Genomic DNA, 288358 nt, shown 5'->3' with positions numbered 1-288358 from the left:
ATTTAAAATATCAATGTTAATAAGCATATTATACCTGACTATATTGAGTGTCTTTTCCATGTATGTTTTTTTTTGTTATTCAAAATGCAAGAATGACATGTGGGCACACTCACAAATGCTGATTCTTTTTGTGACCATTCACGGATATTGTTGTGTGTCAGTACATAGAACTTACCAACCGAGATATTAGTTCGGCTGACTGATTTCTTGGTTAAGGTAGGCTGAAAGAAGATCCATTTAAACTGCTTGATTTTGGCTGAATAGCGGCATACCTAATCCAGTTTACTGTGTGAACACATCCACTACAGTTATAACAAATAGGTGAATACTACCCCTAAGGCACTGAATTCCTGTTATATGCTGTGAATGCATTCAGCAACAGATTTGATTTTAGAGCACTGTCTAAATACAATTTGTATTTCAGCCATAAATGTGGCAAAATGGCTGTTTTCTCTGTGACAGGCTAAAGTAGCTATGAGAAAACAAAAATATTCTAGAATTTGGAATGAAAAGGAAATGCCCATCATTAAAATCAAAATGTTCCAATATGGCTATAGCTGTCATAAGCTATATAACATGACAGTATGTAAAAGCTTCTAATTCCCTAACCCTAGATTAAAGGATTTAGAGCATCCAGAAAGGAAAATGAAGCCTGCAGCAACCAGCACAGCAACAGCGATAACCGTTATGTGAGCAATAAACCCAACCCTTCTCTGTAGCTTTGCCATCATAATTGCCTCCATGAGGGTAACAATTTATCTGCTTCTTGAACAGGACACACAGATCTTGACTTGACCCTAATTATTTGCTCAGCCAGCTTCTTCAAATTATCATTCTCAGTGGAAAACAGATCTCTCCTCTCTAAATTAAATACTAACAGTGCTGGAACTGCAAACAGAATGTGCATGCACAAGACACTATTGTCATTTTCTATTGTGTCTAAAATAGCTGTTCATAACAGAATAACAGAGTTGGAAGGGACTTTGGAGGTCTTCTATCTAGTCTAACCTCCCTATAACAAGAATGATTAGGGGGCTGGAGGCTAAAACATACAAAGAACAGTTACAGGAATTGGGTATGTCTAGTCTAGTGAGAAGAAGGACTAGGGGAGACATGTTAGCAGTGTTCCAATATTTGAAGGGTTCCTACAAAGACGAGGAAGTCAAACTATTTTCCAAAGCACCAAAAGGCAAGACATGAAACAATGAATGGAAACTAACCAAGGAGAGAAGCAACCTAGAATTAAGAAGTAAATTCCTAACAGTGAGAGCAATCAGCCAATGGAATAGCTTACCTTCACAGGTCATGGGTACTCCATCACTGGAGGCTTTCAAATAGACAGGACAACCATTTGCCTGAAATTTTATAGGATCTCCTGCTTGAACAGGGGGTTGCACTAGAAGACCTCCAAGGTGCCTTTCAACTCTATTATTCTATGTTCTAAGAAAATATGGGAATATGTTGCTGGATTATAATTCTCAGCCTCCCTTAGCAATGTTCATGTAAATGGCCTTGCAGCAATAAATGGAAATCCCTAGCCATTGGATTAAAAGATTTCAAAGAAATATTGGCCTAGTGGTTCAGGCACCAAGTTAGAAAGTAGGAGACTGTGAGTTCTAGTTCTGCCTTAGGCATGAAAGCAGCTGGCTGACCTTGGGCTAGTTACTCTTGGGCTAGTTACTCGCTTTAGGGCCAACTCACTTCACAGTGTTGTTGTGAGGAAAACAGGATGAGGGAGGTGTTTTGGATATGTTCATAACCTTGAGTTATTTGTAAAATAATAAAGGGATACAAACAAATAAATAAACAACAGTGTAAATGTATGGCCAGTTCCCCAAAACCATCCAGGATCTTGATTCTGATTTATTATTTAGAAGTGAGCTTGAGGTTGCCAAGTTTCCTGATGATGCTACATTACTCAGGATGATTATTTTTTAAAGATTATAAACATAATCACTTACAGAATTAAAAATTAAGTAATATTGTGTATTCAAGGTTTGTCAGAGAAATGTAGTCATTCTTTTTGCCCTAATTCCTTTTTTTTCTAATTTCTTTCTATTGTAGCATATACTTAGCCAAAGAGTGCCTGGTTTTGATCTGAATGTATTGCAAATGAAAGTCACATCTGAGTGGTCTTTGATGCTCTCTGAACTTGAGTTGCTTTCTTGCAGATGTTTCATTGCCTGAACTAAGCAACACCATCAATGCTCCATGATGTTCAGTGATGTTCACTGATGATGTTATCTAGTTTGGGCAATGAAATGTCTGCAAGAAAACAACCAAACTCAGAGGCCACCAAGGACCCCCTTTTTTCAACCCTGAGCTATAATTATTCCTCTGTAAAAGCACAAATAAGATTTCTGCCTGGTTTTTACTTTCTGATTTTTAGCAAGGTAAATATTAGAATTGCCTGTTAAGAGTGATTTGCTTTTCACCTAGTTTCTTCTTGTTCTCAACTTGACAACAATAGGGAGGGGGTGGTTGAATTACATGGGGTAGGACTGGAATGCCAAGAATCCGCCTGCAGATCATGAGACCCTGTTCCTCCCTTCAAGGCCATGATGCACAGGTGTTTGAACAGTCCAGGCAGTTCCCATAACAAAAGGAGCGTATGTGATTGGACATTGCAATGGACTGATGGAGATTCCCCAAAGGGGGAATTTAAGTTTAATTATGTAGACATTTGAGCAGGAAATTCAGAGCTGGTTTTGCTTCTTTTGTACCAATGTAGCGTATTCAATAAAAGCGTTACTTGTGAAAAGAACAATATCCCAGAAGTTCCTTTCTTGGATTTGCTAACTGGACAGCTGACATTGTCACTAAGTTATCTACCAGCTCTGATTTCATTACTTGCTGACTGATTGATTTCTAGAAGCATGGGCAGGATATATTTTAATATCCTGCAAATAAATAACGTTCCCTTGGACTTTATCTTAACCACACCCTGTGATTTTCAACTGGTGTAGAAGAACCATTATAAATGAAGGAGTTTCCAAACACTGAGTGATTACTGAGAATATTGGATATTATGCACTGCCTGATTTTCACTCTAAATTCTGAATAAGAGTCGTTACTGAAATATTTCATACTTTTGATAGCTGGAGACACTTTTTTACTTTTCTTAGCAATTCAGTTTGGAAGATCTCTTTACTCTTACAAATCCTAACCTTTTCCATCTGTAAGAAAAATAAGACATGACTAAGTACCCACAGTGGAGTCTGCCTCTTTCCACTCTTGCGTGAGCTAAATATACGTTCGCTAGAGGTCCAGGAGCCTACTTAAACTTTAAGCTGTGGTAAATGGTATGATCACAACTGCAGCCAAGACATAACAAATCCTTAGTCTGAAATAGAGCCTGAAAAATAAATGAAGGAGGGAGAGAGAGAAGGCTGCTTCTTCATTAGCTGGCACAATTGGCTTATGGATTGCTTAACTTTGCAGTTCATGTACTTCTGGTAGCAAACTCATCAGAGCCCCTAGAAATTAGAATGTTTTCATGGCATTAGAGTAATTGAAACAGCTTGTAACCTTGTTTATAGCTACAACAGACTGCAAACATCAGGCAGCCACTAGCCAGTAGCAAAGAGGTAAGAGTTTTCCTATTTTTCTTTGCTACCATCATTTTGGTCATTTTTGCAGGTCTGTTAGCCCTACCCAAGTTTGATTCTTTTCTGGCTGCCAGTTCCCAATGCATAAAAGCCAATACACAGAATATTAATTCAGATAAAATGAAGAAACTCATCTACCCATGAAAATTGAAGCAAGTAAGAAGAGTGAAGTTGTACTCACATAAAAAAGTAAGCCTGTGCTTGCAAATCAACTAGATTCACTTGCTCCACAAATCAAGATCCCTGCCGAACCAAGATGATTTGTCCATCATTATTGTGCACTGCAGTGCCTCTCTGTATGAGATTTTCTTTGCAGATTTTTTAAAAATTTCAGTTACAGTAAATAGGAGTGATGTATAAAGCATACAGAAGAGAAGATGAAATGAAGACCTGCATCAGACTATCTTAAGATGAGCAAGAATGGATTCCTTAGAGTTCTGAGCTCCCACAGCCCTAATATTCTGGAGCCAATTTCTGCTCTGCCAGGTTCTTCCAAACTTAGAGGGTCACTCAGTCTGGACTAAATGACCCAAACCTTGACATGAGATCACAGACAGACATAAGGATATTAGCTGGAAAAGCTGTGCTATGCAAAGGTATCTTGCTGTAAATAAGGCCTAGCAGGACAATACACAAACTGCTGCAAACAATTGTTGACACTTGATTATGTGCCAGGAGGAGCTGAGCATGCAAGAATTACAGGTTGGAAGTTGCTAGCAAGTATCCAGATGCTTACTGCTTCATTGTTTTCTACCATGTTTCTGTTAGAATAGGGGTCTTCAAACTTGGCCCTTTTATGACTTGTGGACTTGTGCCTGGCTGAGGAATTCTGGAAGTTGAAGTCCACAAGTCATAAAAGGGTCAAGTTTGAAGACCCCTGTGTTAGAACCTTGGTGTGACATTTGATTACATGTCAGGAATAGTTCTCCAGTTTGGTATTTTAGCTCAATATGATTTTACAGTTCTCTCAATTTTTGCAGTGTGAAGTACTGAAGGCAAACCTGGCTGCTTCTGGAATGTTGTTGTTGCTGGTTTTCAATAAGTTTGTATTGCTTAGCAACTTACGTGTTACTGAAGAGTTTTGTGTTGTGTTGTGGGTTCTGGAGAGCAGGAAGGACGCCGAGACAATGAGTACAGCATGGCAGATCTTTATTCGGTGGAAGTGACTGTACTGGGGAATAGGGGTTACCTGCCCTCCTTTTATACCTGGCCAGGGGAGCAGCTGGCCAATAGGTTTGAACCTCTGTTTCCCGCCGAAACTGGGTTCCCGCCAAAACAGTTACAGTTCAACGCCCCCTGGTGGTGACTGCTATGTAAGTGTGTATGTGTTCTCTTCACCTGGATACATAACATTTTGTATCCTATCTTGGTAATTTATTATCATGTAATTGGTCATAAATGAAAGCCAGTTGGGTGTCCTTGAGCCAGTCACTCTCTCTCAGCCCTAGAAGAAGGCAATGGCAAACCATTTATGAAAAACTTTGCCAAGAAAACTGCAAGTACTTGTCCACCAGTGTTTAGAATAGAATAGAATAGAATAGAATAGAATAGAATAGAATAGAATAGAATAGAATAGAATAGAATAGAATAGAATAGAATAGAATAGAATAGAATAGAATCACTTTAAATGTACACTAATTAGCATACATTAAAATAAAATTTCATTGCATTCAGTTCTCAAAAAAATACCGGTATGCATATACCCACATACATGCACACATATGGCACAGAGAAACATCACAGTCTAGTTCAAATGTATACATATACATGGCAAAAAAAAAAGAATCCTGCAAATTTACAAGACAGATGGCATAAGGAACAATGCTGTTACAGAATCCAGTAGTCCTGCTAGAAATATTTTGAAACCTCCTTCCAGAGGGGAGCAACAGGAACAGACCATGAAGTCGGTGTGTCTGGGTCTCTAACAATGCTTCGAGCTCTAAGCACATAGCTCTTGTAAGCAGTATCCTGAATAACAGGAAGCGGGCTTCCTATAATCTTCTCGGCTGTCCTTACCACTCTCTGTATGGACCTTCTATCTGAAGCTTGGCTACCACCAAACCAAACAGTGATGCAGTTTGTTAAAACACTCTCAATCATACCTCTGTAAAAAGTGGCCAGGACAGAAGGAAAAAGATGTACTCTCCTTATCCGATGCAAGAAATGCAAACGCTGGTTTGCATGCATCACTAAAGATAACATATAAAGAGACGAAGTCAGCTTGTTAGTTATCTTCACCCCCAGATACTTAATACTATTGATACCTCCACAGCTTCAGCCTTGATATGAAGTGGAGTATGGCTATGCCGGCTCTTTCTAAAGTCAACAATCCACCAAAGCCTTCACCTCCTCCCTATAAGAATCTTCGTTATCATCCCGGATAAGACCCACCACTGCTGTGTCATCCACATACTTCACAATATGGTTTGTAGCAGACTTGGCATAGCAGTCATAGTTCATCAAGGTGAACAGTAACAGACTCAAAACACAGCCCTGTGGGGAACCCTTACTCAAAAATATGGTATTGGAAACTTTTTTTCCAACTCACACAAGCTGGGGCCTATCAATAAAAAAAGTCAAGTATCCAGTTATGTAAGGAAATATTAAAACCTAATAGGCCTTGTTTGTTTACCAAATGCTGAGGAATGATTGTGTTGAATGCCAAACTAAAATCAACAAACAGCATTTGCACGTGAGTATTCTCCTCCAGGTGCACCAAACTAAGATGAAGCTCCCAAGAAAGTGCATCATCCATAGTGCGGTTCTTCCGATAAGAAAACTGTAATGAGTCAATTGTAGGGTGAAGGCATGAAACAATATAGTCCTTTATCAATCTCTCAAAACACTTCATCATAGTGGAAGTGAGTGCATCTGGACAGTAATAATTAAGGAATGTAATTATAGATTTTTAGGGACTGGTACTGTAATGTATTGGGATTTTTACTTGAACTGTTTCATGTGTCTGTTTAAATGCTGCTTAAGGTTGCTCAATGGTGTACAGGGCTTTTTTTCTCATAGAACGCTCAGAATGGTGTTCTGGCACCTTTTTTTGCAAAAAAAAAAAACCTCCCTCTATTGGCTTTAGGAGTAGGCAATCTTGGCTCTTTTTTATGACTTGTGGACTTCAACTCCCAGAAATCCTGAGCCAGCCACACTGAGGGGAAAGAGAGAGGTTTCCAAGCTGAGCCATGCTGGCTCAGGAATTATGGGAGTTGAAGTCCTTGAGTCATAAAAGAGCCAAAGTTGCCTACCCTGCACTAGAGGAGGACATTAAAATTATTTACAAGTTTACTTCTTTAAGAACTAAACTTTTAGAATCTAAAACAGCTAATTCAAAAAAGCCAACAGGAAACAACTTTACATTTTTCATCTGCTTCTGTCTTTTGGAAGGTAAAATTAGATAACAAAATAATCTATTTCCTATGTTAACATCTCTGCAATGAAATCAATAAAGGTAACAAGAAAGAAATGAGAAACATTTTTCTCAATGTAATATGTCTAATTTAGCTGATGCTAGAAAAAAATACATACTCTATTACAACTAAACCACTTTAAATTAAACAATTCTTAAGAATGAAATATTCTTAATTTGGACTTTACTTTTACTGTTTGGACTGTTGTGTGTTTTGAAAAATAGATTATTTAGAATCTAGTTATGTTGCACTTCAGTCTTTAAATAATTAACCTAGTATATACATAACAATATATGATGTTTTCCATGGAGAGCTTAACATCAATAACAACATTTATTAAAAAAACTAAAATAATTTCTGGTGGTATTATCTGTACATTAAAATTTTGTTTAGTCACAATCTTTCACTTTTCACATTCTGGACAAGCAGTGGTCATGTATCCTAGAAAAGATGTTACATATGTGCATAAGTGCAGTCAGTAGCATATGGCTTTTTAAAAATATCAAACATGCAAAGAAACAAAAATAAGTTCAAAATATCTGTATTACATCCAGAAATGCCAACTTTACAACCAACATTTCTCATCCATAACTATGGCACCCTAAGGATACCTGCATACGTGCAAATGCTTCTCTGGAATCAGTAACGCAGCAGGGATTGCTTTTTCCTTCCAGTAACAGATTGCTGGGAAATACCAAACATGGCCTTGAGAATTCCAATGTTTGTTACAAATTTTTCTGGATGTGGTTGAAAAGAGGCTGTTTGGCGTCGGAGACCACTGCCACGAGAAACACAGCTCTGGGTTGGAGTTCGGAGCAGCTCCGGGTGGGGGCTCAGCATGAGCTGCGGCGTGGCAACTGCGGGGAGTGGAATCCCCACGGTGGCTGTGGGAAGGGGAATCCCCATGGCATGTGGCTCCAAGCCGCAGGGGCAGGGGTGCAAAGGACGGGTGGCAACGCTATAGCAAGACACTGGCATTGCTCCCAGTGACAGCACCTCTGAGTTCCGGTACCTTTTTTTTTTTTTTAGAAAAAAAGCACTGATGGTGTGTCTGTGTAATGGTCACTGACTAAGCCAGACTTGCTGTCTCCAAGAAGATCATTGGATGATTTGGGGCAGGAATGGGTTCCTTTAAACCTATTGGCCAACCGTATAAGTAGCTGCGCAGCAGCCTGTTTCAGTTCTGTTCATGTTTGCCTCAATAAAGCATGTTCCTGTTTGCAACCTTCCATCTCGCTTATTGCTTGCAAAGAATGGCCACAGAGTTCATTGCGGTGTTGAGACAAGCTTCGCGCCTGTGCCAATTCACGGACTTGGAAGAAAGGCTTCAAGATCATCTCATATGTGGACTAATGAGTAGAGAGCTCCAACAACAACTTTTTGCGAAGGAGACTCTCTCGCTACAAGAAGCCTTAAAAGAAGTTATGGCGGACAAAGCCACCAGCAGGGCTGTGAAGGCATTGTAGCCTGCCAAAAGCACTCCACACAAAGAAGCAGTCCACCATGAGGATGCCAACCAACGAGAAGACACCGACACTGACCACGAAGTCGATAAGATTTAACGGCCCCAACACAAAGAACAGAAGACTCTTTACAAGGCAGTTCCCTTCCTTCGATGTTTGGGATGTGGCAGCTGCCACCAATGAGTGGACTGCCAATTCCTGTCAGCCATGTGTTGGGCCTGTGGGAAATCCAGCCATATCTCAGGCATCTGTAGAGGTCGCCACAAGGACCATCAACTGGATGAGCCATACAGGAGACGTACCGGGGCACCGGGACAGCATAGAGTAGGGTTCTGCTCCAGTCGCAGGAGTGTCTGCCACATGGGAGCTCGCTGCCCCCTTAAACCCAAACTTCAGCTTCAAGTCGAGCTGCAAGGCATTCCTTGCAAGATGGAACTGGACACTGGTTCAGCTGTATCCATTATTTCCCTTGAGACTTTCCGGTTCGTGTGCAACCACAGCAAGAGGTGGGCCAAGCTTAGACCATTCAACATCATTTTAACTGACTTTCAGAATTCCCAAGTAGCCATCAAGGTCGAGGCCACATTGGCCATCAGATTCAAGGGGTTTGGGGGGCTCCTAGATTTAATTCTAGTGGAGGGCCACAGAACGAGTTTAATTGGGCTTGATTGGTTTGATGCACTGGGTATTCAAATATCCGGGATCCACCGGACACAAGCAGCGAACTTGGCGTCAGTATGCAAGGAATTCGCAGATGTTTTTCACACAAGCCTGGGAAAGTACAAGGGCCCTCCAATATCTTTTAAGCTTGATCCTTTCATAACGCCCATTAGGATCAAGCCCCGTCGAGTGCCATTTGCACTAAAATGCAAAATCGATGCAGAGCTGGACAAGCTAGTCAGTCAAGGGGTACTACAGCCTTTAGATGGGGGTGAATGGGAAACTCCCATTGTCATGCCACTTAAGGCCAATGGGGAGATCTGGATTTGCACTGATTACAAGTGCACCATTAACCGGGCACTACAGCAGCATGCGTACCTAGTTCCAGTCATTAGCCACATTTTGGCATTGCTGCAAGGGGGTACCATGTTTGCTAAGTTAGATTTGGCACAGGCCTATCAGGAGTTACCTGTGGATGAAGCCACAGTGGCTGCACAAACAATTGTGACACACAGGGGGGCTTTTAGAGTCAAACGCCTCCAATTTGGGGTTAGCGTAGCCCCAGGAATCTTCCAGGGAGTTATGGAGCATACGCTCAAGGGTATTCTGGGGGTCTACCCCTATTTTGATGATGTGCTCATTGCCGGTGAGTCCACTGAGGTGTTTGCAAGGCTGCTCAAAGCTGTCCTTCAACGGTTCCGCACAGCGGGGCTCAAGCTGAAGAGGGACAAGTGTAAAATTGGAGTCCCTTCCACTGAATTCCTGGGGTTCTGTATCGATGCTGAGGGCATCCATCCTGCAGAGTCCAAGCTGAAGGCAATTCAGCTGGCACCAAGTCCCAGATCCAAAGGAGAGCTCCAGGCATTCCTGGGTCTCCTGAATTTTTACCATGCATTCCTTCCTAACAAGGCTGCAGTGGCAGAGCTGTTACACCGGCTCTTAGATAAAAACACCCCATGAAAGTGGACCAAGGTTTATGAAAATAGTTTTAAGGCAGTAAAGTCACTACTGTCCTCAAATTCATTGCCTATGCATTTTAATGAAAACTTGCCTGTATGCATTCCGTGTGACACATCCTCTTATGGGGTGGGGGCTGTACTAAGCCATTTATCAAATGATGGGACTCAAGTCCCCATTGCCTATTATTCAAGGACATTGTCCTCAGCTGAGCACAATTATGCTCAGACTGACGAAGAGGCTCTAGCCGTCATGGCCTGGGTGAAGAAATTCCATGATTATTTGTATGGCAGGAAATTCATGGTCTTCACTGACCACAAACCATAGTTGGGGTTATTTACCACAGACAGGCAGATGCCTCAAATACTTTCTCCTAGAATGTTAAGGTGGTCCATTTTCATGTCAGCCTACAGCTACAGGCTGGTTCACAAACCCAGCAAAGACATGGGCCACGCAGATGGCCTTAGCAGATTGCCATTGCCACATGTAGAGCCAGATCTGGCTCCAGCAGCACGCATCTTGTCAATTCAAGATTTGCCTGAACTTATCCTCCATGCTGGGGATATTGCTGTGGAAATTGCTGCAGATAGAATTCTAAGCAGAGTGTTGTCATGGGTTCACACCGGGTGGCTGAAAAATAGCCCAGGACCAGAGTTCCAGAGCTACTTCACTCGGAGACATGAGCTTTCAGTTCATAAAGGCTGCATCTTATGGGGGAGTAGGGTTATTGTCCCCAGTTCATTAAGGCACCGTGTGCTTCAGTCTCTGCATGAGGGCCATCCGGGCATAGTCCAGATGAAGGCATTGGTACGGAGCTACCTATGGTGGCCAGGATTAGATAAGGCTATTGAAGCCCAAGTACATGGGTGTTACATGTGTCAACAGTCCAGACCAGAGATGCTGCAGGCCCGTGTCCACTGATGGGAGGAGACTCATACACCATGGTCAAGGATTCACATTGACTTCCCCGGGGCCTTTCAGGGACAGCTGTTTTTGATAGTGGTCGACAGCCACTTTAAATGGTTGGAAGTAATTCCTATATAAATTATGACTACTGCTAGGACCATCCAGGTGCTTAGAAAGCTTTTTGCCACACACAGGCTGCCGGATGTAATAGTCTTGGACAACAGGGCCCAGTTCACAGTGGCAGAATTTCAGGCCTTCTAGAGGGCTAACCTCATAAGGCATGCAATGTCGGCTCCCTTTCACCCCTTGACTAACGGGCAGGTCGAACGCATGGTGCATACAACAAAAGAGTCACTCAAGCACATGTCTGGGGATTGGCACCATAGGCTGGCTGATTTCTTGCTTTGCCAACACACTACGCCTTGCACAGCAACAGGCAAGAGCCCAGCAGAGCTTCACTGAGGGAGAAGGTTAATCATGAAACTGGACAGGTTGCATCCTGACTGGGTGGCAGCAGACACCGCACGCCCAAAGGCACCAAGGGGGTTGCAAGTGGGTGATGGGCTGTGGGCCCGGAACTATGGGCATGGGAACTTGTGGGTGCCGAGTAAAATTGTCAAAATCTAGGGACCTCTTTCCTACGAGGTGGCTCTGGATGGGAGGCAAGTCGTTCTCCACCATATTGATCAGCTGCGAAAGCATTTTGCAGAATGGCCACTAAGCAAGGACCTCATGGTGGGTCTGCAACTAGAGCCGTCAACCGGCAGCCTAACAGAGCAGTTTACATGCTCTGAGGACTCATTCAGTCAGTACAGCGGGAAGGTGGTCATAGATGGACAAAGTCCGGGAGTGCAACATGGGTCTCCAGACAGGGAGAGTCAACCCGAACAAGGCAGCAGCTTCACTGACACAGCTACCTCATTGGACTTTGGTTTGGGCCGACCAGGAATGGCCGGCCAAAGGAACTCGAGTCATTCCGACTCACATGAACCCAAGAGTCCTGGTCTACCCAGCCCAGTGGGTAGACCGGGAGTTGCCTGGATCTCCCAGGTATTCTGAACGGTCACGTAGACCACCACAATATTTACAAGATTATATTCTTAAATAATGTATGTATATTCTAGGGGGGAGGGGTGTAATGTATTGGGATTTTTACTTGAACTGTTTCACATGTCTGTTTGAATGCTGCTTAAGGTTGCCCAATGGTGGGGGGAAGAGAACTTTCCTCACCCACTCGCCTAGTCCACGACGTCACCTCAACAGCATGTTCCTGTTTGCAACCTTCCGTCTCGCTTATTGCCTGCAAAGAACTGGCTACACAACAGGTACAATGATTGCAGTCTTAAAACATGATGGAACCATGGCCTAATGCAACATTAATTGAACATTGAACATTACTGAACAGAAGAAAAAAATGGTCTTCAGCTATGGTACTGCAGGATTGGAAAGTGGCTTGAAATGCATGCCAAGAAGCAAGCACTAAGCTCATCTTTTTCAAAATCATTAACAGGACTTGTGCATAAGCTTCAGAAGATGTTCTCAGATGTCTCCAGGTACTGTGAAAATGAAGGGGCTGTACATGGGTACACCTGCAGAGACAAGATCAGCTTGCAAAACATTAGAGGTATTTCTAACATGTTTCTGGGAATTGCAAAGCACTTTGCACAGCTAGTCTGTAGATGGACTGTAAGACTGGAAAGGGCAAATTATTTGTAGTCCATTTTCATTTCCAAAATCTTGCAAAGAAACCTGCAGGAATTAGTCCAGGCAGTTGCTAGGAATCAACACTAACTTGAAGGCAACCCTTCCCCCTCCCCAAAGAAGGGTTATATTACACTTTCTGTTTTCCTGAAATTCTTGAAAAAAATTTGTAGGAAGTTTCAAATGTATCAAAATTAATTGATAGCTGGGCACCCAGATTGTACAAAGAATGAATTCATTAGCTCTTGGGTGAAATAAAAATGTGCTGGTAGAGGAGAATATTTGTAGTTCATGGTTGAACTGTGTGGTCCTTAGTGCTTTCTGAGCTTGTTTTTCTTGTTCCTTGCAGACGTTTCATTACCCAAACTAGATAACACCATCAGTGCTAGAAGGGAGTGGGAACTGCTCTTATTGCTCACATAAAAATGCTGTTTTAAGCAACTGCCACTTTGCAATACATGTCAGATTGCTTCAAAGGAGCAAAAGATGAAATTTACACAAGCACATCCATGGAACCAAAAGGAAAGCATGCTACAAAATGAAGTGAAGTGAAGAAGAGTTTATCAAATAGCGTCCTGTGAAACTAATAAGAGTTAGCATACCCCATAATCTTATTAGGTGTATAAAATTAGGCTGTCAAGTACAGCATTTACAGATTACACTGAGAAAGAAAAGAGCACAAGAGGGAGTGAAAACATCAGGGGTAAATCACTATCATTTATTAAAAGAAAACAAAGCAAAGCTAGTTGGCAGATAAAAAATTTAGTTCTTTAAACTAAGCTATCTCTGACTGTTCTAAATACATTTTAAAGCATCTGTTAGCTAAATGAATATGAAAAACAAGATTTTCAATTTGTACGTGTGTATATAAAGTTGTCCCATTCGTTCAGAAGGAATTCAATTGTTAGCCATTCCTAATTCATAAAGCAAGCAAAATATGCAAAATATATTATGGGCACACAGCTATGCTACAGAATTGGTTTCATAATTACTTCCTCTTTACGTAGGTTCCAGATCTAGGATCTGTCATTTTCTAAGATTAACCTGAAAGTCAAGATTCCAGGCTGATACACCAGTGGTTTTTTTTCCCAGGCTGGGTGTGATGTATAGATATTATGATACTATTATAACTATCTTTGTATCAGTGACTCAGAAGAGAATACAACCAGTAAAACAATAAAACAATTTAGCAAAACATTGGAGACAGACAAGAAAACATTGGCGACAGACTGGGCATCCCACAGCCAAAGAGCCTTGAGACCATGCAGAACATGTCCCCTGCTGCAGTTCAACCTCTGGGTGGGAATGGAACCACTGGAACTCTGTGCTCCTAACTCCCACCTGACAGACCCAGACAGTCAGGTACCATGGTTGATTATGTCAAAAGGCACTAATTACATCAGACAGGGCTGACTATTTCTTGGAGAAGGCATCCTTCAGGACAACAGTCATGACTGTTTCAGCCTCCAGTTCTGGTCTGCAGCCTGACTGTTTGCAGGAAGCTGAACAAGGAGAGTTTAGAAATGTCCTTCTCAGGAAGATTAAGGTACTGTGTCTTTCAAGACACCGAGCATTCCTCCCCATTGACCTAGCATGGCTGGACATCTCTGGCTATTTCTTCAGGTATTGCAACAAAGAGGTGCCAAATTTTCAGTGGATTGCCAAAAACTTACTCCTGCTTTTCCCACTCAGTCTGTCAGTAAGCCATTCATTTTCAATTAATATTGAGGAAAAATAGACAGTGAGAACAATTAATGAAACTGAACAGCTTACTTTCAGAAGAGATTGGACAGCCATTTGTCCAGAATGGCATAGGGTCTCCTGCTTGAGCAAAGGGCTGAACTAGAAGACCTCCAAGGTCCACTCCAACCCTATTATTCTATGTTCTAAATAAACTCATGGAAGCAAGAAGCCTAACAGTGCATATTCAGTATGAAGCACTATCTTTAGGATTTTTCTATAACAGTGAACTGTTAATTTTTGTAAGACATGGAGTTATGGAAGATTTTATAAATTGGATTAAATTAATTCGTCAACATTTGCTTGTAAGATTATATATATTTAATAAACAAGCTATACACACACACATATACAGGAGCAACACAGCTTACAGGGTTCATAATAAATCAAATTCAATTAAAATTAACATTGCTAGCTGAATAACAGGCAATCCTTTCAACTCATATCTTTTGATCCTCATGAGAAAAGCCAACCCTTTTTATCCACAGTCAAGTAAGTTTAGCTGTTTATAATTTGGCATACTTTGGGAACTTCTCTGCTCCATAGGGGCTGGATTTCTGTGCAATCAGAACTTCCCAATTTGCAGCTCAGCCAGATAAAATCCAAGCTGATTCTACAAAGCAATAAATTAGAATGCAATATTTGTTTACAAAACTGGTTTCATATAATTAACAGCAGCCATTTTGCATTGTCTTTTCTACTTGAAATAGAGAATGTATGGGCATACTATATCCGCAGGGTCCCCTTAAACTGCTCATGTCTTGAGCTCATACCAGTTTGACTTTTAAGCCTGCTATAGAAAATTCTACCTGAAGACAATTTGACAAAATATACCATTTTATAATTTCTCCAGTCGCTTGTGATAAAAGAGGGGATAAATGTGACAAGTACAATAGTAGATGTTTTTAAATCTCAGGGAACAATAAGTAACACAGAGAAATTTAAAAAAACGGTAATATAAACATATTTTGCAGGGTTTCAAACTAGAAGCCTTCTATTTATAAGGAAATAGATTACAATTGTCAAAATACTTAAAATGTCATTTGAGTTGTACATATGTGCCTCAAGTGAAAACTCTGCATTGATTTGTTCTAGGATTAATTTATTTTCTTGGCTGTCCACGGCATTCACAGGAGTCTTCTATAATATCAAAGATTAAAAGCATGAATGCTGTTTCTAGCCTGCTTCATTAAAGTCCAACCTCCATTTCCATAGAGCAGGGCTTTTCAACCTTATCACAGATTGTACCACTTTTAGGACATGACAATATTTGAGTACCACCAGTGCTTAGCAAGATGTCAAAAACTTGATGACTAAAAAAAGGGGGGGGGATTTGGGGTTTTACTGATTAGATTCATTTGTTGTTATAGAAATGGCTAGTTTATAATATGGAAATGGCTAGTTTATAATATGGAAAAGTAAAAAGTTGAGGTTCTTTGCTTCCTTCTACTGCAACAGAGGAAGTCTGTTCTTTTTCTCTTCTTCCCCTCACTTTCCCCCTTTTTCCTCCCCACTGTGTCCTACTATTTCCTTTTGTATTTTTGTATTTTCTTCTATAATCTAATAAAATATTACAAACTGTAGCAAAAAAGGAAAAAAGTACCAGTTTTAATTTCTTTGGTGGCTGTTCCTTTACTGAATCACTTTCCCTTTGCACTGACAAATGTATGATGAATTTATCCATGTTTATTAATATGCACCACTACCAGCTAGCTCAGGTGCCTTCAAACCTGGCACTTTTAAGACTTGTGGACTTCAACTCCCAGAATTCCTCAGCCATCATGGCTGGATGAGGAAGTCCACAGGTCTTAAAGTTGCTAAGTTTGTAGATCCCTGAGCTAGCTGGTCAGCTAGCTTCTTAGCTCTCCTTCCACAGTGTAATAAGAATGAACATGTTAAAAAATAATGAAAATGTATTTGTTCAGGATCAGATCCTGTGACACCTCTAGTCTAATGAATCATTGATTAATTCTCTTTGTGTTCAGTTGGATCCATCTAAAAAGTGTGGATTAACCTAATAACGTTCTACCTATCCTATACTTAATTAGTTGCTGATTCAGAATGAGTTCCTCATCACAGATTTTGCTAAATTAAATTATAATATATAGAGAGAATGTAATCTGCATCCCATCAATCTGCTAAGGGAATCAACTGGTCAAAAATGAAATAAGATTCATTTAACAGGTCAATTGATTTTAACAAATCCATGCCAACTTCTAATAATTGCCCAAGTGTTTTCACAGTTCTTATATATTGATTGCTTTATGAACTGCTCAACAATATTCCCAAGTATTGAAGTCAGGTTGCAATTTCCAGTTCCTTTTCTGTTTCTTTGAATATACGGGGAAATTTTGGCTACTTTTGCCATGTTGATGGATGTCACATGTTTTGGAAGTTCTAGCACAAGAGCATTCCTCCATTTCAACAGGATTGTTCTACCAGTCTCTTATGCACTCTCATCTCAGATTCTGAAAAGTAGTTATTATGAGACACATTTCATGAATTTAATCATCCATATTATCAGCTTTACTTTACATCAAATATTTTCAGTAAAAGTAAAAAAAAACAACCCTGCATTCCCCTTAAATTGTAATTTAAATGATTTATCTGAAGAAATAAATGACAAAGTTTCTTTTGTCTGAGCTCAAACCAGTAGAAAAATCTCAAAGTCATTTGAATTTAGTAAATAAATGGACTGGCAGTGACATTCTAAACAAGTGATAGAAGTTATTGGTATGTACAGTATGCCTGTATTTATTTATTTGTTTATTTGTTTGTTGGTTTATTTATTACAATGAAAGACAAATCCATATTTCTCTGAATGGCAAATGTCAGCTGTGTTTTTTGTTCAGTTATTTTGCCATGGCAAACACAGAGGTGGTTTGCAGGCCTGGATTGACCGACCAGTCAGCTAACTGGCATCCAAAGGGAGCACTTGCTTGGCAATTGCAGCTCATTTCCCAAGGTACCAGTTAGAGTTCCAAATACACAATGGAGAATGAAAAATGAACAAAAAAAATGGATTTGCCAGAGCCCATCTTACCAGTCAAGGAATGAGCAAGGAGAACAGAGGGAAGGTACAAGCTGACCTTCCTCTATCATTGGAGCCATTTGCTCCAGGAGGGCAAATCTGCATTGATTCTCCAGAGAATGGTAGACTTCTATTTTTATTCAAAATGGAAGAAACTAATGCTTTTGACCTGTGCCAGCCTTTGTGTTTGTAAAGGAAATTCCTGCAGTGATTTTATCAGAGCCCCATTCTTTTGGACCAGACAAACTTTTCTGATATTTCCAGTCCTTTACTGAAAGCTTCAAACAGGGCCAAACTCTAGTAAGGCTGAAACTCAAACGATTGCTGAAGATCACCTTTCAGTAACAGACTTGAGCAAGCTGAAAATAAAGAGATGTTTGAAGAACCAATTAACCTTGCTTAGCCTTGCCTAGCATCACTCTTTCCAATAAATGTGACACCATGGAACAGACAGTTAAATGAAGGATTGTTTGCTTGCTGATTTGTTTAATCCTATGCAGATCACCCTTCATGGACCTTAGCAATTTGTGTTCAATGTTGATCTTGGAAATTTGAGTGGAGGGGAAAAGGGGATCAGTTTTTAAATATATCTGCAGATAGGTTTGTTTTGCAGAACAGCTTCCCAGTGCTGTGTAAATCTACTTCTGTCAGCATCCACATTTCAGCTTTGTCTCATGAAGATTATTTTTTTAAAAAAATGCTTCCCACAATTCCTCTTCTCTCTCCTCCAAAGGGCAATTAAACCCCATTACCCTTCAGGAAACCTACTCAGGCAAGACGGTCACTGACAGCCTGTGAAATTGTCATGAAGTAATCATCATGAAGGTGTCTCAGAGCTTCTGTCATCAAGCTGCCTGCTTTATTCAGCCAGGAGCTCTGGCAGCTTGGGGAGAGAGAGTGCGCAGAGCAAAGCCCAGGATGGGACTTTTCTTATAGCCTGGTCACAACTTGCAAAAAACCAAACCAAACAAACAAACAAAAAACAACAACCACCCAGTCCTCCTCAGATATTCTGTAGTACGGTAGAGTTTAACTGTATAGTAAGATTGGAGAAAAAATGTAGTATCTCTTATTTATGATTTTTGAAATATTTATAGACCACTTCTTATTTTAAAAATCTTGATGGGGGTTTGCAGTAATTACTGTAAGAAAGCATAATTTAGAAGCCAATTAAAGCAAAATTAAAACTATCAATAAAAACAATATTACAGAATGTTTATAATTGGAGAAGGCCTGTATATATACAGAAATGTGAAATGCATTATCCTCTAAATGTATTAGAGGGGAAGTGTTTGTGTATGCATTTCTGATAGTGGGAATATGACTGAACAAATATTAGAGGAGCAGGTTTAGCTTCCCTAATATGGATTTATATATGGAAATCTGTGACAAGGTTTGTCAAAGTTTAGCATCTAGTTAACTACATCCTTCCAGGAGGGGAATCATTGAGAAAGATATCCATGGATGTATGTCCTTAAAACAAAGTTAAAAGGAATTAGTAGTGCTAATTTCTATGAGGGGAAAGACTAAATTCTTTTTTACAGTAGTTTTATTAAAGTTTACAATTTACAATGATGAAAACTAATAAAAACTTTAAAAACTAATAAAAATAGAGGGTGCAGAAAAGAAAAAAGAAACAAAGAAAAAATAGAAAAGAAAGAAAAATAAGAATAAAGGTAAAGAAAAATAAAATAAATATGTAAAGTGGCTACCCCCTTCATCACAAGTATAAACAATTTTAATAACTTTTATCATCACCTCATCTTGAAATACAAGATCTCTTCTTCCCATATTCCAGCTTTTCTCTATAAACAAACAAATTGTCATTTCATTCTTGATGTCAGCAAACATTCACTAAGGGTTACAAGGATGGTAATATATTTAGTTTAACTTTCATCAAATAAACCAACTTTACATTCCTTCCTTTTATTTCTAACAATCTTAATGCCTTTAGTCCTTCAATAATGTCCTAGAACTGGATTTCTTTTCATTTTTTCTTTGTCCCTTCTTACAAATTCAACAATTTTGTGAATCAAATATGGGAAATTCATCCTATATTGTCATACTTTTTGTTTGTTTTTTGTATGTATCATTTAATTATTAAGGCATTTGCAGGTTTCTTTTGTATATCCAGTGTAACACTTTTTCCCCGTTTAATTCTTGCAGTTTGTCATTTTTAAATCCATTTTCAAATCAGTCTCAATCATCTAGTCCCCCATTGCATTTAACGAATTTTAAGTTAAATAAAAGTCTCACCTAATTTTGAGATATAGTTCTGGGTATCATCAACATACTTCTAATCACTGTGCACAACTGTATCATACAGATATTATGCAGTATTGGATGAAACACAGCCAGTTCACAAGGGGGTCAACCTATAAATACTCAATAGTTTTGGGCTTTGGGCTGAATAACAACATTCTACAGATCCAGTTGAGGAGGAAGTACAGTCATGATATGAAAATCTACTGACAGACCCAGCCAGGGAAACCATGTCACGTCAGGGTTACCAAGATTCATTTCATCTTATATCCAAGCTAGAATTCAGACTAAAATGTACCAAGATAATCCTGCAGAAATATTTATAACCTGGTTATCAATATCCTCCTCAGCACATTGCCCAAGAACAAATAATAACCAGGGGGGAAAGTATCATCTTCTGTGACAAGAAAGGGATTTTTAGGAATATCCATACAAACAGCTTCTCTAATGCAGGCTAGACTGCCCTGAATGATGCCATTTACTACTTCTCAGTCAATCCCCTATGCTTTGGTCAAATTAGTTTTCATTGAGAAGAACAATGAAAGGGGGAAACGTTGACCAGCAACTCAGGTCATAGAAACTGAAACTATTCTATAGAATTGGATATAGTCTGATGACAGGACTGAATGATAAAATGAGAGCACTGAAATCATTATATAGATGCTATACAATTTTTTCACAAGTCTCCAAAGGTTGTAAATAACATTTTCCAGGGTAGTGACACTAAATTCCATGCTGTTCAGAAGAGCTTTGCTGGGCATCTTCTTATGGAAACAATGGAAGCAGCAAAGTCTTTGCTGTGCTCACTGACATGCATTTGACATATTTATGTGCATTATGTGCACATAATGATTATGTGCATTGTCATACCAAGTCCTTCATCATCGGCATTCTATGTGCTCTCCAATCTGCTTCATTGTTCAGTGCTCCCCAGTCTACCAAAGAACAGTCCGTACTTCATAGCATTAGAAAAGGCACTCAGGAGCAGCTACATTAATGGACTATTATTCTCACTGTCCAATATCTACTCCAGTTGCTGGAAAATTTCCCAGAACATTCAGGAAACTATTGGATTCTATAAATATCTGAGGACATAATTTTAATAGAGTCTCATCCCTGCAGGGGATAAAATTGAATTTCACCAGGAAATAGTCTAACTCTTAGGCTTTTCTTGACAATGCACAAGCAGCATTCAAGGACACAAAGCTTCTAATAAAGAATTTTATGTAGAAAAACAAATGAACCCTTACAAAAGAATTCCATCAACTTCTTTGTATTAAATACAGGCTCTATTTCTAGTGAACTCAAAACTTAAATTCTTCTACCACTCTAATTTAGGCTGGATGGTCAGTCTCTAATTTTTAGGAAGAAATAGACTGGTTTTAAACTGTTTGGTTCTGCCCTTGTGAGACCTTCACAAGGGAACACCTGGAAACAGACTAGATATTTCTTTACCTTCATCTGTGAACAGATCAGGCATTTTCCCTTAAAACAAACTAAGTCACAAGTGGGTTGTTAGGAGAAACAATAGGAGAGGGAAATACCAGCTATGCCATCTACAGGGTGTATGTATATCTAATAAAATAAAACTAAAAGTATTATTACTAATTTAAATGTCTCATATTTTAAAATGTTTCCAGCCTACTTTGAATCTTAGTTTAATACAGCAAATGAAGAATGAAAAGTAAGAAAAAGGGAAATAGCAGCCTGACCTTGCATTAATCCTGAAGGAGTGATCATTATTTATTGGCCTCCCTGTTGTATATATAAAATTATGGGAAAGCAAGGGTTTTTGATATTCCTTTGGCTTCCCCACTGCCCTGCATTCTAGCTTTTCAACATTCCTGATGTTTGTTAGGAATGGAGAAATAAAGAAAAACTACTAATTCTCACAGGGGAAAAAGAATTATCACTGATTTTGATACCATATATTTTAAAATGTTTCCAGCCTACTTTGAATCTGTAACTGTTTTAAGACTAATTACAGTTTTTAGCAGCCCCAGTCAACATGGCCTACAGTGAAGAATGTGTAGTTCATGGGGATTTGTTCCTCTCTACATTTTCTCCAGCTGTATCATTTTTCCCTGGCTGTATATTTCATATTATCCCACTATGCTTTTCTGTAAAGTAAGGATAGGATACCCTCTGAGAGTTTTGGATTTCAGGTTTCATAAAGTCACTGGGAAGAAGTTACAGAAGCAGAAGTCCCAAATATATTACTACCTGCTCATGCTTTAAATACATTTTAATTTTCTATTCTTTAAAAAAACCTTAATATAGTATTTGCCTTGTTCACAGATCTGGTCACCATCAGAATCATAGGGCTGGAAGGGACCTTGGAGATCTTCTAGTCTAACCCCATGCCTAAGGCAGGAGTCCTTATATTATCCCAGAGAAATGTATGTCCAATCTCTTCTTGAAAACCTCCAGTGATGGAGCCCCCATGACTCTGGGAGACAAGCTGTTCCATTGATGAATTTTTTTCACTGCCAGGAAATTTTTCCTTAGTTCCAGGTTGGTTCTCTCTTTAATGAACATCCACCCTAGCTTTCAAACTGTACAGTCATTTTGAATCTTATTTGTCATGTGTTGCCCATCCCCTTGAATTGGAGCTCTTAGCTATCATTTTAGAACTCTTTGCAACCTTTTTCACTTTGAAGAATTATGATAGTAATTCTGAAACTTTGCACATGCACGCGCACACGAGAGAGAGATGCATGCATTTTTATCCACCCTTTTGAATCCTTCACAAGGACCTGGGATAGGCAGATGCTCCAAGCAAAGCTGCCTTTTGCAGTTGACACATGATGACTTTGCCAATGCCAATGGTATTCAAGTGGTGCCTCAATTGTTTTGGGATTATTATTCAGAATCAGCTGGAGGATTTCTCCCATACCATTGCCATGATTGCTTACTTCTGTGTCAGCTAAGTGTAAATTTTAAATGCCCCATGCAAAAGTTAGTTTATAAATGAGAAAAGTTGATGCCTGTGTGCAAAATGTTATCAGGCAAAAAGGAGCTACAATAGGTTGGCCAATTATATATTTCTGAAGGATTAATGCCATGTTCATGTTCATTTTCTCATCTATAAATCCTGACTCAATGAATCAATCAGAACAGTGCAAACTTCTGCTTTATTAAATTCCTGCATGACTGGAACCAGTTCAATCTCAGTAAAGAGAGAGGCAGAAATGAAAGCTACTGATGCCACTTTCTTTGTGCTAGCCTCCCTCCCAATCAGAGATTGACAGATCATGATTTGGTCAATGCTGATGGTGTTCAAGTGGTGTTCCAGACTTTTTTTGTCCTTCTTATTGACAATTATTAAATCTTAGGTGTTATTTGGCAGATATTTATCTATTTGAATTTTAAAATCCCAGAATATTTTAGATTCTTCATTTTCTATTACTTCATTTATTTTGTGGTCCCACCAGTTGTTGTTATTATTATTATTCTAAATGCCATGCAGTGGTTTATATACACTAGGGAAGGTATCACCAAGTCCCGGAGCAGGAGCTGGATAAAAAATGAACAGCCCTTTATTTTCCATGTCATAATATGAACACAGTAACTCCTGCATGTTAATTTTTGTGGGTTAATTTTATTTCATCAAATTAGATACATAGGTGTGCAGAAATACACACACACACACACACACACACACACAGTAATATACAACCTCAAAATGACATGTCTTTCTTACAAGAAATTAACCCAACATGGAGGCATTTGCATTGCATTAAAATCTTATCATTCTCCACAGAATTCCATCATCCTGCACTCAAAACAAATCACGACTTTTGAAGACAAATGTGTGAAATTCCTCAGTCTTGTCATAAACAGTTCAGGCTCTTGCTTTTCCTGTTAAAAGAAATGTACAACACAATAGCAAGCTCTTTCATTTCAAGCACCGTACATCTTCTATGAAGATTTTAATAGTTTTCAGATCATTTGTATTTTATCCCTGCTATTTTTGATATATTTGTCCTCTCCCCCCACTCCCTGATTTTATTTTATTTTTTGCTGTTTTGTGCTGTTATTTGTGAAACCTTACTGTAGTAAGATGCAGAAATATAAGAGAAAGACATATGCTTTATTTTAGTGGGTTTCTTAAGAGGTGTTTTGAAATATTCTCACTGGAGAAGCCTCTGCCTTTGAAGCTGTTGCTGTGGAGTTTTTCTTCCTTCTGAAAAAAAAACCTGTTTCATGCTTATTCTCAGAGGAAACTTTGGAATGGTGACTAAAATACGTTCTGTCTTGCTAGAGATTATGCCATACGTGCTTTAGCTTTGAGAGGTTGATCAGCCTCTTCAAAGCCTGGAAAGTCTCAGAACTGCATATAACAGAGGATGTTTCCTGTCACCTTGTACTCCCACATAGCAACAAAGCAGTAGGGGTGAATGGCTACTGAGCATGCAAACTCTTCAACACTGGAAGGAAGTCTTTCCGAGAGGATGTTGTTATCTTAAAAGCAGCATATTAACACCAGGGGCTGGCTTGAATCCAGGCCGCCACATTTCTCACATAAAATGAGAGGACTATCAAGGTAATTATACATATCTAATAAATGATAGGAAAAGAAAGAGGGGAAAAGAATGAGAAACCAGTAAAAGAAATGGAGAGTTGGATCCATTACTAGCATTAAAGATTGGCATTCTCTTAAACATCAAGAAATCACCAAACTTGCTTTAAAGAACAACATAAAATGTTAGCTTTCCTAAAGCAGTATTTACTTGTTGTTCAAGCCAAAAAGTCCACTTGAAATTGCCCAGTCCTTAAAATTGTCCTTCAGGGGAAGTCAATACTTTCAAAAGTGAGAAAGTTGGCAATGAATGGTTTATTCTTTCTGCACCAACACCTTTGTACCAAGACTTGTATCCTCACATCTTACATCTTTTCAAACCCAAATATCAAGCCAGGATGATGCAGTAACTTTCCTGAGTGCCATTATTAGGTTCCAATAAATATTGCATCCCAAGTGGAAAATTTCCTTGGGATGCAAGAAATGTTCCATGTCTTGCTAGCCAATTCTCTTTCAAAAGGTACGTATTTCCCAGAAAACCTTTCATGTATTTATCCCCACATTGACTGGGGATAATTGAAGGGCTGCCAAGGGACAGGGCCTTGAGATTACAGACCTGTTATTGTTGTATCTTGAAAGTCATCCAAGGAATCACAGCGATGTTTGAACTAATTTTCTGTAATGCAGAAATGAGTATTTAAAAGCATTAAAGCCTTGATGCTTTAAATTCTTGAACAAAGTAATCTTTTTGAGTATAATTTCTGAAGACAATGGGCCTACCTACTTTTCCAATGCAATTTTCAAATCAGCAGCCCCTGAAGTGTGTGTGTGTGTGTGTGAGAGAGAGAGAGAGAGAGAGAGAGGGAGAGAGAAAGAGAGAGAGGGAGAGAGGGAGGAGACGGGAGGGGAGGGAGGGGGGAAGCAGCATTGCGGCACAAGCAGTTTGGTCTAATGTTTAAGGCAGGGGTGTCAAACTGCCAGCCTGCGGGCCAGACGCACCACATAGAAGCCACAATGGCAATGGCAAAACTGTCCCAATACATCACGTGACGTCATGAGTTTGACATGTCTGGTTTAAGGCATCAGGGTAGAAACCAGGAGACTGTGAGTTCTACCTTAGGTATGAAAGCCAGCTTGATAACTTTGGACCAGTCATTCTCTCTCAGCCCAACTCACCTCATAGGGTTGTTGTTGTGGGTAACATATGAGGAGGGAGGAATATTAGGTTGAGTTATAAAAATAATAAAGGCAGGGTAAAAGTAAATAAATAAAGGAATAAAGGAAAAGCTCCTGCAGATATCATTAAGCTCAGTGCAGTCCTCAGTTGAAAAAGTGACTATAAATAGTTTTATATTTTTACATATTAAACAAATATCTTCATAAATTGAGATAAACAATAAATACATTAATAAAAGACTGTATTCCTGCTTTTAAATAAGAAAGCTATTGTATTCAAACATATAACTGCAGGACCAAACAAACATTTCTCCTGCTTTCAACAGAGGTAGAACTTAGAGATCTCTAAAACCCTGCAAAATCTGAATACAAAAATGTTTTAACTCTGGGAACCCCTAGTGGTTACATACTGAGTTATGATTTTATGCAGCAAATTATAAAAAAGGTCTGATTTTTCCCAATATTGATGATGTAAATCATTCTTTACCTGAGATCTTTTTTTAATTTTCTGTCTTCGTTGAGTCTAGCTCCCTAATGCTGTACTTCTAAAGATAAAGATTTGGTATTTCACACAGAAGCACCAGATTTAAAGTTGAAATCTACAGAAACTGGCTGATCTACCTGGGCTGAGTCCCAGAAAGAAGGACACCTTTTATTTTTTATTTATTTTAATTCCATTTATATCCCGCCCTTCTCCGAAGACTCAGGGCGGCTTACAAGCTTAGCAGTAGCCTTCATTCTATGTATATGCCTGCTTGTTAGGGCTTTCACACAACCCCCAAGCGGCATTATTACAAAGTCAGCTTATTGCCCCCAACAATCTGGGTCCTCATTTTACCTACCTCGGAAGGATGGAAGGCTGAGTCAACCTTGAGCCTGGTGGGATGCGAACCTGCACTAATTGCAGGCAGCTGGTGTTACTTAAGGAAGCATCAGCCCACTGCTCCACCAAGGCTCTTAGACCTAACAAAGAGGTCTAAGAGCATTTCTGCTCTTGTATTAGTTAACTGTAAGACGACTCTTGAAGCAAGCTTGATTTTTATTACAAATGACTACATAATCACGGAATTTTCTTGCAAGAAATATAGAAGTATTTTATCACTGCTTTCTTCTGGAAGATATTTTTCAGCTTCTCTGTCTAGTCTAGACTTTCTTGATGGTCTTCTGACCTGTTTGGCTTCCAGGCCCAGAAGAGGATGACCAAGTACTCCGATCATAGGTTCAAATACTGCTTCCTAATAGTTAAGCAGTCACTGATAACTTCAGAATAATTTAACTGATGTTTATTCATTGCCAAGGTTTGTGGGTTACTTAGAATTGCTATTATATGCCACTCAAAATTCTCACCCCCCCACCCTTGTTTCCAAATAACTGTCCCACTTGCAAATAATCAGAATGTCACTCTTTAAATGTCAGTGTGAATGAGAGCCAAAAAAAAAAACCCAGAGAGAAAATTTCAATCCAAATTTGGAGCCTCATGCCCATTTCCTATTGCTGTACCAAAATGCTTGGCTGATATGCTGAATCGGATGCAGCTGGCAAAATTATTGCTTTGTTCTAGAGATGCACATGATACTTTGATTATCTTAACTGCAGCTGAAAGGAATCTATCCTCAATAGGAAAATTATCCCAATAGAGGATCAAAGTATATACATTGTAAAAAAAATATTGTATTATTATAGCTTAAACAGCACATGCTCATTTGGTGGTCTACTACGACTTCCACTAAGCCAGATCTTCCCAGGCCTGATATTTCCAATCCAAGGACAGGACTTTTCATGTCACAGATTATCATCAGCCCAATATTCAAGCAAGTTTGAATTCTGATTTTATTCTTTAACCTAATAATGTTAACTTGATGGAATTTACAAATCTGATAATTACTCCTTATATTCCAACTTCTAAGTCATTTATAAAGATGCTAAATAGCACTGGGCCCAGGGCTGATGCTTCAGGTGCCCCACTCAATAGTTTCTGCTTCAGAATCACAAACATCCTTTGGGTAAATTGTTCAGTTGGCTGCAATTCTATTGGTCCCAAAATAACATCAGCAATGATTATCATAAGTCTGCTAGAGAGAAGTTCCCTGAAGATGGGCTCTAGCACAAGTCTGAAAGCTCAGAAGACAAAACCTCTGGTCTTGGTGACTGACCTAGATAGGATCCTGCAGCATTATCATAAGAAATCTTGTCAGATGTTTTACCAAGAACAAAGTGCACACTATTTCCAGAACTTTCCCCTAACCTACCAAAGTAGACATTCTGAAAAAAAAAAGTCCCGAAGTGAGTTATCCTCAAAAAACTCATGCTGGTTCTTTGTAATGATGGTCTTATAGTCATGCTGCTCCACAATGTATTTTGAAACTTTATCCAGAGCAGATACTACACTTGATCTTAGCCAAAAGACTGAGAAGGCCCCACTCAATCAAGTACCAAATCAAGCCTGGGAGGAATCTTTTAGAGGGTTGTACATGGGCTCTGCCTGTAACATAAATGAGAGTGATCAATCTGGACCAAGTTCAAAATTGACTCCCTGTCTCTGTGCAAAAAGTAACCCAATCGATTGAATCCCTTAAGGTGAACAAAGCTCCAGGTGTTGACTGTGTTTTGCCTGAAATAATTAAAAAGAACGCCAGCAGGTGGGTCCCATTGCAGGCATCCTTATTTGCATTCATGGCTCAGAGTAGTTAAGTAGTTATGTTCCAAAAGATTGGAGGCTGGCAATAATAGTTCCAATTTATTAAAAAGGCAATAAGAACAATCCATGCAATTATAAGCCTATCAGCATTTTGAGTGTTGTTAGTGAATTATATGCTAAACATCTAAATGACCATCTCCAAGGCTGAATGTTTGTAGAGAGGGCATAATCCAAGAAGAGCAAGCAGGATTCAGAGAAGGGAGGTCAATGGCATTCTGGTGCTCCACTATATTATAAAAATACACTCATAAAAAGAAATCCTTCCTCTTAGTGGCCTTTTTAGGTTTTGAATATGCCTTCGGCTCAATTTCCAGGAATACCCTTTTGGTAAAATTAAAAAACACAACTATTGACCTCCTCTTTCTGATACAGAAATTGTACTTCAACACCACCTTAACAGAGAAGTGTAATATCCAAGAGTCTCTCTCTGGTGCAGTGAGTGTCCAGAAAGGTGTGATAGGGATGTATTTTTCCCTTCTGTCAGCTTGTATGTCAATTCAATGCAGCAGGGTGCAAAATCCCTATACTCATCTATGCTATTGATGCAACAATAATTTCACAGATCTGTAGGGGTGAAAAAAACAATCAATTCTTTGGCGCTCAGCCTTTCTTATGGTCCAACTTTCACAGCCATACATTGCAAATGGGAAGACCATAGCCTTGACTATACACACTTTTGTTGGCAGCGTGATGTCTCTGCTTTTTAGTGTGCTGTCTAAATTTGCCATGGCTTTCCTCCCCAGGACCAAGCGTCTTTTAATTTCTTGGCTGCAGTCCCTGTCTGCGTTGATCTTGGAGCCCAGAAAAATAAAATCTGTCACTACCTCCATTTCTTCCCCATTTATTTCCCAGGAATTGAGAGGGCTGGATGCCATGATCTTGGTTTTCTTAATGTTAAGTTTCAACCCAATTTTTGCACTCTCCTTCTTCACCCACAACAAGAGGCTGTTTAGTTCTTCTTCACTTTCTGCCATTAGAGTGGTATCATCTGCATATCTTAGGTTGCTGATATTTCTCCCAGCAATCTTAATTCCAACTTTTGATTCATCTAGCCCTGCCTTTCTCATGATGTGCTCTGCATATAAGTTAAATAGGCAGGGCGACAGTATACAGCCTTGCCGGACTCCTTTCCCAATTTTGAACCAATCAGTGGTTCCATGTCCAGTTCTCACTGTTGCTTCTTGACCAGGCATATAGGTTTCTCAAGATACAAATGAGATTGTCTGGTACGCCCATCTCTTTAAGAACTTGCCACAGTTTGTTGTGATCCACAGAATCAAAGGCATAGTCAATGAAGCAGACGTAGATGTTTTTCTGGAACTCCCTAGCTTTCTCCATGATCCAGCGTATGTTGGCAATTTGATCTCTAGTTCCTCTGCCTCTTCTCAATGCAGTGAGTGTGGAAATTAAATACCCTCTCCCCCTCCTGAAAGACTTACTAACCCATCTGGCGAAGGGGAGTGTCTTCACTAAATTAGACCTGAGAGAAGCATATTACCAGGTGAGAATAAAGGAGAGGGATGAGTGGAAAACTGCCTTTAACTGCCACCTGGGAAGCTACCAGTTCAAAGTCATGCCATTTGGACTGCAGGGTGCCCCAGCCGTATTTATGCAGCTAATTAATGAGGTCCTACATGATCATTTATACAAAGGGGTTCTAGTGTATGTTGATGACATTCTGATATACAGTACGAATATGACTGACCACATAAGACTGGTGAGAGAAGTGTTAAAGAAACTATTGAATGCCAAACTTTATGTCAAATTGTCAAAATGTGAATTTCACCAAACCCAATTAGATTATCTTGGCTATAGAATTTCCAATGAGGGCATTGAAATGGACCTAGTGAAAGTGAAAGCTATAATTGAATGGCAACCCACAAAGACTCACAAACAGCTCCAGAGCTTCCTAGGGTTTGCCAACTTCTACCTTCAATTTATTCCCTCTTTTGCCAAGATTGCTCTACCACTTATAGTAGGGCTTTTCAACCAGTGGTATGGGTACCACCTGTGGTACATTGGCACCTGGCAGGTGGTACGTGACCATCCTAGAAAAGTGGTAGTGGTGGAGGGGAATGAGCTGAACCAGTGGCAGCACTGCACAAGCCTGAGTGAGAGATGGCTGGAGTTGCAGGGCTGTCAGGGCTCAGCAGAAGCACCAGGATCAGTGCTAGGCTCCAACTGGAGCTCGGCACTGATCCCAGTGCTTCTACTGAGCCCAGAAGAAGCGCCGATCAGCTGGAATGTTGCAGCATCTCCAGGGTCTTGTGATTTACATTCAGATGCTTGGCAAGTGATTCATATTTATGATGGTCACAGTGTCCCAGGGTCATGTGAAGTGACTAAAACCTGCTGCAACCACCCAGCAGATGGGGGGGAAACCAAACACCACCCCTGCTGCCAATCCTCAACACAAATGCTCACAACAATGGAAACCTCGGACAGGAGGAAGAGCGCCACTGGGCAGGCAGGGAGGTGTCTTGCTCAGCTGTGGCTTGGGGGGCACTTTTTCAGTGCCATTGTAACTTCGAACAGTCACTAAGCAAACTGTTGTTAAGTCGAGGACTCCTGTACCTCATCACTTTTTTCCTTTTTTTTTTTTTTGCTCGTCAAGTTTTTGATACCTTGCTAGGCGACTGTGGTACCATATCCTAAAAGTGGTACAATGGACGAAAAGGTTGAAAAGCTCTGCCTTACAGAACTCCTCAAAATGGGTAATGGATGGGGGAAACTGCAACCTGGCCAACTACTAGCATGGACTATGAGTTGTCAAACAGCTTTTGAGAATTTAAAAAGACTATTTGCTGCTGAGCCAGTTCTAAAGCACCCCTGCCCAGGGGAGCCCTTCATAATCCAAGCTGACGCCAGCGACGTTGCAGTAGGAGCTGTATTACTGCAAAAGAACAAAAGTGGAATCCTACAACCCTGCGCCTACATCTCCAAAAATTTCACTGAAAGTGAGAGGAGATGGGCAATCTGGGAGAAGGAGGCCTTCGCCATTAGGTGGAGCCTGTTAAATTGGTGACACTATTTAGAGGGGAGCAAGGTGCCATTTGAAGTATGGACAGATCACAAAAACCTAGAGGCACTGAAGACCCCCTGCAAACTGTCCCCAAAACAAGTGCAGTGGTCACAGTACTTTAATCGTTTCAACTTCACTCTAAAGTACATACCAGGAGGAAAAAACTTCTTAGCTGATGTGCTATTCCGATTGCCCCAGTACAAAAGTGAACGCAAAGAGGTCAGTTAGGCAATTATCCCCAGTTCACAACCTGCGGCACAACTCACACCTCACAGAACCCCTAATCCTGATGACCAGGGAGCGAAAAAGATAAAATGAGAGCTCCTCACCAATCAATGGTTCAAAGATAATCAAACCTCCCTAACATGCAGGGATGGTTTGGCATACAAGGGGGGGGGGAACTGTATCTACCTAAAGCCCTTTGTCTCAATGTTCTTAGACACAGCCATGATGTAAAACAGGCTGGACACTTCGGATATTTAAAAACACTACATTTCATCCACCGGCAATTTTGGTGGCTGGGGCTAAAATGAAATGTAGAAATTATGTCAGGAGTTGTACTGTATGTGCCACCATGAAAAGAATTCCAGGGAAAACCCCTGGGCTACTGCAGCCGGTGGCAGACCCTTCTCCACCATGGGAAGAAATAGTCATGGACTTTATTGTAGACCTACCCGAAAGTAGAGGAAATACTGTCATCTGGACTGTGATAGACCTGTTTTTGAAGCAGGCTCATTTTATCGCCTGCAAACGACTCCCATCTGCCCAATGACTGACTAAACTGTTCCTGAAACATATCTACCAACTACACAGTGCCCCTAAACAAATAATTTTGGATAGAGGAGTGCAGTTCACAGCGAAATTTTGGAGGAGTTTCCTTAAATTAATTGGATCATCTCAAGGCTTATCATCTGCTTTTTATCCAGCTACCAATGGGGCTGCAGAATCCGCTAACAAAATGGTGGAGCAATACCTCAGATGCTATGTTTCCTACCAACAGACAAACTGGACTGATCTCCTCCCTTTTGCCAAGGTTGCTTACAATAATTCTGTTCACAGCAGTACCGGCTACACGCCTTTCAGAGTAGCCACAGGAAAAGAGTTCAGCCCAATGCCTGAATACCCTCAGGTGCCCTCCGCTTCCCAGACACTTGATCAATGGGTGAGGGGGTGGGAAGAAGTTTGGAGAAACATGAAAATGGCATTAAAAAGACTTCCAAGACTTCTAAAAAAACAGGCTGATAAAAAGAGGGCTCCCCAAAGAACATTCCAACTTGGGGAAAAGGTATACCTGTCAAATAAATACTTATGCCTCAAGTTACCCAGCAAGAAATTAGGATCAAAATTCTTGGGGCCTTTCCCCATCATAAGGATCATCAACCCCATCACAGTAGAATTAAAACTCCCTAGGCTTTTAGGGAAAGTTCACCCTGTCTTTTATTGCAGCCTACTGAAACCTTTTCGGGGCTCCACCTTAAGACCTCCCCCTAAGAAGGCACCCATGCCCCTCATAGTAGCAGGTCAGAGACACTATGAAGTGAAAAGCATTCTTGACTCTAGAATCTTTAAAGGGAAATTGCAGTACCTAGTACAATGGAAGGGGTACTCGCTGTCTGAAGCTACTTGGGTGAAATTTAGCGATGTGAAGGCTGACCGACTCATCAAAAAGTTTCATGAAAGAAACCCCAACAAACCAAGAGATAATCCCTGACATATGCTTTTCTTTACATTACAGGATCTATCCTTCTTGTAAGGGGGGCCAGATGACAATGCTGCAAACATTGGATGTTTTTGCTCTGACAATATAAGAGGCAGCCTTTTTCTTTAAACTGCTTGCTCTGAATATAAAGAAGTTGCAGGGAGGAGTATGCTAACCGGATGTATAAATTAGATAAGAATGGCGCGCAAGATAACAGAAGTGAAGCTTGCGTTTTTTGGGCTAATTGGTGAATGTGATTAATGAAGTGTGCATGATAATGATGGGTTTAGGGGAGGAGAATTCAGATTCTGGCATCCATCCATGAGTCTTGATGCTTTGTTCTCATTATTATAGACTTTTAGAAAAACAATGCCTGAATGTTGTTTGAACTGTCTCATTAATCGGAACATCTTGTTTCTTCAAGCAACTGTCAGATCAGTTTTCTATTTGCCTCATAGAACAAATTCAAATTCAGTTCTTCTGCACAATTCTGGGAACTTTGAGGGATACCCCACAACTCTGCATTAAGAGCAGTACTAGAACTGATAATGATGGAGATGGAGATTGAGTTAGTGGAAATTGCTGTTTCAGATTGAAATATCAACACTCTTTATCTCCATGATTCTCCATGACAAACCCTCAATTTGGACAAATGAAGTGGAACAGATGATGGCTAGTAATGGCCTACACTCATTAACCTTTCCTACCACTTTACTTTCTGTTAAACAGCTTCTAGGAGACATTGCCAGAGGAGTTATAAAAAGATCATTAATTGTTGGCAATTTGGAGAGTTCCTAAGATTTGGCAAACTATCTATATGGATTTTCTCAAGCCAAACTGAGGAGGGCATGTATCTCAACACATTTTTATGCTATGCCTGTAAAGGTTTTAGAGGGTGAATATATGGCCAGTCCTTTCTCCAAAAATCTTAGTCCATGTGATTATGAAGACATGGAAGCAGTTAGCCATGTCCTAATACACTCCGAATAGTATAGGATGCATGTTTATCACTTGTTATGCTGATTCTAGTAGTTATCCAGATAGATCTGCTTTCCTTTGTTGTTATTGGCTGACATAAAACATTTAAAATAACATTCAAATTGCAAAATTTTGCTATCTTCCTTACAAACAATGTAATATGTTGTTAGGACTTTAATTTATACTAATGGTCCCTATGGTATACTGGGATATATTATTTATACTTTAATTTATATTTTGTACTGAATTGTACTATTTCAGACTGATCTCAGATCATAATAAACTTAATTGAACTGAAAATAGTATTGGGGATGAGATAAAATACATAAATTTGCGAGATTCTCCCTCCTTCTGCAAATAAAACATAAGCATTTTTCTTCTGCTTAATGCTTTTCTTAAACAGTACAAATAGAATAAAAAAGCAAAACATTACAAATGCCATTCAAAATACCTCAAACTTTGTGTTAGAAAGACTAAATATTACAAAATTAGAAGAAAAATAAAGTGTGTGTTTGTGTGTGTAATGGTACAAGTTATGTACAAAATACAGTATGTTGCACATTTGTTGTTGTTAGCTGCGAAGTCGTGTCCGACCCATCGCGACCCTATGGACAACATTCCTCCTTCCTGTCCTCTACCATCTTCTGGAGTCCATTTAAGCTCGCGCCTACTGCTTCAGTGACTCCATCCAGCCACCTCATTCTCTGTCGTCCCTTTCTTCTATTGCCCTCGATCTTTCCCAGCATTAGGCTCTTCTCCAGTGAGTCCTTCCTTCTCATTAGGTGGCCAAAGTACTTGAGTTTTAGCTTCAGAATCTGGCCTTCTAAAGAGCAGTCAGGATTGATCTCCTCTAGGACTGACCGGTTTGATCGCCTTGCAGTCCTGTTGCACATATAGATGCCCAAATACACACACACACAAAATACAATATTTTTCTACAATGCAAAATTACTGAGATTATATAATGGTATCTTGTTACAAAAGACTCACCCAAAAGTCAGTTTGAACCACAGGGATATTATCTGATGCAGTTCAGAGGCTGAGAACACACAAATTTGGTTGACAGACTGGTCCTTTTCAATATTTTTTTGGAAAAATCATGACAATAATGTTAATGTTAAAAAAACAAAGAAAACCATAAGTTGATGAACTTTCCATGAAAATCCATTCTCTGGGCATAAGTGGGACTGCTTTAGCCATGCTAATTCTGTTGCTCCTTCTTTTATCCCCACTTCCTTATGGGCACAGGAAGGGTTAAATGGGTTTAGAAAAGTTAGATTCATTATAAGTCAAGCAACTGCTTCTTAAACAACTGAAGAGGTCCAACTATGCCTTTTTTTTAAACCAAACTATTTTTATTTGGGGCTACATTTCTTTCAGTCTCAGCAACATTCTGAAAAAATACTGCTTATTTTCTTCTTGAGATGCTGCCAGCACAGTTCTGTAAAGGAGATAAAGAAAGGGAGAATCTGAGAAACATGATATTTGGAAATTACTATTTGATTTTATCCCACAGACAACAGGTAAGTGATAACCACCTGTTTTATCTACCCTGAATCATACAGTTTACTCAAATTATATTCATCAAGAAATGCACATTGGCTATGTTTACTATACAAATTTAAGTACATATTTTGGGAGGATTTTTGAAAGCCAGAGACTAATGTTGGGACGTTTAAAAATTATAAATAAGACTTGAAAACAGTGTAGAATCAAAACAGTGTGATTTCACTCATCCATTAAAAAATAAAGTACTCTTCTAGATGCCAGCTTTTAATTTCCACACAAGTTCCAGCAGTTTGTGAATGATAAGTAAAACATAAGCTGAGAGGACATTGGCCAAATATGGTAACTGTGAAACTACACTTGCCAATAATGCTTATGAGTATGTTTGTGTGTGTTAGCAATATTATATTTTAACTCACCATATTCTTCCATTCCAATAAAGGCTCCTCTCTAAAGATAATAGAGCCATATGTCTCTTCCCAATATCCTGGTAACCACCTGCAATTTTCAGCCAAGCATATGGAAGGAGATGGCACTGTATTAAGTGATTCTCATTCAATCTGCATGATTAGTCCTAGATCTCCTGGTACAGATGTTAACACATATGGCCCCCATCACCATCACACTAATCACATAAATAAGAAAAAACTTTTTCGTTAACTTTGAGGCTCAGATTGACAGACGTGGTCCCTGATTATCAATGCTTGGTACCTTCCCTCCTCTTTTCAGCTGTTTAAATTAGCACATGCTGCTCTGCCAAACTCTGTAGACTGGAAGATAAAAAAAAGCATTACAATGCTTATTCATTGCAAAATTGGCACTCATAAAAATTGCAGAGGGGATTATGAGTGGGCTGCCTGGCACCAGTTGCAACTGATATAATCTAGTCTCTAATAGATGCTGTTTAGAATACAGCTCTTATTTGTTCTGAAGCATGTCATTCGGTTTGGTTTTTGCTTTTATTCATATTTGGATCCAGTCAGTACAAGCTAGAAGAACTGTGCCAAGGAAAAAACTAAGCAAACATTATTTACTCCTTGATTCCATCACTATTTCACCTGCTCTGATGTGTAATAATGCAAATGCTCTTTTATTTTCTCCAAGGCCTTATTGCCACCAAAGTAATAAATCTAGTGTATGGGCTGCATCATTTCAAACTGCTGCTGGGGCTCATACAGCATTATTGATTGACCTTCTATATGAACCAAAAAAAACACCAGCCCCCTTTTGGCAAAGCAGAAGGATCTTAGATGTTGAAGTCTACCTCAGGGCTACAGGATTTGGGATACAGAAGTTCACACAACTAGATGATACCAAATTGCTAAAGTGGCCTGTTGTAAGGACCTGCTTCAATCAGTCCTCCCAAGAAAGCAAAACTCTTGAAATGGACATCATTTCAAAAGGAACTTTTATTGGGAGATGTTGACAACAGGAATAGAAGGCAGGATCTAATGGTTTCCCAATTCTACGGTTACTGGGTTGATGAACCATTTAATGGGGAATGGTCCCACGAATTTTGGGCCTAATTTCTTTGATGGCTGTGGAGATTTTAAATACTTTGTAGATAAGTATACTTTTCCCCCAACTTTAAACGACTTGGGTTCTACCCACATCTTATCTGCCTGTGCTTTGTAAGCTTCCCTAGTCTCATCTAATGCCTTTCTCACTACCAGCCACATATTTTTGAGCTGTGTAATCCACTCTTTCAGGGAGGGGATGGTGGGTTCGTTGACTGGCAATTCCAGCATTGGCTTGAAACTTTGTCCTGTTGCAACCTGGAATGGAGTGTAACGAGTGCTAGAGTGAACAGTAAGCCACTTCCGCAAATGGAAGTAGGTTGGTTCAATTGTCCTGTTGATAATTAATAAAGCATCTTAAATATTGTTCCGATACTGAGTTTGAACATTCTGTCCCACCATTCATTTGCGGATGATGACTAGATGACAAGCCCTGGGCAGTCCCCAAGAGGTCCAAAAAGGCTCTCCAGAACTCAGAAGTGAATTGCACCCGCTGTCTGAGATTATGCATTGCAGAGCCTCATGCAATCAGTAGATATATTGTACAAACAGCTTTGCTAGAGTCTTAGCTGTGGGAATCTTAGTGCACGGAATGAAGTGCACCTGTTTGGAGAATAGGTCCGTCACCACCCAAATGACCATGTTCCCTGCACTCTCCGGTAACTCCATGATAAAATCCATGGAAATCTCTTGCCAGGTTGCTGACGGGCTTGCTACTGCCTGTTATAAGCCCAGTGTTTTTTCCTGCCTTGGTTTTGCCCCTGAACAAATGGGGCAACTAGCCACATAGCTTTCAATGTCTTTCTTCATGGATGGCCACCAAAACTGTCTTTTTTACCAGGTGGAGCATCTTCATGAACCCGAAATGCCCAGCAACCTTTGAGTCATGACATAGCTGCATGAATTTCAATCTTTGGGTTTGGGGCATGTATGGTTTTCTCCCCACTCATGGCAGTCCATCATTCATTGAACAAAGGTTTTTATGGCTGTTTCCAGAGCCTGTCTAAACTTTGTTCTGGCTGCGCTATCTAGGGATTTTGAATTCTTTGCCTGCGACCTTGTGGTTACTGGAACCAGTAGATGTTTAGATGGCATGAGGGAATTCACCACTTCTGTTTTTATACTATTATACTGAGGCAGCCTTGATAAAGTGTCAGCTAGGAAGTTCTTCCCCCCAGGTATGTATTTAATAGTGAAGATAAACCAGTGGAAATGTTGGGACCACCTTACTTGTTTTGGGGACAATTTCCTTGGGGTTTTTAAGGCTTCAAGGTTTTTATGATCAGTCCATACCAGGAAGGGGATTTTATTCCCTTCCAGGAAATTTCTCCCCTTAAGGAGGGCTCACCCTTCATGGATTACTGCCTTGTCATGGTGAAGGGGCTTGCGTAATTCAGTGAAGCTATGAGCTATGCCATGCAGGGCCACCCAAATTGGAAAGGTCATAGCAGAGAGTTCTGATAAAACGTGATCCACTGGAGAAGGAAATGGCAATCCACTCCAGTATCTTCGCCATGAAAACCCTATGGACAGTACCAAAAGGCAAAATTATATGATGCTGGAAGATGAGCCCCTCAGGTCAGAAGGCATCCAATATGCTACTGGGGAAGAGCAGAGGGCTAGTACTAGTAGTGCCAGAAAGAATGAAGTGACTGGGCCAAAGCCGAAAGGACGCTCACCTGTGGATGTGTCTGGTGGTGAAAGGAAAGTCCGAAGCTGTAAAGATTTTTTTCTCCATAGAAACCTGGAATGTAAGATCCATGAATCAAGGAAAGCTGGACGTGGTCAAACAAGAGATGACAAGACTGAACATCGACATCTTAGGTATCAGCGAACTACAATGGACAGGAATGGGTGAATTTAATTCAGATGACCATCAGGTATACTACTGCGGGCAAGAATCCCTCAGAAGAAATGGAGTAGCCTTCATAGTCAATAAAAGAGTAGGAAAAGCAATACTGGGATACAATCCTCAAAATGATAGAATGATCTCAGTTCGAATCCAAGGCAAACCATTCAACATCACAGTAGTTCAAGTCTATGCCCCAACCACCAGTGCTGAAGAGGATGAAATTGACCGGTTCTATGAAGCCATACAGCACCTTATAGAACTAACACCAAAAAATGATGTCCTTATCCCCATGGGGGATTGGAATGCTAAAGTAGGAAGCCAAAAGATAACCGGAATAACAGGCAGGTTTGGCCTTGGAGTGCAAAATGAAGCAGGGCACAGGCTGATAGAATTTTGTCAAGAGAATACGATGGTCACAGCAAACACTCTTTTCCAACAACCCAAGAGACAGCTCTACAAATGGACATCACCAGATGGTCAACACAGAAATCAGATTGACTATATGCTCTGCAGCCAAAGATGGAAAAACTCTACACAGTCAGTAAAAACAAGACCAGGAGCTGACTGTGGCTCAGACCATGAGCTTCTCATTGCAAAGTTTAGGCTTAAACTGAAGAAAGTAGGGAAAAGCACTAGGCCACTCAAGTATGAATTAAATCATATCCCTGTTGAATATACAGTAGAGGTGACAAATAGATTTAAGGAATTAGATCTGATAGACAGAGTGCCTGAGGAACTATGGACAGAGGTTAGCAACATTCTACAACAGGTAGCAACCAAAACCATCCCAAAGAAAAAGAAATGCAAGAAAGCAAAATGGCTGTCTGAGGAAGCTTTGTAAATAGCTGAGGGAAGGAGGGAAGTGAAAGGCAAGGGAGAAAAAGAAAGATACTCCCAATTGAATGCAGAATTCCAGAGAATAGCTAGAGGAGATAGGAATGCCTTCTTAAATGAACAGTGCAAAGAAATAGAAGAAAACAATAGAATAGGGAGGACCAGAGATCTTTTCAAGAAAATTGAAGAGATGAAGGGAACGTTTCATGCAAAAATGGGTATGATAAAGGACCAAAATGGCAGGGACCTAACAGAGGCAGAAGAGATTAAGAAGAGGTGGCAAAATTACACAGAAGAACTATACAAGAATGAGGTTAATATCCCTGATAATCACAATGAGGTGGTCACTGACCTCGAGCCAGACATCCTAGAATGTGAAGTGAAGTGGGCCTTAGAAAAGCTGAGCAACAACAAAGCTAGTGGAGGTGACAGTATTCCAGCTGAGCTATTCAAAATCTTAAAAGACGATGCAGTAAAAGTGCTACACTCAATTTGCCAGCAAATTTGGAAAACTCAACAGTGGCCACAGGATTGGAAAAGATCAGTTTACATTCCAATTCCAAAGAAAGGCAGTGCCAAAGAATGTTCAAACTATTGCACCATTGCACTCATTTCTCATGCTAGTAAAGTTATGCTTAAAATCCTACAAGCTAGACTCCAGCAGTATGTGGATCAAGAACTACCAGAAGTACAGGTAGGATTTCGAAGAGGCAGAAGAACTAGAGATCAAATTGCCAACATACACTGGATCATGGAGAAAGCGAGAGAGTTCCAGAAAAACATCTACTTCTGCTTCATTGACTATGCTAAAGCCTTTGATTGTGTGGATCATAACAAACTCTGGCAAGTTCTTAAAGAGATGGGCGTACCAGACCATCTTATTTGTCTCTTGAGAAACCTATATGTGGGCCAAGAAGCAACAGTGAGAACTGGACACGGAACCACTGATTGGTTCAAAATTGGGAAAGGAGTCCGGCAAAGCTGTATACTGTCGCCCTGCCTATTTAACTTATATGCAGAGCACATCATGAGAATGGCAGGGCTACATGAATCAAAAGTTGGAATTAAGTCTCAACATCTTTTTTACATTGTGGTGACCAAAACCAGATGCAGTATTCCAAGTGCAGTTTTACCAAGGAATCATAAAGTGGTATAACACTTCACGTGATCTTGATTTTATCCCTCTGTTAATGCAGCCTAGCAGTGTGTTGGCTTTTTTGGCAGCTGCAGCACACTGCTGGCTCATATTTAAGTGATTGTCCACTAGGACTCTGAGATCCCTCTCACAGTTACTACTATTGAGCAAGGTACCACCTATACCATGGGTGTCAAACTCACCATGTCACGTGACGTGTCATGACATATCGTGACTCTTTTTGCATTGCCAGCAATGGGGTGTGCGCGGCTTTGGTATGATGAAACCAGCCCATGGGCCAGCAGTTTGACACCCCTGACCTATACTATAAGGTAAAGATAAAGGTTCCCCCGCACATGCGTGCTAGTCGTTTCCGACCCTAGGGGCCGGTGCTCATCTCCGTTTCAAAGTCGAAGAGCCAGCGCTTGTCCGAGGACATCTCCGTGGTCATGTGGCCGGCATGACTAGATGCCAAAGGTACATGGAATGCTGTTACCTTCCCACCGTAGTGGTCCCTATTTTTCTACTTGCATTTTTATGTGCTTTCAAACTGCTAGGTTGGCAGAAGCTGGGACGAGTAACAGGCACTCACTCTGTTACGTGGCACTTGGGATTCGACCTGCCAAACTGCCGACCTTCTGATTGACAAGCTCAGCATCCTAACCCACTGAGCCACTGCGTCCCTTGACCTATACTATACCTATGCCTAAATGTAGAACCTTACTTTTTTCCACCATTGAATTTCATTTTGTTAGATAGTGCCCAATGTTCAAATCTGTCAAGATCCTTCTGTATCTTACACCTATCTTCTGGAGTGTTGGCTATTCCTGTTGGCTTGGTGTTGTCTGCAAATTCGATGAGTTCCCCATCTATCCCCTCATTGAAATCATTGATGAAGATCCTGGATCTTCATTTCCTGGATCCATTTTTTCCCCCTTTTTTGAAGATGGTAACTACATCAGCTCTTTTTTTTTTTAATCCCATTTATATCCCGCCCTTCTCCGAAGACTCAGGGCGGCTTACAATTTAAGCACAAACCAATGTGCTTAGCAATAGCCTTCATTCTATGTATATGCCTGCTTATTAGGGCTTTTGCCCCCCCCCAAGTGGCATTATTACAATGTCAGCTTATTGCCCCCAACAATCTGGGTCCTCATTTTACCTACCTCGGAAGGATGGAAGGCTGAGTCAACCTTGAGCCTGGTGGGATGCGAACCTGCACTAATTGCAGGCAGCTGGTGTTACTTAAGGAGGCATTAGCCCACTGCTCCACCAAGGCTTTTCCAGTCCTCTGGTAGTTCCCCAGTGCTCCAGGATCTTTGAGAGATATAGTTCAGTGGTTCTGAGATTACATCTGCCAGTTCCTTTAGAACCTTGGGGTGTAATCATCTGGTCCTGGTGATTTGAACTCATCTAGGGTGGACAGGTGCTTACTTAGCATTTTCTTGCCTGTCTTAACTTGTGTTTCGAATCTGTTTTTTACGGTACTGTTTTTCATAGGTTGGACTGTTTTTTTCCCTTTGTGTAAAGACGGATGCAAAAACTGAGTTAAATAGTTCTGCTGTATCACTGTTTCTTGTCACCTTCTTGCCACTTTCTCCCACTAATGGACCAATCATTTCCTTAACCTTTTTCTTGTTTTTTACATGTTGAAAGAAGCTTTTTTTGTTATTTTTGACTTTTGTTGCAAGCTTTAGTTCATTTTGAGCCTTAGCTTTCCTCACTTCATCTTTGCAGACATGGGCTGTTTGTTGATATTCTGCCTTAGTTATGTGCTCCTCTTTCCACTTTTTATACTTGTCCTTTTTGTGTTTCAGTTTATCAGTGAGTTCTTTATGCAGCCACGCTGGTTTATTTTGAGAGCTGTTATTTTTCTTCTTCATTGGTATTGTGCTAGACTGGGCTTTTATAATCTCACTTTTCAAAATTTCCCGAGCTTCTTGAGTTGTTTTCCCCTTGAAGATTCTCATCCATGGAATCCTTCCAAGCTCTCTCTAAGTTTATTGAAACTAGCTCTCTTAAAGTCCAAGACTCTAGTTTGACTGTGTTTATGTGCTTATGCTTGCATAATGTTGAATTCCAATATTCATGATCACTCCCCTAATGTTCCTGTGGCTTCAACACCTTCTATCATTTCATCTCTGTTAGTGAGAATTAATTCCAATATGGCTGATCCCCTAGTTAGCTTCTCTACTTTTTGAGAGACAAAATTGTCTGCTAGGTTTGTCAGGAATCTGTTTGATCTTCCACTTGGTTCAGAGTTTGTCTCCCAGTTGATGTCAGGATAGTTAAAGTCCCCCATTACTATTGTGAAGTGCTTCCTACATACCTTAGTATGTAGCAAAAAGTTCATCTACTTCCTCTGTTTGGTGGCCTATAGTTTACACCTACGGCAATGTCATTTTTCCCCCTTTTATATTGATCCAAATGCATTCGAGACAGTTTTTATTATTGTTGTGCTCTATTTTTGTAGAGATGTAGTTATTTCTTATATAGAAATCAACTCCACCTCCTCTTTTATTTGGTCTGTTTCTTTTAAATAATTTAAATCCCTCTAGCTGTGTGTTCCATTTGTGGATTTCATCTCACTAATTTTCCATAATGGCAACAATATTATATCTGCCCTCATTTACCTGAATTTCTAGTTCACTCTGTTTATTGCTCATACTCTGCGCATTGGTGTATAGACATTTGAGTCCTTTAATACTGACCCTGTGTTTACTTTCTACATAACCTGTGTGGTGCCTGAGTTCCCCTATTTTCTTACCATCTGTTTGATTAGTTCACTTGATATGGCACTCACTATTAAAAGCTTGATTTTGCTTGACAGCTAGGTTGATATTCTTGTCCACACACACCTCTATATTACATACACTAATAAGCCTATGTTCAGTTTAAATATTTCTCCAGAAAATCTGTGAATTTATTGCTGAGTAACTCAGTCCCTTTCTTTAATGCAAGCCGTCTCTTTTGTACACTTTTTCATTAGACCAGCTGCAGACATTGTGACTAATATAACCAAAGCCTTCCCCTTTACACCACTCCTTTAGCCACATATTGAATTCTGCTATACACTGGCCTTTTCCATTTTGTTCCTTATATACTGGTAAAAACTCCGAAAAAGTAAACCTACAGCCTATCCTGCTAAGTTCCTGCCCCAAGCTCTGGAAATCATTCTGCACAGAGAGTACATTTTTTTGGGATAGATCGTTAGTGCCAAGATGTACAATATCATCCACATCACAGTCCTTGCTGGCATTCTTGACTATCTTAAAAATACGCTTCTTGTCCCTATTGGCAGTAGCACCTGGAAGACACCTGACCTCTTTTGAAACCTCTGTATCCTTTCCTAAATTTACATCCCTTATAATTACATCCCAAATAAAAGGTGGATTCTCTTTTTGGATGCCTTGCTCTTCTTGGATGACTGATGTGTAATACCTGATTTGTACCAAAACTGGCACACTGTTTTTCACAAAACTGTGCCCATAGTGAATCACCAGTTTGCTAAATGACTACAGTGTTCACTTAATGACTGCCACAAAAAATTGCATAATTGAGTGGTCATGTTTTACAATCATTACCAACTTACAACTATACTGGTCAGGCTCCATTATGGTCATAACTTGAGAACTATCTGTAGAGCAGTTTAGACATGGATTGACATCCATCCAGAAATAACAGTGTATGTAATGATGTAATGAATGTTATATTACAGGGGGGAAAGATACCCTCAACTTGGACAGAAACTAATATTGTGTTACTTCTGAAGGAGGGTCAGGATGCCATGATGATAAAGAACTACAGACTAATCTCATTACTAAATGAGGATTACAAACTGTTTGCTGCAATTTTGGCAGAAAGACTAAAAAAAGTTTTACCGGTATATATTCATGACAATCAAGCTGGCTTTCTGCCAAAAGACAGTTAAGGAATAATGTAAGAATGGTTTTGAATATTATTGAATATTTACAATATCAAAATGAACAACAGTAGCTTTAATATTCTTAGATGTTGAGAAGGCCTTTGACAACTTAAATTGGGTCTTTATGTTTAAAGTCCTGGAAGAGATGGATTTTGATGGGAATTTTATTCAAGGGGTCAAAGCTGTTTATACATCACAACAAGCAAAAATTGTTATTAATGGTGATCTAACTAATTCATGTGAAATTCAAAAGGGTACAAGGCAAGGATGTCCACTGTCTCCACTGCTGTTTATCCTGATGTTGGAAGTCCTGACTAGAGATATCAGGCAAGATGGGAAAATAAAAAGTATAAATGTTAAGAAGGAAGTTTATAAATTGAGGGCCTTTGCTGATGATTTGGTAATATTTCTGCAAGACCCAAAAATATAATATAGAACACTTGATGAGGAAACTAAATGAGTTTGGGTCCTTGGCCAGTTTTAAAATAAACAAGCAGAAAACATCAGTGTTGATTAAGAATATGACCTCACAGGATGGTGATATACTGACCAAAAAGTCTGGTTTTAGGGTTGAGAAAAAGGTGAAATATTTGGGGGTTATGTTAACAAACTCAAACACAAAATTGTTCAAAAATAATTATGTGCCTCTCTGGAATGGTATTAAAAAAGATTTACTAAGATGGGATAAATTGCATTTATCATTATTGAGTAGAATTTCTGTAATCAAGATGAACGTTTTACTAATGATGCTTTTCCTCTTTGAAACATTGCCATTACTTGCAATTGATATTCCATTCAAATGATGGCAGAGGGATATTTCAAAGTTTATGTGGCAGAGGGAAAAAACTAGAATCAAATATAGATTATTGCAAGATGCTAAGGAAAGAAGGAGTTTGGGTTTACCTGGTTTGAAATTGTACTTTAATGTTTATTGTTTGGTTTGGCTAAAAGAATGGGTGAACCTTCACAATAAGAGGTTGCTAGACCTAGAAGGCCACAAGTTAAAGTTTGGCTGGTACGGTTACCTCTGGTATGACAAAGTTAAAGTAAATATTGATTTTAATAAGCATTTTACTAGGCATGCCATTTTGAGAGTTTGGAATAAATATAAAACATGGTTTTCTATGAATGTGCCATTTTGGATTTCTCCACAAGAAGCTTTTTTTAGAAAAGAGATGGTGATGAGGCGGATCTATGGTAAGATAATATATTTTAACTTGGGTGAACCTACCCTCAGATCCAAGGAGGAGCTAGAATCAGAAGGTCATGTCTGCCATTGGTTTACATATATGCAGTTGAAAGAAAGATTTAAGCTGGGTAAAAATAATCATGGGTTTAGTTTTGTTAAAAATGAATTGGAAATTGTACTGTGTGTTAGTGATGAACATATTATTGCTAAAGTTTATAAAATGTTATTGAATTTAAATCTGGAAAATTAACAAGTAAAACATTGTATGATTCAGTGGGCAAGGAATTTTGGATATAATGTAATGCTTGAACAATGGAAGAATATGTGGAATAAAGGATTAAAATTTACATTGAACTATAATTTAAAAGAAAACTTTTACAAGATGATGTACAATTGGTATTTAACACCAGATAAGTTATCAAAAATGTATAAAAAGGTAAAGGTAAAGGTTCCCCCACACATGCGTGCTAGTCGTTTCCAACTCTAGGGGCCGGTGCTCATCTCCGTTTCAAAGCCGAAGAGCCAGCGCTTGTCTGAGGACGTCTCCATGGTCATGTGGCTGGCATGACTAGATGCCAAAGGCGCACGGAACACTGTTACCTTCCCACCATAGTGGTCCCTATTTTTCTACTTGCATTTTTACGTGCTTTCGAACTGTTAGGTTGGCAGAAGCTGGGACGAGTAACAGGCGCTTATTCTGTTACACGGCACTCGGGATTCGACCCGCCAAACTGCCGACCTTCTGATCGACAAGCTCAGCATCCTAACCCACTGAGCCACCGCGTCCCTTGTCAAAAATGTATAATGTATTTCAAATAAATGTTGGAAATGTAAATGTAAAGAGGGGACGTTCTACCATTTATGGTGGATGTGTGATAAAGTAAGAAAATATTGGAGCAGGATTCATATGTTAATGCAGAAAATTCTTAAAATGAACATAGAAAGAAAACTAGAGACTTTTTTTGTAGGACTAGTGGACAAAGAAAAAAATATGAAACCTTGATGTTATATATATTGACAGCAGCAAGATTACTTTATGTTCAGAAATGGAAGACCACAATGGAGGAATGGTTGCAAAAAATGATGGAGCTAGCAGAGATGGCTAAATGGACTGTACTGATTAAAGAAAAGAACACGAATACTTTTATTGTTACATGGAAATCGCTTCTGGATTTTGTGCTTGAGGTGGAAAAAATGAAATTTTGATTTTGGGCTTTACTGATTAGATAGATTTGTTGTTATCAAAATGGCTAGTTTACACTATTTTGTAAAAGTAAAAAGTTCAGGCTTGATGATGATATTCTCTTTTACTGCATCAAAGGAAGTCAGAAGTCAATACCTTTTTTCCCGCCTTCCCTTCCTTTACTTTTCTATTCATTTTCCTCTTCCCTATCTTTCCCGCTATTTACTTTTGTATTTTCTTTGTATCATATACTCTAAACTAATAAAACTTCAAAAAAAGAAAGAAATAACAGTGGATCAAACTGATTGGCTGGTATTATGATCCACTTAAATGACAACAAAGAAACAAAAAGACCAATTGGCATCGGTCTTGCCAATCCTGTTTTTCAAATGACATAGAAATTAGACTAGACCGACCCCAGAACTGCTTCACCAGCTTAGCATGGCAGCTGCCAAACTGATTATATATAGTCTGGATAGATAAAACTTGATTTCACATATGTACACATTATGTTTTTTAGATTCCTGGCATGCTTCACGTTGTTTAGTAGTCCCAGCGTGATTACAATTAAAAAATGCAATCTCATCAAATGCCCATCAGCATGCTAGGCTATAAACACTTTAAATAAATATAGCTAATAAAAGCTAGTTTATTAGCCACCTTTTTGTAATATTTTTTTGCAGCCACTTCTGTCCTTCATTGACAAAAATAAATCCTCAGTTATTGCAATGCCAGCTTCATTCACTCCCCTGTAATGTGGCAAGTAATTAAACCCTTACAGCAACAGCAGGGGTTTCATTGCCTAACAGCAGCTCATCTTCTGTTCCTTTGGCTCATCCAGAGAGATAATGTTTAAATACCAGTTCATTCAAAGGCCTCAGCAACAAAACTTTATTTTATGATTCATCAGTTGGACATTGTTGAACATTTTGATGTTTCTTGCCTTTGCTTCCTTCACCTTCCCTAAAACAATCCTCACAGGTTATCACTCTGTTTTTCTAAAAATATCTTTTGTTGAGTCTTTCTTTTCTCTACTTTACTTTTTCCATAAGATGTATTTGTTGCATTTCTGCCTATATTAATTTAGACAGAAAAGACACAATAAAGTGGGCTTCCGGTTTGTGATTGTGATGCTGGCAGACATGTGGGGAGATTGCTCTCTCCACCATCTGGTTTTCTCCTGAAGAGGGTCACAAGTTGCCTTGGAGAGGCGACGAGCGTGAAGAGGACCCCCAAGTGATTGCGGAAGGGTGGCAGCCCTCCCGTTTGATCTGGGGCAGCTCTTCAAATGGATGGAGAAAAGATCAGCCATTTATGGCCCATCATCAAGCCGCTGACAGCTGAGGCCAAACTCACTACCAAGCACCTTGAAAGCAACATGGAAAATTGGGTGAGATTTTACCTTCTCTCTACCCCAAGTACCTTTCCTGTTAAAAGCATTTTGAAAATCAATCCCCTTTTGAGGAGAGAGGGAAGTGAACTCCATTACCCCACCCTCTAAAATGGCAGCTCCTGATTACTCAGGGGATATAAAGCTTTGAAAAGATTAACTTACCACACCTGGATATCTGTCTTCTGTTTTGAATTTGGTGACCCAAAAAGTTCCTATTCTCACTGGAATCTGCTATCTTGCTTTATTTGTAAAAAGAACTTAAACCGGATAAGAATCTAGCCTGGGATATGAAAAAGACTCTAAATGCTACTGGGGACATCTTGTGGCAAAGCTTGGTACAGCAGTTTTATTAACTCTATCAAAGAGACTTGTTTACTGCCCAGATCTGACCTTGGTATTATCTATGAGAGACTTAATTTTGAGAGATCAGCTGGGTAATGCAATTGGTAGGAACAGTGGACGTAAATACTTACTGACTTTCATTTAAATAAATAGCCTTCACTAGAAAGATCATCTTTAACTATGTCAGAAATGGAGAAGGAGCAACAAAACATCTCAGATACACTAAAACCTATACTTGAAATCATCTTGGCAAACACTGAAAAACTTAAAGCTAACCTGAAAGACAAAGATGCCAGCTTACTTTCAGAAAGCGAAATCCTGATTACAGCTAGAAAACAATTACGGTAACTCAAAAAACAACAAGAGTGGAACAAGTGGATACCAAGACAGAGGACTTTACATAACAACAAGCACAGTCTACTGAAAATCCAGACAACAAAATAATAATTCCAAAACTGGAAGTCACCTTCTATGCAAACCAGAAGAAATTTGAGGGGGAAAAAAGACCAGATCAAATTGAAGACAACTATATCAGAACAAACACGTGGATCTGGGATATCAGGGTGACAGCTTAATGATTATAAATGATCCAGATTTTTCAGAAAGTTGGCAATGAGATGGCTTAATGCAAATAATACATACAAGAATGAAAGGAGATCTATTTGATGATTTAAAAACACTGGTATGGAAGCCTGATTGGCAAACGAAGAAAGCTAGAATTAGGTTGAAAAACTGGTGCCTTTTGATTTACTAGAAAGCACCCTAAACTGTCAACTAGTGGGCTAAAGGGAGATTTTGAGACAAAGGGAAATTTGATTACTAGATTTAAAATGGTTGGAAAATAGCAAAAAATAAGGGATTAATCTGCTTAGTATTGAAGATATAGATGTACAAGGCAAATGTAAACTATTAGAAATAGGTTTGAATTATTGACTAGCCCAGAGAATATAATCAAGGTGGTGATGTATTAGGGTGGGAAGTAGAAAATGTTTATGGAGTAGAATAAGAATATAGTTAAGTAACTAATATATGTATTTTAGATATTATACTTTTCATGAAATTAGATAAAGGAAATTTGGGTTACCTGAAAGTTAAATACTATGGATATTAAAGATTAAACTGGAAGTATGTAATTAAAAATTAAAATTAGGTAAAATTTAATAACAGGACATTGATTGCTCATTGAGATTTATTAAGATATGTATAAGCAAAAAATGTGTATTTATTATTGTGATAATGAAGTTTATACTAAGTTTTGATACAATTAGAAATTTGTTAGCTTAAATATGAAATAGTAAATGTTAAGGGGAACAGAGAAGAAATTTTTGGGATGTAACCTGAGATACCTACCAAAGATTGTATTATTCAACCATTGTTTAATCCAATTACCATGTTGCCTTCTTAATACTTACATGTAAAACTGGAAAATCAATAAAATATCTTTTTAAAAAAAAAAGAAAAGACAAAATAAAGTGAATAAAGATGCAGAAAACTTATGGTTTCCTTTCAAAGAAGACAGTGTGATGTGCCACTAGGATAATTCATTGTGGTACCCAGGAACATGTAATTCACAAGGATTAAAATATTTTCAAATTAAAACTAAACATCTTTAATTTTAATATTTATTCTGACAACTATTGAATATTTGATAACAACTGGTGATAGATTTGTTCCTGAAAGAGCTAACAGGGAAAGTTACCAAAACCTTGACAAAATAGTTCAAAATATTTTCCCTCTAAGTCCATCGTTTAGTCTTGGGTAACACGAGAGCCCACGTAAGCAATAAGAAGTAATGTCTTTCTGTTGGTTGAATTAATATAACCAAGGGAATATGAAAGGACAATTATGACCTTATAATATTGATGTCTTTTTTTTCTCACTTGAAAATAATGGGGTTTGGATTTGCTGCAAAAGCAAGCTCAGAGTAACGCTTGAAAAAAAAGTCAAAAGACTGGAACAACAATGACTTTAGCTAATCAGGAAGAACAAAGATATACTAGCTCAAAGGAAAGGAGATTCTGTAACAGAAACTGGTAGAGGAAACAACTCTTCAGATGTTGAGTGGAGGATCAGAGGAGCAAGCCCAATGGATGGGAGTAACAATCAGAAGCAAGAAATGTAAAAAAAGATCCACACTGGAGCTCTGAAATGGTTTTCAGAAGCCTTTGTAGGTGTAACAGACTCAATTCAAGGGAAGAACAAAAGATATTGCAGACTGAAAGACAAGAAAGTGAATCCCTACAGGAGGAACCATGATCAGGAATGTGACAACAACTTCCAAGACTTATAAAATCCAGAGGCAGGTACTCTTCCAGCTAATATAAGCAAGGGCAAATGATACTGTAGCTACAACTGTACCACTACTGATTCTGAAAATCTTGTAAGGAAGTTTAAGAATTTGGAAGCCCTGATTGTATTCTCAATTATCCTTTTAATCCAAGAAATAGGGTGAACTCTGTCCAAGGGATGGACTCTGTCCATCCCAAACATTTCAACAGAATGGACATGCTCCACATTCCCTCTCGAAACAATGTCATCTGATGGGGCCAAAAAGTTGTGCCTTTTTTCCTATGGTACCTGCCTTGTGGAATAATCTCTTTCCTGAGAGTTGACTGGTCCTGACCCTGCTAGCCTTCAAGAAGCCTTTGAAGACCTGGATCTTCCTGCAGGCATTGGAGCCAGGATGAATTCATCCTGAGAGGTATAAGCTATGTTGATGTACCCCAGCTTGGTGCTTTGTTATTAATTTGAGGGAACACCTGCTGCCGGCATCAAGCTCCCTTCGTCCTGTGCGCTCCCACAGGGAGGGCCTTCTCAGGGTGCCGCCGGTCAAAGAATGCCGGCGGATGACACCCAGGGGGAGGGCCTTCTCGGTGGGGGCGCCTGCCCTTTGGAACCAGCTGCCCGTGGAGCTTAGGACTGCCCCCGACCTTCGATCATTTCGCCGAGACCTGAAGACCTGGCTCTTTGAGCTTTCCGGCCCAGGCTGAGTTTTAATTGGGGGTTTTAACTGGGGTTTTATATTTTTTCAGGGACTTAGTTTAATCTTTTTAAATTGCTCTTAATTTTTGTATTGATGTTTTATATACCCTGTAAACCGCCCTGAGTCCTTCGGGAATTCAATTAATTCAATAAAATTGAATAAATTCAATAAATTCAATAAAATTCAAATTCAAATTCAAATTTCAGGTTGTTTTGTTATTAGGGATTTTATAATAGTGTTTTTATTGCTATACATTGCCCAGAGTTATACCTTTTGCAAATTAAGTGGCCATATAAATTATATAAAATAAATAAAATTCATGGGAGTTCATAAAAAAGAAAATACTAAAAAAACAAATGCAAACAATTCTAACAAAAATATGAAGGGCAGCAGAAAAAGCAAGTATGGGTACAAAACAAAAGGAGGAGCCATGGAAGTATAGAAAAGTATAGAACCAGAACAGAGAGCTCATGTTTAGAAAGTGAAAGCTAGCAAAGGATGCTGTGAACAAGGGAAACAATAAAAAGAAAATCAGGAAACCAACTGCTTAGTAAATAAGACAAAATGATAACAAAATGAAAAAGATGGAGCTATTAAACTCCTTGGACAACCACTTGTCTGAAATAGTACAGGGTTTCCTGCCTGAGCAGGGAGTTGGGCTAGAAGACCTCCAAGGTCCCTTCCAACTCTGTTTACATCCCAGAATAAAAGAACAGCTCTGGAACATACTCAAATAGACAAGATGTGTACTTTGAAAGAAAACTTTAGTCATTTAAAACTGGGAAGTATAAATATTAAAAGTTAAATTTGAATATTGATTTGTTTATAAAGGTTGAATGTAAAAGTAATTAAGATATATATAAGCTAAAAATCTATTGATAAATGTAATAAACATGTTTTTACTTAGCTGTTATAATAAAAAGTGTACTAGCTTAAATATGAAATAGTAGACATTAAGAGAAAAAGAGAGGAAGCATTTAATGTTGAAACAAGAGAAATTTTGGTTACTAAATTAAAAGCATTTGGAAATTAATAGAAAATAAGAATGCTATACTGTATTATTAATTAGTTGACGTAAAATGGTGGGAAATAAAATATATTCAAATAGATAAGAAAATTAGATTTTGTGATGAATTGTGATAAAGGGAACTTTGGTTACTTAAAATTTGGAAACTATAAATATTAAATGTTAAATTTAAATATTAATGGGAAACTAAAAATTGGGAAAAACTAATTAGGACATTGATTGTCTATAAAGACTAAATGTTAAAATAACCAGGATATGCTAAAAATTATTGATAAATGTACGAATGTTATTTTTATTTAATTGATATAATAAGAATTGTATTAGTTTAAACATGAGACAGTAAATATTTAGGAGAAAAGAGAGGAAATATTTAATGTAGTAGTTTAAGACTTGTACTAAAGATACTTGTATGTTATTGAATTATTGATTAACTCAGTTGCCACGTTGCTTTTTAAATACTTAAATGTAAAATTAGAAAATCAATAAAATATTTTTAAAAAAGAACCGGTCTGGATCATCTTCCGTATGATCATGCTTCCATTATTTTCATATCAGAGGCCTACTTAGTTTTCTCTTTTCAAGGCTCAATGCATTCATTTCCTTCAATCTTTCTTGATATGACTTAGTCTACTGATCATCTACTGATTAGCCCTGGTGGTACACTGCTTGAAAATCTACCCACAGCCTAAAGTTCAATCATCATGGGGCGCAAGGTTGACTCAGCCTTCCATCCTTCTGAGGTCGGTAAAATGAGGACTCAGATTGTTGAGGGCAATGTGCAAATAATGCTCTATATAGTAAACTGCACAGAGAGTGCTGTAAAGCATTATAGGGTGGTATATAAGCCTAAATGATATTGCTGTTGCTATTATCCTCATTGGCCTTCTCTGAACACATTTCAGTTTCTCAAACATGGTAAGCAGAATTCAACAAGAACAAGACAAGAGTCTGACCAAAGCAGAATAAAATATTTTTAAAAAATCCGTGATTCCACCTGATTTCATAACTGGTGAGGCCCACTAATGGGAGAAGATGGCAAGATGATAATGGGCAGCAGGGAGAAAGTGGAACTGCTTAACTCCATCTTTGCATCAGTCTTCATGCAAAAGGAAAAAAATAGTTCAACCTAATCAAAGGCAGCATCATGAGATACAAAACAGGTAAACAGGTCAAAATAATCAAAAATTAATAATAGAACATCTTTCCATTTTAGATAAGTTCAGATTACCAGGACCATATGATTTATATCCCAGGGTTCTGAAAATGTTGGCAGATGTGATCTCAGAACCACTGGACAAAATATTTTAGAGCTCCTGGAGCATGGAGGAAGTGCCAAAGGATTGGAAAAGAGCTGATGTGGTTCTAATTTTCAAAAAAGGGGAACCAGCAAGCTACAGATCAATCAGCTTGATATCAATACATGGGAAAATCCTGGAAAAGATAATCAAGCAGCAGATTTGTGAGCAACTAGAAATGAACAAGTTGATTACTAGAAGCCAGTATTGGTTCATTAGGAATAGATTATGCCAAACAAACCTTATTCCTTTCTTTGATAAAGTGACTAAATTAATAAATCAAGGAAATGCTGTGGATATAGTATAGTTAGCCTTCAGAAAGGCATTTGACAAAGTAGACCACAACCTACCTCTGAGTAAGATAGAAAAATGTGGGCTGGACAGTATCACTGCTAGATGGATTCATAACTGGCTGGCCAATTGCACTCAATGTGTAGTCCTCCACAGAACTACATCTACATGGAGAGAAGCATGCAGCAGGCTATCTCAAGGTCTTTTTTGAGCCCAGTACTCTTCAACATCTTCATGAATTATCTAGATGAAAGGATAGAAGGAGAGCTCATCAAATTTGCAGACAAAACCAAGCTGGAGGGAATTGCTAAGATAGATTCAAGATTCAGAAGGATCTTGACAGACTAGACAAATAGGTCTTATACAATACATTGTAGTTCAGTAGTGAGAAAATAATGATCTGCACTTAGGAAGGAAAAAACAGATGCAGAGATATAATATAGAAAGCACCTGGCTCAACAGTAGTCACTGTGATAGGGATCTAGGTGTCCTAGTGAACCAGCACTTAAATATGAGCTATCATTTAGCTGCAGCTGCCAAAAAAGCCAATGCAGTCCTAGGCTGCATGAACAGAGAGACAGCATCAAGATCATGAGAAGTGATAGTACCACTTTATACAGCACCAGTGAGGCCACACTTGGAATACTACACCCAGTTCTGGTTGCTGTGATACCCTAGAAAGAGTGTGGAGAAGAACAACAATGATGATATGGGGACTGGAGACAAATGAATGTACAATGAATGGCTAAACAAACTAGGTATGTCCAGCCTAATGAAGGGAAGGATTAAGGGTGACATGATAGCTGTCTTGCAGTATTTGAGGTGGTTGACCTTTTCTCCAAAAGACCTAAAGGTAGGAGAAGAATCAATGAGTGGAAGCTTGATAAAGAGAGCTGTAACCTGGAACTAAGGAGAAATTTCTTGATGGTTAGAATAATTAACCAATGGAACAGCTTGCTCCTGGAGTTGTGGTGCTCCATCACTAGTGGTTTTCAAGAAAAAGTTGGGTATCCATTTGGGATGGTATAAGGACTCCTGCTTTGGGTAGGGAGTTGGTATAGAAGATCTCCAAAGTTCCTTCTAGCCCTATGATTCTATATGTAAGGACCTACCTCAACTAGATCTCCCAAGAAAGCAGGACTCTTGAAACAAGCATTGTCTCAAAAGGAACTTTTATTAGGAGCTAGTGATAGCAAGGATTAAAGCGAGGTCTGAGGAAAAATGCCACACAAGCAGTATATCAAGGGCAATATTCATTACTACTCCCCCCAGGGTCCCACTGTCCATTTGAATCTCAGCCAATCCACTGGTGGTATATTGTTTTGGTAACTGGCTCCATTGGCGCACTTCTTCAAGGTCTCTGTCAGTTTTGTTTCCCTCTGGCTCCAAGTGCAAACTGCCTTCCAGATAAGGATGATGGTATTCTGGCACATTCCTTCCTCTGGGGGAAGGGCAAAGTGGCAAGGCAATGCAAAGCAACCCCCGAGCATCCCCCGTCCCAACAGAATGGCAGACCCCAAAGAATGGTTATAAATGCATATAGATGATTGAAAGAAAAGCAACACATTTATTTGGGGACCTGACACCATGATTTGGAAATTTGAAAATTAAGAGTCCTTTTGTTGATGTCTAAAATTGTGTTTGCCTTTTCTGTAGCCATATCACATTGCTGGCTCAGATTTAGTTTGGTGAACTCCTACTGCAATATTTTTTCCATAAGACTAAGTGGGTCTCTGAAAAGAATGGAAAGATTATCACTCAGAAGAAGATCCAGAGCTGTTCTTTTTGTTCTGGGATGTATTCTCAAAAATAATGTATTTATCTTAGAATAAGACAGATTCCAACTGAATGTTAGAAAACAATCTTTCTAGACTATGATTTGACATTGTAAGCATTATCCAGAGAAGCAGGGTGGGATCTCTTTCACTGATCATATTTTAGGCACACCTGGCTTCAAATCAGGGCTCAGCAATAAAACACAGCTCTCCCGACACTTAAGCACTTCTTGAGCACTTCACTTGGCAGCAGATCCTAATAAATGATCTGACAAGATTAAAATCTTGACTGAAGACCAGAATGAAGCCTCAAACTGAGCAGGTAACATCCACCACAATGCGATAAAGTGTGGGGATTCTCTGGGTATGTGATCTGTGTGCATGCACATGTTCCAGAGTATAAGCTCTAGGCTTTTTCCTCCTGCCACTCTAGGTTAACAGATACTTGGCCTGTCTCATGATGGCCTTGGGAGGCAGCTGGAAGTTCTTTAGATAACAGTTCTGGCTCACCAGAAAAACCATGAGTTTTCACTTGGCAGTCTCAGTCCTTACAAACCAGGAAACTAGGCAGCCATCTGGCTGAGATGCTTTAATTGGGATCCATTTCTATATTGAACAGAGAGTTGGTCTAGATGGCTTAAAAGGCCTTTCCTAACTCTGTGATATGAATTCACTGATAGGATCAGAGCACACATTAATTATATACCATATAGCCAACCTGTTTTATTTTAATTGGCAGAGGCATATGGTTCTCAATCAAAAAATGAAAAAAGATCTCCATTGACATCCGTGGAGGTTGTTTTTACTTTTTTGAAACTTGCATGCAAGACAGTTCAGAACTGAAGCAACCGTGGGTAAGGTTTTAAGCTCCCCCCATCCCCAAAATGTGCACAGTAGTTTCAATTTAAGTTGAACCCTGTGTTCTTCCTCTAGCTAAAATAATATTAACTGTGTTAATTGAATCTTGTTCTGAAGTATCTCTCTCTAGTTCTGTATAAACATTAACATTTAAGCAGAAGTTCCATGAGAGTTCAGTATGTGCTAATTATTTCTCTTATTCTGTTTTCCTGTCAGAGGTAGGCAATATTTAAAGAATGTTCAGAAGCTGTTCTTATCTAAATATAAGATGCCTTCCTTGTAAAATAAGCAAAAGAAAGAAAACATTATTAGCCACCTTATATTTAATTAAAATAACTCCTTTGAGTTACATTTTCTCTATGAAGATTCTCTGTGAACATTTCTTCAGTCAGACCCATTCGTTCCCAAAATATACAGAGAGAGATAAAATCTGGACTGAATCAGCACATATTCAAATTGGTGTTTTTTTAAAAAAAAAATGTTAAGAAAAGTTCATACAAAAATGAAATGCAGCAGAAATTCAGACAAAAGTTATGTCAACAGTTTTTAAATTGTTCAGGTAGAAATGTACCAACTGAGCTTAATGTTGGGGTGGGAGAGAGAACTGACAAATCAAGTGAAGTTGGGGTTAAGGCAGATCTGTCTATCACTGGTAACATGTAGGGCAGTAAGTCCATTTCATCCAATGTGCCTATTTATTCTTTTTCAAAAAGTTAAATTACATTCTTTCCTGTATATTTTTGTGAGCATTTTTCACAAAATGCATTTTTAATAAATGCCATTTTTCTCTGCCTATTTTAAACTAAGAACTCCATGGCAAAACCTGGAAAAGAACATAAAGCAAAGGTTAGGAGGTTCCAATCTACATTCTCTGTGTCAGTTTCCCTAAAAAATAAGGACCACACAAAACTACCGTATCTGTGATCTCAAGAAATAGCAGCCTATGATGGTTATACAATCACATACTGAACATTTGTACAGATTGTCAGATAACAGAGAATGAGGGTATCTAGTTCCTTGATTTAGCAAATTGCTTTTAAAGACTTGCATAGAAAGGTCCTCTAAAGTTGCTAAAGGAAACACAAGTACAATATCCGAGCAGTAAAGCTGTAGAAACCTCAAAGGGATGCTTTACATTAGTTAAAAATGATCTTCAAGGCTACTTATCAAGTGCCAAGGACCCAGGAATTTGGGATCCATATCTATTTCAGCAGACGTCTAGCAGAACAGCCAGATATTTCACATCAAAGTTCTCCTTCACTCTAACTCAAGATGACTCCACAAGGCAAAACGATGCTGCTTCAGATGGACCTCACGTGCAGCTCTGAATTTCTTCACATGACTTGGCATTTTGCCCAGAAAGAAAAATCCAATGTATGAGGAAAACTGACTTTACAAAAATCAAGACAAGAAGAAAGAGTTTCTGTGAGCTTCCAAGCTGACATAAACATTCCCTTCACGGGCACAAAAATGCTCACATATAGGAATTGAACAAAATTAGTTACGAAACAACTGCTGTCTATTTCTCACTTGTCTTTTCCATGCTGTGCTTTGGAGTGAGGGCATATTGCTTTATGTCAAAGCAAATGTGAAGAAGGTCTAGGCTTTTAATCCTAGGCTGTTTGCTTCAGTAACCCTGCAGTCAATTGATTTCAACAGTTTATTTGTAACCAAGATTGCAGCTATTGCTTCAATTGCTAGTTTAAGTTCAAGACTAAAGATCTTTCTGTAAAATGCCAATTGTATGTGTGAAAAGGAGGAAAGCATTCCCCTGCCCATTGACAGTGCTCCTTCTACTTTGCCCTCTGCATGTTAAGGATGACACAGACAATCCCACCTTTCTTTGGAGATTCCCGTAATTTAAACTCCTGATTTCCCAGAAGTTTAAACTGTAAAAAGTATGACCACAAAAAGGTAGTTCCACCATTTCAAAGTCATTCCTATAAATGGACAGTGATGGGAGAGGAACAGAAGTAACATAATCAACGCCCTCCTCACATATTGAACTTTTTTGCTTTTTCAGGTAGTCCTCAAGTTACAACCACATTCAAACCAGAACTTCAATCATTGAGGAAGTGGACATTATATGAGATGTCCAAATAACTGCTTCATTCAACAACCACAATCCTGGCACTTCCGGTTGTGACTGTTAAAATGTCTCCTGGGTCATTCAGTGGATGGGACAAAAGAGGCTGTCTGCCAGGAAGACATCTCAGCTCCCCAGCAGGTTCTCTGGCAGGCAGCCCGTTGAGAGCTAAGACCTCTCAGTTATGGGTAAAAAATGGAGATTCCCTCCCAGCAGGTGGAACTTCAAGAGCAAAAGCGCATGGAGGCAGAGGGGAGAGGGATTTGGGCTTGGAAATTCAGGCATGCACAGACCTTGAGACCCTTCTCTCCCTTCCTTTGTGGAGAACTCACAGAGGCAGGGAGAAAAGGATTTTAAAAGGTGTGCCTGCTTGGCTTTCGGCTGTCGAGATCTAAGCAGGCCTGGATTGGCAGGGAACTCTTTCAGCAAGGCTCCAGAGATGAGAGGGAATTCTCTGGGCAGTTGGCAGCAATTTGCAAACTTCTCTGCCAGCTTCCCATTGGTTTTCTGGGAAGGTTGGCAGAGATGATTGCAAATAAAAATCATGTGATTGTGGGCTGCTTTGCAACTGATTGTAAGTTCAAACAAGTTGCCAAGAACCCAAATCACAGTCATGTGACTGCAGGCTGGTGGTGTGACATTTTGCAACTGTCAGAAATGCCTTACTGGCCATAAAGTATACTTTCCAAATCTACTGTCCTTTTCTACAAAAATGTCTCAGCCACTCAGGTTTCTGAATGGACCCTTGACTGATTTAGGCAGAGATCAAGCATATGTTATGCTGGCCATCTTGCCTTTTTTTTACCTCTCTTGCAGATATTCTTGAATCCAGCCTTAGCATTGAAATTATTTGTTGCTTTCTGAAAGTAATTGTAGGGAACACTTAAAGAACCATGTGTTTGTCTGATATCCTTTTAAAGTTATTAATACTGTGTTTCCCCAAAAGTAAGACCTGCCCCCGAAAATAAGCCCTAGCTTGATTTTTGGGGATGGGCCTAATATAAGCCCTATCCCCAAAATAAGCCCTAGTTTTGGGGTGAGGCACTACCTAAAAATCAAGCAGGGAGGTGGAGCTGCCCCACGCACCCCGCCTACCGTTTCAGCCATGCCTCCCATGAATCAACACCTGCTTTGCCTCGCTAGCCCAATTCTATAGCCGCTCACCACCACTCGCACATGTCACCCACAGCCTCCATTTTGCCATCAGAGACCTTCAGAAAAAGCCTCTGCATCTGAGAAACAAGCTATGGATTCAATCTTTCCAGAAGGCCCCTGATGGTGTAATGGAGGCCGGGGGGGTTGGGGTGTTGCTGGGTGCTTCAATCCAGCACTCCATTCTCAGCTGCAGAGGCATTTCCTGTAGGCCTCTGAGGCTAGCAGCAGTGAGTGGCCATAGAAGTGGGCTGGCTGGGTAGGGTTGTAGATGCTACTGCTGCGAGGTGAGACTGTGGAAACAACCCCTGAGGATAAGACCTGGTGCCTCTTTTGGAGGCAAAATAAATAAATAAATAAGACCAGGTCTTATTTTCAGGAAACACAATAGTTATCTATTTTCTATGATAGTTGAGTTCCATAAATTGTGTCCTTTGAAGAAATTCTCTCTCTCTCTTTCTCTGTGCGTGTGCGCACACACGCACATGCTGAATCACTTCCTTATCCATTCTATCTGAATGTCCTAAATTTAGTTCTATGACTCAGCAATTGTATATAATCTGTCCATTCTCTAGTTTATAATATTATTAACAATAATTGTGCCCTAAGAAATAGTTGAATAGAAGGGGGAAAAAGCAGAAGTGACAGAATCTATCAGTGTTTGTCAGGGCTATAGAATATATTTCTGGGCATCCTTTTATGATTAAATTCAGTATCACCCATTCTGTGCATGAGGGCCTTCTTAGGTTGCTTTGAAGAGATAGACAAAAAACAGAGAGGAAAATTAGCAGTAGGAAGAATATAAGGAGCAGAGAAGAACCAGTATCTTGGACCTATCTCCCAAGCCCAAGAGAAAGAAATAATTATGAAAAGAAGTTGCTCTTGAGTAACCTCACATCTCAAGCAAATGCTACATTACATACTCAAAAACAGCCTGTTGGTGGAAATACTGTATTGCATATTCCTCTAATTGTCTCCCTTGCATCCTGTTCTTTGACACTCTGATTAAGAGTTTAAATGGGTTGGTTGCCTGGATCTTGATTTTCCTTGTGAACCTCATCTTGATTGTTACAAGTTGAGTCATCTGTATTTTGATTGCCCTTCTCAGCTTGACATTCAGACTGATTCTTGTCTATCTTTTCCTTTAACTATTGTAACGTAAGAAAAATTGCACTTTGATCTGGGTTCTGCTAAACTTCCCATCTGGAACAGGAACCAAATATTCCAAGACAGCATCCCTAGTCCAGTTTTTAACTTGATTTTTAAGAACCCTACTTGTGCAGGAAAGAGGGATCTTAGTTATTGTTAAACTGTACTTTTTAATGTGTCAAGAGGACAAAATAAGTAAACAAAATAATAACATATTATATTAAAAATGTATTAGGTAGTGGGCTTTTTCTGCTGTGTCACCGATATTGTGGAATTTTCTCCCCTGAGATAAGGTTGGCTTCATCACTCCTGAGCTTCTGAAAATCCCTCAAGATCTAGTTATACCAGCAGGCCTGAGGACCCCAGGGAATGGGTGAACGCATGAGGGGGCTCTGTTATCAATGATATCCCTCCATCTATTGTTTTCTTTTCCTGTTCTAGCTCTGCTTTTATAATTTATAATTCTTTTTAATAATTATGATATAAGAGTTTTAAATAATAGTTGCCCTATTTTACTGGTTTGTTTTGTGCTGCCCACTTTCTGTGAGACGGATGACCATATAAATTAGAGAGAGAGAGAGAGAGAAATTATAGGGAATTTAAATAAAAAAATGTAGTTTTTCTTCAAATTCAACTTTCTTTTTTTTTAGTCTTAGCCCAACTGTTTTTGAGAGTGTGGCCAGCTGCAGACCTCAAGCTAAATTTTCTTTCAACCTCTGGTGTAAGAGATTGGGATGACCTATACCAGTTTCATTGCCTTTAATTGAGGTAGAAAAAATGATGCAAGATGATGAGAGGAAATGATATAAGTTTCTTGATCCTTTAGATATTTTATATTGCCATATATATCAGACTAAATACCTGAATAGAATTAATGTCATTTATTGCACCTACATTCCTCCTCCCCATGATTATTGTGATCAGAACCTTCATTCAATGAATCTATAGTTGAAGCACTGTTGTATCCTTGTTCTTCTTAAACTAACTGAATATTATTTGCAATATCTGACTTAGAGTGAAAGCCACAAAAAAGCACAATCTGTTTATTCTGATTTAATGGTAAACTATGATTTGTTGCAAAGCAGGGTTGGGGAGTACAAGTTTTTTCTACTGGCTTGTTCCTACTTATTCTAGACATTTGCTTTTTGCTGTTTAATCCTTGCAACAACTATGCTTCTGTATCCTTCTGTACTATTTGTAAATATTCTCTATCCTTATTAATTAATATCAATTATGTAATTATTCTGTATTCTCTATTATCCTTCTGTACAGCAATGGCCAAATTTTACTCTACTTCTCTCCATTTTTAAATAACCTGAAGTATTTTAATTCTTCTTTTGCAATTAAGAGTTACGTAGAAAGTGTATATAAAAGTATATACTTTATAAAGTATATAAAGTCAGTATAACTTACAATAGCAGTCACCTTTTATATTTTGTATTCCTCCTGCTCTCCTTTTAGAATTGTAATGCCCTCAGGTTTTGTCTTTCCTTTCCTCCTAAATAATTCTTGTTGTCTATTTTCTTAATATTATTTTGTTTCACCAAAGTGGAATAGTATAGAAGCAGAGACAAGAAAAGGGATTTTTTTCAGTATGCCCTTGGGGAAATATAGAAGAACTCCTTAGCAAAAGCCACATACCAGAGGACAGCAGAATGATTGCAGGTAATGACAAAGGAATGCTAGCTCAATAAACCTTACCAGCATCAATTAGTGCAGAGTGACATTTGATGAGCTATAATTAGTTGAAGTTAAAACTGGATATAAGTCTTTTCCATTTTATTTAAAACATGACCTTCACCAACTCACAACAGCTGACTGGACAAATAAACCACAAAAGAAGTATGCCATTAAAACATAAAATAATGAATGACTCAGGAGATGTTAGCAATGCATTAAAATAGTCGCCTTTTACACTTCATGGAATGAATAGTTTTGATTTCAAATGTCTACTGATCTAGTTGTGGGATTTGTTTCTGGCTACTTAATCATACAGAATCTTCAACCTTTCCCTAAGCTAAAGAAAACCCAGATTTCAAGACTAAGTAAATGTCTGTACTCTTGCAGAATACAGAATAACAGAGTTGGAAGGGACCATGGAGGTCTTCAGGGCTTTTTTTCCTCATAGAATGCTCAGAATGGAGTTCCGGCACCTTTTTTGGATGGAACCTTGTAGGGTAGGCAAGGCGGGTTGTATGACTTGTGTGAGTTCCGGCACCTTTTTCTTTTACAAAAAAAGTACTGGAGGTCTTCTAACCCCCTGGTCAAGCAGGAGACCCTATAACAATCCTGGCAAACTGCTGTCCAACCTCTTTTTACAAACCTCCAGTGATGGAGCACCCACAACTTCTGAAGGCAAGCTGTTCCACTGGTTAACTGTTCTCACTGTCAGGAAATTTCTCCTTAGTTTTAGGTTGGTTCTCTCTTGGATAAGTTTCAATCTGTTATTTCTTGTCTTGTCTTCAGGTATTTGGGAGAATAGGTTGTTCCCCTCTTCTTTGTGACAGCCTCTCAAATATTGGAAGACTGCTATCATGTTACCCCAGTCCTTCTTTTTGTTAGACTAGAAATATCCAGTTTCTGCAAGCATTCTCCTTATGTTTTAGCCTCCAGATCTCTAATCGTCTTTGTTGCGATCTCCTTGGGTTGGGTACTCTCTCACAGGACCAGCCAATGCTCAGATGCAACTGCCCCCACCCTTGCATTTTATCCCCTCCCCCCTTTTCTTTGTCAAGCTGCCAACAAATATAGGTGAAAATGCAAATCAGTCTTGACATGTGATCACATGACTGGGATACTGCAACCATCATTAATACAACTCAGTTGCCAAGCATCTGAATTCTGATCACATGACCATGGGGATGCTGCAGTGGTCATAAATTACTTTTTTCAGTGCCATTGTAAATTTAAACAGTCACTAGAGGAACTGTTGTAAGTTGAGAATTACCTGTATATAGTGGTATTAATACTGTGCATGATTTTGATACTATCCTTCTGTTGATATAGCCCAGAACAGCACTGGTTCTTTTGGCAGCTGCAGCATGCTGCTGGCTCATACTTAAGTGATTGTCCACTAAGACAGGGCTTTTCAACCTTTTCACAGATTGTAACATCAGTATTTGAATACCACCAGTGCTTAGCAAGATGTCAAACACTTGATGACTAAATAAAAGGGGGGGGGGGATTTTCAGTTTTACTGGTTAGATTCATTGGTTGTTATAGAAATGTCTAGTTTATAATATTATGGAAAAGTAAAAAGTTGAGGTTCAGTGTTTATGCTTCCTGCTACTGCAACAGAGGAATTTGGAAGTCAATGCCTTTTCTTTTCTTTTTCCCTTCTCCCCCTCACTTTTCCCATTTTTCCTCCCCAGTGTGTCCTAGTATTTGCTTTTGTATTTTTGTATATTATTCTATAATCTAATAAAATATTACAAACTGTAAAAAAAAATTGATAGAGTGGAACATTTGTCAAGTCCAAACTTCCTTGCAATATTTTGGTTGTATGTTCAGACACTGTGCAGCCGGGATTCTATTTCAGATTGTGTTTTTCTATATGGCTTCAGATCATTCATGTAAAGGAGGTGGGATAGCCTGGCAGATGTTTCTGATGTTTGGCTTGACTTGTTCAGTCTTGTTGACAGAGGAATCAGTACAATAACAAAAGGTGTTGGTGATAATGAGTCTCTGTAAGAAATCTGTAATTTCAATGAAATGGCTGACAATGCTGATAGGGAAGGCCTGGCCTTCCAGAGCTTGAATAAATTCTAAGCATTTCTTTCTTTGCTTAAAAATTTTGGTCAAAGACATTTGAATCCAAATTCAATTATTTCAACATCTGTAATGATTAATATGATCTAGTACAGTTTTACTGTTTTTATGTTTTCATTCAATTATTTGTATGTCAGGAAGAGTTATTGCAGTAATTGGAAGAAAAGAATATGGTTGAAATCAATATCAGAACTGCTTTCACTTTAAGAGTTTTTAAGAACCATACAATGATTATTCCATATCAGTTATAATAAATATTTTATGTACAATGGTGTGGAGTAAAATGATTGCCTCCAGGAAGAAGGCGGAATCTCAAGCTAGGGAGAAAATAACAGAAATAATGTGAAACAACTAACTCTAAATATCTGAGGCAAGACTGCATTTCTGATTCTGAAAATGAAAGACCTAACTACTTTACCAGTAGTCAGAGAAATGATTATTTTATCATATTTTACATATGAATGCATCTTAAGTTTTCCTGCCTGAGCAGGGGGTTGGACTGTTATTCTGTATTCTTAAGAACGAGGCATCAGAAGGTGTTACATAGAACAGATGGCTCCAATCCAATAAGATTGCCTTTGCTATCATTTACTATTGATTTCCTGAGCAAAATACATGAGTTTAATTGCTGTCTTTCACTCTATAGTGCTGAGGCTTCTCTTTTTATTACCTCTCAACTTCTTCCTCTCTCTCTCTCTCTCTCTCCTTCTAGGCATTTCTGGCTGTATTTATTGTTCAGCTGTGTTGTAGACAGAAAAGAAACCCATATGGTCCACATGAAGGTTTCTCTAGGTGTGGCGCTTAAAAAACTTAACTTTTTGAAATTTCAGTGCAGGGAGAGAATACCTTCTAATCTGGGGAAAGATTAGAAAAAGCATCCGCACTGAACTTTATTTCTTCTACCCAAATGGAAAGAATATTTGTCAGAAAGGAAATGAGCTTCCCAAGGGCCACAGAAAACTGCAACTTCTTTCAGGCCAGGCCAACTTGAGCAGAAGCAATTGCAGGAAGCTTGTTTCCCGGTCTTCCACCCTTAGGGAAGAAAACAAAATCCATTTTGTTTTAACTTAGGTAGTCTTGTAAGCTTATTGTACACATATCTTTATGTATGAAAAATATAAGGAAAGTGTTAAGTATCGGGATCGGTGAAGCATTGACAAGGCGGTGGTGAAAAACAACAACACATTTATTAAGTTAATACAGAAGCAGCATGAACTGCTGCTAAACTTCTATTAATACAGACCACCGCTAGGCAGCAGCCAATGGAATTAAAGCAATACTTCCCGCTCAAAACACAAGTAACAACTCTGGAGACAAGCAGTCTGGAGTTTAAACAGACACAGCAGTTTACTATCAAAATGGTTTTCAAGTAATTTACACCAATACATAGCAGAAAGAACAGAAAGGAGAAATGTGACTGGTTTTAAATGATTAGCACAGACTTATGCATTTGGGCTCTTGAAAGATTCTTTTAATTGTTTGCTTGGGAAAGGTAATAACAAGAAGACTAAGAGTGTGATTTAACACTGAAAAATGCTTTAGATGTTTCCCAAGCAGAAAAATAGCAATGTGTAAATTAAAAGATTAGGATTGCACAAAACAACTGGACATTTATAAATGTTAAAAGACTCAAGGCTATAATTGCTGCCAAAGGTGCTTCAACAAAGCACTGAGTGAAGGATCTGAATACTTTTGCTAATGTGATATTTCAGTTTTTTCTTTTGAATAAATTTACAAACATTTCTAAAATTTGTCGTTATGAGGTACTGAGTGTAGATTAATGAGAAAAATAAAGAAATTTCCACAACTGTAGAGTCAGGCTGCAGCATAACAAAATTGACAAAAGTGAAGGGGGTCTGAATACTTTCTGAATGCACTGTATGTGACAACTGTTACAAAATATTGAACTTCAGTATTGAGGTATTTACAGTGCTTACCCATTTAACCAACAAACTGGCTCTGAAATAATGCTAGGTTTACAAAATGATTTCTGTCTCTCTGAAGAATACTTCAGATTTGGGAGCAGAAATGTATGCTATTTAAATAAATAAAAGGGAAGCATACTGATATGGTTATTTATGTGAAATGTGCACATTCTTGAAGTGTATTACTATCTTCATTGTGATTGCAGATGAATAACTGGAGATAGTTGTGTTATATTTTTCTATTTGTGAAACAATGATGTTGGCAATTGTAATCATTGTCTGATGATTTACAAGAGGATGATGCAACCAACTAAATTGCTGAACAAACTTCCCATTCAGTATGATATGAGGACCCAGATTGTTGGGGGCAATAAGCTGACTTTGTAATAATGCTGCTTGGGGTGTGTGTGAAAGCCCTAACAAGCAGGCATATACATAGAATGAAGGCTACTGCTAAGCTTGTAAGCCGCCCTGAGTCTTCGGAGAAGGGCGGGATATAAATGTAATAAAAATAAAAAATAAAATAAAAATAAATGATAGGCAATCTGAACAAATACGGTAGGCAGATTTTTCTGTTGTCATATATGTTGATTAGCTTAGTTTAGATTAGGATGAAGTCAGCAGGTTCTTCTGTTCTTAATTAACAGAGAACAAAAAAAAATGATTAAATTCCTGGCTGTATGTTTTTAAAGCTTTCTACAAGAACATTTTCATGCCTCTTATTAGGAACTAGCAGAACTAGAAAAGGGAACATTTGGAGCATTGCAGGATTCTGTGATACAGGAGTTTGAGACCTCATAGAAAGTTAGAATGACATGCTGTTTTCTTATTTAGCAGAACAATCATTCACTGTATGGATGAATATTCAACAGTTAGAGAAAACTTTAAAGAGAATTCTCAAATGATAATTTGTTTGGCAATCATTCAAAGTTACAGCAGCACTGAATGGAAAGACCTATACCATTTCTTATAGTTGGAGTTGCTGTAGTGTCTCTGCAGTCATTTGATTGTGATTGGCAACAGGCTCACAATTATGGTATCTGGTAGTCATATGATCACCACTTGCAATGGTGTCCAAGAAGCAAAGTCAATGTGAAACTGGCAGGAGGCTGCCAATGGCAATCATGTGACCACTGGAGGTTGCAACCATTCACCTAACTATGGTAACTGGGACGGCCACAAATGCTGTTGTGAGTATGGCATAGTCATGTAATACTGTGCTTAATACTAAGCTGTGTTGCTTAGTGATAGAATTGTTGGTCCCAATTGCCATCTTCTTTTAAATAATAATTTTATTAAACATTATAATTGAATTATAATTGAAAAGATAAAAACTAATGCCAGAAAATGTACAAAAGAAAATATAGGAAGAAAAATAGAAAAGAAATATATTTATATTTAGTAACATATCTCCCTCTCTTAAAATACAACAAATGCTCTTTTTCTTATATCTTATCTTACCAAAATGTAAAAACCTGGTCATTCATTCCTAGTTAGCAAAGGTCCATTAAGAGTTAGCAGAGACCACTACATATCTGTTTTAATTTTGATGAAATAAACCAACTTTATATTCTTTCCCTGTACTTTTAACTATCTTGGTTTTAATTCCTTCAAATAATGTCCTAGAATTTTATTTCAAAACCTTAAGTTTGTCTTTTGTAAATCCATTGTAAGTGTATTAAAGTTATCCAAATCACTCTTTGGGTTAATTATGTGTATGGTCCTTTTAATTATTAAAACATCAAACATTGATTTGAATGTATAGTATCTTATCTGTTTCCATATCCTTCTAGTAACTTATGAGTTTTAAATCCTCTTTTGAATAAATTTCAGTGTTATTGAATAAAGTTTGTTCCTCTTATATAACATTATTTACACACCATCTATGATGACAAACATTTCAGCCCATGTTCCTGAAGGAGGAGGTGGTGGAACACAGCTACAATTTTAGATCACTAGTAGAGGACAAAGAAATTGTTCTTTTCCTCAGTACTCAATATTGCTTATGCAAAAGAAGGGAAGATTTTTCTAAAATGTACAGCTTCATTTGGCAAAAGAAAGGTAAATAACCCCCTTTTTCTGTGTGAATTTGAACAAAAAGTAGATGGCCACAAAGAACAGCAAGATTATTGTTGCCAGAGAGACTTTGGTGTAGCGTATAATTAAAGAGGTGATTACCTATGGATAGTGTGCTGAGAGCACCTGTGCCTGCAGGAAGTTTGGCACTCGCACAAAATGGCAGTGCTGGCATGCAATTAACAAGCTATTAGCAGGCATTCAGCCCTCATCTCTTTTTCAGCTAATTTCCTCCTCCTTTGTGTGAGAGGCTATGGACACTGTAGAAACTGCTTCGAGTACCTTCAGCTGCTTAGGTAAAGAAAGATTAGGTGTAAGCAGGATTTACAACTCCTTTCTTCCATTTTGCTTTCCTGGAAAATGTTACTACAGACAATAAGCAAATCAAGAAAATGTCTTTGTATGGTTGATGCAAAATGTATCTTGCAGTGTTTTGCACTTAAATTACACTAGAGATTAACTATGAAGTTCATGCTAGCTATTTATTTCCTACAATCTGGAGATTTGGGGAAAATATTCAAGTTTAACAAGCATCATGCACTGACAAACCCAGGCAGTTCTACCCTGTATTAAAAGTTAAGGAATACTTTTTGATGCAGAGAGAAAGGCTTCAGCACAGCTGTAAAATAGTAGTAGCTCCTGTCTTTCTTTTTACAAAAGACTACTTGGCCTAGTAAAGAGCAGAGAAAGGAACAGATAAGGGTTCATGTTATGTGATAAAGAGGTACCTGACATAAAACTGATAAGATTTGCACACTATTACAAATGCCTCTTATTTAACATGAAAGAATATAGACAACCTCAAACTGCAGAACTGGGGTCAGGCAAGGAAAAGCTCAGAAAAAGCCAAGGTCAGCAAAGGATGCTAAAACTAATAAACTTGACTTTTAGGTGGGAGTTTGAAGTGTTCCCCTTGTGTGGTCCTGAGAGCAGAAATCCAACCTGAAAATGATTAGTGTAGCAGGTTTTATAATTATAACAAAGATTTGTTTTCAAGAAATGCATTATAGGCAATCTCTGTGTTAGGAAAGTCTGATTGAAAGACAATCTTTAGATATGAACAGGCTGCCTGTTACTAAAAATGGTGGACAGAGCTCTTCTTCCTGGAGCCAAAAAAGCACTGAAGCCACACAATGCTTTTGGAAATGCTGAAGTCATGTGTTTTTAATGTACCTTCTGTTTTTAGCAGTTTTCAGCATTTCCTGGAAGCATTGCAGTTCATTGGCTCAAGGAAGGACACCACCATCAACCATTTTTAGTAATTGGCAGTCTGTTTGTAAGTACAAATTACAATTTAAATACAAATTCAAGTTAGGGAACAGAACTCATTCTTAACTTGGGGACCACCCTTACAAGAAAGCTCCAAGCTAACTATTTCTTACCAGAAAGAGAGTTGCCACAGCAGTGGGAAGGGATTGCAATTGTCCTCAGACAGAGAAATACACAGCACAAAAGAACTGTTTCATGAACCAGTTCAAATTCTTTATGGAAACTAGGAAACTGTCAGTCTCTGACAGCTTTATATTCACAGAAAGAGATCTCTCTAAGTAGCATGCAGCTCAGGCAATTAAGCCATGTAGATTCCCTCCTCCATTCTGATTGTACTAAGAACAGTAAATTACTTGATATCCCTAATTGCAATATTTGATGTCTGAATGCTCCAACCTCATGTCCTGTCTGCTTTGGAGACTGACATCTTTTCAATTTCCTCTTGGTGATATAGGACAGACTTTGAAAATCTCTTCTTTGAACCTCTTGGAACATCTGGAGTACACACTCTTTTTATTTAATTTTATTTAGTAATCAAATTTATTTGGCTGCCCATCTCATGGAAAATGACTCTGGATGATCTGCAACAATTCTTTTTTATAGAACAGCATAATGGAAATCTTGTAAAAGTGTTTATGAATGTGAGAACTATTTATTTACACCTCAACTGTGGTAAGATGTATTGGTTTACAATATTATCATGCACGCTATTAGATATAGTGCCTATTGGCCTCTTTCTTTTCCATATGTATCTTCGTATAGCTCCATATATATTGGCTTATTGCATTTGGTCTTATGTAGCCTGTACAACTGGACTGATTCACATGTGGCTTCAACTGTATAGATAAGAACACTCCAATTTATAAACGGAATCAGAATTTGTGTGTTCCATTGTGTACCTATACCATTTTTGTGGTTGCATTTTTTTCCTCCTGCGGCTTTATCTTCTATAAGATAGATAGATAGATAGATAGATAGATAGATAGATAGATAGATAGATAGATAGATAGATAGATAGATAGATAGATAGATAGATATAGATAGATGTGTGTGTGTGTTATATAGAAGATAGATATATAAGATATATCTTCTAATTCAAACAGACCATTTTTCTGAGTAATTCAATCTTCCCAGTTACATAACATGAGTTGCCTTTTAATTTTATAACATATTCCTTTCAATGTGATATATTTTACTAAGAGCAAATTTGACAGATCTGGGACATATAAGGCATCTTTAATTATTGAATTAGTGTCTTTCCTTTCCCTTATAGATGAATCTTACAAGCTGCTTACAGCTGAGGTGAACTCTCATCTCTTTGCCAAATAAATGATAGATTTTATTCATTCCCTTCTATAAATCAATCTTTCTCTTGGATCTCCTTTTTCTGGGACAACTGGTTTGCAAATATCCAATATTGACAAAAGTGTATTAGCTTACTCCTCCCCATACTTTAAAGAAGTCACAAAATAGGGACATGTAAGATCATTCATTGGTCTGTTTAACTTGATATGGACTTTCAACAGGAAACTTTTCAATTCTTGTCTACAGATATTGGTAATATAGTATACATATTTTATGTAAATTTCTCCATTTTTACAAGGAATATGCATGTATGCTTACAAGGCCTCAGTGAAGCTGTTACTGGCAAGAAAATCCTAGTGAAAAAATATTCCCAGATACAAATAGTTGGAAAAGGCTAAATGACTGAACAGCAACAAGGATTCTGTTCCCCTTTGTTTTGTGAGATTGGCATAAGCTCAAATCTTCTTACTTGAATTGTTTTTAATTACAAAAAAGACTTGTGGGGGAACTGCATGCAACATAATGAGATAAATTGGGATCAGGCCTCAAATGTATAGAAGACAGCAAATTCAAGATGAAAAACAAACAAAAAGAAGCTGTATTATCTGTCATCAGCTGTTACCTAAAAGCTGGAATTGCCATCCTTTTATTTGAAAGAGTTCCTGTCATATTCATCATATTCAGTAGCAAGTGATTGTGATATTGCTGAGATAAATCAAGTGGTAGAAGGCTGATTACTGGCTGTAAAAGAGAGGGCAAGAAATTCTTCAGAATGAGCCATGGTGGTAAGAAAATAGATTAAGAGTACATGACACTCAAAAGATGGCTCTGAACTACACCTTGTGAATTTTCTGAAAGTGTCCCCAACTGTTGAAGGAATATACCAGGTGAATCTTCAAGAAAAGCAGAGGAATATTTTCAAACCAGCAGGAACAGCATCAGTCACCTGTTCCTTTTTTGACCAAAGGAATCTTGGCAAACAGTGACTGGGGGGGGGGAAGAGAAATTACTTTAGCTTATTTATTAAAATTAGAATTTGTGGTACCTTATGCGATTTCACATTATATTCCAAAAAGCCAATGCAGTCCCAGGTTGCATTAAGAGAGTGGCAGCATTTAAATCACAAGAAGTGATAATACCACTTTGTATCATGAGGTCACACTTGGAATACTGATGAACAGTTGAGGGAGCTACAGAAGGTTTTTTGGCAGGAGGGCATGATAACTGTTTTCCAGTACTTGAGAGGCTCTCACATAGAAGAGGGGATTGACTTATTTTCCAAAGCACCAGAAGGCAGGACAAGAAGCAATGGGTGGAAGATCATCAAAAAGAAATCCAACCTAAAGCTAAGTAAAAACTTCCTGAGAGCGAAAACAATTGATGGAATAGCTTACTTCCTGGAGTTGAGGGTGTTCCATCCCTAGAGGTTTTCAAGAATAGGCTGGACAACCATTTGACTGGGATGGGAGAAGGTCTCCTGCCTTGAGCAGCGAATTGGACTAGAACATCTCTGTGATCCCTTCCATCCCTGTATTCTATGTTCTGTGGTTTACTCCAGAATTCTACCATCACATTCATATTCTTCTATTTTTTTTAAAAAAAACAAGTTACTGACTGTGATATCATATATAATGTCTATTATATTATATTTTGCTATACAAGATCAGGCTAGTGTAGGCTATTGGCTAACATGTTGGATTGAGACCAGGGAGTCATAGAAGCTCTCTGAGTGTTTGGGACCTGTCATGCTCTTTCAATACAATTTACCTCAAAGGATGATTGCTCTGGACATAAAATCATGAGAAATCCCTCTGCAAGTTGCCTTAAACTCTTGAAGAATAGGCAAGAATATAGATCTATTTAAATCCTCAAAACAGATCAGGCTGTGCTAGAATAATTAACAATTTAGAACATTAAAACTGTTACAGCAGCTACTGATTTTATTTTTTCACATCCTTAACCAATTTTCAAAGTATTTTGGAATTAAGCCAGCCCAGAGAGGAATAAAGTTCAAAAACAGAACCTTTTTATTTCTGAAATATGTTGGAATAATCATCATCATGATTTATTTTGGTTGCCATACCCAAGTTGCAAAATTCAAATTACCCGTACAGCATAGAATTAGAGTTTTCTGTAGTTCTTTGTTGTAATATAACAGTCATCTCAATTCTTATCACCTGGATGTGGCAACTTTAATCTACTGGTGGATAAAGATGATGTTGATCATTGCTACCGTATTGGCAGTACAAATCCAGTTTGGGAAAACTGCTGGCATAGAGTTCCAAAGCAGAAGATAAAATGTTGGGTGCAAAGATGTTAATTGAAATTAGGATTTGCAGAATAATAAAAAAAAATCATTCAGGAATGGAATTTCTTCATTGCTGGGAGATGGTTTCTTCTATGCTGCAGTGCTGCTATTCAACCATCTATAGTGGAACAGGCTTTTACAGTCCAGTTTTCCGGAATAGTAGAGAGCTTCAGTGAAGAGTTTTGCTACCTAAAACCATAAAATCCATGAGGAGTGCAAATGTTTAACAAAACAAAGTAATAAGAATTATGCAAATTCCATCTAAGCATAATTTATACATTATTTTCAGCAGATTTTTCCATTTAAAAGAATCCATTGTATGGCTGATGCAAAAGATAATCCTTTCTGTGTTCAATTTACACAATAATCCTTATGGCTGAGTACTGGGAGAAAGGAGGAAGGACTGATTTGCTGCATTTATTACAACTAACACATTTGAAAGGTTTAAATAAAGTCTCCTTTGAGCTGAGCTGAATTCTTAGTGATTTCTGTATCGTTCTTCCTGGCACAATATGGACGTAATTTCCCATCACTGTTTTATTCTGCCCCATCCATTCCCTCTCTAGGCTGCTCTCCTGGTATACCCTAATCCTACTAAATAGCAATAGCACTTAGACTTACTGTATATACTTCACAGTGCTTTACAGCCCTCTCTAAGCAGTTTACAGAGTCAGCATATTGCCCCCAATAATCTGGGTCCTCATTTTACCAAGGAACTTGGAAGGATGGAAGGCTGACTCAACCTTGAGCTGGTGAGACACAAACTGCCAAACTGCTGGCAGTTGGCAGTCAGCAGAAGTAGCCTGCAGTACTGCATTCTAACCACTGTACCACCACAGCTCTTAAAGTTCTAAGCTCAGATCCAGTGAGCCAGGGATGCCACTTGCTTAGAACTGAGAGACTTCATTTGGGTTAAATCAAGCAAACAAAAGGTACAGTCTCTTTTTCCCAAAGGTTCAAATTGAACACAAAGTGGCAAACACATATATAATAAAATAATTAAAGCAATTGTTGAGAATTTGCTATATATCAATTACATCTTAATGTCAACCTTGCTAGATAGTCTAGACAGGAAACCCACCCAATTGAACTAATTCTATTTTATTTTTAAGTTACATCAATAGAATCCTGAAAGTCTGAAAATATATTTCTCCCCCTGTTGCCTTTATATCTCAAGAAACTAGGGAGATGTTTGCCATGTTCATATTCCTTTTCTGGGCTAATCTGTCTCTTGTCCAGCTGTGGCTGTTCCCTTGTCTCCTAAGCTCACTTCCCTGTACCATTACAATGAACTATGGATCATGCTTCTCTATATCATTGGTGCGTAGCCTGACACTACAGAATCTAGCCTGTGACCAAAAGGGAAAGGGGGATAGAATTCTGAAGAGTAATTATATTTACTGTTATGCTGTAGTGATGGCATATTTTCTTACTACATTTCAAATAAACATATAAATTACATTTTTGTTTGTAGGCTTTGTTTTCTCTGGCTCAAGTTAAACTATGAGCTGAATAAGAAACAATATGTTTTTCAAGGGAAGAAGGGATATAGAAAGATATAAGTGGCATTGGTGAAAACTAGTTTGTTTTCTGTTTTCATTTTTTATCACATACCCTTAATTCTTCGGTTTCTTTTTTACCAATTTTCCCTTTCTGAATTTTGCTTACTGTTGCTTACTGAGAAATGGTAGGATGTAATAGGTATATGGGTATGTATGTACATATGTACGTATGTATGTTTTTATGTTGTTATGTAGAATTCCCAACCCTTTTGCCCATTCCCTACACAATGAGAAACATATTAGGTCTTTGCTAGCTAAGGATTCTTTACTAGTTCAAAGCATGTTCAGAGATTTTCAACATGAGCTGAGTTCAGCAGATGAGCCATAAGATGAATTCAGCCAATGAGCTCAGTGGAACCCAAATAATCTTTCTTTTTCCAATGCAGACGGACTGAATGATTTGTTTACCTATTTCTGCCCTTGATTTGCCTATTTTCCCATTGGAGAAATATTTATTACTGCATTCTCCAAGTTTATCATGTTAGTCCCCTAAAGGGCCAGGGGCCACTAGATGGCAGTTCAAAATTAGGGTTTTTTTTATCTTTATGCTGCCATCTAGCAGTTTTATAGATCTTTGCAGCCATAATATCAGTTATCTTTTCTCTCCACCCAGCAAGTGTTCATCATTCTGGCAGGTTTCCTCAAGTGAAACTGAAAAGAGTTATAGTTTATCCTTTTTTTGGTCAGAGATCAAGGAGACAGGTAAAGCATCAGGCCAATGGGTGACTTAATTCTTTTTTCTCCTTTTGTATCGAGAAGATTTGTATTATTCTAGCATAGTGGTGTGGTTCTAGTTACTAGAGCCTAAAATGTGTACGGTATATTTTGTTTTTAACATATTGATCCATCTGCCATCATTGAATCAAAATTGAAAGTACTGTACTGCATTGAGAGCCTGATTGCAACACCATTGACACATCATGCTAACTTTCTAATTTTTAATAGGATCTATATTAGGAATTATGGCTGAGTAATAGGGCAGCTTCATCCCATTAAAACATTCAGGTTCATTTGCAAATAATGTGCGCAACTAGCGATGTACTTCATTTCTTCTTTGTGGGGAGTGGAGGGCATTGTTTTATTCCTTCGTTTAAGCAAAATACCGATTGCATTATGGTTTGTTTGGGTGTGGTTTTTTTTGCACGCTCCTTTTGGTTAACTGAAAAAAGAGCACAAGCTGATGAGATTCCCAGGATTCAGAAAAGGGGGGAGAGGGGGCGAAAAAGATTGGCAGCCCATTTCAAATTGCTTGGGGGAATTTGAGTGTGAAAAGTGTGCTACGTGGAAGTGCCCATATTGTCCTTTCCTTTTTTAAGTAGCGGTAGAGAAAGTGGCGCTGGCAGGATGCGGAGAGAGGAGAGGGAGGAATGATCTCCTTCCTGTTTCTTTTTCTCTCTGAAATGCTGATGAGCTGTGCGTGCACTGCCTGGAGGACAAACACTGAGGGGGATAGAGAGGTCGACTGCTCTCACAGACAGCAGGAACTTAGGAATGAAGAAAGGGGAAGAGAGCAGTAACGTTTCTCCCCTGCTGCTATTGTGTGTCTTCACATACATTCTCTTGCTCTAATTATACCAGCAATTCTGTTAAATAGGATGCTGTCATTAGGTCCCTGTACTGCCGCTAAGGAATAAGGCTTGGGGAAGAGAAGGTTTTGCCTAAGGCTATCCAGCAGGGAAGAGATCTCTGTGTCCGGTTTCAGTCTTTTTGCCATATCTTATGGATATGAGTTTTCTGAAAACCCACAGTCTGCTCTCTCTTAAATAAAAATGATTTTAAAACTAATGGTGACAAGATCATGAAATGCAATACAGATTACCAAAAAAAGGAGGAGAAGAAGGAGAAGGACAACCCTATCCTAAAGCAATGAGCTGGCCACATCTAAAAATAATATGCTGCCAGACATTGATTAAGGCCTTCAAGTTGGGGTTACCCTGTGGGATGCAATGGGACTATAAGAAATACCTGTAAATTAGTGAGGAGAGAGATTCCACCATCAACAGCTGCCCTACGGATTAGGTAATTATCCTGCACAAACTTGGTGTCGTTGTTAGGAAGGTTAATTACCAAGTCTATGCTCCCATCTTTTATGAGCCTGAAAGGAAGCATAAATGAGATTAAGAGCTCAAATAAAGCTATCTCCAGAAAATCAAATGCATTTTTTAGAATTCCATCAATACAGGTCTTTGTACTCAGTTGGTAATTTTTTGAACTCTAAAGCTAGATCCAAAGGCATTAAAGCACCTTGAAACTGACTGCTTACAGACCAGATCAAGACGTTCTAATTTAAAAGCAAACAGTGTGAGACATAAGCACAGCAGTGTGTTAAAGCAGAGACGTGTCAAACTCATTAAGCCATATTCAACGCCATAAGAATTGTGCCTTAGTTACAGGCACAACAGCCATTTAAATTAAACTAATCTAGGATGATAGATCCATCAGAATGGCAGGAAAGTGAAAAAGTTGTGGCTTCTGCAGAGTTAACTGGATTCAGAGTTCCATGCTCCTGAGAGTCTGGAATCCACCTAATTTTACTAAGGAAGATAATAATTGGTAATAATATTTAAAAATGCTCAATAGTTATTGTTTGATACTAAAGGGGTAGGTGTGGGCAGATCAGGTAATACAAATCCAGTTATGTTGACCCCATTTCTCTGATGCAGAGTTTTAAAAAATGTCAAAATCTTACATGTCGTTTTCTCTCACGGCTGGTTCTAATGAAAGTTTTGCACAACTGTGAATATTACCAGTTTGTTGGATCTCTTACTGTCTGATTGGAGGAAGCGTGGACTCTGAGTTCTCCTTCGAAGGCCAGGCAACTGGAGATGCAGGTATGCCATTACTATTGAGCCATGCTGAAGTTGCTGGTGTAGCATAAAGCTGCAGAAAGAGATTTATGTACATACATGGATGAGTGTGTATATGCTGTGTAATGATAAGAAAAAAGGTTTCATTTAACAGTCAATGGTAGTGTAGGAGATTGAGCAACTAAAAATCAATGACAAGCTTCCTATTGAGTTTTAATGACAGCAGCCTGAGTGGATATGAATCAGTTGCTGCCTTTTTAAAAAGAGTTATTGTAATATGGTTTGGAATGTCATAGACCCAAACCATTTAGCATAATTTCTCTCTCCTCCAATTAGAAACTGGATGACAGGTTACAGCACAGGTAAGGGAAAATAAACCAGAAAAAAATCCTTAGTTTTAAGGTTCAGCAATGAATTCCTTTTTTACTGATTTAGTAACAAACTATTGCCTTATTACGTCTACTGTTAGAAGTCTGACATTTGGGTAAGATAAAAGGATACCACCATTGGATTAGTATCTCTTAGAACAGAGGCCTCCAACCTTTTCGGCACCAGGGACCAGTTCTGTGAAGAGAGGTTTTTCCACGGACCGGAGGGGTATGGAGGGGTTTCACATGCTGCCTGCATCCCGTGGATGGGGTTTTACTTGTTTGCATGGCCCAGTTTCTGGTGTGCTGCGGATTGATGCCAGTCCATGGACCAGGAGTGGGAATCCCTATTTTAGAAGACTGCTGTTCTCCTAGTTGGAAATCTTTATACAGAAAGATAAATCCTCTCCTATCCAAATGACCTGAAACTTGTAAAACTGCCTATTGAGTCCTTGCCACATATGAAATTTAGATAGTTCCACACGGTGCTTTTCTTTAAAAAAAAGAAAAAGGAAAAGGTCCTGGAACTCACACATGTCATACAAACCACCTTGCCTACTCTACAAGGTTCCTTCCAAAAAAGGTGCCGGAACTCCGTTCTGAGCGTTCTATGACAAAAAAAGCCCTGGTTCTACATATTATGTGTATTTTGGCTATTCATACGGTTTGAAGCTAAAGCAATGTGAAAAGTCAGCTATCTCACAAAAGGTTCAGTTACAAGTTTAACAAATACACACTAGCAGAATAGTACAAATGTGTAAGAAGAAAGCATTTCTTGCTGTTGGGCAGAATTCATTTGAAGATTTCATGAACAGTTTTTGTTCCAGGATCTGGCAGGATGTCAAGTGATAAAGGCTATCTGTTTCCATGCTGTATCTTCTCTAATAGGCACCATCCAATAAGAGAGAAAGAATCTGGATACCTACAGCTGTTGTCAAGAAGTTTTAAATCACACAGAATAAAGTAAAGAACAATTTGATGGCTCTGCTATTTGCCATGTTTCTCCTTGTACCAAGGGTAACATGGATAGATGTTTTCCACTCAGAAAGCTGCTGCCTACAAAAAGAGGGTGATACAGTGGGGAATGACTACTGTATTTGTCCTCACTTCTCATCTGTGCTGTTTACATGTTTAAGCTGTGCAGCTTTAAATGCCAAAAAATATTTGTGGATTTTGGTCACCACAATGTTTTGGTCACCATGATGTAAAAAAGATGTTGAAACTCTAGGAAAAGTGCAGAGAAGAGCAACAAAGATGATCAGGGGACTGGAGGCTAAAACATACAAAAAATTGCTGCTGGACTTGGGTATGTCTAGTTTAATGAAAAGAAGTACTAGGGGGGACACGATAGCAGTAATTCCAATATCTAAGGGTTTGCCACAAAGAGGAGGGAGTCAAGCTATTCTCCAAAGCGCCTGAAGGCAGGACAAGAAGCAATGGATAGAAACTAATCAAGGAGAGAAGCCACCTAGATCTAAGGAGAAATTTCCTGTTAGAACAATTAATCAGTGGAACAACCTGCCTCCAGAAGTTGTGGGTGCTTCAACACTGGAAGTTTTTAAGAAGAGATTGGACAACTATTTGTCTGAGATGGTATAGGGTTTCCTACCTGAACAGGGTATTGGAATAGAAGGTCCTTCCCAACTTTATTATTCTATTCTACTTTTTCTCACTTACTGTATGTCTCTGGCAACATAACAACCTTAGCTGTGATGGTGCTGTTGTCTTAAGAGGATTACAGTGGCAGTTTAATGGCATGGCCAAGTTAAGCACTTCATTCACTGTCCATGCTATTGACAGCCAGTCTGGTGATCCCTGAGAGAAGGGTCAGCCTCAAGCTATTGGCCACTTCAGGCTAGTGCAGGCCTGTCTCCATGTATTCTCCTCCAGCATCATCAAAAGCAGCATTGTCCCCAAGCAGGAGACCTCCAAAAAGCCATGGATAGGCTTGCAGGGGTTTAGTAGAGATAACTGGTTTGGAAAGAGTATGCAGATAGAGCCACTTGTTGAAACTTGCCATTCCCCCCCCACCCCCCTCAGCCTGTCTCCTTGCATCACTGTTGTGATTGTTGGATGAATTCCCACCAGCTGTTGACTTTCTGAAAATGGTGGACTGCAAAGCTGAACAAGATAGGAAACAAACACAACCAGCTTGTGAGCCCAAACAGGCAACCAATTCAGGACAAAGATTGACAGTGAGAATAGAAACTTTTATGCCGTTATATAGTTTTTCCCCCAGGTAGATATCAGTTTCATTCAGAGGTGAGCAGAAAGCTCCTGTGATTCCATTTATAGGGTAAAAGGAATATAATCTAAAGATGAGGAATAGATAGTGTATTGTCCTTTATGCCTGTGGAACCAAGATCTATATGTCAGCACTTAACAAGTGGACCTTGAAGAGCCAAATCAGGATTTTGTGTTTTACAAAACAGCTTGCAAGTAACTTTGGCACATCTCACTTCAGGCTTTGCCAGCTAGCACTATAATAGCTGATACAAAAGACTCTTATTTAAAGGTGAAAAGGAAATATTGATTGGTGTCAGAAAAGGACTTAGCCACCAGGCACCTCAGTGTTCACAGTGCTCTATTACTGCTTACAAAAATAAATGGCAGAAGGGCTAATTCTTCAATCTAGCCAATATAGTTTTTCTTGCTCTTAATAATAATGAAATCATGATATGTACATATTAGGAGACCTGAAGTCCCAGAAAATTGATAACATTTCCTATGCTTTCATACCTTTAGTTACAGTTTACATGTTTCTAAACACATGTGGAACGTATGCCATAGAAGCAACATATTTAGCCCATGTGATATGCGCTCTGAGTGGGGAGGTTTGGATATCACCAAAATCAGAATCAGAATAGAGCTGGAAGGGACCTTGGAGGTCTTCTAGTCCAGGGCTTTTCAACCTTTTCACCCATTGTACCAATTTTAGGATATGGCAACATCCGAGTACCACCAGTCGCCTAGCAAGATGTCAAAAACTTGATGATCAAAAAAAAAAAAGGAAAAAAGTGATGAAGTACAGGTAGTCCTCGACTTACAACAGTTTGCTTAGTGACTGTTTGAAGTTACAATGGCACTGAAAAAAGTGCCCCCCAAGCCACAGCGGAGCAAAACACCTGCCTGCTCGCCCCACAGAACTCTTCCTCCCGTCCAAGGTTTTCATTGTTGTGAGCATTTCTGTTGAGGATTCGCAGTGGGGGTGGGATGGGGGTGTGTTTGGTTTTTATTCCCCCCATCTGTTGGGTGGTTGCAGCAGGTTTTGGTCACTTCACATGACCCTGGGACACTGTGACTGTCATAAATATGAATCAGTTGCCAAGAATCTGAATGTAAATCACAAGACCCTGGAGATGCTGCAGCATTCTAGCTGATCGGTGCTTCTTCTGGGCTCAGCAGAAGCACCCTGGTGCTTCCACTGAGCCCTGACAGCCCCGAAGAAGCACTGATCCTGGTGCTTCTGCTGAGCCCTGACAGCCCTGCAGCTCCAGCCATCTCTCGCTCAGGTTTGTGCGGTGCTGCCACCGGTTCAGCTCATCCCCCCCCCCTGCTACCACTTTTCTAGGATGGTCACATACCACCTGCCAGGTGCCAATGTACCACAGGTGGTACCCATACCACTGGTTGAAAAGTCTGGTACTTTGGAAAATGAATTGACCCACTTCTCTTTGTTGCAGCTTCTCAAATACTAGAATGCTGCTATTATGTCCTTTCTAGTCCTTCTTTTCTCTAGACTAGCCAAACCCAAATCCTGCAACCGTTCTTCGTATATTTTAGTCTCCAAGCCTTTAATCATTTTAGCTGCTCTTCTTTGTATTGTTTCCAAAGTCTCAGCATCCTTTTTTGTAATGCAATGACCAAAACTGGATACAGTATTCCAGATGTGGTCTAATTAAGGCTTTAAAAGGTGGTACTAATCAGGAAAGTCTAGTCAAACAAGATATTTGAAGCTGCTTACAGAATAAATCCAAAATTTGTTCATTCTCATTTACCCATGTATCTTACTGTTACCCAAAGTTTCCAGACTCTACTGTGTTTTTCACCTATACTCATTGATTTTTACATGAGGAGATGAAGGGGTAGAATAAAATCATTCTGGATGAGCCCTTAGCTAAGAAGTATAGCCATTCCTGAGCTCTCATACAACAAATAACCTACCTTAAAACCTTGATTATGCAGCTGCTGTACTTCATGAAGAAATTTTGGACGGAAGGAATGCTGAAAGAAAAACAAGAATCAGCTATCAAAGGAGAACATTTTTGTTCCACAGACAAACCAATCTTTGTGGTGAGGATCATTCACAATATACAGGAAATCTCTGCTTTTACCACAGGCTACATAGTAAAGCTATGTGTTAGTCTTAGACAGCTGCCTATTCTTAAAATTGAATGTCATAGAGAGCTATACAATGCATGAGCTTTATTGTAGTTGGCAAGTTATTTTAGATTAATAAAGTAAAAAAATACTGTTTGTTCTGCAATTGAAGTCCATATCTCACCAATAAGCTGGGTCCCACAAAGTCTTAACATAACACTATGCCTTTCAGGGCCTTATAACTAGATAACAGAATATTGCTTGGTCACTTCTTCAGGAAAGTTCATAATTCTGTATCCAGCCTAGCACCCACTCATCTCCAGAGCTTAAGGAAAGGAAGAAGACAAGGAAAAAAATGGGCAGAAGGGCAAGAACAGAGATTATATCATGTGAAAGCTCAAATTTAATTTGAAACCTTTAGTAGAAACTAACAAAAGTGTAAATCTCTCTCCTTTATAGTAACATCTGGAAACTTTTTAAAACAAAAGTTAAGAGCCTAAAGTGGCTAAAAATGAGCTTTATTTTAAACTGGAAGTGCCAAATGAAACAAGCTGTACTACAGGAATATGCAGTCTAGTAACAATTTTTTTTTACTCTATGGTAGGAGGACAGTCTGCCCCTTTTTAGCATAGAAATGTTCATAAGCATGTTCCACTGTGATGTCTTATCACATGAGACAGCCTTCGTACATCTTGCCCTACTTTATTTACCTATTAACTCCAATTTCCCCAAGAGGCCACTTCTGTTAACTATTGTTATTTGCACTACCTGGTGAAGGGAACAGAAGTAAACTGGTATGGAAAATGGCTGGTGAGAAAATGAGAATGCAGTGCTGCAAACATAAAGGGTAGCAGGTTAGGGTTAGAGCTAGAAGGCACCTAGGAGCTTTACTTTTTACTTTTACTTTACTTTTATTAAATTTGTATACCGCCCTTCTCCCGAAGGACTCAGGGCAGTGAACAGGGCATATATAAATAGCAAATACAAAAATTAAAAAAGGAATTAAACAAGTGCCCAATTAAAAAATACAATAACAATAAAAAACCCATTAAAAAACCCTAACGTCCCCCATCAGGCCAGACCAGCTAGTTCAAACAAGTGGGTCTTCAGGCCGCGCCGGAAGGAGCGAAGGTCTGATGCCATCCGGAGCTCAACCGGCAGTTGGTTCCATAGAGCCGGTGCGCCCACAGAGAAGGCCCTCCCCCTGGGGGCCACCAGTCAACATTCCCTGACCGGAGGCACCCTGAGGAGGCCCTCTCTGTGGGAACGCACAGGGCGGAGGGAGGTTGACACCGGCAGCAGGTGGTCCTCGAGGTACCCCGGACCCATGCCATGTAAGGACTTGAAGATCATAACCAAAACCTTGAATCTCACCCGGAAGACAACTGGTAACCAATGTAGCTCGCGGAGCAAAGGTGTAACATGGGAGTACCGGGAAACTCCCAAGACAACTCTCGCGGCCGCATTCTGTACCAGTTGGAGCCTCCGAGTGGTCTTCAAGGGAAGCCCCATGTAAAGAGCATTGCAGTAGTCCAGGCGAGAGGTCACGAGCGCATGAGTGACCGTACACAGGGCATCCCGGTCCAGATAGGGCCGCAACTGGCACACCAGGCGAACCTGGGCAAAAGCCCCCCTAGTCACGGCTACTATATGGTCTTCCAAAGTAAGCCGTAAATCTAGGAAGACTCCCAAGTTGCGAGCCCTATCCACGGGGGGTAAGGACTCACCCCCCATAAGGAGAGGTGGAATATTTTGAATGTCCCGGGATGCCGGAATGCACAGCCACTCAGTCTTGTCAGGGTTGAGCTGAAGTCTGTTCCTCCCCATCCAGGCCCGAACCGCCTCCAGGCAACGGGACATCACATCGAGGGCATCACTGGGGTGGTTTGGGGTCGAAATGAAAAGTTGGGTATCATCGGTGTACTGATGATACCCAACTCCAAAACCACGAATGATCTCACCCAGCGGTTTCATGTAGATGTTGAACAGGAGAGGCGAGAGGACCGACCCCTGAGGAACTCCACAAATGAGAGTCCTAGGGGTCGACCTCTGCCCCCCTGCCAACGACTGTGAGCGTCCCAGGAGATAGGAAGAGAACCAATGAAGAACTGTGCCTCCCACTCCCAATCCCCTGAGACGCCGCAGCAGGATACCATGGTCGATGGTATTGAAAGCCACCGAGAGGTCTAATAGGACAAGGACAGAGGAATGTCCTCTGTCCCGGGCCCTCCAGAGATCATTCACCAGAGCGACCAATGCCGTCTCCGTGCTGTACCTGGGCCTGAAACCCGATTGGAATGGGTCTAGATAATCCGCTTCATCCAGGACCAGGGGGAGCTGATGTGCCACCACACTCTCAACAACCTTCGCAAGAAAGCGAAGGTTGGAGGCCGGATTAAAGTTGTTCAACACAGCTGGGTCCAGGACAGGCTTCTTGAGGAGAGGTCCCACCACCGCCTCCTTCAAGATGGCGGGGAAATTACCCTCACTCAAGGAAGCAGATATAACTGCCTGGAACCAGCCTCGTGTCCTCTCCCTAGCTGCATAAACCAGCCAAGAAGGGCACGGGTCCAATAAACATGTGGTGGAGCTCAACCTCCCCATAATCCTGTCCACTTCCTCAGGGGTCACAGAATCAAACTCCTCCCAGATAACATCGACAAGACCGCCCGTGTCCTGATCGTCAGACTCTGCCCAGTTGGAGTCCAGACCGGTCCGAATCCGAGCGATTTTATCCAACAGATATTGACCAAACTCCTCGGCACGACCCTGCAAGGGTTCCTCCGTCACCTCCTGATTAAGGAGGGAGCGGGTCACCCTAAACAGGGCGGCCGGGCGATTATCTGTGGACGCGATGAGGGCAGAGAAGTAATTACACCTCACCGCCCTCATCGCTGCGAGATAAGACCTAATAAAGGTTCTTAGTCGCAACTGGTCGGATTCGGATCGGCTGGACCTCCAACAGCTCTCTAGGCCCCGTTTCCAACGCTTCATCTCCCGGAGCTCCGTAGAGAACCATGGAGCTCATTGGGATCTGCACCGGGTCAGGGGCCGCAAGAGTACAACTCGGTCAAGTGCCCCAGTGGCCGCCCTTTCCCAGGCTTCCACTAGGGCATCCGCCGAGTTGTGAGCAACGGAGGCAGGTGGGGACCCCAGCGGTGCCTGGAACCTATCAGGATCCATTAAGCGTCTGGGGCGGTACCATCTAGTTGGCTCCGTACCCCCACGGCGGGGGATGGCAAAACGGAAGACCAGCCGCAGGAGGTAATGATCGGTCCATGACAGGGGCATAATGAATGGAGAGCCCCCACCAAGATCATCAAACCACTGTCTAGATAAGAAAACCAAGTCAAGGGTGTGGCCTCCCTCATGAGTTGGTTCAGAAATTACCTGCGTCAGGTCCATGGCCGTCATGGAAGCCATGAACTCCCGAGCTAACTCAGATGAACCTCCCAGGGATGGTAGATTGAAGTCCCCCAAAACTATAAGTTTGGGGAACTCAATCACCAAACCAGAGAGGACATCGAGTAGCTCGGGCAGGGCTGCCGCTGCGCGACTAGGTGAAAGGTACACCAGCAGCAAGCCCAACTGCGCCCCCAGACCAAATCTCAAAAAGAGAGACTCACACCCGACTATCTGAGGAACGGTGGTCTCCCACGGACATAAGGTCTCCCTAATAGCTACTGCCACACCCCCACCCCTACCTTGAGCCCGGGGCCGGTGTAGCACCCGGAAACCTGGTGGGCAGAGATCAACCAAAGGGACCCCACCCTCTGGGCACAACCAAGTCTCCGTGATGCAAGCCAGGTCCGCATGCTCACCCTCAACTAAATCCCAAACAAGGGGAGCTTTATTAACCACGGACCTGGCATTCAAGTATACCAGCCGGAGCTCAGGAGGCTGCACATCCTCGCTCCCAGGACCTCCGGGAAGAAACAGATGGTCGGAGCGCCTCACCGCTTGTAAGTAGCGGAGACGACCCCCCGGTAATGATACGGCCCTCTGTTTATGCACCTGCTGCCATTCCCCAACGTCGTGGGAATCGGTAGTCCCACGACCCGCTCCAGAGCCCCGGAGGCAACCACACCCCACTCTCCCCCGCGCGGTCAGACCCAGGCCTGGCCTGAGCCACGGTTGATTGACCACCCCCCATAGCCAAACAACCCCCACCCACTCCCACCCCTCTCCCTAACCCCATAAAAAATTTTGCTAAAAAGTTAACCAGGGGCCTCCTATTAAATTTATATTGAAGGCCCCTGCCCCTGCCCGGCCATCTCTCAGGGTCCCAGCAATCGGGCCCTTCATCGAGATTGGAGGTATTAAAGGCGGGTCGCACCCAGGAGAGGGGGGCACCCCTGAGGGCGAACAAGTCTGCTGTTATATCGATGCATATGAGTCCAGAAGAGTCCAGGAAAGGCAGTCCCATAGCTGGAATTTCAATAGGAGGATCGAAACAAAGGGAGTGAATATCTGGACCCTCACCCAACTTCACTGCCACTCAGTTGGGTGCCCCCAGAAACAGGCCACCCTCCGTCCTCTCACGACGGGTTGCAACTCTGTTCCCGGGGGTGGTCCAAGACATGCAACCTGGGTAGGGCATACCCCATAGAGCTCCCACCTCTATGGGGCTCCTCTGTAATAATGATGGCTGTCTACTTAAGTAGTCTCACAAATACAAAGTTGTCATTTATTATTGTTGTCATTATCCTCATCATCCAGATAATTTTTTATTAAGTGTTTAGCAAGAGCTTTCTACTATCCTTCAGAGTTTCATAGCCATCAGGTCAAAGGCAACAGATGCTGACTTTCAAATTAAAAGCATTTCACTGCTGCCTGAGTTTTAACAAAGAGTCAGGATTTCAGAAAAGTATTCTGTTACTTAGATTTCTGGATTTGCTTTTCTTGGTACAGGTTTGCACTTAGAAACGCTAAAACAATAGCAAGAATTTGTAAAGGAAAATGAGCCAATTGTCAAGGGTCATTTCTTGAGAAGACATTTCTGCTCTCTAAATTAGGAGGAAAATATAAATATCTAACTAGACATGGCAGCTTCTTAACTTTGGAATCACTCTGCCTTTTGGTCTGGACTTTCATAGTAGAATGATAAACTTTTATCAAACATTATTGAACACTTATGTTATGTATTGTTATTAAGGGTTAATGTGTTTGATTTAAATGTGTCTCCAACTGTTTTGGAGGGAAGCTGAAGTTTGGATTTGAGCGGGAAACCAGGTTTTGATTTGATTGGTCGCCACCTAGAGGTGGCAAGTATAAATAGGTGTCATTCTGTCAGTTACTCTCAGTCCTGTTTATTCTGCAATAAATCGTGTTGTATTAACCCAGTCTGGTTAATGCCTCCAAAAAACCCACTACACAATAGTGGTGACGAAGGTGAGATGCTGCTAGAAGAGAGAGCAGAAGCCTACTCAAGTCTGAAGTCACTGGGTGTCAGACCAGGAACAAGACCATGTCCCCACCCTGCCTGCCAGTAAGCCACACTGGAGGAACATTCATCCTGAGGGATCCGTCCCCAGGATCTAGGCAACTCAGCTCCTCTTGCAGCAAAAGGCAGTTACCAGGACCTCAATGAACACCTACAATAGCCAAGCTTGGCACAAGCATACCAGCAGCTGCCAGTCGATGATTCCTGTAGTGTATGCAGCTTAGGGACAGGTATTCCTCATTGTAGTGGACAGCTATCCAAAATGGCTAGAGGTAGTACCTGTCCAATCTATGACTACTGCCAGGACCATCCTAAAGACCATCTTAAAGACTATGTGCATCGAACGTACAGGAAATCACTTTATCCAGGGGGAAGGGGTGTTATGTATTGTTATTAAGGGTTAATGTGTTTGATTTAAATGTGTCTCCAACTGTTTTGGAGGGAAGCTGAAGTTTGGATTTGAGCGGGAAACCAGGTTTTGATTTGATTGGTCGCCACCTAGAGGTGGCAAGTATAAATAGGTGTCATTCTGTCAGTTACTCTCAGTCCTGTTTATTCTGCAATAAATCGTGTTGTATTAACCCAGTCTGGTTAATGCCTCCAAAAAACCCACTACACAATAGCTTATAAAACACGTTCTCCTCAAAAGAGAGAGAGAGAGAAATTACAGCAGTCATCAAAGCTGTCCTAGATGTCAAGACTGATTGAAAGTATGTGAAGTTGACACTCACTACTAAAAAGTGAGTTTATTAACTTGGCTTAGAACTGCAAGCTACTGGGGTTCTATTTTAAAATGAACATTCTCATTTCCTTCAACTTCCTTTTCATACAGTGTATAATTATCCTATGAATAGAGACTCCTCAAGTGATTTTGGTTTTTATGGCACTATGCCAGTTCAGTTAGTACTAAAAGCAGTATAAGCTTTCCCTACTGCACTTGTTAAGAGAATTTTAGCTGTGAGTTGAATATGGAATCAAGCAGTTTGAACAGAAATCAAAACATATTTCTTACACTCAAAATAAAATCTGCACCGATTAGTCAACAAACCCACCTTTGTGCACTTCCAATTATATTTCGTCCTGAAATCATTTAGATTTTTTTCCACAAGGATTGAAGAGTCTAGTTAATGGAGTGATTCATGGTTGCATCTCCTTCAGGCTCATGTTTCTTTTTCTAAAACCAGCTGCAAAAGCTGCAGCTTTTAGCAGAGGCCTGTTCACTGATGGGAAGGTGGCCTAATCTAACCTTTTCCTCCCGCATCACAAATTCAGCCTCTTTACAAGTTAGAGATGTCTTTTTAAAACAACTTATTTGGAACTCTATCCCTGTGTCTCTTCTTAATATGCCTCAGAATTTAGTGTTGTTGTTTTTTAATTCTGATGCATGCATTATAAAATCTATTCAGAGCACGTCCCTGCATTGTACTGTACTCAGAAGCAGCAAGCTCATATTTAGTTCCTGCAGCAATATATCATACCTAGTTTACCTAACAAAGGATATAAATAACAACAACAAGTCATTTGACCATATACCATCCGGCCTTGGGCAGAAGGTTTTACTAGATAATCTTAAAAGTCCCTTCCAGCTTTTACATTTTATATGTGCCAAGTAATTAAGGAACAGTCTCTAAATAGTCAAGGTTTAAAGATAAAGCATTTCCTGCATGTTGCAAGCATGTTATATTTAGCATTACTGTATCACAGGGATAATACTGCTGCATGTCTTCCATAAACCTTACTGAATAGTCTATTTAGGAAAGATAATAAAAGAAATAGTCAACTAGTATGTTGTTTTTTTTAAAAAAATGTCAGGTTTTCCTCCACCTTCCTTTATCTAAACCAGGGTTCTTCAAAGTAGTCAGTATGGACCCCCAAGGATCAATGGGATTATCCAAGGGGTTGTTATCATTGTTATTTATAGTACTGTTAGTTAAAGTAACATTTATTAAATTATTTTCATATAATAAATGTTTGGAAGGTCAATGAACAATCTAAAACTTCATAAAGGATGAGGGTGAAGGTTCATTTTCGGAGCTTCATAAACTTCATAAAGGGGTTGATGAGCTGAAGAGTTTGAGCATCCCTGATCTAAGCTCAAGGAGCCCTGGTGGCACAATGGTTAGAATGCAATATTGCAGGCAGATTTGGCCCATAGCCTGGAGTTCGATCCTCATACAGCTCAAGGTTGACTTATTTTATTTATTTATTTATTTTATTAAACTTATATACCGCCCTTCTCCCATAGGACTCAGGGCGGTTCACAAGGTTTTTTAAAACAATGCAACAAGTCACAAAAATTAAAAACAATTAAAATAATTACACCAACCTTGAAATAAAAACCCAATTACAATTAAAAATACAATTAAAACCCCAGTTAATACTCTCAGTCTAGGCCAGAAAGCTCGAAGCCAGATCTTCAGGTCCCGGCGGAATGAGCGAAGGTCAGGGGCAGTCCTAAGCTCTACAGGCAGCTAGTTCCAAAGGGCCGGCACACCCACAGAGAAGGCCTCCCCCTGGGTATTGTCCGCTGGCAATCTTTTACCAGCAGTACCCTGAGGAGACCCTCCCTGTGGGAGCGCACAGGACGAAGGGAGCAGGTGTTCCCTCAAATATCCCAGACCCAAGCCATTGGGACTTAGCCTTTCATTCTTCCAAGGTCAGTAAAATGAGGACCCAGATTATTGGGGGCAATAGGCTGACATTGTAAATTGCCCAGAGAGTACTGTAAAGCACTATGGGCCGGTATATAGATCTAAGAGCTATTGCTATTGGAACCTAAATAGAAATATCTTCCCAATTCAATTAAACTGAGTCAAATTGCTTGCCCTTTTGGTTAATAATGCTTTACAACAAATTAGGGCAGAGCATTAATGTATGTTTGCTGTAAAATACATACTTTAGTATACCTTCTTCCCTCCCATGCACTATCATGGAAGGGAAGAGAGAATATTATATCTTAATAACATACCTAATGCAGTAAAACAAAATCTGTCTCCAGGCTTACCTTGCTCTTGTGTAAAGTATCCAAAGGGACCTCCCTGGCCTGGCCTATATATATTCCTAGTTATTTTGCTTTTAGATATATTAAAAAAAGATTTGAGGGGAAACCAAATATTCCTCACCATAAAAGAGTCAGGTGGAAAGGATATTCCAATGTTCACTGTAATGAAAGTAATCACAGTAATGGCTAATGGTATTACAAAACCAACCTACCCAACCTGCATCTATCATTCCTGCTTTAGTCATTCCCATTTGTTACCTACCATCCATAATAATCTTATCACTATCATCATCATCAACAACAACCACAACACTCCTATTATTTATTTATTTAGATTTATTAACTGCCCAATTCTAATGGATTCTGCCCAGTCTGTTTGCGGGCTATTAAACTTCACCAATCAAAATTATTTGGTTCAGTTTATATTCATTATTAGCAGAATTCTGTCTGACAAGTTATTCAGTCTATCATTAGTTTTACTGACCTGTTCATTTCTATTCTAAAATATGCTTGAGTGTCTGCTTTTTTAAGAAAAATCAAATTTCATCTGTCTCAAAATTGGATTCACTTTTATTTTCCTGAGGCGTCTTGAGCACAAGCAGTTAAATGAAGAAAAACTAAAAAAGCAAGTTAATAATGTAGTTGATTTCACACTCCGACACTTATTTCTACTTCCCATGACCTTAAGACATTTCTAGACAGACCTATACTTTCATCATGCAGAGTAGATGCAATGCTCATTAATCATCACTAGGGGATTAGCCAAAAGGGCAAGCAATTTGACTGGTCATCCTCTATCAACAGGTCAAGCATAGCACCTTCATAATGACTGATAGACCACTATTATTTGGGCAGGCAGCATCTGCTCTGTGGAGCAAACTGGAATACGTGGCAGAACACAACAGCTGGAGCAACAGAGCTTATAGTGATAAGAATTGCTTCTAGCCCATTTGTAAAATATTGAATGACCCCAAAGTGAACAGCAGGGACTCACATAATGAACTATTTTGCTTGAGAGAAATATCCAATTGTATCAAGGTTGGGTGAATATAATTCATTTAAAGGATGAATTAATTGCAAAACAGACTTCCTGAGCTTATTCTCTCAGGGATGGGAATGACTTTTAAACCTGTTTAAAGTTATAAGATATGCATAGGCATTTTTATTAGTGATTGGCTAGTAGATCCCAGTTTTTTATGCTTCCAGTCACCTGTTTCTCAGAGAAGTAAATAAATGGAGAGGATTTACTTATTGCACTAGAACTGTTACCTTATAGACACATTTGGGAAAGTATTTGACCCCTATTGTTTGCTTGTTTTTGCTCTTCTCTCAGGTCAGCTTCCAGTTGCTAAGAGTTGGAGGCCTAATTCTCATACCCTTTCTTGCTGTCTGCAATAATCATTCAAGACTGGGAAGTCAGTATTATTTTTAATTATTTTCTTATTGACTTTATGCAGGGTATAAGCTTATTACGAGCACAGCAGGAGGATTGTAAAAGGCCATCAATTGTTTTTATGAGACCCCTAGCATTTTCCAATCTCAGATCCAGTGACTGATCATTCGGGAAACAGACGCAGAGGCCTTGAGGAGATTTATTAATGTATCACCCTTCTTCTGTATCTTCTGCAGCTTGTAATTACCCCGAGGCAGCGAAGAAGCATTGCAAGAAGAGAGGGGTGGGCAGACTTGTAAGGTTGGCGGGGCGGGGCAGAGGGGGAGAGATTGAGATCACTTTTATTTTGCAAAATGAGTGTTCTTAGGTTTCATTCAAATCTGTGGGCATGTCAAAATAGTCTTAGATAAGATGACATGATCTATGGGGATATTCAGGGGAACTATTGCTCTTAATAACACAAACTTTTGGCATCCACTATGTAACAGCAGACTATTTACTATGCTAAAAGAAATAGGATTTGGATTTGTCTGGATATAAAAGACTTCCATTTGAATGAACAATCACAGCTACAAAAATGTAGGAGGAAACCTATTAACTCTTATTGTATGAAACAATTGAAATATTAGTTAATAAGTCTAATCTTTCCTTTGCTGGAGCAAATACATGATTTTTCAGAGAGATTCAGTTCCCCCCCCCTCGCTCCCTCGCTCCCTCCCTCCCCTCTACATTAACAAGGATATCATAAGCATATACTCTATTTTCTGAACTGTAGGCCCTTTCTTACAGGAAGCTCTTAGAACATTCAAGGAAGTTTTCTTTTTCCATATTTTAAGCAGATTGTCCTAAGTCAGTTCCTACACTATCCATAGATCTGTACATAGCATTTGAATTGTATACTTCTCAGAATTTGATGAAAATGGTTCTTTGCTCAAAAATGTTACAAGGTAAATATAAAAATGACAGTCAGGAATATTTCATGGCAAAGCATATGTTGTGTACATAGTTATGGGAGTGGTTTCCCTTCGGCGGGAAACCTGAGTGCAATCATTGGCTGCTACTTCCCGGTGGGAGATTCTAAGCCGGGGATTGGTTATGTTTGAATGGAGTTAGTATTTAAGGCAGGGTTCAACGGCTGCTAGCCAGTTGACCCATGTGAGTTCCAATAAACGTTCCTTGTGTGACATCGCTGTCTCCGCTCGTCATTCCGGACATAACAGTGGCGACGAAGGTGGGATTGACGGCAGAACAGCGAGAGAACCGCGGAAAGCCGACAGAGCGAAAAGCGGGAAATTTGAACCACAGTCAACCGAGCAGCAAGCAAATTAAAACAACAGAATGGCGCAAGTCGGATCCCTGAAGGAGTTTGACCCTAACTACCCTGAAGACTGGGAAGAATATGTCGGACAAGTTGAGGGGTACATGCTGGTCAACGGGATCACGGAGGACAGGAAGAAGGCGGCAGCGCTACTAACTATCAGCGGCACGCCGGTTTACCAGGTGGCCGTCGGCCTGTGCCAACCCCTGCCGGTCTCCAGCGTATCGTACGCCGACCTGTTGGCGAAACTGAGGGTCCACTTCACCCCTAAACGGTCGGAACTGTTCTGGCGGAGGATATTTGAGAAGAGGAACCAGCGGCCGGGCGAATCAATACAACAGTTTGTGGCGGCAGTCCGAGAAGCAGCCTTGCGCTGTAAATATGACAATCTCGAGATCCGCATCAGGGACCGAGTGGTTTTGGGGCTGCGAGACGAACACTTGCAAAACCGAATCATCTCTAAGCCCACCGGCAACCTCCAAGAAGTCTTAGACGAGCTACTCACGTACGAGTCTACAGGCAGACGCGACCCCCCCTACAACAGCATGGCAGCCTCAGCCGAAATTAACCTGGAGAGCCATGTGGACGGTGGGGAGGTGGACTACCAGTGGGAAGCCGAGATTGCCGAAGTAGCCAGAAGGTTCGGGAAGATGGCGCCGAGACCACTACGAGCCGAAGGCCCAGATCAGAACAGAAGGCAACCACCACCAGCGCCGCAACGACCCCAGAGGGACAACCCCGCCAGACCTCGAGACCCAGAGACCCGGTGCGGAAGCTGCGGCAGAAATCACCAACGATCAACTTGCCGATTCCGAAACGCCAAATGCCGAGGGTGCGGAAAAACGGGCCACATCCAGGCCATCTGCAGAAGCCGACCGCGCGACAACCGCCTCCACGAGCTCGACGCTTGGGCCTCAGGTGAGGTAACCCCCGAACGGAGTGGCGGAGAGACCCCTAGGCCCAAGGCACGCACTTCCAACCCGGGGACTGGGGTGGGGGTCAACCACGTGGGGATCCCTAGATGAAAATACACCCCTAGAGTCAACCACATTTTGAGGCCCAAATTAAGAATCGAAGTCCAATTGCAAAGTGTCCCTTGCAAAATGGAAGTGGACTCCGGGGCCTCAGTATCTATAATTTCTAGGGACACCCTTAAATACATCGAAACCAGAAGCGGCCAGAAAATTCCCCTTAAACCCACCAAATTACAATTAGCCGACTTCCAGAAATCACCCATAGAACTAGTGGGAGAGGCTACCATCAACGTTAAATATAAGGGGTTCAGTGGAGTATTAACTATTTTAGTCACCGAGGGCCAGAGAACTAGCCTTGTAGGCCTTAATTGGTTCTCGGCCCTAGGCATTTGGGTGGGGGGAATTAACACCATTCAGAATAAAACCCTAAAATCCGTCTGCAATAATTTCGCAGACGTATTCGACGGGTCATTAGGGAGGTACAAGGGACCCCCCATTAATTTTAACTTAGACCCCGAGGTTAGGCCCATCAGGCTTAAGGCCCGGAGGGTGCCTTTCACCCTCAAACAAAAAATCGAGGCCGAACTAGATAAGCTAGTAGGCCAGGGCGTCTTAGAACCGGTAGAAGGGGGCCTGTGGGAGACACCGATCGTCACACCCCTGAAACCGAACGGGGATGTGAGGATCTGTGCCGACTATAAAGCTACCCTGAACCTCGCAATGAAAAAACATGCTTACCCGGTCCCGACAGTGAAGCAGGTCCTCGCGACGATCCAGGACGGCGCCATTTTCGCCAAGCTCGACTTGGCGCAGGCGTATTTGCAACTTACCGTGTCTAAGTAAGCCGCCGAGGCTCAAACAATAGTTACCCACAAGGGGGCGTTCCGCGTTCACAGACTTCAGTTCGGGATAGCTGCAGCTCCAGGCATCTTCCAGGAGGTGATGGAGAGAACCTTGAAGGGCATTCCAGGTGTATGCCCTTACTTTGACGATGTCCTCATCGCTGGAAAAACTGAGGACATCCTAGCTGAAAGGCTAGAACAGGTACTGGGGAAATTCAGGGAGGCAGGATTGAAATTAAAAAAGGATAAGTGTTGCATAGGGGTAAAATCAACTGAATTCTTGGGGTTTAGAATTGATGCATCAGGCATCCACCCTACAGAAGGAAAAATTAGGGCCATAAAGTTAGCTCCAGAACCCCAGAATAAGGCGGAACTACAAGCTTTCCTTGGCTTAATTAATTTTTATCACACATTCCTGCCTCACAAAGCAGCTATTGCTGAACCCCTCCATAGACTTTTAGATAGGAAGACCCCCTGGCAGTGGCAACAAAAACACAGGACCAGCTTCCAAACTTTAAAGGACATCCTGTCTAGCAATTCTACAGTTACTCACTTTATAGAGAACAAACCCATATTCTTAGCTTGTGATGCTTCCCCTTATGGAGTGGGAGCAGTTATTAGCCACATGGATGAGCAAGGGCAACAGAGGCCTATATCATACTATTCCAGGACCTTAACAAAGGCGGAACGGAATTATGCACAGATTGACAGGGAAGCATTGGCCATAGTGGCAGGCGTAAAAAAGTTCCACGATTATCTGTATGGTAGGGACTTTACTATTTACACTGACCACAAACCCCTGCTAGGGCTATTTACTACCGATAGACAGACTCCACAAATAATGTCTCCCAGGATGCTAAGATGGTCTATTTTCCTTTCCGCTTACACATTTTCAATCAAACACAGGCCGGGCAAGGAGATGGGGCACGCTGACGCCCTCAGCAGGTTACCCCTAGAGGATACAGGTCCAGACCCCGCACCTGTGGGACAAATCATGTCCCTACAAGAACTCTCTGAGTGTCCCCTAACTGCCAGGGACATTGCAGCTGCCACCAGGAAGGACCCCATACTCAGCAGAATAGCAGCATGGGTACAAGGTGGGTGGCCTAGCAAAAGCCCCGACCCCAAGTTCACACCATATGTTAGAAGGAAGGACGAACTATCATCACATGTTGGATGTCTATTGTGGGGCAACAGGGTTGTCATACCAGAGAGGCATAGAAACACAGTAATTGGGGAACTACATGATGGGCACCCTGGAATTGTGCGTATGAAGGCCCTAGCTAGAAGTCACGTATGGTGGCCAGGGTTAGACACAGCCATAGAGGATAAAGTTGCAGGGTGCTACCAGTGTCAGCGTTCTAGACCGGAGCAAGCACACACAACGGTACACAAGTGGGAAGAGGCCAGGAACCCGTGGTCTAGGATCCATATTGACTTCGCCGGCCCTTTCCAGGGCCTCACATTCCTTGTAGTAGTGGATAGCTACTCCCGGTGGTTGGAGGTCGTGCCCGTTAAGTCCATGACATCAGCAAAAACCATACAGGTCTTAAGGGGACTCTTTGCCACTCATGGGTTACCTGACGTAATTGTCTCTGACAATGGGCCACAATTCACATCTAATGAATTTCAGGACTTCCTCAAGGCCAACTGGATTAGACACGCGACGTCAGCACCCTTCCACCCTTCCTCTAATGGCTTGGCAGAACGGAACGTCAGAACAACCAAGGACGCCCTCAGACGAATAATCCACGGTGACTGGCATCAGAGACTGGCTCAGTTCCTGCTGGCCCAACACACCACACCGTGTGCGGCCACAGGGAAGAGTCCTGCTGAAATGAGGTGGGGCAGGCGATTGATAACAAAATTGGACAGACTACACCCTGACAGACTACCTGCTGAACATGACCCGGTTACCCCAACCAGGTCTCTGAACATTGGGGACATGGTGTGGGCTAGAAATTACGGACAGGGGGACAAATGGGCACAAGGGGTCGTGATAGAGAAAACCGGTCCCTTATCTTATTTAATTGAGGGGGAAGGGAATCAGCTGATTAGGAGACACATCGATCAGTTAAGGAAAAGGGCCCCTGAAGGTGTACAAGCCAACAAAGAGAGGGACAACTCTACAACGAACTCTACACCTTCCCCAGCCAAGGGTAACCAAGCACCAGGGGGGAAAGGGAGGAGAATACATTTCAGGGAAATTGAAGCAAACCCCCAGAATTGTAACGCAAGGATAGAAATAGCGCCCCCTGACAGCACACCAGGGGCATCCAGTCAACCCAATGTACCCCAACAACAGCAATCACAACAACAGCCCAATAAGGAAACACCACCTGGGCCGTCCACACACACAACAGGGTCAGAGGAGGTAGTCACCGGTGGAACCGAAGGAACCCCAGCAGTTAGTATGGCCAGCAGATATCCAGTCAGGCAACATAAACCCCCAAGCTACCTGAAGGACTATGTCAAATAGTAATTTCATCCAGGGGGGAAGGGGTGTTGTGTACATAGTTATGGGAGTGGTTTCCCTTCGGCGGGAAACCTGAGTGCAATCATTGGCTGCTACTTCCCGGCGGGAGATTCTAAGCCGGGGATTGGTTATGTTTGAATGGAGTTAGTATTTAAGGCAGGGTTCAACGGCTGCTAGCCAGTTGACCCATGTGAGTTCCAATAAACGTTCCTTGTGTGACATCGCTGTCTCCACTCGTCATTCCGGACATAACAGCATATTTTAAAATTTGTTTTTGCATCAATTAAAAATATTGATGATACAATAGGACACAGCAACAAGAAGAACCAGAAATAAATTGACCTCTCTCTTTTACAGTAACATTTTACAGTGACAGAGCCTTGGTGGAGCAGTGGGCTAATGCCTCCTTAAGTAACACCAGCTGCCTGCAATTAGTGCAGGTTCGCATCCTACCATGCTCAAGGTTGACTCAGCCTTCCATCCTTCCGAGGTAGGTAAAATGAGGACCCAGATTGTTGGGGGCAATTAAGCTGACTTTGTAATAATGCCGCTTGGGGGTGTGTGTGAAAGCCCTAATAAACAGGCATATACATAGAATGAAGGCTACTGCTAAGCTTGTAAGCCACCCTGAGTCTTCGGAGAAGGGCGGGATATAAATGGAATTAAAAAAAAAAATTCTTTGCTCTACTCTCAAAACAGCTCACCTGGACTCCAAGCAGAATTCCCTTCCGTGGCAATTTAAATCCTGCAGAGAGCATTGCTTTCAGGAAGGCTGAGTGAACATTTTCTCCAAAGCCAGCCACCTGGGCATTGATGGAAAAACAGAAAAAGAGGGCCAAAAGAGATAAAGATTATAGTTTAATCAAGAGCATTGAAACAATAAACAATTTTTAAAAGGGGGTCATTTTTCCTCTTTTCTCCTATTTGTAGCTCTTGAACCAGCCAGGGAACTGGCAGATCAGCAGAGATGAATCTTATATTTTAATTAAGCATTAATGAAGGAATAAGGAATATTTTACTTTCAAACAGCATGCCATGGAGCAACTTAAATGGATCCTACTATGAATGATGTAGATGCCAAGCACAGTTTCTGGTTCATAAGCATGAATACATTCCACAGGACATTGATACTACTTAATGCTTAAAAAACAGCGAGGGTTATAAATGGTTCTCTGGGCCCATAAATGAATTATATTGCCTTCCATAAGAATGCAGAATTGCTTAGGGAGTGTAGACATTTCTTGATTATTTGAGAAGCTGTTGCAGCTCAACACAACACACAAAAAGTATATGTTGGAAGCAAAGGAATGAGGTGCATTTTGCATATAACTTAATATGCCAGATTTAAAGGATTACTGGCTGAGAATTTAAACAATGATCCAAGCCCCAGAAAATAAAAGATGTAATAGGGACAAGTAATAAAAAAAATTGCAAGGTTGGTGCCCAGTGTCAGCTTCTGTGTATTTCGATAAATTGCTTGATAAATTAGTCCAACCAATGATATTTAAGTTCCTTAAGGTAAAGGTAAAGGTTCCCCTGCACATGCGTGCTAGTTGTTTCAAACTCTAGGGGCCGGTGCTCATCTCCGTTTCAAAGCCAAAGAGCCAGCGCTTGTCCGAGGACGTCTCCGTGGTCATGTGGCCAGCATGACTAGACGCCAAAGGCGCACGGAACGCTGTTACCTTCCCACTGTAGTGGTCCCTATTTTTCTACTTTTCTAGCTTTCGAACTGCTAGGTTGGCAGAAGCTGGGACGAGTAACAGGCGCTCACTCTGTTACCAGGCACTCGGGATTCGACCCGCCAAACTGCCGACCTTCTGATCAACAAACTCAGCATCCTAACCCACTGAGCCACCGCGTCCCTTGGTAAGTTCCTTACCAAGTTATATAGTGTATGATATGTGAGGTTATTCTTTAATTTCTTTGCTATTATTTGATAGAATTTGAATTTTACTGCAGGTATTGTTTTGCAATCAATTGATGGAAAGAGAATAACAAACCAGTTGCAGTGATGAAACCAACAGCAATACCTGCTAATATACGTATCTCTTTATGAAGGAGTGCTTAGAGGCATCATTCACTGTTGAATGCCAAGCATTAATGCTTTAGACAGTATGTTATATTCTAGAAATATGCAAACATTTCACAAATCATGGCCATGTCTTCAATTTAGGTAGAGTTATCAGTAGTATTTCACAGGTTTTCTTTCCAAAATAGTGAAATGTCCTGCACTATCTTCATAGTTTCAGGAAGAGAAGAGAAAGAAGAGGTGTGAAGGTTTCCTTTGTAAGAAGACATTGTTAAAGCAGTAGAATGGAGCTAGACAAACAGAAGAAGTACCATTCTCTAGGTAATATTCTAAATGGAACAAAACAAAAGATTTACTGTTCTGGCTTGCAAAATTTTACATCAAATTGCTGTTCTACTTCTCCCTTGAATATATCAGGTTCATGTATTACACTAATCTATGAATCACACTTTATAAATCATGAGAGTTAAGGAGATATAATATGCTAAATCAAACCCAGAAAAAATTATCTTGAATATAATGGGCCCCAATAATTAAGTTTTATGGAACTTTCAAAATAGAAATGATCAAGCTTGTATATTAAATATTGAGATGGGGAAAGGAAACATTATCTCAAAAGTTTAAGCTGCTGCTATTGGCACTTATAAGTGGTTGGAAGTTCCTATTTAAATCTAAGCTCATTCTGTTTCTATAGCTATTCATATCCATGCGTTTAAAATGCATTTGTAGAATAAAGTGACTGTTTTACCAGTGGAGAGTTATTATCTTCTATTCACCGGCAAGAAAGACCTTCACAATTTTCCTATTTTATGGCAATTGTGAATATGGATCTTTCTAACTCATAAAAGTTAATAATCTCTCCTTTATGACTAAAATATTCTTTCTCACTATCTAACACTTACAAAAATAATCTTCATCCCCAGGCTAAAATATTATTTTTTTTCTTTTGTTTCTAATGAAATCAAGCCCCTTCAAAAAGTTAGGACAATCAGCTTTTCTCTCTCCATTAACTAGCCTCAAAGCAAAATTTGCTGCAGTTGTGACTGAGTTCAATTTCAGCAGCACAGTGATAATGATAATAATAAAATCTTTGAAAGATATAGGACATGTTCTAGTATTAGCTATACAATATTATAATTTCATGTGGCCTTTATATGTGAAAAATGGACCTTATAATTCAATCAAGTTCACTATAATTATATTGCAATCCTATAACACACTTTTGGAACTAATCTGTTATTGAATAGAACTGTGTTTATCATGTATTTGAAGCACTTGGGTGTAAATGTGTTTAGAATCATAAAGATCAATATAACGATCCCTTTATTTCAATTTACAGTATACTCTAATTTATTTATAACATTTCATCAGTCCTTATTGACTTCAAAACTAATTCTCATATAAATTTAATTACCATACTCACTCAAGCCAAAACTAATCATAGCTACAGTATGTTGCAAGTATAGAAAATTCCTGAGGGGTAAATATAAACTGTGCCCATTTCTGAGGCCTTACTCATAATACAGACACATACGTGTATGTCAATATGATATTTGAATAATTTTTCTATTTGAAGAATGTTTACTAAAATGATAAGGGTAAAATTGTGATAGTAGAATTATGCAAATTCTTCCTTCTTATTCAGTGTAATATTCTTCCATAACAATCAGGTGGATCACTTTATGTTGTTGTTGTGTAGCTCAATCAGAATACAGCTGGAAGGGACCTTGGATGTCTATGACATTGACTTTGGAGCTATGGCATTGTTTTCGATGGTATCCCTATTTGAATACATGCAGACACACAAATCCCAAAACACAGATCCTTATCATGCTTAATCGCCATTACCAAGTTACTATGCACATTTTGCACATGCAGTAATGTTCATTTCCCCCTATCCTCAATTTTGAGTACCTTTCACAAGAACCCAAATATTCAGTCCCTTAATTGGAGAGACTTAAAAGTATGGAAAATTTGAAATAGCTGGTCAAAAAAAGTATGCAGCTCAAATGTTGAACTCTAGTCCTAGACAAACGAAGTCCATCATCCCCCTTTGGGCAGCAGGATGAAACCTCTACTTGGGTGATTTCACAGCATTTGCAGTCCAATATTACAGACAGCTGCTGATATTGAGCTAAGGGTAGACTGCTCCTGGATCAAGCATATTTGGAGCTATTAAAAAAGCTAAAACCTAAGTAAAATCTGGAATCCTGTTGAGGTTGTATGTTATAGGTTGCAGAAAAAATACACATCCATGTAAAATACATGAAGGGGTTTTTTCCATATCCCATATCATTCATCATGATTTAACAAAAAAGCCATAAATATGTCTCCCAAATTTTGTTACCTGATGTTACTTTCACATTAAAGTTCACCAACAACAACACTTTGAGGTGAGGTGTGCTGAGAGAAGGTGACTGGCCAAAGGTCACCCAGCTGGCTTTCATGGCTAACACAGGACTTGAACTCATGGGCTCTTGCTTTCTAGCTTGGTATGTCAGAACCCACTCCAATCCACATCTTAAGAAAGAAAGACTCTTGGAAGCAAGATTGTCCAAGCAGGAACTTTTACTAAGACATGGATGATAGAAGATATAATAGACAGGATCTGAAAAATCTCCTCACAGATGGATACTTTTAAAGTGACCCCGAGCAAAACCCCACCCCTCAGTTCATTTGGTCAGTTCCGGATCAGTCAAGTTTCAGGTGGCAAGCCCCTCGAGGGAAAGGGAGAACCATCAGTCCATTCACAGCACAATTACTCCCTCCCCTTCACATTCCATCCAGAGACACAAACCAGAATTCCCCCACCCCCTTTCTTAGTTGCTCGTAAGATCAGAGAGAGAGAATGCCTCTCATCGATCTTATTGTGAGGGGCAACAGGCAGGCTAGATAAACAAAAAGTTACATCTAAAGAGAGGAAATGGAGACAATAAACTTCCACGTTTATTCCCTTTCCTCCTTGGGAATGGCAGAATCCAAGGGGGTGTAAGATTTGGGTTTGCACAGAAAGAGAGTTAGAAATGAAATATAAATGGATTCTGACAGTACCTTAACCACTAAACCAAACTAACTAAAACCAGTTTGTTTGTTTGTTTGTTTGTTTGTTTGTGTTTGTTTGTTTGTTGTTAGAACAAAAATATTCTAAAGCGCCATGTACTGTAGCCTCTAGAACCTGATGTAGACTTTACACCACTGAGGCTATATATTCTCCGATATCAAGAAATATTTCATAAATTATTGTCCTTTGTGAGAAAACATCATAAAAGTTGGTACCTCCCCAGTGGATGCCATTTCACATCGTAGAATAGGGTCAACATCTCTTAAACGGGGCCAGGAGAACATTGGAGCCTAGAAAATGAGAAAGAACGGTGAATTCGTTTGTGACATTAATTCTCCAAATACAGTATATGCAGATGCAAGACAGAAGTGGGCAGGGTGATCCGCCGCCGGCGGCAGGGCAATCCGTGCCGGGGGGGGGAAATGGTGGTGGCAGCAGGGAGATCTGTATGGTGGGTGGGGGAAAACGGTGGCAGCACGGCAATCCATGCAGGGGAAATGGTGGCGGCAGGTGATCCATGCAGGGGGGGAAAGGGCGGCGGCAGCAGGGTGATCCATGCGGCGGCTCAGCCAGGGCTCAGGGGACTGTCTGCTCCACTCTTTCCATTCCTTGTGCCACCAATCTTCCCTCCCCTGCTAATGTAACTGCTAAAGTCGGCCACTTTAGCAGACCCACATTGCAGCAGCATTGGGTGCAATATGCGAGGCGGCAAACAGCTGCATCATGCCGAAACCAGCCGTTTGCCGCCTCCTAAACAGTGCTGCAGCCATGAGGCCATGGAACAAGCTGGGCAAAGGTAAGGAACCGAGTTGGGGCTCTGCGAGGGTTGGGTCAGGGCAGCGGGTCTCTGCGAAGGTTGGGGCAGACACACATGGGGCTGCTGCCTCGCTTTCCATGCCATGCCAGGGCTGGGCTGGACTGGACATGGAGCCTCCTCACCGCTTCTTCCCCTATGGACATCGGGATCACCCACCTCACCTATTGCCATCCCACACTCTCCAGCCTGTCGCCGGCCAGCCGGGCACCCTGAGCTTGTGCCTCTGGCAGAGGCGAGTGAGAGCCATGGCTGCCCGGCTCCTCCTCCTGAGGACACGTGCAGGGAGAGGCGCTTCCTGGCTCAATAAGCTGCGGTCTGCCCACTGAAGGAGCTTTTGTGATATGTCAGCATTTGGGAGGGGTGTAGCTGCCCCCTTTCCCCCCCCCCAAGCCATCAGCTCACTGCCCTACCCACCAGAGACCCCCTGGATCTCCCCACCCTGCCTGGTCCCGAGGCATCCCTCCCCAGGAACAACATCAAGCTGGACATGCCCAACCTGGCCACGCCCACCCAGTCTGCCATGGCCACCCAGTGGGCCATGCCCACCCAGCAGGCCATGCCCAGCCAGCACCCGTTGATACATAGTGGGGTTTGGGTTGCAGTTTGGGCACTCGGTCTCTAAAATGTTCGCCACCACTGATCTAAGATATGACTAAAGTAACAAAGAGAAGGATTAGGGATGACATGATAGCTGTCTTCCAGAACTTGAGGACAAAGAAGGGGATTGATTTGTTCTCCAAAGCACCTGAGGGCAGAACAAGGGGCAATGGGTGGAAGCTGGTTAAAGAGAGATCCAACCTAGAAGTAAGGATAAATTTCCTGGTAGTAAGAATAATTAATTAATAGAAGAGCTTGTCTCTCAGAATTGTGGGTGCTTCATTGCTGGAGATTTTCAAGAAAAGATTAGACATCTATTTGTTCTGGATGGTATAAGGTCTCCTGCCTTGCGGAGGGGGTTGGGTGGGAGAAATCTCTGTATTTTATGTATTCTACTACAATTTAGAATTTGTACTATCATTTAAAGTTTCAGGTTTTTTTTTTTATCCCAGACAGAGGGCAGAATGTGCTGGGCAAATCCAATTGTGCCTCAAAGATTAGACTTATTCTCAAAGAGAATCAGAAATTTGGAACAGGATAGCAGATGATGCTACTACTAGCAAGGGCTAGAAAAAACGGGGTAGAAAGGAAATAGTCCTGGCATTAAATCCTGATTGCACTGTACCATTATACATCAGTCCTTAATAACGGATAACACTATCCATCCGCATGTGTCTATGTGTGTGAGTGTTACGTACGTATATACATAGTATATATATTAAGCCCAGAACTGTTTTACAGATGCATAACAGGTACTACCATCATTCCACGGTGGATAATCAAAGAAATGAGGCAGCAATAAGGCTGACCTTCCATGACCGTGACTATAGCATTCAGAATATTGGTACAGACCAAACCACATATTTTACCCAAGACTTGACTCATCTATTGTCCAGTGAGACATTTATCACCTATATCAATTTCTGAAGGTTTACCTGCAAACCCTTTCCCACCATTTGCTATCACTTTGAATGACACAATTAAGGAGATGGAAAGAGGAGCAAGGAAAGGAGGGAAACAGGAACATGTAGCTGCCAAGCTAATCCATCTCAGAAAAGCAATCTCCCATTTTGGAGATGGAGAAGGAGAAGATAAAATTGAATCAAAATAATGTATTTATGACTCAAAACATTTTCCCACAGGACCTCTTCAGATTTTTTTAATTATTTCTGGCATTTTAATAATTATTGTTGTAGGGCATTTACAAGCATTTTTGGATTCCTAATTTTTTTTGTTTAGAACAGAAGGATTTCCATGTAAATCACTGTAGCAAATCACTGTGATATTACAATATTTATTTTACAAGGGGGAAGAATCAGGGATAGATTTACCCTTTTCTGGAGATTGGCATTCAGCTTGAAACAGCTAAGGTTAGTGATTTACTGAAAAGGGACCATCAACTATTATTAAAAGCTTCCAACCTTCCAAGAAACACCAAAAAGAGACCAACAGTTCCAAAGTCAACCCGTTTTGACCTGCAAGAAAACTATATACGGTAACCTACCAAATATTTCATGACATTGTGTTTTCAATCATTAGCTCTCAGCTAAAATGCAAAGTGTCTTGAACGCATGGCATATTATACAAAGGGACATTGATTATACACACCTGCTTCATTTAGATAGAAGCAATTTTACTAAGAAGAGTGAAGGCTAACCTGTTTATAGGAACACTGAATTATCCATCTTCCAAATGTAATATACTATTCATTAAAGTTAGCTTTTGTTTCAGTGTACAGACTTTGTTAATATGCACTTGATTTGGATGTCTGATTGTGGTTTTTAATGTGGTACTTTAATACTCAGCACAGTGTATATCGGTGGAGAGGACTATTTTACCTATTTCTTCTCCCCAGTTGAATGAATGGATTAAAAAGAATTTAACCTTATGAAGTTACCTTTATAAGCCACATAAGTGCAATCACCTAATTATTTTATATCATTCCACACATACCTTAATGCCCACATAATTTGATGGAATCATAGGGCTTGTCAGTGCAGGAAGGGAGGATTCATGGATCTGTTCTCCAGTCATCACTTTAGTGGCCACATCAATGAAATCCAGGCCAAGGGACTTGGATATAAATGGAATAGATCGTGATGCTCGTAAGTTACACTCTATCACCTTCAAGAGAGATGGGGGGAAATCTTTAAAGATTTCCTATGTATTGATTGCGAGGAAAGATAAACACCTTATTTATAACCATAACCATTTATAACCTTATAAATTCTGGACATTATTAGAATATTTAGAATATTTATCATATCTATTCTCCTGCCTACACACATAATGAAAAGACAGAATTTACCTACATCCACAATGGATACATACAATAACATGGACTAAAGTGTATTAAATTCCCAGCATTTTCTGAGATTACGTTCATTCAAGATGGTCACTAATGATTTCCAAATTGTTAATCGATACTGAAAAACATTTTCCACCATGGTTTTTATTATTTTCCAAATCTATACAAATTACATCTTTCAACAAACATAACAAGATTAGAAGATAAATAGATGAAGTATATAACAAAATAGATACAAAAGGGTGACAGAAAGATTATCAAAGGACAAGCATAGAACTGAGCCATAAGCTTTGGCCTCATCATGATCACTCTGAAGTTTCAGCTTGCCATATTCCAGCAAGATCATGTGTCTGTAAAAGCAGCTCTTTGCATATGATGAAAATACTGTACAGGCTTACCAGTAATACATGTAATTGCATAAATCTGTTTTATTTTTGTTTTTCCAACTGGTGCCATGGACGTATTGTAGGGGGGCTGTGAAATGGAACTACTTACTGAAGTAGACCTTCGGCATATCCATAGGGAGAGAGGGTGTGACAGCGGCTAAATCGCTTTCCTAGATTTTAGGAGAAGATATTATGGCTGAGGGTAGTGGGACAAACCTAATGCAATTTTAACAAGTGACTTCAACCAACAAGCATATTTTTAAAAGTATGTACACTAGCTGTAGGTTGAAGAAAAGCTATAAGAAGTATTACAGTCAGGATCAGACAGCTGTAATCAGTGGTGGGATTTAAATATGTGAACAACCAGTTCTCTGTGTGGATGCCACTTCTGAAAGTCCATTCTGGGCCTGGGCAAAAAAAAATTAGCTACCGGTTCTGCCAAAGTGGTGCGAACTGGCTGAATCCCACCATTGGGTGTAATGCTTATCTGCTGATGCCTATGATTACTGGAGCAAGTGTAGGTTTCATGAAAATCACGGAGAATGGAATTACTAAAAAAATTTTCCCCCTCCAACTCTTGCAGTCCTGACATCCTTCCTTCTCCCATTCCTATAAGTTAATATTGTATCTAACATAGTAGTAGGTGCAAATGAACCATCCCGTAAGCAAGAATACCTGGAAGACAAATGTCCTCTTTACATTTTCTTCTATCCTATTTGTTTTTGAGCTATCTATATATCCCAAGATAGCAAAATAGCAAGCTCTGTATATCGCAGTCAAACTTCTGCCAGACCAATAAGATGAGTTGCTTATAATATTCTTACAAATCTTATTTAGTACTGATCTGATTTAAAGCAAGTGCTGAGCTAACATGCTTGCTGACAGACGGCAATTCTACAGAGCTTGCTTTCTCCTCAAATTACTGTATTATCTGGGCAAACAGAGCCATTCTTTCAAATTTGTACCACAAAATGCTTTAGACAGCAATGAATGAGTATCAGTGGCACACACTGCACACCAATGAGGCATCAGACAAGGCAGGTATTATACGACTTCCTCTAGCCTGGGCTGCACAGCAAACAGCAGCAACAGCCATAGCCGATTTTTGCCAGGTGTGTTTCTTGGAAAATGTGCCATTTATTATTATGATCTACTATTTTCTACATTCAAAAAGGCCTCACCAGCACATCATTTCCCCTGATGAGAAACTGGATATTGAATGGTCCAGAGATAGCAAAGGCATCAGCAATCCTTCTGGTTGCAATTTTCACCTATAAGAGTACATAAAAACACCTCATTAATAATTCAGCCAAATAAGTCCATTAAAGGTAAAATAAATAGAAAAAAAAATAAAATAAAGGTTAATTTTACCCCAAGTAGCCTTAGAAATATGAGTGTAAATCCAATGAAAGTTCTTATTAAATTTATTCTAGTTATAAGTCATTAATATTGATTTTATTTAACTTTATATTTATCTACATCATACTATACTTCATAATATTTGATTTCTTGGTAATGCGAAACATAAAACAAAAATTGTATCAACAAAAAGAAAACAGCAGAAATAATTTAAAAACTTAACATCTGTTCAGGTACACTAATTTATTCTGCTATGTTTGTCTGATGCCTAAATGACAAGCAAGCAAAACAAGGAGAACTAACAGGAGGATGTGGGGGGGGGGGGACAAGGAGGGTAGATGAGTCCTTAGAAGAATTCCCTTCCAAGTCAAGAAGTTGCATTCACGCCTGCCTGAGAAGAATTAAAAGTTGCATTGTATCCCAAGAACTAAAAGTGCAAATGAATTGTCAGAAGACTACAATTATGATGTGCAGTGCTTATGCCATGATGATCTTCCTGCCTGATAACCATCAGGCATATTTTTGCACAGCAAGTGCAAGCTTATAGCAACCCTTGATGAAAATTAAATGACTGTAGTAGCAAAGGACAAGGATTTATAAGTTCAAAGAAAAGAGGCACTAAAACAAAAGTAGGCAATGGCAGTAACTCTGAATAAGGACAGTCAGAGGAGCCAGCCCCAGTGAATGAGAATGGAAATGAAAATCAAAAGTACAGTATATTCTGTATGGCTGAAACTCAGAAACACTTTTAAACTGTTGCAAATGAAGCAGGCTCTGAGAGGGAAAGGGAAAAAAAAACATTGCCAGGCTTTCAAGATTAATGTCAGCCCTTCAAGGTAAGCCAGGTCAAGAAATGGACTTCACAAGAAATACTGGAATGTTTTACTTTTCCTCCCTGTTATACCAAAAAAAATGAACTTTTAGTTTCTTTCCAATGCCATTTGCTTTCTGTGCCTTAATTCATGGCCTCTGCAAGGTCATCTCTGTGGTTTTCTGCAACTTTATAATTAGCTTTATAATTAGCAAGTTCATTTGCTATAAAATTGTTCTACTCGTATGCTAGATGCATGTATTCTTTGTTGCTACAACTTTAGATAAAATCAGGGACCCAACATAATATGCAAAACAACTAAGTCTATGACTTGGTGTATATCAGGGCTTTTCAACCAGTGGTACGGGTACCACCTGTGGTACATTGGCACCAGGCAGGTGGTACACAACCATCCTAGAAAAGTGGTAGCGGTGGAGGGGAATGAGCTGAACTGGTGGCAGCACCGCACAAGCCTGAACAAGAGATGGCTGGAGCTGCAGGGCTGTCAGGGCTCAGCGGAAGTGCCGGGATCAGCGCCAGGCTCCAGCTGATCCTGGTGCTTCTACTGAGCCCTGAAGAAGCACCAATCAGCTGGAATGTTGCAGCATCTCCAGGGTCTTCTGATTTACATTCAGATGCTTGGCAACTAATTCATATTTATGATGGTCAGTGTCCCAGGGTCGTGTGAAGTGACCAAAACCTTCTGCAACCACCCAGCAGACGGGGGGAATAAAAACCAAACACCCCACCCCACCCCCGCTGCCAATCCTCAACAGAAATGCTCACAACAATGAAAACCTCGGACAGGAGGAAGATAATCTTGCTTGGCTGTGGCTTGGGGGGCACTTTTTTCAGTGACATTGTAACTTTGAACAGTCACTAAGTGAACTGTTGTAAGTCGAGGACTACCTGTACTTCATCACTTTTTTCCCTTTTTTTGGGTCATCAGGTTTTTGACACCTTGCTAAGTGACTGGTGGTACTTGGATGTTGCCATATCCTAACAGTGGTACAATGGGTGAAAAGGTTGAAAAGCCCTGGTGTATATTATGGAGTGATAAAATACAAATATTGTTGCTTTCTCCAATCTAGTGCCCAGATATATTGGACTTCAGCTTCCACCGTTTCCCAACTTTTACCACATTGAGCTGTGGTTATAGAAATTAAAGTCCAGTAATTTAGAGGACCACCAGGCTGATGAAGGAGATTCTGAGATATTATGTTTGCTCTAAATTAGAATACATTCTAGCAATTTCCTTTAAAAAAAAGCTGAGAGAGATAGTGGATGCTACTCTGTAGCCACAAAAACTCCTATTGTATCAGCTGTATTGATCATAAGTGTGCAACTATTTTATTCAACATTCAGCTGATTTAATATTCTGATATATACTGTAGTTGAATGGTTTTCAGATGAATTTTTAGAACTTCATGCAGTTTAGCCCTATGATACTCTTCTTGTACAGTTAACCAAAGATTGACCTTCTCTAAGGCTCCTTGGCTAATTGTTTGTGCAGGAAACATCAAAGTAGCATCTCCAGAATGAACTCCTGCATCTTCCACGTGCTCAGAGATGGCATGGCAGATAACCTGTTACAAAGAGCCAAGAAAATACAGTCATTTTACAGTATATTGATTTAATCAGATCTAAACATGCAATCTATAACAGATGAAGTTACTATGAACCCAGAACATGCATTCATTAAATGAATACATCTAGTTAACTGGATGATTTTTCTTATTTTTCTATTAATTATTTCCTGGCTTCAGAAAAGTAATTTAGCACAAGGGTTAAGGAACTGAGCAATTGATGAAGAAATTTGTATCTCACAGATCTCATGAACTTAGAAGAGTTCCTCGACACTGACATTTTTACAGCTTCAACATAAGACAGAAAATATATGCATACCATTTCAAGCACTAATAATGGTTTCATTATCATTAATAATATTTATTATTACTACTACCAACTATATCTACGAAGTCCTTTGAATATGCATAATGTCAGAACAGCATAAGAGGACTTTGTAGTTTTTAAGCACAATTAATCTTCATTGATGGACTTATAAAATCCTGCTCAACATACCTCTCCAAAAGGACAAAGTTTGCTCTATTGAGTAGAAGGGATTAATGGGAGACCTAGAGGGATCATTCAGCCTCTTTCATTTATTTGTCTCTGCTTCACTTTTCCTGACTAGAAAAAGAATTTCCTCCTTTCTTCTCTCTTGATTCACCGTAAGAAAAAAAAGCTCAGAGATACATTTTTTTCATAGTGTGTCACTTCCTTAATAGACCTGACATGATGCTCAATGGACTTGGTTCTATGTACTTCACATGTATGGTCTGCTGAATATGATTCAGTGATTTAGCTAGAGGATTTCAAGCAGGGCTCTTCTTTATGCAGAAGAGAGTTATAGGACCAAAGAACGAGAGAACTACCAAATTAACTGTGAGAAAAAGAATATTCAACATGACGACCAGACAATTAAAAAATGGTTAGGTTGTGAATTTGAGCTGTGGTCCTTCAAGGTGCAATTTTTCTGGCAAATGAAGAAGTTTACAATGTTTTGTAAAGTCTGTGATCAGCAGAAGCAGGAAAAGTGCTGAATGTCAATGCTGGAGGGTTAAACCAGAATTATGTGGGTGTGTGGGGGGAGGTTCTGTACACACAATTCAGGAAATTCTATCAAATTGCTATGGTCAGTGGCAATGATAAATATCTTAGACAGTATGAATTATAAGACTAATCTGGTATAGCACTACTATACATTATAACAGGCCCTTGTGAGGCTTTAAGGAAAAGGTTGTTGTCACTGAACACTACACCCAGCAGTTTACTGTGGAAAGATGAAAGGCAAGTAAGCAAAGGTGACAGCTTTTCGATGCATTACAAACAATGTAAAGTATATGTAATGTTCCCTGCTGAAACTGAAAACAATAAAAGTAATTCCAACAAGCAAGAGCAAGCCATGTGATCTTTAAAGAAGCTCATACTGGGGGGAAAAAACAGCTTACTGACAAAACATTTCTCAAGGCTAAATGGTTGTATAAAATTTTTGTTCAGTCTGCCTTTGTTTAGCTCAGCTGTAAAGAACTTCTACCTAGAGTTGAAAATGGAACATTTGTCAAGTCTCTCTACGATCATTTTATAAATCCTGGGAAGAAAAAGCAAAGCAGAAAAGTGTCTACCTTTCCATTTTTTGCGACTGCATCCATTTCCACCTCTCGAGCTCCTTCAATGAATTTTGTTAGGACAACAGGGTGCTCCTGTTATAAAAAAAGAATATATTCGGTATTCAAGTTAGTAACTACTTTTAGAAATATTTAATTGAACTGGAGAAGTAAAGTTAAAAGAAAACAGTGTAAGAAAATGGCTCCCACAAAGCTTTCATGGCTCTAGTTTAAAATGGAAATAAAAATACTGTAACAACACTGAAATCAATTATACATATCTCACTAATTTTAAAGGAATGCAGACCTTAGTGTACACTTGGCTGTCAAAGTCTGCACTAAATTTCTTCCTGTTGGAAAGTCAATCACTCCCTATCCTCACCCTGCCATCATGGGTGAAATTGGCAATTGTAGCCTTCAATTTTATATTCCTGCAGAGACTCCTTTTCCCATCATCACACTGTTCCTGATCCATGACACGTTGGGAAGAAGGAAGAAAAACATAGATAAATTGCAGCATGCCTCCCATAATTCCTATATACAGTACAATCTGCTGTAGAGTTGGTAGGAAATGATATAGTATCTCCCAGGTGTCTCAAAATTTTTAAATTTTTAAATAAGAATGTAAGTAAGCAGTCCTTTCTGCAGAATATAGTTTGCAGACAAAAAGGATATGTCCAATGTCTTCAGCAGTTGGTGTTCCACAAATACACTGTCTTTCTTCAAATGGAACTCTGTGAAACCTCCCCTCTATTACCATGGAGTCTAGTTGTTGGAAACCAACTCTAGAAAAGCTCTTCTAAGAAGTTGAGACATATTGGTTCTCTGACCGGAAGGCTGATTTGTGTTGAGCAAGCCACTTCAAGGACTTAACATATTTAAGTAGTGCAAAATCATATTGGGCACTCACATCAATGACACTTTGTTTAAAAGTTTTTTTGGCCTTCAGATCTGATTGGGCTTAGAATTGGATAGAGAATCCACACTATGAGGTGGCATTTGAAAGTAAATTGGCCCAAGCAACTGATTGATCTTTGAAGCACAGCTTGGGTGTCTATCTGGGTCGATAGATAAGATCTTCAGCAATTAGTTGAATAGTTTAATTATTAGATGGCTTTGTATAGCAAGTGTACCCAGCTCTGCTATTACTGCTGGAGTCGGTTTAGATTTATCTATCCCCAAGAATCATTTTTTTAAAAAGTAGACTGTATCTAATCCAGGAAGGGGGCACTTATATATCCCCACAGCTCTACATCATATGCGAGCAAATTCACTTGACAGTGAGTGGCATACAAATTTAATAAATAAATAAAAATGTTGCTGTTATATACATTTATGATTGGAGTTAGACAGACTGGGTAGCTGTGATTAGTGAACTGCCTTAATAGTATAAGGCAGGGGTAGGCAACCTTGGCTCTTTTATGGCTCGTGGACTTCAACTCCCAGAATTCCTGAGCCAGCCATGCTTAAAGAACTCTTAAAATGTGGGAGCCAAAAATCTGTCTCTACAAAACTATTCCCAAAGATACATAGGACTAAACCTGATCTATATGTTCCTTATGCAGGCTCTACTTATACTTATACTCCACCCCTTCCTGAAAAAACAAAACTACCTTGGTCCTAGACATATTGATATTCAAGTAGTTGAATTCACAGTATGAACTAAACCTGTGCAGCAGTCTCCTTGTCCCTACCAGGGTATATGGCATCAATACCATGTCATCTGTATAAAGCAGAATATTTGCATGTTTATTTTTAATTTTAGGCATATGCATATCAGTTAAATGAAGCAATTTTTGGGACATAGTTAATATACAGGTTAAATAAAATGAAGCCAATAAACATTCTTGTCTGAAGCCTTTAATGCAACTACCTTTCAGTGTTGGGAACAATGTGTTCCTCTGCACCCCCTTAGGCATGAGTTTAGTTCCTTGATTAAAGAGAGGAGTCTGAAATCCATGCTCAGGTCTATAAGTTTCCCTGTTCACTGAATCAAATGTTGTAATGAGATCTATGAAATCTGTAAACAGTTGGGTCCCTTAAGCCGTGTATTTTTCTCTTAGATGACGTAAAACAGTTATCAATAGTGGAGCTCCCAGACCTAAATCCAGTTTGCTCTTCATGTAGCAAGCCTTTTTCAATTTCACAGTCCTCAAATCGTATCTTTTATGCAAACAATATTTGACATACAATTTTGTTATATCAATTAGTCTAATCAGTCTATAATTTGAGGGATTACCCTTACCGCCCTTTTTGTCAATGGTGACCACAATAGAGAGCTCCCAAGCAGATGGAATTTGGCAGTAATCCTATGAGTAAATACACCTGCAAGTAAGGGAGCCCACCAGTCAATCTGACATTTGAATAACTCAGGGTATAGATCTTCCCAGGATCTGAATGAGTCCTCTAGTCTCCTGTTCAGGCACCAGAGACCAGGGTGGGGTGGGATTACAGCCTCTTGTAGATCATTTTGTGGCTCCTCTAATCCATTACAATTTTGGGGCAGTGAATAATTGGCTACAATATTCCTCCCACATGGAGGCAGGTATTGGGATGTCCAAGAAAAGCCTTGCTTGTGAGATTCTTTCCACCTGTCAGGCTGAGGGTTAACAGGTCTTGTTTAAAGAGTGTAAACTAAGGTGTTAACAATTTGCATTCTTCTAGACTTCCTATTGTCCACTGTACAGAAGCAAAACCATTGTAAAACCTACTGAATTCTGGAATTTATTTTTGGAAACTGTCCTTCTAAAATCAGAAAGAATATACAGAAGAACATGAGGTAGAACACAAATAAAAGACAGGATTGGGTTAGGGTAAAGACAAATCATATTTTTAATATTTGTCTTGATATGAAAAAAATGCTTAACATGGGAAGAGATTCTAACAGACCACAATAAATGTAGATATGCATGTAAATTACTTGTTTTAATAATGTTCAGCCCACTTCACAAGTAGTGTAGACCATTCCAGCTTTAATTGCTCCTTCTTCTTGTGCATGTTTTCTCTTCTATCTCTCTCCCTCTCTCTCCCCCTCTTCCTCTCTCTCCATTACAGTTCAAGACCAGTGCAAAAATAAGTTACAACAATCTTATATTTATGTTAGAATCAAGTAGGAGAATATCCTTTGACTATCCTTTGGTCATTGCCAACATACGCTGGATCATGGAGAAAGCTAGGGAGTTCCAGAAAAACATCTACTTCTGCTTCATTGACTATGCTAAAGCCTTTGATTGTGTGGATCATAACAAACTGTGGCAAGTTCTTAAAGAGATAGGAGTACCTTGAGAAACCTATATGCGGGTCAAGAAGCAACAGTGAGAACTGGACACAGGACCACTGATTAGTGATGATACCACTCTAATGGCAGAAAGTGAAGAGGAACTAAAGAGCCTCTTGTTGCAAGTGAAGAAGGAGAGTGAAAAATGTGGGTTGAAATTAAACATTAAGAAAACTAAGATCATGGCATCCAGCCCTCTCAATTCCTGGCAAATAGATGGGGAAGAAATGGAGGTAGTGACTGATTTTATTTTCCTGGGCTCCAAGATCACCGCAGATGGGGACTGCAACCAAAAAATTAAAAGACGCTTGCTCCTGGGGAGGAAAGCCATGGCAAATCTAGACAGCACACTAAAAAGCAGAGACATCACCCTCCCAACAAAAGTGCGTATAGTCAAGGCTATGGTCTTCCCTGTTGCAATGTATGGCAGTGAAAGTTGGACCATAAAAAAGGATGAGCGCCAAAGAATTGAGGCCTTTGAACTATGGTGCTGGAGAAGACTCCTGCGAGTCCCTTGGACTGCAAGGCGATCAAACTGGTCAGTCCTAGAGGAGATAAACCCTGACTGCTCTTTAGAAGGCCAGATCCTGAAGTTGAAACTCACATACTTTGGCCACGTAATGAGAAGGAAGGACTCACTGGAGAAGAACCTAATGCTGGGGAAAGTTAAGGGCAAGAGAAGAAGGGGACGACAGAGAATAAGGTGGCTGGATGGAGTCACTGAAGCAGTAGGCGTGAGCCTAAATGGACTCCAGAAGATGGTGGAGGACAGGAAGACCTGGAGGAACGTTGTCCATGGGGTCGCAATGGGTCGGACACAAGTTAGCAACTAACAACAACAACATCCTTTGGTTATGTCTTGCCTGGGTTTCTGCATTCCCCCCCATCTGTCTTGTCACATCTCTATCATCATTTGATAATCTTCCTTAAACTTTTACATCCCGTTTTTATTTGCCAATGCCCTGACAGTCTTGTCTTTTTTAAAAAAAACTGTACATCCTTATCTATCCTTATCATTTTCTCACTTCTTAAGGAGTCTGGATATTTTTCCTGGTTGACCGACATGCTTAGAACTTGTTAAGAATGCAACATTCTTACTTAGAATCCACAATTCCTGAAGAGACCTTGGCACCATTTTTCAGCTTTCCTAGCTTTTCTATAAATGTATTATAAACACCCACAATTGATGTCCTGGTCAACTTTAGCCAAATGTTGCAAGAAGTAAGACTCTTTACAGTCCTCTTCTGGTTCTTTCCTCTTTGTGAAAATTAAAATCCCAAGCAGCTCAGGAAAGGGATTTATTATTGTTTTGTACATTGTAACATGGAGTTGGTATTCTATAGGAATTATAATGCACAAAACACTTCTCTTCAACAAGCAGGATAAGAAATAAAGAGCAAAGTTAGCTCTCTGAATTGGCTGGAAAGAAATCTGGTGGAAAAGCTGAAGAAATAAAAGGCACATCATACCAAGCTACCAGAAACCTGACTGGGTATAACTCTTTCCCCACCTGTGTTTGGCAAGATTGAGAATAAGTAAAATGTTGATGAGATGTGACAAGGCAAGGAGAAAGGAAAGATGAGAGCAGTAATGAGGACTGGATGAGAAAAACAGCATAGGAAATAATGAGGGAAATACAGGGGAAAGGATATTTTTTTAAAGTCTTTCTTCCCAGTGGCACAGTGTTAGGGAGATTCTGGACTTCAGTAGTAAACTTTTCCTTAAGTCTGTTTTAGTTCCTGGTAAATATAAGGACATGTCCACAGCAATACGGAATTTACCACTGATTTGCCATTGCCCTTACTATTTATTTATTTATTTGGCTAGTCTACATCCCTGTGATTTCCTGGTGGTCTCCTGTTCAAGCGATAACACAACTTAGCCCTTTGAAAACAGTTGTAACTGGCTAGATGCTACCATCTGCTTTGATTCAATTGAGTTGTAGAGGAGAAATTTAGATTTAAATTACTGGCTTCAAAATACAGTAAGCTGAGTCTGCAGCATCTGGCATTTTTCCTACTCATTCTGCTGTATAAGTGCCTGATATTCTGTCCCAGTCTTGTCCCAATATTTCTCCCATTATGGATGCCCTACCATGGCTATACATTTTCATGGACTATCATTCAGAATTGTATAATTTCTAGTCAAATTGTTTTTCAGAACTACCTGCTAACAGCTTTCATTTGGAATAATTCCAGAATTTTCTTGTTTGCCACTTTTCTCTGTGTCTGAAATCTTGGCAGCATCAGTCAAGGGACTGTGATGGGGAGGCAGCCCTGATGGCAATCTCATGGTCCAGGAAGCCAGGCAGGCACAGAAGGAGCCCTCAATAAATCTTAACTGTATTTCTGATTCTCAACACACATTCAGTGTGTGACACTAAGCCAATCACACATAGCACCACATTTTCTAAAAAGGAGAGTGCTCCCAGCTGGAACCAGATGTCCAAAAGTGATTGGTATGTTGGGTGTTAAGCTCTTGAAAATCTAGTCTAAGTGGCTTGATAGAAGCTGCTGGCTGGCTCATTTTTGAAAGCTGAAGTCCCGACAAAAGGTCAGTCTTGGAAAGAATGTGCTGCCTATTTTTTAATCTGATCCTTACCTTCTGTACTGTCAAGAGAAAATAAAGTCCAAATGTGTCCATGACAAGGGGAATGTTTTTAACTTCTGCCCAGTGTGTGTGTGTGTATGTATGTGTGTATGTATGTATGTAAACCATTTCTTTGGTCCCATATCCCATCAAGATTATTCTGGACAATGTACAAATGAAAAACCAAAAAATTCAATAACATAGTTCATAAAATCAGTATTCCAAAAGTAGTACTATTCCAAAAGCATCCTGCTCTAAAGTAGTGTTTCTTAAACATTTACTCTCAGGACACCTTTCCACTTTTAAAAATTTTGGAGGGCCCCAAAAGAGCTTTTGTTTGTTTGGGTTGTATTTACCAATATTTATCAATATTTAATGAAAAATTAAATTGATGTCTTTGCTTCTCATGACTATTTGATTGGATTTTAATATTGTTTTATTTTTAACATAGGCTGGCAAATAATTTTGATTTTTGAAGAAAGAATCTGGGGATCTCCAGGGGTCTTAGGACCACACTTTAGGAAACAGGATCTCTCTAAAAGATCCCTGGGGTTGAAAAACCATTGATCTTCCAATTACTAAGACAATGCAATCAGATAAGGAGGGGTCCTTAACCTCCCCACCCAAATGCTTGTGGGAACATATGGATCTTTAACACCATGCAAAAGGCCCACAGGAACTCTCCAAGCAAAAGTGGTCCACAAGACAGGTGACAGAGAAGTGGTTTATTTTAAAACGTAACATCATCTGCTTTAAGATATATTTAAAATAGGGCAAAACATTCCTCAATGTCGGTTAAAAGGCAGATTTTGTTTATTTCCTTGTTTACTGCCCCTGAAGTGAATGTTTCCAACTCTATGGGGCCTCTGCTCCCGATGTCCACTGTTTGCATTTGCCAAAAATGGTAGAAAAGGGGCTCCTTTCTTCCCTGATGCCTGCTGGCAAGAAGTATCAAGTCACCCAATCACGTCTAGCCTTCAGCAAGCCTCTCCCCAGTTCTTTCCTTAAAGAGATTTAAAACAGCCATAACTTTCCAAATCAGTGCCAACCTATAAAATTGACTGCCTGGATGAATATAGATTAGTCTGTTCAGTTGAATTAGAACTTTCTGCCAACCCTGAAGCAAAATACCTTTGTACTGCAGTGCTCTTCTGTTTCTAAATGAAAACACTGCCTCCCTGTCCTACAGCTGGCTCCCATTTGTTCCACCGCATAAAGAATTAACTGTAGATCCTGAACAGGATGGAGGGGAGTGGGCGATGATGTTTACATTTCACAGTTCTTTCCAGCTATTCCCCACCACAGAATTTCCCAGAGGGTGCAGTATACACTATTATATAATCCAACCTGATTTGGCTTTCTCTGCTCAGATCAAAAGCAGGATGTCCAGGTAATTAGAGATTGGTTATGCTGGTAAGCATCCTTAGACATCTTTAATCATGTTAAGGGATTACCTACCGATCCTACAGCTCTATCATACATAAAACATCAAGGTCAGTGACAATTACAGAAGCAACTCAGCAGAAACACAGCGTTGTTGAATGTTGTATAAAAGAAATAGAAGCTAAGTTATTCCTAAATTTCTAAATTCTTCTATGAAGCACAGCTATGGAACAGGAATATGACTCTGGACTGAGATATGATTATCTCTCCAGAATTTGCCACCAACATGTTAGTAAGAATATAAAGAAAATTTTAGAAATCAGGTCTGTTTCCTGTGAATTATCTAGAGACAACTGCAGTACAATACTCGTTACAAATATAGACAGAACAAAATGGATCAATTAGAAATGGATAATTAAGTTAAATGTGTTCAATTACCTCACATCCTGAAACAATCAGTATTCAAATGTACAAAAAAAATGAGGATAGTTTAATTGAAAATGTTAATAGTTTACTTGTGGCAGTGAGAAGGGAAGAAAAACTTGGTGTAATACCTGTGAAACTCTGGTTGCCTCTGCCAAGAACTTCTTCATTTCTTTCTCTGTATGTACTACATTCATTGCTGAACCACTAATGAGAAAGATAAAAGAAAACAGTTTTAGATTCAAAAATTTCTTGTATCTAAGGATCTGAAAAGCTGAAAGAATTGTTCTCTACAAGAAAGCAGTATTATTCTTTATTTACCACTAACATGAGAATGGGCCTAAGAATACGCCAAAGAAGTAAAAGAAAGGGGGGATCTAGATTAATAACCAGGAGCTGTGAATCATTCAGCTGTATAGGAGATATTCTAGAACAGGGTTTCTCAGCCTGGCTGGAGAATTCTGGGATTTGAAGTCTACATATCCTAAAATTGCCAAGTCTGAGAAACACTTTCCTAGCAAAACTTCTTATTCAGTCTTTTCAAACACAACTTGATGTTTGCCAGAAATGCTTCTTTGTAAAACATGGTCTAACTTAAGGGCACTGAGTCTTTGTGACTGGTTTACATAAGATCTGGTCAATGCAATTTTAAAATAATTGTGCTATTAAAATTTAATGCCAAAATAAATTATCATAGTTATCTCAACACTTTTTTGTATTCGACATTTTGTCAGCTGGAATGCATGGTGAGATGGTTCTGAAAAACCATGGAAAATAGTTAGACAGATAATTCACAAGCCAAATATGCTATTTGCATAGTTGTTTTGCCATTTTTAAAAATAAATAGATGCTGAAATGTGCAGACTTCAGAAGAAAAAAAATATGTATCCCTCAAAAAGTTGCCCTGGGTTCAGTTGAATTTTCCCCTTTTAAAATTGTAAAACCTATGTTAATGTTTGGTGACAAAAAAAGTTAGAAAGAATCTGGTAGCATCTTTTCTAACAAACTTTATTAAAAGGCATAACCTTTTGTGCATCTGAGGCACCTGATGAAGTCAGCTGCAGCTCACAAATAATTATGTCTTTTAATAAAATTTGTTGTTGGGAAAATGTGCTGCCAGTTTCCTTCTAAATCATTGGGGGGGGGGAAATACAAGGAAAAATCTCACTGGAATCAATTATGCAAACAAAGAGCACATTTAATTCTTGCTGCTGATCATTGACTTCAAGACAACAAATTCAACTGTCTGATTGATCCATGGAACACTTTTTCAGCTGTGAAAGACTGGCATTCAAAACACATTTGGCATTGCAGATACATTTTGTTTACCTAGCTATTACTTTGCAGCATGTGCATAATTTTGACCCCTGTTGAAAATAATATTTTATACAATGCTTATAAGAATATAGAAAGCTGTTATTTAAATCCAGTTGGAGTCCAGGTGGAAATAATATTTCAATTCCAGTTAAAATTAGGTTAAAGGTACATGTCAAATGAGATCCAGTTTGATGTAGTGGTTAAGGCATCAATCTAGAAACCAGGAGACAGTGTATTCTAGTCCTGCCTTAGGTACAAAGCCATCTTGAGCCAATCACTTTCTTTCAGCCTTAGGAAGTAGACAATGGCAAGCCACTTCTGAAAAACCTTGCTAAGAAAACTGCAAGGACTTGTCCAGGTAGTTTCCGAAAATTGAACAAAATTGAACGGGGGGGGGGGGTAAATATCTTTGTGAAGATAAGAATTTATTTTCAAAACAATTTTAAATAATCCATAGATTAAACTTTTCCATTTTAGGAATAATTGGACTGCTTTAAAATCCAATTTAAAAATGGGTTTGTTTGAATTTTTTAATGTTAATTCATAGTTAATTGAATTCACATATCCTTATAGTGTCCAGCTACACTATAATAGAACTGCCTTTTTCTGCTTAAATATTCTTTCTGCTTCATTCAGTGTCCGGGTTGCCTCCTTCAGACTGATAGTTCACTTTTCTTTTGTTATTGGAAAGCTTCAACTCAGTTTCCATTTGCACTTGCAAACTGTGCTCAGTAAATTCTATTTCTCTTCCAATCCTCTCATCTATGAAAAAGCTCTTCGCTGCATTAAGCTTTCGAGAGGGATATTTAGAATATTCCTGCACATTGATTCAACTCATTGCCACTGCCTCTCTTTGTTTTTCTCAACTATGTCTTGGAAATAAAGCAGCTACCACAGCATGTATTGGATAGAAAATAGTAATGGGGTGGGGGAGCATTTTCACATAGAAGCACCTAACTCAAAATATTGTCAACATGATGTAAATATACCTGTCTCTAAGAGGCAGTAAGAAATGAAAGTGGAAAGATGAGGCTTGAGAGTGTGAACATTCTTAGGGCTTCTTTCAAAGGTACCATCATTCAAAGGGGTTTTTTCCTCCCTTCCTCACTTTTTTATGAGTTAATAACATGCTATGATAAATTACCAGAATGCTGAAGACTGCTGACATTTAAAGGTAATTCTTCAGGATTCAAGTTCTTCCACGTGTCAGGAAGTCTGTTTTGACATTTATCTGCCTAGTTTTGAACGTGGCTAATCACTCAACAGTCTTTTGTGGTCCTCCTATCCATGCATATTCACTGTCAGATGGGAAATAGGAAGAGCAAGGGCAGTCAAATTGGTGACTCGTGCTGGGGACAAACATTCAGCATATAATCTTCAGACTCTGAACTTTGAAAGAGTTCCTTTCTACTATTGTTTAGAGTAGCTTCCATTTTTAGGCTTCTGTGAGATCTTAAAAAAAGAGATGCTACAGAGTGAACAGCTCCATTAAGATTGGTTAGATGACTCCTTATTGCAGCAGCATCTTTTTTTCAGACTTAGATTTTTATTTGGGAAACATCCTAGACTAGAAAATTATGGAAACCAAGTTTGTTTTTTAAAAAAAATAAAATAAAATTGGAATGATATTTTAGATTACTGAAAGTCATCTGGATGCATTTATATTAATCAGAATATGCCATATCTCTGTGATATATTTTTCTGACTTATTTAGAATTTTAAACCTTATGGATGATTATCAGTTTCTTTTTTTTTAATCCTTATTGCAGGTTCTGATTGGGGCATCTGAAAATGGGAACTTCATGTCAATCTCTAAAGATTGTCTGCATGGGTTGGGGCCCAATACAAACTGTGATTTGAGTCTTCTGTGGATTAGCATGGGAAGAATACAAACTGCCAGGTATTTTTGTAAGAACAAAATGGGATTAAATGTACAGAAAGCATAAACCCTTTTGACAAGGGAGAGAGCGGTAAAAAAAGACACAATAGTGGCTCCAACAATATGATTCAAGCCCCGCCCCTTACATCTCTTGCAATCCACATTAAGAATGGCAAAGTGCTGATCACATGATTGTGGCTGCCTTCTTGAATTTTTTGACCCCCTACTGCCCCCCCAGCCTCCTGAAAAGATAAAGAGTGCCCAGTTTGGAAAAAAACAGGTACAGAAGTTTTGGAATTTTGTTTAAATTCTGGTTTCCCCGTGGTTAAATATTGTCTATAAATGTGTTGCATTTAAAACTACACAATATCTGCCTCTCCTCTGGAAATAACCCTGCTAATTTCAGACCACAAGGATGAACCTTATGTAAAAAAAAAGTCTTACAAATTGGATGACAAAAAGGATTGGTTATACAGCAATGTCAGTGAAATCTGCAATCTCCATTAAGGCATCCTTTTTTTCTTCTCTTTTTCTTTTTCTTTTCACAACTTACAAAAAAGATGTATTATTCTAAGACATCTGCCATTTTTGCTTTGGGTATTGTTCCTAAAACAGCATCACAGATGATCCCTTGCAGGAAATAGTTTGATTTGGAAACCATGTATAAAATCTACTAGTGATTTCCATGGCCATTTCAAATGGCACTGCAAATTGCCATTTAGTGTGCTTCTTTATATCATATCACTGTAGGCAAATATTGGCTCCAAAACAGTAATTGGAAAGCCCTTGAAGAATCCTTTTATACAATTAGAAAGTAGATTTGTTAGTCATTTGAATCCACTCTTTTTTATTACACTCCATATCCTGCTTTTGGGGAAAATATGCAAGAACTCTTGCAATTTTTTCAAAGTCTGCATTCTACATTTCTACAGCCAACCAAAGTGCCCCAAAATTGACAGGGTTCCTTCCTTAATCTGGACTACTTTATAGAAGTTCTGGTTCAGTTTGGAACAACTACAAACTTGGTTCAAAGCAGGCCACTTGAACTTGATGTGGGATCCAGCTGCATTATATCAAACAGGATAATATATTGTAAATAAATCCCTGCTTTGGGGGATGGGTAATATGTAGAACCTTCGTGATATGCAACTTAATTAACATTTGTTATTTAACGTGCTGCTTTTCCAGATATTAGTGGCTAGAGCTAATGTTTATATGAGTCAGGAAAGGATAGATGTTGTTCCAATATGTCCTTAATATGCAATGGACATAGTCATGGATATTTGAGAGATTAAATAAGCTGCTGAACAGACAAACAAAATAAGCCCATCTGTAGGAACATTGGCTACAGAGAATGATCATTTTACTGCCAGTACCTTCCAGGGCCTTGAAGCTACAAAACTCAATTTTCCAGTTAAGAAATCATCCTTTCCTGGCATTGGAAAGAGAGATTTTGTGGACTATTTATAGGAACCAATTTGACGGTGTTGTTTTTCAGCTTGAGATTCAAGCCATAAAAGGCCTCAGAATTTCTCAGTATAAGCTCTTAAGGCCTGGTCAGTCATGCCATCAAGTACACCATAGTGTCAGTAGCAATCGTGAAAGGCCTTTCTTGGTATAGACTGATTTGCTCAGAGAAATGTGAACCAAGTGAGTAGAGAGTAAGACAGTGAATGACTCTGAATAAGTTCTAGGCAAACTAACTAAAAATGAAGCAAAGATGTAGAAGGAAGGAAAAAAAGGAGTGGAAATAAACATCAGATGTTTATTGTATCATATGTACATGAATTTGTTTCTCCTATGTATATACAAACACACACACACAAGTTCATGGATAAATTCTGTTAACAAATATGGTAGCTAAATGGAAAGCCCATATTTGGAATCAATGTCTTTTAGTATGCTGGATATGTTTCGGGTCAAAGAATATGTGGGCATGATTGCCTTTATCTGCTGCTAACATTGGATTTTTTGAAGCATCTAGGTAGCCACCATTGAAAAGGGAATTAGAAGCATTATTTGATCCTCCTAAACTTCTATTGTGTTTTTGTGAGTATATGTCCGAATCTTTTAAATTAAAGATAAGAGGAAAATGAAGACACAAAAGAGAACAGTTTTAGGGATAACAAATAGACTCTACAGTTAGCTGGGTATAATAAGGATACCAGGAAGCAGATGATCCCAAACCTGCATTGATAAAAGTGGCAAAAAATAAGCACAGTTCACAGTTTGTGTTTGAAGAGTATACTTTACCTAACATATCTTAAAGTTTTCATGACAATGTTAAATCTAAAAGGCATATTTCCAGTTTACTAAGCAAGCAGCCAACAAGATAAATATTTCAGTCTTTACATTCATTAGATGTCCAGCTGCTAGATGGTAAATCTGTTAAATTTCTAAGTATGGCACTTTAATATCACAATATATTCAGTTTAATCAAGCAAAGCAAGAATTTCAGCTTGTGCTTATAGAACATGCTTTACCTCAAAACATACGAAGGTCTCAACAAGCAAGGGTAGCCAACTGAGTTTGCAAATTCCACAGCATCTTCCTAAAGAATTGGAAAATATACTTTATTTATAATATTGTTAACACTAAATATAACCTTCCCCATCCTGAAGATTTTCATATCACTGCATTTGGATAAATCTGCAGAAAACGTGAGTCCTCCAACATTTTCTACTTCAATGAGGCTCAAACTCATTACTTGCAATTCTGCTAATCATTCTTTCTTTCTAACTTTTTAAATCAAACTCTCTGACAAGGAGGATGACATGAGAAAAAAAAAAGTTGCTGAACCATCTTCCTATGGGAAAGGAGGCTTTTTGTTATTTATTTTTTTATACTACAACAGGGGTCTTCAAACTTGGCCCTGTGGACTTCAACTCCCAAAATTCCTGGCTGAGGAATTCTGGGAGTTCAAGTCCACAAGTCATAAAAGGGCCAAGGTTGAAGACCCCTGTACTACAGTATTGCCAAAGAATAAATGCAACCTTCCAATTAAGCAGATAAAAATTATGTCATGGATGTTGGCTTCAACTAGTGATTAAATTCAGATTCCAAATAATTCTACCCACCAAGGAACTGACTGCTTTCCAGGGTGCTTGGGCCACCTGCAACTCATCAAGAACAGCTGAGAATACAGATCTATCTTCTGCACAATCAATCTGCAGTGGATTGGTTCCCATAATTTTAGCTCCATTTCTGTAAAGTGGCACAGCTAGGTTATTTGGGATCTGCCCTCCTACAGAGATGATGCAGCCATCACATGCCTAGGAGCAATCCAGAGACAGAATGTTACATGCAACATTTGCTAACAATTGCAGCATTTCATTTCCCCAACAGTAGGTCTCTCAAAATGTTTGGAAGCAAGGGAAGAAACTCTTCAAGCTTCTGGAAGAATCCTTCACCTCCCTCCACCAAAATCCATCCAAAAGAATTGGGTACTCATTGCAGCTCCATATTTGGTTTATCTAAGCTTTGCAACCAAATGCATGGTGGTAAGGCAATATGATAAAATCTTATTTCATTTTTGAACAGATCCCATTAATAATAGTATTGATAGCTGTTTTTTTAAGTGCATCCATCCTCATATCCACATAAACCCAGAAGCATCTCTTAATGAAACTAAGATTCATGAATCTCTAATTACATGATCCATCTCTATCTTTTCAGAAAAGCAGCTAGTCTTATTTGCAAATGGTATCTCTTACATAGTCAAGCTGAGAACTCTTCCACTGGTTTCCCTGAAAACAAGGACAAAACTGAGCAGGTATTGTAACTTTTTAGGATCGCCCAGAACTTTCAGAAACATGGCAATATTTGTTTGTTTCAACCAATTTGCATTTAAAAAAATACAACAATTTTGAGCAGTTCTAACAAAGGACAGACTATCACAAAAAGTCAACACATCTCATGAAGTTATTATAATGTCCCACATACATACATGTGTGATGTCCTTAAGTTTATATTTCGCAGTTGAAAAATTACATCCTTATCAACACTATTGTCCTCAAGCTTAAAATTAAGCATGTGTGTAATTGCTTTCATTGTCACAGGTTGAAATTAAGCCCAGCAAGGGCAGGACAATTTATTGCATAAATAACTGAAATAATTAAATTAGCTTATAAATATTGTTCAATATGTCATCTTTGAAACACAGTTATATATTTATTTGGCATTCATTATTTAACAGTTGCTAGGATTAACTATGTGTTGTAAAATATGATGTCAGTATCTAAAACTAGTAACTTTAAGAAATGCCCTGCTAAAAGGGGAAATAAAATAAAATAAATATAAAATGATTTAGCTTATTTTATGAGGTCTTGATCTTCCTTACGTTGAACATATTTGGACCATTTTTAAAATGAATTACCTCTTGTTGGTAAATGTCCAAGATTCTCTCAAGTGATAATTCCTCAAAGTAAAGTCTGTCACATTCATCAAAATCGGTGCTCACTGTCTCTGGGTTGCAGTTTACCACAACTGTCTTCTTGGAGAGCTGACGCAAGGTGCGGATGCAAGAAACAGCACACCAGTCAAACTCCACACTACTTCCTGCCAAAAAAAAAGAGTTGGAGCTTTTAACACACAAAGTTAGGCAGAGGTTTTAAAAGCAACTGCTATGTCAAGGTCAGAAGAAGAAAGTTTGCAGCTGTAACATCATGCCTGCATCCACTGACAATATGTATTACCTTGATAAAAGAAGTGCCTTTGTGAATTTCTGGGTAGTTAATAAATCCACTGAATAGCAGCTTCTTAAAATTAATTTAACATATGATGGGTCAGGCTGCAAGCCATTTATATGTCTTAATAGAAAAGGTTTATCTAAAACCATAGCTAAAACATAATGAATAAATTTATTTTCTGCCCAGGCATTCACCATATTTGTGGAAAATATTTATGGGTTCTGCCTTACATTTGATCTCCACATTTTTGGTGGAATTTCCAAGTGGGTTTCATATATAGATATATGTACTGTGCACTCAGTTCAGGAAATCAGATATATTTTCAGCAGAAGCTGTCCTTCTAAGTATATTTCATATCAATGAAATATAAAAGTAGTTTTAGTTATTTCAAATCTCAACTAAATACTAATGCTAGTTAACATTATTTGAAGTAAATGTTAATGCAATACATATAAATATCAATTCTGTTAAAGTATAAAGAAAGATAAATCAAAAAGGGGGAGGATTGCTATGAAAAGTGAGGAAAAGAGAAGATCCCCTGGCCATTTGCTATCATCACATCTTTATAATCCTTAAGATTTATTTCTATACAAGCTTTTTTGGATTTCTAAATTACAATATTAGAAGTTCTCTGTTATGTATGCAGGCACCTGCATAGCAACAGCCACCAGGGGTCGTTGGTCTGAACGGTTTTGGCGGGAAACCTAGTTTCGGCGGGAAACCTAGGGCCAACCCCATTGGCTGTCCACCTACCTGGCTAGGTATTTAAGGAGGCCAGGTAACCCTCATTCTCCAGTACACTACCCCCCCAATAAAGAGCTGAACACGTACTCCGGCTGGCGTCTCTTCCTTGCGTCGGACCCACTACATTACAGTGGCGACGAGGATGGGATACTGCCGACAGAAGAGCTGAAGTCACTAGGGGAACGCACCGCACGCTGCAGGAAAAGAGGAATCTTTCCCTTCCTCCCCAACGCGACTGCCAGCCACCGCAACCGGCCACCACAAGACACCGGCCCAGGCCGCCACGCGAGCAACGGAACCACACGCCACAACGACCGACGAGATGATGGCACGAGCTGGGCAACCCCGCGAGTTCGACACCCGCCACCTGGAGAAATGGGCCTGGTACCTGTCACACGTCGAGCTGTACATGAGGTTTAACCAAATCTCGGAAGACGGCTCAAAAGCGGCAGCCCTGCTCTGCCTAGGCGGACCCGCACTCCTCGAGGTCGCCGCTAACCTGTTCACCCCAGAGGCCATCGATACCGTCTCGTACCGGGACCTTGTCGCTAAGCTGAATGCCAATTTCCAGCCCCGCCGGTCCAAGTTGGCTGCGCGATCCCAGTTCGAGAAGAGGGACCAGTGTCCTGACGAGTCCGGGGCTGACTTCATCGCCGCCTTACGAGAAGCCGTCGTCACCTGCAAGTTCTCGAACTTGGAGGAGCGGCTACAAGACAGGCTGGTTTGTGGCCTATGGGATGCGAGGCTGCAGGAGCGCCTGTTCGAGAAAGAGGAGGTTTCGCTCCAGGAAGCCCAGGACGCCATCCTGGCCCACGAGGCGGCCTGCGGGGCCGTCCAGGTGGTCCAGGAAGCCAAACCCGGCAGCCAGGCAGCCAGCATCCACCAGCAGGTCGCCTCAGCCGAGGGTGAACAGAGCATCGACCTCCTCCAGCGGAAGTCGACCCCCGACCATCGAGGCGGATGCCTGGACAAGCCCAGGCCCCCTAGCAATGCAACCAACTTGCTGAAGTGCGCAGGGTGCGGCGGAACCCACGTGCGCAGCGTCTGCAAGTTCCGGTTGGCCACGTGTTGGGCCTGCAAGAAAACAGGCCACATAGCCATGGTCTGTCGTAGCCGCCGCCCCTGAGAGGAGATCCATGAGCTGCAACCGGAGGAATCGCCGTTCGAAGGTACTGGGGCCCTGACCAAAACGCGAATTGGCTACGTTGAGAGCCGTCTGGCCATCCACCACACGGGTAGCCGCCGGCTGCTCAAACCCAAAATTAGACTAACAATCCACTTGCAAGGCATTCCTTGCAGCATGGAGCTTGACTCAGGATCCACGGTCTCCATCATTTCAGACGAGACCCTTAACTACATTAATGGCCAGAGCAAGCAGCAGATTAAATTATGGCCTACAAATTTAGCCCTGACCGACTTCCAGAACTCGCCGGTCAAGGTAAAGGGGGAGGCCACCGTTTCCGTGGGGTTTAAGAGTCGCGAAGAGCACCTGGTGGTTGTAGTGGTAGAGGGCCGGAGAGCCAGCCTAGTCGGCCTAGACTGGTTTGAGGCCCTGGGAATCGTTGTCTCCGGGATCCACCGGATCCAGGAAGAATCCATCGAGGCCGTCTGCAAAGAGTTCGCAGACGTCTTTGATGGAACGCTGGGCAGGTACACAGGGCCCCCCATCTCATTCAAATTAAACCCGAACATTCCCCCCCATTAGGGTCAGGCCACGGCGAGTTCCCTTCACGCTCAAGCAAAAGATCGAGTGCGAACTGGATAAGCTGGTGGCCCAGGGAATCTTAGAGCCCGTAGATGGGGGGGAATGGGAGACCTCGATAGTCACCCCACTCAAACTCAATGGGGAGGTGAGGATTTGTGCCGACTACAAGTGCTCAGTGAACCACGCCCTAAACCTGCATGGTCAGCCACGTTCTCGCTTCCCTCCAAGGTGGCACCATCTTTGCAAGGCTCAATCTTGTGCAGGCGTACCAGCAACTCACGGTCACCCGGGCAACGGCTGATGCCCAGACGATAGTGACTCACAGGGGAGCATTCAGGGTGAACAGGCTGCAGTTTGGGATCAGCGTAGCTCCTGGCATCTTCCAGGAGATCATGGAGAAGACGCTCAGGAGCATTCCGAGGGTTTGTCCTTATTTTGATGACGTCCTGATCGCAGGAGCATCAACGGACAAACTGGCAGGTAGGCTGAGGGAGGTCCTATCCAGGCTGCGCACTGCTGGGCTCAAATTGAAGAGGGAGAAGTGCAGCATAGGGGTCCAATCCACAGAATTTCTGGGATTCAGGGTAGATGCCAAGGGAATCCACCCCACAGAGTCCAAAGTGAGGGCAATCAAACTGGCACCCACACCCAAGAACAAGGCAGAGCTACAGGCATTCCTGGGCCTGCTTAACCTCTATCACACATTCCTTCCACACAAGGCAGCCATTGCAGAGCCACTTCACAGGTTACTGGACAAGCAGGCAGCATGGGTCTGGACTTCTGCCCACGACCAAAGTTTCAGAGCCTTAAAAGTACTACTGTCGGATAAGTCCACAGTAACCCACTTCATCGAAACAAAGCCCATATGCATCACGTGTGATGCATCCCCTTATGGTGTTGGCGCAGTACTAAGTCACCTCGAGCCTAATGGGGCTCAAATCCCCATAGCCTACTATTCCAGGACGCTGTCTGGAGCAGAGAGGAACTACGCCCAAATTGATAGGGAAGCCCTGGCAATCGTGGCCAGAATCAAGAAGTTCCATGATTATCTGTACAGCAGGGAGTTCACTGTCTACACAGACCACAAGCCCCTGCTAGGCCTATTCACAATGGACAAGCAGACCCCCCCAAATACTGTCCCCCAGAATGCTCCGGTGGTCCATCTTCCTTGCAGCTTACAATTGCAAGCTGGTGCACAAGCCAGGGAAGGAGATGGCAACGCAGATGGCCTAAGTAGGCTACCCATAGACACCACTGAACCAGACCCGGCACCAGCGACACAAATCCTAGCCCATCCAGGGGTGGTCAGGATGAAGGCACTGGCCAGAAGCTACCTCTGGTGGCCAGGGCTGGACAAGGACATTGAGGATCGGGTCAAGGCCTGTTATACATGACAGAAATCCAGGTCAGAGATGCCTCACGCCCCAGTGCACAAGTGGGAAGCCACACACACACCCTGGTCCCGCATTCACATCGACTATGCAGGGCCGTTCCAGGGCCAACTGTTCTTAGTGGTAGTGGATAGCCACTCTAAGTGGTTGGAGGTAGTCCCTGTCCCCAACATGACCTCAGCAAGGACAATCCAGGTGCTCTGAGCCCTCTTTGCCACACACGGTCTCCCCAACGTAATTGTGTCTGATAACGGGCCTCAGTTTACTGCTACTGATTTCCAGGCGTTCTTGAAGGCAAATTGGATTAGGCACGCCACCTCCGTGCCCTTCCACCCATCGACTAACGGGCAAGCTGAACGGATGGTAAGGACGACCAAGGACGCACTCCGGCGCATCATTAGCAGGGACTGGCACCACAGACTGGTGAAATTCCTGCTTGCCCAACACACTACACCATGCGTTGCCACCGGAAAGAGCCCAGCAGAACTACGGTGGGGACGGCGCCTCATCACCAAGCTTGACCATTTGCACCCCAACCGAGTGGCAGCAGAGACAAAGAGGTCCTCAGCATCAGCATCATCACACAGGGTTCTCAACGTGGGGGACCTGGTTTTGGCAAGGAACTACGGGGCAGGGCATCCATGGATTCCGGGGACTGTGGTTGAGAAAACTGGGCCTCTCTCCTACATCGTGGGGGTGGAGGGGGATCGACACATAAGGAGACATATTGACCAGCTCAGAGGAAGGGTCCCTGAGTACACCAACCACGGCCAACAGGACTGCCACACCCCAGGGGAGGTCCACCCCCCAGGGGAGGTCAGCCCAACCAGTGGCGTAGCGTGGGTTGTCAGCACCCGGGGCAAGGCAAGTAATTTGCACCCCCCCCTCCACAGTGGGCAGCGACCCGGCGGCTCGGATCGGATTCGCACAGCCAGCACTGCAGTGAGAGAGAGTGAGTGAGCCAGGCAGGGGCAGAGAGCTGCGAGTGCGAGCGCACCCCCCCAGATGTTGCGCCCGGTGCGGCCGGCCCCCCCTGCACCCCCCACTCTACGCCACTGAGCCCAACCGAAAATGACTCAGAATTAGAACTAGAGGAGGATGGCCTCCTACAACCAACGCTGCTCAACCCAGCACAAGGGCATCGCAAGCCCGCTACCCAAGTCCAGGGCCAAGCCACACCCAGATGGTCCACCAGACCCCACAGGGCACCGGCATACCTAGCGGACTATGTGTGCAAGTGACCACCCCACAGTTGCATTGTATTAACACACAGTGTATATAGTTATGTAACAAGTTGTAATATTGTTCTATAGTTGTTATGTGGTTCTTCTCTAAGGGGGAGGGGTGTTATGTATGCAGGCACCTGCATAGCAACAGCCACCAGGGGGCATTGGCCTGAACGGTTTTGGCAGGAAACCTAGTTTCGGCGGGAAACCTAGGGCCAACCCCATTGGCTGTCCGCCTACCTGGCTAGGTATTTAAGGAGGCCAGGTAACCCTCGTTCTCCAGTACGCTACCCCCCAATAAAGAGCTGAACATGTACTCCGGCTGGCGTCTCTTCCTTGCGTCGGACCCACTACATTACATTCTCCATCTGGAAAACAGTTATTTAATTCTAAAACCTACAAAATGAAATGCTTGAAGACACTGAAATAGCAATTATTTGGCATATAGTATTCAAGTACTACAGGAAAAGATATTACACAAGAGAGTACCAACTAAAGAAAGTTCTTAGTTGGAAAAAAAAGTGAAGAAGCTATAGAAGCAAGATTTACCTATATGATATGGTCCACAGCCCAGCACCATCATTCCATGGTCATCAAATTTTACATCATGTTCCTAAAATATAACACAGTAAACGAAGTCACCAGAATTATTGTCAGCAGTATCCTTTGGGCTCATGGGAATAAAACATTTCTGGCTCACAGTTCTTAGTCTAAAAATAAAACTGTAAGGGCTTAATTTGATCTTATTTGCTTTACTTTATTTTTATTTTTTTAATATAGGGTTCTTTTAAAGAAGTTGGTATAGTTGTATAAGACACAGTCTAGGGCTTGCTGAAAGATAATGGCATGAATAAGGACCTAGTAAGGAGTGTTATTTGGTAGTATAGTACTGTAGTATTACTATTGACTTGTGGAATACTGGAATCACAAGGAATGCTTGTAGAGGGCGCAGCCCAGTGGTGGGATTCAAATATGTGAACAACCAGTTCTCTGTGTGGATGCTGCTTCCGGAAGTCCATTTAGCTACCAGTTCTGCCAAAGTGGTGCAAACTGGCTGAATCCCACCACTGGCACAGCCCAAGATGAAGCAGAACCTTGGGGTTATGATGCTGTTAACCACTTTGTTGCTGAAATTAGAGTTATGGAAGGGGACCATACTTAAAAATTCTTATGGATGGGAGATACTAAAATTCAACTTGTTTCTTGGAGTAGCTGAGACTTGATTATGGTATTCATATGACACCCATGATTCAGTTCAATGTCTGTAGTTTGAACAGGGCCTACAGCCTATACTGTATAACTGTGTCTACGTTAGTACTATAGTAGTAGGCTATTCAGGGACGCGGTGGCTCAGTGGGTTAGGACGCTGAGCTTCTCGATCAGAAGGTCGACAGTTTGGCGGGTCGAATCCCGAGTGCCGCGTAACAGAGTGAGCGCCTGTTACTCGTCCCAGCTTCTGCCAACCTAGCAGTTCGAAAGCACGTAAAAATGCAAGTAGATAAATAGGGACCACTACGGTGGGAAGGTAACAGCGTTCCGTGCGCCTTTGGCGTCTAGTCATGCCGGCCACATGACCACGGAGACGTCCTCGGACAAGCGCTGGCTCTTCGGCTTTGAAACGGAGATGAGCACCGGCCCCTAGAGTCGGAAACGACTAGCACGCATGTGCGGGGGAACCTTTACCTTTACCTTAGTAGGCTATTCTGATCAGGTAATGTTATTTTTTTTATCCCAAATTTCTTGTCAGAAGTAATAGTCTCCACATACTCATTGAAGATTAAAATGAGCCAGGAGCAGTTCCTTACTGTAGCTCTTTGTCAGAATGCCAGAAATGTGTGTGTGGGGGGGGGATGTTTAAACAATGTGTAACCTGAGACCTTGTTTGGGTGATAACCAGAATCTAAAAGTAACCCAACTTGAAAGAAGCCATAATCTGTTACTATGGTCTTCACCATAACACAATAATGGTCACACATTAAGTCCAGCCATAGCCACTGAGGTAAATAAACTTACATGTACATTAAGATCATACAGGCTAAATATTTGATCTGTTACTGTCATTGCCTGCTGAACTCTTTCTGACCTCCACTGCTACTGGACGTCCCATACTAACTGATTTCCATTTCATCTGGCCTTGACTCAGATTAATGACTGTTCACCCTACAAAAATATTGCATAAAAAGTTAATTATCTCTGCCATGCTTGGCTGAAAGTCTATCATGATTCATCTTGCTATCTTTGATGCTATCATTTTCCAGTACTTTATGCCCTACCTTCTCAGCTTCTTTAGCTTAGAATGGTCTCCATTTTTCTTTTTGCTTTTACTGTTCAGTTGCCTTTCCCGCAAATAATTAATTACTGGTCAGCAACTCTTTCAAACATAAATCCCAGATTGATTTGGCATTACAGTTCTCTAGTATTTCTGTGGATGCCTAATGACTCAGTGACATGCTAGCAGAAGTGTAATACTGGGAAATAATACTTCCCACAGAATCTTTATTGAAGAAGTTAGCTCATCTCCTCAGCCAAACTCTGTCATTCGCTCAATAACCATTCTGCTGCATTCCTCCAGTGCTACCTAATTCTTGAAGCAATCATCCTCATCAAAACCATTTGTACAAAGACCAAGAGAATTAGTGGGGGTTTTTTACTATACAATTTATTGTCAATAACTAGTATGAAATGAAATGGGACAGTTTCACCAATTGCACTTGTAACGTATTGGACTCCACAAATTTATTTAGCAGCGAGAGGTTAAATTTCCTAAAGAAAAAAATCTTTCACAGTGCAAACTGGCAAGTAAAACTTATAGCTCTGGGATCCTTGGATGTAAACCACCCAGAGTCACTTTGAAACGTGATGGGTGGCAAATAAATTTTATAAATAACTAAATTATCATCATCCTCTTTGGCCATCTGCAGCAAAGAGAAAGGGTGTATATTACTGTAGTTGTTCACAGAAGATAAAACTGTGGTGCTCTGGGTAAATTCTCATTCCTTATCTGTCTACTATTCTAGTTCAAAGAGACCTTAAAGCTCCCAGCTATATTTTTAGTTGCTCAGTAAAAATAATAGAAAATATTTCCATCTCTACTCCAATGGGATTATGCCTCTGCCAACTGCTGTAAACTATAACTGCCTACAGAGTGAGTGAATTTGAGTTGCAAGGTCAATAGATACTAATGGGAGAAAATACATCATAATACACAATAGTGTAACTTAGTAAATGATAGCACTTACCTGACCATTGTAAGTGACATAGAGGTAATTAGTTACAGCAGGATATTCTCCTGCCAGCGTATCTATCTGTAAAAGAGGGGAGACTTGTCAGTATGAAAAGAACTATTTGTCAGGCTCATGCAGTATCATTCCTTGCTTGTCCTGTTTCTCTCTCTCTCTCTCTCTCTCTCTCTCTCTCTCTCTCTCTCTCTCTAGAGAGAGAGAGAGAGAGAGAGAGAGAGAGAGAGAGAGAGAGAGAGAGAGAGAGAGAGAGAGAGAGAGAGAGAGAGTGTTTGTTTGTGTTACCTTTCTTTTCAGGTACTTACTGACACAATACAAACAACCATCAGTCAAATGTTATTTTAACTTAATAATTTCAACTTAAGCACTAACTGAAATTCATTGCCTCCTTGTTGATGCCTACATACAATAATATGTATGCACAAGAGGCTTTGGAGACCACCGAGGTTTGGCCAAGAACAAAGAGTCTTCAAAGAATAAAACTAGAGGAATCCGTCAAATTTATTGTCTAATGTGGATGAAGAGTGAACCATAAACCTGGAATGTGGTTGGTTGGTCCTCCTCCACACAGTAACACTGCTCTCATTTTAAATCAAAACTAAAAGAAATCCTAGATTGTTTTTCTGCATAAAAATGTGTAAGATTAACCATCCGTCATCCTTCTGCTTTATTTATTTAATACATTTCAGGCAATAGAACCCCCCCCCCGATTCTCAAATGGTAGTGTCATGCTTAATAGTTATGGAGGGAACTTTCAAATTCTTTTCTTGATATCTGGATTAGAAGTTTCAAAAGTCTACATGGTTCTGCTGTGTGCAGACTTAACCTAATAAACTACCTTTTTGCCAAATGTGGATAAATACATTCCTGATTTCTCAAAAGGGAGTCCCATTTTATTCAATGGGGTTTGCTCTCAGGTAAGGTGAGCAAAGCTAATGCTCAGCAATAAATGTGGTTTTAACATTAAACCTATGCCATGATTAGCTGCAATTGCAGCTTGTTTTTCATGTATCCATATCACTTCTGTAACTTTTGACCCTTTATATATATCTTTCTGAATTAGAGCATAGAACACAATCTGACCCTGTAGTAAAAAATATCTTGTTCTGACTCTATAGATTTCCTTTTTAATTATCTTTTGGTTCCTCTCTCCACACACACACACCACAGAGAGACAGAGAGACTTGTCAAAAGATAAATTGATGCTTGTCATTCAAGGAACACTTTACATTCACCAATGCTGCAAAGCCAGAGCACTACAAAAATTTCCATGCTTGCCTTAATGGGACCAGAATGTAATGGAAGTGAAGCAAGAAAGGGGACAGTATTTGGACAAGCTTTTAGGTGAACATGGATTCACCAATAACTTCAAGAGAAGTCAATAATCTCTTAAAAAGAAGGAGAAAAGCACATAAAACATCCATTTCAGTATCCCTTAACTGAACAGCAATATGAACACATTTGAAAGCAACTGTGGGACTGTCACAAATAGCTGAGAAACATATTACACAACCATAATAAATTCTGAATGAACCTGTAATGATGGAACACTTAAAATACTGTTCTACAGAATGATAGGTAAATGGAGTTACACATATTATGGTCACAAAGAAAAATGGATCATCTTTTTTACTTCACTGCTTAAAACCAAAACAGAGGAAATGGCTCAGTTCAGAATAAGGTGGAAAAGCAGATCTACCTTTCATTAAGTGAAAATTATTTAATGTTATTTTTTATTTTGACAAAGAATATGCATGATTGAATGTGAAACGATCTCTGTTGAAATAGACTGATGCTCGGATATTAAACAATGTAGAGAGACAGCTGGCTATCTTGGAAAAATCGCTTGGTGACAAGAAGTGAGAGGATGCAAATCCTATAGATCACATGTTTGGCTTCTAAGGCTAACAAATGTAGTGTTCAAAACACTGAGTTGTATTGGTTTTATTGTATAGCAAGCCAGATGACCATTTATGACTATGTACTGCTCGGTGTGCCCAAGACTGAAGGCTGATTTAAAAAGAAATAGATCAGTTGTTAAATCACAGAACACCTACTTGGGATGCTTCAGCTATTTCCAGTCATGCATTATTTTACCTATTTCCAATTTGAATCAGTGAAGTCATTATCTAGGAGAGACTTCTGTTGCTGAAAATAAAGGCTAGACCTGCTGGGTAAATGTAAAGTTTCCCTCAAGCACATTGAACAGATGTACTCATACAGTTTTCTTGGCAACAGTATGGAAGTTGTTTGCCATTTCCTCCTTCCCAGGGTGTTTTTTTTAACTTCCCAGATTAGCCAACAGCCCTTAACTGTCTCATATCCACTAGAAAGCAGGCCAGACCCTGCTTGGCTTGTAGCACTGAACAAAGTCAGCCAGGAAGCTAACTTGCTGGATAGATGTGAAACGTTTTCACCATGTCATTCAGAACTCAAAACAGGCTATTCCAAGTACACCAAAAGTGGCCCGACTTCAAAATGAGCCCTGAATGTTTCAGCAATGGTAGATTTTTACAAGAACTTTCAGAACAAGCCTTTCAAAAGTCAGAAGTGAAGTCAGACTGCTTCTGGAACACTTGATATCCTAGCATATATCAAAGTCAGGACATTCCATGACAGAATGTTTCTATTAACTGGCTTTGGGGGTCATGTCTTTTATAGGATATAGACCTACCACTTTACCTCTTCTCTCTCTCTCTCAGCCTAAATGTTTCTAGACAAACAAATTTAGTGAAATCACAAGTTAGCATGTCAATGAATCATTGTTAATTCTAAAGAAAACTAATTATAAAAACATGGACTGGATCTGACTAATCAGGGAATTTTGAAGTGAAACAGTTTCTTGTGGTAGAAGTAGCCAATGATGAAATTGGAACCTTATTAAAAGAAGAAGAAGAAGAGGAATCAGAACTTTATATGGCAAGAAAAAAGTCAGAAAAATTGAAGCAGGAATTAGCTTCAATTTGCAACCTAAATGAAAAAGTACTACAAGAACTGATCACTACATTTTTCTGGGACATTTAGAAAAAAAGCAAGCATTTTAATTAGTAGATTTATTTTTTTTAAAAATCCAGTAAATAGCTCAGGGAAATAAAAAGGTAACAACAACAACAAATCTTGGAGGGCACTTGGAAAATATTCACATTGAGAAAATTCCCATCTATCAATGCCAAAAGCCACATTTCTTGGATCTGCACATATACTACACCAATACATTACAACATCCTAGGTGTTAGGGAGACCTTGATGTGTATGAAGGCCACATCATCTGAAGAACTAGTAGCTGTGATTTCACATTTTTTATGTAGTAGTAATAATAATAGGAAGACAAATTTGAATGTAGCTTGGATTGATTACAGGAAGGCATTTGACTCCCTGCCATTTGACTGAATAATCAAGTGCCTAGAACTAACAGGAGTCAGTAAAAAGTTTGCACAGAAGCTTTGTGTAAAGATTGATGGCACAACGGAAGACACGGAGTGGGTGAGTAGTCACTGGGAGAGGTTAATATCAAGAAAGGAATCCTTCAAGAAGACTGATACTGTACTGTACTGATTCATTTGTCAACAATACTGAACAAATCAGACCATGGCCATCAAATATCAAAAACCTCTGCCAGGCTATTCCATCTCCTTTTACATGAACAATTTGAAGTTTTATGGAAAATCACCATTTGAAACAGAATTGCTACTCAACAGTGTCCATATATGCAGCCAAGATATTTCAATGGAATTTGGACTGGACAAATGTGTGACCAAAACAGAACTAAAAGCCCTGGTTAGGAAGACCAGAAAAATAATGACAAAAAAAGTCATGGGCTTCATCCATGCAGCAATGTTGACAAACCATAGATGTGCAAGGAATGTTGCAACTACACCAGACAATTGAAGAAGAAAAAATTCAGAAATATATCTGTGGTGCACTGAAGCTAATATATGCCGAAGACTTACTGAACATTGGATAGACCAAACTGGCCTACAAGAAAGATCAAATGAAGAAAAGAGACATAGCCAAGCAAGGTATTACAGGGCCAGTACACACACACACACACACACACACACACACACACACACACACACACACACCACAGCAGCCAATGCAGATAATAAGAAGACCTGGCAATGGCTAACAGCAGGAAACTTGAAGAAAGAGACAGAGGTGTTAATTCTGGCTACACAGGATCAAGGCTTAAGAACAAAGCCAGAATTGGGAAGATAGCAACAGATAGGAAATGCCACAAGTTGAGCTGTGCATACAGGTTCACTGGCCCGCCACTTATGCAAGTCCACTGGCCTGCTGCTTGTGTGAATGCATGCTGGCCCACCACTCATGTGGCCCGTTTGTGAAGCCCAGTAGTGGGCCATGGTCCAGGGGTTGGGACCTCTGTGCTAGAGGTTGCATTCAATATGCTGGAGATGAGTAGAGGATGTAATCTTCCATTTCTCCTCTCCAGAAATTGTTGATGGCCTATTCTCGCAACAGGGCAATTTTGCAATATGGGTACACCCTGTGCAATCAGGTTCTTGTAAATAGGAACACTGTTCTTGAGAGATGAAAAGTTAACAATGTCAATGATTATCAAATGTACATACTTCTAGTTGGCGTTATATCTTCAGTGTTTACAGCAAAATAGCAATAATAGTAGCAGCTAATGGATATGCATTTATACCTGTTTCACCCAAGGGATTATGTTCTTCTTGATTCTCAGTTCCCTGCTCTGAGTTTCACTCAGTCCCAGACATTTCCCAATCTGCTTATCTGAGAAGCCGATCTGCTTGGCTCTCCTCAGGCTTTCTTCTGGAACAGTGTCACTGTAATCAACATAAAACATAAAAAAGAATGCATAATGGATACAGGTTTCATGTTCTGCTCCTATATTTTTCAGCCTCAGGAGAGGATGAAATGTACATGGAATAAAGTGAAAAGCAGAAAAAATGGGGGAGGGGAACCAAACTCAAATCTTTCCTTATTAATAAATCCAATACACTCTCTTAAGCTGCTGAGTGCTTAAAATATTGCTTTTTCCTTGGAGAAAGTATGTGATCCAGAACAATAATTGGCTGCTAACCCAATTATCTGGGATATAAACAGTTTTCTCTGAGGTCAAGTCTGACATGTAGCTTGTCAAGAGATTCAAAACTACTTCCTTGGGTATCTTTCACAAGTAAGCAATTCTGGAAGGAATTCTTCCACTGTTATATTATACTCTTTAATTCCAAAAATGCAGAGATTATATTTACTATCATTTTAATAATTTATTAATCAAGACAATGCTTTAAAAAGCATCATAAAACATTAAACATTATACACTACACAATTCAGTTTGTATTCTTAAAATAAAAGCAGAAATGGTAGATGTACCCAATAGTTATCTCATACCTAATCTCTTAAATATTCCTAATCGATTTATTCTATCTGAGTTTATTAAATCTATTGCAGTATTAAAACATATTTTATATTTGTTTATACTTATTTTTTTACCTAATCCTAAACAATACATAGCAGTTTTCTCTAAAATATCATTATGTGCGTCCAGTTTTATATAACCCACCCTCATTCCCATCTCCTGGTTGTTAAAATCCTGTTCTTCTCTCACAAGTTCTCTTTCCACCAGCAACTTTTACCCGCAATATAAGGACAATCTGTATATTCATCAACATATTAATACTGTATGATAATCACATCAGTTTATTATATGAAAACCTCTGAAATTATTTCTTTAATAATATTGCGCCCATCAAGGTTTCCACCTTCTCATACTTTCTGCCTGAAATAATTGCTAGACTTAAATTGTCATTTTAAGTTACCAACTTTAAGTATGCACAGCTGTTCCATTGTGAAACGACTGGAAAAGTAAAATAGCAGTTTTAGGGTGATGAAAGAATTTGCAGGTGTGTTTTTAAAGACACTGTTTATAATTTTTAAGAAGTCTTGTAGAACAGATAAAGTGTAAGAATAATGTTGTAGACAGATACTTTCTGTTTCTATCCTCAAAAAAAATATAGAGAAACTATAAATGAGGCATTATTTTAGAACTAACTATTAAGCATTATGTCTGCAATTAACAATTCATTGATTACTGGAAGCCAGAGAAATATATTAGGAATAAATCATGCAGATCACATGCGTATATAAATCAATTTAGATTTACTAATATAGTAAATCATGGGCATGAGTTCATGATTTACTATAAAGCTTTTCTTGATATCCTTATAGACAAGACAGTAAAGTATACATTTAAGAAATAAATTCTGGATCAAGAGCTGGTTAAGGAAGTGTTCTCAATGAGTTCTAGTTAATGGATCTATGTTACCATGAAAGAAAATCTTCAGTAGAATATGGCAGCATTTTGCTCTGAAGCCTGTGCTACTCAGTATTTTATAAATGTTCTTAGCAGGTATAGCAGATAATATAACTCTAGTCTCATCTCACATCAGAAGCTAAGTAGGGTCCGCCAGTTTAGGACTTCAGCCAAAAAATGTCAGGGCTCAGGCTAGATACCAGTAGGAAAGTTTAGTGAGGGAGTCATAGGGTACAAGAAATCATAACCATGAGAGAGAATTTCCTTGACAGCGCTACCTGTGATCTGATCCAAGTAATGGAAGACAATCTGAATTTGAGCAAACAATGAGACAAGGCTGCTAAAAAAAATCATGTAGTCTTGGTTTCATTCACAATAGCATCATTTCCCAGACTTCTCCTGCTCTTTTCTATTAGACAAGGTACACTGAAATTCATTGTCAACTTCTGAGTTCCACATCTTAAGAAAAATATCAACCACAGAAGCACATCCAGGGAAAGGAAATCAGGTTTTGGGGGGGGAGTTGAGATGGGCTGCAAACAATGTTTACATGAAATATTAAAACTTGATTTGTTTGGCCTCAAAGATATCAAAGAAAAACTAGAGAAGAGTCTTCAAATATCAGAAATTGAGAATTGTTCTCTGTTTATCTGCTGTTTTGCTTCACTTTGCTTTGTTTTGGAGCTACATTTTAACAAAAGAAAAAGAGAACAAAGCTTGCATAGATTTTGAGCTCTTTTGCTTCTTGTACATCTTGTTAAGAAGGTCCTTGCTTAGAAATTTAACTTTCAAATAAATAGGCTTCACCACTTACAATTTGTTTCTCCTTTAGATCTATGGTAAGGAGCTTGAAAAGCTTGTGAAAGCCTTTGGTAAGATTTCCCTACACATACGATAAAGAAAAATGACTTCCTTTATAAAGTTGTAGATGTTTTGTAATGCATAAAACAATTTGTAAGTGGCGTAAGCAGGAGTAGAAGCATGAAAATAAAACCATGCAGGGATTACAAGATGACCCTGGAGGAAAAGGTGACAACAAAAACCAGACTATTGTCTTTTCTTTGGTGTGAAGGAAGTGCAAGTCATTTTTGCACTAGTAAACTAGGTAAAGTATCTCACCCATACTTCTAAGAAAGTCTCACTTAATTCAGACAATTCAGATAATGCAAAGTAACATGCTTAGAATTATCCTCCCCTCCCTGTCACTGTTTTCTGTATTTTAGTAAGAATGTGTGCCTAATGAAAACAATTGATGCATATACTGATTGGAACTGGATACTGATTCAAATATACTATTTGAAGTTCAATTCCCCAAGTGTTGATCACTAAAGTATAATTTAAAAACTTACATCATCATCATCATCAGTACTACTACTAGTAGTAGTATTTATTAATTTTTTTTACACTGCCCATCTCTGCTACAAGGTGACTCTGGGTGGCTTTATATTATAAGTAAGATAGAATGACAATTTGCAAATGAATAAAATAAAAAACAAAACAATATATCAATTGGTCACCACTAGCTCTTAAGGCAAGTTCACAGTTCATTATGATGCATTGCTTAACTTTGATATACAGTAAGTATGGTCTCTGGACACATGGGCTTGTGCTCCTGTCTTTTTGCTGCCTCAAAAACATTCTCAAGAATAAAGCACTTTCCATGTAAGAGAATTTTCATTTACTATACACTACCTGCACACACTACCTGTAATGAATGTCCCAAAGGTGCTTATTTTTTCAAAAGGCAACTGGACTTTGTTTTTCCTTGAAGATGCTTCACTTCTTTTTCAGTTCTGACTTGGATGAGAAGTAAAACATCTTCAAGGAAAAACAAAATCCAGCTGCCTTTGAGGGGGGGGAAACACCTTTGGGACAACCATGACCTAGATCAGGCATGTCAAACTCGCGATGTCACGTGATGATGCACAACGTATCGGGACGGTTTTGCCATTGCTGGCAATGGGGTGGGCGCGGCTTCCACATGACGTGTCCAGCCCATGGGCTGGCAGTTTGACACCCCTGACCTAGATGATTGAAAATCTCCACAGACATATACCTGTAATGAAATGCATATTGTGATATCCCAATACTAATCATGTCTTCCATACTTGTGTCCAATATTATGACCCAAGTGTAGATAATCTTCAACTTACAACCATTCATTTAGTGACTGTTCAAAATTATAACAGCACTGAAGAAAGTTATTTATGACCATTTTTCACATTTACAACTGTGGCAGCATCCACATGGTCGTCTGATTAAAATTCAGATGCTTGCCAACTGGTTCATATTTATCATGATTGCAGTGTCCCGGGGTCATGTGATTATCTTTTGCAACCATCTGACAAGTAAATTCAATTGGGAAGCTAGATTCACTTAACAACCATGTTGCTAACTTAACAACTGTGGCAAGAAAGATTGTAAAATGGGGCAAAAATCACTTACTGTAACAACTGTCTCACTTAGCCACAAAAATGTTGGGCTCAATTGTGGACTTAGTTTCTAATTTGACATCATTGTTGACAAATATCAGAATTACTGTATGTGGGACACAAGCAACTTTCTGCACAGTCATATCACAGCTCCATCTACCTCAGAATGCCCTCTATTGAGGATTGGAAAATGATAGAATTAAGTACACTGGAAAGTTTGATTGAGGTCAGCATTAAAGAATTTTTAATGTATCTATGTACTTACTTACTCATAGGATTTCTAGGCTGCTCCAATCAACCAACTGTGAGCAACAGGCTACACCTCCCACTTCCAAACCCTATTTTGGTTAAATAGATGGCTAAATATTCACAACTAAAACTAAATTAGAACAATGAACTACATATGGTGTAATAGGAACACATAAAGATCAGAAATTAACATTCTAAACACAAATACGTTTTGGTGCTTCATTGTTTAATAGTAGGAGCAACGAAATTGCAACCCCACTGCTCCCAATTATTTTGAAAGTCTGCTTACTGAGGATTATAACTTCTACTTAGATTTGATACACAAAGTAAATCCCCGGCCTCAAAAGTTTAAGTGTAATTTTAAGTATATCCCTTTTGCACCAGACTTCAATTGGTGAATCCTTTAATTTTAATTAAAAAGTAAACCTCACAAGCCTTAGTTTACAATTATCTAGCATCAGATCTGATACCGTATGACCCCTGGTCATTCTGAGAAGTGCCAAAGAATGGAACAAGGTGTGGGAAAAGCTCATTGCCACAGTAGATATTTTTCAATTGTATTTCTTTTGTTTTAATACAATGCCAGAGTCCAAATTAGAGTGAAACAGATGTTTGAGAAGCAATCTAAAAGCTCTTCAAAGTTTCAGGCAGTGGGTTTTCGGATCACATGTCCTTTTCATTGTTGAAGATACCACAGACTTAACTGGAAATTATTTGCTTGGAGCAGGCAAGTGCTGTGTACTGCCTAAATATTGTTCTGTGATGCAGATGGATCAACCTGACCAAACTTGGAATTCAATTGGCATAACATGAGCACACACATTTTACGAGGCAATATGCTCTCTACATCTTTATAAACATGCAGGTATGTTCACCCTGTCACTGTCTTAATAAGGCTAAATTCACTTTTCCATTTTGTAACTAATTGAAACGTTTATAATGCTAAGAGGCAGTGATCAATATGCTCTGCATCATTTTGTTTTCTATATTTGCTTACCCAACAGGACAGTTTGAAGTTTAGGCTAAAAAAAGGTGCCCTTAAGTGAGACAATTAACCATTTTACACACTGCATTAACTGTTTAGTGGTTAGCTGGTGCTGCTTATTCTCTAACAAAAAAGAATCCTCCTGTGTTTTCCTCTTTATAAACAATGCAGACTATTTATTCCCTTTACACTCACAGCCTCCTTCTCTTTTCATTTTTGAGGACAGATCTTTATTGCTGCAAGGCGTTGTTTTGTTTTGTTTAAAATTCTACCCTACCTTCTCTGAAACTCCATCCACTCACATTTCGTCTTGAATAATAAATGATAAAAGGAAATGGAATAAATTCTCCTTAATGAGGAAATTTTCTCCTAGCACAGAGGAACTGAGGAAAATCTATTAACCGACTCAAGGAATGCTTTGCAACATTACAATTACTGAAGGGAGCAGAACTCTGCAGTACAGTCTTCACATCCGCTTGACTGATTTTCATCTGATCCACTGGTGCCTGTGTAATACCAAACCATGTTGCAATATGTAACTGAGCACCCCACATTGATTTTAAAATTAAGAAAAATTAAAATGCCAATTCCAGAGAATAATTAGAATAATTTCTCCTTACTGGACTTACAAAAGAGGCTTCTTTTGAAAACCATTTAACTGGTCAATAATCATCTGACTGGATTAAAGAACAAGATTGTTTCATGCACAAGGAAGGAATTTAAAGTTGGCTTATATGGTCAGGATTAAAATTGGGACCCATTTATTTATTTCCCATCTTTATTATTTTTTATAAATAACTCAAGGCAAGGAACATACCTAATACTCCTTCTTCCTCCTATTTTCCCCAAAAAACAACTCTGTGAGATGAATTGAGCTGGGTGAGAGTGTCATTCATCCAACTTTCATGCCTAAGACAGAACTAGAACTCACAGTACCCTGTTTTCTAGCATGGAGCCTTAACCACTAGACCAAGCTGGATGCTGTTACTTTGGGTGGTTCTTTTTGGATTTGCTGATACCTGGATTGGAAAAGATGTTGCATATTGTCTATGGAGATTCTCAATCATCCAGGCCATGATTGTCCCAAAGATGCTTCTCAAAAGATAACTGGGCTTTCTTAGTTTTTTCTAGAAAATGTTTCTTCAGACTTGAAGAAGTTTCTTGGATGAAAAATAAAACATTTTCAACAAAAATACTAAAATTTATACAAGATGTTTTATAGGTGGCACCTTCCCCCCACGAGGCTAGCAAAAATGGATAAAAAAAACCCTCACTGACATGCTAGAAATGTAGAAAGTTACCAGGGGCCTATTATTTTTTTATTATTATTACATTTATATCCCGCCCTTCTCCAAAGACTCAGGGCAGCTTACAAGCTTAGCAGTAGCCTTCATTCTATGTATATGCCTGCTTGTTAGGGCTTTCACACACACCCCAAGCGGCATTATTACAAAGTCAGCTTATTGCCCCCAACAATCTGGGTCCTCATTTTACCTACCTCGGAAAGATGGAAGGCTGAGTCAACCTTGAGCCTGGTGGGATGCGAACCTGCACTAATTGCAGGCAGCTGGTGTTACTTAAGGAGGCATTAGCCCACTGCTCCACCAAGGCTCTTATCACATGTGGGAAGAATGTCTAAAAGTTCAAAATTTTTGGCACCTGATAAAAAATTGGCTTGAAGAGATAACATCACAAAAAATTGAACTAAAACCTGAAACCTTCCTACTAAGGATTATTAACAATAAATTCAACAAAGGATTTTTATATTTAGTTCTGGACATTTTTACTGCAGCAAGATTGGCTTATGCTCAAAAAGGGAAAAGAAAAGAAACCCCTACTGAAGAAGAATTAATAAGCAAAATCCTATCCTGCGCTGAAATGGATAGGCTAACATTAGAGATCAAAAACAAAACCGAAATGGACTATTATGAAATTTGGAACAATGTGTACAAATGGCTAGAGTTAAGGAGGAATGCTGGGATGAATACCGACTGATTAGTTATTATTATTAATAATAATTTTATTTATATACCGCCCTTCTCCCGAAGGACTCAGGGCGGTGAACAGGGCAGACATATAAAAATACAAAATTACAAAAGTTAAAAAGAATTAAACATATGCCCAAGGTAAAAACAGTAAATACATATATTAAAAGTGACAATAAAAACCCAACCCGTCCCCCATCAGGCCAAGCCGGCTTGTTCAAATAAATGTGTCTTCAGATCGCGACGGAAGGAGCGAAGGTCGGGCGCCATCCGGAGCTCAACCAGCAACCGATTCCATAGCTCCGGGGCGCCCACAGAGAAGGACCTCCCCCTGGGGGCCACCAATCGACATTCTCTGATCAGTAGCACCCTGAGGAGGCCCTCTCTGTGGGAGCGCACAGGGCGGAGGGAAGTTGATGCCGGCAGCAGGTGCTCCCTAAGGTACTCCGGACCCGTGCCATGTAGGGCCTTAAACACCATTACCAAAACCTTGAATCTCACCCGGAAGACAACTGGTAACCAATGCAGCTCACGGAGCAGAGGTGTAACATGGGAGTATCGGGAAACTCCCAACACAACTCTCACGGCTGCATTCTGTACCAGTTGGAGCCTCCGAGTGGTCCTCAAGGGCAGCCCCATGTAGAGAGCGCTGCAGTAGTCCAGGCGAGAGGTCACGAGCGCATGAGTGACCGTACATAGGGCATCCCGGTCTAGATAGGGCCGCAACTGGCGGACCAGGCGAACCTGGGCGAAGGCCCCCCTAGTCATGGCCACCATGTGATCTTCCAAAGTAATCCGTGAATCTAGGAGGACCCCCAAGTTGTGAGCCCTATCTACGGGGGGTAATAGTTCACCCCCCATGGAAAGAGATGGAATATTCTGAGTATCCCGGGAAGCCGGTATGCACAGCCACTCAGTCTTGTCGGGGTTGAGTTGAAGTCTGTTCCTCCCCATCCAGACCCGAACCGCCTCCAGGCAACGGGACATCACGTCGAGGGCATCACTGGGGTGGTTTGGGGTTGAAATAAAAAGCTGGGTATCATCGGCATACTGATGATACCCAACTCCAAAACCACAAATGATCTCACCCAGCGGTTTGATGTAGATGTTGAACAGGAGAGGCGAGAGGACCGACCCCTGAGGAACTCCACAAACGAGAGACCTTGAGGTCGACCTCTGCCCCCCTGCCAACACCGACTGCGAACGTCCCAGGAGATAGGAGGAGAACCACTGCAAAACTGTGCCTCCCACTCCCAATCCCCTGAGACGCCGCAGCAGGATACCATGGTCGATGGTATCGAACGCCGCTGAGAGGTCTAATAGGACTAGGACAGAGGAATGTCCCCTGTCCCGAGCCCTCCAGAGATCATTCACCAGAGCGACCAATGCCGTCTCCGTGCTGTACCCGGGCCTGAAACCCGATTGGTACGGGTCTAGAAACCTTTTACAGGATAGAATTGAAAGATACTTTATCACAATGTAGACGAATGAAAGAATGTTCACTAGAAAACTCATAGATGTTATATGCACATTTTGTTACAATGTAGAAAAATTCTCTTTCTTCTTTCTTTCTTTCTTTCTTTCTTTCTTTCTTTCTTTCTTCTTTCTTTCTTTCTTTCTTTCTTTCTTTCTTTCTTTCTGTAAGGTAACACTAATAGCAATGTTGAAGCCAGGGAAGTTGTAACATATCCACTTTTGTTTTTAATTGTATATTCAATAAAATGTGTCTTATTTTTAAAAAATGGAAAAAAAAGTCTAGTTGCCTTTTGAGAATCATTTTTGGGATGTTTTGTGTATTGGATTTGCTTACAGTTAAGACTTGAGATATGGAATGATGAGTTTTATATTTATTAACTAATGTCATTATTTTAGGGTCCTGCTTGGGACTTTTTGCTGATGCTTGCATTGGAAAAAACGTTGATTATTTGTCTCACCTATAGTTGAAAGTTAAGTTATGGGACAAGTTATACCCATTAAGTTATACCCATTAATTAACAGGAGGTAAAGAAATTGTGAGATTGTTTATATTTGTTATGATAGGAGTGGGAATTGTTTAGATTTTCTTTTCTTTTTTCTTTCTAAACTTACTTTCTTTGCCTTTTTCATCTTTTATACTATCTTCCTACTTTTCTTTTTCACTTGCATTATCTTTTTACTACTGTACTTAAAACTTTTAATTAAAAAAACTAACAAAGAGGAAACATCACCAGATAAACAGTCAGGGAAGAACCCGTACCTTGACTGCAAAGGGAAGTTATATTATATAAGAATAACCAACAAATTCCACTCTCCCTCTCACTGATTATATTATCCAGCTGGGATGAAATGTCTAAAGAAAAAATATCACACTCAGAGAACACGAAAAACTCAACAGTTCAACCTTGAGCTGCATAGGTGTAAAGTTTAATGTAGCTCAACCTCTAATATAAGCAGGCCCCAAGAATTTACTAGGAAGTAAAACTGCTAGGCGGCTTCAGCAGGGATTGGTGGTCCTCAATGGAACTGCATCTACATGGAGGGAAGTGTGTACTGGGGTGCCCCAGGGTGCTGTTCTGGGCCCAGTGCTCTTCAAAATCTTCATCAACGATTTGGACGAGGGGATAGATGGGGAACTCATCAAATTTGCAGACAACACCAAGCTGGCAGGAATAGCCAATACTCCAGAAGACAGGCTTAAGATACAGGAGGATCTGGACAGACTTGAACACTGGGCACTATCTAACAAAATGAAATTCAATGATGAAAAAAGTAAGGTTTTATATTTAGGCAAGAAAAACCAAATGTATAGGTATAGTATAGGGGGTACCTTGTTCAATAGTAGTAACTGTGAGAGGGATCTCAGAGTCCTAGTAGACAATCACTTAAATAGGAGCCAGCAGTGTGCTGCAACTGCCAAAAAAGCCAACACAGTGCTAGGCTGCATTAACAGAGGGATAGAATCAAGATCATGTGAACTATTAATACCACTTTACAATGCCTTGGTAAGGCCACACTTGGAATACTGCATCCAGTTTTGGTTACCATGGTGTAAAAAAGTTGTTGAGACTCTGGAAAGCATACAGAGAAGAGCAACAAAGATGATTAGATGTCTGGAGGCTGAAACATATAAGAAATGGTTGCTGGAATTGGGTATGTCTAGTTTAATGAAGAGAAGGACTAGGGGTGACATGATAGCAGTATTCCAATATCTCAGGGGCTGCCACAAAGAAGAGGGAGTCAAGCTATTCTCCAAAGTGCCTGAAGGCAGGACAAGAAGCAATGGATAGAAACTAATCAAGGAGAGAAGCAACCTAGAACTAAGGAGAATTTTCCTGACAGTTAGAACAATTAACCAGTTGAACAACCTGCCTCCAGAAGTTGTGAATGCTCCAACACTGGAAGTTTTTAAGAAGAGACTGGACAGCCATTTGTCTGAAATGGTATAGGGTTTCCTGCCTGAGCAGGGGTTTGGACTAGATGACCTCCAAGGTCCCTTCCAACTTTACTATTATGATTAGATTATGATTGACATGTTCATCCTCCATCCATCTATCCATCATCTACCTATCCATCCATGGTTTTTCCCCCCAACTCTGAGATAGGCATGCTCATTTGATGTATATTTTGACCGTGGTATGTAATGCAATCTAATATCCTTTTTTTTTGTTTATTTTGTTTTGTAAGATACTATATTAGTTTTAATTATACATCATCCAGAGTAAGTTTGAACAGGGGCAACATTATACCTTGAAATTATAAATAAATATACTAGGAGCTGAATTTATATTCTTGGAAACATGATCCCACAAATAACATTTCCTTTCTCTGGCTTTCTCTGCATATTTGCTTATGCACCTATTTCCAAGTCAGGGGGGAAAAGAGAAATGACAATACCACAGCAGCTGATCTGTGATTCTCAGTGTTTTCTTTCAAGTTTCAATTTTTTTAACTTGAATAGCTGATAGACAAAAGTTTAAAAAGGCATTCTCTTGCCTTTCTTTTTCCTGCTAAATTTGTTCCTCAGAGGTTCATGTAGATTTACTCAATCAGTTCTGATGTTTCACACACTTTAGAATAAGCAATTACAATAATGAAATTGGGGCAAATATTGTTTGTCTCCTTGTGTCAAGGAGATAAGGTATAACTACTTTCCACAAGAGGAATCTTATTTAAAAGACAGCTTGTCAGGTTATGTCAGGGCCCATTACAGTAATGGGAGGTGTAAAATAACAACAATCCTCACTCTCTTTTTTGTGGCACTGATCACTATAACTGGGTAGATTTGGGTCATAAAAGTATTCATTTTTATTTTTAACACTTTTTAAATATATATATTGTTATTGATTTTTAAACATGGGGAAAACTGAATATATATCACTTATCAATAAAATGACAAACAGATTTTTAAACCTATGGGGAAAAAAGTAATGAATATCAAATGTGACAAAATATCATATAATCTATGCCACAGAAAATATATTCATTTATTGACTAGTAGATAAAAGGGACGCGGTGGCTCAGTGGGTTAGGACGCTGTCGATCAGAAGGTCGGCAGTTTGGCGGGTCAAATCCCGAGTGCCGCGTAACAGAGTGAGCGCCTGTTACTCGTCCCAGCTTCTGCCAACCTAGCAGTTCAAAAGCACATAAAAATGCAAGTAGAAAAATAGGGACCACTACGGTGGGAAGGTAACAGCGTTCCGTGCGCCTTTGGCGTCTAGTCATGCCGGCCACATGACCACAGAGATGTCCTCGGACAAGCGGCTTTGAAATGGAGATGAGCACCAGCCCCTAGAGTTGGAAATGACTAGCACACATGTGCGGGGGAACCTTTACCTTTACCTTTAGATAAAATTGACTTTTCAAAAATGGACAAGTTGCCTATCCCTTGAATAAAAAATTTTATATCAAAAATATTACTATTTTTTCAGACTTATTCTTTTACCAACAATCCAAATCTATTACAACCATGACTCCTCAAAAATAGTAAGATTCCAAAGTTTTCAGACATAATTTAACATGGTACTGATATTTACCAAAAGATACTTATTATTTTTTTAAAAAAAAATCTGAAATCATTAACTAACACCACAAATCAGATGGGATCAAAAAGTAGAAAAAGGCACCTAGAATCGTTATGAAATCATATCACATTGGTTAAAATCTAAAATTTTGTTTGTACTTTGTATTTGACTTTTGCCCTGTGAACCGCCCTGAGTCCTCAGGGAGAAGGGCGGTATATAAATATTATTAAATTAAAATTAAATTAAATTAAATTAAAATCTATTTTAAGAATTCTGGTGGCACAGAATTTAGAATGCAGTATTGCAGGCTAACTCTGCCCACAGAGTTCACTCCTTACTGGGCTTAAGGTTGACTCCATCCTTCCAAGGTCAATAAAAAAAGGATTGTTGGGGTCAATATGCTGACATTGTAAACTGCTCAGAGAGTGCTGTAACCCTATCATTTTAAGTAGTTTCTCAACATTTTTCTATAATGAAGGGTATTGGCCCAATCCTCCCCTTGAATGCCCAGAACAGATTTTGCAGGCAAGTAATCTGTACATCTGTCTGTACAATAGTGTGTACATGGAAGGACAAAAGAAGACACAAGGCTGCTTTTCACCCATAACTGTAGAAATGGTTCTTTCATATAACTTGCCACTGCAATTAACTACTATTGCAAAGATTTCAGTAGATATTAATATGCAGATCTGGCTAGCCCAAGGCTTTCCTTCACTATCCTGAATATTTTGTATTTCTCAAGTCTATGGAAGAATATTTTGGTTTGTAACCTGCTAATAGATTTACATGTTTTCATAGGAAGTAAAGGATGAATAGGAATCATAGCGTGTCTCAAATATTTATCGAGAAGGTGGGGGCAGACACCATTCCTAGGATCCCACATTAGATATGATTGAGTCAGTATCTATATTCTTAAATTGTGTACATTATAATATAACTATTGTACAATATTCAAATTTTAGATTGCAGCTCATGACTGAATAATTTGGATAATTTTAGTTGATAGAAATAAATGTTGGATTAGTGTTCTCTATTGAAAATAAATTATCTTCTCAATTTCAGCTGACAACTAATTTTATTAAGGAATAAAAGCATGAGTTTAATTTTGTTTCTTTCTTTCTTAAGGTTCAGATTTAAAATAAAAAACCTAAGGGTTCCATCAGGAATAGCTCAGCAAATAAAGCTCCAGATGACAATATGACTGAAGACTGTATTCTTATTGGCAAACATGGAAAATCTTTTATGTATTTCAGCCATGTGCAGCTAAAAACAGTTGTGTGCATGATCCTGGGACATTTACAAGATTGAGATATCATCCCCAAATAATTACGTTATCATATCATTTGGATATAATTGAATCATTTGTACTGTGATCTCCCATATTTGATGTAGCAAAATGAGAAAGGTGAAGTGACAAATATACATCAATTGATTCAATGTCATCAAGTTTTCTCCTTGAGATAATTAAACATACTCCTACTTTTACTCTTAATCCCTGTTATTTTCCAAATATGTAAAATAGCAGAAGCACACTCATAGCAGTTATATCTTCTCTGTGTTTCCACAAAACTAACATTCTTTCCATCAGATGGAACTCCTCTATACAGAGGTAAGAATATCAGCAAAGGACCTTCTGATGAATCATACGTTATTCTCTTATTTGCAGATATAAAATTGATTTTTTATCAAAGCAGTGTGACACCCAATTGGAAAAGCAATTATTTATTGATGATACTTTGATCTTCCTTTCATTCTACTGTTTTCATCTTGCAAAGTCTGAATCTGGAGTTTTCATTCCAATTTTTGTACCTTTGCAAACTTCATACTGAAGGGTTTTTTTTCAGTATATGTATACAGAAATAAAGATTTCATTTTAAAAATCCTTCTATTTCCCAAAGTAGTTCTATAGTCTATTGAAACAGAATTGCTTGGTTTTGTTTGGCTCCTATGATTGAAAATATCAGAGCTTGGGGGAAAAGAGTTAAACTGAACCCTCGACATGATTTAATGCAAAGTTCATCATAGGTACCATTGCTGAATGAAGTAATTAACCTATGCTCTAATCCTTAAATTTTTTCATGTAATCAGAATTTTAAAATTGGGTTCTTGAGATAAAGAAGAAATTAATAAAAATTCTCAGGGATATCCCTTCTTTTTAGTTAGAGCTGTGGTGGCACAGTGGTTAGAAGGCATTATTGCTCACTGTCAGGAGTTTGATCCTGATTGGCTCAAGTTTGACTCAGCCTTCCATTCTGCTGAGATCAATCAAATGAGGGCCCAGATTGTTGGGGGAGGCAACGTGCTGACATTGTAGACAGCTTAGAGAGGGCTGTAAAGCACTGTGAAGCGGTATATACTGTAAGTCTGATTGCTATTGCTAGTGCTATTAGTTATTTCACAAAAAGTGATAAAAACATACTAAAACAACTATTCTTGGACTGCTGTGGATCTCTCTCTCTCTCTCTCTCTCTCTCTGAAAGAAACAATCTGGCATAGTATTGTATCTCACCGCTTTTATATCCTACTCACGATCTATCTATCTATATGTCTGTCTGTCTGCCAGCCTGCCTACCTACCCTACCTTAATAAGTCTAGGAATACTATCTTAATAAATACAGTTGTCACAGAAGCCGGAACCTAACTAATACAACATAATAAGAATATAGGTCTGCTTTAGCAAAGATAATCTACTAATGCAAATATTAATTTCAGTAACTTCAAACAGAAGAGTTTAAACACTCCATGGCTGACTTTCTATTTAATTGATTGATTGATAGATTTTATATCAACAATGCACACAAAATTTAGTTAAAATAAGTTAATAATGAGAGTAAACAATGTCCCCATTCTATATCTCTATTAGATCTGAAATAAAATATTAATCTGATTAATCTAAAGGTAGATAAATTACTTTTCAGTGATATTAAGATAAGGAAGAACTTTTTATTCCTAACTTGTACAACAATGCATGTAGAACATCACTCTGAAAAGTGGTATTTTAAAAGGCTGGTCACACTTGTTTACCTGCAGATAGATTTTATGTCAGTTCAACCATCTCCCTGGACACAGAGTAAACATAGATCTAAGATGCATTTGCCAGATCAGCTATTTTTGCAGGTTTTTTGCCCCTTTCTCACAGAAGGAAAGTCCACCAGAAAACAACTCCTTTACAGATTTGTTTGAAGTAGCCAGAAGATAGGAAATAGAAAGGATTTTAATCTATTGACTTAAGTTTGACATTAAACTGTTATTAATGGTAGTGTTCAAAAATATTTTGGATTATATTCTCATCCTTAGCAGTAAATTTCTATTCACTGTTAGCTTTCTTTCTCCCTCTCTACCTACATCAAAGGAACTTGAAAATATAATGTTTTATAGTTTCAGAGGTGGAAAATAGATATTAGTTCTCAATTTTTCTAACTATGTTTGTATTTTTCCATTTCTTGGTGGGGGAAAAATCAGTCCCTGCTTTATAATATTCCAGTTCTATACTTTATTTAAAATTACAACATACATAAAAGCAAAACATTGGTAAGTCTCTTTTTTGTTATCTCTATAACAGGGACATTGGAGGTCTTATAGTCCAACCTCCTACTCAAGCAGAAGACCCTATACCATTTCAGACAAATAACTGTCCAATTTCTTCTTAAAAACTGGATGGAACACACATAGTGATGGAGTACCCACTGTTGCAATTTATTTACAGCATGAGACATGGACATTATTTCTATAATTGTGAAAAATTTCAATGAACTGTAAAAAGAACAGAATTATCTCTCTTTTAAAAACTTTTCTAGCCTTTTAAAAAAATCTCTTATAGATATAGAATCATAGAATGACAGAGTTGGAAGGGACATTGAAGGTCTTCTAGTCCAATCCCCTTGCTCGAGCAAGAGACACCATACCCTTCTGGACAAATGGCTGTCCAATCTCTTTTTAAAAAACCTCTGGTGATGGAGTACCCACAAGTTCTCGAGGCAGGCCCTTCCACTGACTGATTGTTCTCACTCTCTTTGACTGTCATAAGGTAGTACCAAAAGTAATAGGTGCCCTGAGTACAATTTCAAAACAACTAGCGCACCACTAGAACATTGATCAGCATTGTCAAAATCGCTATCAGTCAACTGCAAAAGACAATGTTACTTGAAATAGTTTACATCTTGCGATGCTACCTTTAAATACCATCAAACAATAACATTTGCCTGTCTGAGGTCCACTCAGCATGCCAAAATGCCAAATCCAGTCTAAACATCTGGGTGACTGTGCAACCAATTATAATAGTTCTTATCAGTGACAATGAAAAACATCGTCAAATATTTTTGAAAGCCAAACAGAAACTCTTAAAACCAGTTTCACAAGGAAGAATTCTCAGAAATTATGTCTATAAAGAAAGTCTAAGCCACAATAGGTAGCATCTATCCCTAGCTATGCTGGTAGCATTAGGAAAGAAGAATTCAGATTTTCCTAACAGTGGAAAACTCTTCAAAATAAGGGAAGTGTGTTAAATACAGACTTTAAGTGAAATGTTATTTTGGAGGAGATTCAGGCAGAGTATCAGAGGGATTTTTTTCACTGTAAGGGTTAACTAAGCAGAGGAATTGTCTCCCAATTACAGTAATGCACTCTCCTCTCAGTGCTGGTTTTCAAACAGGAGCTGGATGAAAAATTCTAGAGATGATTTAAACTTATATTTCTTCTTTAAACAATGACTTCTTAAAATTCCCAGTTCATACTTTCTTGATTCTGTGTCCAGAATGTCTTAAATACACATTAGTCACAAATAGGTTTCAGCTGAGTCCATCATCTCCCAGGAAAAGCCATTTAAATAGAGGATGGAGGGTAGAACTTTTATTCTCTTTCTTTGTCTCTTCCAAATTATTTCACATATTTACCCTTTTTAATATTATAATCTCAGAGAGGAAACATTATTCTATTCTATTCTAAACATATATTTCTCCTTTTCCTAAATGCATACACACAAACACATTCTCACACACATACACCCTCTCAGGAGGAGGAAAGATCACTTACTCTATGTGTTACTTCTTTGCTTTCTTCTGAATATATAGCAATAATACCAAACTTATATTTCTAGGATAGAAATACACAATGTCCCACGATCGCTCTATTTCCCCAATAATTGCATGAAATACAAAGGACAATTTTGTTCCACAATATGGCCAGAAGGTAGTCAAATTTTCTTGTTAGTGGACCACATGTATGGCATCATAGAATGAAATGTATATTTGAGTGGCAGACAAGTAATCCACAGGAAACCTATGACATTATGTATTTTGGTAAGCTTCCAGAGTATATATTTTACTTCCAGAGTAAAAGTGGATAAGGGTAGATTTGGTCCAGGAGATACAGATTACAAACTGACCATCTGAGATTAGCCAATTTTGTGTGAACTATAAACCCATAACTGAATAAGCATCTATAGCACGCCAAGCATGCATAATACATGTAAGATTCATTTTTCTTCTTACTGTAAATTCATTTCATTATATTTAATCTCTTCATTATCTTTATCTGCCTAACAAATCAAATTGCAAAAATTAAAAAAGAAAAAAAGAGTTATATGTTCCAGCTTTCTAGACATTTCTATAATGCAAACACAAATAATGGTAACAGAAAGAATGTTGCAGAGATGCTGATCAAGCAGTAAGGAAGTTCCATTGTATCTCCAGTCACATTTCAACATTGCAAAAATATCTTAAATAAAGATTATGTTACAATAAGTTATTTTTTGTTGAAAACAGTTCTCCAGGGAACATAGTATAAAATGAATTTGGAAAGGTGAGTTTGGAATGGTGAATGAAATCAGCAGGACACTGGGGTAGCATAAAAATGCCATAACCAATTCATTATTTCATTAACTTTCTTTGGCAATAAATTTAAATTTTTAAATTTAAAAAGTTCTACCCAAGGTTACATATAGAAATCACTCCTAAATTGAAATCATATTTACTTTACATTTCAGTAAATACTCTAGTGCAAAGACATTATTAATATATTTCTCTCTTCACACTATTATGTCCTCATAAGCCATGGTAGATGGTGAGTGTATGTCTCTAGGATCACTATGGCTTAAAACCAAATTTGACAACAACCCATACATATGGGTTAAAACCAAATGTATGGGTTGTTGTCAAATTCTCCTCCAAGGCTTATTGCAAAGCAGCAACAGAAGGAAGGACAGAAATTAATCCTGAATGCAGTCTAGGATAGTCTGCCAAACTATAGTCAAAAGAAGACTATCTCTATACTACTTTCTTACTTCCCCCCCTTCCTTCCTTCCTTCCTACCTGCCTGCCTGCCTGCCTGCCTACATGCCTGCCTCTAATCACCCTAAACCCTATTAATTTCAGTCATTAATGCTGCTTTCTGTTCTCTTGCCTCTTCCCTCTTCTATTGCAAGCTGTATTCTCATATAGCTGAGAATAGGGATGGATGAGAAATTCATTGCATGAAGATATTTATATGTATGGTTTTTTGTGCTTTCTGATATGAAAGATATTACAAAACAGAGTTGCATGTTGTAATATACATTTTCCAGAATTTTGCAATATAATTTGCAGTGAACAGTATGGATAAAATATTATAGGAAAATCTCCAGATTTGGGGGGGAAAAACATACAAAATAGCATACAGAAGTGTTTGTGAACATTTATCTGGGTTTTTGCTGCTAGCACCAATAAAGGACATGTAAGTAACAAAACACCAATAAAGGATGTGTAAGTAACAAATGAGTTTTTTTTTTCAAAAATATGAAAGCAATTGAAAATTTTATAGAAGCATTAATGTCTAATAAAATTGCTATAGAATTTAAGCAGCAGCAACTGAGGAGAGGGTCAAAAGGGCTAACCAAAATCATCAAGCTGGTTGTCCACTCCACTAGCTATAGGTTGGTGCATATGCTTGTACTTTATTCATCGTCCATTCATTTTCTTACATCTCGTGCCAGTGTAGATAATAACATTAGTATTATTTCTCCTTAAAATATATTTTATAGTCTAGCATAATGGAAAAGGCATTAATAAAAACACTCAAATTGTTTTTGATTCATTTACGGGTCGAAGTTTATACAAAAGGCTAGCTATAATCAATCACAAAAGAAATGGAACCTATCAAAAATATGGGTAATTGAATGCATATAGCTATTTCCTTTTAAGTGAAATCAGAAAGACAGTATAACAAAACATGGAAGTTAAAGGGGAAATTACCTGAGATATGTGTGCATGGTAAATTATCTATCAAACTATTCTTCCATAGTTGCTTAAGCTTAGCTAAAGCTCCAGCTGACTTTCTGAGTAAAATGAAAACTACTCAATTAAAAATTTACAGATTGTCAAAGGAGCAGAACAAAGATTAGATGAAAAGCCTTTTTTCATAACAATATTTCAAACCTTCTGCCAAGTTTCTTCCTGACAGTGGAATGTATTTATTTAATTATTTGCTACATTGTGAGTTTCTGGTGCCCTCTTCTGGCTGTCAAAATTTATTGGCATCTCCAGGTTAAGAAAAATGCCCTAAATATGCAGGCAGCAATTCAATAAAGACCCTCTGTAGACCTCATAAAATACAAGTAAGAAAATGGGAAGGGAAGATGGACCACAATAGCAGAGCAGAACACTGACTGACATTTTATGCATTTTATGCATTCATGTACAAGAACTAAAATACTATTTTCTATCTAACTACATCTTCAATTGTAGCTGCCCCAAAAGAGAAGGTTTGACAAGATGATTAAGGTGTCAGACTAGAGGCTCATCTAGACAGCTTCTCTGGTCTAGATTAGAGTAGTTATTTACTTGAGTATATCCACAGGATGGGCAGGATGATAAAAATCGGCCATCACGCCATCGTGTCACACACATATGAAGGGAAAAAAGAGATGATATGATCCTGCTTTCATGATTTTGATAAAAACCACAAGATCTACAGACACTTGTGTCCATGTCAGACCTCTATACTGATGTTTTCCATCACAAAGCAGAACAGAATTTTCCGTATCACACGGAGGAAGAACTTGAAGGTTGTCACTTATCTGCAGGCCCACTGTAGGATTAATTCCTCCTATATGACTCCTGTTTCCATGGCTATGTCTGCTCTGGCTGCTAGAAAGATCAGAACTCCCCTGTAACCATAGATGTTTTCCTGGGCTCGGACGAATATCAAACTCATGAAATCCTTTCTACAAACCTACAACTCCTACTGGTCAAAGCAAAGCTCCATTTCTCAGGCCTCTTGGCAAAGTTGCAACTACTCTCAGGTTAGCATGGAGAGGAAGAGATTTTTTATTTTTTTTGCCTTCTCTGACACTTACCTCTCCTCCCTGCTTCCTATCCTCTGCCCCGGCCACAATAGATCCTTTACATTCGCTGCTCCTCTCTCATTTGCCACACCTTCTCTCTGTTCACCAATGGCTCATGAACCAATATTTACTAGGCTAATCCAACTGTCTGGATTACCATACCACACTGAATCATTAACATTATGGTCTGGGTTTGTCAACACAATAAGCTAAAATGCAAATGACTAGTTGAATGTTATGTGAAGTCAATTTATGCCATCAGTTTTCAAGCCTTCATCAAGCCTTTTGTCTTACTTCTTTAGCACACCCGGTTTTGAGATATGATTCAAAAATTAGGACCTTAATGGTTGGGAATGAAGGTACATGAAATAGGTCACATATTCTTACCTAAATTTTAAATCTTCTCCAGACTCAAGTGAGGCAAGGAGTGACTAGAATTTCCATACTGATGGTGGACTAGAACATGGTTCCAGCACTTTTACCACCATGCTACATGTCAACTGGTGATGTTATATTTTGGAAAAGTATTCAACCGTTTTTAAAAACAATTTTTGCTTAATAATCTTCTATAAAATATTGCATAGTAAACAAATACATAGGAGAGCCAGTTTGGTATAGTGCTCAAAGGCAAAAGGCTAGGAACAGCTGGGTGACTCATAATCCTATGAAGACAGCAATGGCAAGCCACTTCTGAAAATGCTGCCAAGAAAACTGCATGGATTTGTCTAAGCAGTCAGCAGGAATAAAGGCAGACCTGAACGCACCAATAAAATAAAAGACAGATTGAATTATAACTATAACTAAGACTTGAAATTCTGGAGAGCTCAAATACAATACACTTCATGAATCTCTCTTGAATAATTAATTTATCTTTTTGGCAGTGCCAAAGCTGCCCTCTCACTTATCCTGCCCTTTTGGACTCAATTTGACACAACATCTAAAGAAGAAGTCAAGGGACGTAAAGGACAGGATGCTATGGGTCAACAGTGGACCCTAACTGGAGCATACACCTTGATAAATGCCTGACATACTGATATTCATTCATACTCACTTTAAAAAAGATAAACATTATTAGAAACATAAATATGGAATAGCATCAGGATGGAGACTAAATCAAGAATGAAATTCAAAATAGTGTGTAGAGAAGGCAGTGGGGTAATCCAAATAGGAGGCGAGACTGGAGCAGCAAGTCAACCAGTCCACTCAGCAACAGCCATGTGTTTATGGTTGCATTCACATGACCACCCTTAGTACACCAGTTAACTATTTAAAAAGGGGGAAGGCAAGGATACAGTATGCAGAATTTTTTTCTTACCAGCACTTTCATAGAAACAATTATCTGACATTAGAATAATACAACATAACATACCTGGCTGTCTTTAAAAGGAAGTTTAATAGACTCACCTATCAAAAGCTTTTAAGTTGTTCTCCATGTTCACAATATTACGCATTTTAAAGATGAACCATTTATCAATGTCTGTAAGTCTATGGATATCATCGATAGGGAAGTTTTCATTCAAGGCCTACCAGAAAGGGAAGTGGATTAGTCATGGTTTCATGAATTAACTGACTTATTCCTGAACACTGCATTGAATGAAAATATTTAATAATAATAATAATAATAATAATAATAATAATAATAATAATAATAATAATAATAATAATAATAATAATAATAATAATAATAATAATAATAATAATAATAATAATTTTATTTGTATACCGCCCTTGTCTCGAAGGACTCAGGGCGGTGAACAGGGCAATACATGTTAAAAAACAAGAATACAAAAGTTAAAAGAGATTAAACAAGATGCCCAAAAACTATAACAATAAGTTAAAATAGTAGTTATTTCTGTCTTGAATCTATTCTGAAATCTAGCTCTTTCTTAATCTAACTTTCACCAATAGTTTATAAATATTGACTGCTTTTTAACTGTGATCCACATCATTTATTAATTTAACTAGTTTAATTCTGATTTTATTTTATTTTTTCTGTAAAAAGCCCTTCTTGCTTAATATTCCCTCCATTTTCCTTTAAAATTGTATACTCTTTATTCTAATTCCAGATGTTATAAATTGTGTTCAAAAGTTTCATTTCTATTCAAAAACTCATTTCAAAGTTTTAAATTTATACAAGCTGACCTATATACTATAATTGCAGTCTGGCATACTTTCACTTAATAATATTATATTATTATTTTTAAGCTTTAGCTGGAATCATGTAAGGAGGTATACACAAGATTAGTCAAATAGGTTCAAAGACTGCATATTCTTTTTGGAACAAAATGTTTTTTTTGTTTTTTTATTGTCAACCTTACATAACCTTACAAGGGAAAATTCCCCATCTCAATGGAATGGGCATGAAAATTCAGTTCAAAGTAGTTTAGATCTTATTAGAATTAGATTCCTTCCATGAAACTGATCTTCAAATACACACTGCCTATAGCTTTCAAATTAAGTTCTAGGGAGCCCAGTGGTTCCTTCTGAAAAGATCAATTGGAAAAGACCAACTTTGTTGGACAGCTTGCTCATTGTTTCCTATATGAAGTGCAACTTCTGGAAACTAAAAAGATGTGTTTTAGCAACACTGGGAGCCAACAGATCTGATTATGGCCCAGATGCAGTCATATGGCATGATTCTGTGATGATGATTCAATATGTTGGCATATTTATCAAGGTAGGAAGTATTCCTTGAGAGAAGCAAATGTGATGATAGGCACTACAGCATTCTTCCCGATCATTCAAGCATGTAAACAACCTATTGACATCAGTCTCTTCTTTCTCATGAAGTCTTGTATGTCCAGTGAAGCAACTGGTTCCTTTCAACTGAGAAAATATATGCAGCCATGTATCTTTAGCCGAATTAAAAAAAACCCAAAGGAAATAACAGCAGCTACTTAAATTCTACAAAGTTGCTTACTTATACATTTTTGAATTACATTTTAAGATACCAACAAATATGTAAATAATGTTTTCCAGGAAAAAAGGACCTTGGCCAGCTGAGGCACAGTTGCCTATTAAAACCTATAGAGAAATATGACTTAATTATTCAGTCTATATGCCCACTAAATAATAAGTACCAGCTAATTTTCTTCATAGCACACTAGTTTTCTATGTGCAAGGATTTGAGCATCCATTTATATAAATCTCTACATCAATCCTGAAGTTGTATACACCAGAAGTCTAATTAACATCTAAGTCCTACAGCATTATTGTTGGCAGCTTAACAAACAATCAGCATCATCAAATACATAACATGTAGTAATGAATCATGTAATTTGGATGTGACTCTGCAATTATTTAGCCCTATATCTATTTTACATCTTTTTAAAAATAGGAAAGTAATATCACAGTACAAAGTTTTTAACTACATTTTTTCAAAGCACAGAGTCAAAATTCCTTCTCCATCTCCAAATGTTGGATTTTGAGAAAAGTGAGAGTTAAAAGATTTTTGACAAGTCTAGCAAACGGACTTAATGTGGCACTGCACCAACAGGAATAAATAATTCATTCTTTAAGTGTCATAACAATTGTTAAAGATTTCTGACCAGCAAGTTCCAGCCGTCTAGATGAATTTTAACAAGTAAAGAAAGCTGAAATATCAAAACAGAAAAGAATATAATACGTATTTGAATAATTCCATATTCTGGAAGAATCAGTGTCTAGTCTTCTTAGGCTAATGCTATAAACAGACTGCATAATGGCTTAGGGGAATTGGAAAAGTAGTCTATTTCAGAGAAAGAAAATTAACAACAGGCTTGTTCTTCCTGCTTCTTAATTATTAAGGATTTAATGTAAAGGCTGCCACCCAGACTACCTATGGCCTTCTTGATCATAAGAAAAAAAAACTTGCTGGAGACTTTGATACCATAAGATAATTTCAACAAAAGTCTTGTTTGGCAGAATAGTTTGCTCCATTAAAACAAGAATTCTGCCACATTGAAAATGTTCTAAATGAATATTCCATTACCTTTGTTTAAGAAAAAACATGGAAAGTGCTGATCTTTTATCTTGCTGCTAGCTGGAAAATAATGCTTCATCTTTAGCTAGAGGCAAGATGAAAATTCAACTGCTTCTCACAGTACCTTGGCCACTGCATACATTCGTGTACTGGAGGCGTCAGATAGTTCGCTTCTGAGATCCACCTCAGCAGGCCAATCTTTATTCATTGGCAAGCATGATGTGAAGCCATCAATGGATGGGTGGCACATTCTTAAAGCCTTCTGGAAGCTCTCTTCAAAGGTGCGTCCAATAGCCATAACCTGGAATAAAGGAAATGTTTACACTGTGATGCACAGAATGTACACTTCGGTTTCAGATTTCTCAAGAAAAAAAAATCAAGTTGCCACCTTAAGAATAAATTAGGAGATGCAGCATGAGGCAGAGTGACTTCTAGGCAAAAACTCATGCAATGAAGAAACAAGAATACAAACTTTTGGAGACAGAGTTTAACAGCTTTGACGCTGCACTTAAAACCACCTCGGATATTAGGAATGGAAATAGCATACAATGTCTGCTTTCCTTGTCCTAAGGGAAAGACTTTCAGGAGTTTTTTTCCCTACAAGAACAGAGTTTTTTTTTCCCTTTTTTCCATCTTTCCCTCCCCTCCCCCCCATGAATAAATTTGATGCAGGCTTTCTCGTGAAACTTTATTCTTAGTAAACTTTGCTCATCTTTTTGGACCTGAAGGCTTAACCTCTAATTTCTGTTAATAAGTTTGGTTGTATTTATTCAAACATGCTCTGCTAACCACCCACCACCCCAATTAATTTACTGGAGAATTCAAACCAAGATTACATTCAAGCATTTCACTAGTGTACACAATTTCCCTCCAAAGAGGAGGGGAGCAAAAGCCAGCTCAGGAAGAGCTTTTGAATGCTTTCAGATAGAAAACAAACACAACTTTGCTCCCTCCTCTATCCTGTTCTGAACCAGCCCTCCTCTGGCCTTGTAAAGGCAAACCCCTATTTAGAAAGAAGAGACTGGAGAGCGTCCAAGGCTAAAAGGCATCCGCCAAGATTTATTACGCAGTTAACAAAAACACTAGAGCTTGTCTTCTCAAGCGGAAAAGTTGCTTTCAGCAACCAGCCCCTCCCCAAACACTCCTTTTATAGAGAGCTCAGGGCGTGGTCTCCCTGTGCCTCCTCCCGAGGAGTCCCACATTCTTTCTTTGTTTGTTCCTGCTCGACTGCCTCCTGCGTCGGGCGTCCTTGAACAGGGCCAGCTGTGGGTCATCATCTTCCGCACTATCGGGCTCACGCAGCTGAGAAGAGGGCCCCGGCTGGGAACTCTGCCAAGCCTCCACGCCATCATCAACCGGTTCGTCTCCCACACGGTCCTCCTCCCCCTCATCTGAGTCATCCGACACATCTGAGCCGGCTGCCGAAACCACAGGCTGGCCCTGAGTCACAACATATCCCGCTTCATTTCTTGGCTGTATCCAAGATCCAAACCATCATCATTATCATCATCATCATCATATTAGTACCAACACTACAACAATAAAATATACCTTTTAATATTGAAATAAATCAGTCTATCATAAACGCTAATGAGGAAATGCTTTTTCAAATCCTATGATGAAACTATAGAAAGCCTGACAGAGTAAACTAAGTTCAGTTTCTTACATTTGTTGAGAAGGACATTGTTAATATTTTTTTCCCCTCATTTTTTCTGATAAAATTCAGCCCTATTTTTAAAAATAGGGAGGGAAGGGAAAGGTACATTGCTTAGTTGATCCAGGATGACTGACAGATAAGCATGAATCATTTTTACATCTTCTAAGTTGCAAAGGAGGCTTATATTTTTTTATTTAAAAAAATGAAACCAAAATTAACATAATAAAATTAAACATTGCAGTGCCATAATTAGGGTTGGCACCATGGCAGACTGATCTCACTGCTTTCTGTTTTGTTTTGTTTATTAATTTCCCCTGATAATGCACAAGGCAAATATTAGAAAGGAAGCAGAGGCGAAGATACCACTTCTCTTAGGTCTTTGGTTCTCCCCTTTCTCAGAACAAGGAAGAAACTTTTAACCTTTTGGTAAATACTGTGCACAACACAATGGGCTGGAGAGAGTTAACCAAAATATGACAGATTTCTATGGTGTTTACACAAGTTAAAGACCTGGATTAGGGTTTTCATAAAACTCAAAATTCCCCCATCCAGGTAAATTACCTAGACCCGTACCAATCGGGTTTCAGGCCCGGGTACAGCACGGAGACGGCATTGGTCGCGCTGGTGAATGATCTCTGGCGGGCTCGGGACAGAGGTTGCTCCTCTGTCCTAGTCCTTTTAGACCTCTCAGCGGCTTTTGATACCATCGACCATGGTATCCTGCTGCGACGTCTCAGAGGGTTAGGAGTGGGAGGCACAGTTCTCCAGTGGTTCTCCTCTTACCTTCTGGGACGTTCGCAGTCGGTGTTGGCAGGGGGGCAGAGATCGACCTTGAGACCTCTCATTTGTGGAGTCCCTCAGGGATCGGTTCTCTCGCCTCTCCTGTTCAACATCTATATGAAGCCGCTGGGTGAGATCATTCGTGGTTTTGGAGTTGGGTATCACCAATATGCTGATGATACCCAGCTTTTTATTTCGACCCCAAACCACCCCAGCGATGCCCTCGACGTGATGTCCCGTTGCCTGGAGGCGGTCCGGGTCTGGATGGGGAGGAACAGGCTTCGACTCAACCCTGACAAGACTGAGTGGCTGTTCGTGCCGGCATCCCGGGAAATTCCGATTATTCCATCATTGGCCATGGGGGGTGAGCTATTACCCCCCCGTAGATAGGGCCCGCAACTTGGGGGTCCTTCTAGACTCACAGCTCTCTTTGGAAGAGCATATTGGAGCTGTGACTAGGGGGGCCTTTGCCCAGGTTCGCCTGGTGCACCAGTTGCGGCCCTATCTAGACCGGGATGCCTTGCGCACAGTCACTCATGCGCTCGTGACCTCTCGTCTAGACTACTGTAATGCTCTCTACATGGGGCTGCCCTTGAGGTCCACCCGGAGACTCCAACTGGTGCAGAATGCAGCCGCGCGAGTTGTCTTGGGAGTTTCGCGATACTCCCATGTTACACCTTTGCTCCGCGAGCTGCATTGGCTACCGGTTGCTCTCCGGGTGAGGTTCAAGGTGTTAGTTATGACTTACAAAGCCCTTCATGGCATGGGTCCGGATTACCTACGGCAACCCCTGCGGCCAGCGTCAACTTCCCTCTGTCCAGTGCGCTCCCACAGACAGGGCCTCCTCAGGGTGCCGCCGATCAAAGAATGCCGATTGGTGACCCCCAGGGGGAGAGCGTTCTCTGTGGGCGCGCCAGACCTTTGGAACCGCTTACCAGTTGAGCTCCGGATGGCCCCCGACCTTCGCTCCTTCCGGCGCGATCTCAAAACATTCTTTTTTGAACAAGCTGGCCTGGTCTGACGGGATGGGGTTGGGTTTTTAAAACTAGTTTTAACTTTAATATGTATTGATTTTATGGGCATGATGTTTAATGGCTTTTTAATTTTTGTATTCGATTTTTATTGTGTATTGCCCTGTTCACCGCCCTGAGTCCTTCGGGAGAAGGGCGGTATAGAAATCAAATTATTAAATTAAATTAAATTAAATGAGTCACACAATGGGCAATTGATTCAGCCTAGTTAACAGCAGCCCCCACACACAATAGTCGCATTAATAATGTACAGTAACTTCCACACAGCCATGTCACATAGCAGCTGACTTCACATAGTGGCTGGGTTCCTGCATCACACTAGAATTTTTTAAACAAACTTTGTTGAATAAGCCATGGATTCATGAATAAAACTAGCTAAAAACCATAGTTTGGAAGTCAAACTATGGCTTAATGCAATGTGTGAATTATGTCAGAAAGTACTGCCACCAATATTATCACTCCAAGTAGAAGCAATACTAGGGTTATTAAAATTTAAATATATTGTCCTCCGTTCCTATCTTCCATCTAGTCACAAGAAAAGCCAAAGACAGACAATGCTGGAAGAAAGTAATTACGCTACACATTTTTTCAATGATAATATTTCATGAATAGACTGGGTTTTACTTGATCTAGCATAGAACTGAATGACAACACTTCAGAGTCTGAAAATGTTTTAGTTCTGAAATTTCCAAAAGAAAATTACATCACTTTTTCAGAGTCAGGAAAAGATAGGAAAGTATTGTTAATTGTGTAGCTAATAGCCTGCTGATTATAAATGTGAAATTAATCCACAATAGAACTTCACTTATTGCTTCGGCCTTCACCTTTTTCCAAAGAAGAATGGACCTATGACCCAGATTAGAAGAAATCTGAACTATAGATACAACAAAATGTCACAGATATGGAAGCAAAATTGCAGTCATATTTCCATATACTATAATAGAATTTGGTAATACAATAAGAAAAAACAATCTCTAGCTCTGAAACCAGGAGAGTCAAACTTCCTAGATATATTGACTTTAAAGAAAATCACTTTCTATGAGGGTTTATTTAAAAAGCTGCCAAAACGGGGAAAAAACTTATTTGGAAATAAATGTTTCTCCCAGGTTCTGCACCTGATATAAATGGGTGTCAGAATTTTGTCCTCCAGGATTGGCAACCTGAGCTATGGAGCAAGCTTGATGAATTCAGTGGACACTGTTTTTACATTTTTGCTTGAAATAGTATTTTATACACTGTGAACTGAATTGAACTCAAAGTAAAAGAAAGATTGAATATGACTGCTGACTAATGACTGCTGACTGTCTGCCTCAATTAAGCATCTTGGCTCCTGAAAGCCATTGGTTCTTCTGCCTCAGTGCAGCAATGTTTGGAGGTGAGATTTATCTGCCTGGATCACCTGCTTCAGTGTGGTAATATGGATTGTATTCAGGGTCACAGTAGCCCCTATTACAGATTAAAGCAACCCAATTGTGCTCTGGCAATTGGAAACGGTACATTTTACATCAAAGGGCTGTTTCAATGAGGCAAAGCACCCTTTATACATTATTAACAAGTTTTTCATACACTGTTTTGTAAGATATACGTTCAGATATTATATTATTAGGCTGAATAAGGTCTTCCATAACGGAGTTGTGAAAAATTTACTTTTTTCTATGAAGGTAAAAGGGAAAGAAGATTTTTTAAAAAAAAAAATACTTAATGCTCTAAGAAAGCCTTGAATGTCAAAATAGCACAGCTAAAGAATAAGTCTTAAAACCATTAAGAAAAAGTCTGACTACAAGTAAATGTGTCATTATTATATTTTGCAAAACTGTTGAATAATTAGTTAATCAACTGCATGATTTACCCATTATGTCACATTCCATTCTTCTTGAAACCTACAGATGAATGTGTCAATATTACTCTAGAGAGTCCTAAATTACAATTTTAAATGCCATGTTCTTTCTACTATCTTTAATATAATGTTTTATTAGAAGAAAAATAGAAGTGGAAGTAAAAACAATGCTGAGAAGTGAAAATGTTGAATTTTGATATTCAGTTTAGTTATTAATATTCAAAGTATTCCTTCTGCATAGGTCTTAAGAAATCAGAATAACAGAGTTGGAAAGGACACTGAAGTTCCTCTAATCCAAGAACAAGACCCTACACCATTCGAGACATGGCAACTACTGTATATAAAAAGAGAAAATATTAAGCATATTTCATACCATACATGGGTTTGCTAAAATCACCATACCTTGCCAACAAATAGAAAGTTGTCCTCTCAAATGCTTCCTAATAGTGAAGGAAATTAACTAAAGATTTTTATGACTATCATAACTTAATAAACAATAACCAAGCTACAGCTCCAATAGCATGATAAGGTTTGGTCTAAGTTTTTTGTTTGCACATTTTAATAATTCTAAAATAGATACATCAATGTCTATGGAGGCAGGGAGCAAGGGATGAAACATGTCATAATGTTGCATTGTGTTGTGATCCACAATACTCTTTTTAATGTCATCATGGTTAGGAACAGATGCCTATGGATGGATGTGGAAGTAGAAGGAATAGTAGGGGCAGCAAAGAACCTTACCTGTTTTGTTAAGAGCAAGTATGTTCAGAATAAACACTTGGTCTTTGGCTGAAAATGGGCAAAATCTAATCCTAAACAAGTGTCCGTGACAATCTTTTTCAGAATTATTCTTCCCATTTTTACAAAATTCAGAAAAGAGATTCAATGATTATTCCCTGTAAGGAGGGTACATCTCCCTAACAGTTTTTGGAAGTCTGAAAAATAAAATGTATTTTTCTTGTCATAATTTTTGGCTATAGAAATATAGACTGAATGATAATGTTCTCACTGAAAAATAAAGGGAGTAACAGGCAATTTAAAAAAAGAAGAGAAAGAGTCAAAGCCATTGCTTGCTTCAAGAATGAAGTGCAGTGATGTGCAATTATACTTTTATTTTAAAAAAAGTACAGAAATTTAGAGGAATTTCTTTTTTTTCCTTTTTTTTGTACAAGTTTTATTAATTTTAAAAAAAATTACATTCAGATATTTGTGAAGCAATACACTGGTTGGGTACAAAAGTAAACAATTGCAAATAATAAATTATTCCCTCTCCGATTCCCTTGGTTTTGACATAATCAAATTAATTGAATTAATACATTTCTAATTGTGACATAATCAATTAGAAGAATTTTCAATATATTTTCACTTATACATATTCATATCCTGTTTTTAATTTTTAGCTAATTGCAATAGAATATCCTGGAATAGCCTATGATATATAAAGAAAAGGAAAGAAAGAAAGCAAAAACTTAATTTTCGGGTAACCCACATTTCCCTATTTCAGTAAAAAGTATTTATCCTATCTATAGAACTTACATTATTCATTTCAATGCATTCTTATTTTTACAAGTAAATTCTATTTATTGTCTAAATAATTCATCAATTATTAGAAAATATCTTTTGTTATATCCTTCCAAATTATATAATATAAATCAATTCTAATAGCCCACTTTCCTTTCCCTTAAATACCTAAAGGTTAAATATAAAGTTAATTTATATCTATATCATTACAACAAATATATTCTATATGTCATCTTAATAGTTCATCAATTATTAAAATAATGTCTTTTATTTATATCATTCCAAATTCTATAATATAGTTCAGTTATGTTCCAATAGCTTAATTTTGTTTTCCCTTAACAATCTAAAACCTAAATATAAAATCAGTTTATATTTTTTAAGAATTCACCTTAGCCCATTAAAAAAAAATTATTAAGCTCTATTCTTACAAATCCCAAGAAAGAGACAAATCTAATTTTTTAAATCTCACCTTCTTTTTGTGCCAATCAGGCTTTCATATTGGTGCCTTTAGATTCTCACATGTGTCTCCCTTTCTTCCTACACACATTGTTTGAATCCAGGGAAACCATCCAAATGTCAGTTTTGCAAAGAAAGTGTCCCCTTTGTAGTCATTGAAGAGTTGCTTTAATAGCTCAATTTTCAATGTTTGGTGTAATATAATTGTCATTAGTTCAGTCTGGTCTTTTTCTTCTTCCAATTCCATCTGGCTTAGGTTAAAAGTAGTAGCTAATGTTATGGTTATCAATTGATTGGCTGGGTCCTCAACGTACTGTATTTGAAAGCCGTTAATATCTTCCCTCTTAATGTTGCTTTCTTCAGGTACTGTTGTTTTTTGAGTTGTAGGTTTTATAGTTAAGATCAAGGTTTGGGCTTCAAAGTTCTCTGTAAGTTGTGTTTGTTGTTCTTTAAAGTCTCCTATCTTAGTATTAGCTTCCACTTCTTCTGTTTGTTTTTGGATTGTCAATTCATCATTTAAAGTCAAAGTTTGAACTGGTAGCTTTAGGCTGTCAGACTTATCTTGCAATTTGGCTTTAATTTGCTCAGTCATTGCCAAAAGTGTATCAAGAATCAGTTTATAATTAAGTGGTGGGATATATTCATCCATTTCATTGTTTTTTATAGATGAGTCTTTCATGGAGGCTATCTTAATAAGAATCAATGATTGTCCACCTCCAGTATTCCTAAAGATTGTTTTCAGTGCCAGGTGTTCCAAATTCTTATCTTATCTTTAAAAGTAATGTCAAGGACAGCTCTGTTATTCAGTCAACTCTCACAATAAAAGAAAGTTTACATGCTGTACCAAGTTTCACCACAAGATGTCAACAATAGCATATAGAATAAAATGTAAAGACTTTTTCCAGATTAATAGAAAGCTTTTGTTCAATTAGTCTATTTTTTCCCTTAATTCACAGTTTAAACAGGAAATAGGGTGGTAGGTCCCCACAAAAATAGAAGCTTTTTAGTGAGTACAAATAAGATTGCTTAATTTCTTTGCCATTTGATTTCTTTTAAGGCTTTAAAATTTATTCCCCAAGTATTCAGTCACCGGTCTTTCAAAATAGTGGGAGGAGATTTTTTAAAAAGTCCCACAGGTAGGTAGTTAGGGGAATAAAAAAGGTAAGGTCTCATCCAGGTCCTCCAGATTGCTTCATTGTGCTAGATGGTGCTTTAGGCTTTTGGCAGGGAAAGGCTTAACGATCGACCAACTTGATGGCTGATCTCTTCTTCAGGCCAAAAGGAGCTGCTCTGGATTCAAGCGGAGGGCTGCCACCCTTCCACGATCACAGGAAGGGCCTCCTTGCGGTGGTCGCCCCTCCATGGGGACTTTCGACCCTTTTCAGGGTCCTCCAAATAAGAAGGATCAGACGGCAGGGAGAGAGCTCTTCCTGCACGTCCGCAAGCACCGTGCGTGCAAACCAGAAGCCAGAAATTTAGAGGCATTTCTAAGGAATGCTCAAATTCCCAACAGTTTGGAAATAGTTCAAATAACACAAAATTCAAACATTTATCAAAAGATCAACTATATTCTAAGTTATTTCATGAACCTATTACTCATCTATGGAAGCAACAAGGAACTCTGTTGTCCTCATTGTTAAATATTCATGTCTTTGATGGACCGCTATTAAATAAAAATTTCCATATGCATGAGCCCCTATTTATCTTTATACTTTCATGTCACCTTTCTTATCTCAAAATGATTCACTGCATTAATTTGTCATAAAATGAATAGTCAACCACAACATTCATAGTAAGAACTATTTAAAATAATTCATTCCAAAATTAACAGAAAAATAACTGCAAAAGTAGATAGTGTCATTTCTAGCTCTTAAAAGCAAATAGATAACTTATGACAACTAGCCAGCAAAGGCACCCACTCTGGGAGGAAGAAAAAGGCAATGGATGTATATACAACGAAGGACCATGCTCTGTATCATGTATGAAACAGTCAGTGATAATTTAGTCCTCAGACTAAACTGCTTGACTGTTCATTAACCAGCTTTTCCTATCATGAGCTTCAACAAACAAATAGGCTTTAACTGCTCCATTTTACCAGTGAATATGAGAACCTGCAATTTTAGAGATATTTGCACAAAGAGCGATGACATCCTTCCACTATTTCTGGCACAACTAATAAAGAGAATTTTTTCCATACAAAGCTTAAGTCAGCTTTCCTCAAGTTGTCCTTGAGAGCACTATAAAATTATAATGGGTGGCATTCTAATGTTTTTCTTCCGTACTTTCTACATCACAAACTTTGACTTTGAAAGTAATTCTCTATTCCTAGGAACCCTGATAATTTTGTGAGAGAAATCAGGTCAGAAGTATCCTTGTTGTGTCACAAAATTGATGTGGAAGATTCTGGAAGGAGAAAGCTATAATTATTTAAAGTGAGGGGGGAGGAGCCAAGATGGTGGATAGGCAGCAAAGGCTGTAAAGAGCTCCTCCAAAAGTAAAAGCTTTATTTTATTTTACTTCATTTTTATTTTAACCTCTTTTAATATTGTATTTTTAACCTACCCCTTTTAATTTATTTTAACCTTTTTAAACCTTTTAAAGCCATTTTAACCCATTCTAACCTTTTTAAACCTAGTTTTAAACATTTTTAAACCTGTTTTAACAAACATAAATGGGGAAAAGGAGGAAGAGACAGCACTCTGCAGCAGAGAGTTTATCCAAGCCATTTAAGCAGCAGAAAATGGAAGATTATATTGCAAACAGACAGTCTGTTCCAGTAAGTAACTCATTCGCAGGCACCTGATCAGATAAATTTAATTTATGTAACTCATTGGAATGGGACTTACAAACCGAACTGGAGAGCAGACAGCGTGTGGAGTTGTCCTCCTCCCTCTCGGAGAATGGCTCCCCTCCTTGGAACCCAGCAACAGCCTTTTTTGCACAGGAGGGAGATGTAGCAAATTTAAAGGGGGAAAATGTGACAGACTTCCTCTCTAGACAATGTTTGCTTACAGCTCAAACTGTAAACTCAATATATGATCTTTTGTCAATTGTCATAAGTAAGGTCGACTGCCTCAAAGACTCTTTTGCAAAGTTTGTTAGGAGCCACCCAAGTACTGTAGAAGGACTTGGGAAGACAACCATGGATAGACATGGGATGACTAATTCAGAAAATGAAAGTAGAGAAGGACCTTGTCTTCCTTCCAAAAATTTGAACACCCATAGAGAAAACACTCAATCAGGCAAAGGCCTAAGAGATGGCCAATATAACTACAGTCTGCAAACTAACCAGGTTACTTTGCAAATTTATGACGAGAGAGTAAATAGAGGGCATTGGAGTAATATAAAGGTAAAGGTAAAGGTTCCCCCGCACATGTGTGCTAGTCGTTTCCGACTCTAGGGGCCGGTGCTCATCTCCGTTTCAAAGCCGAAGAGCCAGCGCTTGTCCGAGGACGTCTCCATGGTCATGTGGCCGGCATGACTAGATGCCAAAGGCGCACGGAACGCTGTTACCTTCCCACCGTAGTGGTCCCTATTTTTCTACTTGCATTTTTTACGTGCTTTCGAACTGCTAGGTTGGCAGAAGCTGGGACAAGTAACAGGCGCTCACTCTGCTACGCGGCACTCGGGATTCGACCCGCCAAACTGCCGACCTTCTGATCAACAAGCTCAGTGTCCTAACCCACTGAGCCACCACGTCCCATTTGGAGTAATAGAGAAGCTATTAGGCTGTCCCTGAGCCAGCTCCTTTGCTGTGAATTCACTCTGATAGATCTACTACATGCAGAGTGGCTGCCAGCAAGAACGCAATGTATGAGAATTCTCCTATTGTTCAAGCAGCCCACAATTCCCTCCATGCTCTTCAGAATGAAGCCCTTTCTGAGCTCCTTTTCAATATTTCCAAAAAGGGTCTTTTGCTCAGTCAAAGCGTGCCCACTCCTGAAACAGCATCACCAAGAGGGAACCGTCACTTTAAATCCAGGCTGCAACAGCCCTCACACTACTAAGCCTGAGGGTGCTGCAACTGAACTGACCCTGAGAAGGCAAAGGAGCAATATACAAACTGTGTTACCCACAGCTGCAGGAACTGCTGAGGATGTGCCAGAGGAAATGCTGATTGACCTATTCAGTGCATTGCCGGAACCTGAGCAAGTTAATATCATTCAAAGATTGGATGACCTAAAAGAGGCACTGACAACAACTCAATCTACAGCAAAGCCTCTATTTAATTCGGCTCCACTAATCACACACTCTTGTGACAATATATTTAATCAACAATCTGCCTTTACCTCAATAGTAAAAAAAGGTACTGTCACACAGGCTGACAATGGGGTAACTGCACTGACTGACCCAGCCTCTGAGAAACAACTGAAAGACAAAGGGCTTCATCACACAGTGCCCCCTAAACTGACAAACACTAAGGATATAATCCAGCTTCCATCCTCATTTGATTTAGAAGTTCCCACAACATCTTTTCATAAGATGAATCCTCAGCTACGCCCCTCCAAAAATGGACATAAATCTACATTTATAGACTTAAGCCGGAAGTACCTGCCCATTGGAAAAAAGTCATTCTTGGAGCAAGAGCAGAGGCACACTGGCAATCGAGATATAGAGGAGCAACAACAAGTTCTGCAACCCACAAGGAGAAATATTGAACCTCACAACAACTGTGTTTATATGGGAAGCATAGATGATATTGACCCAGCTCCAATGTCAAGTTGACATCTGGCATTTTTACCATCTAGCCAATCAACCAAGCCAGACCACCTTGCCTCCGTGAACCCCATACAGTTGATGACCTAGAATGTAGCTGGCTGGAAAGGGATGGTTGATAGTGGACTAATGAGCTTCCTCTCTAGATTTGACGTAATAGCCTTTCAAGAAACCTGGCTAACTGAAGTGGATGAACAAGTACAACTGCCAGGCTTTCAGGGATGGGCCTCCCCAGCCCCAAAAACAAAGAACAAAGGGAGACCCTCTGGTGGGCTATGCATTCTTCTAAAACAAGAGTTGCAATGGCAGGGGGAGAAATTATATAACGAAGATAAGTATCTGTACTTCCTAGCTGTCAAATTTGAATATGACCAGTTTGAGTTAATATTGGTAAATGTGTATATTCCTCCAAGCACATCCCAGCACTATAATTCAGAATACTGGATGGGCTTGGAAGTTATCCTAGAAGATATATCTGTACTGTATCCTCAGTCCATAGTGGTATTACTAGGAGATCTGAACGCTAGGCTGGGTCTCTCTCTGTATGAGCTTGCCTAGAAGAAGGGAATCCCAGGGGAGTTCTTTGATAACCATCCTCAGTGGCTCTCGAGAAACTGTAAAAGTAATGCCGCTGGCCTGCTCCTAGTCTCCTTAATTTTTAAGGGTAACCTCCAAATTTTGGGGGGTAAGGATAAGAATTACACATACCCTTATACATACCACTCGGCCAATTCAAGTAGCGTACTGGATCTCTTTTGCATGTCTAGAGATAAGGCTGACCTCTTTTCGGAGGCCACAGTACACCTTAGCGACAATAGCGACCATCAGCCTATAAGTGTGACATTGCGAGGCCACTCAGATTTAAGACCATATAACATGGCTGACAGATGGCTCACCAAAAAGGTAGCGGTGACCCAAAATAAAAGGTTAATTTGGGCCAAAGTTGATACTAAGGCAATATTAGAATGCCTTAAAACAGAGAATGCTACTAAGTGGGCTAGAACAATCCAGTCATCTACTACTGACTGGATGTCAGCCTTCAATACATTCTACAATCTCTGTAATATACTGAAAAAACACCTAACAGCTAAACCTACTACAAAAAGAGCCCAAGTGGGTAGACCTCGCTGGTTTGATCCTGATTGCCAGCGACTGAAAAAGAAATTGAAGGCAGCCATGAGGCTTGCCCAGTGGAATCCTACTGCCCATATACAAGCTAAGATGCTGCGCACAAGAAGGGAATATAAAAAAACTATAACATTAAAGAAAAAAAGTTTTGCCATTTCAATCTGGTAAGAACTCGAGTTGGCTGCTAGAAGTCATAACTCAGTATTCTTTTGGCACTCTGTAGCAGGCATCCTAAAGGAATGGAGATTTGCATTCGACATACCAATCTCTGCTGCGGACTGGGAGAATTATTATCAGTGCTTGTTTGCTCCCACCGAACCAGTAAAGAAACTATCTTTAAACAGTGATTTAGTAAACCCTAGAACTCTCCCCCCCCTTGGCCACTAGTCTCAGAAAAGGAGATACAAACCATCATTAAAAGCTTAAAGAGCAATAAAGCCCCAGGCGAGGATTTTTTTTACCAGTAGAATTATTTAAGAAATTTCCCAATTGGTGGGGCCCTGTATTAGCAGGTCTTTTTACACACATAAATAACACCTGCCATATACCAGATGGGTGGAAGATGGCAATAGTTGTCCCTATATATAAAAAAGGGAATAAAAACGATCCTAGTAACTACAGGCCCATCAGCCTGATTGACATTATAGCAAAAATATATGCTAGGTACCTTTTGAACAGAATAGAAATCTGGGTAGAGGAAAACAACATCCTCACAGAAGAACAAGCAGGTTTTAAACAAAACAGATCTACTATTGATAACTGCTTTGTCTTGAAATATCTAATTGACAAATATGCCTATAAGAGGAGACCCGTTTGCTGCTTTTATACACCTTAAAGCAGCATTTGATATGGTAAATAGAGAAATGCTATGGAGTAAATTGACATCCCTTAAAATAGAACCCAGACTCCTGGCTTTGATTAAAGCCCTTTACACAAGTACCTGTTTGAGGGTGCGGTATGGGGTTAATGGGGCCCTGACTAACAGGATTCACACAAATAAAGGGATAAGGCAAGGGTGTATCCTGGCCCCATTATTATTTAATTTATACATCAATGACTTGCCTGGGTTAATGAAGGATATCATGGTACACATGCCAATTGTCCTAAATACTTACTGTAACAGCATGCTTTCTGCTGATGATATGATTTTATTATTATACTCACAAGTAGGATTATGTAGGGTAAGAAGATTCAGCTCTTATTGCCAGGATAACTCCCTAATCGTTAGCAAATCTAAATAAAAAATAATGGTGTTTGGGAGAAACCATCAGAGACATAAGTGGCAATTAGATGGTGAACCAATTGAACAAGTTAACACCTTTGTATATTTGGGTGTAACGTTTCCCAAGACTGGATCTTAGGCCTGCCATCATCAACAGAGTACATTTAGAGCAAAAGCCCATTTGAATTTACTGCTCAAACTAAAGAATCATAGTTACCCATGGTCCCTAGCCCCATTTATCAAGGTTTATAAGGCTAAGGTTATCACAATGCTCTTGTATGGAGCAGAAATTTGGGGTCTTTACTCAGCCACAGTCCTAGAACAAACACAGTCCCAGCATTTGAGATGTATTGTGGGTGTAGATCCAAGAACATCTGCTGCAGCAGTTAGAGCTGAATTGGGAATTCATACAATTCATGCATTATCTAAAATTAGAGCTTATAACTACTGGTGCAAAGTTAATGAAATGGAGACTGATAGACTCCCCAAGTTATGCCTACTAGAGCAAATAAAACTACAATCACAAATCTCCTGGATCACCAAACTAACAAATTTTGTAAGAAGCTGTGGCCTTCCCGTCCTTGCATAACAGGAGAACAATCAAAAAAAAAAGTTGCCCAAAGAATTAAGGATATAGAAGCACAAACTGATATAGCTATCCTTAGTAAGGTGGGTAACTTAAAATGCCTGAGTAAATACAAATGTACTTTTCAGGTAGACAGTTATTTGAAGTCACAACTCCCAAAACATCTTAGGGAGATATTTACGAGAGCAACATTCGAACAGCTTGACACAATGGTCAGATATGGGAGATTTCATGCTATACCCTATAATGAATGTCTCTGCATTTGCAGAGCAGCAGAAGTAGAAGACCTGGCTCACATCCTATTTGATTGTTGCCTGTATAAGAGGGTGAGAGACAGGTATATTGGTAACAAATATATATATTTGTTTGTTTGTTTATTTATTTATTTATTTATTTAAATTTATATGCCGCCCTTCTCCCTGAGGACTCAGGGTGGCTCACAACAATAAAAATTAAAAAACAGAATAAAAAATTTAAAAAAAGAATTAAACAATAAATGCAAAATTACAAGACAATTTAACCCAGTAAAAAGCCTAATTAAAAAACGTAGTCAGTCCAGGCCCGCTTGTTGGAACAACCAGGTCTTCAGGTCACAGCAGAATGACTGAAGGTCAGGGGCCATCCGCAGCTCCGGGGGCAGTTCATTCCAGAGGGTCAGTGCGCCTACAGAGAAGGGTCTCCCCCTGGGGGTCGCCAGCCGGCATTGCCTGGCCGACAGCACCCTGAGGAGGCCGACTCTGTGGAAGCGAACCAGGCGATGGGAGGTTGACAATGGCAGCAGGTGGTCTCGCAAGTACCCCGGGCCTAAGCCATTTAGGGCTTTAAAGGTTATTACCAGCACCTTTTACCGCACTCAGAGGGTAACCGGAAGCCAATGCAGCTCGCACAGGAGTGGTGTAACATGGGAGTACTGAGATACTCCCATAAGCACCCACGTGGCCGTATTTTGCACCAGTTGAAGCCTCTGGATGCTCTTCAAGGGCAGCCCCATGTAAAGAGCATTGCAGTAATCCAGGCAAGAAGTGATGAGGGCATGGGTAACCGTGCATAGGGCATCTCGGTCCAAAAAGGGGCGCAACTGGCGCACTAGGCAAACCTGTGCAAAGGCCCCCCTGGTCATAGCCATTAGATGATCTTCCAAATTAAGCCATGAATCCAGGAGGACACCCAAGTTGCGAGCCCTTTCTGAGGGGGGCAATACCTCCCCCCCAAGATTCATGGACTTGAATCGCCGTGTTGAGTATAGCAGGTTGGCTGCAAAATCATTAAAACAGTGTATGCGGGCTGCTTGTGTGTCGAGTCCGATGCATGCGTACTTCAGTTGCACTGATTGTGATGCTGCTGCTTGGCTTGTCACACTGCTCAGGTTGTGATTGGTTGTATGGTTGCGCACTGAGTGCTTACTGCGGGAGGCGACCATTATGTTTCATTACACAACTGACATGTGTGGGTGTGTGTACAGTGACTGACTATGTGCAAAAGTCAATTTTTTAAAAAAAAATCATTGGTGAATTGAAAATCTTTTTTTAATTTTTAGTATAAAATTTATTATGAACATTTGCCTTAAATACAATAAATTAAATTTATGTTAAGAACTGAATAAAGGTAAAGGTAAAGGTTCCCCCGCACATGTGTGCTAGTCGTTTCCGACTCTAGGGGCCGGTGCTCATCTCCGTTTCAAAGCCGAAGACGTCTCCGTGGTCATGTGGCCGGCATGACTAGACGCCAAAGGCGCACGGAACGCTGTTACCTTCCCACCGTAGTGGTTCCTATTTTTCTACTTGCATTTTTATGTGCTTTCGAACTGCTAGGTTGGCAGAAGCTGGGACGAGTAACAGGCGCTCACTCTGTTACGCGGCACTCGGGATTCGACCCGCCAAACTGCTGACCTTCTGATCAACAAGCTCAGCGTCTTAACCCACTGAGCCACCGCGTCCCAAGAACTGAATATATATATATATTAATAAAAGATTAACAAGACATGAGTTCTGGCACCTGGTTGCCGCCAATTTGACTGATTGTAATTATAGTCTAAATTAAAACATCTTTTGAGGGTGGTATTCCCTCATATAGCTTCCAACTCCCTAGCCATGGATCTAGAATGCCTCCAAAAAGGTCATCAAATGGTAATCTAGACAAAGGGGAAATAATTCAATATGTGGATAGTCATACAATTGTATTTAAATACATTTTTGTTTTTGTTTTGGCCTCACCCACTTGTTGGAATACACACACACATACATACACCATTTCCAAGCTATGCGTTTACCAGGTGCAACCCTGAGCCTGAAACAGTTTATTTATTGCTGGTAGAGAGAGTTGATTGTGTGCAGTGGTTATGAATGTAAAGTGCAATGGTTAATTAGGCAGAACTATAAATCAAATAAGAGTTCTAATTCATCTTACCTCTACCATGAGTTGCACAACTAGTAACCTTAGAGTAAGTCTATGTCTCAGAAACATTCTGAACTATCAGATCCTCTTACCTCTCCCCATTTCCAACATTATCATCAATATTGCCATATGATCTCAATAGTATTTTGAAAAGAATATTATTTCTTCAGAAAATGGGGAAAGCGTTGGACTCACCTCACCCACACTCTTCATTGAGCTCCCAATCTTGTTGGATGCACCTGGAAAACGATCAAGGTCCCAGCGTGGTATCTTGGTTACTATATAATCCAAGCTTGGTTCAAAACAGGCAGTGGTCTTTCCAGATACTACATTCTCAATTTCTGGTAGTGGGATCCCAAGGGCTATTTTGGCAGCTATAAATGCCAAAGGATACCTGACATCAAGAACAAAAAAAAATATTTTCACAGGTAATCATTGAATCATTGGATGGTTGGAAAGTATTCAGGCAATCCTCGACATATGACCATAATTGAACCCAAAATGAGACAGCTAAGTGAGACAGTTGTTAAGTGAGTTTTGCCCCATTTTAGGACCTTTATTGCCACAGTTGTTAAGTGAATTACTGCAGTTGTTAAGCTAGTAACACAACTGTAAAATGAAACTGGCTTCCCCACTGACTTTGCTTGTCAGAAGATCGCAAAAGGTGATCACATGTTCCTGGAACACTGAAACGGTCATAAATATGAATCAGTTACCAAGTGCCTGAATGTTGATCACGTGACCATGGGAATGCTGCAACAGTCGTAAGTGTGAAAAACTGTCATAAGTCACTTTTCTCAATGCCGCTATAACATTGAATGGTTACTAAATGAATGGTCAAGGACCACCTCTATTGGAGATCTTCTAGTCTAACCGTGCGCCCAAATCAGGAGTCTTCAGACCATCCAAACATTAAAAGAAAACTTCCAGTGATAGAACACTTAAAGAATTGTTTATTTAAGTGACACTATGTTTCAGTTTATTGTTCACTCCTTGGAAATGCAGTTCATTTAATAAATATTAAACATTGTGCCCAGCTCATAACAGATGAGTGGTGGTAGCTTCTTTTGCCCATATTCCTTCAGTATGTTTGAAGGACATACTATATAATGTGTATTTCTAACAGTTACTGTCTATGGTACTGAAAATGTTATAGTAAACAGTATTCATTTGATCTTGAGTACAGTAAATAAAACCATGGTTGGATAATGCTTGAAAAACCATATTCACAATAAAAGTATTCTATGTGCATTTACATAGAAATAATCAGAACAATAGAGGCTATTGGGGGGAAAGGACAGAGAATATATCAAAAGCTTTTGCATATCACAGAATTGTAGAGCTGGAAAATATCACAAGGATCATCTAATTCAGTGTTTCTCAGCCTCAGCAACTTTGTAAGAAGTGTGAACTTCAACTCCCAGAATTCCCCAGCTAGCATTCCCCAACCAGCCTACTGGAATTCTGAGACTTGGAGTACACACATCTTACAAAGTTCCTGAGGTTGAGAAACACTGATCCAGTTCAACCCTACAGCAGCTGTATAACCGCTCAGGTTTGGTCCAATAAGCATATAGAGACCACATAACTTATTTTTCTTCAAGACAAATACGTAGAACTTTTATTTTGATCAATATTTTTCTTTAAGGCTTCAGAGTTTATTTGGCCTGCCCATGATTTCTGGAAGACTTGGGGAATGTCTGGTAAGGTTTGCTTGAGCTGTGTTCAGCATTTCCACTCCCGAAGAAAAGAAAAAGAAAAAAAACCCCTAAGGTTACAGCATACTTTGTACACCTACAGAATTTAATTTTTCACTTCAGGCAAGAAAGCAGTCCTTGAAGGAAAGACATCAAAGCCGACATGCATGACATACAGTACTGATAATCAAGCAGCTCTAACAAAAGTATCCAGCCTGAGGGTGAGGGCTACATGCAGCCCTGGGAAGTATCTCCAAACACTTAACTATTAATTATAACATAACATAATTGGAAATTTATTAAATATATGAGGAAGGCATTCATGAATTTAACTGAAACTACTGCATGTTTGGCTACATAATCAAACATTTCCAAAGACTTTTTTTTAAAAAATCCCAAATGCTTTCTTTACATAGCTGTCCACCCATTATTGTTTCCAATCTTACCCTGTGGCCTTTGATGCCAAGGCAGAGCTTCTAGAAAGTCGAGCATTAACTTCAATGATGCAGTACTCTAGAGAGGTGGGATTTAAGGCATACTGGATATTACACTCCCCCACAATGTTCAAGTGCCGGACAACGTTGATGGTTGATTTCCGTAGCATCTGCAACTCTTCATTTGAAAGGGTCTGGCTGGGAGCCACCACAACAGAATCTCCTAATTGAAGAAGAAAAAGAATTGAATAGCAGTTATCAAGATTTAGTCTAACCATGCAATGTTTAGTCTGTATTAAAGCTAGAGACATATTTTAAGCTATCAAATAGATTAGCAATAGACATGCATGGAACTAAAATGTGCTTAGTACTGGAGGCAAAATTATTTATTTGATACAATTTTAAATAAATTTTAAAATGAACCTTTGGAAGTAGACAACGTACAAATAACATGCACGCATGCATACACACATGCGTTATAAGATAATATTAAGTAGAAAGATGCTAACACACTGACCAACTCTTAACAATTTTTGTTTCCAAGTATCTCGAATTTTACATAGTTTTGATAAACCTGGATCTGTAATAAACAGCTGCATTCTACTGTATATATCTATTCAACCTGTTGCAATAACTCAAATGAATGAGTTATTCCTTACAATTTCAAACCTGTTCAAGGTTACTTTAAGCCGGTGGTGGTGAACCTATGGCATGCGTGCCAGAAGCGGCACTCAAAGCCCTCTCTGTTGGCATGTGTGCCATCACCCCAGCACAGAGTTTGCCAGAATAGCTTCCGCCTTCACTTTTCCTGTTTCCTTCAGTGGTAGCAAGGTCTGTGAGGCGACGGCAGTTGTACAGGGCCTCATTATTTTGGTGAAGGCAACCAAGCTGGATCCCATGGAATTGGAAGAGGGGAGCTGTTGCTTCAGACTGGAGCCCCTGCTACTCCCTTGCCTGTGCTACGGCATCAGCAGAGGAACTAGCCTTGCCATTGGGGCGCTTGATGAGGGAGCTGCTGCTGGTAATGGAGAGTAAGAAATGGGCCGGGTGGGGGGAGCTGCCCGTGTTGGTGCTGCTTCCTCCTGCCCAGCCTGCCATATAATAAAGCAGGCAGAACTGCAACCGTCCCTCTCTTCAACCAGCTGCCTGCTAATTCACCGAGGTCCCACATGGCCGGATGCATCCCAGCATGGTTGGTTTCCCTCCTCCCCATCCCGTCCCTCCTGGCCTCGCATGCTCTTCTTTTCCTGGGTGTGACCCACTGCATCACCTCCTCAGCTGTCAGCCAGCCGTCCAGCTCAGAGGCGGCTTCTCTGAACTGCTGGCGGTGGGCGAGGTGGGACTACTTTTTGTCTTCTCCTCCAGATGGCTTCAGCAGATCCCCCCTCACCTGCCTACCCCCCTCTTCCCTTTTACTCTGCAGCTCTGCCCACACAGCCAGTGAAGTGGCAGGTGGAACACCTCTGCTGCCACGGAGCTGGAGAGATTTTCCCACCCACTACTGCCCAGATGCCCTCGCTTCCCAAACCATTTCTTTTCTGACCTTCTTTCTGCATCACCTACTCCCCTCCCCCCTACTCTACCTGCTGCCTGGATCTCCCCCAACCCTGCCCATCCCCCACAGGCATCCCTCCCAATGAGCAACATTGAGGGGGCCACAGCTACCCCAGCCATGCCCACACAGTCTGCCATAAACATCACAGCCATGCCCATCCAATGGGCCACGCCCACCCAGAAATAAATAAGTGGGGTTTGGGTTGCAGATTGGGCACTTAGTCTCTGAAAGGTTCACCATCACTGCTATTGATGCATACTAGAATTGTGCCAAGTATTTGAGAGGTGATTCATGAAATATGGGAGTGCATTAAAAAGACTTTTTTGTAATAGTTAAAGCAGCTTTGTCATTTATATATCTCAAGCAAAACAAAGTCAAGCTTGCAAACATGGCTGTGTTAATGATTCAAAGATTAATGTTTTGTTACATGTTCCATGCCTTGCAAAGCATATTTTTAGAATGCTTTGCTGATCATTAAACTATGTACCATCCTAAATAGAGGATCTGCTGTACTCTGAAATGGAGTGTCTGTGATTTGAAGAATCTGTTTAACTGGAAATCTCAAGGTGTACAACAATTGCAGATATTTAGGAAGGCAACAACCTAACTTGTCCAACACAATTAAGTCTCCAACCTGGCTACAAATCCTATGGGCATTGCATAGAAAACTAATCCTACTGCACTTGTCAACCTTCCTTCCATATCAGCATAAATGAGATTCAAGTCCCAATTCTTTTTTGATCACACATGGCACATATTCAGTATATCAGATTCAAATATCAACTTTTAATTGACCATGTTACTTCATGATGCGAGATCTCATATGATTCCTATGTCAAATCAACTAGTGCATTGCAATTTGCAACTTGCAATGGTACTTCATACAACTCACCAAAATATTTGAAATATATCAATAAACCGTCAGAAAATCAAAGTTTTAGTGTTTCCCAGTGTTATCGTAAATTCACAAATGGCAAATAAATGGGATTTAAACTGAGCAGGTGTGTATCTATAAATATCTTGGAGTGCAATTCCATGCTTCTCTAGCTATTATTATTTTTTTACTGGGCAAATGTCACATAATGTACCTCTGTACGATCATAAGATTTTGTCATTCAAAAGGAGCCCATTACATCCCTGCACCTTGCAAGTTTTCTCAAGCTAAGGTAGTCTCTCACCTTCTTTATGGCTCCCAAATTTGCTCTTCTACAAAGCTTAACATACATGAAACTATTCAAAATAAATTTATTGGAGCCATATTGATGGTTCCAAAAAAGTATCAAAATGCCATTTACATATAAAGATAGGTGTAATCTCCTTGGACACTGGAATATCATTTCTTCTTATTAACTTTTGCTAAAGTTAATAATTTCTAGAGGCTTGGCCCCATCAATACTTAGAGATTGTTTTAAATCATTATGACTTAAAAAGCCCTAGATAAAATTCATTTACTGGGCTTCTCTGTGAAAAGTTTATTCTCATTATGTTTTGAAAATGCTAGTACAGCCTCAAACAATGAATCTGGAATGTAGATCTTCAAACAAATTTAAGCAAAGTGTTTCACCCCAATATTTATCACATACTTCCAAAATGATTTGTTCCAGCCACCTATTATGATTCTGAAATCTTTTAATGTCCTTTTGGGGACATTTTAAGGGTACTCTTATGAGTTTTTGGTTATGTCCATGTAGTGAAGGCTCAATAAAAACTCTAAACCATATACTATTATGCTGCTCCCCGTACAAAGAATGTAATCAGACCTTCATTTATTCAATCTTGAAGAAATTTCTAGGTAAGGAGTGTAATTTGTACTTAATGTTACTTTTTTCAGACAAGTCGTCTACTTTATTGCTACCATCTGTATAATATGCTTATATCATTCATTAAATTTGGACTTCTTATATTATTTTTATTCTCTTAATTGTTTTTATATCTTATTTTACTTACTGTTTTATATAATAGCTCTACTATTAAATATTTTATTATATCTGACCTTAGGGCTGTAATAAACTGAATTGATTTTTTATTTTCTTAAAAAAATGTATGTCCAGAACACTTGGAAGGAATATATATTAACACATTTTCAAGCTGACCAATGTTTTTCTAGAACAAGAAATGTGATAAGTCTTTTGATTCTTAAACCCAATATTCTTCTCATTGTGTCCTTACCTAACCAACCATCTCCTATCCCCATCTGGCAATCTCTAAGCTCAGAAACCTTGGACAGAGATGGTTCTGGAGGTGAGAGGGGGCATTTGGTATTAAAGACAAGATTAGGGATATTGGATCAATACTATAGTCCCACAGATCTCAGCACCAAGCCTTGGGACTCCAGTGACAAAGTTTTAAATAACAATGTGACAATGATCTAAGCAAACCTACCTGTATGAACTCCCATTGCATCAACATTTTCCATATTGCAGACAGTGATACAATTGTCGGCTGCATCTCTCACAACTTCATATTCAATTTCCTTCCATCCCACCACTGATTTCTCCACAAGAATTTGATTGGTCATTGCAAATGCCTTGATGATTATAGAGAAGAGAAAGTCACAAAGTTTGTACAGTTGTGCTAAAAAGGTTAACATTTCCTAATGCTCTTGAAACATAGTTGCTGTCAAAGGGCTATTTCTATTAATAAAAGCAGCCTTGCAAGAGCAGCTGGGCTACATAAAAAAATACACAATACTTTCAGTAAAATTTTCCAAAAACCTGCTTATAATCTTGTATTAAATGCTCCCTTTTTATTTAGATCTCCTAAAGTGTGATTGAATAAAGATTATATGGTTCTCTATTAGGACACTGATTCCTCCCAATTAAAATTTCAGCACATAAAAATGATTCACATGACCTGTAATATGTGTTTGTATAGGCAGGCATAAAAGATCACTTTTCTCTTATTAAGCATGCTTTGCCTGGAAGAAAAGTACACTGAGAATAGCACTTCTCCCTATAATTCAGCAAACAGTTATTCCATTTTTTCGTGCTAATTTAGACAAAAATATCACACAAAAACAGTTGTGCTGAAATTTGTGAAGTATGGGTAGTTCTTGGGTTACAGTGGCAATGGTGACCAGAATTTCCATCACTAAATAATGCAGTCAGAAAGTACAGTATCACATGACCACATTGTTTAGTGACAGGAATCCTAGCTGCCACTGCAACCTCAGGACTGTGTAGATTGATAATTGGGAAGAGGTGGGAGTCTCAGACAAGCAGGCTGGTGAGTGAGAGTTACAGGTGGATGACAGATGCTAGGCACAGGCCCTCTGAAGCATAGGTGGGTGCCTGGGTGCTGCAGGGTGGCAAGAATGACACAAACAATACTTTTGAATGTGGGCGGGTACTGCGAGGAGCATGGGGGGGTGCTGTGGATAGGTGCTCTGAAGCACCAGTGGATGCCCTTTTTCAGTGCCATTGTAACTTTGAATTATCGCTGAATAAGTGGGCATGGAGCAAGGACTACCTATAAAGCTAATGAACACAATAAGTTTCCTTAGTTAAAATACATTCCAAATCTAGTGTTTCATGATACTGTATCAGTCGCTATTTAGATGGCTTTTTGATGAACAAAAACAGAGGGAACAGGTCTGTCAACAGAGACCACCCCTGAAGTTTGAATATTTTATATTCAAAAGTATATTTTATATTTAAAACTATGCAAGAGACAAACATCCTGAAAAGAACATCAGTTCTCTCCCCAGTTAATCAGAGATATTTGGTCTTCTTAATGTATTCAAATATAATCCTACCATCTGGCAGAATGAGATGGTCACCAGAGATGGCAGAGAGCCAAAGCCCTAACATCACAATCTGGCCAGCAGAACACTACCCTTTTGCCAGCACTGAAGGAAAATTCAACCGTCATCCTTTTGCATATTGAACTAGAATAAGATGACTAACAATCGAGTTTGGGATGATTTCTGGTTATCTCAGATGGTGATATGCTAAGCTTTCTTTTCTGACTCTAAATTTCTAGAGGCTACAACTTAATAGTGTCATTTTGTATACAATGTAAATGGGAATTATATTATTCTGCTTCCTTTCAATAACTCTTATTACATGATTCTATTAATCATGAGTACACAACAGTGTTTCCATAAATTGTCTAAGTAAAGCTGTCTCTCTAACCTTTGCAAGCAGGCTATGATCCTAACATCTTTCAGTGACAGAGGCCCTCCCTACAGCTATTTTTTTTAATATTAAGGCAAAGATTTCCAAAGCTGATAAAGGTTGAGAACTTCAAAGAATGAAAGTATTTCCAGCCATTGATAAAATATATCCCATATTTGAAAATATTTTGAGTCTTCTTTTTCTTTAATTTTCAATGTCAGTCTGTCCATTTCTGCACAGTCCAGTATTTTCTTGATTATCTCTTCTTCAAATGGTATTTCTTCATTTTTCCAGTGCTGGGGAAATACAATTCTTGCTTCTGTTAATACATGCAACATCAAATATATATTTTCTTTATCATATTTTCTGATATCATACCTAATAAAAATAATTCAAGTTTAAAATCTACATGTTATCTTAACATCTTTTCTAGCCAAATAGGTATTTTTGTCCATTTATTATTATTATTTTTTTGCTTTAGGGCATGTCCACCAAATATGATAGTACGTGCCTGGTATTTGCTTACATTTCCAACAGTTACTAGGCATGTTTTTGAACATTTTTGCTAACCTTGCAGGTGTTAAATGCCATCTATAAAACATTTTATATAAGTTTTCTTTATAAGCAGTTGCCATTATCAATTTATAGTTTCTTTCTCATAGATTTTGCCATTTTTCTAATTCTATATTATGCCCAACATTTTTTGCTCATATTATCATTATTTCTTTTACTTGTTCATCTTCTATTTTATCAATGGCTGGAAAAATGGGGTGGAGACTAGGATCTTAATGTGTATTATTATTAAGCAAATTGGACCCAAACAACACATTGTTTACTAAGCAGTTATGAATTGTAAATACAGAAAATTAATAAAAAATATTATTAAAAAGAATAAAAGTATTTCCATAATCTGTTATTGAAATATGTTTATATTTTCAGATACCAATTATGTCTTCCATATAACCCATCTGTTCTGAGGCTCCATCCATCACTTTTCAGAGATAGAAAGTTTTATAAACTCCCTATGCAGAAATAATTGCTTTATTCTATAGAAAATTGTCTATCAACTCAAATATAATAAAAATATTAAAATTTTAAATATTATTTGATATTGATTGTTTACTAATCAATTATCATAATAATATATCAACATGAAAAGGTGAGAATGAATAAATGAATTTTCAGGCTGAATTTGCTAGTGGCTTCAAAACTACATGGACTAAGGTAAAAGGAAATGGAATATTACTTTGCTTAGTAAATTCATTATTTTTTTATTAAAAAAATCATTTGAGAACATTTTATTCAAACCATAGCCCTTGTTATTACTTTGGAGTGATGATTTTGAAATAAATTCCAATTTTACATGTTTTTCTTGCTATCATCTTTTATTATACTTCTGGCAGTTTTTATATCTTTTTATAGAATGATTATTTATTTTGTTATAAATTACAGTTATTTATTTTTTATTAATTATAGTTATAAGGGTATAGTTATATATACACAAGTAATATATATATTTAACAAAAAATAGCTGTATCAATGAGATAATGTCTAATGTACAGACTTCCTACTTCTTCAATATCTGATGGATTCAAATCAGTGTTAAAGTAATCTGCTAATTATTATATAATTATTAATATATTTGTATAACTGTTATTATATAATTGTGTATTTACACTAATAGTCTGATTTATATATTGCTGGTGTTTGATGTTCCCATAGTATACTTTAAAAGATACTGAAACTGAATTTTCATTGTACATGCTGTCCAACATATGACCTATTACACTGCCTGCAAGGTGACCTGGGTGACCAAAAAGGTGACTCTGGGAGCATGAGCCCTGAGTTCCAGATGTGATACCAAAATACCAAAAGAACGACCAGAAAAATACCTTGGTAGCAAGATCCAGGAGATGTTCCTTGTCAGTGCATAAACCTGATCCTAGTCCTCCCAAAGCATAAGCTGAGCGAATCATAACAGGGTAGCCAATTTTTTCTGCTGCTTCCAAAGCATCTTCTATCTGCCATAATACAAAAATTAATAGAAAATAAGATAACAATAGATAGAAATTTCTCTGCATCCAAAATCTTTGAGCATCATTGAATTACTGCATAGCATGCTATAAGTTAGACCTGTAGATGATGATTAAGTTAATATTTAATGTCCAGTTAGGACAAAATGGTAGATAAATTAACTTTAATAACTTTCCTGAAAAAAATCTGGGAAAGCTAGGTTTGTTGGCTTTACCTTCACCTTTCAACTTGTAAGGACTTTGGAGAGACAAAGTTTGCTGCAGTAGCACCACTGTTCATGCAAAGACAGTGGGACAAATAATAGACTGAAAGGGGAACTTTCAAAATATAGCCTAGACCTGCCTGCAAATGGAATGCCATATATTCCCTTCATTGGAATTATGCTTTATTCCTGCCTTCTTCATGTACATTTGTGAGTCAAAATATATTCAGAACCATGATAAATGGAGAAATAAATCCTGTCCCCACAGTTAGAATGACATGGCCTCCACACTTAGACACATCACCAGTTCAACCATTTCAAACTATCGCCAGATTTATTATTTTAAATTTGATTTACCGATTCCACAGCATAGCTGGGAGCGATCTTCTCATTAATTTCATTCAGCTTGTCTGAAAACATCTGCCTGTCCTCAGTAGCCATGATAGATTCAACTGATGTTCCAAGGATCTTCACTCCATATTCCTGCAGAATGCCATGTTTAAACAGCTCCACTCCTGTACACAGAATGAATTGGAACAATTAGCCTTCAAAAATGTTCGGAAATCTTTCCTCCTTAACAACTGATTCTTTAGCTATGATGGGGAAGTGAAGGCAGGCCATCATGTTACATATAGGGTCATATAGGGGCAGCTGAGATGAATGTGCATCAATTCCATTCTGCTAGAAGAAAAATGGGAGTTAGTTATGTATACAATGTATATGCCATTCCATTTCCACAGACTCTGAGCAACATATAACATTACTTGAAAATTAAAAACAAATATTGGTTAATGAAATAATAACTAATGTACCTTTCCAGATAACATGATGTTATTCTTCCCCAAATGCCTTTCTGAACAACCACATTTTTACATCACTCTAAAAATGTAGCAAAGGGTGGGGGGGGGGTAATCAAGATATCTGAGAGAAAGCAGAATTGGGAGGGAGAGTCCCTGAGAAGGCCCAAGCCCAGAGTCCCTGAAGGAGGTGTTACTTTAATGGTGGAACCTGTCAAGCCCACAGAACTGGCAAACCAAAGAAACAGAACCACATGGATTGGTGGTTTTTTGCACTGTAGTCCTTAAGTGAATCTGGCTTCCCCCATTGACTTTGCTCATCAAAAACTGGCTAGGAAGGTTGCTAATGGGGATCACACAACCCTGGTGATCACATTGCAAACATTGTAAATGCATGCCAATTCCCAAGCACCCAAATTTTTCAGTGCTGTTGTAACTTTGAACAGTTGGTAAATAAATGATTACCTGCATAGGATTTTCTCAGCTGCAATAGAGAAATCCCATAACTTACCACAGTTCAGAGCAGTTTGTCCACCCATGCCAAGAATTAATCCATCTGGTCGTTCTGCTTTGATGACTTCTGTAACAAAATGTGGGGTAATTGGAAGGAAATAAACAATGTCAGCTTGCTTTAAACCAACTTCATTTGTCTGAACCGATGCAATGTTGGGGTTCATCAGAACAGTTTTCACATTTTCTTCCTAGAAAAACAAAACAAAATGAATTTACGTAAGTAAATCTAAAGTTATAAAGTAAAATTAAATAATAAGGCAGCTGTCAACACTTTAATTTAAAGGTAAAAATGGCTTTTTGAGTACTTGGGAGTGCTCAACAAGCAGCTGGCTGCATTTCCTTAAAGCAGCTGCATCATTTCATAAGCTTATGTAGCTGCCCTTTTAATCAATTAAAATAATTCAGAAGAAGGTCTGCAATGGCAGTTGTAGTTTGGCACAATTATCATTGCTTTAGCATGCAAACAGTCTTGACTACATTACTGTTGCAAATCATGCTGCCAAAGGCAAGGACACCTAGAATAAGTGTCATTTCTAGAAAGGCTGATTTAGCAACAAATCTGGACGGCTAACTGGTAGTGAGGAAAGAGGTCAAGCTATCAAGATTAATGGAAAACAGAATATTTTTAACTGTAAAATAGCAAGAAAATAGAGGAGAGGGAAGTAAGATTATTTTTGTTATTAGGAAAATACATTTTTCCCTTCCCAGCATATCTTCAGTGAAATGGTTCTTTAATTCACTTTAATTCACTTTGCCAATTTTAGGGGCTCACTAATGTTTTTATTAAATCAGCTAAGTATCACCTTAATCAGATATTAAAACTTTAGCCTGGAAAGTCCAAGCTTCCCAGCCTTCATAATTATGAACACATTTTCCAAAAATTGGGAAAAATGTACTCCATGCAGACCATTAGTAGAAAGGATTTTTTGTACAATTCACAAAAAATTGTAGGGAAAAGATTAATAAATTTTTTACCCCAAAAGGATTTTTTGTGGCTGAAATATTATAATAAAAGTTCCCTTGTCACACATCCCATAAAAAACACCTTTAACTCACTTGTTACATCACAAAATGTAACAGAAAAATATCTAGACAATGTTAAACTTCTTTAAATGTTGTTGGATTCAATAGATACCCCCCCCCAAAAAAAGTCTTTAGCTTTCATGTTAAAATCACTAGAACTGAAAAATATTTCACTTGGGTGGATCATGCACATTTTCTCAAAATGGAGAATTGTTCTTTGCAACCAGAAATCTGTTGGGCAATCTCTCTCCCTCTCTCTCTCTCTCTCCCTCTCTGTCTCAAAAAAAAGAATGAAATTACACTTTGTAATCCATACCTCTTACTGTGCTATTATAATTTTAATCTCTTTATTAGAACGATATTATGCAAAAATCCAAACATGAACACAGGTAACAGATTCTTTTATTCCTAACTGCAGGTACAGTGGAAAACCTAATTATTGCCCTATGTATAAAGTTATTCCCTATAAGTGTTTGGTTCTGATAGACGAGGACTCAGAGTGGTTTAACAATGAACGAGTTTATTGAATACACAAAGTCAACTGACTAACTGTCAAATGTTGCAACCTTTTATATGAGAAGTGTGTGAACTGTAACCAATCATTGGAGTCTATTTTCCCGCTCCTAGGTTATTGCAACCAATGAATGCACCTTAATTTCCCGCTCTAAACCCTGCTATGCTGCAATCTGTTTGCAATCTGTTAAGTACCTTGTTAATAACTATTTACATACACAACACCCCTTACCCCCCAGTTGATGTTATTTCTTTACAAAATCCTTTAAATATTTTGGTGGCCTATGTATTCTAGAAGGGTATCTGTTATTCTGGCTGCTAGGGACCTCTCTTCCTGATTGATTGCTTGGCTGCATGTCACTATTGGACCAGGGCTCTGGGTTGCTAGGCTCTGATGTTTCTCTGCTGCTGTTTTGTGTATTAGTTTGTGTTTGAAAATCAGTGGTCACTGGCCTACTTCGCAGGGGTACCTCCCAGTCAATTTGACTAAATTGATGTTGTTGTTGTTGGGAACCAGGGGATGAGATGTTTTGCCATTCCTCTACCGCACTTTCTAGCATGTTGTTATCCCTGAATCTGGATGTACTGTTTCCCCCCAATATACTTTGGTCCCCCTCTACTGGCAAGCATCCACTGGATCTCTTCCTCAGCTGATCTATGTGTCTTTTACAGATCCTATTCCCTTCCCCCTCAATAGTGTACGATAGGGGACCTAAGATTTCAGTCACCACCCCGGGAATCCATTTATCCCCTTGGCCGTAGTTCCTGGCCCAGATCAAATCCCCCACTTTAAATGTTCTGTTCGGAATGTCCAATTCAGTGTTTGATTGAAGTCTGTCAGGGTGTAATCTGTCCAATTTGGTAGTCAGTTTCCTGCCCCACCTCATTTCAGCTGGACTTTTCCCTGTAGCAGAACATGGGGTCGTGTGTTGGGCCAACAAGAACTCGGCCAGTCTCTGATGCCAGTCGCCCCGAATGATTCTTTTTAAAGCGTCCTTCGTGGTCCGCACGTTCCGTTCAGCCAAGCCGTTGGTGGATGGGTGGAAGGGTGCTGATGTCTTATGCTTAATCGAGTTGGCCTTGAGGAAATCCTGAAATTCAATAGATGTGAATTGTGGCCCATTATCAGACACAATTAAATCCGGCAACCCATGAGTGGCAAAGAGGCCCCTTAATGCCTGTATTGTTCTTGCTGAAGTTACTGAACTGACTGGTACTACCTCTAGCCATCTAGAGAAGCTGTCAACCACTACTAGAAATGTTAACCCTTGGAAAGGTCCAGCAAAATCAATATGAATCCTGGACCAAGGATTCCTAGCTAACTCCCACTTATGCGTACGGATGTGCTGTTGTTCAGGCCTAGAACGTTGGCACAGATGGCAATTGGCAACACATTCCTCGATGTCGTTGTCCAGTCCAGGCCACCACAAGTGACTCCTAGCCAACGCCTTCATCCGTACTATTCCAGGGTGTCCTTCATGTAATTCTAGTAAAATAGCTGATTTGTGAATTCCTGGAATAACCACACGATTTCCCCAGAGTAAGCATCCCAAATGAACTGATAATTCATCCTTCCTTCTAAAATAGGGCCTGTATTTTTCATCCGGGTTGGCATTTGGCCACCCGCTCATGACCCAGGCCAATACTCTCTTTAAGGTGTGGTCCTTATTTGTTGCCTCAGCTATGTCTTTAGCAGTTAGGGGTAAATCAGGAATATCCTGTAGGGACATTATTTGTCCCACAGGTGCAGGGTCCTCCTCTGTTATGCTTAGGGGCAATCTGCTAAGGGCGTCAGCGTGTCCCATGTCTTTGCCCGGTCTGTATTGGAGGGAAAATGAGTATGCTGAGAGGAAAATGGACCACCTCAGCATTCTGGGCGACATAATTTGGGGAGTCTGTTTATCCGTGGTAAACAGTCCCAACAGGGGTTTGTGGTCAGTCAGTATGGTAAAGTTCCTACCATAAAGGTAGTCATGGAACTTTTTTACTCCTGCCACTATTGCTAATGCCTCCCTGTCTATCTGAGCATAATTCCGCTCTGCCTTGGTTAGTGTCCGGGAATAATATGCAATGGGTCTTTGTATTCCTTGGTTGTCTAAGTGGCTGATCACAGCCCCTACACCATAAGGCGAAGCATCGCACGCCAGATAAATTGGTTTGTTTTCTATAAAGTGGGTTACAGTTGATTTACTGGAAAGGATGTCTTTTAACGTTTGGAAACTCACTTTGTGTTTGTTCAGCCATTGCCAGGGAGTCTTCTTATCTAAGAGTCTGTGGAGGGGTTCTGCAATGGCAGCCTTGTGTGGCACAAACGTGTGGTAAAAATTTACCAAGCCAAGGAAGGCCTGTAGTTCCGCCTTGTTCCTTGGTTCAGGGGCCCATTTTATTGCTTTAATTTTGTCAGGGGTAGGGTGGATTCCATTTTTGTCAATCCTGAACCCCAAAAAATCAGTGGATTTAACCCCTATACTACATTTTTCCTTTTTTAGTTTCAATCCAGCCCTCCTAAATCTGCCCAGTACCTGTTCCAGCCGCTCTACTAACATTTCTTCATCTTTTCCAGCTATCAGGACATCATCAAAGTAAGGGCATACACCAGGTATGCCCTTTAAGGTCCTCTCCATCACTTCTTGGAAGATGCCTGGAGCAGCTGCAATACCAAATTGCAGTCTGTGGACCCGGAACGCCCCCTTGTGGGTAACTATCGTCTGTGCTTCTGCAGCTTCTTCAGAAACAGTCAACTGTAAGTACGCATGCGCCAAGTCTAACTTGGCAAACATGGCGCCGTCCTGGATCGTCGCGAGGACCTGCTTCACCGTCGGGACCGGGTAAGCATGCTTTTTCATTCCAATGTTCAGGGTGGCTTTGTAGTCAGTGCAGATTCTCACATCCCCATTGGGTTTTAGGGGTGTGACAATCGGCGTTTCCCACAAACCACCCTCAACAGGTTCTAATACCCCTTGGCCTACAAGCCGGTCGAGCTCGGCCTCGATTTTTCCCTTTAAGGTGAAAGGTACCCTTCGGGCCTTAAGCCTGATTGGTTTTACTGAGGGGTCTAGGTTAAATTTAATTGGGGGCCCTTTGTACTTCCCCAAAGATCCATTGAATATGTCTGCAAATTCATTGCAGACTGATTCGAGGGTCTTCTTCCTAATGACTGAATTTATCCCCCCAATCCAAATGCCCAGGGCAGGGAACCAATTAAGTCCAATTAAACTAGTCCTATGTCCCTCCGTAACAATTAATTCTAAGACCCCCTTAAATCCCTTAAATTTAACGTTAAGGCTGGTCTTCCCTTTTATTTTTATGGGGCTTTTTTGGAAGTCAGTTAATTGAATATTTGTTGAACTAAGTGGAATTCTTCTTCCACTTATTTGTTCAATCCTCTCAAGGGTTTCAGTGGAAATTATTGACACTTAAGCCCCTGAGTCAATTTCCATTCTGCAAGGGACCCCTTGCAGCTGGACTGTAATTTTTAATTTTCCTATTGGAAAATTGTGACCTTTCCCCTGTCTCCTCCGGTTGACTCGCGCCACCTCCCCTAGATTTTGAACTTTAACCCGGGGTTTAGGGGTCTCCTTGCCACTGAAATTAGGGGTTACCTTACCCTCGGGTCACACATCGACTTCGTGAAGGCGGTTGTCACGAGCACGGCTCCTACAGATGGCCTGGATGTGGCCGGTCTTGCCGCATGCCCTGCACTTTGCGGTTCGGAATCGGCAAGAGGCGCGGGGATGGTTGCCGCCACAGCTGCCGCACCGGTTCTGGTTGTCGATGTCTCGCGGTTTGGTTGCGGTGTCCCTCCATGGTCGTTGTGCCCCCGTCGCTTGTCTTTGCGGAGTTGCGGTTGGTTGACGGTGGGCAGGTTCAGGCCCTTCACTTCTGGGTTGTCTTGGCGCCATTTTCCCGAATCGCCTGGAGACTTCAGCTATATCTTCCTCCCACTGCTGGTCCACCTCCCCGCAGTCCACATAGCCCTCTTGATTGATCTCGGACGTTGCTGCCATGCTGCTGCGGGGGGGGGTCGCGATACCCGGTTGACTCGTAAGTTAAAAGTTCGTCGATCACGTCCTGTAAATCGCCGGTGGGTTTGGCGATTATTCTGTTTTGTAGCTGCTCATCACGCAAGCCCAGTACTACTCGGTCCCGAATTCTAATTTCTAAATTATCGTATTTACATCGTACTGCGGCTTCCCTGACGGCAGCGACAAACTTTTGTATGGATTCTCCCGGTCTCTGGTTCCTCTTCTCAAAGATGCGCCGCCAGAAGAGCTCGGATCTCCTGGGTGTAAAGTGGACCTTTAGTTTGGCTAGGAGGTCGGCATAAGGCACGCTTGAGACCGGTTGCGGTTGACACAGTCCGACAGCGATTCGGTAAACCGGTGTGCCACAAATCGTTAGTAAAGCTGCCGCTTTTTTACGGTCGTCTGTGATTCCGTTCACTAACAGGAACCCTTCGACTTGTCCGATGTATTCTTCCCAATCCTCGGGGAAGTTTGGGTCGAATTCCTTCAATGACCCGATTTGCGCCATTCGGAGAATTTTTTTTTTTTTATTCTGCCGCGGCCGCTCGGTTGACTGTGACTCGTTCTGAATTTGCCGCCTTTGCGCGACAATTCCGCCGATTCTCTGGTCTTCTGTCTATCCCACCCTCGTCGCCAATTGTTTGGTTCTGATAGACGAGGACTCAGAGTGGTTTAACAATGAACGAGTTTATTGAATACACAAAGTCAACTGACTAACTGTCAAATGTTGCAACCTTTTATATGAGAAGTGTGTGAACTGTAACCAATCATTGGAGTCTATTTTCCCGCTCCTAGGTTATTGCAACCAATGAATGCACCTTAATTTCCCGCTCTAAACCCTGCTATGCTGCAATCTGTTTGCAATCTGTTAAGTACCTTGTTAATAACTATTTACATACACAACAATAAGTATCATATTTCATAAATAATTCAAGGTTTTCAAAGTCTGTTATTTGCTTTGGCAAATATGGGTCTCATACAAAGTTACAGATGAGGTCATAATGCTTCATTTTTGCTGCATCACCAAAATTACTGGAAGTTTATTGTATAGTAATAGCATACATAAACTCTGAACATCTCAGTAAACTTAGCCGATATGTTGATCTGTGCTCTGGTTAACCTAGAGATCTGTTACCTGTCAGCTGCCACATCATTTAAAGTATTCTTTGCACTTCCATCCTAGGAACAGAGTAACAGATACCAAGCTGAACTTGGAAAATAATAAAATGCATTTGTTCACAATAAATCACTATCTTTACTATTTATAGTAAACCACTTTAAAACATTTATGTGAATTATTTCATTGCATGCTTATGAATAATGGAGTCCACTTAGAATGAATAATAGAGGCAGTTATGTCATGCTTCTATATTGTGTCAAAGATTTTATAAAAGCAGAACAAACTCTTCCTGTCTGGAAGAGCAGGAATGGCTATGGCACATGCCAACATTTCAGTGTCCTTATTCTTACCTTCATAGCTTTCACAGCCTGGGAGCCAGAATAATCAAATTCTCCTGCTTGACCAATAGACAAACCACCAGATCCTAGGATGAGAACTTTGGAAACCTTAAAATAATCAGCAAAGTCATTCATTCATTCATTCAATCAATCAATCAATCAATCAATTTCTATGTCAATCCATCTCAGTCAATGACTCTGGGTTATGTTAGCACATACATTCTCAATCTTTTTAAATCAATGAAGCTGTATCCTAACCTCTTTCTCTCTAACAGGAATAATTGATGCATCCCCTTTGACTCTGTTCCTGCTGGTTATATAATTGCAATGAGAAGGACATTAATTTTCAAGCATTTCAAACCCTAGTCACTACTATGGGTAGGTAGCCAGCTGGGAATTCTTGAAGCTCTAATCTCATGTGATCTGGAAAAGCTACACAGACTACCTTTTGGATGGAAAGTTCCCTACAAAATTCTTATTATTTAGATCACTTCATTAGAGTGGGTGGGCTGTCCCTGCCCCCAAAGCATAGCATAGCATGGCGCATTGCTTAAACATACACTAAGGAATGTTTGCAAGCTTACTATCTGGCTGAATTTACAGCTTTGCAAATATTTATTTTTCAGCCTGAAAACCTTTTTAGAATTTGCTAATTCTAAGAAAGTTCTCAGGTTGAAAAATAAGTATTTGCAGAGCTGCACATTCAGCCAAATAAGTAAGCTTACAAACATACCTTATAATGTCTGTCAAGACATCATAAGAATCACTGTTGTCCAAAGGAGACCCTCTTTAAAGAATTATTCAATTCCAGTGACAAGATCCAGAACTAACATCCTATAGTGAAAATCAGTTTACTGGGAATATATCCAATAAGGGTATGCAAATTATTTTAACCTCAAAACATTCCAGCCTCAAATCTTTAATTTTGTTTCATGTCTAAGCTTGGTTGCTTGCTTGCAGACATTTCATTACCTGACTAGGTAACATCTTCAGTGCCTGAAACCTTCCAGCAAGTTAGGTAATTTCCAAGTTACCTAGTTAGGTTACAAAATGTCTGCATATGAATTACTAAACTCAGACAGCATCAAGGACTTCACAATTCAACCCTAAGCCACAACAATACTGATGGACGCCAATCATGAATTTAAGTTTTGTTGAAAGGAATAGAGTCTGTGCTTAAGGGGCTGGAAATTTAGACTTTATCATTCTCATGCCAGACTGCTAAGTTGGGGGGATGGGGGTATAAATTGCAGTAACAAATAAAATTTGTTAAATCAGGATGTCTCCACAATAGTAGAAATGAACCATTTAGTCAGGAAACTCTTCTTCAGTAAGCCCAGGTAAGAAGAGGCTGATTGCAGCACTCTGGAATGTAAGCAAAAATCTTTCTTGTGACTACTAGAGAAGTCTGCCATTCAAAGCAAGTTCTAAAACAGAACCATGATGAACAGTGGCTCAGATTAAACCTTAAGGAGACATGTTCTATCTATGGCATGAAGATCTAATAGATTATAACTTTAAATAAACCAATAAAAAATTCCTTTATGTACTAAAAGGATGCATTCCAACCTCCATCATTTGGAGCAAAACTAGTGTCAGTATAAGTTTCATGTGTAACAAAATCAGGAAATTTTTAGCTAGGAATTTTTGTTATGCACTTTTCTAGTAATTTTTCTATTCAGCTCATATAATAACAGCAATAATCAGTATGGCTAATATTTCAGATAAAGGCAAAATAAAGCACAGTAATATACAGACCTCAACTCTTGAAGTTACAGCTGTGGTTTTGGGTAGCACTGAAGGAACACTTGTAGCTTTTCCCTTCTTGATGAGCGAGATAAATGAATCAAATATGAACTAGAAAAATAAACAATAAAGTGTAGCAGCCTCCAAAAAACTATATTATTTATCTCATTTGAATAGAATTCTAAAATTATCATTGGTACAGTAGTTAATTCAATCTAGTGTGTATTTCTCATGTTGCATAAAGTGTGACCCTGTACACAAGGAGAAAAACAATACAAATTATGTGGTAAAGGAGAACAAATTATTATTGGCTGTCCTATGGAGCCACTGATCTAAAATAGTCCTAAACATAACCTCCTTTAAGGATGTTTCTGACTCTGTGATAAAACTTTCTTAAGTCATGCAAGTCTCTTAAGTCTTAAGGGTTTTTTCTTCACCCATTTCAGTGTAGGGTTCAGCCATGTTCTTGAGAGATGACCTATGTTCAGGGCTTGTTTAAATTTCCAGAGAGTCAGGGGAAAGAATTTAAAAAAACAGACATAGCCTCACAAGTCATTCAGGAGGCACAATTTCTATCCATTACATTTAATCTCTATTATTTCTCAATCATCTTCTTCCACATACACAGCCTTACTTCAGATTACTGATCCTAACCAATTTTTTCCAAGTATTTTAACATAAAAGCAAACAAAAGTCTGCAGAGATTCTCAGTCATCCAGGTCATGGTTGTCCCAAAGGTTTCAAAAGGCAACTGGACTTTTTTTTTCCTTGAATAAGTTTCACTTCTTCAGTTCTGCTCAGTTTGGGACCAGTTTGGGACATAAAAGCAAGCAGTTAGACAAAATGTCAGATGCTGTATTTTCCCCCCCAAATGAATATACATAAAGAAGTGTTTCACATACATTCTATTACTATCATAAGCAAAGGTTTTGAATGTTTTTAATACAATAACCTAACAACCCAGCAAAATTACCTCTCCAGAATTTGCTATTTAGTATCATTAGCATTCTCTTGATAATTAGGTTGTGAACCTAATGACTTTAATTAATAGTTAACTTAATTAATAGATAAATTCTTTGCATTGTATCCCAAGCAAATTAAACAACCAAGGGCCTAAGAAATTTAATGCACACTTTTCATATAATCTGCATGAAAATCTAAATGCCATTTAGGACCTTCTGCTGTTGAAGATCTGTTGATTTACAACAGAGTCTCATATAAATGTGGATTTCAATTGTGTGGGATTTTATTGGACAATAACATCGGCTTGCTCATATTATGAAGCAAATCTACCCATCTTTAATTTCTTTGTTTATTACAAAGGTATAATAACAATCTGCCTCAGAAGTTTAAACTGAATAAGCAATGTGCTTGTCCATTATGAATCTTATGAAAATTTCCCTTGCTATATTTCCCAGGCCTGAATTTACTGCATTATTTATTCACTTCATTCTTGCAGGTTAAAGTCCTTTGTGTGAGTGAGCTTCTTGAGGATGAAAATAGAATCTGGGCAAGAATTAGGAAAGCATGCTTTATGACAGAAATAGTGTTAATTTTAAGAGATGTATTACAGGGATAGACAAAATGTGGCACTTAGCTAACTATGTCCTCCCTGTGGTGCACTGAAGATTGAGTATCCCTGGAATTGGGCCTCTAATATCCCTTCTCACTGACTCATACACCAATCACAATTCTCATAATTTATTGAGGAATGCCATGCCAATCTTGGAGTAAAGTCTTAGCGAATACATCTGCCAGAATCTCTTTTACTAAACAGTATTTTAATTCATTGAGTTCCTTTTCTTGAGCATCTTACACAAAGTGCCTATGTATTTTGTTCTGAAGGTAGGTTTTCTTCATTTGGGAGAATTTAATATATCCTGTATTTGTCATTCCTCTTATCATTCTGTTTTAGGAAGCAATTTTCCATAGGCCTTCTGTGGTAAATGGCTTCAGTTAGCCTTAAGAATTCTAGATCTTTTATCTTCTATGTGTGTTTCAGGAGATAATTTTCTTGCTTTTTTTCTATCTGGCTATCAAGATAGTCAGAGTTGCTTCCCAACTTTTTCAGACCTGTTTACTTGTTGGGTTCTTTACTCTCTCTTGCTTGTTCCTCTTAGCTTGGAAATAATCACATAGATAAGAAAGTATGTCTAATTCTCATTTCTAAATCTGGAGGAAACAGTTGAGTATGAGGGTTGCAGAGAAGAGTGGTGGATGAGGGGAAACGTTACTTACACTTCTTTAAACTTATTGCTTCTGCCTTGTAAGTTGGACATCTGCATCTACCAGCCCCTCCCACCTATAAAGTTTTAGTCTGACAGAAATTCCCAAATTCAGACTGAAGGATTAGCTCAACATTTATAAAGGTTTTTTTCTGTTCATTTAGCACATTTATTCCTCGTCTTTGATAAATTTCAATCTTTTTCCAGTAAAGCAAGAAAGACAGTAAGCAATTAAAATGGATTTTTTCTAAAATATCTTTTGAATACAATAACTTCAATGAATACTATTACATCCCTTTTTTACCTTTCCTGTGCATTCTGAAGCTGTTTTCTTATTACACTCACCAAATTACTCAACATATTGCTTGTGGGATTACCAGGAGATATCACAGGCAGGGGATTAAGCTTCATTTTCAAATATGAGAACAAGAAAATGTGCATGTGAATTCATTTACATAATTCTACAACTTCAATAAAGAAAATGTATTCAAAATGTGTTTGAAAAATAATAGGACTTTTCAAGGGGAAAGAAATATAGTAAGCAATATACCATATTTCTTTCACAAAGATCAGTAATTGGGACCCAATTCTACCTATCCAAATTGAACTGTATGTAATAAAGTATTACACAGAGCTAAAAACTTAGTAACAGCTAAGCCTAAATTGGCCTTTCCCACCTTAAGTCTCCCAAATAATGTTTGAATACAACTCCTATAATCACATCAGCATGATCTGTTCAGAGTTGATAATAACTGAAGCCCGACAGCTGGAACTCAAGACTAGAAAAAAAACCTGTCCTAAGTAATTAGACCAGGGCTTTTCAACCAGTGGTATGGGTACCACCTGTGGTACATTGGCAGCTGGCAGGTGGTATGTGACCATCCTAGAAAAGTGGTAGCGGGGGAGGGGAATGAGCTGAACTGGTAGCAGCACCGCACAAGCCTGAGTGAGAGATGGCTGGAGCTGCAGGGCTGTCAGGGCTCAGCGGAAGCGTCAGGACCAGCACTTCTTCGGGGCTGTCAGGGCTAAGCGGAAACCCCAGGATCAGTGCCAGGCACCAGTTGGAGCTTGGCGCTGATCCCGGTGCTTCTGCTGAGCCTAGAAGAAGCGCCGATCAGCTGGAATGTTGCAGCATCTCCAGGGTCTTGTGATTTACATTCAGATGCTTGGCAACTGATTCATATTTATGACAGTCACAGTGTCCCAGGGTCATGTGAAGTGACCAAAACCTGCTGCAACCACCCAGCAGACGGGGGGAATAAAAACCAAACACTCCCCACCCCACCCCCCCTGCCAATCCTCAACAGAAATGTTCACAACAATGAAAACCTCAGATAGGAGGAAGAGCACCGCCAGGCAGGCAGACGTCTTGCTCGGCTGTGGCTTGGGGGGCACTTTTTTCAGTGCCATCGTAACTTTGAACAGTCACTAAGTGAACTGTTGTAAGTCGAGGACTATCTGTACTTCATCACTTTTTTTCCTTTTGGGGGGGGTTCATCAAGTTTTTGACACCTTGCTAGGTGACTGGTGGTACTCAGATGTTGCCGTATCCTAAAAGTGGTACAATGGGTGAAAAGGTTGAAAAGCCCTGAACTATGCCTCCCTTTCTTTCTTGTGAGTTTCCCAGAAAAAATATGCTATTGTTGAAAATTAATTAGACCAATCATTGATTTTATTCTTGTAAACTGTAGGGTTGTGCACAACGGCAAATGGCACCTCTTTGCAAAGCTGTCTTGAGTCCAACTAAGTGACCTGCTTTGAGGCAATGCCTTGATGTAGGAAAGAAAAATGCCCTACCTCCAGTCAGCAGAACAGAAGCAGTCCCCATGTTTTCTATCCAGGAGACCACTAAAGGTCAGACAAGTGCTAATATGATGTAATGCGATGGGTCCACGATAGCACTTTGAAAAAGAGTTAAATCATGGAACCACACCATACACTAAAGGAACTTTGATCAAAACAAAGCATCCTTTCTTGACATACTGTTTGTGACTATAAACTATTGGAATTCCAAGTCTAGGGATGCCGACTCATCACATCATGACTAGCTGACCACATCATGACTAGCTGACCACAATATAGGGTTAGATGGAATAAAATATAAATAGAGAGTTAAAGTTTCTTTTTCATTATGCCTGCTCTTTCTTTTATGAGGTGACTACCATTTACTTTTCTTCCCAGATGGACAGAGTGCATGCTTCTTCATTTTTCTAGCTAGCTAGGTGCCAGGCTTTGCCTACCCCTATAAAATATTTCTTGTAAATCTCCATTCTGCTATAGTTATAAAACATGCATCACTAATCATTGCTCAAGTCAGATTCTGGCTCTTGGGATTGTTTACATGCTCACACAGAATGCTTAAACCACCAATAGGGTTGTGTTCCAGTAAATAATTATGCAAACTTCTGCAAAGAAAAATAAGAATTGGACTAAGAGAAGATTGGAAAATAAAGCTAAAGACTTTGAAAAATGGGATCACTAAAGTTCCCACTTGTGTCTTGCCCCAGGCTGAAGCCTCATCTTTAGATATATCTGGGTATGAGGAGGAGGCAGTTTGGTCAGGAGCTATGAACTCTAGTAGCCACAATACTGTGAAACCAATTCCCACCTTGCCAGGCCATGTGACCCAGACTCTGATCTGGAGGTTAAACCACCCAAACCTTAGGACAAACATACACTTAGATACCAAGTCAGAAAACTGCACTCTGCAGAAAGGCCAGGTTTATAGGAGAATATATGAGTTACTGTTCATATGACAATTGATGGTTCTCCATTGTGTGCTGAGAGCATGCTCCGTATGGAATATTTACACCCTCTTTTACAGCTGCTGGTTGCTTAAATAATTCTTCCAATCCAGCTGCTGGTTGCTTCACTGTTGTTGCCATGTTCCTGTTCGTCCCTTGGCCTATCATTTGATCAAACCTCTGTATATTTTTGAAATGTTCTTGTCACTTTCTGCTGTGTATGTTTGCCTGAGGTAGTAAAATCAAACCTAATTCTTTCCATTCTCTCTGCTGCTGGTTTTCCTCAAATGTCTACTGCTCTGCTTCCTACTATAGCCTTTCTTAGCTGGTCATTTACAGTCATATAATTAGTTTCCTAACAACCAAACTACGCCACGACTGGGAAAGTTAAGGCCAGAATTCTCCTTAAATCAATCAATCAGAATAGAGATGGAAGGGACCTTGGAAGTCTTCTAGTCCACCTTCCTGCTCAAGCAGGAGACCTATACAATTTGAGACAAGTGGCTGCCAATTCTCTTCTTAAAAACCTCCAATGATGAAGCACCCACAACTTCTGAAGGCAAGTTTCTTCCACTGGTTAATTGTCCTCACTGTTAGGAAGTTTCTCCTTAATTCCAGGTTGCTTCTCTCCTTGATTAGTTTCCATCCATTGTTTCTTATTCTGCCCTCTGGTGCTCTGGAAAATAAGTTGACCCCCTCCTCTTTATGACAGCCTCTCAAATACTGGAATACTGCTATCATGTCATAGTCCTTTTTTCTAAACTGACTATGCCCAATTCCTGCAACTGTTCTTCATATGTTTTTGTCTCCAGGCCCTTAATCATTTTAAGTTGCACTTCTTTGCACTTTTTCCAAAGTCTCAACATATTTTTTGTAATGTAGTGACCAAAACTGGATGCAGTATTCCAGGTGTGGTTTTACTAAGGTTTTATAATATGGTACTAATACTTCAAGGTCATCCTTGTCATCCAAATAAAAAATTCTCCCGAATTCTCAAGAAATTGCCTTAGACCCAGAAAAAGATATACATTCAGTGTCAAACTACATGTAGCTGGCAAGTCCAGGCAAGCAAGGATGGCCAGATTTCAGTACAATATCTTTACTGCTAGGCTGGGATGAATACAGAAATTTGGGGGAAAAATGTCAGCCTCAGTTAAAGATGGAGACTTTTTGGAACACTTTTTCCACATTTCTTACATCTGGACTTGGTTGCCTGTTCTAAGATAAACTTTCAAATGCCTCATTCCTCATTTTATCATAATCTATCACACACTGAGAAAGAACAAGAACAAAGAGCTTGGAACTCGGGGAAAAAGTAGCGAAGATGATCTATCTGACAGTGGGTAACTCCATTTTTTGTGAATTTAAGGCATTTAAATAAAGCCAAGGGAATTTGGAAATGCCATTCAGATTAAATAAACAAGATTGATAATCTTCAAAGTCTCCAATTTCAGAAAAGTATGTCTCAAGTATCTGGAGAAATATAAATCTACATACAGTTGTTAAAGATGCCCCTGGTTATGTGACTGATAATGAAGAATTGCCTATGAAATGCATGCTCCAGAAAAAAAATGGACTCTTTTAATTAGACTGTGCATATTATAAGCCAACAGCAGCAAAAATTGCAACCATAAAATTGATTGAATGTGTGGCACAGAAAAATGGGATGTAGAGATCCAGATGCCATTGTTAATTGGACAGAGAAGGCATGCTTCTGGGGTCCTGAGAGATGACATTGTTTAATCAAAGGAACCCTTAATGTGCCAACCTTGCCAGATCAATTCAACCAGGCAGATATTATAGGAGACAGCTGGTCCCTTAACCCACCAGACCATATGCTCTATAGAGCTTTATAGGTAAATAGCCAGCAGTTTGAATCACACCCAGAAACAAAATAGTAACATCTGTAATTCACAAAATATCAAGGTATGCCCATCATTGCTCACACTGCTGTACTCTGGAAAAGTTGGCTTGTCAGAATGGTCTTCAAGGGCAACCCCATGCAGAGCACATTGCAGTAGACAATGTAGCAGAAATGTTTCCATGCCAGTATTCTGAACTAATAGAATGGTGCTATCTGATTTTTTTTAATATGCATAGATCTATGTTCTGATGTTGAGAAGGATGCTATGTAAAATATTTTGACTCAGACAACTACTGTGTTATGTGAACCAGTTTTGTTCAGGCACCAAGCATGACCTTGCTCTCCACACTGCTGCAGCACTGGGCTCAGCAGTTTTAATTCTGAACAAAGCTGAATGCACACAATATGCAACATCGGGATTCAAATGGGAGGTATTGTTGCAGAATAAGGTTCTGATGTTTGACCATTTTATTATTATTTTCACCAGTGCTTTTTTTGTAAAAGAAAAAGATGCCGGAACTCACACATGTCATACAACCCGCCTTGCCTACCCTACAAGGTTCCATCCAAAAAAGGTGCCGGAACTCCATTCTGAGCGTTCTATGGGGGAAAAAGCCCTGATTTTCACCTAATCACCCCATCAATTACCTCAGTGTCTGTTGGCCCTGGATTGCCTTCTGGATAGAACTGCACTGTGAAAATTGGCTTGTTTTCATGCATAATTCCCTGCAGGATTAAAAGTAAATGATAAAGTTAGTCTTCTTCCTGGGAACAAAAATAGTTTTAAAATGCTCTTGTTAGCAAACCCCACATACGGCCAAGGCTAAGTCTTTGATAATTTAGTTTAGAGGGAGAATTGAAATTTATTACATCTTCAAACTGGTCTTAGTCCCAGGAAACAGATAAGCAACTCTTTAGTGAACAGCATCTGTAAGATTTATTGAGTTTTGCATAAGTTTTGACTCTGTCATTCATGCAATCCTAACAGAAATATTACCCAATTCTAATTCTATTACAGGAGAATTGCTTATGAATATTGGGTCCAGAATCTAAAAGGAAACCCTGGTTTACTAAGAGAAATACTACGTACTAGCTACTTTTTTGAAAAAGGCCTCTGAGTTCCAATGAATGCAAGTTGCACTTCTGAATAACTTTCAAAGGAACAGAAATAATTTCATGTTTCGTTCCCCATGTCTTGCTGCAACTTCAGTTTCCATCTATAGCCATGCTGGTGAACCTATGGCATGCATGCCAGACTGGGCACATAGAGCCCTTTCTGTCGGCACACGCACCAGAGGGACGTCCCCTCCCCCTCTCCAAGTGCGACTGACTAGTGGGAACCAAAGGGGGCAGGGAAACTGAATCTAGCAGCAGTCTCGCGGGAATAGCTGTGAGAGCTGGGCGGTGAGAGGGGAACCTATAAAAGGAGCAGGTTTTGGCGGGAGTGCAGCGAGAGAGAGCACGCGAGTGAGTGAGCAGACGGGCTTTGGAAGCGATGGTGGGTGTGAGTTTGGAGAAGACAAGTAGGACGTGGTGTCCATTTGCACTTTGCAGAAGGCTAGCAAGGGAAGAAGGACATGTGAGTTTGGACTTTGGAGAAAGGGAGAGAGAGAGAGGGGGGGGAGAGGAAGGAAGGAAGGAAGGAAGGAAGGAAGGAAGGAAGGAAGGAAGGAAGGAAGGAAGGGAGGGAGGGAGGGAGGGAGGGAGGGAGGGAGGGAGGGAGGGAGGGACCAGCAGCGCCTGCCCAGGTGATGCTGAAGCCAGCCAGCCCTTCTGCAGGAGCGTGGGTGAAGGGGGGAGAGCGGCTACCCCTGAGCACCACACCTGCCTCCCTTTGGGCTCCCTCAGCCTCTCCCCTCCTCCAGGCTGGGGCTGGTCATATTCCTCCCATGGGCAGTGCTGCACCTGTCCCTAGCCAGCCCTCCTCTTCCATCCTCCTTCTCCTTCTGCGGGTGGACTGTGGCTTAGCAAGCCAGGTGGCACCTCTCCCCGCATGGGTCCTCAGGTGGAGGAGCTGGGCAGCCACGGGTCTCACTCCCCTCCAGCCTCCATCTGCCCAAGGCCTAAGCTCGGCATGCCTGGCTGGCCAGTGATAGGCTGGAGAGTGCCGGATGGCAGCAGCTGCCCTGGGATGAACGGTAGGTGGGGTTGGTGCTGCTGATGTCCATGGGGGAAGAAGCAGTGAGGAGGCTCTACACCTAGCCCAGCCATGGCATGGCAAGTGAGGTAGCATCCCCACATGCCTCCCTGTGCCCGAGCGCACCCTTGCCCTGCCAGACAAGTGGAGCCGTGGCACCTGTGGCAGCAGAGTGCAGCCAGGCAGTGGAGGGCACAAGGAGGCCTGATCCCAGCACAGCCCCTCCCCACTTTCCTCCTCCCCACTCAGAAGAGCTGCGGGGCTCAAGAGCCTCCCCACACACACCCCCACCTCCCCCCCATCCCCAGGGCATGCTGGCCACCTTTCTCCCCAAAGGAAGGAGATGAGCCACCTTGTCAGCAGCTGCTGGGCATTGGACGGGCATTATTCTAGTCCAGCTCCCACACACCACACACACACACACACACACACACACACACACACACACACGGTGATATGAGGGTGAGACAGACTGTGCCAATCCGCCTTGGTGCTGCTGAGCTGGCATCCCTGACTCAAGAGGGGTGACCCCCCTGCCCAATGTTCTGCAATTAAGAGGCTCTGGCAAGTGTCTGGGGTGGGGAGTCAGAGGGGCAGTGAGCCCACCCAGATGGCCTCCAAGGCCTGTTTGTATCATTGAAAGCTCTGTTATTGTGTTTTTGGGAGGTGGAGTGAGTAGGGGATTTTTATTTTTTTCCTTGTTTTGTTCTTTTAAAGAGAATGCCCCCCAATACCCCCCTGCATAGCCAGAAGCCTTGCACCATCACCATTCACTTGCCGCGCTCTCCCAACCCCCCTGTCTTTCCCTTCCTTTGAAACAAACAACACCCGCCCCCAATCCTCCCATTCCTGCCTTCTGAATTAAAATGAGAGAAAGCCAAGTTTTTTCTTTTGTGGTCTTTACATATTTAAACTGCAGCTAGAAGGAAGTGGGGAAGAAAACCATCGTGAGACACTCTTCTGTTTTAACTTTTTTTCCTTGTCGCTTTTTGAAGTTTTCATCCTGCTTTTGTGACAGGGCAGCATTTGGGAGGGGTGTAGCTGCCCCCTTCCCCCCCCCCCAAGCCATCAGCTGAGCAAGACGCCCTCCTGCCCATTGCCCCACCCGCCAGAGACCCCGTGGATCTCCCCCAACCCTGCCCAGCCTCCACAGGGATCCCTCCCCAGGAGCAACATCGAGCTGGCCACGCCCACCCTGACCACACCCACCCAGTCTTCCATGACCATTTTAGCCACACCCACCCAGTGGGTCACGCCCACCTGGCACCCAGCAATACATAAGTGGGGTTTGGGTTGCAGTTTGGGCACTCGGTCTCTAAAAAGTTTGCTATCACTGCTGTATAAAATGCACCAAAGAGTTTTACTAGCTACAGAGGGATCACCACCATGCCTAGAAACATTTTTCCTCTCTCCCTTTCTAACATACATGCAGATGAATAGGAAGTCATATGCCTAGATACCATTTTGGATTTTTGACTGGTCCCTATAAAAGTCATGCCTTCTAACTTCTATACTGTATAATTCCAATATCATTTTCCAGTAATTCACCAAAGATAAATATTTCATTGAGAAGTGGGCAAAGAATCTTTAAGAATAATGGGATTGATAATCCAAGCAATATTGATGCCAGCTTGTTCTTTGATGAGCAGACATCCACCCTGTCTCATCAAATCCTTCAGATACCCAGAGAAAGAAGTCTTACCTCATTGGTTTGATCGTTTGCATTCACAAACAAAGGCTTCCAGCCAGAAGGGAGAGAGTTGCCATCAATTGCATATCCATGATTCTGAGCAGTAATGAAAGCTTGTCCATTTAAGACATTCACAACTGGCTGATTCTGTCCTCTGAAGAATCAGGGAGAGAAGGAATGGTTTGGTAAGGAAATCACATGTGGGAGTGAAAGGCAAGGGAAGATGATTACAGTTAATTGATATTTTGCCAAACTATGATTTGCAATTTTTTAAAAGTTTTCTTCCCTTTGTGAAAGAGCCTGTTTTATTATCTTATTCTCAAGTTGCTTGAGAATTTCTATAAAATTTCTTTTGAGTGCTGCTGTTGAGATTATTTCATTGGAGGAAGTGAAAGAAAATGGGATTATGTAAATCACACTAATTATTCTGAAGCATTCCTGTTTCTCACACTTTTTTGTCTCTGTGTGGGAGTGGTTTGGAATCATTGTTGACTCCTGGCGACTGCCTGGACTAGCCCCTGAAGTTTTCTTGGCAAGATTTTCAAAAGTGGTTTGCCCTTGCCTGCTTCCTAGGGCTGAGAGAGAGTGACTGGCCTAAAGTCACCCACTGGCTTTGTGACTAAGGTGAGTAGAATTAATGACTGCCTAACTTCTAACTTGATGCCTTAATCATGATGTCAAACTGGCTCTCCTGTTAAAAACTCCTTGGTGACATTTTCCCTTCCAAGAATGAAGCATGGGAAGCCAGGAAAGTTGCATAACCCTATAAAAATGGCTGCTCCCTGAGAAACAGGAGAGCACATGTTTCTTGTGGTGACTTTGATAAACAAAGGCCAAGAACATCACACTTCACATCTGAGAACTTTTCCATGTTGTCTTTTGAAATAAATTGTAGAAAGGAATTTTTATTTCAATAAATTGAATGAGAAATAGTACTATAGAATAAATATGCGGGAACATTTTTCTGCAGCAAAGCACTACATTTAATCATATTTAAAGACCAGAAATTCTGCTGTTTGCTACTACTCTGCAGGAAAAATGTTACAGCTAAGATAAAATTATTTCTCCACGTTATATTCTGGTCATTCGGTGTCTTTGCAATCTTTGTTAGTTTTCTTCCACAAGGCCAACACAATTAACCATGATAACTTTTAAATAAAACTAATTTCAGGGACATAATGGAAACCAACTACACAAGATCCATGAAATGAGCTTCTGAAATCATAGCAACTTCACTAGATGTCTTTTGCATGATTATTTGCTTTTGGCAGTGAAGGGGCCAATTGTTACTATGGCTACTGCACTGAATGGGGCAAGGGTAACTGCAAATACTACAGTTACTAAAATGGGTGGAGATTTTTAGCAAATGGCACTTGTCACTAAGTAAAACATATATTATAAAAGAAAAAGTGTTGTTCAAACTCTGCATCTTTTAAGTGCTCTTGGAACCCTTGTTTTGCCTCTGTATATCTATCATATGCTACTAGTTCTGTCCTCCAGCAGGTCTGTCTACTCTACTCTTACCACAGGAGAGAGTTTTGACAGAGAGTTTCAGGGATTTCTGTCTGGCCATTAAAAGATTGTCCTCATTTAATGGCCTTTTCCTCAGCAACTATCCAAAATTACAATGGTGTTGAATGAGGAAGCTTATGGTGGGTTCTTAGGTAAAGGTAAAGGTTCCCCCGCACATGCGTGCTAGTCGTTTCCAACTCTACGAGCTGGTGCTCATCTCTGTTTCAAAGCCAAAGAGCCAGCGCTTGTCCGAGGATGTCTCAGTGGTCATGTGGCTGGCATGACTAGATGCCAAGGGTGCACGGAACGCTGTTACCTTCCCACCGTAGTGGTCCCTATTTTTCTACTTGCATTTTTACGTGCTTTCGAACTGCTAGGTTGGCAGAAGCTGGGACGAATAACAGGCGCTCACTCTGTTACGTGGCACTCGGGATTCGACCCGCCAAACTGCCGACCTTCTGATCGACAAGCTCAGCGTCCTAACCCACTGAGCCACCACGTCCCTCATTGCAGTTATTGCATGATTGCAATTCAGGCACTTGGCAACCACTGGCAACTATGATAGTTACAGTGTTCCATAGTCAAATGATCACTGTGACTTTCACACAAAGTCCCCACAAGTCAATGGGGAAACCAGCAGGAAGTCACAAAAAGCACTTAATGACCACATGGGTTTCACCAACTGGAAACACAATCATGTGACATCAAGCTCTACAACTGCCTTGCTTAGCAATGGAATTCACATTCCCAATTACAATTGTTAATTGAGGACTACCTGTAACATAAAAGAATAGCAAGCATAGGCCAGACACCAACTTTGGAAGAAACTGCACGTAAGTAGCAAAAGACATGATTCTCATAAGATACATAAATACTTTGGCTGAGTTTCTCTCAAAAAAATTGGTGTTACATGATCATTAAAAACACTCCTGTCTCTTGGTTCTTGAACATGTGCACATATATGTCTCATACCTGTTTGCCATGGCCATTTTGTAGGATGTTGCCCCAGCTGCTAATCCAGTAATGAGATTCCCCATACTTGTTCCAAGCAAAGGCTCTTGGCGATCATTTTTAAGAACCTAGACAGGAAAGACTGCTATCAAAAATGAGCTTTCACCTGCTGAGATAACAAAAAAAATACTCTTTCTGGTTATAGGCAGTATTTTAAATTGATTTCTAAACAATTCCCTTTTTAAAATGATATTGCCAGCTTCGTCCGTGACAGTAATTTGCACATATTTAATAACTATGGAAAGGGAAATTGCATCAGGGCACCTTTTTTAGTTCAAAGAGAGGCAGAAAATCTGCCTCAAAGAAGGCTAGTCTTTCATGCATTTTCATGCAGTGGTCTTGTAGAGGCAGAAGAGCAAACAATCCTAATTTGAAGAGGGCTAGTTCTTGTGCCCCCCCCCACTATTGAAGTAGGATGCGAGAACTTGACATAAAAAAATGCATAGTATGTGAGATTATAAGTGATTGCAGTGTAAAGGTAAAGGTTCCCCTGCACATGCATGCTAGTCGTTTCCGACTCTAGGGACCGGTGCTCATCTCCGTTTCAAAGCCAAAGAGCCAGCGCTTGTCCGAGGATGTCTCAGTGGTCATGTGGCCGGCATGACGCCAAAGGCGCATGGAACGCTGTTACCTTCCCACCATAGTGGTCCCTATTTTTCTACTTGCATTTTTACGTGCTTTCTAACTGCTAGGTTCGCAGAAGCTGGGACGAGTAACAGGCGCTCACTCTGTTACGCGGCACTCGGGATTCGACCCGCCAAACTGCTGACCTTCTGATCGACAGGCTCAGCGTCCTAACCCACTGAGCAACCGCGTCCCTATGATTGCAGTGTAGTATCAGTTAATAAGATGTTTAGCAACCATTCAGATTAGAGTTTGTATTTTTTTACCATATTAATGCTACATATTTCAATCACTCTGCTTTCGTGTACATTTCAGTTGTTTAAAATTTTGTTTGCTTCTTTGGTCTGTTGAAAACAATTCTAGGAAAATACATTTTTGAAGATCATTTACTGTTCATTTGGTTCCAACTTTTTGTGGTTCAGTGGACATCAGTTTACCAGAACTATCTGTCAGTATAGTAACTGCTGTTTTGTCTTTTTCTACGCTTCTTGCCTTCTCTTAACCTCTTTTTATCTTATTAGCTCAATTATTAGTGCTTTCAAATACTTGTTCTTATTGTGATACAAGGTATTCTCAGCAATTTTCTCCAGCATCACAAGGCATTCATTCTTCCTTGATCACCCTTTCTGATGATCTGGTTTTCATATTTATATGTTAAAATCATAGCCTTGGCAATACAATTTTTGTTATTGTACTTTCTGGACACTTGAGTATTCTGACTATTTATCCAAGTAATAGAAGGTCATTTTTTCTTGTATATATTTCAATTGTTCAGAATGCTATTTGGTGATTATTATTATTCCACCTTCTTCTCTATCTACTTCTACTGGGCTGGCATTGCTTGCTGACATATTGTAATCTTATGTTATACTGACATACTGTAATCTAAATATGTTTAGCAGCATTCTAGCTTTTGTATTGTATTCTTTCCCCTTCAACAAAAAATTCCTTATCTGAGATCACTGATATTTTTCCCAGTAACATTAGCAGCACTTTCTATTTCTTCTAGTCTTATACTTCTTATGATATAGTCTGCACATAAATTAAATAAACATGCTGACAGCATGCAACCTTTAATACTCCTTTCAATATTTTGAACCATTTGCTCCATTCTAACTATTGCTTCCTAATCATCCTACAAATTCTTAAGTTGGCAAAAGAAATAGATTGTATGCTCATTTTTGAAGAGTTATTGCCAATTTGTTGTGGTCTATACAATCAAAAAACTTGAATAATCAGTAAAACAAAAACAGGTATTTAGGTTTTTTAATACCCCTTGTCTTTTCTATTATTCCTTCGATATTACCAATGTATTGCAATCATTTTCATATTCCTTTCCTTTTCCTAACATACAGTAAAAATAAAACAATAAAACAAAAAACATCTTCCCATATCTCATCTCATATCTATAAATAATTTTAACCCTCATCATCAAGAAAAAAATCCATTAAGATCTATCAGAAAAAACAGATTGAAAATTTTAATCTTTAATCCCTTTAAATATTGTCCCACAACTTAATTTCTTATCATTTTCTTTTCATCTCTTTTCAGAAACTCCTTCACAAGTTTAACAATTTCCTTCAATTTTTAAGAAGGAATGAGCATACTACTTTCTCTAAAACACCAAGAAATGTCTTCTACTCACATCTTATCTATAACCAAATCTTTAAACCTCAATCCTGGTCAAGAAAAACTCATTAAAAGCTGCTAGACAAAACATATATTTTAACCTTATTCAATTAAGCCAATTTTATATTTCTGCTTTTAAAATCATTTTAAAATGTTTATTCCTTTTAAGTAGTGTCTCAAAAGCTGATTTATTTTCATTTTCTCTTGATCTTTTCTCTGAAATTCTTTCATTATACATCTTCCTTGTAAGTCCAAGGTAAGTTATCCAGGTCATTCTTCTGAGTTTAACTCTACTTATCCAAGTCAGTCTTGTAATTTATTTATTTATTTATTTGTGTATCCCTTTTAGCTATTAAAACATCAACCGGTTTCATTTGTAAATCCTGTGTAACATCTTTGTCCATATCATTACTGTAGACTGTCATTTTTAAATCCCTATCCAAAACAGACTGATTCTCAGTTTTATTCTGCCTCCTTTTTAAAACCCATTTCTATCGTAGCACACAATCTTGAGAGAAAGTTCTGAGTATATTATTGCCAGATATTCTTGAATTCTTCCAGAGTTAAACTTTTCTCCATTTTGTATCTCTGGGTTTGTTCTTCTCTAATTATAATCTTTAGTTTTTTCTGGGTGTCTCTAATGACTTGTCTTCATGTCTCCTTTTATAGTGTTTTGCTCTAATCCACCACTTTCTTCATCTTTATTTCAAGGGTAGTATTTTAATGAAATGCAAATGAAGAAACAAACCATGGGCAATATAAGTCAACAGCATCATAAAAAAAACATTGGTTCCAATATATATTCTTTACCTTCCTGACATTTTCAATTAGTTCTGGTGCTTGGGTGGGATCACCAGGGCCTCCAGAAATGAAAAGTCCATCATAGTCCATTGAGGTAAAATCATGATTCCAAGGCACCAAATGAACTTCAGCACCTCTCTGACAACAAAAGAGGATGGATAGCATCAAGGGCTGTTAGGCAATTAACTAGATTATGTATGATGCAGCTAACAGGATACATTCGTGAGTCTGAATATGAGAAAAACCCATTCTAACACAGCCCACTTAGATTTGGCTGGTTGCAAGTAAATGGGAAAAAGGAGAGTTTCTCTCTTTATTCTTAATCACTGTGGTTGTCTCTGAAAATGAAGTATAAATAATTGAATGTCATATTCACCTTTAGAGATAACCACAGTATTAAATAGTATCCCACTACTACAGCATTTCTCCATAAATACTTCTTGATTAACTATATACTAGAGGTACGGGTTAAATATATACGAAGAGGTAGTTTAATATGGGTTTAATATATATTTAATTGTCCTCATTTAGCAACCACTATTGGGACTGGCAATTCAGTAATTAGGCAAAGCAGTAGCTAAGTGAAACTGTGAGGGTACTCATGATTTTACTCCAGTTTTCCTTTGCTTTGCAGGCCTGAAAAGGTCATCCATATGAGGATTGGCATCAAAGTTGGTTGTGAAACCAAAGATTGACTTCATCACCATTGTAACTGCAAACAGTCTAAGGTAGTTGCTGAACAAGGTCTAGCTGTATTGTATTTAAAATAAAGTCTTTAAAATAAATATTAATCTTGCAAGTTTGTTTTCAGGATAAAATAAAGTGAAAACACATATAAGTATGAGCCCCTCATATAAGCACATCTCTGTAGTGGTCGCAGTTGTTGGCTTTCTCAGTATGGTCACCCATCATGAGAAGACTCCTTCTCTTCCCCATTAATGTGTGCATATGCACATACAAATACACACACATTCAAACATCAGTAGATTTTATCAACTCCAATAAGTTTTTAATATGTCAGTGTCAGCATTTCAGATTGCTGCAACATCAATAAAATGCTGTTTGGGAAATTAGCAAGCCGGGCTTTCTAGTTAGTCCTGAACAAAGTAATAAACCCAGAGATACTGTCAATGCTGCTAACATCAGATGTTTTTGCTTTGATAACATATGGAGATGCAACCATTTTCCTTCTTAGGTTTTACTCTTAGAATTAAAGTTAGAATTAGATGATACTGGGGGAAAAGAGGAGGAATGTGCATGGGAGTTTAGCTAGACATAACAATACTGTAACTAGTGTGTGAACCAAGGTTATATGAATAAGAGATGATAAGAATTGGCAGGCTGGAGAACTGGAGGGAAAGCCTGCATTTCAAAATAATTGGAGAATGTGATTTATGACTGTAAATTAGAGGAGGGAATTGTGCTTTGATATTATGTGCTCAGGGGAGGGGAATTCAGATTTTGGCTTAGACTATGTAAGTGCCGATGTTATACTTCTTGAATAAAGATTCTTTAAGATAAACAATGCCTTGAAGTTCTTTGAAGAGTTTCATCTGTCAGAACCATGACAGATACATAAAAAAGAGTCAATATTTTTTAAGAAACATGTTGATTTACCTTTACTAGCAAACGAATAGCATTGTGCTTCAATCCACAATCCACAGCTACAATTTTGATTGGATTTCCTTTGCCATATATTCTGACCTCCTTCACATATGTTAGGAAAAAGAAAAACATTATTGTATGCTTTTTTGTTAACTAGAGATTTGCATCAGGTGCAGATAACTCACACCAAATAAATAAATAAAATTGTTGTTTAATTGTTTAAACTGGTTTCTTATGCCACCCAGAGTCACATTTATGAGATGGGTAGCTACTGATATATAAATTAGATGAACAAATAAAGAAGTTAGGACAGAGTCAACATTAATTCAAAGTGTTTGATTAATTTTGCTTTATCTGAATTACACCTAAATTTATCTGGTGTTTTTATTGACAATCAGTACTCTCTGAAAATCATCCTCTTCTGCAATGTAACATATATTCTCGTTCTCTTCTATTAAGAGGCTTATGGCATGCCACAGAGGATCCCCAGCAATGAAGCCTTAATTCAAAGACTGGAAGAATGAAGGCTTCCTCAGCCTGAGGAAGGTTGCCCTATTGTATATCTTGGGATGTAGCTCATGCTACAAACATATTGAGATGTCCTTTATACATACAGGTATAGATAGAGGTATAAATTAATCTCTTCCTTTAGTTGAATTTGACTCTCAGAAACAATACTGTAATGACTTGCTATTGTCTTCTTCTAGGGTTCACATCTGTATGGTTCCAATTAGTATCATCCCTGTAGTCTATTTGGCACAAAAGGGATGAGGAGATAGAGGAAGAAAAGCAGTAAAAATATTAGTAGTAGCAGACGCTACTGTGAGAAGCAGAAGTGATTTTCCCAGCATCCATTTCAATCTTTTTTTCATTTCATTACCTACTGAAATGCCCCAAAGATCTATGCAATTACAGAGGAAGGTAGCACTGAGAATGTCATATTTTAATATTTTAAACTGCTATCTTATCTTTTTAGCATGAATAATGAAAGTAGAGTCCTATTGGTTGAGAATGAGGAGCCATCTTCTCCAGATTTGTCTTCACTGGAATGGCTATGCAGATCCACTTCATGTGTAGAGAGGCTCCCTCTATCCTCTACTATAAATCCTTTCCAGATATTCAAACATACCATTTTTAAATTTAATTTATGTGAATTACCACTTCCTCAATCCAGAGCAGATTAAGAGAATAAAAAGCACAGTATGCACAATATTTAGCTACCATAACTAAAATACTGTGTGTAATGTATTGGCATTGTATATATAATTCACTTGCTTATGTTAACTGTTGATTAATGGTTGACCTACTTTCTGTATGTTGTAACGGTTACTGGGCTGAGCTAGACTTGCTGACTCCGGGCAGTTAAGTAGGTTTGGGGCGGGAAACTGCTCTTTCAAATCTATTGGTCACTGCTTAGAGGCCAATTGTATAAATAGCTATGCAGCAGCTATTAGCTTGTTTCTGTTATGTTCTGACTCTGAATAAACGTGTTGCTGTTTGAACACTTCATCTCTCTCAGTGCCTGCAAGAACCGAATACTTAACACTGGTGATGAAGGTGTGATGTGCTGCTTCATCATAAGAGCCTGAAGTCCCCCCCCTCGGTCTGCCTAGCAAGCCACCCTGGAGACCACCATGCCCTAAGGGCTTACACAGAAGCTAGCAGCACAAGGCAACACAAGAAACAAGCAATGAAGGCTACTCACCATGGTGAAAGTCAGAAAACTCAAAGAGTTTGACGTGACACACCCGGAGAGATGGGCGTCCTACATTTCCTGCATAGAAAACTACCTCTTCACCAACCAAATCGGCGAAGATGGGCTGAAGGCCGCGACCCTTCTCTGCATGTGCAGCCCAGCCACCTTCGATATTGCCGAGAACTCGGTTGCTCCCGCACCGCTCAAGTCCATCAGCTACATGGACTTCAAGAAAAAGCTTCGAGACCACTTCGAGCCAAAGTTATCCATGATAGCATGGAGGCACATCTTCAAGCAACGCGAACAACAACCCAACAAGTCAGCAACTGAGTTCATTTCAACTCTTCAGCAGGCGTCTCAACTATGTAACTTTGCCAATTTAGAAGAGAGACTAAGAGACCGCTTAGTCTGTGGACTCAGGAACCGAGAGTTCCAACAAGAACTCTTCGCTAAGGAGACTCTCTTGCTACAAATGGCCTTGAAGAGGTCATGGCAGATGAAACCACCGGAGGGGCTGTTAAGGCACTGTGGCCCTCCAAAAGCATGCCAAGCACCAAAGCCGTGCACCACGAGGACGCTGAGCGGACGGAAGACACTGACTCCGACTGCGAAGTCAACAAGCTTCAGAGGCACCAGGAGAAGGGACCGAGGCCTTCTGACAAGGCAGTCCCATTCCCTAGGTGCATGGGCTGCGGAGGCCACACCACTGCACGGAACACCATTTTCAGACAGCAACACTGGCGTGTGGAAAACCAGGCCAAATTGCTGCCGTCTGCCGAGGTCGCCAGCGGGACCGTCAGCAGGAAGATTCATTCAGGAAACGTACCAGGCCCCTGGGACAACAAGTAGGGTTCTACTCCAGTCATAGGAGCATGTTTCACACTGGTGCCCATTGACCTCTTAAGCAGAAGCTTCGACTACAAATCGAGCTTCAGGGAGTTCCATGTAAAATGGAACTGGACACAGGCTCAGCTGTGTCCATCATCTCCATTGGAACCTTCCAGCATGTTTGCAGCCGCAGCAACAGATGGGTCAAACTTCGACCATCTAACATTTTACTCACAGACTTCCAGAACTTCTGAGTGATGGTCAAGGGCGAAGCCACATTAGCAGTGAATTTCAAGGGGTTTACAGGCCCACTAGGTTATTGTGGTGGAAGGCCAACGCACGAGCCTCATAGGACTCGATTGGTTTGATGCATTGGGCATTCAAGTAACCGGCATTCACCGGACACAGGCAGCAAATTTGTCTTCAGTATGCCAATAGTGTGCCCCTATTTCGATGATGTACTCATCACTGGGGAATCTACAGAGGTCCTGGCTGAACGGTTTAGAGCTGTCCTTCAGTTGAGTACAGTCAACTGAATTCTTGGGATTCCTCAACGATGCCAATGGCATCCATCCTGGAGAGTCAAAGCTGAAAGCGATTCAGCTGGCACCAAGCTCTAGGTCCAAAGAAAAGCTCCAAGCTTTCTTGGGTCTTCTAAATTTTTATCACGCATTCCTCCTCAATAAGGCCACAGTGGCAGAGCCATTACACTGGCTCTTAGACAAAAACAGTCAGTGGAAGTGGACAAATGTCCAAGAAAGGAGTTTTCAGGCAGTAAAATCATTGTTGTCCTCGAACTCGGTGCTCACACACTTTAATGAAAATCTACCAATTTGCATCATGTGTGATGCATCCCCATATGGGGTTGGGGCTGTGTTGAGCCATTTGTCAGCTGATGGGATACAGTCTCCCATCGCCTATTATTCGAGGACCCTGTCTTCGGCTGAGCACAATTACACACAGATTGACAAGGAGGCCTTGGCCATTGTGGCCGGGGTTAAAAAGTTCCATGATTATTTGTATGGCCGCCAATTCACAGTCTTCACTAACCACAAGCTCTTGCTATGATTATTCATTACAGACAGGCAGACACCTCTGTATCCCAGAATGTTGAGGTGGTCTATATTCCTTTCAGCCTATAGCTACAGGCTGGTTCACAAACCAGGCAAAGACATGGCCCATGCAGAAGGCCTTAGCAGATTGTCCTTGCCACACATGGAGCCAGATCCGGCTCTGGCTACACGTATTTTAACCATACAGGATTTGCCAGAGTTCCCTCTCCATGTGGGAGGCGTAGCTGCAGAGACAGCAGCTGACAAAATCCTTAGCCATGTACTGATGTGGGTTCACACAGGATGGCTTGAAAATAGCCCGGGGCCAGAGTTCCATTCTTTTATGGGAAAAAAGGAACTGTCAGCTCATAAGGGGTGTATCCTTTGGGGCAGTAGTTATAGTCCCCAGCTCACTCCAGCCCAGGGTTCTTCAGTCTCTGCACAAAGGCCATCCGGGAATAGTCTGGATGAAGGCACTGGCGAGGAGTTACCTTTGTTGGCCAGAGCTAGATAAAGCTATCGAGGCCCAAGTACCAGGGTGTTACACATGTCAACAATCCAGACCGGAGATGCCGCAGGCCCCTGTCCACTGATGGGAGGAAACACACACACCGTAGTCAAGAATCCATGTTGATTTTTCAGGGCCCTTTCAGGGACAGCTTTTTTAATAGTGGTCGATAGCCACTCTAAATGGCTGGAGGTGGTTCCAATTTCCACTATGACTACTGCTAGGACCATCCAGGTGCTGCAGAGACTATTTGCAACACATGGGCTTCCAGATGTCTTAGTCTCCGCCAATGGGGCCCAGTTCACTGCTTCAGAATTTCAGGCCTTCCTCAGGGCCAACCTCATAAGGCACGCCACATCGGCTCCCTTTCACCCATTGTCGAATGGTCAGGCAGAACGCATGGTCCACACGACCAAGGAATCCCTGAAATGAATTGTCTCTGGGGATTGGCACCACAGGCTGGCTGATTTTCTACTATGCCAGCACACAACACCCTGCACAGCCATGGGCAAAAGCCCAGCTGACCTTCGTTGGGGCAGGAGGTTGATCACTAAACTGGACAGGCTGCACCCCAACAGAGTCACAGAAGACACTTCACGGCCAAAGGTACCAAGAAGTTTACAAGTGGGTGACCGGGTGTGGGCCCTGAATTATAGGCAAGGGGCTTTGTGGGTGGCAGCAAAGATTGTTAAGGTGTCAGGACCACTCTCCTACGAGATGGTCCTGGAGATGGGTGCATCATTCACCTGCACATTGATCAGCTGTGTCAGTGGTTAGCAGATCAGTCACTGGCTCTGGACTCCCAAGAGGGTCAGACTCAGGATCTGTGGAACAGCAGTCCAACAGAGCAGTTTGCATGCTCTGAGAGAACTCTTGTGCATAGTGATGGGGAAATGGCCATAGAAGAATCCCCTCCTGACACACAAATGATGTCCCAGGACCCGGGCAGGCAAACTGAACTGAGAAGCAGCACAGTAGACTTTGCTACACAATTGGACTTTGGGGTGGGCCAACCGGGAATGGCCAACCAAAGGGACTTGAGTCACTTCGACTCAACTGAACTCCAGAGTCCTGGTCTACCCAGCCTGGCAGGCAAGCAGGTAGACTGGGAAATCTCTGTAACCCCCAGACATTTTGTACGGTCACGAAGCCTGCCTAAGTTATCTGCAAGATTATGTAAAACAAATGAGAGTTTGTGCTATCCAGGGGGAAGGGGTGTAATATACAGTATTGGCATTGTATGTACAATTTCCTTGCTTATGTTAACTTTTGATTAATGGTTGACCTACTTTCTGTATGTTGTAAATAAACCAGGGAAATGGTTAATATATAAATTAAGAAAAAGAAGAAAAAATGATACTGAAATGTCAAGAGGAAGATTTTGTATTAATAGATAATGTGACCATGCAAAAAGTATTTCATCAGTATTATTCTAATTTATATAAAGGACAATATATTCCTTTGGACAAAATATATTTGTAAAACCAAAATATATCAAGGATTTTGGAGAAACAAAGACAAATTATAAACAGACCTACAACAATAAGAGAAGTTTCTGAAGCAATGAAAAAGGATAAACCAGGAAAAGTACCTGGACCAAATGGATTATCAGATTTTCATTTTAAATGTTTTGAGGATGAACTTTTACTATCTCTACAAACTATGGTGAACTGTAGTTTCCAGGAGGAAAGATGCAAGAGACTTGGAAAGAGGCTAATATAGCAGTAATATTTAGAGAAACAAAATTTGACTTTTAACAAGTAATTACAGACCAATATCATTATTGAAAATGATTATAAGTTGTTCACAATGATTCTGGATAATAGATTGAAAATAATTCTGCAAGAATTTATTCATGAAGATCAATGTGGGTATTTACCTGTACTGCCACCACGTGGCTGTTTTGGGGAAATTACAATGTGGGCAGCCAGACCCCTCCTATCCTGTGATGTATTTCCTCTCCCCTCCCCTTTTCTGGGATGGACTTCCTCCTTCTTCATCTCTGGAGATGTTCATTCTCCATTACCAGCAGACATGTGATAACCAGCAGACATGTGCTTCAGATCCACGTGCAGACGCTGGGAGTTATTACCATCTTCTGACCTTGGAATACTGTACAATAGCTCCTAACTCACCTTATCATGCTGTAATCTATGCTACATGCAAATAAAGGTATTTCTGGATGATCAAGGTATTTCATGAGTTCAGCTATCTGAAGAGAACTGTTAATAGTGATAATATCATCAATCACAATACAGCAGCTTTGATTCAGAATAGTCAGAAGATGGTAATAACTTGGAATATGCTACAGGTGCTGTGCCTCATACGACCATTTTGCTAAAAATTGTAAAGCCTTTGTCAAGTGCACAGAATGCGATAGCAACAATCACAATACAGCTATGCATCCTGTTCCACTTCTAGGCAATCCACAGCAACCATATGTATCCAACCCCACTTCAAATTATGGCGGGGAGCAACATGGCAGGGAGCAACATAGCGGGGAGCAACAAACTGGGTTTTAGATTTACTCTTGGGGCTTGAATTTAATTTAATTGTTTTATTTGTTTTTAATTTTTTGTATTCATGGTTTTAACTGCCCTGTAAACCGCCCTGAGTCCTACGGGAATAGGGCGGTATACAAATCCAATAAAATAAAATAAATAATAAAATAAACCATATAAATAGCTGTGCAGCAGCTATTAGCTTCTGTTATGTTGTGACTCTGAATAAACTTGTTGCTGTTTGAACATTTTGTCTCACTCAATGCCTGCAAGAACCGAATACTTAACACTGAGTATTCCTCCTTTACATTTTTTTCCTTATCAACAACCCACCCACTTTATGCTCGGTTAGAACTTTTCTTGGCTCCAGTCAAAGTAGCTGTCTTTGCTACAGATAACAGGGTATGTAATTCAAGATATCTGGTGGGCACAAAGCTACAGAAGAGCCATATATCTCTTTTTACACATCAATGGCCATCATTTTATCACATCTTATATAGGAGATCTTCATGGAAATTATGTAATGTGTAAAAAACACAAAAAAATCCTTTTGAAAATCTTTTCTAAATCTACTGCCCAATGTTAATTTCACTGAGTTGCTGTCTTTCTAATATTAGGAGTAAAGTAAAGAATTCATTCTATCCTATTCTATGTTTTTGTTCATGTTTTAATAATCTTCTAATCATGATTGATTTAATTATAAATAGAATTCTGCTCTTTCAGGAACTTTGTGCAAAATTATCATCATCTGCTCAATGTTCACCTTTACTGCCCCCACATTGATATAGATCAATTGACAAATTATTGGTAGTTCCTAAAGCTGGCTATATTTTGTTTCTGTTCCAGCAATAAGCAAGTTAGCATTCCTCATCCTCATCAAATCCATTGGACCTAAGACAACTGATTTTAAGTGCACATTTTCCCAAAGTCCATGTCTGATCTACTGCTGAGCAAACTATTTTTATCTTTTTAATAACCACCTTTTAATCAGGCTCTTTTGGCATACCGATATTTCACAGCTGGGAGGCTTCATGAAAAGATGAAAATCTCCTAACCGAATCATTTCACAGGTGAATTACCACTATTCTGGAGGAAAATAGAAGTTTCTCAGAGGAAAAGAAAGAAGCAGACCAAAAGAGAACATGTGAACTAGTAAAGTGAAGTCCTGCCTGCAATTTAAATTTTGGGCCTCATCCAGAACTCTATTGCACTATACAATACTGAGCTTTCCAGTCCCCTCAATCTCCAACGTATCTGGAATGCCAAAGCTACATTGCCAGAGGAGGTCTCAATGATTCCCAGACAACAGCTACAGACTCATACATTTATAGTTCCTATTATGAGGAAAGAAGAGGTCTTATTGTGACAGTTCTGACATAATTTACATTTACATCTTTGGCTGCAATCTCTAGTTCCTTGGTATGCAGGAAATGGCACAAATGAACTTGCACCAGTAATGTCATGAACCTCTAAGAGATGCATTTAATGCAAGTTCAAAAAGATACCATACAACAGTCCTTTTTTCAAATGTTACTTAGTAAGGGATAACTACTGCCTGATGCAAAGAAACAGAAGGCTCTAAGATTTATCATTCCTGGTCTGTTCACACTGAGGTAAAACTTTCAGCCTTCCTATATGGGTAACCAGATTAAAAGGGGGGAAAAAGACACAGGCAAGCCTCTATCACATCTAACCTGACCTTCATTCATACTCTGTGGAAATAACCTCAGACCTTTGAAATGTCAAGGAAATTATTAAATTTACTGTAGTCCCCAGACTTTGAAAGTGCAGAAAAAGAAATAAGGAAAATTAAATAATTTGTTGCAGTTTCAATAAATTCTGACAAGAGTTGCCTATTGCCTCTTTGAAAATATTATTAGACTCTAAATAAAAAATCATAAATTATCATAAATTGATTTATGTGAAAACCATTTTTTGATTGAGAAGGTGCTGGGCTCAGTGGCCTTATAATTCTAAATTATAAATATAAACAAACAAAGATCATTGTGTGACAACACAGTGCTAGGCTGCATTAACAGAGGGACAGAATCAAGATCAAGTGAAGTACTAATACCACTTTACAATGCTTTGGTAAGGCCACACCTGGAATACTGCATCCAGTTTTGGTCACCATGATGTAAAAAAGATGTTGAGACTCTAGAAAGGGTACAGAGAAGAGCAACAAAGATGATTGGGGGACTGGAGGCTAAAACATATAGGGAACGGTTGCTGGAATTGGGTATGTGTAGTTTAACGAAGAGAAGGGTGAGGGGTGACATGATAGCAGTGTTCCAATATCTCAGGGGCTGCCACAAAGAAGAGGGAGTCAAGCTATTCTCCAAAGCAAACTAGTCAAGGAGAGAAGCAACCTAGAACTAAGGAGAAACTTCCTGACAGTTAAAACAATTAACCAGTGGAACAACCTGCCTCCAGAAGTGGTGAATGCTCTAACACTGGAAGTTTTTAAGAAGAGACTGGACAGCCATTTGCCTGAAATGGTATAGGGTTTCCTGCCTGAGCAGGGGTTTGGACTAGATGACCTCCAAGGTCCCTTCCAACTTAGTATTATTATTATTATTATTATTATTATTATTATTATTATTATTATTATTATTATTATTATTATTATTATTATTATTATTAATTGAAGAGCTTGGTTAATTGTCAGCTTTATTTGTGATGCTACATTATAACTCTATAAAATAAAGTTGTAAAGATAATGGGATTACAGGAATTCTGTTCATCTCACATCTACACCTGCTATTTTCAGTATCTTTTTGGCACTCATTCTTTGTACTGGCACAGATTATCAACAGCATCCACTTTTGGTGATAATTGATTCTGTGAATTAGTTAAAACTGGAACATATTTTTAGATCTCAAAGAATCTTCTTTTCATTTTATACCCTTTTAGTATTTTTTTAAAAGATACCAAATAGAATACTCATTTACCTGGCAAAAGAAATCAATTCTACATACAATTGTGAATATAATCCAGCTAGCCATTTGGCGAAACATTAAATTTATTCCCTCAGCTGTATATCCTACTGGATGAACTGAGCTTCTTTTCTGTCTAATATTCTGTCCAATACTCCTTCCAACATACTCATCTCTGGGTGCAATAGTCTTAAGGTTAAAAACAAGTATGAGGAGACCTCAAGTTCTTTAGGAGAATGGAAACAGGAGAAAGTGCCTTAGCTTTAAAAAATATATGAACAGGGACATTTCAGGTTCAATATAAACCTATAACTGAATACTCAGGTTGATTGTTCCTGAATGGGGCTTTTATCAGTAGTACTAAAGACGTGGGAACTAAACCATGGGCCTCACAAATGGCATCTTTGCCACTGGAAATGTCAAAGAAACCAGCTTGTTATCCCAGCTGTGCTTAGAAAATACATAATTTATGTTATACTTCTGTTTCATACAGCCGTATTTGCTTTACTTTGAAAAAATTCTGTCTCAGTCACAAAAATATATATTCAGAAAAGTTGAGGGCTAATTTAATTTCTGTCATGATAATGCAAAACGTATCACAGCTTAACGTTCACTTATATAAAGGATTTTGCTGCACAAGGTATATTGAATCAAAAGGGAAATTAATTGGAACAGGATTTGTTTTAATTCAGGAAAATTAAGTGAAAAATTACCAATTGGGATTGGAGATCTAATTAATTTAGGGTGATTTCATTGGGAAAATAATTAGCTTGTGTTCTGGAAAAAAATCTGCAATTATTTCAGATTTTGGATCTATACCTATAAATTTGTATTGTGCCACTCTTTCCCTTCTGAAAAATGTTCATCTCATTATGCCTGGCAGCACAGACCTTGGCAATAAGCCTCCCTTTTGCCATGCTGCCTTTTTCTAAGCTAACATAATGGGGAATAGTTCACACAAAATTGCAATTAGTAGTAATAGTCCTAGGACAAGGCAATCCTGTATATAAATTATTGCAATAAATAAACAAAATTGTGTTGCCTTTTCTAGTGAGTTTGGAAGGTTTTCTTAAGTCCATACTTTTATGCAAACAGAATTAATATTTGTAGTTCCAAAACTAATATAACAACATTATATTTTAGTTTTTGGCATATTTCATTACTTCAAAATCCACACAAAATTGTTTATTTACTAAATATTTCAGCATGTATATATTCCTTTCCCATGCTAGATCAATCTTCTAAGCAGGTGCATGAATAGATATAATTAAATCATATCCTCCCTAAATTCATGTGTAAGGCTGATTTTCCTTAGGATCATGCTTGCTTGCTTGCTTGCATGGTTCTTTATTTATTTCAGTTTATATGGCAACCCACTTCAAAACCATTACTCTGGGTGACTAATAACAATTAAAAATACCATAAACAATCACTTAACAATAAACACATAATTGGCAGCTGAGATAAAACAAATGAAATCATCAGATCAGCATCAGCTTAACCATTTCATAACCATAAACTACTTAGCTTATGTTAAACAGCTACTATAGAAACATCTGGAAAACCCTTATGAGGGCATCAAAGAACCATGCATTTGAATTTCCTTTTGCCCTATACATTCTCTCACTTAGTTAGTCTTGCACTGTCTTCAATGATTGCACAATTCAAGGGAGTCCAGAGTAATTGTCTTCAGAAGTGAAAGTTTTAGTAAAGTTTCATTTTATTTTTAAAAACAGTCTATTATTTAAAGTAGAAGTTTTGGCCCTTTTCACTGTGATAAATGTAATCAAATGGAAATTGGGGTTGACTTAATCTTTTTCTCTAACTTGGAAGTAATATTATACATGAAATTGTAAGCATGATTGTCAAGTACATTTTGAAGAGGCTTGGGAAAATGAGCCATTCTAGATTTATAGCATATAAAAACATGGGTATGGCATTCAGTAAGACATGCAATTTGAAGCAGAACATGAATAAAACCTATTATATTTCTTTTCAAACGAAACAGTGAATAAATAAAACAGAGAATGGTTCATCACAACAAAGACAAAACCCTCAGATTCAAAAGGTTTACCCTCCAACAGTTTTATAATTGTGCAATAATATCAGAAAAAGTTCTCTGTGAGATCTTCCCTTCATAGCCAAGTTATAAAGGAACTTGAAGCAATTCTCCCGCACTTCTGGGATGAAGATCATTCATTTTAGAGGAAACAAAGATCACAAACTGATAATAAGACCCTATGTCCTGGCCTTCTTTCCAAATTCGGCCTGTTGTAATCACATGATCATGAGGCCCTATGATGGTACTTGGCTCATCCCAAAAAATATACACAGCTTTCAAAATTCTCATCACCATGATAATCAAACTGAGTAGGACAACAGAAGGAACTGCTGTACTTCTTCTACAATGTCTCGAGTGAGAATAGAATCTTTACCTTTGTTGATACTTCAGCAATTAAGTTTTTCTTGTTTGGATCCAAAAATTTCACAGGCTGACCCTCAAATTCAATCTTTCCAAGAATAGTTCCCTGTTTAGTTAAAAAAATATTGTTATCAGATATCTAGGGACAAAGGACATTTTCATACCACTATCTTTCTACTTCCCAAACTTGCCAAATCAATTCTGTGATGATTCTACATTTCAAAGAAAACATCACCTTTGTCCCAGCCTCACATAAATCACAGCAAAGCCAGAAAAAAATTCTCAAAATCATCCAACATAAAGTAATTGCAATAATCCAAAGCTGGTTCCAAGTCACCACTAAGTGCTTATGTGAAGCACCCAAAATCTATTAAAAGACAAAATAGTTGTGTTACTAAATCTTTCTATATATTTTAAAAAAGTTAGACAACTGAAATAAGGAACAGAAATACTCTGTCACAGACAACACCATTCTGATTGATTTATCTCAAAATCCCAAATTCTTCAGATTTTTGGGGGGGGGAGTTGGGGGAGAAACCTATGGGGCTTAATGCCATCATGACCTGACTTGATATAATTCCCATGCCCCTTCCTTTGAGGAGAAGAAAAAATGATTTTGCCTTTAATTCTGTCCAAAAGCCCATTTATCTCTAGTTTTGAAAAAAACTAAAATGATCAAGAAACAGAAAAAACAATTCTGTTTTACAAGGTATAATGGATGTAGGTGAAAGAGTTCAACTCAGCTTAAACTGAGCAAGAACCACTTTGAATTTTAACGTTAAAAATCCTAGGTATGGTTTACCTCATATTTGAAGGAAATTTATGATTGTTATTTTCATGTGCTAAATTATTTCAGTTTAACCTTTTGAAGCATTTTTTTATCCTGGTGATTTCAGTTTTCAGATTTCAGTTTTCAAGGAAAAAGCAACTTGACAATTTAGCTCAGGAAAAGTATCAATAGAAAGAAAATATTTCCTCATGTCAACCTTTTTATTTTGCTTTTTACTTTAATATCCACTTAGAGAAGATTATGATTAAGTCAAAGGTTTGGGAGCTATTTTGTAGTTTTTATTTATCCAAAAATAATTTGGAATGTTTTGTTATAACAGCCCTCTACAGGGATTTTTCAATAACCTGGTTTTGTCTACCTTGTCTCGAATTATTTTAGAAAGCATCCTGGTGTCAATCCCATAAAGAGCTGGTATCTGAGGAAAAAAAGCAAATGCTAGCATATTAAAAATTAAAAATAGTAACTTCTGGTAATTAAATCTGATTATGGAAATTAATTCATTTATTACAAATATAATATAAATATAACACAAATAAAATTTCTACATATCATACTAAAATACCCAATCAGTGCTATATCTCGAATATTTTAAGTCCATTAATATTCAGTGAAAGGTGCTATCAAAGATGGACTTTCATATATTTTTTCAGTCATGGAAAAGAAATAACCCATCAGCTTAGAAATATTTAGGATGTGAACCCATATGATGACTAATAAATCAACAATGTCATAAAAACTAGACTTGAAACTGGCACAAATTTATCTCAGTCCTGTATAGTTTTACTTTCATTTGCTGTACAAACCAGTCAAAATAACATAACATCAACATGATCAGTAACACAAGGTTTTTTACTTGCCAGTATTTCTGTTAAAAAAAATCCTGGGAAATGCATTTCTTAGGGAAGGTAGGGTTTAAAGGGAAGTGTATTTTATAAAGCTAACTTTATAAATTCCCATCGCCCAGCACGCTCACACAGAGAAGGCCTCCTCAGGGTACCGTCGGCTAGACAATGTCGGCTTGCGACCCCCAGGGGAAGAGCCTTCTCTGTGGGAGCGCCAGCCCTGTGGAACCAACTCCCCCCTGAGCTTCGGATGGCCCAAGATCTCCAGTCCTTTCGACGCAGCCTCAAAACACTCCTTTTCCACCTGGCTGACCTGGACTGACAGGGATTTTAATTATGTTTACAATTTTAACTCTAATCTTTAATTTATTTCAATTTTAAATTTTAATTTACTGTACAGAGACCTTTAATTTTTGTTGTTGTTAGCTGCCCTGAGTCCCTCGGGAGATAGGGCGGGATATAAGTCCCATTAATAAATAAATAAATAAATAAATAAATAAATAAATAAATAAATAAATAAATAAATAAATAAACAAACTTGAACTGATAACACGTAAGTTCCATAATTTATCTTAAAGATTCTGGACTCAGAACCAGGAAAGATGTTGTAATGTCGAGCTATTTTCTTCCCCACTACTATAGAGAATACAAAAGAGATGTCTTCTTTGATTTCTATAATATAGTAAAATACAAATCACTACTAACATTATTTAAAAATATTTTCCACAGAAAATATATAAGCCTCACCTTTTCTTCTTTCAGCCATTCACCCAGAGACTTGACTGCCCGCCAGTGACTGTATTCACTGCTGTAGTCCAGCACCAGCAGGCCTGAAACCTGTGAAGAAAATGTGACTCTAAAACTGTTTTAAAAGTATTTTAAAATAACACTTGGCAGTAAAGGATTAATTCCAAGTCTGTTCTAAAGCAGGAGTCCCCAAACCTCCAGTACTGGGCCATGGCCTGTTGGGAACCAGGCTGCGCAAGCAGCGGGCAAGTGCACGAGTAAACAAAGCTGCATTTGCACAAACAATGTTCAGTTATTAATATAGTTGTTAAGTGAATCCAGCATCCCCATTAATTTTGCTTGTCTGAGGGTTGCAAAAGTTGATCAAATGACCCAAGATGCTGCAACTATTATAAATATATGCCAGTTGCCCAAGTGTCAGAATTTTGATCATGTGACCATGGGGATGCTGCAATGGTCATAAGGGTGAAAGATGGTCATAAGTCATTTTTTCACGCTGTTGTAATTTTGAGCAGTCACTAAATGAATGGCTGCAAGTCGAAAACTATTCATAATGCAGCCACCATTGGCACCACCAGGATTTTTTGTTTAAATCAGTTTTTGAATTAAGGGGTGGGGGTGGGGTTGCTTACCTTGATGCCATCAGATTCCAAATATCTACTGAGGCCAATTTCATCTGAAGCAGCTGTGTCAGGGACACCACCATTTCCTATGATGGGATTGACCAGTGTGAGAATCTGCCCATGGTAGCTGGGGTCAGTCAGACTTTCGGTGTATCTGGATTTAGCACAATAAGAAATTATTTTTCTAGATTAAAATCCACACAAAATTAATACTCCCTGCCAGACTAGCAGGCTGCAAGACAGAATATAAGAAATCAGACTAGCTGCTTTGTAAAACTGTTGATTTGGCTGGGAATATTAACACTTTCTAAATTGGAGACAGGAAGTTAAATATTGCCATTTGGGGCTATTAATTATGATAAATTGCATGATGAAAGAAATTGTAGTCAATTAATTGTCTGTGAACAATATCTACTTAAAGATTTGAAGGGAAAAAATCCCATTCAGTCTGATACAACATTTTGTGCAAGTGATAGCTACTAAGAAATGTTCCCCTCCAACTCATGAGATTCATTTGTATATGAATATATATATCACAGTGCTCAAAAATGAAATATTCTTGGTGTCTTTGCAAATGCACCAGCATTCTTCAGGATGATTTACACAAGCTAAATAGAATTTATTTCATTGTTATTTAAATTAGATATAATTGAACTACTATATTATTTCTCAAATATCAGCAAGTTGCAAGAGGCATTTTTATGGAAGGCAGACTTCCCTGTGAAAAGATGGATTGTTGCACACAAGAAAACACTTTAACTAATCCAGACTGGTAGTGGGCTGATATCAACAATTAAATGTGTTAATCAATTGAGAGAAATGATGTGTCAGATTAAACAATTGGCATGAAATATGTCAGACTATGATTTTGTAATTTTTGTTATATACAGATTTTGCCAATGACTAAAACAAATTACGTCCTTAGTTTTAATGAATGATTTTTGTAACCATAGAGGGTTATAATAAAGTAATACTGTTGAAGTTAGTTGGACAGTTTTGAAGTACATAAATTATTATTGCACACCTAATCTTCTATTAAGTTTGAATGCTTTTTTTACTAATTATAGCCACCAGACCAAGAGTTACTGAAATAAATACACAATTACATTTCTACTTTCAGTCTTTTACTATATTTCTGAAAAGTATTTCAGTAAAGCAAAAATCATTACAGAATATCATGTACCTATCAATACTCATTAAAATTTGCTGAATTTTTTTTTAAAACTTTTCAATAAAAAAAAAAAAAAAAATTTGCTGAATTTTGTATCTCCCTGCACTGATATGCTATGAAATCCAGTATTAAAAAAAACTATTAGGTCTCTATATTTGCAGGGAAAATCAGCCTTTTTGCTAGTGCAGGCCCCCAAAAATTGGCTAAATATTTTCCGAGTATTTATAATCTGAAGAGAGCAGGGAAACACAATGTCTTAAAGTATCACAGCTTGTTCCCAAGCTTGTGGCTTGTAACCATACTGGCAAAATACTAGTGGGAGACTTATGAGGCACAACTTACATATTCCTTAATAACTGCAGCCAGTTGTATAGTTAGAGTTATTTGAAATATATTGGTTTTAGCTTGCAGCCAACAAGGAAATCTCACAAGAAGAATTGACATATCTATTTGAATAAATGTGGTTTTATAATTTGTGGCTAGACCACATACCTCTCTATACTCCATTTTCTATGTTCTTCCTAATGGGGTTTGCTCTAGCCTTGGTATTAACACCCCATCATGTGCAGCCACATTAGGTTTATCCTACATGACTTCAATAGAGGTAATCCTTAACTTACAATCACAATTGAGACAAAAAATTTCCATTGCTAAGCAAGGCAGTTGTAAAGTGAGTTGTGTTCAATTTTATAGCCTTTTTTGTTATTGCCAAGTGAATCACTGCAGTTGTTAAGTGATTCATGTGGTCATTAAGCAAATCTGGCTCCCCCCATTGACTGTGCTTGTTGGAAGCTGGCTGGGAAGGTCACAAATGGCCCCAGGGTGCCGCAACCATTGTAAATACAGGCCAGTTGCCAAGCACCCAATTTTTGATCATGTGACTGTGGGGATGCTGCAACAGTCATAAGTGCTAAGACTAGACAACTAGACGCAAGGACAGTTTTTTCCCTTATGCCATCATTCTGCTAAACAACTAATTCCCACCACACTGTCTTATGCCCTGGGATGTCAAACCACCAAGTAGGGCTGTATTATTATTATCCTTCTCATCTTTCTGATTATCTATTCCTTTAGCATCTTATGACTATAACTTATAATTTATCTTGATTGCTTTTATTTATTATCCTGTAATGATTTATGTTGATTGCTTATTTAGTACCTATGTCTAGGGAGGACATGATGGCAGTATTCCAGTATTTGAGAGGTTGCCACAAAGAAGAGGGGGTCAAATTATTCTCCAAAGCACTAGAGGACAGGACAAGAAACAATGGTTGGAAACTGATCAAAGAGAGAAGCAACCTGGAATTAAGGAGAAACTTCCTAACAGTGAGGACAATTAACCAGTGGAACAGGCTGCCACCAGAAATTGTGGGCGCTTCATCACTGGAGGTTTTTACAAATAGACTGGACAATCACCTGTCTGAAATGGTATAGGATCTCCTGCTTGAGCAGGGGGCTTGACAAGAAGACCTCCAAGGTCCCTTCCAGCTGCATTTGGATTGATAGTTGTAACATTAAATGATCACAAATGGTTATAAGTTGAGGACTACCTATAGCACAGCATATATATTCTGCCAAACATGCTTTTCAACAGCTTGTGCAAGCTCAGCTGGCCATCCTCCAAATTGGCAGGGTGCACTTTCTCATAATCTTTGGAACTCTGTTATAGATTCCTATGAATTCAGTATGTTATGTACTAGGCTCTTAAAGTATACCACGTGGGTTGCTGGAGTAGCTAACGGCTCTCCAGCAACCCAGACTACAAATCTCCGGTGCTGCAATTGGCTATCTCCAGGCAGCAATGGTTGATTCAAACCTATTGGCTGCCACCTAGGGGCTAGACTATATATTGTGGCTAGTTGCAGCCTTTTCCCCAGTACAGTTTCTGCACGAAATAAACTATGAGTTACCTTGTACTCAGCTTCGCATCTTCATTCCTGTGCCAAAGAACCCGCTATTTAACACAGTGAATGGTTCATGAGAAGCTGCATGAAACTGAGATCCACTTTGGGGAGCAGAGGAACAAATGCATTTGAAAACAAGCTTATGCATAATTTGTAAACAGCATTTCTGCCAATGAACCATCATCTTGAAGGGAAATTAATCCTTCAGGTGCAACTTGGCAGTGGTGATGCAGCAAAATATATTACCCATCATCCATAACGGTAGAAAAATTAGTAGTGCTCTCCATCATTCTGATCTATATGAAATGGTTGTGAGCTGGCAGGTATATTAAAAGAAGTAGTATTTAGTATGTCAAAAAAGCACAAATAATTATTTTCAGATGCAAAACCTTGCAACCAAATTTATGTACTTCAGTGTAACTGCTACTGATCCCAGTGAGAATACTGAAGGCTCTTTATATGGTGGTGATTTCGCAGATAAGAAAACAGAGTTTGTGCAGAATGTGGCAGTGATGCTTTAATTATCTTCCCAAAGTGATCAAATGGTCTGCGTTTCCTTAAGTCGCAGTATTTTAAAAGTTCTGTTCCATCATGTATTTGTATCCCAGCTTTATTCTTACAAATATCTCAAGGTAGCAAACATAATCAATACTTCTTTTTCCTCCTATTTTCCCCACAACACCCCTATGAGGTGGTTTGGGCAGAGAGATAGTAACTGGCCTATGTTTACCCAACTGGTTTTCATGGCTAAGGTAGGACTAGAACTCATAGCTTCTTGGTTTCTAGCCTGGAGCCTTATCACTAGACCAAACTGGCTCTCAATTAATAAGCATCACTCCTTGATTAACAAACATGATCGAGTATGATTGATTGATTGACTTAAAGTCATTTAAAGAGATAATTTTAAACCAATTTTTCATATATCGGTGGAATTAAAAGGGTGGTAGATAAAAGAATAAGATGTGTTAAAGGCCAAATTACATGTAACTGGCAAAACAAGTAGCAGAACCCTACACTGAAGTCACATGAAGATGAAAGGGGGGAAAAGTAGTAATTTAAAAATACAGAGATTTCTGCCAGGTTTTGAACCAATAACTGTTTATATATTACCCAAAGCTACTCTGCTGTTTTACCACTGATGATACAAAGGAAAGTCTTAGAATCTCTTTTATCAGAAGCAGTTTTCTGTCTGCAGAGTCAGCAATTAACTGTGGGGTTAGCCTGCAAGGAAGGACAGCATTCCATGAGAAATGGTCAAGAGCACATAAGTTGACAATTGGAAATTATTTTCCAAGCATAGCATGAAAACACATTTGGAGGTCAAATTTCAAGGACATGGAAGCGAAAGATAGTTGGGGATCTTGTTCTGATGACAGGGCAACTAGGCAGTGTAGTAAGTCCTAAGGAGATTTACCCAATGTCCACCCTGTCTGGAAGAGTAGCTACGTTTTGCACTGTTTGCTCCCTTGCAAACAATATACTGTAAAAGTATTCATTTTTAAAAAAATATTAAATTCATTTAACTAAATCGGTTTTTGTTATAAATCCCTTTTTAGAATCAACTAAAATGAATAAAACAAGGTTGCACTAAATAGACCAAAGATACAAGTGGCAGAGACCTGAAAAAATAGAAGGCACAGACAATAGTTCTGTATTGTTAAAGAGGGCAAGTGAAGGCAGGCAAAGGTGAACAGCCAAACAGATGATAAATCAAGATCAAAATAGTTCACTAGGAATCCAGATGAAAAGCAATTAAATGGGCTAACCCTAATAACAGCATAGAAGTCTGGTGAAGAGCAGCAGGGGGGGGGGAAGAATGTTTCTGAGCCTGAGAAGCAATGTGCTGAGGGGAGGAGGAGGAGGCTGCTTTACAGCAGCTAAATTAGGCAATCAGAAAAACCTGGATGAAGTGCAGTAAGGGGGGGGGGAGCTGCTAAATGCTATGAAAAACATATTCCTTCCTCTTTTCTCTTTTTTTTAAATTGAAGGATTGTTGAGCTGAAAAAAGGGGCTGTCAGCAACATTTTCAGTCAATTTCAGTGGAATATTTCTATCAACATTTCCCCCAATAGTCAGTGTAGAAGAACAGCTAGCTTGGTCTGTGGTAGGAAACAATAAGAAGGACTCTGGTAGCAATTTTTCCGATTAGAAATGTGATTAAAAGGCATGCCCTTTACTTTCACTTCAAAAACATTTTTTCTTTGGACTTTCCATTACTCAGCCTAAAATATATATTCTTAACCCTTTTGGTTAGTAAGACCCTTCTAAACCATTTCAACTGCAGATGGTTTTTCATTTTTTTTTAAAAAAAAAAACCCAGTAAGCTTTGTTTTTAAATAGATTCATTGGCTGGATAGAAGACAGAAGATTATTCCAATTTTCTCTTTCATTTCTACCTTTAGAGCTTTTATCCATTCCCAATTCTTTTCTCACACACAGGTACATATTACATATAAAGGTAAAGGTAAAGGTTCCCCCGCACATGCGTGCTAGTTGTTTCCGACTCTAGGGGCCGGTGCTCATCTCTGTTTCAAAGCCGAAGAGCCAGCGCTTGTCCGAGGACGTCTCCGTGGTCATGTGGCCGGCATGACTAGACGCCAAAGGCGCACGGAACGCTGTTACCTTCCCACTGTAGTGGTCCCTATTTTTCTACTTGCATTTTTACGTGCTTTCGAACTGCTAGGTTGGCAGAAGCTGGGACGAGTAACAGGCGCTCACTCTGTTACGCGGCACTCGGGATTCGACCCGCCAAACTGCCGACCTTCTGATCAACAAGCTCAGCGTCCTAACCCACTGAGTGGTAGTATTAATTCACATGATTTTGATAGTGTCCTTCTGTTGGTGTAGCCTAGAACAACATTGGCTTTCTTAGCAGTTGCAACACACTGCTGCTTCATACTTAAGTGGTGGTCCACTAGGATGCCTAGATTCCTCTCACAATCACTACTGTTGAGCCAGGTACCACATATTTTATACCTTTACATATATGTATGTGTAATTATTTCTCCTTTGTTTATAGAGAGGAAAGGGAAAACTTAAAATTTTCCATATTAGTTTTAGGCTGTGAACAGCTGCTGATGCAGGCAATTTTTAAAAATCTGGAGTGGGCTCCTTCTGGAAGATATGGAAATATTGTCCTGGTTTAATCTTAAATCATGAGGTGATTTTTGTATTTGAATAACTTAACCGTACAACCATGTTTTAAAAATCTGCTGTAACATTACATGACAAGATTATTATGTTTCTGAGCCTCGAATGCTCGAATGTTTATCTGTGTCAAAAATTAACTGGAAAAAAATAGGACAACTTGTTAATTTTCATTAGGACACTGTATGGGTTCAGGTGACACTGAATCACAAACTTGGCAACTACTGTACATGTGTGAAGTACTTCTCTATAGTTAGTTACAATTCACAGTGTGAGAACACAGAACATAGAATAATGGGGTCAGAAGGGACCTTGAAGGTCTTCTAGTCCAACCCCCTGCTCAAGCAGGAGACCCTATGCCATTTCACAAAAATGGTTATCTAATCTCTTGAAATTAAAATTAAAAGACGCTTACTTCTGGGGAGGAAATCCATGACAAATCTAGACAGCACACTAAAAAGCAGAGACATCACCCTGTCAACAAAAGTGTGTATAGTCAAGGCTATGGTCTTTCCAGTTGCAATGTATGGCTGTAAAAGTTGGTCCATAAGAAAGGCTGAGCGCCAAAGAATTGAGGCCTTTGAACTATGGTGCTGGAGAAGACTCCTATAAGTCCCTTGGACTGCAAGGTGATCAAACTGGTCAGTCCTAGAGGAAATCAACCCTGACTGCTCTTTAGAAGGCCAGATCCTGAAGTTGAAACTCAAATACTTTGGCCACCTAATGAGAAGGAAGGACTCACTGGAGAAGAGCCTAATGATGGGAAAGGTTGAGGGCAAGAGAAGAAGGGGACGACAGAGAATGAGGTGGCTGGATGGAGTCACTGAAGGAGTAGGCGTGAACCTAAATGGACTCCAGAAGATGGTAGAGGACAGGAAGGCCTGGAGGAATGTTGTCCATGGGGTCACAATGGGTCAGTCACGACTTCGCAACTAACGACAACAAATCTCTTGAAAAACTCCACTTATGAAGCACCCACAATTTCTGAAGGCAAGCCATTCCACTGATTAATTGTTCTCAATGTCAAGAAATTTCTCCTTAATTCTAGATTGGATTTCTCTTTAACGAACTTCCACCCATTGCTTCTTGTCCTACTATCAAGAGCTTTGGAGAAAAGTTATCTTCTCTGTCATAGCCCCTCAAGTATTGAAAGGCAGCTGTCATGTCACCCTTTAATCCTTCTCTTTATTAGACTAGACATACCTAGTTCCCTCATTGTATAGTTTAATCTCCAGAACTCTAATCATCTTTGAGCTCTTCTCTGCATTCTTTATCAGAGTCTCAGCATTTTTTTTCTATTGTGGTAACCAGAACTGAATGCAGTACTCCAAGTGTGGTCTTACCAGTGAGGTATAAAGTGGTAGTATTAATTCACATGATTTTGATAGTGTCCTTCTGTTGGTGTAGCCTAGAACAACATTGGCTTTCTTAGCAGTTGCAACACACTGCTGCTTCATACTTAAGTGGTGGTCCACTAGGATGCCTAGATTCCTCTCACAGTCACTACTGTTGAGCCAGGTACCACATATTTTATACCTTTGCATTTGGTTTTTCTTGCCTAAGTGTAAGACCATACATTTCTCACCACTGAATTTCAGGGCCCAGTGTTCAAATCTGTCAAGATTCTTCTGTACTTTGGGTCTATCTTCTGAAGTGTTGGCTATTTCCTCCAGCTTGGTGTGGTCTGAAAATATGTTGATTTCCCCTTCTATCCACTCATCTAAATCATTTATGAAGATGTTGAAGAGTAACTGGGCCTGAAGTCAGAGACTTGAGGTACTCCACTGCATGTTTCTCTCCATTAGTGGAGTGGCCATAGTTCCACTGAGGACTACACATTGAGTGTGGTCAGCCAGTTGCAAACCCATCTGGTGGTAATGCTGTATATCCCACACTTTTCTATCTTACCAAGTAGTAGGCTGTGGTCTACTTTGTCAAATGCCTTACTGAAGTCTAAGTAAACTATGTTCATAGTATTTCCCTGATCCACTAAGTTAATCAGTTTGTCAAAGGAGGCAATAAGGTTTGTCTGTCATGACCTGTTTTTTAACAAACCCATGTTTACTTCTTATGATAGCTTTGCTCATTTCTAGGTGCTCACAAATCTGCTGCTTGATTATCTTTTCCAGGATTTGACCATGTGTTGATGTCAGACTAATTGGTTGGTAATTTCCTGGATCCATATGTTTCTCATTTTGAACATTGGCAGTCCATCAGCTCTTTTCTAGTCCTCTGGTATTTCCCCAGCGGTCCAAGAACCTTGAAAGATTTTGTTTAGTGGTTCTAAGATCACATCTTCCAGCTCTTTCAGAACCCTGCAATACACCTGTTACTGGAAATTTGGCCTTGTCTAGAGTATATAGGTTTTCTCTCTTTTTTCCCCCCCTATTTTGACTCATACTCCTGTTCTGTCATCTACAGTACTGCTTTTGATAGCAATAGCACTTAGACTTATATACCACTTCACAATGCTTTACAGCCCTCACTAAGAAGTTTACAGAGTCAGCATATTACCGACCTCGGAAGGATGGAAAGCTGAGTTAAACTTGAGCCAGTGAGATCAAACTGCTGAACTGCAGGTAACCAGCAGTTAGTAGAAGTAGCCTGCAGTACTGCATTCTAACTACTGTGTCACTATGGCTCCGATTGGTCTATTTTTTTCCTTTTGAGTAAAGACGGATGCAACAAATGAATTAAGCAATTCGGTTTTCCCCTGCTACCTGTCACCTCCTTGACATTTTCTCCCATTAGTGGATCCGTTGTTTCCTTAACATTTTTCTTGTTTTTCACATGTTGAAAGAAACTTTTTTGCATTTGTTGCAAGTTTTCATTCATTCTGAGCCTTAGCTTTCCTAACTTCATTCTTGCAGATTTGGCCTATTTGCTGGTATTCTGTTTTAATTATGTGTCCTTCTTTCCATTTTGTATTTCAATCTATTAGAGATTTTTGTATGCAACCCTACTGTTTCATCTGGGATCTCTTGCTTTTACTTTGTCAGTGGTATTGTACTAGACTGAGCTTTTATAATCTCATTTTTCAGAGTTGCCCAACTATCTTATCTTGTTTTTCCCTTTAAGATTTCTATTCATGGAATCCTTCCTAAGTTCTCCCTAAGTTTGTTGAGGTCAGCTCTCGTAAGCCCAAGACAGTAATTTGACTTTGTTTGATTATTTGCCTGGTTTATGTTGAAATCCAGTATGATATGGTTATTCTCCCCCAAAGTTCCTGCAATTTCAACCCCTTTATAATTTTATGCTTGCTGGTAGGATTTAAGTCCAGTAGAGATGACTCTCTGGTTGTGTCACACTAAAAAAAAACAAGACTGAATAAACTTTGGTTAAATTAATAACAAATAAACATGTCATAGAGAAATAGCCTTTGTAGATGCCTAGGAAATAAAATGTTATGGTGCTCTACTCCTCTAGCCCCTCATTAGGAAATTGGGAAGAAAGTCAACCCATTGGTGAGTCATTAATTTGTAGTGTTGTAGCAATTTGAAAAGGCAATTCTCCAAACTTCTCATATAGAAAAGATGAAAGAAAAGTGAAGAAAGTGAAGCTTAATGGGATTTTTACCTCTCCTTGGAGAAAATGTGGAGAGAAAATCAACCCTCCCAATGCCACTGCTCCTTTCTACTACAACTGCCCCTGTTCATGGACAATTGAGATCACATAGAATTCAAGGGTTAAAAAGAAAGAAAAAATTGTCCAGACTTTTGGGTGGGAAGCATTTCATTCTAATGTGGATGCCATTTTATTATCCTGGTAGTATGAAAAGCAGATTATGTGCTCTTACCCAGCAAGGCCAGTATTGAATACAACTTCCCCAGCTGTAGAGGATGGATGCCCAAAAGAGTAGCCTCTCATCCTAGTTCCATCTTCCAGCACCAAATTGGCAGTCTGTGCCTAGAAGAAAAAATCCATTATAATCACCATTTCATTATCCATATATGCATAATTACTTCTAAGTAATACCATTCTACTCTTTATAATTGTGTCATCCAAAAGTCAGCTGAAAATGGAAGAGTTTTTGTTGCTGTTTTATATTTTACAAATAGGTGAGGAAAACAATCCTTCTATTTTAACAATAGCATATACTAGTAAAATTCAATGTAGCATATAAAATTAGTTAAGTATACAAAATTCAGCTTGAATTCCATTTTGTCAATTTTAAAACAAAAAAAAGTCTTCCTCAGATGAAATGGAGATTTGGACAAATAACAGAAATAAAGGCAACACTAAAAACAAGAAAGCCTAAACAATATAACAAATGCTTCAAGATTGTTTGTAAAAGAGTAATAAATACTGTTGTTAAAATGCAGACAGTTTTGACACTTTGCAGAAAGACAATGGCTGGTGCAGAAAAGAATTGTGGGACATTTCTTGAGCCTCATCCTGGCCAATGTATATTATGCTTAATCTGGAAATTAAAAGTGACTGTTGCAAATTTAAGATTACTGACATTGGGATCCTGTCCAACCTGGGGATAGGATGGTAGATATAACCACAAGGGAACCAGGGAACCAAACGGGCGTATAAGAAAGATCAAATGATGAACAGAAAAGAGAAATGGCAAGACAAACTATTGCATGCCAGTACATTTTTAAAAAAAACTAGCAGGCAAAGCAAACAAGACCTGGCAATGGTTAAGAGTGGGGAAATTGAAGAAAGAGACAGAAGGGCTAATTCCTGCTGCACAAGACCAAGCCTTAAGAACAAATGCATACAAAGCCAGAATTGAGAAGACAGCAAAAGTTAGCAAATGCCATCTCTGTAAAAAAGTTGAAGAAAAAGTGGACCACATAGCTTGCTGCTGCAAGAAGATTGCATAGATTGTTTACAAACACATCACAACAAAGTAGCAACAATAGTGTATTTTAACATCTGCAAGAAATATATTGTTTGTTGGGATGGGTACATTTTTGTTGCTTGGACATACATATATGAGAGTCAGTATGGTGTAGTGGTTGAAGTGCTGGACTAGGAGTGGAAAAGCCAGGTTCCAGTCCCCCTTTAGGCTCAGAAGCCAGATGTTGGCTTTGGGCCAGTGACATTTACCAAGCCACACTGGACCAGTATGGCAAATTATCATCCATAACCTACAATAAAGAGGCTGCATTTTATAGTGAATTAATTTGGGCTGTACACATTTTGTAGTTTGCTGTTTCACTTTGCTTTTTTGGTTCATTATAGTAATAGAATGAAACTTTAAAACCTGTCCACAGCTTCTTCCCTTGATATGTCCTCACATTTGTACTCATGAATCATATTTTTACTTATGAATCACATGAGTTTTTTTTCAATGTGATTTAGAAGGATACTATTCAAAATCTCCAGCTGGCCAGAGATGAGGCTGCCACATATTTACAACAAACACAAGGCCTTCAGGTGTTACAGTGCTCGATTTTTGTTGAAATATTAGGTAATGTGTTTGACATGTGCAGTATATATCAGCTTCTAGAAAAGCTTATGTCCCACCTCATTCCTTGGCTTGACTTTCTAAAGAAAATGTTTCCAACTTCTAGCCTGAGATTTTCATCATTCAATAATATTCAACTAATATTTATTTGATACACACATACCTCACTTTTCCTTCAGAAACTCAAGATTGCTTACATGGGAATGTGTCTTCATTTAATCCCTCCAAAAGCAAACCAGGAAAATATATATAGTTGGGAAGAGTGGCTATAGGTTAGAAACCAGGGGATTGTGAATTCTAGTTCCATCTTAGGCATGAGAGGCAGCTCGGTGACCTTGAGCCAGTCACTTTCTCTCACCCCAACCCACCTTATGCAGTTGTTGTTGTAGGGAAAAGAGGAGGAAGGAGTATTATGTTCATTGCCTTGAGTTATTTATAAAAATAAAGGTGTGATTACTACATAGAGCATTCATGCCTTTTTCTAACACAAAGAACCACATGTTTTTGTTGTTTTTGCTCTGTGTGACAAAAGTAAGACAAAGTGCAAAACTCTGACCAAGAGTTGCAAAGATCCTTTGAGAAGCAGGCCAGGAACTACATTGAAAAAAGCAGTAGATAGAATCAAGGCAAAAATAATAATAATAATGTGATTTTGCATTACATTTATATTTAATTAAGTACTAAAATACTGTTAATTCAATTTCTATTCAGTTATGTATTTAATGCTTTCCCCTGTTTGTCACATTCAACACTGCAACCAAGTAGCAAAGCTTGGAATTTTTCAGGGTCTGCAGCTGTCATTTTCGGAAGTCCATGCAGCCTCAGGTTATCAGCCTTTGATCCAGTGGATCAGAAATTGGCCTTACATTTTGAAAGCTTCCATTTCAGTCTGCTCACTTTCATTAACAGTGACCTTCATAAGACCAGAGTGCTCCTCTTATGCCCTCCCTTCTGTACATATGAAAATAACACAGATTTAATTTCTAAATCTTTCTTCTGAGTTAGCGGCACTATTCCCTGGAGAAAATCCCTTTGAAATCAATAGTAGTTATTTTGAATAACTACAATCCAATTCTGACTGGTATCAACAAGCAAAAGGTTGCATTATTTGATCCTATTATCATATTGCCCAAAGGGCCTTGCATATTTCTAGACAAGCAAATGCTTTCATGTTTCTGATTTAGCATCATCATGATTTAAGAACAGACTTGTTTATGCAGCGTGGCTGAAGCAATTATTTTTCCTTAACATACACTTGTGAACCTTACGAGTCGCTAAGTTGATATGCTGTTATTTTTTAATGCATTTGGTCTTAATTTACAAATTATTAAAAACAAATTATACTGGCTAACCGGTATATTATGAAAAAGAGATGGTGGTTTCCAAATGGCTAAAATGTCTTCTGCAGAATCATGTTTGCAGAACTGAGGTGCTCTTCCTTGCATATGAAATCCTGTGGCCACTGTTGAGTTTTCCAAATTTGCTGGCAAATTGAGTGTAGCACTTTTACTGCACTGTCTTTTAAGATTTTGAATAGCTCAGCTGGAATACTGTCACCTCCACTAGCTTTGTTGTTGCTCAGCTTTTCTAAGGCCCACTTCACTTCACATTCTAGGATGTCTGGCTCGAAGTCAGTGACCACCTCATTGTGATTATCAGGGACATTAAGCTCATTCTTGTATAGTTCTTCTGTGTAATTTTGCCACCTCTTCTTAATCTCTTCTGCCTCTGTTAGGTCCCTGCCATTTTGGTCCTTTATCATGCCCATTTTTGCATTAAACGTTCCCTTCATCTGTCCAATTTTCTTGAAAAGATCTCTGGTCCTCCCTATTCTATTGTTTTCTTCTATTTCTTTGCACTGTTCATTTAAGAAGGCATTCTTATCTCTTCTAGCTATTCTCTGGAATTCTGCATTCAATTGGGCATATGTATGTTTTTCTCCCTTGCCTTTCGCTTCCCTCCTTTCCTTAGCTATTTGCAAAGCTTCCTCAGACAGCCATTTTGCTTTCTTGCATTTCTTTTTCTTTGGGATGGTTTTGGTTGCTACCTGTTGTACAATGTCGCGAACCTCTGTCCATAGTTCTTCAGGCACTCTGTCTATCAGATCTAATTCCTTAAATCTATTTGTCACCTCTACTGTATATTCAACAGGGATATGATTTAATTCATACCTGAGTGGCCTAGTGCTTTTCCCTACTTTCTTCAGTTTAAGCTTAAACTTTGCAAGGAGAAGCTCATGGTCTGAGCCACAGTCAGCTCCTGGTCTTGTTTTTACTGACTGTATAGAGCTTCTCCATCTTTGGCTGCAGAGCATATAGTCAATCTGATTTCTGTGTTGACCGTCTGGTGATGTCCATGTGTAGAGCCGTCTCTTGGGTTGTTGGAAAAGAGTGTTTGCTATGACCATCGTATTCTCTTGACAAAATTCTGTCAGCCTGTGCCCTGCTTCATTTTGTACTCCAAGGCCAAACTTGCCTGTTATTCCGGTCATCTTTTGGCTTCCTACTTTAGCATTCCAATCCCCCATGATGATAAGGACATCATTTTTTGGTGTTAGTTCTATAAGGTGCTGTAGGGCTTCATAGAACCGGTCAATTTCATCCTCTTCAGCACTGGTGGTTGGGGCATAGACTTGGACTACTGTGATATTGAATGGTTTGCCTTGGATTCGAACTGAGATCATTCTGTCATTTTGAGGATTGTATCCCAGTATTGCTTTTCCTACTCTTTTATTGACTATGAAGGCTACTCCATTTCTTCTGAGGGATTCTTGCCCGCAGTAGTATACCTGATGGTCATCTGAATTAAATTCACCCATTCCTGTCCATTTTAGTTCGCTGATACCTAAGATGTCGATGTTCAGTCTTGTCATTTCTTGTTTGACCACGTCCAGCTTTCCTTGATTCATGGATCTTACATTCCAGGTTCCTATGGAGAAAAAATCTTTACAGCATCGGACTTTCCTTTCACCACCAGACACATCCACAGCTGAGCGTCCTTTCGGCTTTGGCCCAGTCGCTTCATTCTTTCTGGCGCTACTAGTACTAGCCCTCTGCTCTTCCCCAGTAGCATATTGGACGCCTTCTGACCTGAGGGGCTCATCTTCCAGCGTCATATCGTTTTGCCTTTTGGTACTGTCCATGGCGTTTTCATGGCAAAGATACTGGAGTGGGTTGCCATTTCTTTCTCCAGTGGATCACGTTTTGTCTGTCTTGGGTGTATTATCCCAAAAAAGATGTTACTCTTTCTGTATGCCACAACAGCAGCGAGAATTTTGATAGCCAAGAATTGGAAGACACAAGAAATACCAACTGTGGAAGAATGGCAGATGAAAATGATGGACTATATGGAATTCGCCAAGGTGACTGGGAGAATCCGTGACCAGGGAGAAGAGTCGGTGGAAGAAGATTGGAAGAAATTTCAGGACTATTTGAAGAAATATTGTCATATTAATTAGTTTGAAATGGACTTGGAAGTGCTTATAGGTTGCAGTTTTAGAGTTTAATGTTTAGTATTAAGGATAATATGAAAGAATGATTGTTAAATGATAAGAAATTAAATATAGATAGATATTAAATATGATTTAGAATTATGAAATAGAAATTGCTAATGATGATCTACAATGAAACGCAGATAGGGGGGACTTGAGGAGGTCACCTGAAAATGATTAGAAAGATTAAGAATAATGGAAGTTAAGTATTCTTTTTGTATTTTTGTTGATTGTATTGTTTATGTTATGTTTTGTTTTTTATATGTATTTTTTGTTTTAATATATGTTTTTATAAAAGCAATAAAAAAAAGAAATGGTATAGGGTTTCGTGCCTAAGCAGGGGGTTGGACTAGAAGACCTCCAAGGTCCCTTCCAACTCTGTTATTCTATTCTATTCTATTCTATTCTATTCTATTCTATTCTATTCTATTCTATTCTATTCTATTCTATTCTATTCTATTCTATTCTATTCTATTCTTGCTTGGCTATATGAACAATATTGATTGACAAAAAAGGGAGCTAAAACAAGCATGCCTATTTTCTTATTTCAGACTCATCATAAAATTATCTTGGAATATTAAAAATATATTCAAATTCTTAAATGAAAGAATATAATGCAATAAATATGGTTTTGGTTTTGTTTCAAATCCTAGAGACTGAATATCAGACTAAATATATTTCACACAGCAGTGGGATCAGAAGTCAATTTTATTAAATCATTTGGTGTTATTCAACATATAAAGAAATGTAACAATGACTTCACAAAACTACTGAACTTATCTCAGATGGATTTAGATGCTTAAGAGCAATTATTACCAATAATGGCACTAATCAAGATCATATAATTATGATCCTCGCTTCTGAAAGATAAAGAATTTAAGTAATGACAATTTCTTTATCATTGCTCAGCAGAATAGCTGTAATTAAAATTACTATGCCTGTTTCAAACACTTCCAGTTCCATTACTGTATTTCTTACATGGTTTCAAAATTATCTTAAAAGTTTTAAAAGTATATGTGAAGAAAACTTGGGAACTGAATTTGATGATTCAACTTGTTAACTTTATATTGTTTTTAGCCCTATTTCAACAAATCATGAAAAAATAAACAAAAATATTTCATGCATGGCACTAGATTTCTTAGAATCTAGCATTTCTAGATTCACTGGAGAGTATGTAATAAAATTAGTACGTATTACCATCTCTAGTGGGAATGAATATTTAGCCTTTCACTTTGCCTGATAGTTTGTAAAAAAAATCAGAAAGATTATATAACAGTGTTGAATAATTAATGACAATTTAGTTTGTTGTCAGTTTTGTAGGATATACCAAATAATCCAATAAAAAAGATTAAACATTGTAAAAATTATTACAATGGATACTAAAAAATTAAAATACATACATACTATTTAAAAGATTAGAAAATATCACTGGCTGTAAATGAAAGCAAGGGCAAAGAGTCTTGAATGATTTTTAATCTATAATCAAATAACAACAAGAATACCCAAAGTGCAGACTTGATAAACCATTAGGTCTTTTTCTGCCACCTATGTTTCCCTGATTACTATATTTGGCTCACCTTTGATCTCAATTTTTAGGTATGCAAAAAAGTAATTCCAGTTAAATATTTTTGTTTTTCTGGTTTTTTATTTTAATATTTTCTTAATTAACTTGCCTTACCAAATCCTCAGCCATATTTGATTGTTTTTAAATATATACATGCTAATAATCAGATTCTGCTGGGTAATTGTTGAAGGGGCAATAATACTGACCAGTGAAATATTGTGATAGATAAAAGACATGGCTAAATGCAAACCATTGGTCTCAACAAATTTGTAAACCCATTACAAATTTAGTACTCCTAATTTTGGTAAAGAAATCTCTTTAATGCTTTCCCCATGCAACACTGAGCCCAGGTCTTTTGCTGTCATCTCCCATCCTCTGTTTTTAGAAATTTGCAGAGGGTAAAAGCAGGGAAGTCTAAATAATGCAATCCTATGGCTGAGGAAGTGGTAAGAAGGAATAATTTACAGTGCGCGGCATTAAAAATAGGTATTCTCTTAAACTAAAATAATCTTGAAATTTCACATCTGATAAAGAAATAAGCTAATCCTAGTATTAAGGCTATGTGAAAATATAACAATGATGTAGCTAAAACATAATGTGCAGGTAGAAATGTTTCTCCTCTTTTCTGAGTTTAAAAAAAAATCATTTGCAATTTGCCCTTCAAAAAAGTAAGGACATGGTTCTATATCTCCTGAATTGTACTGATCATACCAATAAAATTAATAATATAACTGAACTAGTTTGTTACACGCATTGGTGTGCAAACAAAATTATTTTAAGTGGCTTAAGATAGAGCAACTGAAAGTTTTGGCTAAGTATAAACTGATATTACTATAAATTGGTAATCTGTACCAGAAAAAAAATGGAGCTAGAAGTAGTCCTGGTAAATATGGCTAGGGAAGTTATCTACTGCTTTCCATAGCTAGATGCTGCTAACATTTGAGAATTATTAGGAAATATATGGGTAGGGACATGGTTTTTCTGTTCCAGTCTTTCTCTGAGCTAAGAATATTGCAGTCTAAGTCTGTGAAAAGAAATAATGAAAACAACTGAAAGAAGAGACAGGAATAAAATAAACTTTAGAGCCTGGTTGTCTCTATGAAAACCTGATAGGGAACACTCAGTTTAACCTGATAGGGAACACTCAGGTTTGCAAATAAAGTCAAATATTTGAAAACACCACAAGCTTCTAGTGCTTTCTTTTCAAAGGGAAGCAGATAAGCATTGTGCCCATATATCTTCCCACTGCTCAAAGAAAATGGGGGTATGTATTAGTTCCCTTAAAAAGAAATAAAGTGCAACAACACCAAGTATTATGGCTTTTTTGTAGGAACAAAGATAGAAGCTAGCCCTAAGTCATGTAATCCATCTGAGAAGGACAATTTAGAAAATTAGTAATGGGATTACACAAGCATCTTGCCTCAGGGCCCCAGTTAGTGATGGCTACAAGGATGATGATAAAGAAAAGAGTGAGGGAAGCCTCGATCTTGGACTAAATTTCTTAGCAAGGGTAATATAATAGAAAATAGGTTTCCTTATGGTTATTAACTGACTTGAGAAAGACTTTTATCACATGGAAGTGAAATAACCCAGAGCAGAAACAAGTTTAATGTTAGTGAGAAGCAGGCCTCGTTCCCCACTAATCCGGTTACTAACTTTCATGATTTCAGATTGGCCTGAATTGAGCATCCAGGTTCTATCAGAAAAAAATGCAAATTCTACAATCTTGTTTTCTTGTATTAGATAGTATAGGAGTATATAAAAACTTCATAAATGTAATCTTTGATATCTAATAATTCCATATTAACTTTAAACCTATTGTTAAGAACAATTATCTCCATACATTTAAAGAGGATCTGTGAACCTTCACCTTTCAAAATAATCTAACGTATAATTTAAAACTCAGGGTACACACTAGTATTTGTTAAGTCAATACATCTGCAGTCAACAGTCTCTAATAAATCAGAACTTGGAAACCTAGTTTTGCTCAATAATTTTCTTGTGTTTGCTTTAAGAAAAATTATCTGCATATAACAATAAATTTTTCAGCACATAACACTCTGCACTGAAAGAAAGAATTGGTCAAATGTTTAACAAGAAGTTCCAATTACCTTCACAGTGAGTGATCGGATACCAATTCTTGAAAAGTACTGATTATGTTGAATGGCTCCATGGACAACACCAAATCGTCCTTTCAAAGTTTTCACAATTTTATAGGTTCTCAGCATTCTTGAGGAAAGTGGTTATTTTTTCCCCCAGGATGGATTGTATACACATGTGCACAGAAACAATGCTAAAAATCCAACTGTGCTATTTTTGCTTTGTGTTTTTACTCAATCTTCCCTTAAAAAACTTTAGCTTGACTCCTCCTTCCCTGCTCCTCCTTTAGAGGAGGGTCCAGCACAATCCTTACTGAAATATAAGCATAGATAGAGAAAAGGTGAGTCCTAGAACAAGTATGAAACAAGCTCCAACTGTTGGAAACCAGGTAGAGATGCAGGGGGGTGTTGTATCAGCCTTCTTCTGCTGCAATTCATTAAGAAGTAAAAATCACATAATTTTTGCTGATTTCTGTAGATATGTTAAATTTGAGAAATATCTTGTTTAAGAATGTAAAAAATCTTGATGATTAATTCAAAGGTGTTTTATCCAGCATTTTACAAGGATTCAAGCTGTTAACCCAGTATCCACCTTCTATTAACATTTAGTTTCTGACTTAATTCAGGATCTAATCAGGATCTTAATTTTGATTATGTTTTGAAAAATAGATGTTACCAATAAAAATACATGCAGAGTCCTTATTTTTCACCTTAAGAAATTATGTGGTGTTTGAGTAGGAGAAAATAGATTTTTCAGAATGGAAGCAGCAATGTGAAAAATGGGAAGTTACAAATAGCCTGAATAAATTTGTAACTGCATGATATAAACCTGAACTGCACCAATGAGAGGAATAACAGAAGTCAGTACCTCTTCAGTAATAACATAGTAACTGAGATATACTCAGTTTGTGCACTTTAGCAACTTTTGCTTACAAGTACAGTAAATACAGAGCTAACCATTTACCTGATATCCTTATATGAATTCAGCAAGGAAAATTATACAGGTATTGTCTAATTCAAGAAGAAATGTATATTGAGCTTTCCTAGAAACTGAGCATTTCAAAATATTTTTCCACGACATACTCAACACAGGACCATAGTATGATCTGCATTTAAACATTAAATAGGGAAATTGGCTATATCACTTTCATTCTTTGAAGCTCATATTTGTTCACATGTAAAAGTTAATAGATTTCCTCCAGAGGGGTTCAAGTGGTAAGGACAATGTTAAAGTCCTATAGCATGTAATCAACAGGACATAAAAGAAGTACTGGGAATAGGTCCAGGATTGTTACCAGAAAAGCCTCCTAACCGGGAGAGACCATTTATAGACAGAGTCTAGAACAGGGGTAGGGAACCTCTGCTCTTTTATGACTCATGAACATAGCTGACTCAGGAATTCTGGGAGTTGAAGTCCATGAATCATAAAAGAGCCGAGGTTGCCTACCCCTGGTCTAGAAAGTGAACCAAGAAGAGGCTACTAAGAGTAAGTCAACTGGCTAATATAGATGCTGTTTCAGTATGAGCATTCTCTCTAATAAAAAATGCCTCCACAGAAATTCAGTTGTGGCTCATTATGGCTGCTTAAAGTACAGAACTATTAAGCAGGGAGGACCAACTTCTAAGCAGACACACTTCCAAGGGCTCTCCTCTTGCAGTGTAGCCCTCCTTCACCATTTGCCTTTAGCTCATAACTCTGAGCTCATAACTCATAACTCTCATAACTCATAACTCTGCTTGTATTCAAGAGACTTTGGCAGATGGGTTTCTCTGTGCAGGATCAATTTGACCCTCAGAATTCTCACAAATTAAATAAAATGGTCCAATGATAGCAACTAAATGCTTAGTCTTATAGTCTTGTAAGCTCTTACAGTGATTTTCAAATCCTGAAATGAAACTTTACAGTAGTAGTGGAAACAAAATGTTGATTCTCTCTGCAAGACACATTATTCACACAGGAATAAGTTATTTGTGGGAATATCCAAGATTAAGTCACTTGACAATGTAAAAATAAAATTTGCCAAACAGCTATTCAAAGAATATTTACCACAGAATTTAAAAAGTATTTCAAACATAATCTCCATGTTAAAAAAAAGCATTAAAAAGAGTGAAATAATTGAAGAAGAAAGGAAATGTTGAGTAAGATTCACTTTGATCAAAACTTGGTACATAGATTTATTTATTTAGTGTATGATCTACAATGTCATGGAAATCTCACATGCTCGACATCATAGAGTCCTGACACCATAAATTGCTAGCTCGTTCTTTTCAGTGCTTGCATGCCTATCTTTGGTGCATCACAGGGGATGAATTAACTTTATACCAATTAGCTAGCGATGTTCAGGTTGCTGGTTCTTCCAGGCTCCTTGGCTGGTTTAGCCTTGCCTTGATTCATGATGCTTCATGTCAGGCCAGGTCCAGCGCTGGCTTCCACTCTGCACACACAAATGCAGCTAGGTTTTTCCCCACCAAAGTGGTACCCAATTATCTACTTGCAATATTGCATGCTTTTGAATTGCTGGGTGGGCAGGAGCTAGAATCAAGCAATGGGAGCTCATTCCATCTCATTGAGCTGGGCTTGAATTGAAGTGCAGATCATTTCTGGCTGCCAGTTCAAGCATCATTAAGCCATGCACCTCCACATCCTCTCCTGGCTCACAGAAGAACACTGTTAGACTTTAGAAACCAAGTCACAGTGAGTGCTGCACTTTAAAGGTATGTTTTGCAAGTTAGGGAGGTCATTAGAAACAAATTATAAATAACGTTTACCACTTCATTTTTATACTGTTCAGTTAAATAATTGTTTTTTTAAAAAATAGTGTTTTTATTGTAGTATATTTTTTAATTGTAAGCAGCCTAGAGTTATTGACTGAGATGAATGGCGAAAGGGAAGGGAAGGGAAGGGAAGGGAAGGGAAGGGAAGGGAAGGGAAGGAAAGGAAAGGAAAGGAAAGGAAAGGAAAGGAAAGGAAAGGAAAGGAAAGGAAAGGAAAGGAAAGGAAAGGAAAGGAAAGGAAAGGAAAGGAAAGGATCCTAAAGAAATTGAACTAGAGCAGACTCATCTCTAAAGAGTGCTTTAAAAAAATTCCCAATACATTTGGCTACCCACATTGTATATTCTGCTATAAGGAAATGGCTTAAACTTAGTATTTTAAGGGGCATCATCTGTTTTCATTATCAATGACCAAATGTACAAAACTTCATTTTTTCTAGTTCTATTTTGAATTACTATCAGTGGGTTTTGTGCAATATCTATAACCTAATTGATATCACTATTTTTAGGAAAGCACATGACCCACAGCAAATGAATTAGACAAGGGGTGGGCATGATGGTGGATCATGAGGTTAGATTATCTGCTTATATCAAGTGGTCAGTTTCCAGAAGAAGAAAATTTATCACTGTTCTAAAGCAAACATATATAGCTTAAAAATACTTTATAGGCATAATCAATTAAATTCTCCCACTGTGAATTCTGCTGTTTTCCCAGTAGCACCTGGGTCATCTTTACACAGCCTCAAACCAGTAACATGGTTTTCTTAATACTGGATCTTCTTTTTCTCCTAAGGAAGAGCTGCAAAGCTAATTTTAGCCAGTCCAGGATACAGAGCTAAATAAATGATAGTCCATATGCAACATCATCTGAGATTGGATTATGCCAGGGTACTCCAAAGTGATCAGTGTTGACCCCAAGGGTTAATGGGATTATCCATGCAGTCAATGGTGTTATTATTAATAGTGGTATTAGTTAAAGTACTACTTATTAACATACTTTCATATAATAAATGTTTGGGGATTGATGAACAATCTGAAATTTCATGATGGGGATCCCTGAACTGAAGAATTTGTGAAACCCTGGACTATACAGAGACATTGCTCAAGACAAAGAGCCTTTTCAGAAAGAAAGAGAGCAATTCTTATAGGATTGATCAACCAGTTGAGCTCTTTAACAACAACTGGGTGAAAAATCCTTCACAAAAAGCAGTCCCATTATAGCTCATTTATATGCTATAAACCATTGTTAATAAAACACAGTGATTGGAATAACACACTATGCTAATCTAAAACCAAACAAAGCACATTATGGTTTAGCCATCTTGATTAGCTTTTCCAACAAACTACATTAAAGTTGAAATCCAGAGCAAGGCATATCTTAGTTTTTAGGAATTCATTCTTTGGTTCAATGCTCAAGCTATAGAGCATTTCCACACACTTTTTCTCCTGTCATATCACTTCCTGATTCACAGTTTTATGGGAGATCCATACATTATCATTTTCCTTTGGCACTCTCCCATATTTTCCATTTATTTCATCTTTTTACTTCAGAGAACGCCATTGAAAAGGGCAAAAAAGAAGAGGCCTGCAATTATAGTGTTACGAAGACCCTACAAACATTTATAGTCCATCATTGGGATGTTATAATAGGATGGTGGATGTGCAACATAAACTTTTCTTCCTCCACCACAGAGGTCACTTTCTGCATGCAAAAGAATCTTAGTACTAATCATTTCTTTACAATTTCTTTCTTTAAAAAAATATCTGATAACGGGTGACAGATAACAAGAATAGCTTTTTAATAAGCTATTTGTATGAAGTCCATGGAATTTTTGTGATGAAGAGAAAGGTTTTCCCTTTAGCCCCACAATTTCAATATAACCTCTCTTAAGAGATACATACTGCACATTGAGTGACCTTTGAGATTAGAATAGGAACAACATTGATTGAATCTACTGATAGCAAGATGGATAACTTGCAGTAGTTCAGCAAAGGTCTCTGGATCTTAAGTGTTTTACATAGCATGCTATAGTCGCTGTGTCATTGTAGATAGTCCCATCATCTGATCCACTGATTTATATTTGGGCACAAGATTAGCAGACCTTAAATCAAAACACTTAAAAGAAGCACTTTGGATACATGACTCCTTTGTCCATGAATTAAGGAGTTTTCTTGCTCTAGATGACATTGCACTCATGAATGAAGCAACCTGGATTGTGGGGTTGCTTCATCTGCCCACATAAACAGATGAAGCAACTACATAATCCTGGGTAATCCTAGATCCACATTTATTAATGGGGTTTTAAATAGCTCCCACAGCTAGGAGTGTTTTTCTCAACTTTGTCTGTTTTATCAGTGTGACTTGTTTCTTCACAGGAATAAATTTACCACAGGGGTTTATGAAGTGTTTGTCTTTATGTTGGTTTACTGAAGAGTTACATAGAATTGCCTTTGAAGTTGATATGTAAATTGCAGCTTATGCAAAATGCCACAGGTTTATTGTTGGAATAGGAAACATCCATGGACATTAAGGCTGTTTCTGAAAGTACGGCACTACTGTCTACCCCTTTTGGTAAACTAGACTACGAAATCAATTCCATAGGATGTCTAAAACTAATTCTATTGAAATTAGCTATAATAGTAGAATCTTGCAAGTATGGATTTTGCTGTACCTTCTCCTACTACTTAAAATTTAGTGAATTAGAGAGGTGTTACCACTTCTAAGCATTATCTGGGCATTATGGATTTTAAACATGCTTTAGGCTCTTTTGCCCAGAGAACAATAACTGTATCTGTCAAGAGCATCTTTTTTACTCTCTCCATATAGCTATATGTTGCCAACCAGTTAAATACTGTGGAACGGTTTACCCAGAGTGCATACAGAGCATCTGTTCTGTACCAGCCTGCTACTGGCCCTGCAGAAAAGGCAGGGACAACCCCTTTACAAACGGCAAGAGGCTGGAATTAAGCCTGCCAAATTTATTAACTTAAAACAGCAAAACAAGACACCAACCATGAAACAGGAACTAATCAAGCGGTTGCCTTCAGCAAACCAGCCCTCCCACGCATTCCCCTTTTATACAGTTCAGGGCGTGGCTTCTCTCTGCCTCCTTCCGAGGTGCCCCATTGCCTTCCTCTGTTTACTCCTGATTGACTGCCTCCTGCGTCGGGCGTCCTTGAACAGGGCCAGCTGTGGGTCATCTTCATCCACGCTGTCAGGCTCACACAGCTGGGTCTCCATCGTGACCAGGTGGGAGGGGCCTGGCTGAGGGCTCTCATCAGCAAGATCTTCAACACCCCCCTCCTCCTCCTCTGAGTCGTCCGACCCAACTGCCGAACCCACAGGCTGACCCTGAATCACAACAGCATCAGCTCTCTGGTGAGTTTCCACAAGCTATGAAAAAGTGGTTCCTTGATAGAACATTTGGAGGCAATTGAGTTTGGGCTTGCTTCTAGTGGATGGCACCGCCAGTTGTGATGCTATGGTTTGACCTCACTATTTTTAATTTTCTGTCCTCTGGACATTGTTTGGGACTGGTTGGAATGGCAAACAAACAGTAATAAGTTCTACTAAGTAAATAATCACTGTGCTTATACTGAGACACACAGTCCTGTGTGGTTTGACACCTGAATATTCAGTATCTGCTTAGCAGCTAAGATCAAGTATTCTTGCAAATCACTTGCAAAGATATGTTGTAATATAATCCTCAGGAGTTTATCCTTAAAATATGTTACAAAATTATAAGATTTAGTTGGCTTTCATCATAAGCTAAAGACCTGCCAGTTTTCCTGGCTTTGGTTTGATCGTATGCTCAATACTATTAATGTACTTTTCTTAGTGGTGTCATTATGGCCCTGCTATTTAGTTTTAACTATTGTGATCATATATCTTATGTGGTTTTATTGCACACTGTTGGGGATAATGGTTCTTCGTTGAAACAACAGTTAAAATCTCCAGGGAGGTGTTATGTGTTTGGACTAGAAGATCTCCTAGGTCCCTTCTAACTGTTATTCTGAGTCCAAGTGGTGATTATTGCCTCTTTGTGGATGGAGTGGTACTGCCTGCCCTGAAGGAGGCAGAGATACACACACACCCCTTCTCGAAAGGCCATACTTGAACCCACAGTATTAGAGACACCTAGTCCCTTCCCTTAAACATTGCCATCTTATGGGATCTAAGGATCTGTAACAGCCCCTAATGTGTGGAACTCGCTTCCTCTTGTTGTTTGGCAGGCCTCTACCCTCCTAGCATTCAATTAAGCACTGAAGACTTGGCTTTTCCCCCAAGTACTGGGAATGCTAGGTGGAGGTGGTTGAGAAGATTTAATAAAGATGTTGGAAGTTTAACTTCAGTGCCAAATTTTCAATGCTTATGGTTTTAATAGATTCATGCTACATCATTTTTAATGATGATGTTTAATTGTTGATTGGAAGCTGCCTGGAGTTCAACATAAGATGGGAAGCTAAGTAAAAATTTTAAATAAATAGATACTGAGTGGGGTGTAGCAGAGTTACATCCCAGACCCTTTATTTTTCAATATCTTTATTGATGTCTTAGATATGGATGGCAATGCTTATAAAAATTGCAAATACTGTAACCCAAAATTACATGATATAGCTAATAACGTAGAAAACTGAAATAAAATTCAGAATGACTTTGACAAGTTAGAGAAATAGGTTGAAAATAATAGAATGAATTTTAACAGAGGCAAAGTTCTCCCAGCTTGGGCATAGTTCTCTTGAAAAATATCTTGGAACTGTATTGATTATAAAATGCATGAGTCAGTAATACGATTTCTCTGCCAAAAAAAGAAAGAAAGAAAAACTAAATGCAATTTTAGACTACAATACATCAAATCACAGAAAGTAATAGTTTCACTTTGCTCTGCATTGATCACTTCTCAAATGTACGCAGTTCTGAACACCCCATTCAGACAAACTGGTACACATTTAGAGAAAGCAAAAATGCCTAGAGAATGGTCTTCTGAAGAGAGATTGAAGGTGCTGGGAAAATTTAGCCTTGAGAAGAGAAGATCAAGAGTGGTAATCATAATACTTTTAGAAAGGATGTCACATTGAATTGAATGTCAGAAAAGGTATCACTGAATATTAGGCAAAAAATGTTTTTCCTAACCAAAAGAGAGCAGGTCAGTAGAGGAACCAACTGCATAGGGAAAAGTGCTACATTCATCTTCACTGGATGTGTTCAGGTGGAAGCCAGATAGCCATCTCTTAGAGAACATTTAATTTGGATTCCTGCACTGCTTAGTAAATAAGAAACTATCTGGAAATTCCAGAGTTGTTGGCAAGACTAGAGTCAAAAATCCAAAAAACAAAGGAAGGTAATGAAAAACCCTTCTGTAATGATGCCAAGAAAACTGTATGGACATAGTAATAAGAAAATAACAAGAATTTTCTATACACACACATACACACACACCCCTATCTGAGCAATGTTGAATTCAGTGGCCTAAATAGCCTTTTCCAAATACATTGATTATGTGCTATCAAGTTGGTGTTAACTCTTAGCAACCACATACATAGATTTTGTCCATGATGATCTCTCTTTAACACAGTCCTTCAGGTCTTCTTGCACCTATTGATACTGTAACCTTTCTGCTGGTTACCCTCTCTTCCTCCTTTCTACCTTTCTTAGCATTGGAGCTTTCACCAGAAAACTACCGTAGGTCTTTTCACATTAAGTGTCCAAAGTAGGATAATTTTGCAATTTTATACTTTTAGTGAAAAGCATACTAAAAATGACTAAAAAGCTATAGTAAGAAACCAACAAATAAATAATTGATCCAATATTCCTATTTTTAGTCCACATACACTATAGTGCGTACTTGGCAATTCAAAATAATTTCCATGAACTTGGAATTAAAGACACCCTGGCCTTCAGGCCAGGTAGCAAATTTTTCATGTTTGCTAGCTTTACTCAGAAAATAATCATTTTAAATTCTCAGAAAATAATCATGCTAAATGCTGCTGAAGCCTGGTAACAAAACATTTGGAAACCAACCCACAAGCTCGGAGAATAAACCTTCACCCTCATCCTATACCTGAGCTACAGATATCCGCCACTATTACAAATAATCATTATTTTCAAGCAAGACAGTAATAACCCATGCTTTGCTGATTTTGTATTCTTAATACACGCATAATTCTCTTAAATAACCAAATGTTACTATTTCTAAATAAGTATACATAACTCAGGTAGGATACATCAACTAACATAATCATAATAACATTTCAAAACATGTGTTCAAACATTAAAAATCTGTAAGAGGTAAGGTACTCCTCTATCATCATCCCAAATCTTAGAATGTATTTTCCTTACTCATCACCAACTCTCCAATGCTAAAGCAGGATCGCTTACACAGGTATAAAAACTCATATACATTTCCAGTATGTCTTACAATATTCTTACACAAATTATAATTAGTAGGATGTCCTCACTATTTCACACAAATTTTGTACATGAACATATCATTGAAACATTTTTGAAAATTTCAGCCAGTTGTAGCTTATGTACACACAGTATCACCTTTCTCTACCAAGTATAATTACCCACCCACCTCCAGAACAACTGAACATATTCCTATTTGCATACACAGAACAAAAGGCAAAATCCGTTTTTGTAACTATGAAGCAGATAATCATTTAATAGCTAACTTGACATAATCAACCACTTCCTTGGAAATGTCCTAGCAATGTTCATTATATGCTGTTTCCTTTTCAGGTTAGTAAAATAAAATCCATGTTCAAATATATTTGGTCACTAGTAGCTAATTGTTCTTCCCTGGACATGGGAGCAATATTCCTTCCTGGTGTAAGAAAGATAAGGTCCTTCTGTTATCTTCAGCAGAAGAAAATGAACCAACGTATTGGTCAAACTCCATTGCCAACAGGATTAGTGGAATCAGCTGACATAGGAAATAAGCACTTTAACACCTAAAGCACTCTTGTGTGGGTTGATTTAGAAAGGGGTTAATCAGACATTCTTATTTAAGAACAATCTTTATTACTTAACATTTTTCCATTCAACTTGAGCTATCAGAATGACCATATTGGCATGTATTTCTATTGCAGCTCCTGCCCACTAGAATCGTGGTGCCAAACCTATGGCACATGTACACCAAGGCACACACACCAAAAACACCCCCCAAAATTACACTATTATGCAAAATAAGTGAAATTAAAATGCTTTTAAAGTGAGCAATAATATTTTCTGAAATCTAAGAAAACTTTAGTCAAATGTAATTAAGTCAAATGAATTTGTGTTGAAATGCACTCTGTTGCATGGAGACAAAAGCTGCTTGCTACGTCAGCTTCATAAATGGTGATAAGGTTATGACTTTGCACCAACACTTTGAACCAGTGGAGCTTATAGGAGCTTCACGTTACCTTCATTTCCCACCCACTCCCACTCTGTACTTTCTTGAATAATTTTTCCAGCTAGACAGAATACATTATAGAAAGAATATTATGCTGTAATTTCATAAAGAAAAGTTAAAATAAAAGGTTGGATCAATGAGAGATTCAACCTAGAACTAAGGAGAAATTTCCTGACAGGTAGGACAATGAACAGGTGAAATGGCTTGCCTTCAGAAGTTATGGGTGCTCCATCGCAGGAGATTTTTAAGAAGAGACTGGACAATCATTTGTCTGAAATGGTACAGGGTCTCCTGCCTTACACAGGAGGATGGACTAGAATAGGGGTCCCCAACCCCCGGTCCGTGGAACAACACCGGGCTGCAGCATGCCAGAAACTGATCCATGCAAACAAGCAAAACTCCATCTGCGGGATGCAGGTAGTACATGAAACCACACCCCCTCTGGTCCGCAGAAAAACCTTTGTCCATGGAACTAGTCCCTGGTGCTCAAAAGGTTGGGGACCTCTGGACTAGAAGACCTCCCTTCCACTCTGTTATTCTGTTAAAATATAATGGTGGGTATAACTGCTGTAAAGAATATTGGAAGCTACATCTTTGTACAGGTAGTCCTATACAAAGACCCTGGGGATGCTGCAACAGACATAAATGTGAAAAATGGTCATAAGTCACTTTTTCCAGTGCCATTGTAACTTCGAACAGTCGCTAAGCGAACTATTGTATCGAGGACTACCTGTATATTTCTTTTCTATTTTCCTTAAACTTTTTTCTGTTCTTGTACTTTTTAATTTGTCTTTGTTTGTTTTTTCTCCCTTTATATTAGTTTGGATTGGTTTTTAATTTCTTTTTTTAAAGGCTTCAATAAAAACTGTGTTAAGATATAATTTCTTCCAGATAGAAATCCTTTTATAAAGAAACAGATAAACCCAATAAACCCAATTACAACTTGCAATGCTAACTAATTTAAACAAAAATGCCTTTTGTTTGAATGACCCTCTCCTCCTGATACTAGCTTATCTTAGAAACAAGGACTTTGCTCACCTAAGAAATCCAGAGGCTGGAAGCATTTTATATGCAGAAGGCCTTTTTTAGAAATATGTCTGCCCTGAAGCTATGCATTTCTTTTGACACTTTAAGAATAATGTGTCCTTCCCACATCTTGCTCAAGGTTTGTACTATTCTCTTTCTTTTCTTAAGCCAGGGTATTAAGCACTTAAAAGGCTTCAATGAAGAATTCCCTCCATTTGTTTGCTGTTCCATCTAGAAGCATTTACAATCTTCACCTTGGCTACACCGTAAATACACGGGCAATGGTCTTCAATAGTTCAGTCATGTCAGCCAGCATGTCTACAAAGACACCTGATGAGGAAACATATTATGGAAAGTCACCAAACATTTTCTTCCACTAGATTTCATTCTCTGGATAAGAGGTTCTCCTGAGAGAAAAAGCAAATAAAAAAGATAAACTATCCATCTGAACAAATCTTTTAAAGAAGCATAGAGAGGGGAGGAGGGGAGTCAAGACTCTAGGGATAGGACTTGCTCATGTGGTTGTGGCCTTCATTTTGATGATTTTTGGAGCCTCCCTTGAATTCCCAGAGAAGGGGCACAAAGTATTTTAAACCATGTGTTCTCAGAATTTTGTACACTTTGAAAATAAATCAGTGTTTCAGAGTTGGACAAGCACAATATCTTTCTGTTAGTTTTCACAACCATAATAAATGTCACTGTTTCATTTATTCATTACAATTAATGCAATGTTTGCTCACGTTAAATCTGCATCAATGAGTGCATGAAATTATCATGTATGGAGCTTCACTTGAAGGTGATCTTCCTTTACTTTTTTATTTTTTATTTTTTTTATTTTAATTCCATTTATATCCCGCCCTTCTCCGAAGACTCAGGGCGGCTTACAAGCTTAGCAGTAGCCTTCATTCTATGTACATGCCTGCTTATTAGGGCTTTCACAAACACCCCCCAAGCGGCATTATTACAAAGTCAGCTTAATTGCCCCCAACAATCTGGGTCCTCATTTTACCTACCTCGGAAGGATGGAAGGCTGAGTCAACCTTGAGCCTTTGTTGGGACAATTAAAGAAAATGCCCACTTTCTCTGGTATATTCATCTATGTGTATTGCAGTAGTAGCTTGCTTATGTTGGCATTTATGAGTCTAGGAACAAAGGCAACATTGCCCCACATTACATCCACCCAGCCCACCAGGATGGGAAGCCAGGGTATGTTGTGAATTCCATTGATTAAAGATGTACATCCAGTAGGTTCACAAAAAAGAGCTTTTTTGGTGGTGGCCCCTTCCCCATGATACAGTTGGCCCATCTTGTTGCTTTTCTAAAATACCCTGAAGATATGGTTTTGTCAGTATGCCTGAGAACCACAAATGGAGATAGAGTTGATCAAATGGTTGATTTGATTCAGTGGTGGGATTCAGCCGGTCTGCACCACTTCAGCAGAACCAGTAGCTAATTTTTTGTTGCCCAGGCCCAGAACGGACTTCTGGAAGTGGCATCCACACAGAGAACCGGTTGTTCACATATTTGAATCCCACCACTGATTTGATTGCATTGCTGTTGCCACAGGAGTGGGGGTGGGCTGAGGTTTTTATGTTATGGATTTTTAATGTTGTAAGCCACCTGGACTCATCTATGTGTGAGTTAAGAGATCACATAAATTTGTTAAATGAATAAACATTGATTAATTTCTTAAGCAAATGTCTATAAAACATAATAGTATAAGTTCATTCTAAGGGCCTGCCTTTTTTCCAGATGTTTGCTCAAACCACTCCTGGATCTTTTTTCCAAAAAAAGTAAATCCTATGATAGTCTGCCACATGTCGGATCAAAATCATTAAGTCCTAGCTTGAGAGTTGGCTGAACATCACCCTGGTGTAGCTAATCGTGCCTCCTGAGAAAATTGTGCAGTGTGAGAGATGGATGGCTATGCAATAGCAGTTATTACATGATTTATGGGTACATCTGCGCAGGACACATCTCAATGGAGCCCAATATTGTGGGGTGACAGCAGATTTCACCTCCATATTTACAGTAGCCTTCTGGACTCTGTAGAAACAAAACAGTGGCTCAATTATCATTCTACACAGTACAGGTAGTCCATAATTTACAACCATTCGTATAGTGACCGTTTGAAGTTACAAAGGCACTGAAAAAAGTGACTTATAACTGTTTTTCACACGGTCATCAAAATTTAGACGCTTGGCAACTGGCACATATTTATGACAGTTGCAGCCTCCTGAGATCACGTGATCACCTTTTGCCACCTTCTGACTAGCAAAGTCAATGGGGAAGCCAGATTCACTTTACAGCTATGTTACTAACTTAACAACTGCAGTGATTCCCTTAACAACTGTGGCAAGAAAGTTCGTAAAATGGGCAAAAAACTCAGTTAATAACTGTCTTGCTTAGCAACAGAAAAATTCAACTCAGTTGTGGTTGTAAGTCAAGGACTACCTATGTTTCCTTTCCCATGTTCTGATGGAGAAAAAAGGCAACATTTTATTTGCTTTCTTTTCTTGCCCCAGATAAGCCTGACAACAAGCTGCAGCTGTGGTTCATAATAAAATAAATCCATGCAGTCTGTTGGTTTAACTTATACATAAATACAGGGTAGGCAGAGATGTGCCTTAGGCAATAAACAAATGTTTAAATGGGACAACATATAATATGCTGTTTACTGGGAAGGGGGCAAATTTTGATTGACTGGTAAAATGTTCTCTTGGGGGGGAAATGTAACAAATCTACTAACTCAGCTGAAATGTTTGCTGTAATTTTTTAGCAAATTTATCTGTGTCCTCCCACTGAGGAATTGTAACTTAGCAGATGAAGCAACCTTGAATGTTAGGAAATTCATGTGGCTCTCATGTGCTCCTTCCAAATACTACCAGATCATTTCAGACATAGACCTATGCTGCCCTCCACTGACAAAACTTCTAAGGGCTGCTTGTAGGAAAGGAGTGAAATAATCTCCTTGGCTCCTGTGGAAAAAGAATGGCTCTCATCAGTACATGACTGTGCTCACACAGCCCTGTAAGTCAAAATCAAGCTATAGCAAGCCCACCAGGCCAAGCTAAAACAAGAATTACGATTAAGAGGAATAAAATAGGGACCCATTTAAATCCTTAGCTCTATGTCAGTGGTGGCGAACCTATGGCACACGTGCCAGAGGCAGCATGCTGAGCCCTCTCTGTGGGCACATGCTATCGCCCAGCACACGTGGTCTCTAAAGGTTTGCCATCACTGGCCTAAGGCCAGCCAGCCTGGACTACCGTTGGGGAGGCATCCCCTCCCCCCTACAGCAGTGCAGACGCGCCTCGCTTACGGGCAGGCAGGGTGAGGCCTCGCAGAGGAGGAGGAGCTCGTCCCTCCATGATAAGCTGCAGCTACACTTGGTAGGCAACCTGTAGGAGCCTGACCCTGTTGTGCTGGCCATGTGGTTGCGGTTCGCCCCACTATGCCTGCCGCTCCGGCGGTGCCTCCAAATGGCCGTCGTCCTCCAGTGGGTCTTCTCCTTCCTGGTGCTGGGTGAGGATGGGATGGTGCTGGCGGCAGCAAACTTGGCTGTGTCCCAGTCATGGGGGAGGTCACAGGAGAGGCAGTGCTGGCCGACAGTCATGGGCACTGTGGAGCAGTGGGCCTGGTGGGTGGGCCTGGTGGGCGCAGGTGGCCAATGTCCACCCAAAGCCCTGGTTCATAGGAATGGATGGAAAATATCTGGCGGCAAGAAGGGAAATCGAAAGAGACAGTGGGCAGGGCCCTGCAAGCGGAGCGTGAAAGGGCGCTCTGCGAGGGTTGGGTCGGGGCGGCGGGAGCAGGATGCTCCATGCAAGGGTTGGGGCGGCAGGAGCAGGATGCCCCATGCGAGGGATAGGTTGGAGCGCTCTGTTGGGGTGGGGTGGGGTGGGGAAAGTAGTGGCTGGTAGCAGGATGCTTCTCACTGCGTTTTTTCCCCCTGACCTTTAAACCATTTTTAAAAATACAAGAGTTGTATCACAGAAACGCCAACCCATGACTGAATGGAATACGATGGCCTCCTTGAACTTACCATCTTACCGCACAACCCCACAAAACCCCCACCCCAGTGGTGGGATTAATTCCATAGAACTGGTACCTAATTTATTTTGAGTTTGGAGAACCGCCCCAGAAATGGCCAGACTAGCGTGCATTCAAGTGCCTCCAATGCCTTCCTTCCTTGCTGTAATCTGGCTTTGCAGCTAGCCAGCCATTTCACCTCTTTTGTGCTGGGAGGGCCAGGTGCTCCAGGCAGCAGTGCTAGCCTAATGGACCTGCATGAGCTGCTGGCACCGGCGGCCCAAGGCAGTGCTAAGGTGCGTCAGGTGTGCAAGGGGAACAGGCTCCACATGTGGGCCAAGGGCAAGATCTGCCAGGGGGCCAAGGAGATGACCAGCAGCAACATGCTCTCCAATTGCAAGCAAAAACAGATGGGACAGAGTAGGTGCGTCCGGGAGTCTGCATCATGCACTTCCCCCCTCCCCTACTCCACCTGCTACTGGAGGGCTGGCCCGATATTGGCAGCGGTCTGCGGAGCCCCAGAGTGCACTGGTTGAGGGGCAAGCAGGCTGTAGCTGCTGACGGACACTGTTGGCCCCCATGCATCCGCTGTGTGTGGGGGCTGATGGTGACAGGCAGCGGCTGCCCCAGCCCCTGCCTCACCATATGACAATGGCACCCCTGCCCTGCCCCCTGCCTCACCCCACCTCACCCCACCCCACAGGATGAGCCTCCTGCCCACCATCCCACCCACCAGAGACCCCCTGGATTGGGGGAGCCCAACCCTACCTGGCCCCCACAGGCATCCTTCCCCATGAGCAACATTGAGGTGGCCACGCCCACCCCAGTAACACCCACCCAGTCTGCCATGACCACTGCAGCCATGCCCATTCAGTGGCCACGCCCACCCAGACTTCCATGCCCACCCTGGCCACACCCACCCAGTCTGCCACACCCACCATAGCTGCACCCGAGTGGGCCACGGCCACCTGGCACCCGGCGACACATAAGTGGGTTTTGGGTTGCAATTTGGGCACTCAGTCTCTAAAAGGTTCACCATCACTGCTCTATGTTCTACATCAGGCATGTCCAACATGTGGCCCTCGGAAGCTAGTAATGTGGCCCCACAAGATTGTAAACCTTTATATCATTATGTGATTTTTAGTGATATTTATATACATTAACTATATTACATGTTTTATAAACAATCCAAGATAATCCTTTTCACTCAGTGTGGCCCACAAAAGCCAAAAATTGGACACCCATATGTCCTACATCAGGAGTCTTCAAACTTGGCCCTTTTATGACTTGTGAACTTCAACTCCCAGAATTCCTCAGCCAGGCACACTGGCTGAGGAATTCTGGGAGTTGGAGTCCACAAGTCATAAAAGGGCCACGTTGGAAGACCCCTATCCTACATGCTATCTCCCATTGCCAACTGTGAGTCCTCCAAATTAAATAAACATATATAACATTTCATAAACAGCTCAACTGTCTTGAGAATATCAAATATTATGAGTTGGTTGCTCTTATCACTTATTTCAAGAAAGAATGAAAAAATCTTGCTGGATTTTCAGCCAGAATGCCAATGTCTTAAGAGATTTGTCTACCTTACAAGATTTCAGCCACTTTCATAAGCAGTATTTTGGCACAGTATGAGCAGTCACATGGTGGTATCTAGCACCTGAAAAAGATAGCCAGCCTCTGGATTAGTATATGTATAGAACTAAAGTAAGAACGTACAGAAACGTAGTTGCAGTGAACCAAAAGTTAAATTCCTATAAATCCCAGGCTAGTGGAGCTGAGCTTTCCATGAAACCCAACTGTAATGTATTGGGATTTTTGCTTGTACTGATTCACGTGTCTGTTTAAATGCTGCTTAACGGTTACTCAGTGGTGTGTCTGTGTAACAGCTACGGACCAAGCCAGACTTGTTGTCTCCAGGAATATCATTGGTAGATTTGGGGCAGGAACGGGTTCCTTTAAACCTATTGGCCGCTGCCTCATGGCCAACCGTATAAGTAGCTGCGCAGCAGCCTCTGTTTCAGTCCTGTTCTGCTTGACTCTAATAAAGCATGCTTCTGTTTGGAACCTTCCGTCTCGCTTATTGCCTGCAAAGAACCAGCTACACAACACCAACTGTATTGATTTATCACATTCTAGAAGAAATGTCTGCAGAAATTGCCACCTGAACTGTAAAAGGCAGCTAGAGAAAAAGTGGAGAGATAGCAGCATTTTTTTTTACATTTAGTTATCCTTTTTTCTCCTGTCCTAAACTTCTCAGAAGTTCTTCCTTTTCTTTGTATGGGTGGGTTAGAAGTGGCTGATGCACAGAACCTAAAGGCATCACATTATGCTTTAATACACATTGCATGGACTTCTCCTGCAGAATTCTCATTAATATTACAAGGTCAGCAGGTTAGAGGATAATTACAGATGGTCAACAAATTGCCTCTGAATGCCTAGGAGATGAAAGTCATGGTGGTGTAGAAGTATTGCTAATTTTCTGTTTTAAGATGTTAAAATTCTTCTGTAGTTTTTCATCTTTTTTCTTACATTGTATGTGTGTAGTTATTTGATAAAAATAAATAATAGCCAGTTTGAAACCAAATCAAACCTGGTTATCTTTATTTTGCATACTTATTTTATTTATTTATAAATCATATTTATATAGTTGCCCATCTCACAATCAGGCTATTCTGTCTGGGTGGCATATTATTTCTTACTAATTCAATAGAAATAAAACTCTTTTTAATCTCTGATATCTTTAGAGCTGCAGAAACCTATTAAGGTTAGATTCATACAGCAAATCAAATCACACACCAATCAAATTGTCCAGTTTATAAATTTAGTCAACCTAAATATTTTATGATATTAAAAACTTATAAGTGAGCATTGATACCATTTTTGCAAATTCTGAATGGTTGAGAGAATGAGGGATTTTAATAATGTAATTAATTACAAAGAATTGCTCGAAGCAAATGTGCACCATTTCTAGTCAGTGTAAAGCACATATATTTTAGTACAAATTATCCAAGGAAAAACCTGGAGTTCACTGATATGGCCTTGGGAGATACAGATTTAGGAGATAGAAAGCTTGTCACTCAAAAAAATAAGAAAAGGCAAAGTGTCCATAGATTTTTTCTTTTCCTGAAACTACAATGTTATAGCAAAGAGATAACAATTTAACCAGGAGAGTATCAAAATATGAAATTCTCCCTCTCATGATACCAAATCCAGCCTTCTCATTCTGTTTATTCAGAATTTTATTAATTTTGCAAGGTATGCTGGTAACAGCCCAAATGATAGACTGAGCTGAGTTGCCAGCTGTCAAGATTGCATTTTTAAATAAGAAATAATGCATGCTGAAAGTGGGTGCATTTCAACGGACACCTCAAGGAAATTCCTTTGAGAAGCTTATTAATACCTCTGCTTCAAAGAACCCGTAACTACCTGTTTTTTTTTTCCAACTGGGCTAGACATTTAAGCTAAATAATGCTTCCAAAGCTGAGCTTCCAAAAGCTGTTTTAGAGGGGAAATTTTGGGGGTATTCCATTCATGCAAAGACTTTGTTCCTGCAGTGAAACATTAGCCCATTAGCCCAAAAATATTAGTTTTTCCAAATTACTGCTCTTATTAAAAAGGTGGCCAAGTGTAATTAATAACTCCCCATCCAATCAAATATCCCAGCCACCAAGATATCTTTTATTTATAGTCATTACTCTCTGATCGATATTCAATGTTATTTTATTTCTATGTATTTAGCTAAGTTTTACTTTGTGTTTGTACCATCATATTTTGACCATTTTTGTTTTACAATTAAATTTTAGTATGATTTTTATTCATATCAGAACTTCTTTTCTTTGTATTTTTAGACAATGATGGTAATAAAAGCTATTACTATTGCTGCTATAAGTCAGATTAATTATCCCTTAATCAATTTTGTACAGAATATCAGAATTCTTTGCACTTTCAGTATCTTTTTATATTTTATATTAGAACAATCTATACATTGTTCAATAAGACAAATCCATTAATGAAAATCAGGGAAGGAGAAAAAAAGAATAAAATAAGTTATGATTTGTTTCAACTATCCTTTTGTTGTTGTTGTTGTTGTTGTTAGCTGCGAAGTCGTATCCGACCCATTGCGCCCTATGGACAGTGTTCCTCCAGGCCTTCCTGTCCTCTACCATCTTCTGGAGACTATTTAAGCTCACACCTACTGCTTCAGTGACTCCATCCAGCCACCCCATTCTCTGTCGTCCCCTTCTTCTATTGCCCTCAATCTTTCCCAGCATTAGGCTCTTCTCCAGTGAGTCCTTCCTTCTCATTAGGTGGTCAAAGTATTTGAGTTTTAGTTTCAGGATCTGGCCTTCTAAAGAGCAGTCAGGGTTGATCTCCTCTAGGACTGACCGTTTTGATCGCCTTGCAGTCCAAGGGACTCGCAGGAGTCTTCTCCAGCACCACAGTTCAAAGGCCTCAATTCTTTGGTGCTCAGCTTTTTTTATGGTCCAACTTTCACTGCCATACATTGCAACTGGAGAGACCATAGCCTTGACTACTGTATACGCACTTTTGTTGACAGGGTGATGTCTCTGCTTTTGAGTGTGCTGTCTAGATTTGCCATGGCTTTCCTCCCGAGAAGCAAGCGTCTTTTAATTTCTTGGCTACAGTCCCCATATGCAGTGATCTTGGAGCCCAGGAAAATAAAATCTGTCACTACCTCCATTTCTTCCCCATCTATTTGCCAGGAATTGAGAGGGACGGATGCCATGATCTTGGTTTTCTTAATGTTAAGTTTCAACCCAGGTTTTGCACTCTCCTTCTTTACCTGCAACAAGAGGCTCTTTAGTTCTTCTCACTTTCTGCCATTAGAGTGGTATCATCTGCATATCTTAGGTTGTTATTTCTTCCAGCAATCTTAATTCCAACTTTTGATTCATCTAGCCCTGCCTTTCTCATTATGTGCTCTGCATATAAGTTAAATAGGCAGGGCGACAGTATACAGCCTTGCCGGACTCCTTTCCCAATTTTGAACCAATCAGTGGTTCCGTCTCCAGTTCTCACTGTTGCTTCTTGGCCCACATATAGGTTTCTCAAGAGACAAATAAGATGGTCTGGTACGCCCATCTCTTTAAGAACTTGCCACAGTTTGTTATGATCCACACAATCAAAGGCTTTAGCATAGTCAATGAAGCAGAAGTAGATGTTTTTCTGGAACTCTCTAGCTTTCTCCATGATCCAGCGTATGTTGGCAATTTGATCTCTAGTTCCTCTGCCTCTTTGAAATCTTGCCTGTACTTCTGGTAGTTCTTGATCCACATACTTCTGGAGTCTAGCTTGTAGGATTTTAAGCATAACTTTACTAGCATGAGAAAGGAGTGCAATGGTGCGATAGTTTGAACATTCTTTGGCACTGCCTTTCTTTGGAATTGGAAAGTAAACTGATCTTTTCCAATCCTGTGGCCACTGTTGAGTTTTCCAAATTTGCTGGCAAATTGAGTGTAGCCCTTTTATTGCATCGTCTTTTAAGATTTTGAATAGCTCAGCTGAAATACTGTCACCTCCACTAGCTTTGTTGTTGCTCAGCTTTTCTAAGGCCCACTTCACTTCACATTCTAGGATGTCTGGCTCGAGGTCAGTGACCACCTCATTGTGATTATCAGGGACGTTAAGTTCATTCTTGTATAGTTCTTCTGTGTAATTTTGCCACCTCTTCTTAATCTCTTCTGCCTCTGTTAGGTCCCTGCCATTTTGGTCCTTTATCATGCCCATTTTTGCATTAAACGTTCCCCTCATCTCTCCAATTTTCTTGAAAAGATCTCTCGTCCTCCGTATTCTATTGTTTTCTTCTATTTCTTTGCACTGTTCATTTAAGAAGGCATTCTTATCTCTTCTAGCTATTCTCTGGAATTCTGCATTCAATTGAGCGTATCTTTCTTTTTCTCCCTTGCCTTTCACTTCCCTCCTTTCCTCAGCTATTTGCAAAGCTTCCTCAGACAACCATTTTGCTTTCTTGCATTTCTTTTTCTTTGGGATAGTTTTGGTTGCTACCTGTTGTACAATGTTGCGAACTAGATTCTTCAGGCACTCTGTCTATCAGATCTAATTCCTTAAATCTATTTGTCATCTCTACTGTATATTCAACAGGGATATGATTTAATTCATATCTGAGTGGCCTAGTGCTTTTCCATACTTTCTTTAGTTTAAGCCTAAACTTTGCAACAAGAAGCTCATGGTCTGAGCCACAGTCAGCTCCTGGCCTTGTTTTTACTGACTGTATAGAGCTTCTCCATCTTTGGCTGCAGAGCACATAGTCAATCTGATATCTGTGTTGACCGTCTGGTGATGTCCATGTGTAGAGCCGTCTCTTGGGTTGTTGGAAAAGAGTGTTTGCTATGACCATCGTATTCTCTTGACAAAATTCTATCAGCCTGTGCCCTGCTTCATTTTGTACTCCAAGGCCAAATTTGCCTGTTATTCCGGTCATCTTTTGGCTTCCTACTTTAGCATTCCAATCCCCCATGATGATAAGGACATCATTTTTTGGTGTTAGTTCTATAGGGTGCTGTTGGGCTTCATAGAACCGGTCAATTTCATCCTCTTCAGCACTGGTGGTTGGGGCATAGACTTGGACTTCTGTGCTATTGAATGGTTTGCCTTGGATTTGAACTGAGAGCATTCTGTCATTTTGAGGATTGTATCCCAGTATTGCTTTTCCTACTCTTTTATTGACTATGAAGGCTACTCCATTTCTTCTGAGGGATTCTTGCCTGCAGTAGTATATCTGATGGTCATCTGAATTAAATTCACCCATTCCTGTCCATTTTAGTTCGCTGATACCTAAGATGTCAATGTTCAGTCTTGTCATCTCTTGTTTGACCACGTCCAGCTTTCCTTGATTCATGGATCTTACATTCCAGGTTCCTATGGAGAAAAAATCTTTACAGCATCGGACTTTCCTTTCACCACCAGACACATCCACAGCTGAGCGTCCTTTCGGCGTTGGCCCAGTCGCTTCATTCTTTCTGGAGCTACTAGTACTAACCCTCTGCTCTTCCCCAGTAGCATATTGGATGCCTTCCGACCTGAGGAGCTCATCTTCCAGCGTCATATCGCTTTGGCTTTTGGTACTATCCATAAGGTTTTCATGGCAAAGATACTGGAGTGGGTTGACATTTTCTTCTCCAGTGGATCACGTTTTGTCAGAACTCTCTGCTATGACCTGTCCATCTTGGGTGGCCCTGCATGGCATAGCTCATAGCTTCATTGAATGACGCAAGCCCCTTTGCCATGACAAGGCAGGAATCCATGAAGGGGAATCCTTTTTTTAACAAGCTATAAACAAAGGTTTACAAACTGCAGTAACTAGATTCAGAAGCATACAGAATAAAAACCTAACAAATCATTTTATGACTTAATATGACAATATAAAGCCAATTGTCAAGGAGAGCAACCAGATCTGGGCTGGGATTGGACAACCAAAATATAACAGTGAAGTCTTCTGAATCTCTTTGCTGCCATCTAGGGGTTATATGATCTGGATGTCTGCAGCTCAGATCTGGTAGCTTTATTAAATACATGTAGGTTTGTGAAAACACAGCTACACACTTTGTAGAAACATCAAATCTGAGTTTATAACAGATTGAAACACATTAAAGACAGACTTCAAGGCAGGATCACAACTAACTAAAAACCTTTAGGTTAGATTGATTCTGCTAAAGAAACAGAATCCCGGGGAGGTACTCATGTAGTTCAGGCATGTCAAACCCGCGACATCATTTGACATCATGTGACATATCAGGACTTTTTCCCCATTGCCGGCAACAGGGTGGGTGTGGTTTCAGCATGACACATCTGGCCCACAGGCTGGCATTTTGACATGCCTGATCTAGTTGACCAAATTAACTGCATCAAAGCAAAACTATTAAGTATTGCAAATATCATATTTTTAAGGAATAGTTGAAAGTTATATATAAATATATGACCAAGAGGAGAACTGATGTCATTCTTTAACCTTTATGTTGTTTACTTTGAAGGATTCAGGATTTTAGTTCTGATTTTTCATTGCAACTTTAGACTATCCAATTAAAACGTATTGTCAAATGTTGGTTGGTTATGATAGAGATTTGGTAGAGAATGTGAATTTAAAATATATTATTTTAAAGTCATTTCATAAATTCCCCACTACCCCTACATTATATTTTCCCTGTAAGGACCCACTTCAATCTACATCTTAAGAAAACAGAACTGTTGGAAATGGTTTCTTCCAACAGGGATTTTTATTAAGAGAAATTGACTGAAGGCATGCTAGACAGGATCTGAGGGATCCCCCCACCATTCAATGTTTTAAAGTGTTCCCAAGCAGCCCCCCAACCCCGCAGTTCTTCCAGGCAATTCAAACCGGCAGATTTCTAGGTGTTAACTCCAGGAAAAATAACATCAGTCCGGCTCTATCATTCAATCCTCTTATTACCCAGATTCCAGGCATTGCATCTTTCCCCCTCCCCTTTTCCCTCGCTGTTGGTAAAGAGAAGAGCTTCAGAGGGGCGTAGGATGAAAGGCAGATGACCATATTGTTATGGTTAGCAGACCCGAAGTGAATCAACAAAAGGTTACTTTGTAGTGAATACAGGAAGTGAAAGTAGTAAAACCCCCATGCATACCCCTCCCCTTTTTTTAGCATGACAGAATCCAGGAGATAGTAAGGATTAGTTTTAAATCAGAGAAGATAGATAGAAATGAAATATAACTGGATTCTGACATTCCCCCTTGATATTTTGTTTAAACATCCGTATCCAGACTTCTTTCCTTATATAACCATAACAAGTTGGCATTAAGGGTAGTAAATACGGAGATTTTAATGCAATTGTGGATGAATCCTCGGACTACAAAAGTGCCAAGCAAGGAAGGAAAGGAGGAAATCTATTACCTAGAGCATTTTTAAAGAATTTAGCATGTTAGACATATGACGAGAGAGAAACCCAGAGAAATTACAATATACATTTTATTCAAATAGACACAAATCATGGTCAAGAATTGATATGATATGGATCTCATTGGACTTGAAATCGATGATTCAAGAGGTGGAAACTGAAGCCAATGACTGGGCAGACCATAATCCAATAAAAATGACCTGGAAAGGAACTAAGAAGAAACCTAGATGGTCTCTAAATAAATTGATACTGAAGGGAAAAAAAATTCTACAACTAGCGACAAAGGAAATGGAATTTTTCTTCAAAATAAAAAAGAAGGAAGAAACATCACTCCAAAATGTTTGGGACACTGCTAAAGCATATTTTAGAGGCTTGGCCATAACTTACATGGCTAAGAAGAACAAAGAAAAGAAACAACTACAACTAAACTTGAGGGAGGAACTCAGAAGACTAGAAGCAGAACTACAAACAGATACAGATAAAGTATCACTCAAGAAACAAATGGAAATAATAAAGAATAGGTTAAATTTAGCTGAGATGGAACTAATGGCTCAACAGATCAAACTGGCTAAACAGAATTTCTTTGAAAATGCAAATAAGCCGGATGTCAAGTTTCCGACGTATGGACTTTTCAAGTGACTCTGAGGCATTGTTTACCTTTAAAGTCCTTTATTTAGCCTAATACACCGGCAAATGCTTGCTCGAAGGAAGCTGGAATCTGAAATCTCTGTCCCCTTGCACAATATATTAAACACAATTCTCCACCTTTCTAATTTTGTCATTACCGGTAATCATATTCTCCAATTAATTTAAAGAATCAGTTTCCCTTCCGTTAGAAAACCCACCAAGTTCTTATCTTCTTTAATTTCATGGCCTTGAGGTACAATCCTCCTCTTCCCCCCTCCCAGCCTTAATCCAATCTCTTGAACCCCCTCGCTAGGTTTGTATCTACATATTGCTGCATCTCCTCAATTTCAAGGGGGGACATAGCATACATTCTTGGTCGGGGGAGTTTCGCCCCTAGTAACAGTTCAATGGAACAATCATTGGGATGGTGAGGAGGCAAGGTATCTCACTAAACGCCCCCGCTAGGTCCTGGTATTCGCTGGGGATGAACGGCCGTTAAGGCAGCCATGTGCACTCGCTCATTGGGTGGGCTAAATTCTCCTGTAACATCTGTTGAATCAATGGAGGGATTGGGCCCTATGGGTAGTCTCACAGTTCTCATTCCCTTTCCCACCAGATCAATGGCTTCCATTTGTCTAGCCAGGCTAGTCCTAGGATCACAGTCTCAGACATCTTTGGAGCTACCAGGAAGCAAATAAACTCCCAGTGCTCACCTATTTCTAGGTGTAAGGGCTCCGTTCATTGTGTGATTAAAGTACCTCCCATTAGGGAGCCATCGGCTTGCTCAAACCTCACAGGTTTGGAGAGCGGCTTAGCCCGTATGCCCAGTCTCAAGGCGCATGATAGGCCAATGATGCATCGGGAGCAGCCAGTATCGACTAGCACTTTCAGGTCTACTTGTGCCCCTGACTTAGGGATTATGAGTTTAATGATAATGATAACTTTATTGTCACTTTGAATGTACACCAATTGGCATACAGTACATCAAAATGAAATTTCGTTGCATACAGCTCTCAAAGGGTCACCACCTCCGATATATACTTCTTGTTCATGGCCCGCTCAAATTTCACAATGTCCATTTTAGTCTCTAGGGAGTGAACGATGGCACACAGGACAGATTTGTGCAGGCAATAAAAAAGGTAGGATGCATCGACTCACCATCAGGTCGTTCTCCCCTTCATCATCACTGTCAAAACCGGGTAAAGTGGGGGTGGGTCCGGTCTGTGGGCCAGTGTCACCCTGGGTGGGGGACGTAACCTGGGTAACAGGGTTCTGGGTGGCCCAGTTGGACTTTTATCTTGGTGACTGCTGTGCGGGTTTCTTCCTCGTTGTTGGATCTGGTCTACTCTGCTGTTGTGGGTAAGGAACTGGGCAGTTCACTGCTCGATGTCCCTGCTGTTCACATCGAAAGCACTTGATTGGCGGACTTGTAGGTGCTCTAGGTCTTTTGGCAATAGCAGTCGTTGGGGGTTTTCGGGGGGTGGTAGCCATCTGGATCCTGGTTTGGCGCAGCTTCAGATGGAAGAGGTTTTTTATAGCGGGTGAGCTGGACATCTAATTTCACCGCTGCCTGGTACCATTCATGCAGCTGGTTGGGCACAGCTCAGTAGATACAAGCCTGAGAAAGGTGGTCGTCTAACCCTTCTCTAAAAAGTTGAATTATTGATTGCTCAGGCCATCTCTCTATCCGACCTGCCATCTTTCGAAACTCCTGCACGTACTCTAGGGCAGGCCGGCCAGCTTGCTTTATCTTATGGATTTGTTCTTCCACTTTGAGGGCGATGGATGGGTCCTCAAATCTTTCCCTCAGCCCCAGGAGGAAAAGGTGGGGGTCCTCCAATTCAGGGGCCTGCTCATTATATAAATTGTTCAACCATTCAGATACTTCTCCCTCTAGGTTGGATGCAATCACATCGACCATCGCACCCAAGTCCAGGTAAATGTAACCCAGCGATTCAAGTGAGAGCATACCTGGTTGAGGAAAAAAATCCGTTTCTCTGGGTCCCCATCAAAGGTTGTTCTGAAAGGTGGGCTCATCATTGCTTGCTGGGACCCCATTGTTGCTGGCCCCACCCTAGTTGTTGGTTTAATGGCTGCTGGGGCCATTGCTGCTGTCCCCCCTTGGTTGTTGGATCAACGGTTGCTGGGGCCCCCACTGCTGTTGTTGTGTCCCCAGTTGCTGCTGGCCCCTTCCTGGTTGTTGATTCAATGGCTGCCAGGGCCCCCACTGCTACTGTTGGACCCCCAGATGCTGTCTACCCCATTGGTGCTGCTGTAGGCCCAGGGGTTGCACATTTGGGCCCTGCTGCTGCCTCCCCTGCTGTGGTTGTCTGAGGGGAGGGTGCTGTTGGTCGGTGGGACATTGTGGCACCATCTGATGTTTTAGGCCCTTCAATGGTTGTTGTCTACTCTGGATTTTGGCTGCAGGGAATGGTGGCACCCTCTGCTGCTGATCTACTAACAGTCATGTTAGTCTCAAATGCTGTGGTGCCTCCCTCACTTGCGGGCCCCTCAGTGGTTGCTTGGCACTTGGGGGTGGTGACCAGTCTCCATGGGATTGTTGTCCCCCAATTGGCTGTTGCTCACCAGGCTTCTGCAACACCCCAATCTGCTGCAAGGCCTCTATCAGCTGATTTAGGCTCAGAGGTTGCTGCCCCTCCTTCTGTGGGGACTGCCACATTCCACACTGCTGAGCGGGCCCTAGTTCCTCTTCTTCTGTGGGACTGGAGGCCCTAGCAGGGAACTCCAGGGGTTGGAGGGCCATTAGCTCTGCGAAAAGGGGGCTGGGGGCCTCTTTTGGCAGGAGCTGTTCTGCACTTCTCACTTGTAGTTCTTCAAACCTTTCTGCTAAATTGTCAATTGATTGGCTTTGAGCTGCATACGGATATTTCCACTCACCCGAGTATTCAATCTCAGCTGGCCTGGCTGCTCCCCACTGGTCTGGGGAATATGATGTGCAGGATTCTCTTTGCTGTCGTCCCACTTCCTCTGCCTTTGAAGCCCTTGGGGATGGCAAGGCTGCTCCGAGGCGCCTGGAGTCTCCACTGGGCTTAATCCACTCTGACAACCAGACCATTTCTCCTGGTTGTTTGGGTCTAGCTCCCAGCTGGGAGGATTGCTGAAACTCTTTCCCTGCCGGCTTCTTCACTGGTCCTTCCCCCGGTGGGGTGGCTGCTGGTGCCGGGGAGCTGGCTTCAGGCAATTTTTCTTCCTCCATGATGGAATCTTCCCCAACTCTTTGACAGACTGCCTCCCAAACTTGGAGACAGCGATGGGAGGTCGGGACTCCCTAATTAGTTTAAAAAGTAGGAAGATTCCAGCTTGATGATGACATATGGGCTTTTCAAGTGACTGAGGCATTGTTTACCTTAAAAGTCCTTTACTTAGCCTAATACACTGGCAAATGCTTGCTCGAAGGAAGCTGGAATCTGAAATCTCCGCCCCCTTGCACAATATATTAAACACAATTCTCCACCTTTCTAATTTTGTCATTACCGGTAATCATATTCTCCAATTAATTTAAAGAATCAGTTTCCCTTCCATTAGAAAACCCACCAAGTTCTTATCTTCTTTAATTTCATGGCCTTGAGGTACAATCCTCCTCTTCCCCCCTCCCAGCCTTAATCCAATCTCTTAAAGCAATACACAACTTTAACATATGAAATAACTACTTCTTCATCTCTTGTCAAGCAATAACATTCAATGTTAGCAGCGTTGACACTAGGAAGATGGCTAGCATATAGATTGGAAAAAAGAAAAAGAAAAGAAAATGATAAAGAAATTACAAAATACAAATGGAGAAATACAGTTTCAAAATGATACAATGAAAAAAATTGTTAAAGAATATTATGAGACACTTTACAAAGCAAAGGAAATCCCCAAGGAAAAAATACAGCAATATTTTAAAAAAGCAAACTTTCCAAAAGTTTCCCAGGACATTCAAAATATATTGAATGAACCAATATCAATGATGGAAATTACAGAAGCTATAAAAAGGCAAAAAAAAAAAGATAAGACCCCAGGGCCAGACGGACTACCTGCAGAATTCTATACTGCTTTACAAGATATCTTAACTCCAACTTTGAAAGAACTTTGCAATGAAATTCTCCTGGAAACCAAAATTCCAAAGACATGGACTGAAGCTAATATCACTTTAATACCTAAAGAAGATGCAGACTTGACACATATAAAAAATTATAGACCAATCTCATTACTCAATGTGGACTATAAAATCTTTGCTTCAATAATGGCAGAAAGAATTAAGAAATTTTTCAGTGAATTTATACATATTGATCAAAATGGCTTTTTACCTAAAAGACAGATAAAAAATAATTTAAGAACAATCCTGGATGTCTAGAGTACTATGAAGCCCATCCAGGGAAACAGATGGCTCTGATATTTCTTGATGCACAAAAAGCATTTGATAATCTAAATTGGCAATTCATGTTCCAGCAATTTGCTGAAATGGACTTTGGGGGAAACTTTATGAATGCAATCCATGCAATTTATGATAAACAGACTGCTAGAATAATTGTAAATAGAGACTATACAGAAAACTTTAATATTAAAAAGGGCACAATACAGGGATGTCCTTTATCCCCACTACTATTTATACTAACTCTGGAAGTATTGAATAGAAACATCAGACAAGACTCTGACTTTAAAGGACTAGAGATAAAGGGTGAAAAATAGAAATTACAAGCATTTGCAGATGACTTGGTTTTTATATTGGAAGAACCTTTGGAAACGAGCACGAAATTGTTGGATACAATAGAACAATATGGTGATCTAGCAGGTTTGATAATAAATAGAGAAAAAACTAAAGTCTTGACAAAGAACTTAACAGAAAAACAGAAAATGCAACGTGAAAAAAACAAACCTTCAAATAGTCAAAAAAGTTAAGTATTTGGGAATTTACTTAACAGTAAGATGTGCAACAATAAAAGAGGATAACTATGTAAAATTACTAAAACAATAAAACTGGACTTAGAAAACTGGAAAAACCTCCAACTTTCAATGCTGGGGAGAATAGCTACAATTAAAATGAACATTTTACCAAAAATACTCTTTCTATTTCAAACTATTCCCATAAAATTAGAAAAAGCTTTCTTTGATGAACTGAACACCATAATATTGAAATTTATTTGGCAAGGGAAAAAAGCATGAATTAAAGTGAAAATGTTACAAGATGTTAGAGAAAGGGGAGGACTGAGACTCCCAGATTGGAAGTTATATTACCAAGCAGCTATTCTAATGTGGATTAAAGAATGGATAACACTCAGAGATAAAAGACTGTTATATCTTGAGGGGCATGACCTGAAGATCGGCTGGCATGCCTTCTTATGGTATGGGAAGAATAAAGCCCATAGATACTTTAAGAACCATACCATAAGAAACGCACTTCTCTTACAATGGGAAAAATAAAGGAAAAAACTTATATTACGATACCTGAATGGCTTTCAACAATAGAAGCTTTTGCTTACCCAAACTTAATTCATTATGATAAACTTGTAACATATAAGGACTTATTGGATAATGAAAGAAGATTGAAATCTAGACAAGACCTATATCAACAAGGTATTGATTTAGCATGGTGGCCATATTTACAAATTCAAACAAGACATGAAAAAGACTTGAAAACAACGAGGCTCTACAATAAATAGACAGAACTCAATCATATATTGTTAAAAACAGATGAGAAGCTGATTAAAAAAACTTTACAGGTTTCTGCTTAATCTAAAGATGGAGGAAGAACAAGTTAAAGAAATGATAATTTGGGCAAAAAATTTTGGTCACACTATAGAACTTGAAGAATGGGGAAAGTTATGGGATAGAAATATTAGATGGTTAAAAAACAAATAGAATTTAAACCAGAATTGTTTTTGTTAAGAATGATAGATCCCAATTATGATAAAAAGACTGGGTATTTAATATTACATGTATTAACAGCAGCGAGAATTATGTATGCCCAATACTGGAAAAAAACGAGTTTACCAACTGAAGAAATGCTTATCAAGAAAATATTAGACTGTGCAGAAATGGACAGATTAACTTTAGAGATTAAAGAAAAAGAGCATTTAGTCTACTATAGAACCTGGAATAAATTTTATCAATAGCTAGAAAAATGAATTAGAGAGAAAGGAATGTGATACTTATTTTTGACGTTATTTTACTAAGAAAAATATTATAGATTGAAAATTTATCATTTACTATAATTTGCTGTATCTATTATTGTTATCAATCATTATTCTTACTACTTCTATTGATGTATATCAACCCAGAAAATATGCTATTTGCTAAATATTGAATGTAATTGGGGGAAAACCCAACCCCTCCCCCAACTTTCCCGCTATCCCAACCCCACACCCCATTCCTTCATTTTCCTCCCCACCCTTATAAAAACCAATAAAATTTACATTAAAAAAGAGTAGTAAATACACCCACACTGCCAAACTCGGCGTGTCCCTGTGGTTTATACAAGAAATCATATTTTATCTTCTCCTTTGTGTTGCTTGTTATGAGGAAGGGAAAAATGTACTCTGGTTATTTTCAAAATACATTTCCAAAATATATTTCTCACTGATTTGATGATATCCATTAATCTTTGGAATGAGCTGCCACAGTGTGATAATAACCAATGATATTAAAGAGTTAGAAAAAATATAACAATCTTTGGTACTAGGGCTAGTGCAGCAGCCTTTTACTTATGATTTATTTGATAAATGATCAGAACAATAAAACAAAATTGTACAACAATAATATAACATAAAAAATTCAGATTACAGCAACTCCCTTTTTTACAATCCTGTAACTCAGGCATGTCAAACTGCTGGCCTGCAGGCCAGATGCATCATACTGAAACCACGCCCACCCCAATGCTGGCAATGGGGAAAAAGTCACGATACATCACGCAACGTCACATGATGTCGCGAGTAGTGTAACCCCTTTATCTGTAGCTAAACTCATATTTGAGTCAGCCAAAAGTACTCCAACCTTGTAATGTGTTGCAGTCCTCTTTGGATGAGCATATGAATTGATGTGTGTTTATATCTAATACTATAGGCCAGTATGAGAATGGGTTTTTTTTCTGAAAAATGAGGTATGCACACAGACCTCCAAAATAATATTTTACTAATTTGGGGAATAGACTTTTCTCATTTTTAATGTGGGGAATGGTTATCTCAAAGGCTGACTTAAGCTTATACATAAAGGGAAACAAGGTAACTAAAAACGCCTCTCAGATTCAAATGTTGATAATATTTACCTAAGAATTTACCTTCAAGTGTGGTATATTTGTTTTACAGATTTAAATAAGAGACCATTTCAGGTTATTACAGGAAAAGATGGTTTCTTAACATACCTGCATTCTAACATAGGAATAGAATACTATTGATGATAATTTTAGGAAGAGGAAGATGTTCAAGGCAGCTTACCTTGGGGGGTGGGGTTGTCTCCTTCCATTTTATTTTTATAACAACCAGACTTGACTTGCTGTAACTCACACACTTAGTATTCATGGTTTTAGGGTAGGCATAAACTTTTTTTTTCTTTTTTACGACCTTTTAATCCCTTTATTTGGGATGGAGTCAGGGTGACTAAATGAAGCTGAGCATTTACTGTAATTTGGGAACCACTGCTCTAACACATATAATTCAAGAATGTACCCTCAAGAAATTTCAAGGCAGCCACACCAGAAGCAGTTAGATGGTTAGCTTCTTTAGATATTGAATTACGACATTCATCCCATTGCAATTCTATTGATCCATATTATGGTGATTTCATTATGGTTTCATCTTAATTTGTTATCTCCTATATTGTATTGTTCTTATATATATTTGGTGATGTTTTAAAATAAATTTGTGTATCAGTGATTGCATGACCCCTATAGATTCCATACGCCAAATAAAATATATGAATAATTATGGAAGCAGTGTGGCAGTCATTAAGTGCAAGAATGGGTCATAAAATTCCAAGGCCATCATAACTTTGGTTATAAATGGAGGTCCACCTGTAGTCAAAGAAAGCAGAGAAATGCAGACTTTTCATGCTTTGGTATTCAGTGATAAAGGATAAATAAAGAGCATCTGAAGAGCGAGCAGAATTATTAAAAATAAGCGCCATGAAATGGTCTGAAGTGAAACTGAAGTGGGCAACAGGAGAAACTGAATCAACTGCTAATGCCGTTTGATTTTGTTCAACATGTTCAGCAAAATAGACCAACTGCAGTTTTTGTAACAAATCAGCGCTTAGTATGATGTGAATCCATAGGTAAGCTATTTAAATTTTTTTTACTATAGATGATTTCAGCATTTAATGGATTTATATTCTCGCCCATCTCAAATAAATGTCCCCGCGCAGCTAAAAAGTAAAAAAAAAAGCATTTGCAAAAATTAAAACTCAATAACGATCAATATTAGCGTTTGCACTTTAATAAACGCCCATAATGTGATTTCATGATT

The 288358-nt window shown here is 39.4% G+C and overlaps 1 protein-coding gene across 1 annotated transcript; it reads right to left on the bottom strand.

Annotated features, from left to right (window-relative positions):
• Window positions 1-74069: 74069 nt before the first annotated feature.
• On the bottom strand, window positions 74070-255187 carry CPS1 (carbamoyl-phosphate synthase 1; the record flags this gene model as incomplete). Its single annotated transcript, XM_081313498.1, has 38 exons — window positions 255143-255187; window positions 246355-246464; window positions 236346-236490; window positions 235714-235803; window positions 234483-234539; window positions 233348-233440; window positions 221404-221493; window positions 219796-219924; window positions 216694-216800; window positions 214222-214363; window positions 211031-211108; window positions 203562-203660; window positions 201816-201911; window positions 194783-194972; window positions 193832-193989; window positions 193131-193259; window positions 189506-189650; window positions 185581-185791; window positions 183633-183831; window positions 166234-166410; window positions 163553-163671; window positions 141549-141690; window positions 136880-136945; window positions 134190-134253; window positions 128262-128443; window positions 126964-127158; window positions 126370-126437; window positions 120822-120897; window positions 113037-113114; window positions 111330-111437; window positions 108863-108952; window positions 106941-107111; window positions 103789-103863; window positions 99188-99286; window positions 82881-82940; window positions 78309-78421; window positions 77507-77636; window positions 74070-74168 (listed from the first exon to the last, which is right to left on the bottom strand). Exons 2-38 carry the CDS (start codon window positions 246423-246425, stop codon window positions 74070-74072), a joined length of 4341 nt encoding a protein of 1446 aa, XP_081169624.1. The 5' UTR covers window positions 246426-246464; window positions 255143-255187.
• Window positions 255188-288358: the final 33171 nt, after the last annotated feature.

The sequence above is a fragment of the Vipera berus genome, assembly GCF_964194415.1.
Source record: "Vipera berus genome assembly, chromosome: 1".
NCBI lineage: Eukaryota > Metazoa > Chordata > Lepidosauria > Squamata > Viperidae > Vipera > Vipera berus.
Note: the sequence above shows the minus strand (reverse complement) of the source record. Positions and strands in the feature narration are given on the sequence as shown.